This window comes from Labrus mixtus, chromosome 1, assembly GCF_963584025.1.
Source record: "Labrus mixtus chromosome 1, fLabMix1.1, whole genome shotgun sequence".
Classification (NCBI taxonomy): domain Eukaryota; kingdom Metazoa; phylum Chordata; class Actinopteri; order Labriformes; family Labridae; genus Labrus; species Labrus mixtus.
In genome coordinates, this window is record NC_083612.1 from 9,123,705 (window position 1) to 9,405,646 (window position 281,942).

The 281,942-nt window shown below is 42.0% G+C and overlaps 11 protein-coding genes and 1 pseudogene across 27 annotated transcripts in view; 6 read left to right on the forward strand and 6 right to left on the reverse strand.

The window, feature by feature from the left end:
* Positions 1 to 10,920, forward strand: part of samd4a (sterile alpha motif domain containing 4A) — a 51,792-nt gene extending 40,872 nt beyond the window's left edge. For all 4 annotated transcript variants that reach the window (XM_061056574.1, XM_061056613.1, XM_061056700.1 and 1 more), the window contains 2 exons: positions 2,506 to 2,589; positions 5,381 to 10,920. In XM_061056574.1, coding sequence (XP_060912557.1) covers positions 2,506 to 2,589; positions 5,381 to 5,409 — 113 coding nt within the window. In that variant the 3' untranslated portion in view covers positions 5,410 to 10,920. The remainder of the gene's footprint in view (positions 1 to 2,505; positions 2,590 to 5,380) is intronic.
* Positions 10,921 to 15,514: 4,594 nt separating this feature from the next.
* gch1 (GTP cyclohydrolase 1) lies at positions 15,515 to 35,590 on the reverse strand. Its single transcript, XM_061056916.1, has 6 exons — positions 35,094 to 35,590; positions 24,772 to 24,881; positions 18,472 to 18,527; positions 17,057 to 17,088; positions 16,852 to 16,936; positions 15,515 to 16,290 (listed from the first exon to the last, which is right to left on the reverse strand). The coding sequence occupies exons 1-6, from the start codon at positions 35,470 to 35,472 to the stop codon at positions 16,164 to 16,166; spliced, it is 789 nt and encodes a 262-aa protein (XP_060912899.1). The 5' UTR covers positions 35,473 to 35,590; the 3' UTR covers positions 15,515 to 16,163.
* LOC132978602 (cilia- and flagella-associated protein 251-like) lies at positions 18,642 to 23,210 on the forward strand (annotated as a pseudogene).
* Positions 35,591 to 38,506: 2,916 nt separating the features above from the next.
* Positions 38,507 to 56,982, reverse strand: wdhd1 (WD repeat and HMG-box DNA binding protein 1). Its single transcript, XM_061057047.1, has 26 exons — positions 56,888 to 56,982; positions 56,647 to 56,740; positions 54,864 to 54,975; positions 54,587 to 54,738; positions 52,358 to 52,469; positions 52,213 to 52,263; positions 52,020 to 52,115; positions 51,827 to 51,919; positions 51,051 to 51,157; positions 50,776 to 50,917; positions 50,404 to 50,614; positions 50,054 to 50,238; positions 49,751 to 49,935; positions 49,411 to 49,652; positions 49,077 to 49,214; positions 48,827 to 48,983; positions 48,427 to 48,541; positions 47,072 to 47,203; positions 46,637 to 46,854; positions 46,214 to 46,356; positions 46,039 to 46,095; positions 45,302 to 45,333; positions 44,453 to 44,617; positions 44,222 to 44,367; positions 43,820 to 43,955; positions 38,507 to 38,952 (listed from the first exon to the last, which is right to left on the reverse strand). Exons 2-26 carry the CDS (start codon positions 56,721 to 56,723, stop codon positions 38,752 to 38,754), a joined length of 3,405 nt encoding a protein of 1,134 aa, XP_060913030.1. The 5' UTR covers positions 56,724 to 56,740; positions 56,888 to 56,982; the 3' UTR covers positions 38,507 to 38,751.
* Positions 56,983 to 59,399: 2,417 nt separating this feature from the next.
* Positions 59,400 to 63,670, reverse strand: socs4 (suppressor of cytokine signaling 4). Its single transcript, XM_061057169.1, has 2 exons — positions 63,487 to 63,670; positions 59,400 to 62,142 (listed from the first exon to the last, which is right to left on the reverse strand). The coding sequence occupies exon 2, from the start codon at positions 62,120 to 62,122 to the stop codon at positions 60,938 to 60,940; it is 1,185 nt and encodes a 394-aa protein (XP_060913152.1). The 5' UTR covers positions 62,123 to 62,142; positions 63,487 to 63,670; the 3' UTR covers positions 59,400 to 60,937.
* A 17,804-nt stretch (positions 63,671 to 81,474) lies between these two features.
* On the forward strand, positions 81,475 to 158,512 carry LOC132989553 (C-myc promoter-binding protein-like). 9 transcript variants are annotated; one of them, XM_061057279.1, is made up of 35 exons: positions 81,475 to 81,728; positions 98,741 to 99,071; positions 103,023 to 103,269; positions 105,544 to 105,613; positions 107,403 to 107,572; positions 111,227 to 111,519; positions 111,855 to 111,921; positions 112,184 to 112,242; positions 113,363 to 113,507; positions 114,414 to 114,589; positions 115,061 to 115,161; positions 118,339 to 118,554; positions 124,504 to 124,649; positions 124,990 to 125,028; positions 131,642 to 131,775; positions 132,917 to 133,049; positions 133,480 to 133,686; positions 133,877 to 134,005; positions 140,488 to 140,629; positions 142,577 to 142,696; positions 143,009 to 143,101; positions 144,565 to 144,684; positions 144,945 to 145,094; positions 146,333 to 147,525; positions 149,126 to 149,342; positions 149,664 to 149,767; positions 150,522 to 150,697; positions 150,910 to 151,077; positions 151,331 to 151,505; positions 151,667 to 151,921; positions 152,344 to 152,461; positions 152,948 to 152,974; positions 154,514 to 154,676; positions 154,841 to 154,905; positions 155,514 to 158,512. In XM_061057279.1, exons 2-35 carry the CDS (start codon positions 98,761 to 98,763, stop codon positions 155,648 to 155,650), a joined length of 6,066 nt encoding a protein of 2,021 aa, XP_060913262.1. In that variant the 5' UTR covers positions 81,475 to 81,728; positions 98,741 to 98,760; the 3' UTR covers positions 155,651 to 158,512. The 9 variants fall into 9 exon arrangements, with proteins under 9 accessions (XP_060913262.1, XP_060913509.1, XP_060913426.1 ...); XM_061057526.1 differs by lacking the exon at positions 143,009 to 143,101; XM_061057443.1 differs by lacking the exon at positions 124,990 to 125,028.
* Positions 158,513 to 159,527: 1,015 nt separating this feature from the next.
* Positions 159,528 to 174,059, reverse strand: LOC132990140 (sodium/potassium/calcium exchanger 1-like). 5 transcript variants are annotated; one of them, XM_061058276.1, is made up of 12 exons: positions 173,552 to 174,056; positions 171,828 to 172,961; positions 167,920 to 168,063; positions 167,066 to 167,174; positions 165,674 to 165,727; positions 165,382 to 165,432; positions 164,261 to 164,338; positions 162,624 to 162,733; positions 162,259 to 162,492; positions 161,720 to 161,809; positions 161,035 to 161,201; positions 159,528 to 160,049 (listed from the first exon to the last, which is right to left on the reverse strand). In XM_061058276.1, exons 2-12 carry the CDS (start codon positions 172,785 to 172,787, stop codon positions 159,800 to 159,802), a joined length of 2,247 nt encoding a protein of 748 aa, XP_060914259.1. In that variant the 5' UTR covers positions 172,788 to 172,961; positions 173,552 to 174,056; the 3' UTR covers positions 159,528 to 159,799. The 5 variants fall into 5 exon arrangements, with proteins under 5 accessions (XP_060914259.1, XP_060914400.1, XP_060914324.1 ...); XM_061058417.1 differs by lacking the exon at positions 167,920 to 168,063 and having other exon boundaries at positions 173,552 to 174,059; XM_061058341.1 differs by lacking the exon at positions 165,382 to 165,432 and having other exon boundaries at positions 173,552 to 174,055.
* Positions 174,060 to 175,381: 1,322 nt separating this feature from the next.
* Positions 175,382 to 188,706, reverse strand: LOC132990583 (very-long-chain (3R)-3-hydroxyacyl-CoA dehydratase-like). Of its 2 annotated transcripts, none has more exons than XM_061058915.1 (12): positions 188,578 to 188,706; positions 187,035 to 187,140; positions 185,064 to 185,109; positions 184,212 to 184,285; positions 182,323 to 182,487; positions 180,695 to 180,746; positions 180,434 to 180,544; positions 178,734 to 178,861; positions 177,515 to 177,627; positions 177,303 to 177,409; positions 177,076 to 177,207; positions 175,382 to 176,517 (listed from the first exon to the last, which is right to left on the reverse strand). In XM_061058915.1, exons 2-12 carry the CDS (start codon positions 187,113 to 187,115, stop codon positions 176,441 to 176,443), a joined length of 1,086 nt encoding a protein of 361 aa, XP_060914898.1. In that variant the 5' UTR covers positions 187,116 to 187,140; positions 188,578 to 188,706; the 3' UTR covers positions 175,382 to 176,440. The 2 variants fall into 2 exon arrangements, with proteins under 2 accessions (XP_060914898.1, XP_060914979.1); XM_061058996.1 differs by lacking the exon at positions 188,578 to 188,706 and adding an exon at positions 187,270 to 187,288.
* A 26-nt stretch (positions 188,707 to 188,732) lies between these two features.
* Positions 188,733 to 199,268, forward strand: slc22a18 (solute carrier family 22 member 18). Its single transcript, XM_061058783.1, has 10 exons — positions 188,733 to 188,948; positions 190,886 to 190,983; positions 191,120 to 191,265; positions 192,217 to 192,349; positions 193,067 to 193,179; positions 196,227 to 196,337; positions 197,144 to 197,244; positions 197,346 to 197,447; positions 198,278 to 198,398; positions 198,670 to 199,268. Exons 1-10 carry the CDS (start codon positions 188,787 to 188,789, stop codon positions 198,855 to 198,857), a joined length of 1,275 nt encoding a protein of 424 aa, XP_060914766.1. The 5' UTR covers positions 188,733 to 188,786; the 3' UTR covers positions 198,858 to 199,268.
* Positions 199,269 to 219,679: 20,411 nt separating this feature from the next.
* On the forward strand, positions 219,680 to 225,997 carry LOC132990704 (photoreceptor-specific nuclear receptor-like). The gene is made up of 8 exons (XM_061059115.1): positions 219,680 to 220,082; positions 221,341 to 221,491; positions 221,937 to 222,040; positions 222,878 to 223,180; positions 223,353 to 223,531; positions 223,811 to 224,051; positions 224,259 to 224,364; positions 225,377 to 225,997. The coding sequence occupies exons 1-8, from the start codon at positions 219,989 to 219,991 to the stop codon at positions 225,507 to 225,509; spliced, it is 1,311 nt and encodes a 436-aa protein (XP_060915098.1). The 5' UTR covers positions 219,680 to 219,988; the 3' UTR covers positions 225,510 to 225,997.
* A 3,789-nt stretch (positions 225,998 to 229,786) lies between these two features.
* Positions 229,787 to 243,563, forward strand: LOC132990776 (receptor for retinol uptake stra6-like). The gene is made up of 17 exons (XM_061059237.1): positions 229,787 to 230,048; positions 231,754 to 231,820; positions 233,290 to 233,375; positions 233,452 to 233,591; positions 233,948 to 234,114; positions 234,641 to 234,748; positions 236,105 to 236,172; positions 236,658 to 236,737; positions 237,739 to 237,800; positions 237,915 to 238,077; positions 238,168 to 238,243; positions 238,639 to 238,772; positions 239,117 to 239,234; positions 239,319 to 239,420; positions 240,751 to 240,914; positions 241,103 to 241,240; positions 242,120 to 243,563. The coding sequence occupies exons 1-17, from the start codon at positions 229,948 to 229,950 to the stop codon at positions 242,377 to 242,379; spliced, it is 2,034 nt and encodes a 677-aa protein (XP_060915220.1). The 5' UTR covers positions 229,787 to 229,947; the 3' UTR covers positions 242,380 to 243,563.
* A 2,806-nt stretch (positions 243,564 to 246,369) lies between these two features.
* Positions 246,370 to 250,697, reverse strand: LOC132990840 (immunoglobulin superfamily containing leucine-rich repeat protein 2-like). Its single transcript, XM_061059347.1, has 2 exons — positions 250,503 to 250,697; positions 246,370 to 248,737 (listed from the first exon to the last, which is right to left on the reverse strand). The coding sequence occupies exon 2, from the start codon at positions 248,726 to 248,728 to the stop codon at positions 246,617 to 246,619; it is 2,112 nt and encodes a 703-aa protein (XP_060915330.1). The 5' UTR covers positions 248,729 to 248,737; positions 250,503 to 250,697; the 3' UTR covers positions 246,370 to 246,616.
* Positions 250,698 to 281,942: the final 31,245 nt, after the last annotated feature.

Genomic DNA, 281,942 nt, shown 5'->3' on the forward strand with positions numbered 1-281,942 from the left:
TGCTCTCTTGTTTTTGCTGTGTCCTCTCCGCAGTAGTCGAGAGGGACGTTTTGTTATGTTGCATGGAGCCGTAAGGTCCTTGTGCGCGCCTGCACTCTCTCGCACGCTCTCTCTCTACCCGTTCTCCCTCTCGCTCTCTCATGCATGCAGCAATTTTATGAATAAATGAAATATTAAATAAAAACAGGTCGGAAATATACGGTACTTAGGCGGCCCGCCCAGGTATCGTCTATGTGTGGGAAACACTGACATTTATTCAGCATTTCCTCATTTTTAAGTACAATTTCTAAACTTAGGGGCTGTGTAATCACCTTTTGACCCCTAAAAGCCCCCCACTCAAAGTGTCCACACAAGCTCAGGTCATGTAATCCAGCAGTGCCAGACAGAATGACCTGAAGTAACCTCTGCTGACTGGACTTTGTCCCGTAGGAACAGTGGACAGTAATCAGACAAGCTGGGACTTCCTCTGCTCCGTCACACACAAACACACCAGAAGAAATGTCCTCTTTTTAGAATGAAGAGGAAAAACAGATTTGAAAAAAGCAGGAGGGAAGTTGGAGGGAGAGTGCAGACTGTATGTGAGAGGAAGAGACGACGAGAAGCAGGGAGGGAGGAAAGAGTCAGTGTCTCACAATGAGGCTCTTTGTGCAGCTGGTACATGGCTCTCTGGCCCACTTTCCTCCCCTTCCTTCTCTCACAGAGTTTCTCTCTTTCTTTACTTTTTTCTCAAGCCTCCATCTCTGTGACTTTGACAACTGTGCAGAGTCATGCACTCGGGGCAGTCACTCTCGAGGGCGGTTCTTGCTGGGTTTGGGCCTGAGTGACTGATTTGAAAGGCTAGTTTACCCCTACCCTACTCCGTCTCTCTGCCAACAGATGGATAAAGAAACTTATTAGGTGACACATAGCAGAGACAAACTGGATGAAGGAACAAGTGTGTACAATTTCCTTCAGTGTGTGTGTTGTGTTGCTGTAGTCTGTGTGTGCAGGAGGTGGAGGGGTGTGTGGAGGGGTGTGTGTTGGGCGGATTTGGAGCCTATAAATAGCCCAGTGTGGACTACTGGGCCTAACTCAGCTTTCCTTTCTCTCATACCGCAAGAGATTTTCACGGCCCAGCCCGTGTGAAGACCAGACTCAGGACTAAACTGCTACAAGGGGTTACTAGGCTTCAACCCCCCCCCCCCCCCCCCACATACACACACTCCCCCTTCCAACATCAACACAACCCTTTTCAAAACAGACTCCACACTGCTCACAAAAACAGCAACATTTAAAGTTGAATACATGTGATTAGCATCATTTAATAATCAACTGTTTCATGAGAATAATAGTGTTTTCAGCCACTTAAACTAAAGCCACCTAGGCCCCGTTTTGGCCAGCATCTTTTTTCAATGAGCAGAGAGCTTTTGCAATAGAAAGTGGTCGCCTTGAGAAGAAGTGCAGCACCAACTGTCTTTTTTCTGATCGCTCAGCCTAGTTTGTGCAGCCGCTCCGAGCGATCTTTCAACTTTTCAGAAAGGCAATGTTGTTGTCACCGGCGCCCTTTTTGCTAATGTATCATATTCCCCGAATTTTTGCCGCCTATGGATCTTGTCTTGTACCCGCTTCCTCTTTGCTCCGTGTCTGGTCGGGAAAACTTACAGTAAAAAAAGTAACTGAGCCGTGTCGGTCATACAGCGGACCTGGTCAACAGACTGTTGTCATAGAGACAGGACGGACGTGCAGAGCTTTTCTTTTTCAGCACACAAACGCTTCATGCAAGCGCTCCCGAGCGCACAGCCAGCGCTTTTCTGTTGTCTGGCTCACCTGTAGATAATAAGATCATCCCTTCACATTATTGTTCTGTATTGTTGTGTTAATTAATGAGAAAATACATTATTAGGTGATGGTGGTAAGATCATTATAATTAGCTACTTTATTTGTCCGTATATTAAACATTTCTTCCAAATCCAGCCTGTACCACTTCACACAGACATGCACCCACAGATCCTCAGAGACAAACGATCATGCCCCTGTGTCAGCCGTGCAGTCTTTGTTTTGATGTTGCGCGTGCCTCAGTTAACAGTCAGCTATAATCTGACCACTGAGGCCACACTCTGGTTGAGTGGACCACATTGTTCCAGTAAACTGATCTGAATTCATTTCTTTTGTCCTTCGCCAACTTCTCTGAAGCTGAGTTCTTGAAAATGGGATGTGTGTGGGGGGGGGGCGCGGGGGCGTGTCAGGATTATCATGCTTGTGTTTAATTAGGATCAAAGGCTGATCAGGAGGGAGTGCGTAGAGTCATTGTCTAACTCAGCTTTTCAACACTTAATAAGAAACTGGTGTGGTGCATACTTTCTGCCATGAAGAGCATTGGCTTTAAGAATAATGTGATTCAAGTTTTATTCATTGGCTGAACCTGCCGTGACCATCATCATGATTTTATAATTCATCTGTTTGATATAAATATCATTTGATCACTGATACTGATGTAGCTTCAAACCTGTTTTTCTATCTTTACAGATCTTCAGTTACCGGTGACGGAGCCAGACATCAACAACCGCCTTGAGTCTCTGTGTCTGAGTATGACAGAGCACGCCTTGGGAGGTAACACCCACTGCTTTATTATATTATTATTACACTGAAACTTACAGTTCATCCAGAGATGGAGCCTCATCCTGTCTTTGATCATACAGGGGATGTGATGTTTCAATGTGGTTCTTCACATGCCTCTGAACACGATTATCACGTTGTCCAGGTTTCTGATGATAGTGAGTCTCAGACACACCGCCACAGGGAGCAGTCTCTCTTCCTGTTGTACCAACTGAGTTATCTCAGCCTCAGCCTGGCTGCCAAGGCACGATTTAATTCTGTTTGTATGTTTTATCTCAAGGTGTCTCGAGAAATCGTTTGTCAGAACTGTTGCATTTTTTTTTTTTTTCAATCCATGAAGAGCCGTGAGCCACAAAGCGTTCCGAGGCACTCTGATGTTGTTTTGTTCAGTTGTCTCAGCCTGTGTTCAGACTGATAAATATCAGTGTTTCTTTAAGCTCTGTTTACAATAACAGACGCTGTCCCGGACACAAGAGACACAGCGACTGTCTGAGACAGAAACGTATTAGTATTACTGTGCACCAGAAAGAGCCCAATGATGACTGACAGCTTAGCCTCTCCTTAGTCAGCTGTGGCATAAGTGCATATTTTTACTACAATGATTGAAGTGCTTTACTCTACAATTGTGACAAGTTAGGAATAAACAGGGAAAATACAGCCAATGTAAAAAATGCCTGGTCTTGAAAAGGAGGAAATATGTATCTGTTGAGGGAGCTCAGTCTTCTGGGTGTCACTAAACTTTTTTATAGAGTTAACTCACTCCAATAAGACAGATCAGTCCCTTTGCAAGACCATAACATTTATCTGTTTCTGCATTGACTGTGTAAGACAAAGTAATTTATGAAGACTTGAAAATGCTAATGTACAAAGAAAACATTGGGCACACAAGAAGGAGAAGAAGACTTTTGAGTCTGTCAGCATAATACTGAAGAGGACGTGGCCTTTCTCGTCAGTCAGTCACTGACCTAAGCAAAAAAAATTCTCATGTACAGTGAATTTTAGTCTGGGTTAAAGTCAGTGCCAACTCCCCCCATCCCAAAACTCGACTGAGGTGGAGACAGTGGGCCTCAGTGCTCAGAACAGAACGGTGGACAAGTGCTGCTTTGTGTGTGTGTGTGTGTGTGTGTGTGTGTGTGTGTGTGTGTGTGTGTGTGTGTGTGTGTGTGTGTGTGTGTGTGTGTGTGTGTGTGTGTGTGTGTGTGTGTGTGTGTGTGTGTGTGTGTGTGTGTGTGTGTGTGTGTGTGTGTGTGTGTGTGTGTGTGTGTGTGTGTGTGTGTGTGTGTGTGTGTGTGTGTGTGTGTGTATGTTTGCATGTGTGAGGAGTTGGTTGTGTGTTAGGTGGAGAGCAGAAGGAAGGAGTGAGTAAATGTGGAGAAACTCCCTCCTCATCGGAGTTTTGCCTTCCACTTGAATTTTGCCCTCAAACATTCAGCTGTCTGTGTTGAGGTTTAGGAACAAAACTTGGTTACTGAATCAAACCAGCTACATGAAATGACCCAAAACACAATGTTTGATGTGCGTGAGCTAGAGAAAGGATTGTTGATGCTCAGTATTAAGAATGTATCCAAATGAACTTGGAGGATTGCCTTGTATTGATGGTATATTTTGTCCTAATGTAAGTATTTACGCTCTTGAGATTTAGTGTTTTACTGACTAATGAAAATGTGCAGACTGCAGACCACTGAAATATAAACTGGAATCAGAAAAGATTTGGTTTGAGCACACATCCTTCTGCAACCACAGCTGCATCCTGGGAAATGCACATCCCAGGTTGAGTGTAATCAGTTCACAGAAATACAGCGCTTAATAGTAACATTTTTAGACAACATTTGTCAAGCGCTAAAACACAGTCTAATGTCTAGTAAGGTCTAACAATGTTACGCTAGATCAGTCTAAAATATACTTAGCCTCACTTAACATATACCTGCATATTAGCAAAGTCTGTAGGGACTTGGGTTGGGAACCGGAGGGTCCCCAGTTCATGTCCCGGTGCAGACCAAATCTGGAAATTGATCTAGTAGTTGGAGAGGGGTTAGTTCACATCCTGAGCACTGCAGAGGTGCCCCTTGAGAAAGGCACCAACCCCCCCACCAGCCCACTCTGACATCTCCATTAATGCATGTCCATAGGATCCTGTTTGTGCATTTGTGTATATTTTAGCCTATGTGGAGACTGTGTGTCTCAACAACAGAGTGTCAAGTTGAAATTCCCCTCGCGGGATTAATAAAGTATCTCTTCTTCTTCTAACTTACAGTTTAAGTCAGTCGGTTAATACTTGATTCTTGTTTGATAGTCAGCTAACACTGACATTAATCTGCCCTTTCAGTTTCACGATGAAGGCTTTATGTTTGTGGAATAAAAATGTCCACCAGTGCGTAGCCTGATAACATTTCCCTCTGCAGCCACACCAGAGGCAACAGCTGTCAGACTGTTGTTTCCCTCTGAACGCCTCCATCACTATTTTGACAGATGTGTTGTTCTCTCGTCATGACAGTGTGGGCTCCGGCCCCTGACTGTTCATCAAATCAGACGAGCTTCAGGCCCTCTTTACAAACAGTTCATGGCACACTTCGATCACTACTACTCTTCAAATCAGATAAAAGTGTATTTGTTACGTTCTTAAACACTTTGTCGTCAAACATGTTTAGGGAAGAATTTCATTTAATTAACTAAGAAGAATCAAAACAGTTTAAGAATATATTAAAATAGCTCATTTAAGAGCTCTTAATGAAGCTTTATTTCACCTAACTCTTCCACTTTTCTTTTCTCTGCTGTTCCTGTGTAGACGGTGCAGACCGCACATCGACAATATGAAACGAGGACCTGAGTGAGAGCAGTAGGACAGCGCCAGTTCACGAGGCTCTCTCATGACAAGTCACCTCGAGGTCACCAGCTCCTTCTGCCCCCTCTCCCTGTAGCCAATGGCAGAGCTCAACCAAAGGATCGGGGCCGGAATCAACACAAAGGAGCCAACCATCTCACGGCTAACAAAAGCTACAACATCGGGACCGTCCATCGTGGTGTACAAACACACTTCCTGCTCTGTCAGCATGCTCACCGTCACCTGCGTCTGTGTGGGGGGAGAGACAAGCTTCAAACACGGCCTGGACAGTGTGTGAACAGCGCCACCCTCCCGGGGAGGCCAAAAGCAGCACTGCAGTCCGATCAGAAAGGAGAGGCTGGTTCGCTAATCAAGGCCCAGTGGGGCTGAGGCCCTTTCCCTCTCTAACACCTTCTGGTCCCCGCACATCGATTACAGTACCTCAGACCCTGAACAAGACAGCAAAGCAGAGTTATACTGACACAGTGTGAGGTTTGAGGTTTCCTTTCAGTGAGGACTGAGTGACAGAGCACAAAGGAAGGCCTCTGGCTCAGTATCGGGTGGGGAAAAAAAATCATTTATTTGTATTGTTTGTATTTATTGTTTACATAATGATGCTACTTTCAAAGGGTACAGAAACATGGATGAATTTCAGGTATGAAGTGTTAAATATTCTGTAAGGCCTCGGCTTTTAAACCAGCTTTACGCCCCCATGAGTAGTCATCAAGCTAGTTTACAACCAACGTGCTTATTCTTTATTTCAGCAGCAGATGACGACAAAGACGCGTCTGCTCCAACATTGACCACCAGAAAGAGAGGGAGCAGAGTGAGCGAGAAGGAGGGAGAGCAGAAGTTTGAGGAGGGATAATAAGAGGAAGGAGCTGATGTAGGAGAAAGACACAGGAAGTAGCTGAAGAAAGAAAAGAGTTGAAGTGATAAAGGAGAGGGAAGCGGATGTTTAAAGGAGAAAGACTTCAGAGGCAGGACCTCTGATGGGCTGAAGAGGACAGAGGAAGATGATGTCATGACCCAATCATATTGTAAGTCTGTTCATGTGAGTAAGTGTAGGAGGAAGGGAATTTGGCACCGGTCAGTTACATATTGTTTCTCCATAGCATGTACTGTATGAACTCTTTGTATTCAGAGCCTTTGTAGGCACAGTGTAGGTTTTTATATGAGATACACATAGCTGTATCATCAGTGGGATTTGTCTGCATGTTCAGATGTTGGGTTGAGTTATTTTTCTACAGCAGGGTGATGTGCTGAAACTGCATGTTACAACTAAAAAAAGTTTTTTCTTGTGGAAAAGGAAGATTGTGAAATGACGAGTGGCAGTCTGAATAGGAAGGCGATCTAGTTTCCACTCAGACTGTGCTGCTGAGAGGATTACAGCATTAGAGAAATCACACACTGTCAATCCATGAAGGGGAGATTTCCCAGAGATTGTGTCGTTAGTGCTTACCTCCACCTGCTGGTCAAACGCAGTCATGACAGGAGAATACCATGCAAACACAGGCTGCCAGTGTTACATGGACTTGTATCTGTCCTGTATGTGCAGGCCTACATGGGATTTATTTTCATTTTCAATTTGGAATCTCATGGTTATTCTGTGTCTTAATATTTATCCTCGGTTTATTATGTCTGTTGGGAAAAAAAGCAGGTCAGGAAATGGTTCGCTTCGAGTCCTGACCGTGACTGCTCATCAGTGAGGGTTACTGATTATTATTGTTTAGTTTCTTTATTATAGTTTGTTGCAATTCAGTAGTACTTTCTTTGTATTCTGCACTTGATATTATTATGAAACACTAAAGTCATCCAAATGTTCACGGCTCGAAGCTACAGTCGAGTGCTTTGGAGGGAGATGAAACGTATACAGGTCGACTGTAGAGCTGCAGATGTAGAGAGCACCAACAGGTGGGAACGTTGACTCCTGCAGCAGAGAAAAAAAAAGCTGCTGAAGCCTTTCACATTGATCTCTTCTGTTTGTCTGACGGTGGATACCAGAGTTAGAAAAACTCTCTTTAATCATCACATGGAGTTAAAGGAGCAACATATGTGTTTCTACATGTTTTACCCCCTTTACTACAAACAGAAAACACACATCATAATAACTGACTTTTTCTTTTTACTATGTTTTAAGTTTTTAATTTCCGATTCAGGATAACTCACATAGTCATATAGACTCCCTGCAGTGGAAAGAAAGCTTTTCTCTCATGCTAATGAAAGTCCAGACTTCTCAGTGTTCACATCTCCTAATGAAGATGAATGAAACGAACAGGCCTGTGAAACCTCTGATTCATACTAAAATCAAGGTTTTACTACCAGTTATATCACACAAACTGTAAGGCTCTAAAACGCTCACATACACCTAAAGGTCAGGCAGCAGTGATGCTGTCAGTGTGTAACTTTAGTGAATGGGTGAAAACATGCAGAAATACTGTTATGGTTCCTTTGTCTCAAACAGCCGTCTGTCTTCATCGGTGAAATGCAGCTTAAGATGCAGTGACTGAGGCTTCAAACTGCGCTCAGGATGTGTGCACACTCATACACACACACACACACTCACACACACAAACACAGAGGTGGTGTGTCGAGCTGTGTTGGGGGTTTTTTTGCTCTCAAACTCTGAGAGCCAATCAGGCGTCATCTGTACGTTTTGTAAACAAGTTGAAGACTCCTCCTCCAAAGCGAGAGTGTAACATCAGAGCGTATAGATCCTGAACCAGGATGAAGATGTTCACGTTGAAGCTGTTTGCTGAAGCAGCTTCAGCATCTCCTTGTCACAAGGAGACTGTTTCAGTGTCACTGCCATGAATCAGTACTTAAATTTGATACAATTATTTATTTGTTGTTTTTTTTTTTCAGAGGCGATACTTTAACTCATTTAGGTGTATTATTATTTAAAGTACCATATGTATTAACATGTTATGGCTGGTGACCATACGTACATCTCAATTATTAACATAGTTATTGTCGACTTTATTTTTTTGCTGTTGTTGATCTATAACCTTTGTTTCTATCAGTGTCATGTTGAGATTTTTCATATGAAGCTTTGCGGTCGGAGCGGAGCTGAGAGCGGCAGCCGATCCTTCACGGCTTCATCAGTCGAGTCAGTTCCCGTTCTTTTCAGAGGAGCGGTCTGCAAACAGGTCAGCAGAGCGATGTTGTTTCAGTCTTTGGCAGGCCAGGAAGTAGACTGGTCCATTGTGATCTCGAGTCTAAACTTGGTGCTTTTGTTGTGTTACCAGCTTTGTCTGCAGCCCTGAGTGGGAGAGGCTGATATCATAGGTTTGTTATTTTTAAAGGGTGACGTCGGTAGTGTTGAATGTTTTTATGACTGTCAACAAATCCCATGAAAATACCGAATTCATCATTGTTTGTTGTTTTCATGGGATTTGTTTATATGAGTAAAATGAAATCATATCTGCAGACACATCCCTGAAACATGTTTGATATCAGCGGTGAAACTGATGAAACCTGCAGTCAGATATGAAATCAAAGGGATTATTGGAACTGTAGTTTTTATTTTTGCAGTATTTTTTTTAATTATTTTTTTAAAACTTTCATATCATGGTGCCATGTTTGAGCTCTAAACGTCTTCTGGAGTCGTGTCCGTGCCGCATTTTGTACAAATACTCACTGACAGTGTTCAATAACCCGAGTCCATGTGATTTTTCTAGACAACATAACAAGAGTCGAGCTTCATGTTTTTGTGTCGAGAGTTTGAATGGACAGTGCAGGCCTCCAGTTTGTTCTCCTGCAGCGTCACCGGGTGAACACAGAAAACTCGCCTGTGACGGGACATTCACCCCCGACGTCTGTATCATTACTCTCCTCTTCAAACCAAATGCTTTGTTTTGATTTTCTCTGAATGCGTATGAGCTGTGCGGGCGTTCAGGAGCGCTCCTAACTCCGTGCACACCGCAGTATTAACAGTTAGATAACGCCTCGATATTCCAAAAACATGTAATGTACTTTAAGTTGACACATTTATGCTGTTTTATATCTTTTCTTTTTGTCATAGACTCTGCAGTTTAGTCTGTTTATGTCATTATGGGATGCCAAGACTTTTGTTTGTTTGTTTGTTTTTGTAAATTCAGCAGCATTTTGTAACAAAGTGTTACCGCTTGACTGTGCTCCGTTATTTCACTTAGTTTTATTTTATCAAAGAGCCGATGTCCTGTATTGACTGCAGGCTTACGTATATATTTGACAAAAGAATATTGTATGTTTAATAATAAAAAAACACACAAAAAAGACAAAAAGAAAAAAGAGAGCGTTGAAAAAAAGTGTAATTTATATTTTAAACCTGCATGCACAAGGCTGGGAGAGTCGTGTTTAGAATAACAAATGGCAGTGCCTTTTTTTTGTACTCGAGACGTTTCAGCCCAGATGTCAAAATGGTTTTATATGGATTGAAAAAAAAAAAAAAAGCTGTCGTGTTACAGGATGAAACTAGTGACTGCTGCGTCAGGTCGCGTTCATGCTGCAGCTTGAAGTGTTCTCTCGTCTCTCGGAGAGTTCTTTAGCTCTTAGTTCACAAACATTTGACGTGTGTTTGGTCATATTTTTGATTTTGGTTTCATGTCACCGAGCTGAGCACTGTGAGGAGGATTTAAAGATCATTTCTATTTTTTTATTTAGGGAGACTTCTTAAATTCCCCATAGTGATATTTACTCATTGTCTCGGCCGATCAGTGTCACATATACGACTTCAAGAAAACATGACTTTAAGATTTTAGACTATTGTCCCAATGGGGTAATTCCTCTTCACAGCACCGTCTCTGTCCAAACAGACGATTTGAATCAAACAGAGTACAGTCCGTGCTGTGGCAGCGTCAGTTATTTCCCTGATTTATTCACAACTAGTTGGGCAGAAAAAAGGTCCAAACATGAATCCATCACAGTCCCTTCGAGCACAGCTGATGCCAAAAAATATTCAGGTTACATTATTTCCACAGAGGACAAGTGATCCTCGATGTGCGAGAATGTTTGACCTTTAAACACCTTTTAATCCCCCCCCCCCCCGTGACCTGATCAGGTAGAAAGTGCAGATCTGATGTTACAAAGAGGACTCAGATAACAAGAAGTCACAACTGATCCAAAGTTTTGCAACCTTTCTACAGAGTCAAAACGATTGTTGTCATGACTGTATTTAAAAGTGTTCTCGTTGAGGAAACGTTTCAAGTCAAACTGAAATCTGGATTTGATAAGCGTGGCGACGGCGGTGTGAACATGACCGGCGGCTGTGAACTCAGTCTGATGTGTGTGCACTCTGTAGGTACTTCTTATTGCTGATATGAAGTTATGAGTTATTGTGGTCTGTATCAAACGGTGTGAATGAGCGTGTGACAGTGAAGAGTGTGTGTTTGAATACATTCAAGTGTTTTTTTTTTTTTTTTGGTTTTTTTTCAAAGTGTCTTGCTGTAATTTTGTCGCGACGTACCAGAATGCTGTGACTTGGCATGCCCCTGTTATACATAAAAAAAAGTTGTAACTCCTCCCTTTGAGTGTGGATTTTCTTTCTTTCTTTTCACAATTATTTTTATCTTATTACATATTTTTTATTTTAACTCGGCACTGAAGATCAGCTTTTAGAGATCGGCGTGTTTTTTGTTTTTTTTTAAGATTTAGTAGGAAATCGGGAAAAGAGCCTGCAGATCGGACTTGAACCTGGGACACCCGCTTGGAGGACAACAGCCTCTGCTGTACATGGGGCGCGACCTAACCGCTAGGTCATCTGCGCCCCAAAGATCTGCAAGTTTAACATGGATTTCAGTTTAAAGCAACATTATGCAAGAATGAGTATTTTAGTGACTTTGATCCCGAAGGTTTAAGTTTATTATCTCTCTGCTTGCTCGGTCTGTTTGTCTTTTTTCTCCCTTTTTAGTTGAGGTGCTCGTCAGTCTTTTCACCAGCTGCCATGATCACCACACTGAGAACGCTCAGCCATGACCAACGAAGGGAGGTGTTGGGATCTTTACCAGAAAGTTGACCATTACTCAGCCAGGAGACTGAACCCTGAAAGAGCAAGAACGGGCGTTTGGGGTGCAGCAGGAAGGGATGGAAAGATGTGATCAGAATGATTTAAGGTCTAATAGGTAGACAGTGTTGTTTTTAGGTCACTATTTTGCATCATGGGAAACAACTTCAGCATCTGATGTACCTCGAGCATCAAATGAGGCCCTGAATTTTGACCAAACAGGAAGTAAAATTCATCCAAAAAAATATGTAGATATGGACAAAATATTTAATCAAATTAAACGTGCACACAGATGTCTATTAGCTGTAAAAGCCAAACCAACATTTTTATTTCTTATCTTTGGAGGAGCCACTCTGTTGATGAGCCCTGAGGCGGGACGAAACATGCCCTGGCTCAGAGAAAAATCTCTGAACATCATTTCACAGGTTTTAAAGCTTTTGGACATTAATGAGAGCAGAAACTGTGTCAGCTGTTTAAATCTCTGAAATGTGCTTTGTGGTCATTTTCTGAGTTATAATCAAAGAGTAAAATCAGCAAGTGTATATTAAGGGTTATGCCATAGACTAAATAATAACTCTTCATACAGTTTATGGGTTATGCACTATTTTCAGCCACAGTGTCTTTCTTGTTATGACCACTAGAGGGCCTCAAAGTAACAGACAGAATTAACTGATTTAAAAAAAACAGGTTTTGTCAAAATCCAATAAAGAAAACAACCTGTGGATCACTGGGAGGAACAATATGTACTGATGTAGTCTTTTGACACGTTGTCTACATTTCTGTGACATGTTTGCCTTCTTAAACGGATCATTTGTAATATTTTCCTGGCTCAAACTGCAGTGAAGGTAACACTGCATGGAGGGATGCGTTTAAGTTCATCACATCATCTAATGGTTCAAATGGATTTTCTAGTCTTTTGACTACTCATAGGGCTTTTTACACCGATGGTCACATCTACACATTCGCACACTGATGGGGGTTTCTGTAAAGTGTCCAGCAGTATTAACTAATCCATTCATACGCATTCACATGCTGCCGACAAAGCAGTGGGAGCAACCTGGGGTTCAGTGTCTTCCTCAAGGACACATCGGGCATGTAGCTGCAGGAGCCGGGGATCGAATCCCAGAGAGACCACCGCCCCGCTAATGTCGTCAGCTGCTCAGGTAACATTAGTACAAATGTTTATCAGAAACGTTGAGGTTTCCTGGCAAATGGCAGGGACACACTGCAGACACAAACACATTTTCAAGGTTTTGTTTGAGTTTGCTGAGTTGAATGTACAGTCTGTTCCCCTGGACGCTGTGGGGTTGATGTTTAAATGACATGCATGGATGTGAAGTTACAAAACTCTTATCAGAACTGCTGAGTCATGCCTCTATCAGAACTCCAGCCCATGATCGGCTCCATGTCCTGGGCTCAGGGCCAGAGTTTTGGAACCAGGTTTTAGTGCGCCTTCACTTTTTGTTCATGAGTTTTCTACATTTCAGAGAGCTGTAGAGGGAGGAGAGTGATGGGCCTCTGACACACAGCTGTGGACGTCAGGGATCGACCTTCAGCTGGAGGGTAAAAAGGTAACGTCATCACCTTCTGTTTGAGGAAACATCATCACCGTGTAGCAACGTATACTCATTTTTAAAGATCCCGCATTCATACAAAGACACTAAATACATCTTAGCTTTCTCCATGTTCCTGTAATTCCACCTGGTTGAATAAGTTACTTACAGCAGGTGAATAAACTCAGGTGTTTACTCAAGTTTGTCTTTTTTCTGATACTTTAATAAAACTGCATTTTAGAGGAAAGTTTTACTTTCTTCTCTTCTACCTTCACCTGACAGCTGAAGTTACTTTGCAAATTCACAGTATTTATACAACATGAAAATAAAGTAATAAATCTTGATGTTTTACTTCAGTTTGATATAACATACTACAATTCTACAATTCACTTAGCAGACGCTTTTATCCAAAGCGATGTACATCAGAGAGTAAGAACAACACAAGCAAGGATCTAGAAAAAAGGGAACAATGTCAGTAAGAGCAAACGGTCAGCTTTGAGTCTGATTGGACACACAGGTGCTGACAGGAAGTGACCAGAGGCAAAGCACAACATTGAGGGCAGTTCTTGAGAGCTCTACTCGGTATAGAAACCATCTTATAAGTCGTCGTTATCAAACAAAAACCATCGTCACAACCATCATCATCATCAATAATATGGAGACCATCATCATTAAGTTAGTAGGTATTCATGAAAGAGCTGGGTCTTTAGCTTTGAATGTCTGACATTTTTGCAAGTGCTTGGATGAATTCAGTTTTATTCACAGCAGATTGACAGTTCCAGAGGCCAAAAGTAAATGAAGGGTGGGTAGAAGAGGCTTTCTTAAGCAGAGACAAGTTGTTAAGATTTCGTTGTCTATGACAGATGTGTGTTTTCCTGTTCCCATGAATCACAGAGATTTCTTTGTAGCACATGTTGCGTTTAGCAGATGACCAGAGGAAATAGGCAAAGCAGTCGTCGTGGATGCCCGGGCTCTGTGGCCACGCTGAAGCGTCAGCTTCCTAGTTTTCAGATCAGAGCTTGTTCTACTGGCAGTTTCAGATTCAGACTCTTTTAAACTTGGATTTTCGTGAAAATCCCGCCCCAGATTTTCAGCTTGCAATCAACAGAGGGTGTGAGACGAGTCAACTGCCTCTCCTGTTGATGCTCAGAGAATGAAACGTAAGTGCTCAGTCCAAACAAAGCCTGACAACGACCCACTATCAATATCTACTCAAAGCAAGTTTCGATTCACCCACCTAGCTCGTTCTCAAACCCTTGCGTTTGCCCACACTCAAAACTCATCACCGATGTCGGAGTCTATACTGTGAGTTTACTTACCGCTGAATGAGACATGAGACGACGTAGTTTCTACTCAATGTAACAGATGAAATGAGGTCGCTTCTGGAGCAATGGCGCGCTCTCATGTAAGTGAGGGGGCGTGGCTTTTGAGGGAGCACAGAGGGGAGGGGGTGGGTTTAGACGGAGCACTGACTGAGGAAATGCTACTTTCAAAAACCATGCTAGTTTTAGAACATTGCCAACCCTGCCTTTAAATGTGGCCGGGATCCGACTCCTGTGAGAATCCACATAAAGTGATTTGTGCTGTTCACACTGTCTTAAAAAAATCAGATGTGAGTCACAAAGGAGCAAAAGAATCAGATCAGGGCTGCAGTGAGAACAAAGTCTGATTCATACACAAACACAAAAAACCTGGTACTTCTATTAAAGAACTATTTCCACTATTGAAAGAGACAGTATTTACTTATATAAATGGAAGTCAAATCTTAACTCCAGTTCAAGAAAATAAAAAATTGTATTATTGCTTGTGTAAGGTGTGTTTTTATAGGGTGTAACTAAGGATTATAACAGCAGGTCGGTTGGTTTAATATGTGGACTTTACAGAGTTAAATTAGTTTGAGTTTGAAGTGAAGAAACACACACACACACACACACACACACACACACACACACACACACACACAGAGAGATCACTGTCACATAGAGATTTATTCAACTTGATTAAAAAGTATTTAAAATGAACACAGTACATAAAGTCACTATGATTGAAGGGCCAAAGAAACAGGCCGTCCTTCTTAACAAGGCCACAAAAAACATCATCAGAGCAGGTTGTTAGTGCTCCTCTTCCCTCCAACAAACACACACACACTCACACACACACACACACACACAAACACACACGCATACACACATATACAACACACACACACACACACACACACACCCATGACTCCAGTAACCAATTTAGACGATTAAAAAGTTCTTCAAATCAGTCTGGGGACATTATGACGTAGTTGAATGCTAAAACTAAAGAAACACAAAGTCACTAAACAACGCACACATACAGACACACACACACACACACACACGCACACACACACACACACAGTTTTTTGTGTCTCAGGTCGATCAAGTCTTTTAGAGGATTTTAAATTGAGAGGTTGGCACACAGGTCGATTCTTACACATAAAGTGAATACTTGTAACTTAAAGAATAATTATAAACTTTGAATATTAAAATAAAAAAATTAGAATACTGGTTGTTGATGATTATTGGTAAAATGTAGTTCAATGGAATCACAATATGAAGAATGTCATGAATTTGGCGCTGTACACATAAAGCTTGAATGATTGAAAACTCTGACAGGATGATTTCCTTTTTGTTTACTTACTTTATGTTTCTATGCGTGACCTTTGACCTCATCTTAACCTTTTCTGAAACCTTTTTTTATAAACGACTATTTCCTCTGTGCTCATATTTAAAAGCAAACACGAGTGAATATGACTACACCTGATAAAGACAGCTCACTTTCTGACATGCTTTCAGTGTGTTTGTTTTTACTCTCCCTCCTGTACGTTAAGGGCTTATTACCAGAAGTGGTTTTCAAGTGTCAATAAATCGATGTTTGTATATTTTGGTGGAGTCTTTCTTTCTTTTAAACTCGTATTACGTTGACTTAGAGGCCAAAGATCGATGTTTGATTAATGATCACACAGAACAGACGTAAACAAAAAAGAGGGGTAAAGTCCTGTCAGTCATCGTCCTCTAACTCAGACATCACTGAGATAACGACAAGGATTAAAATGTTCGGACACTCTTTCTCTCCACTCTCTCACACACACATACACACACACACACACACACACACTGGGTCGCGCAGGTGGAGGTAACGTCAGGCATCGGGCGGAGGAAGAGAAGGAGCTCAGTCCTCCTCAGCTCCTGATCAGTGTCAGAAACTCGTCGCGGGTTTTTGGGTCTTCCCTGAAAACTCCCAACATGGTGCTGGTGACGGTTTTACTGTTCATCTTCTGAACGCCTCGCATCACCATACACATGTGACTGTGGAGGGAGAGAGAGAGAGAGAGAGGAGAGAGAGACAGAGAGAGAGAGAGATTTAAAGAACATTTAAAATATATCAAATTAAGAAACATGTTGGAGAGGGAGGGCAAAAGAACAAGAGAACAGAGGGAGGAGAGGTTCAGGAAAAGAACAGCTGAAACAAAAGAGGGAACAAATGAGGGGATGAGAAAAGGCGAGATGGAAGTAGAACAAAAAGAGAGAAATAAAAATAAATATAAAGCATCTTAAAGGTCATATATATTCATCAAGTTTCAATAAGTAAAAGAGCTCTCTAAAACATGTCTGTGAAGTTTCTTGTTCTAAATCCACTCTGATCATGTAAATATACAAAAGACAAAATGGACAAGGGGACAAAGGTGTCAGTAAGAAGTAGGAAGGTTAAAGGAAGCGAAGGAGAGAGACGGATTTGTGCAGATAAAGGAAAAAGGGAAAGAAGGAAATGAGGTGAAGGAAACAAGAACAGATAAAGGAAATCAACGACAGTAAACATGGAATCAGTGAAGTGTGTGTGGAGACAGATATCGAAGTGGACGTTCATACGTTGCCTCGATGACGACGCCGACCCCGGTGGGCTGCAGGGCCTCAGTGATCGCCACGGCAATCTGTTTGGTCAACCTCTCCTGAACTGTGGACAGACGGACGGACGCACAAACATCAAGCAGTGAGCAAACAACACCTCTGAACTCTGGACGCAAAAATGTGGATTAAAACAGGAATCGGAGTGTGACTTTTTTTTCCTTTGTACCTTGTAGTCGACGGCTGTAGATCTCAACGATCCTGACGGGGAGAAAAGAGAAAAATGTCAGAGTATGAAAATGGATTTGAAACAAAGATTTTAAAGCTTTCTCCTGGTCTGAAGAAGGGAAGGATGGGAATGAAGGGATCTGCAGAAACAACCTTATCCGAACCTTTGACCTGTTGCCCTTCTCGTTGAGTTTAACCACTTTGGACAAATTTAACCCCTTAACCTCCGAGAAAATGTCAAAGGACCAAACAGAGCAGCATGAGGAGTGGAGGAGATACTGTACATGTACATAAAGGAGAAGCAGAGGAAGCTAGAAAAAAGATCAGCCGTTGCCTCTGATGTGACGATCTAGGAAAAGGAAGTGAAAGCTGGATTTTTTTTTTTTTCAGAAAAGTCTTTTACATATAGATTTTTTTTTTGTTTATCCTCCTTTGTTCCTGCTGTGATGTCAATAATGATTCTGTTAAAAGTCGCCTTAAAATGACCATACACTGTAAATATTAATGGACGAACCCTGAGTGAGGTCACTGCAGGGGGCTCCGGAGGCTCATCTGCAGCAGCCGCCATGCTGGAAATCCTGTCTCAGTCTAACTTTCAGTCAGCCTGACGACAGGCTGAGAGCTGGAGCTGAGGCGGGTTTTAAGCCTCCTGACGAACCGTTACATCGAGCCCACCTGTCAATCATGTCAGCTACACGCCTAACTATGTATAACATGTATCGTTCATGCATTATTAAAAAAATCACCCCGTACAGAGTGTGCCCGTGATGACAATAACTAATCTTTTTTTTTTTTGTACCAGGCTGTAAACTGCTTTTCGGTGTGTGTGTGACTTCCTGTGCTTCTCTTTATTTAAAGCCTCAGATCTACAAGCACTCCAGTTTAACAACTCAAAATGTAAACAAAAAACATGGCTGTCCGAATACGTTACATTTCCTTCAGTTTTGCCATTTTACGATCATATTTTTTAGCGTTATTGAAGCACAGTTTCTTTTTTTAAAGACTTTGCTGTCGCTCAAATCGACCTGTAGCGAAACCAACTATTCAGAGTTTTTTTTTATTCTAGCCGGTTTGTGGCAAATCCTAACATTTTCCACCGGGCACAGAGTTCAGTTATTGTCCTAAAAACATGAATGGATCCGCTGTTTTTCATCTCAGTGTTAGCGTGTGTGTGTCCAGAGAAAGTCCGAGGTGTTAGAGTGATAAGCCTGAAAGTATTGGGGTCAGCGGGATCAGACACCTTTTAATAATCAGCTTAAATGCACACCTGCTCACACACAGACACACAAACGTCCACTTTAAGTTGTCCAATTAAACACAGCGGAGAGAGAGGAAGCACACACACACACACACACACACACACACACACACACACACACACACACACACACACAAAGTCAGAGGAAATGAACCCACCTGGCCAGCTTGCTGAGGCCCAGAACTCTCTTGTTTGGGAGGTAGCCGATGTGAACCTGCAAAATGAGAATAAAAAAAGATGTGAATATTTAGTAAAGGTGTGCAAAGGAGAAGTCCTTTTTTTAAGTGCATTGACACGTGTTTGACAAGGTGTCCATCATCAGGAGTCGATGAGCGGCCTAAAGGACCAAAATCACCTGAAGTTCGCCATGGTCACGGTGAATACTCTGATCCTATTGGCTGCAGTGTGTCCTTCAATTCCTGACAATGCACACCAATTAATGAAGAAGTTTTAGATCCTGGATTAAATAGATATTTGGCTGTCGGTTCCTTTTATGTCTGAAAACGAGCTCTTTGAGAAATTTGAATCCGGCACTGAGACAGCCCTCCTCAAGGTAACTAACGACCTACTTTTAGCTGCAGAAAGAGGGGAGGGCGCAGTTTGAATTCTTTGAGATTTTAGCGCAGCTTTTGCCGTCTTAAAAATAGGATGGGTATCAAGGACTCTTACCTTACCTTTTGGAACGAACCTTTGCGGTCACCAGAGGTAACTACTCCTCCTCTACCTTGGGTGATGTCTGAGGTGTCCCGCAAGGTTCAGTTTTAGACACTCGGCTGTTTTTAACAATTTCTTTTCAGGAAGAAGAAGATGTACTTTAATAATCCGTGAGGAGATATATTCATTTTTTTCACTCTGTTGCTGAAGATGCTCCACACTCATGCACTAATGGAGAGTGAGAGGCTGCACACACAAGAGCGCCCCGAGCAGTCAGGGGTCTGATGCCCCAGCTACAAGACCAAATTCCTAACATTGGTCCATAACCTAAGTTAATTTTTCAACATGGGATGTTGCCACTTGGTTAAAGAACACAACATTTCAGAAATGTGGTGACACGATCAATTGGAAAAGATTATCCTCAGTCATTATCCCAGTAAGGTATTGTTCAGAATGTGTTTCAGTCAATATATTTCCCTTTATGTTAATGCCAACCTTTCTCTCAACCTAACCAGTTGTAGTTTAGTTAATTCAATCGTTGCATATGCTAATTTCATTAATTCTATAATTTCAGGGCAATTTTACCAAAACACAACAACTGATTTCTTAGAAAATGCAGGTGTGTTTCTTTTTCTTCCTGAAACGTGTTTTAAGACATGCGAGCTACCGACTGAGCTGCAGATAATGACACACATTAATTTTGATTTTGACCGTCAAGCCGACACAAAACGTAGAAACAACAGAAGCCGAAGATGAGAAAACAGAGCAGGTGGATGAGCAACAGACGAGAGGAGGAAGAGACGGAGTCATCAGCTGGAGAATCACTGCTGGATGTCTGGAGGCTTAAACTCTCTCTCTCTCTCACACACACACACACACACACACACACACACACACACACACACACACCACTCAAATGTCAGACGCAATTTGTCGACAAGACGAGAGAAAGGGCAGCGCCAACAAGCGTACAAAGATCTCGTTTCCTCTTTTTTTCTTCCGATGCCTCCCACTGAGCTGCGGCATCCTGACATATGGACAACAAACAGACCGACTTTCAAAAAAAGAAAAAAACGCATCAATCAGCGTTAAAACAACATACATATTAAACTCTAGAGAGCTCTGGTTTTTAGATGCATTTACTGTTTGTGTCATTTTCACTGCTTTGACCAACCTGCTCATTTCAAACAAGTCTTCTAAACCAGTGCTTCTCAAACTTTTTAGACTGCGTACCACCTCCGGAAATATTTGGCTCTCCAAGTACCACCATTATGGTAGATGTTAAAATACACTGTAGACCTATTTCAACACACATTTCATGCAAGAGGCAAATTAATTAATAAAACTAATATTATTTATTATTGACTTCTGGCAGCCACGCTGTAGGCCTACTAAGGGATAGTGCTAGAACTTGCACACATAAAAATTACAACTTTATACCAGCAACCTGTTTGGAAATATTTAGTCTCCAGTGTTTCCCACTAATAGACGATACCTGGGCCCAAGTACATTTCCGACCTGTTCTCATTTAATTTTTCATTTATTCATAAAATTGCTGCGTGCCTGAGAGAGAGAGAGGGAGCGGCGGAGTATTAAGACAGCAAAAGAGCGCAGAATCACATCAGCTTCAGAGCTACAGAGAGAGAGGCGATAAGTTCCACTGTCCGTACATGCATCAAAACTGAAGCTTCTCCGGGCTCCGTTTTAAAAATGTAACTGTACAGCTGCTTGCTGCGGATTGTGTGCTGAACTCCAATAAATAACAGAATATCTGTTAATGTAGAATATCTGTTACTGTAGGCCCACATTAACAGAATATCTGTTAATGTGGGCCTACAGTAACAGATGTACAGCTGCTTGCTGTTGTTTCAGTACTGAACTATAACGGAATATCGAGTGGAACTTTTCAAAACACGAGGCGTACTCCTGTTGCTGTTTAAGTCTGTGTACGTTTGAGCATAAATTGAGCAGATTAAAGTTGTTTGTTGCAAAAACTAGATTAATTTAGAGGGGAAAACACATTTGATATAAATACAACCCAATAGAAAAAAAAAAAAGTAGTTTTATGTTGAACGGGTTTTATTTTTTTATATTGTGGAGATTTCTTTGCGTACCACCACAGGGAGCCCACGTACCACCGGTGGTACGCGTACCATAGTTTGAGAACCACTGCTCTAAACCACCTGTACGCTGAAGTCAGAGCAGCGAAGAGGACAGGGAGACAAAGTTGTAGACTTAAAAACAATTCATCAGCAGCCTAAAAGATGGATATTTTTTCTCAGGAACCAGTGGAGAGTTTGAATGTTAGACTCTTAATCATAAAGCACAAGAATCATGAATAATGTGTCTTTTTGAATCAGGCAACTTTCTTTTCATATGCAGACCAAATAAATGTATAAAGGTGACACAAGGTAAAGGCTGTGTGCATGTTTGTGTAGTAAGAAGACAGTGTGCAGAATCAAAAAAAACGATTAAAGATGATTGTTGTGCTGTGGGCAGGACCGTCCACACGAGGGAAAAAGGTGAAATGTTTCTTCTGTCCTGGTTTGTGTGATGAACAGCTTCACTGAAACGTTTCTGGGGGGGTTCTGTTTCATCTCAAATGTTTGTTTCTCCAGCACCTCGAATCACATGACATTGAGCAGGAGCTGTGATTGGTCCTCTACAATGTTATCACCAGATCCGCTCTGCGTGATTGGAACATTGGGGTTGAATGGTTCTTTAATGTCTGTAATTCAACAAGCAAGCACTAACGTCCAAACAGTAAAGGTCACGCTTTGTTTTACTTTGACTTGGTCAGGGGATAGTGGAGGGGGAAGTCAGTTTTGAGCTCTTTGCTGCTTTTTTAACTGACAGATATTGAACAAAAAAAGTAAGACGCTAAGGCATAGTATTTGTTTTAATGTAGCAAAATTAAGAATTTAAACTTTTTTAAATGAGAGGGTGGAAATTTAACTCCCAGGGGGCAGCATCATGACATGCTAACGTGCTAGCTGGCTCTGCTAGCCGGTCCTGACCTGCACTCAGGATGGTAATTGTGAAGTGGCTTGCATGTTTTCCACTGGACTAAATATTGTCGACACTCCTGAGTGTAGGATGAGTCATCGATGGTTTTATATGTTTTCAAGCAAAAGCTTAATAACATTAAGAGTTTAACTTTAATGGCTGAACCTGAGACGTTACATTTCTTCAACAGATGATGTTACAGCCGGCAACAATACGCTCTACAGTCAGATATCAAAACTGTTTTTTTGTTCCTGAACAGCAACTGAGGAGGAGGGGGAGGAGTAGGAAGAGGAGGAGAAGGAGGGGGAGGAGGAAGAGGAGAAGGAGGAGGAAGAGGGGGAGGAGGAGGAGGAGGAGGAGGAGAAGGAGAAGGAGGAGGAAGAGGAGGAGGAGGAGGAGGAGGGGGAGGAAGAGGAGGAGAAGGAGGAGGAGGAGGAGGAGGAGGAGGGGGAGGAAGAGGAGGAGAAGGAGGAGGAAGAGGAGGAGGAGGAGGGGGAGGAAGAAGCGGAGGAGGGGGAGGAGGAGAAGAAGGAGGAGCAAAAGTAGGGGGAGGAGGAAGAGGAAGAGGGGGAGGAGAAGAAGAAGGAGGAGCAAAAGTAGGGGGAGGAGGAAGAGGAGGAGGAGGAGGAGGAGAAGAAGGAGAAGGAGAAGGAAAAGGAGGGGGAGGAGGAAGAGGAAGAGAAGGAGAAGGAGAAGGAGGAGGACGAGGAAGAGCAAGAGGAGGGGGAGGAGGAGAAGGAGGAGGAGAAGGAGGAAGAGGAAAAGGAGGAGGAGGAGGACGAGGACGAGGAAGAGCAAGAGGAAGAGGAGGAGGACGACGAGGAGCAAGAGGAAGAGGAGTAGGAGGAATATAGGAAAAGGAGGAGGATGAAAAGGAGGAGAAGGAGGAGGAGAAGAAGGAGGAGGAGTTTTCTGTGTGGTGAGTCACTGACACACGGCAGACAGATGACAGATGCTGGATAAGAGGCGACCCTGCTGACGGTGACGAGAGGAGGAAGGTAGTTTAGACATATAAACAGCCACCTGATGGACACGGCACACACACACACACACACACACACACACACACACACACACACACACACACACACAGACACACACAAACAACAGAGGTGTGGTAAGCGTTGGTGTGATTCACTGCTGTCATCAGAGCCCGTTTACAGCGGTGGAAAAGCATCAGCTGCCAGACTCTATTGTCTTAAACGACATGCACCTGCAGGCGAAGATGGAGGGATAAGAGGAAGAACACTCAGAGCGAGGCAGGAGGCCAATCAGGATTCAGAGGAGAGAGTAATGATGAGAAAGGAGATGGAGGGAGGCTTGAACAAAAGCAAAGAAAGGCAGGATAAACAGATCTCAGCTAATCTGATTGTTTCCTCTGTGCTCTGTCTCTGCTGCTCAGACCAGCGGCCTGCAGACACACATCAGAGAGGAGATTGGTTCCTAAGATACAAATCTGTTCCCGTGTTTGGGGAGACAATCTGAATATTTGCAGCTTCTTACACAGATGAGAATCATCCCTTTTTAATTATATCCGAAACAAAGGCAACTCAACTGCAACAAAGTGGTTCATGTTCTGCATGGATGTGTCTTCATTTACAGGAAGCTAATCGATTAGCAAAGTGATGAAACATCTGAACGACAGATTAAAACACTCCAGTGGTGAAAGTATTTCTCTAGGGTGGAGGTGTGTAACTGGCGACACAGGGACCACATGACGCCCCCCCCTCTCCTCACTTATTGTGGCCCCACAAGTCCATTTCAAATATCAATAAATTGTGAACATGAAGGATTACGGCCAACACAACTCCACCCATGACATGGACATGGAAACATTTCTTTAATAATCATTGATTATAGGTATATGTTTAGTTCTTTGCAAGGAATGCAAAATGCATTTCACCCCCCGATTATGAGAAAAGTCCATCCTCTCCGTCTTTTGCCTGCTTCACGTCTCAATAAAAACCTGGTAAAGAAGAAGTACAGGACCAAGCCAGGGATAAGGAAAAGCTGGCGGGGAGCTTCTATTGGATAGTAAGGCTGAAGAGAGACAGGAAATGTTGGGAGGAATGAGCGGAGGATGACATGCAGCAAAGGGCCGAGGTCAGATTGGAACCGACCACCACTGCAGCGAGGACTGTAGTGTCAGTACAAGGGGTGCATGAAACGACCACTAGGCCATCGGTGACCTGATCAGTAGGGGGTTTTAAGAAAAGATTGAAAAGATGACACTGAGTTTGTCTGAGATCTGCATACAGGGAGATCCACAGCTGTGGGGCCCGACATGCAAAGGCTCGGTCACTTTTTGTGACCAGTCGAATTTTGGGAACCGCTAGAAAGACGCTTATTCTTCCTACTGGCCCAAAACGCGTCTGCTGATTTTATCTTTATTTTCAAAACCTCAACTTTCTGTTATGAAATATAAATTATTCTCTTGTTTTCATTTCCTGCTGCTGCTTTTATACAACTTAAACTGGAAGATCATGAACCGGCTTTCTCCTGCCTCCAGATAACTTTCACTGTGTAACTCTGCTCTGTGTGTGTGTGTGTGTTTGTGTGTGTGTGTGTGTGTGTGTGTGTGTGTGTGTGTGTGTGTGTGTGTGTGTGTGTGTTTGTGTGTGTAAGTCTCTCTCTCTCTCTCTTACCCTGCCGAAGATGGGCACCAGGTGATGCTCAGTATTTAAGAATGTATCCAAATTAACTTGGAGGATTGCCTTGTATTGATGGTATATTTTGTGTGTGTGTGTGTGTGTGTGTGTGTGTGTGTGTGTGTGTAAGTCTCTCTGTCTCTCTCTTACCCTGCCGAAGATGGGCACCAGGTGATGCTCACACATGGAGAACATGTCGATGTCTTTGACGATCACCATCTCGTCGTGGTCTTCGTCGAAGATGGCGTCGTTCAGCACGTCTGCAACCAAAAAGCATTTAATGATCCGTTTTAATCATCAGATTTTTTAAATGTTTAGATTCATGAACTTGGCCAGCGTCCTTCAATGCACCAAAAGTCCATCAGCTGTGTTGATGTATTCATTTCATTTGCCATTTAAAAAAACTAAATCAGTTGACATTTCACAAGTTTATCCACCAATTATGTTGTGAATTTTCACAATTGATCCCTTCTTATTTTCACATGTTTTGATAATAAATAGATTTTTGGATTTATACTTAAATTCAGGTTTCAAACTCTGTTATTAAGAGACATGCTTCTCACACACAAAGGTAGAGATTAGACACATGCACAAACAGGACGTGCGGACATGGATTAATGGAGAGATGTCAGAGTGGTGCTGCGACACAGGGAGCAAACAGCGCTGTTGGGGGTTTGGTGCCTTGTTCAAGGGCACCCTGGCAGTACTCAGGAAGTGACCTGGCACCTCTCCAGCAACCAATTATCCAGATTATCCGGGGTTCTAAATCCGGTTTGAATTTAAATAAACAATAAAGGCATTTATTAATTGTTTGTTTGCTGCTTTTTCTAATCCGGTTTCACTAATCTGGATTTTTTTTTTAAGTGCGTAAGAGCCGTCTTGCATCACTTCCTGTCCCCTCGATGACAGACAGGTGGAAACCACCTGGGACCTCCTGCTCCCCTCCGTCGTTCAGCTGCTCCTCTCTCTCTTTATCGTTGACTTTTGGTGTTTCTTTCAGGCAAACATCCCGTCTAATTATAGCTCTGCTTCCATACTCCGCTTCCTGTTGTTGCTTTATTGCATTTTTCAGTCGCCGGTGGTTCAATAAACCGCTTTATCTGTTTGTGGCGATACAGACGCCTCTCGCTCACCGCGGCACTTTTTAATTTCCTGACTGGCGATCAGTTAAAGGGAGAGGGGCCCGAGGTCACTGATCGACAGAAAACACACTGACTTGTTGCTTCACTTTTATTATTTGACTCTCCGTGTGAAACAGGTGACAGGTAGATTGTCTTTGGAGCATGTTAGGAACTTTAAAACATATTCAGGTCTATTTTTTTGGTATTATTCTTCATTTAAAATCACAAAGTTTGAGTGATGTCATCGCGTCCTTATCACTGAGTTTGTTGCCTGATCACAAACACATATGATATCTTAAAATGATCCTATTTGGGACTTTTGATGATGAGGCATTCTGCACACAAAAACCTGAAATCTGATGTTGTTTTTAATCATCTTTGACAGCTCAATGAATTACAAAGCTGTGTTCCTTTTAGATGCATTTAATGTCATAAAGCTCTTCACTGATTGTTCTGATAGTTCCATACTGAACGCTGAACACGCTCAGCTAATAGCTGGTGAGAAAACCTGACAAGCAGTGAATATTTTACATATCCTTGTGTTACTCCTTGTAGCACATTTTAAAATTTCACATGTTTTAAGACCCCTGTGATTGACAGGTCAACAGTCCCGGCTCTCGCCCAATGACAGCTGGGATCAGCTCCAGCTCCCCACGACCACGAACAGTATAAGCGGTACAGATAACGGATGGATGGATGGATGTTTTAAGAGCATTGTGATTTTGGAGGGTGAAGAAATCCATGAAGTAAACAGCTAATATTATAGAATAAGGATGCTATGATGATAATGTTGGCCTTTATATCAATGCTATGTGTAGTTTAACAGAATTACAACATCAACAAAAGAGCGGAGAACATCATACTGACGAGCGAAAAATGTAATTCAGCCGTTTAATTATGTGCACGGAGATCATAGCTGCGCTATATCAGTGAATGCGCTGACTCCAGCAGTCACAGTATATAAACCTCACCCCCCCTCCCATTGGCTTGAGGTGAATTCTCCTGATCACATCCTGCTGTGTTCTCACATCAGTTCACTCGGACTTGCTGCAGAAAAAGAAACTAGTAGGGGTCTGGTAGGAGAAACTCCAGGTGAAGTGGAGTGTGGCAAGAAATATCAGGAATTTTCAAGTGTGCAAGTGTGAAAGCCTTAGAAATGGACACCACACATGCACAAACCCAAAAAACATCAGTATCAGCTATGATTTTTATAATCTGCCAAAGAAAAGTCTGCGAAGTCTGCAGATGGTTCAGAATGCTGCAGCTCGTGTTCTAACCGGAGCCTGCAGATATGAACACGTTACCCCGGTGTTGGCCTCTCTTCATTGGCCCCCTGTTCATGCCAGAGCAGACTTTAAGGTGCTGCTGCTAACTTTTAAAATATTAAATGGTAGCGCACCATTGTATCTTACCGACCTGGTGAACCCCTATGTGCCTGCCCGAGCCCTGCGTTCTCAGGGGACGGGTCTTCTGAGTGTCCCAAAGGTCAGAAAGAAGGCAGTTAGTGAGCGGGCTTTTTCTTTCCGTGCACCGACACTTTGGAACAGTTTACCTCTGGACACCAGGCAGGCTTGTTCTGTTGAGGTTTTTAAAGCAAAGTTAAAGACCCATCTGTTCACTGTTGAGTATGAGTCATGATTTCTCTGTATGTTTTTTCCTGTATTTTAACTGTATTGCTTTGTACAGCACTTTGATTTAAAGCGCTTTATAAATAAAGTTATTATTATTATTATTATAATCGGGGCATCTCTGGTGAAACTACAAAAATAAGGACAAGATGTTGTGTGAAGACAGCAGTTATGGTAAAAGATGGAACATCTATCCTGAAGGACAAAAACATCAAGTCAACCTTAAATAAATAAAGGGCAGCTGGTGAGGACCCTAAGGGTGTGTGTGTGTGTGTGCGTGTGTGTGTGTGTGTGTGTGTGTGTGTGTGTGTGTGTGTGTGTGTGTGTGCACAGGCCACCACGTGTTAACATGTTTGGAAAGAAGCCGGATATACATTAAATGAGCAATTGTCTAAATAAACAAGGTTATTAAATTGACAGTTATAGTTGTTTGTATTCGTATGTGTGGTGTCGTGAAAGTACACACTCACTGCTGCACCACAAAAACATACACACACGCACATTTCCTATTCGTAGTCATAACCCTGGGCGTGTATTTATGACTCAACGCTGTACATCTTGTCTCTGAACGCACATATTATGGACACTAACTTGAATTATGTTCGAGCAGCCTGCAAAGCAATACGTTTATTTTCAAGTTGTACATCCTGTAATATTCAAAGTGTTAAAATGATAACAGGTTGTGTAAGTCTGAGCAAATGATGCTTGTTCACCTAAAAACGTTCTGAATAAGAGTCGAGACTCCTTCATGTCGATGGTGCCAGCTGATTGTCAGCTAGATCCTTGCTTGTGTACGTATGCCCGTTTGTACATTGCTTTAGATAACAGCTTCTACTAAATGAATTGTAGAACTCTAAAAACAAACAAACATTGAGGTGAGAGAATCTAATTCACAGAGAGAATGGAGGTTATCTGTACGATAACTTCCTGTTATAAACGTCCCTCAGGGTTTACTGAGTTGTTGTTTTAAAGCTCCCGTGAGGAGTTTACAGCTGGTTATAAAAACAACTGAAATTAATATTGATGTCTCCTCATCAATAGAAAGAAAAGCTAATAGGACCACACGTCTAAATACTGATTTCTAAATTGTTCATTTTTAATTTTCAATTCATTAGATATATTATTCTAAATCTGGCAACCATCTTCGGGTAATTCTTCTTTAGGTCTGTGTAGCTGTCCTATATATGTGTAAGACACATCAGAGCAGCAGATCTATATTTGGACAGGAGCCAAGTGTAATGTGTCTGACATTTACAATAAGGGTAATGTCATCTTTCTATCCTAGTATAAGTGTACTCAAATGGAAAGGAACGTGTAGGCTGTTCCTTCTGACAGAATATAAGCGAGACTGTTCACATGAAAAGTTTGTCATTTATGCTGTTTTGACTGACCTCAGCCGAATAAATCCTAAAATAATCCGCAGTCTGTCTCTGTCGATTTCATCATTGAACATTAACAGGAGAAACGCCCCCAACTAACATGCTTTCTTCTGTTATGGCAAAGCTTCTTGGCGAGTGAGACATTTGACTGTTAAAAGAAAAGGATAAACAACAGAGAGAGAAAGAAAGCTAAAGGAAATTGACAAACTGACCAAGCCAACTGTTCTTCACTGTTAGTTACTGTACAGTTACGCACAATGAGAACAACCCGAGCACTGATGGAAAAAGTTACACCAAGTACACAAGTCTGCCGACATGCCTGCAGCGCTGCTGGATGTGCTAATGTCAGCATGCTTACGTTTTTGGATTTGGGCAATAAACGTAAAGTAGATCTGAGAAAGATGGGCGTGTCATTCTTTACATATTCAAACTTTGACCTGATAGTGGTGCTACGAGGGACATTGAGTGAGTTTTGTGACCTCTGGCTAATAAAATATTATCAAAGCTATGATGAATGGTAATAATCCCTCAAAGCTGGGGTCCATTGACTCGACTGGAGACGGATCAGTCATATTTAAGCACATGAGCACAGAGGTCCCGCCTCAACGTTACCATGGAGACGGTTGTAACGTACGTCTGTCCCGTTCGAGTGTGTGTGAATGTTTAGTTTTGAATGTAAGGCCTACAGTATGAAGTGTGGCGCTGTTACCTTTAGTGTGATCAGTTTCATTTGATCCTTTAACCCAAAACTGGGAAACGTAAACAAAGATCTTTGGTAAGAACAAGTTGCATTTTCTGAAAGGATTATGAAGACTATTAAAATGTCTGTTCATGTATCACTTTTTTCATGTAGGACCTGGGGGGGCTCAGCTTTTCTTAGATACAAGTACTTGGGGAGGTGGGGGGGTTCAGAGGAGAAAGGTTGGGAACCACTGGTATATTGGATTTCAATACATCACATATATAGATGTCATATTAGTATCAATATATTAACCTGCATAATTGTAGTTTAGGAAAAAAGTCAAATGTGTGTGAATCACATGAGTGACTATTTGTCACTAACACAAGTAGACTAACTATCTGCCATATGTATGGAATAAAAAAGATTCAATTTCAAGTAAGGTTAAAGTAAAACTGGCATTCAGATATTCTGCATTTCTCCCTATGTTTCTGATATTTATGGACAAAATGATGAGAACATACTGTAAATAAATCAGAAGTCTAAATCTGAAAAAAATTAACACCAGCAACATGTGCACTCAGTGGACAATAGTCTCACATTTCTGTAATCTGGCTGCTATAACATCACAAGCTCAAAATTCCTGCTTAATCTCTACATAACTCTTCCTCATTACAGTTTGTTGGTCATGTGCTCGACAACAAGAGGATTTCTAGCTCATGTTGAATGATGAAAGCTGAACCCATGACCTGCACACACACACACATGCACACACACGCGCACACACACACACACACACACACACACACACACACACACACACACACACACACACACACACACAATCACAGTAATCAAACAGTGTGAAACTCACAAAAAAAATGCTTGAACTCTCCACAAACATTCAGCAGTCTGAAAACTAAAACACGTGTTTTTTGTGTTCAAAGGGGAGTTCTCCAGCCTCAGCCAATCAGCACACACACACACACACACACACAGACAAACCACCACCGCCTGGAGAACAACACACATGTGTGTCATCATTATCTCATAGCACTGTCCCTCCTCTTGTTGAGAGGCGAGAGGAAGCTGGGGGTCATCTGATCGTACCTGTGTTTGACTCAGGACCAAAACATGGTCAAACACCTTCACCTCTTTTCACATGGAGCCCCTCACGTTCCTCCTCTCACTTCACTGCATTCCTTCCTTGAGCATTACAGCTTCACATAATGCCTAAAACAACCGCGCCCCCCCCCCCCCCCCCCAACCAACACACAAACTGACTCCAGATGGAGTCCTGGAGGACGGCGAGATGTTGAAGAGGGGGCAGATCCCCGACAGCAGCCATTCCAGCGTACAGCAGCGTGGAGAAGCCGGCCAATGTGGACCCAACACTGCGTATCAACCCCCCTCTCCAGGTTCTTTCACCCCACAACCCCAACATATGAATGACTCAGCAAACCATCTCTGGAGCAGCAGGCGGGGCTGGTTTCACTCGATTTAACATAAAAAGGGAGGATGCAGATAAATCTGACCGACAGATCAATGACAGGTTGTTCTTTGCCATTTTAATATCAATGACTGAAACTACACACTCTGTACTTGATTGGACTCAGGACACAGATCTGAAAAGAGAGGCTGAGTTCTATAAAAATGCATTCTTCTTTATGGCCAGTAGGGGACTCAACTGCTTGTAAAACCGAGTCCGTTTGTAAAGAAGTTTACAGGAAAACAATGTAACTTCTAACTAGATTTATTACCTCGGATAACACGTCTCAAATGGATCTTTGGTCTCAATCTCTGGTTTAAAGTCTTCTGTAATACAGCATGATGCTCACTTTGTAAAGTATGGTTCCATTCAGAATCAAACAGACAATAAAGTCGGGTTGTTTTATGGCATGGTTACTTTCTGAATGACACTATATGTAAGAAATGTATAGATGATAGAAAACTTCGACAACATACCTGTGACGAGGTAGTTTGTAGAATAAAAATAACTTTTTGAACTTCACAAATGAAGCATTAATGCTGCAAATGTACTTTTAGGACTTCAAGTGAATGATGTTACATGTAGTCAGAGTCCAACGCTGGTGATTTGATTTGAGATTAAAAACTGAATAGATCCCTAAAATTAAATGTTTTTTTCTTAATGAAAATATGATGTTAAACTCCTGTTTGATTTGGGAGGGTACAATATGTTTTCAATGAATGGATATATATTCACATATGTTCATAATCTATCTGAAATTAAAAGAATAAAATTGCAAATCTCGTCAGTCACATTATCAAGACAAAAATTATTCAAGTAAAATACAGTTTCTTTAGCTTCAGCTTTAGCTTCAATAGCCCCAAACTACAAAGTAAGCAGAAAATACAGCTGCAACAACAACAGCTTGTCTAAGAAGCATTTTTTAAATATTTTTCTTTCCCAGCTTCTTTGAGTAAAAACACAACAAAAACGGGATCTCGCTGTTCGAGGGATAAATGTTCAGCTGTTACACCAGCATGCCCAACATCATCAACATAAGTAAATACAGCATGAGCTGTGGAAACATGGACTGACTCAAACTGTAACTTTCAGAAACAGTCAAAGGAGCTGAGGCAGGTCAGATCAGCTACGCTCCAAATGAATGCAGAACTCTTAGCCTTCATATAATCAAACTGATTAGTGATTAAAACAATAACCCCCTGCACACTCTGTACCAATGAAGAAATGACCTATTCAGACCAAAATTGTATTGTGAAGCATTTTGCTTCATGCTCTAAACACGTTTATTTCTTTATATTTGTCAAAGTGGGCATTTCAATATGGCTGTTTTTTGCAGCCAGCCTCAAGAGGACACTCAAGGAACTGCAGTGTTTTGCACTTTGGCTTCATTGATCCAGCTCTGCTTGGGGGTTCCTGCTTGGGTAAAAAATTCACTACAAAGTTCATATTCTTAAAGCGGTGGTGACTGGTTAGTTGTCGTCGTAGTGTCTTTGACTCCAGATTGTTCACACTGAATGTTGTGTTTACTGATTACAGGGATGAGACAGCGGTGCTCTGACAGCAACGTTTCCGATGATTCATGTGTTGGCAACATTTCAGTATGAAAACGTCGCCAATTTATTAATGCAAACAGTGTGCAGAAGTTTGCCTGCAATTTTTGATGGATTCAATTGTCTCTAACACACCTTTCCTTTGGAACAGATTTTTTTTTTTTTAAGCTTCGGTACTTTTTTATACGATCTTTGAAAGACAGGGTTGGTCATTTTTGAAAAACTAACATGATTTTGAAAGTAGCATTCCCTCAGTGCTCCGTCGTCACCCACCCCCTCCCCTCTGTGCTCCCTCAAAAGCCACGTAAACGACAAACTCACAGTATAAACTCCGTAATCACTGATGCGCTTTGAGTGTGGGCTTGTGAATGCAAGGGGTAGAGAACGAGCAGGGACACAGGGAGGCGTGATTGGTTCATCAGATTGGTACCTCATGGCAGACATTGGTTGAAGGTGAACTGCTACAGATGACGATGATTTTCTTCATTCCTTTTTTCAGAGCACATGAGTTATTCATTTCTGTCAGGACCTAAAGACAATTTCAACCAGAATCTTAAAACGTGGATCTGGAGAAAATTACCAACCCTGCCTTTTAAAACATGCAGAATCAAAAAGTATCAAACATTTTGACACCCTCATGTCGCTGTGACGCATAGATAGAGAGTGCATCCTTTCAGATTTAAATGCTTTAGAGACCCAGGACGCGTTCTCAGCGTCATCACAGCTTCTCACACAGAAACATCAGCTAAAGTAAAAGAAGCATCTCACAGCAACATCCACCCTGAAGGGAGATTAAGGGCAGCTGGAGAGGACTGCCAGCTCTGACGAAAGGACGGGGCGGGTCTGTGTGTTTCTGTCTACATGAGTGTGTCTATGTTTGTATGACAAGACCACATGTTGACATGTCCTGAATGGAAAAGGATAGAGGTAACGAGCAAATTACTAAATAAACAGATTGTTTACATTTGTGTGTGTGTGACAGTAAATGCTCTCATCGTACTCAAAAACATAAAGGGGCAAAATGTCAGGAAATAACTTAAAAACCTCCCCCCTCCCCCTCCACATCATTCTTTCTGTAAAATAAATCATTACTGAAGTCTGGTCGTCTGACTGCTCAGGTTTCTCCACCTGTTTACTTTAGCTCTGTTATAATCCTAATTATGTCATCATTACTTTGAGCAGACTCGTCCTTAAAGACTTTACAAACCAGTTTCCACACAGCATCAACGAGGCTTCATTTATTTTTTTTAAATCCACTATTTCTATCTGGCAGATTTGTATGTGGGAATTTTGGTTTGGAGCGCTTTGGCGCCCACCAAAGGTCTCTGAGTGCAACTGCACTGTCGTCACCCACAGTGCTGCTGTTACTCCTCCTCCTCTTAAACAACGTGCATTTGTTTACAAGCAGAGGAAGACGAAGCCGTGAGAAGCCAAACAAACCATGTCGACTAATATTACCGGATTTTGCTCGAATATGACTCTGACAGCGTCTACAGCCTGCTGTTTGCAAACTGTTTGTATGTTGAGTTTGAGTGTGTGTATTCTGAGACATAACTTAGATGACTGTCTGCACCGGGTAGATCTGCTAAACATGAGACAACATTGGCTCTGATGAGGATTACAACCTACAGTGCGTCTCAATCTGTTGTGAATTATAGAATTCTGCAGGGATGTACACTCTGCCTCTTGCTCAGTCACTCTTTCTTTTTCTCCTCTTAGCTTCATCCATCATTGTCCTCTTCCTCTTTGCCTCAGCCACTGATTCAAACACAGGGACGGACTAACAGGCTTCTTTTAGCTTGTGTGTGAACCAGTGCCGTAAAGTCGTACACACTTCACATAAGATGACCTCAGTAAGACCACAGTAAGATAAAGCCACACAGCTGACATGAGAGAGACGATATTCTCCCTGTTGGAGGTTATTGTGCTATTAAATTGACCTTTGACACTGCTGTTTTAAGGTGGAAAGGTTACACGTTGTTGCTTTAATGAACTCAACATGAAGTAATATCTACCTGTTGAACAAAATATAAAACAGCACCAACACAGGCCACTACTTTCACTTTTGATGATTAATGCACATTTGTCCGTCCGTACTTATTTTACTCAAATAATAAAATAATAAAGAACATGAATTCTTCACCCACCACCTGAGAAGCCATCAGCAAGAAGGAGGACAAGGTGGATTATTGTGCAACATCTGGATGAAAAATTAACAGCATCTAATTTTATTGTTATATCATGACTGATGGTGATAAACATGGGGACTTAATAAAAGAAGTTTATATTTAAAAGTGAAGCAGTATCATGACTAAATGTACTCAAGCAGAAGTTTTAAGTAGCCTAATTGTTCATACTTGAATATTTTCCATGTATGCCACTTTCCATTTCAAAGGGACTTTCCTACTTGTCACCCTCTAAGTACCTTCCTTTCTTTCTGAAAAAAGTCTTAATTTCCTGTATTCAATGAAGGGGGATATAGAAGGTGCTTAAAATCTTTTCTGCTCATGAATAAGTCTGTAAAGTGATTTTTTTCTTAATTTGTTTATAGGCGAATAAACACCTGTTGAAATGGAGAACAAATCCCCAGCGCCTCTGAGCGGCTTTGTGGATTAAAAACACTCACCGATGATTTTCTCCTGGTAGCCCTTGGTGAAGAACTGCATGGCGGTGGCGGCTCTCCAGGGGGTCTTGAGGAGCCCCTGCCGCTGGGGGTCCTCCCCGAGCCCCCGCAGGATGGTGGTGTAAGCGGCGGCCAGGGAAGGCAGGCTCATCTCGTTGTCCTCCACGCTCCTTGTGCGCTCCTCCCTCCAGCTCTCCATCCCCGCGTTGGCCGGCCGGTGAGAGCTGCACTCCGCGCCCGGGGGCTGGGGAGTTTGGGTGCGCACGGTTCCGCCGGCCGGCCGCTTCACCAGCCCGTCAAAGTGTCCGTTAGGCACGGAGCTGCTGTCCCCGGTGTCTTTGACCTCATTTGAAGTGTACTGAATCTGTTTGGAGGGCTCCATCACTTCTTTAGTTTGTGTTCTCCTGTTTGTTGGGCACTTGTTGAATCAGTTTCTCCTCCTCTCTGTTCCTTTTAATGGGTGGTTTTACTTTCAGTGCGCGCTCCTCCTGCAGCTGCTGCATCCTCTAGCTTTATAACAACAGGATAATCCAACGAGGGCTTCAATTGGCTGACCGACTCCAGGGGGCGGGGTCACATTTTTCTTTGATTCACTCGTGAACCACGGTCATTACAGCTAGGCAGTGGCGATTCTGGAGTCTGTTGGGGCACGAGGCAAAAACTGAAAGGGGGCCCCCACAAACAGCATTAGTCCCCATTATGTAGGCTAATAAATAATGTGACACAGACACATTTTTTTTTAGCAGAATTGATGTTATAAAAGTGTCTCTCCCCCATATTTAGGGCTAGACAAGCATCATTCAGTCATGAGTGAGTGCTGTCACACTTAGGGGGGTTTCCTACTGTCATTGCAAACTTTGCACATGCAATGTGAGGCAATGCTGTGGTTTTAAAGTTTATCAGCCCTTGGGGGCCCCCTACTGGCCTGGGGCCCCAAGCAGTTGCCTGCCTTGCCTGTTGACAAGCAAGTGCAGGAAGAGGCAGAAACTTTGAAGAGCTTATTGAAGCATCCGCCTAGTTTATGCTAAAATATCACCAAAATATATTTTTAAAAGCTCTCTAGGTACAATTTAATAGTACTTTACTTGAGCTATTTTAACTTTCTGCTTCTTCATCTCCTAAGTCTACAGCCACAACAAGTTAGAAGCAGGGCGATTCTAGGGTGTGTTGGGGGCCCTAGGCAAATGTTCATTGGAGACCCCTTCCAATGAATTTTCCTCTTTTTTTTTTCCACCCACAGACGGATTACTCCTCTTCTTTATCATTTAATTGAATGATTTTGGTTTTCACAGGACTAATGCTGTGACGCTTAGCAGGGCATTGAGAGTGAGTGCTGTCAGATGGGGCTCCCTTAGGCAGATTTCCTACTGTCGTTGCAAAATTTGAGGCAATGCTATGGTTTAAAGTTTGCCAGCCGTTGGGGGCCCCATACTGGCCTTGGGCCCCTAAGCAGTTGCCTGCCACTCTCATGAATGAATGAAACCTCTATTGCCCTATAGGGGAATTTGCCTTGCACAGAGAGCTAAAAAAAACACAATACAAACACACATTTACAGGACAGCACGTAAGAACACATAACAAGACACTAAAGCATCACATGATTCAATGAGGGATTTCAGCAAGTTCAATAAAGTGCAGAGTGCCAAGTTCGTCCTGTATAATCAGCTCTTATTAAGCAGCTGAATACTACGCGGTACAAATGATGTAATGCCTCTTTTGGTCCTCATCCTCTGCAGTCTGTACCTGCACCCTGAATTCAAGAGTTCATACTCTGACCAAAGGGGGTGCAGAGGGTCAGCTGTAATCTTGATGGCTAAATTCACTGTGTACCGGTCTGTCAGGAAAGAAATGCTGTACATTTGCTTCCCAGTTATCTTGCTGCCTAGTTTAACAACTTTGTCCAGTTTGTTCTTATTTTGTAAGGACAATGCTCCTCCCCGACACTGAATACAAAAGGTCAGCACACTTTCAATAAAAGTCTTGTAAAATAATTTCAGCATAGTGCTGTCAACATTAGAGGTAATGTAGGCCTACTTTGATCTATTGCTCCTTAATTATTTAACTTTGTTGTTGTTTAGGCTGCAGTTTAAGATTAAATACCTAAAGGGTAGGAAAAATGTAATATTCTAACAGGTTAACAAAATACTAAATTGTGGTGACATAGTTCAACCAGACATGTTATCTTTGGTTGTAAAATGCAGCTCCTTTATGAACATGGATTGTGATAAAATTGTTAATCGTTTTCTGTGAAGGGTTGAGTATTGTCATGTGCGGAAAAAAATAAAAATGAAAATAAAAATTATATAAATAAACTGTAAGAAAAACACAACATGATGAGTCCACGCCTCTCAGAAACAAAGACAGTAACAACAGAAAACTAATTCTCAATAAAGAGATACTTTAAACACTCTTACCCAGAATTGAAGGATATTTTAAATATTTTTTCCAATAAATATTAATTACAGCTGTTAGTTTAAGTTAGCATTAACAGTGGAAACGGGCGAAACCAGCGGTTGCCTGGTAACACAGACTGGTTGCCAGGCGACTGCTTGGCGAACACTACCACCAGCGTTATTATCGTTTCCGCTTTTCACAAAATAAATTCAGAATAAAAAAACATGTTCTTCAGTTAGCTTATAAGTGTCGTCAATCGTGTAATGTTTCACTGAGACCACCGGGCTGACCTTATCTGCTTGTTTTCAGTGTTGACGATAAGATAACTTAACTGGCTGCGAGCTCCAGCTTCCTGTTTACCTCATTAGAGGTCAAATCTCGCGGGATTTCCAGCATAAAAGTTATTAAAGGAAGCCCATTTCCTTTATCAAGTAATGCTATTTATTTAATCTAAGGTAGCCTATTTAATATTGTTTATAAAGCACATAAAAAAAAAAGATTAATTTAAACATTAATATGTAATATAAAATGTAAAACTCAACAAGTAGCCTAAGGAAGCGCAATATCTTATAACTGATTAATTTTATGAATATAATCTAAAGCAGGCCTATCCCAATGCATTATTTAGGTCTATGTCTGATGTGTTCTTGGGCAATACACTTCACCTCAAATTGCTCCCGCTGCTGCGTCGGCGGCGTATGAACGTAATTAGTTACTGCTGATGGGCTCACTACAAAGAAACCTCTACCATCAGTGTGTCAATGTGTAGGTTTGACATGCGGAAAAGCTACTGCCCCATTCCTTGTGTTGGAGAAATGTTTAAAAAAGTTCAGGAACAAGTTGTCTCAGGAAGTTATTGATCCTTAACAAATTACAAATCTCTTTATTTTTGGCCCTTTTTAACATCTCCATTAGCAGCCAATGTGCTCAGAGCTGAAAGCCAGATAGGAAGTGAGACAAACAGATTGTTCTGTTTTGATTTGAATGCCAGGGGAATGAAATTAGAAGACAAATCCAGGAACTAACAAACATGAACATTTATTGAATGGTTAAAATACATTTAAAGGTTTTTTAGAAATGTTCTAAAAGTAGAGAAGAAAACCGAGGAAACTCCATTACCGTCACTCAATACTTTGGAGGCGTAAGAGTTTAATGTTCTGATTAAGTGCCTCAAAGTGTAACAACATATTCACATAACAAACAGATTTAACAGGATCAACAGTTTTCACATTTCAGCACCAAAAGGAAAAAGAAAATATTAAAACCTTTAGTTTTTGTTAAAAGCAAATGCTGAAAGCTTGGAGGAGGGATCCAAAGATTTCTTCTTCTTGGCACTGTTTTCATCTGCTGCTGCTGGTCCATTCTCATCTTCCCCTCCTGCTCCTCCTGCTCCTCCTCCTTCGGCTCTTTTCCTCTTCTTCAGATCTGCTGCGTCTCCACTTTGGCCTTTTGCTCTTTCCGTCCACGTCTGAACGAGGGAAAAGAAAAAGGACATGAGAAGCACATGTTAATCACTGAACAATACATGTTTCTGTTGCTTCCACCCAGACTGCAGACACCTACACGATGATGACTAAACGCACAAACACGGACACTCAGGCATGCACTTTGAAATTGCATCCTGTCATGTATAATCACTATTGACAGGCTGCATCTCTTTGGCCTCTCTTTCCTCCTCATGCTTTTGTTTTTCTCTCTCTGTCTCTCTCTCTCTTTCTCTCTCTCCCGAGTCGAGACAAAAGGAAGCGCCTTCCTGGACGTAATGGAGCCGGGATGAATCATCACGGCCTGTTGATGGAGTGGACTGGCAGCATCACAGGACACACACACACACAAACACAATCCACCTCACACTCACGTATAACCCTGTCATTAACCCCGTTTCTATTCAAACACACTCACAACCACCAGTTCAGGGCGGGTTGACACAACAAGCTGTGACGTCCAACATCCTTCAATTTTCACTTGATTGTATTTGGACAGGATAATGTAATTAAGTGCAACACACACACACACACAAACAACACACACACACACACAGCCCCAGGGTGAGACATTAACAGGGTTTAGGGTTAATAATCCAGGTTTATGAAAATCCTTTAACAGATACATGTGCTGCAAAATACTGAAACAAATACAAATCATACAAAAAACTGGGGAAAGAACATGTAGGACAAAATCCAACAGGTTAATAAACTCTTCACATTGGTGTTACCTGTTGAACACACCACATGTAAGAGAAAATGATATTAGCTACTGATTTTTAAGACTGCGATATCTGAAGAGCGCTTTCATGTTAGATCACAGGAAGCGACATCGTCTTATTGGTCGACTCTTCCGACTCGAGCCACACGACACCAATTGTGAATCCTGCTGAGACGTAACGATAACACAACAAGTACTTCTCAAACATGAGGTTTATATTTTTTTTAAAAGCATTACAACTGTCACATCAAACATGTCATTGATGTGAAATTGGTGGATTCACAACCATCGCGTGATAACGATAAAGATAAGTGAGTCAACACGCCTGCTGTGGGACTGTTGCTTCAAATAGTGATTCAAATGTTGAAATAAAAATCAGTAAAATCCTTCAGTTTGAACGATCAGATGCCAATCAAAGACACTGAACAATAACAGACACCAGAATCACCAAATTGTCTAAAAAGTCTTGAAAAGAAGCTAAGTTACTGTCCACCCATGTTCCTACTCAAAGAAATTATATTTTCAATCAATTTCCCCAAAACTCAATTGTCCTATAATAACACAGCCTCTGTTCCTCTGAGGACAATGGGCATCTTTTCACAGCTTCTAGTGCAACAAGTAGTTTGCCATAAATGACTTTATTTTACCACGACTTCCTGTCCATGTGTTGCTACTGAAAACAGTTTGACAGGAAACTTATGAAGCGATTAGTAAACTGCACTTGCATGCAGATATTTTTTAATTTAACATAATTAATCCCTGAGGGGAAACTCCAGTACACACTCTGTTATTAAGAGATGCGCTTGAATCACACACACGCACACTTAGGACGTTAGAGGAGAGATGTCAGAGAGGGGCTGCTTCACAGGAAGGTTGGGGGTTCGGTGCCTTGCTAAATGGCACGTCAGCAGTGCTCAGGAAGTGACCTGGCACCTCTCCAGCTACCAGACCAACTTCCATATTTTTGGTCCGCACCGGGACTTGAACCGATGACCCTCCAGTTCCCAACCTAAGTCCCTGCAGACTGAGCTATCTGTTTAAAGACATTCAGTAAAGCTAAATCGTTATTAGATTTTTGCTCTCCTGTGTAAATTCAAAGCCAACTGAAGCGCTAGTGGACGATGTCACCTGCACGACATATTGAGACTCGAACACTTCCAACACCCAACTCCAGTCCCAAGACCATGGACTCTGAATTTAAATGCAGAAAACATATGTTTAGTTTACTGAGGACTTTTGAAACAAAAACTGTAAACACTCAAACTGTCCTAAAATATCTCAAAGGAACCTGAACCTCAGTTTTATTCTCCTGCAGATTGACCAGCTCCCTGTCGCTCACAGCATTATCATAAGATCAATGCTTTGTGCCCTCGCTGCTAAAACACTCTCGACAGGGTTCCCAGGCAACAGGCGTCTCCCCTCCCTCCCCCCTCATCCACTTCCTCTTTTGTTTCAGTCGAGTGTCATCGTGCTCTCTGCTGAGGGTCTTGATGAATGCAGGGTCAGGATCTGGTTACTACACAGGCGCTGGGATTGATGTGTATCAGCCGTCAGGTGGATGAAAGGATGAGGTCTGTTATTACTGACACAGCAGCCTCATTTATGAACCCGTTGACTGACCGCAGCAGAGGATGCAGTGTTTGAGTGAAAACTGGTTTCAAATCAGATTCTTTTTTTTTTTTTTTTTTTTTTTACCCCTGAAGCTCATGAGAAAGTGCAGGACACGATGCAGCTCCTCCTTCTGCTATCAATGGTGCGAGAAAAGGTTATTTCACGGCTGGATTTAAGAAGGGAGCATCATTTTTGTGGCAGAAAAGCGTGCAGCTGTGAACGTGGTTATCCATCACGACAGCAGCAATGCAGCTGATGGTCGTGTGTTTAAAAAGTAACAGCTGCAAAAAAGCGTGATACATTTATTAGCAGGATTTTTTTCATTACACAAAAATCCTGTTCTTGGAGCACTGTCATTATATCGGTGTGTTTATTTACTATTTTGTTTTCCTTTTATTTCTTTTGAGGATGGTTCTTAAATTAGCCATTAACATGTTTTTACTTTTTACCGCACCAACAGATGAGATTCGATATCATTTAATGTGCTGAAAGATTTAAGAAATACTTTGACTTTATTTGAGCAGCTGTACTCTCGTCCAGGTTTAGATATTGTGAAAAAATTAACAGTAGGTTGGCGACACCTGGTCAATTTAAAATCACATGGACGAAACCTCAGTGACATCACCCAGTGGTTAATGAAGGTGAAGCTTGATGGCGGTCCCCATATTGAACCTACTTTTTGGTTGACCTAACATGCGGCAAACAGGTTTTAAGTCTCCTGACAATCAGCTACACCGAGCCTGTCAGTCAGCTCAGCTACGTGCCTTATCATCAAGACCTCGTATCCTTCATGAAATCAAACGGATGAGTTATAAAAAAATTCACCCCCTGTACAGTGTGAGGATAAAAACACAAGCTAATCAGACCTGTTTCATTTTGAACCAGGCGTTAAACATGTTAATTTCTGCAATCTTTTTTTGAATGGGTGTGTATGTGACTTCTGGATCTTCTGCAGCCAGCCTCTAGTGGACACTTGAGGAACTGCACTCTGTACTTTGACTTTGTACTCCCACACCTGAGGTTATCACTTCAAAGGGTTCATTTCATGTTTTTAATACATCAGTTAATGATGCTCACACCAGACAATTCAGTCAAGATGCGAAACCACACACTCGTTCACACTCTGTTCGCAGATCAGTGATGATTCCATCAAATTGGGATCTCACAGAACTTGATCAAATGTGACTTCAGAAAAAAGAATCAGGGAGGAGGACTATCGTCGTCAGCTGTTTGTACTTGTGTGCTATTTTTGTGACGAAAAGCAAAGTCATAGACAAAGCAGGTTAGGTGATAATAAATATATAAAGATGGAATCAGCTAGACTTAGAGAAGTTCCTGTTGCCCGTTCATCTTTGTTCCTTCCACACTGCACTGAACTAAACCATTAATATCCACAAAGTTTGATGTTATAAACAGCCAGTGGCTTACATAAAGATGGATCTAATGCAGTTTCTACCAGTTAAATAAAGGTTAAAATCACAGGAGGGGTTCGGATCTTTTTGGTTCATAATCCGTTCAGAACCGCCTCAAATCGATAACAACCCCTGTGATTGTTGCATGGGGTCAGTTGCTCCCCAAAAAATGTGGCCACTTACTTAAAGTAGGATTTCAGCTTTAATGGACAGCCAATAGCAGAATCTGAAGCAGGTTAATTAGAGATCTTTTCCATTTTTGGCTCATTGTGTGAGTGTTTCTAAGGCTTTGTGCACTAACGAGCACAGTCACAGCCGGTTTCTGGGACACGGTTTAGAGCCACTAAACTGCAACACCACTCTGCCTTTAATCAACTCAGATTTTTAGGCTTCAGGTGAGTATATTTGTTGATTCATTTCTATACTTTACTCAGGTTTAACTGACAATTATAGGTCTGAATTCTGTATGTCCACTTCTTTTAATTAAGCATTTATGTGCTGTGGTCGTGTTTGCCTTTATTGGATAGGACAGCTGTAGAGAGACAGGAAGTGTTGGGAGGAGAGAGAGGGGGAAGACATGCAGAAAAGAGCCGAGGTCAGACTCCAACCCACAGACGCTGCGATGAGGACTAAAGTATCTGTACATCGGCTGCACAACAAAACCGCTAGGCTATCTGGCGCCCCCTGATTTGAAATTGTATCAGCTTCTTAAGCAGTTGTTTCTCATATTTTTATGTGCAATTACTTAGGCAGAATATACGATCAGGAAAAAGCAGATTCGAGGAGTGTAGAGATAAGTGCGGAGTGTCTCCAGGCTGCGCAGGGAGGAGGGAGAGTCTAATGGATCTGCAGCTGATAATCACTGCTGTCCTACAGGCTCTAATTGATGGTTTCACTGGACAATCTGCTCTTCAGGGCGAACTGAAAACAGCTCCCTGAACACCTGTAGTGTCCTTTTCAACGTTTCACTCTATAGTGTTTGTAGAGTTTGTGATGTATGTTTCAAGACCTCTGGAGCTTAAATCATCATTTCACGATTTCAAGAACAATTTTCTTAACATCATCATCTCCCCCCCCCTCCCTCGTGACCCCCTCAGTGTGTCCTACCAGTCTCTCATCTGCTGACAGCGTCCTGAAGCGACCCATCGCCTCTTTGATGACGTCCGTCTCCTCCAGGTCCGGCTGGTCGGCGATGATGTTCTTCCTGTTTTCTTCCAACCACAGCTGGAAGCCGGTCTTCGGCCTAAAGAGACACAAGTTAACGACAGATCCATGTGAATGTACATTCATTCAAGATTCAAGATTTGTATTTGTCACATGCTCATACAGATGTGCAGTGAAATGTAAAGACTGTTCCGCAAGGCCATGCAATACACTCAAATTACTAATACACATATATACAGTAAAATAGAAATATAATGTAAAATTAAAAAAAATAATTATTTGAATATACAAAAAAAAAAAAAAAGCCCATTCATGTTTCCAGGAGTCAGACGGTTCAGTCTTCACCTTTTGTTTTCAGTGTTTTCTGCAGGCGAGGCTGGAGGCGGGACTTCTACTTGTTTGTGCTGAACTGCAGGCGGCTCCGTGTTCTGCTGAGTCTTCTTCTTATTGGCTGATTTTGTGTTTGTCATCTGCAGCAGAGTGGACTGAGTCTGTAGAGAAAAACGCATTTTACCTTAATCGATTTGAAATCAACGTTGAGTTTCACAGTTATGTGACAGAAGGAGATGTCGGTACCTTTGTCTTTGGTCTGGGGGCCAGCGGTTTGAGGACGGGGCCTTTGCTTTGTTTCCCTGCAGACCCGCTGAGCGGAGCAGACTTCTTGCTGGACGTCATGTTGTCCAGGATGTTTGTGACTCGTGGCTGACCGGAGGGGGCCGAGGGTTTCCCTGAGCCGAGCATCTGCATGAGACCCACCCAAACGTTTATTAATTATAATATAAACTGAAGTTGTCAAAACGTTCAGTTTAACACTTCTATCGATATCACGTGTTTTCAAATGATACAATCTCTGTTATTTTAAATAGTGACAGTATCGACAAGTGTGGAAGCTTTACTTTTTTTTTTACCTATTTATAAGACCGGTGCTTTGGAGAGGAATGAATGCATCAAAGATTGTGACCATCTCCTGCACACTGTCTGAATTGCATGAATACGTTTGCAACACATCGGTTCTGAATTGTTGCCAGCATATTTGTGCAATTAAGACGAAGCAGAAGTTTTCTTGCAATCTTTGTAAATCAGAACAAAGAAAAAACTCAACACTGGGTGCTGAGGATTTCTGTTTTTGTTGCTCAAGAACTGAAACAGACATCAATGTCTTTTGATTTAGGCTAGAATCAAATCCAAGTTTAATTTTAATGTCCTGTGTCTTTGTCCAATTGTACTGCACATGTTTTTCACATGTGGTGTTTATGCAACAAATGGCAATAAACTGAACTGAACGGAAGTTTACAGCGCTGGTATCGTGACAACACAACTAAAAACATGTCGGTCTCTCTTGACCACACAGCCTGACGATCTGTCTGCATGATCTCATCTAAATGATCAGAGAAATCAAGCTGTTGAAAGAACGAGGGGTCTTACCTTGAAAGGATTAGATCGTCCTGCTTTACCAACTGTGGAAACAAACAAAGTGAAGTTTGACAAAAGGTGATTTATGAAGTCTTCTGGATCAAGTCTCATAAGTTATGTTTTTGTTTTTGAGTACATATATATATATAAAATGTATCTCTAAGTGTATGGGTCTGTCGCTATGGAACCCAGCACAGCGTGCAATCAGCTTACAATACACAATGAACAGGGACAAATTTTCAATGGCGCCACCTCACATGTAGTTAGTGTGTAATGGTGGCGGCTGCACCAGCGTAATGACAGCGTTTCTGTCAGTATTTTATACTTGCATTTTGGTCACACCGGTGTATAAGACGCATCCAACTTTTACGATGTTTTCTCTATTTACAGATTTCTTTTCATCAGTGAAAAAAAATCTGTAAAAAGAGAAATTCTAATTTCTACTTTAAAAATGAGATGTAATGTCGAATTTCAAGAAACTTTTCCAGTAAAACTTGCTAGACCCCTGCGTACATTTCCCCCGCAATAAAGCATTTCACACCTTATTATCTGCTCGTATCTAAATATCTAAAAATCAGACGTTTCTCTGAACAGTCAAATTAGATTTTTTTTTTATTGTAAAATTAATAAATACACTTTTTAAGATTAGAATTTGTGCAGTGCGTCTGAAAAATGATTTATTCCGACAGTTTACAGAAGAGATCCCCTTATATGATATATAACATTTCATGATGTGGATGTTTACTCACTTGGCGTCAGAGAAGGCATCACAGGTGAGCCCGCTTCTTTAGCGAATGGATTTACACCTGCAGGATGAGACACACCAGACATGTGAGCTGGTGTCATTAAATATCCGAGGTGTCGAGGAGATAAAAAAGCAAAGACAGTTGAAAAAAAAAAAAAAAGAAAAAGGTGAGAACTGACGTTTTTTGGATTCGGTTGACTCCTCAGTCTCCATCTCCTGTCCATCCTCCTCCTCCTCTCTGATCTCCTCTTCTTGCTCCTCTTCCTCCTGCTGATCATGTCTGCTGCTGTACCGTCCTCCTGTGGACTCACTCTGACCAAACCTGTCCAAATAAAACACTCCTTAACCACACTGGAGACATCCTCGATCTGATCTGATTTTTATATTTAATCAAACGCAGATAAAGCTTGTATTGCAGCTGTGGTTGATGAATCACATTTTGAAAGAGCTGAAGGTACTGGTTCAGGTCTGAATGCTCGATTATGACCAAAATCCTGATCACAACTATTTGAATTGTTATTGAGATCATGATTAATAAACATTGATTTTAAAACGTCTGCATTAACCGTTCACTTCAAAGTCAAAGATTAATATTGCCGTACCTGGATGCTGGTCTGGAGTACTGCGGCTCCTCTTCCTGCTCCTCGGGCTCTTCCTCTTGGATCTGGTTCGTTTTCTCCAGCGCGATCTCGCTGAGCCGCTGGGCGAGGGCCATGCGTCTGGAGCGGGAGGCGTACCGAATGGCCAGGGTCACGACGTTCTGAGTCATCATCTCGGCCAGCTCCACACAGCGAAACTCTCTCTCCAGCTTACAGGACAACTGAGAGGAAACACGGAGTCTGCGTTAATTTAAACACCTAAGAAGCAGCTGGCACACTTCTCAATCCTGTAACCATGGCGCCCTGTTCACACATGAACCTGTGAACTCCTGACATTTTACAGATGCTTCAGGACATTCGAGCCCTGATCAGATCTGTGAACTACATGTGATCTGACAGCTGATGTGTGTGTGTGTGTGTGGAGTTTCTCCTACTCACTGCAAACATCTTCATGAGCAGCTCCTGTTGCTCCTTCTGGGACTGACCCTGCCCGTCCTCGTCGATCTCGTACCCGCTGGACGACAGGAAGCTGTAGTGGTTGTGGAAGAGGGTTGAACGCAGGTACTGTTCCTGCAGGAGACAGGAAGAGGAACTTTATCTTTACGTGACATGAAATATGGTCACTTTTCAAAAATAACAACATAAGAAAAAAATCTCTTATGGTGCAGTTCAGCATGAAGCCAACAGGAGGCAGTAGAAGCCAAACGACATGAAGCGGCGCACGTTTTATTTTAAAACAAACGAGCATTCATGAAAAACTCTACCCACTGAAAGTAAAGATAGCACGATGTCGGGAGTTGGAGATGAGTCACGCAACATGCAAGCAATGTGAAAGAAAGGGAAAATACTGCAGCGACACGACCGACCTCAATCTGGCTCTGCTACACAGCATCAATGTGTGTTGCCTCAGCCAGCACTGAGAGACGCTTTCAAGTCAGATTTTCCTCAAACGGTTCAGAAGATGACAAAAGCACTTTTATACTTTATTTGTATAAAGACTTTCGCCCGTACACCAACGCTGATAACGAAGGCTTCAGGCAGCTGCTTAATGAATGTAAGCCACGCTGTGTAATGCAAAGGCGGTTCATTTCAGAAACTGCTGCAGCGTCTTAGATGTAAAGCAAAAAAGACATTCTTTTAAAACAAGTGGACTCAGTCAAGTGAAACCAAAATGTTACACATTATAACGAGAGAGAAAACTGAGAGGGACATTTTAAGTTTTTAAAATAAAGAGCATTGTATTTGCATGTATTAAAAGCTCAGAGATTCTAAACAGAATATTTTTATTTACTTCTAGGATCTCTGAGGACCTGAATTTTAAGTGTATCATGATGTGTATTGTATCGTGAGGTTCTGTGAACTACCCTGCCCTGTGGTTCAGTAAGCCAAAAGTTAAACCTGGCAGCAACAATTCATTTCTATGCTCAGTTGGTAGAGTCGCCGCCTCTCAACCGGAAGGTCGAGGGTTCGATCCCCAGCTGGGCAACATGTCCGACGTGTCCTTGGGCAAGACACTTAACCCCGAATTGCTCCCGCTGCTTAGCTGGCGGTGTATGAATGGGATTAGTTACTTCTGATGGATGATACTACATAGCGACCTCTACCATCAGTGTGTGAAAGGGTATGAATGGTTATGTGTGACATGTGGTGTAAAAAGCGCTTTGAGTAGTCGGAAGACTAGAAAAGCGCTTTATATAAGCTCAAGTCCATTTATGGTAGAGCTCGTTAGTAAATCAATAAAACTGAACAGTTCAAAAGAAAAAGTCGGTGCTCAGTGTGTTCAGCTTGTTTACCTCCATCTGTCCTTTCTCTGTGCTCGTCTGACACAGCGGCAGCTTGAAGGGTAGGATGCCCACAGCAGGTCTGGGCAGGGTGGGGGGGTACCTTGAGCCTTTACATGGAATACACCTGGCAGGAAAAAACAGACCAGATTTAAAAAAAGGGGGGGATCAACATTTAAAACATTTAAGATCAGCCAGGAAGAAGAACCCAGGAGGCATCAGGAAATCTAACACAATACATTCTCATTGATAAAGAGAAACTGTTGACCAATCATTTCTTTCATACAGATTCTAACCATGTCTGTGTCTCCTTCATGCCTCACACACATGACCGGAATACTTAAACGAGATATTTATGAAGTTTCATGTGTTGAAATTCTCAGCTGACAGGAAGCAGAAAGAGAAAGTTTACCTGAGCTGCTGAGGGTTCTCGTGGATTCCCACCACCCAGAAGTGATCGGATTTGCTTTTGCACGTCTCTCTGGTGTTACACACCGGCGTCCAGGTGTTACCGAGGGAACGGTTTAACATCCGGACCACCCCGTCAGAGTCCACATAGCAAGGGGTTCCTAAAAAAAAAAAAAAAAAAACGGTTTATCATCTTATAAATACAGAAACTGAGAACTCTGAGAAAACCACAAACCACCGTTTGACAGACGGACCTTCAGCAGTGAATCCGAGCCAGGACAGGTAGGACCTTTGAGACAGAGGGAGCGGTTCTCCGTTGATGAGCTTCTTCTTCCTTCTGCCAAACTGCAGCAGCTGAATGCCGAGAGCCTGTTCACCGTCGAACCCCGTAGCTGACGATGTGAAAAGCGACACACACACACACTCAATCAAGAACCGAGAAATAGATTTTTTAAAATCAAACTGTAGCCCAGTGCTTCATTACAATATGTTGAAAACAGGTCTTTGTACGGTATCGTGACGTTCTGCTGATTAATAAAAACCCTCAGCTCAGCAGGTCTCATTATCAGAGGTTTGAGCATCTCTTACCTCGGTGGTAGACGATGAGCAGCTGCTCTCCGTGTGCGCTCATACAGACGACGGGCCCCGGCAGGCTGAAGATTTCTCTCTGCACTCCTCCGATGGAGAAGAGGCGGAGCGTCAGCGTGTTGGTGGCGACCGCGGCCCAGCCCTGACCCAGACAGAGCGCCCGTGCGTCCTCGCCCTGCGGCAGGTCCACCATCCACTCTTTTTTGGTGTCCCAGGACGAGAAGTGGAGGCACTGCAGCTTACTGAGAAGAAGAGCAGCGGGTTCAAAGATTCGCTTTAAGAATAAAAACTTTTATTTTTTATTTTTATTTTTTTTATAAACGGATTCAAAGCGGTTTACCTGGCGAGCTCATCTGTACCCGGGCAGGCCAGCAGCACGGCCTCTTGGGAAAGATCGGCCATGGTGTGACCCAGAGAGTTTGTGAGGTGCATGGCGTGGTGAACGGCCGTGTCGTGGAACTCCACATCGATGGCGTTGTCCTGATCGTCGTTGTAGCCGCGAACGATTCCCACAGAGTTCCACGTCTGAGACACAATCTGACTTTTACTACATATTAAACTTTGTGTGGACTTAAGGGTCAAAAAGAAGATAACCAGCATCCTCATTTATTTTATTCTCCAATTACAAATCGCCGTGTCCTACCATGAAGCGGTGAGTGAGGTGTGCGGGGGTGGAGCCTGGCTGAAAGGCCTTCTGAGGAAGCGTCGGCATGGGTCCCTCGTAGACGGGACGCAGGGGAGCCGACTTGGCCGCCGCAGGAACCACAACGCTGCCCGTGTCATCATCGTCCCCAAATTTATCCTGGCCGAGCCGCAGTGAGCCGGTGTCTGAACAGAGACGTGCAAAAGATGTGTCATCGTTCACTTGAAGGATTCATACAGAATGTGAAACACTAAAACCCCGCCACAGGAAGTTTGTTTGAGCAGAAGACGAAGAATATGGAGTCAAAGAATCTAATAATACGCATCCTCTGAAAGCCGTCTGTCACTCACCTTGAGAGTTCTCATCATCGAGTATCGCCCCTCTGTTCCTCACCCGCCCGGTCGAAGGCATGAGGAAGTCATCATCGTCGTCGTCGTCCCCTGTCACGGGTTTCTTTGCAGGTGAGTTGGTTTCACTCAAACCTTCATCCATGAGCCTGTCATCGTCGTCGTCGTCATCGAACAGGGCGTCGTAGTCTTTGGCCGGCTTTTTCACTGCAGCCTGCAGAAAGTCCAGAAAAGAAGTTATTTAGTATTCAAAAGAAAACTCAAGGTTGAAACACTGGACAAAAGGGAGCTGAATAAAGGGGTGGAGCTTCTTAATTTATTTTCTTCCAGCACACAGCGGTTCATTATTTAAACTGTGTGTTATCTGAGTGTTACCTTGGTGTGTTCGGTGTTGGACACAGACGTGTTGAGTCCGTCCAGCAGACTCAGGCAGCCCTCTGTGTCTGTGAAGACGATCTGACTGCCCGACGGATGCCAGGCCAGGCCGCACACGGTGAAGCCTTTCTCGTGCTTCTGCCTGCGGCAAAGACGAGAGAACGTTAACTTAAAACTTTAGGAAACAAAAACACCTGAAGTTCAAATTGTAACCTGTAATTCCTCAGCCTCAGCACTCATATAAAGACACTTCCTGCACCGCCTGGTTGTCTCACCTTTCCACACAAAGCTTGCTGTTCACGTCCCACACGGTCAGTGAACCCCCCACGCTGCCCGCTGCCAGGAACGTCCCACATGGAGACCAGGCCACCACGTTGATGGGCTGCGGAGAAAGAAGAAAAAACTGAATTAGATAAGCAGAAGACGGAAAACCTTCTGTCCTGCAGATGGTTTTATATTCTGTTTGTCAAAGTCAGATATTACGATTAAAAAAATAAAACTTAATCTGATGAGGCTGCAGAGTAAATTCATGCATCTCAAGTTTGAACACCAGATAAAATAAGGGGACAGAAATCAAAGGGAAACAGGAGGTTACAAAGAACGGCACGATTTTGGTGGGAAGTGTTGCTCAACTCTTAATACGCTTAAATCTTTTAATTCAGCAGCTACAGCAGGTTTGGATCTGAAAATAAACACTTCAGGGCTCAAAGTAAAGACACTCGATAAGGCTGTTAAAATGAATAAATAAATAAAAATCCTCAGTTGGCAATCCTCTCAGACTTCAGTTGGATTATTTTTTTTATACATTAGTCATGTAAAAGGAATTCATAAGAGTGAAACCGAGATTACTTCTCAAACTATAATCGTACACTCAAAATCTGTAAACGTTGCATCCCTAGTAAGAAGTTCTTTATCTGGTTATAAAACAGACTACAATAAACACTGACGTCGCCATACGAGCTACAAAAGCTTTAGTCTTTAATTACCCAAGTACTAAAACCTCTGCCTGTAGACGCACCAACCTGTCTGTGGTCGTTCATTTGGACCTCACCTGAGTCAGCAGATCGTCTGACAGAGTGCTCACATGGTCCCAGGACCCTCGCTCGTACAGCTGCACCTTCGTCTCCACAGGAACTGCTAAAACCTGACAGAAACAAAGACAATGTCTGTGTGTCACACAAAAGAAGTCGTGCAGAGATGGAGGTGAAACAGAAGAAACAGAGGCTCCCTGGAACTGAACTGACCTTCCCGGTCCCGGGCTGCCAGGCCAGACGACACAGAGACTTTGCGTTACTGACGTCATTCGTCTTCTGCAGCAGAGGCCAGCTGATCAGCTGAGTCTGAAAGGACACAGAGCAGGTCAGCATCGGGCAGACTGTGCAGATGTTCAAAATAAAAACGATAACGATTAATGAGATTTTTTTTTATGTTGCATACCTGCTGCTCTATATTCCAAACCACAACAGAGCCGTCACAGCTGGCAGACGCCTGACAGGGGAGGCAGAGAACGTTTTCAGTGTTGTCTTAAAAGTCAAAACAGTTTCATTCTTCGATCTATCGGTAAAAGAATCATTTTGCCCACCAGGAATTCATCTTTAGGATCCAGAGTAACGCTGAGAACCGGCGCTTCATGGCCTCTGAGTGTTTTCTGTTGGCTGCTGTCCGAGACCTCCACCACCTTCACCATGAAGTCACTGAGGAGACAACGGAGAAATCAAGAACATATCAGGCAAACCGGTGTGTTTTGGATCTCTGTGTCAACATGTGAGAGGATGGAGAAAAGTTCACATCAGCTTTGACACATCAAGAGCTCAAATCATCAAATCAATGAACCAGAAGGACAAAACAATGCTGATTTCCGTCAGGATGCAGATGCTGAATCCGCCCTAACAGCCTCAGATGCGGGACATTTTTTTGCAATCAATATCACAACTGTTATTACCAGAGTGAAAAATAGCAGCATCAATACGGCGCCATGCTCCGTGCTTTTATTGCCGTGATAAACCTGCTTCGAGCAAATCAATCCTGGCAGGAAACAGACGTTTATCTCCGAACTCGACTAATCACAAACCGATCCAGAGTCTGTGAGGTGAAAACATCAATCAGAGGCCGCTCGTTCTGCACACGCACAGCATCGCTCAAACTAAACGGATCACGGGGAGGTTTTAGTCAGAGCGTGCACACAATGTTACGCACAGCGACTTCTTCAACAGCAGCTGAAGGAGAAGAGGACGTGGGGTGAATGCGTTTGATTCGACAGAATAAAATCCCTCGTCTTTCAGCGCTGGTGTCACCGGTGAGAAATACCTCGGGACAATTCTTCCAAGTCAGCTGGACAACCTCTCTGAGGAATCCATTCTTAAATTTACGGTTTTTGTTGAGTCAAATGTCATTCATTCAGCCATTCATTAAAATCTCAGAAGAATCATTGAGGGCGTGCCCGATTTTCATTTTTTCTGCCGCCTGTCCAAGGTCAGGTCGCAGAAGGCAACAGGCAAAGCGAGTCAACCCAGACTCCCATCTCCCCAGCAATGTGTCTTCCAGCTCCTTCTGGGAGATTCAAAGGTGTTTCAAGGCCAGATGCTCCAGCGAGCTCAGGGTCTCCTCTCAGTTGGGCGTGCTGGGCAAATCTCCAAAGGTAGGGGTCTAGGAGGCATCCTAATGAGATGGGCGAACCGACTCTGGCTCCTAAAATAGAATCTGCTCTGTTGTTGATGTTGACGCCGATGTACTTGTACTCCTCCATCATGCTGACATCCCCTCCCAGAATGCACAGCTGTCCTCTTCCTCCTGAAGTCAATCACCATCACTCTGGTCTCGGCCACATTCAAAAGCAGGTGATTTCTTCCGGTCTACTCCACAAAGTTGTCCGTCAGCGGTCTGTAGCAGGAAGTCGATGGCATCGTCCACTCACGGGCGTGGCTGGTAGTCAAACTGCAGAGGATCCAGTGATGGATTCACCTGTGGCCTCTAACACCTTCATCACATGAGATGTGAGAGTCACTAGACGATAGTCTTTGAGGTCAGATGGGGTTGTCTTCTTCTGAACCAGGACCAGGCAGGATGTCTTCCACAGACCATAGCATGGGATCCTCTCCCGGCTCAGGTTGAAGAGGTGTTGCAGACGAGAGGACAGCTGGCAGAACATTTGGGCTAATGCCGTCAGGGCCTGAAGGATGTCGACAGCTAAATTCTTTGCATGCACTCTGCACTCACCCTTTAACTGTCACTGGTAATTCATCTGGGGGTGAAGGTTTGTCTTGGAAAATGTTGAAGCAGCTTCTGCTAATTTCATTCATTTATTAAGTCTTCTATGAATGCCATCAAAAAACAGATTGACACATACAGATAAAGAAAAAAAATCCATATATCCGAGAAAGCAGGATATAATCAGGAGAATTCACCTCGAGCGAGAGGGGGTGGTAACGTTTATTTCCAGTGATCAGTTCATTAGTTCTTGGTCTCAAGGTTGATATTTATTTCCATCGTAATATCCAAGGTAATATCCAAAATGTTGCAAGAGGGGGTCCCCACCTGAGGTTAATGCTATATAAGGGTCCTTGGCTTGGCAAAGTTTGGGAACTCCTGGTATAGTGTACTCAGTTAATACGCTACGTCTTGCGTCAGGAGATCATCTGCCCTCCAGCCCTCCCTCCTGTGGGACAGGGATAGACTCCCGCTGTGAGGTGCGTGTGTGAACGATCAGATCAGGAGGATTTCTAGACACTTTCAGGAGTGCACATGTGAAAACAGCTTTCGTAACACTGTCTACTGTTTTCACAGTCAGTGTAATTCACTTCTTGTCTCGTACCTGGAGCCTGCTGCCACTCTGGAGCCGCTGCTGTTGAAGGCGACGTGCGTGGCGTTGGTAGTGAAGCGGGTCAGGATGCCGTCTGGATCTCCGTCAGGAAACGTGTGGATCTGCACCGTGTTGTTGGAGCTCGCAGTCACGAGCTTCCCTTTCTGTGAAGGAAAGATCAAACCTCAGCCCAATTCTGACGCCAGCTTCTCTAAAAGGGCTCAGTGACACATCACAGGTCTTAAGTTTCATAAGTTTAATAAATAACAGAGGGCAGCAGGTGACGTACCTTGAGTGCCAGGGAGTACGCTTTTTCTCCAACGGTGATAAACTTCGGATCATCATCGTCCATACCCTCCCATATCCGAACATCTCCATCACTTCCACAGGTGACGATGTACCTGAGGAAGTTTCGTGACGGTCAGATTTAACAAACATTGAGCAGCAGAAGGAAAAGTTTAAAGCTGATCTCTTCATTTCAGAAAGAACTTTTTTAAACTTTGCTCACTTGAGATTCATCCATAGCATCCATATAAAGACAAATATTATCATTAAATGTTGTAAACATCATCATCACATCTAAGGGACCCCCGCACCCCCCCTCCTGTCCGACAGGTAGCCCGCTGTGAGGTGCATATGTGCACAGACGGATCAGGAGGATTTCAGGGGCTGTCCTCTTAAAATTATCTAGATTTTTCAGGCATGCATACAAAAAAGGCTTTGGATACGATTCTAGTAAAAAAAAAATCCTCAAAAGATATTGATACCTGTTTTCATATCACAGCAACAAATATAGAAGTCCAATATGCATCAGATATACAGCATGTTGAATCTCTCATTTTTGATTACCATGAATTGCAGACTAACTCCTGCACACAGTCTCACCTGCACAAAAACACATTTTTGCTAACGTTGCAAATGTTTATTGTTAAATTCAGAGAGTGTGCAGGACTTTTACCCATGCACCGTGCATTTGCACTTTGTATGTTTTATGTATCGTCTGTGTGACTCTCCCTGCAACCAAATTTACCTACAGGTACAAATAAAGGAACCTGAACCCTTGCCTGTCATTTTTGATGGATGAATTCCTCTCCTGCGCACCAGTCTTATGAAATAAATGCAGGTTTAAAAAAAAGCTTTGGTGATTTTTGGGTACTATCGATCACTAAAACAACAGATTGTTTCTTTTCGAATCATGTAGTATCCAAAATGATCAAAGTGTCAAACATTTTGACAACCCATTTTATTAGGTAAAAACGTGTTTCTTAAGAAAATGTAAGGGAATGAGATTCCAGAGTATTTTAGTGCCATTTAAAGGGTTTTAGTTTGCATGTAATTGTGAGTCAAACCTTTTTTTAGCGAGTGTTATTAAGACAGCTAATTGTTATAGACAGTGTAGTGGCGATATCTATAATCTATAAATAACAAAAATTCCAAACAAATGATAAACTTAACACAAACTCACAATAAAGCCACTGAGGCACCTAGAGGGCGAATCTTACGCAGGATATATTAATAAGTGTCCAGGTGATTATTGAAGGTTTTAGGGTGGTTTATTTTATCCACAGACATCAAGCAGGCAACAAACAACAACAGCCCTGTCATCCTGCCATTGTGTCCTGGCTTCCTGGTAAAAAACCATTAACCCATTAGGTGCCTACGTGAGTCTCACCTGGCTACCTGGCTATAAAGACACACCCATGTACAGACTCCACCCTTATGCCCCAAGTAGCAAAATAAACGAATGTAAACAATAATAATCAAAACATAATCTAATATTCAAATGTATTCCCAAAATAAAAATATAGACTCTCACTTAATTTAGGAACAGTGAATAGCTGTAACAGACACGGTCAAATGAATCACATGGACATTGTTTTTATCCATCCGGCTGTACACTGAGTTAGGACTACAACACTAATGGTGTCAAATTAATTCCATGAATGAACATGAGTAGAGAAATGTGACGTCCAGTGATATCAGACGACATCCTCCTCAGCATTACCAGCCACACATAGTACGTGATATATAAGAAAATAAACAGGAATACATCTTTGTCATGTTTGACTTACTTCCCGGTGTCGTCGAAGCAGACCTCGGTGTGTCCCTCCGAGTGTCCGTAACGAAGCTGCTTCCTCTCACACGGCATTTTAACAAACCAGCAGACTGACGAGACAAAGACACGTAAAGGTGAGACTAAGAAGAGGACATGTAACTTACTTTTTTTTTTTTTAAATTGCGTTAACGGTACGACACCCTAAACTCAAAACAAACTTTTATTCAACAAGTTTTAATCACGAAGCGACAACTTACAACTTCCTCCGGTTTTCTCCACTGACTCGATTCTCTCTTCTCCTCCTGAATCTCCCGCGCTGCGTTGAAAACAAGGAAACGCAGCGTCACGACTCCCGCCAGCTACGTCATGACGTAGGCGTTGAAACCCCGCCTTTGTTAACGTGCCACGCAAGAGGAGGCCGGATTATGATTATTACTGCATGGATCTTGGCTTTTCTTCACAATTATGGGGCAGCGGCGAGAAAAGGTTATGAAATACAGGTAGTCAAGCCTTTAATTGTAACTTTAAGTCTACTTACGTCAAGAATTAGATATTGTCCTTTTTTTTCTCAGCTTCATTTGTCTGACAGCTTCTGTTAGCCTGCTGTCTGATAGGATGAAGACAAGGTTTCCTAAATTGTTAACCACTTTTTCCAACTTCTTGAATTTAAGAAATTATCAAAGCCCACAAAATCATCCATCCATTCAAGAGCGATGGAGAAGTCCCAGTTACAAAACATATACAGTCCTTAAATCAGCATACAATGATTAACACAATATATAGCACACTTTTGTTCCTTTCAACCTCATACTGCAGAAACACATTCACTTCAGAAATAATCCTTACACAAAACTTCGGAGTCCTTTAATTTTACAGAGTTAGAGAGCTTACTGTGTACTGGGTTTAGGATACAATATTATCACGATTTTCCACAATTCTCTTTTATTTAAAATAAAAAGAGATTGAAGTCAATTCATGAATCATTATGATACCTTTATTAAAATAATCTGACAAAAATATAAATTTGATCTTAATTTGACAACTCCCTATATCAGTTACTGATGTCAGATAAGAGAAGCCTTAAAGGTAAACTCCCGCACACTGTCGAACTTGCAAACAAACATTTATCGGCAACATTTCTGTTTGTTTGCAAGTTAGACGGAGAGCTGGAGTTTACCTTTACATTTTTGTACCTTTCTTATGAAGTCGATGTGCAAAGGTTTTTTCTATTTTAAATAAGAGAAGCCAAAAACATACAACGCCCTCTGCTGGTTAAAAAAGAATACTGCAATATGTTTTTTTATCTCATCAATTGAAATTGTCCTGTGTTTCTTTTTATTTTTCATTGTATAGTTGGTACGTTACATCCCTAGAGCTTAAAGTTAGAGACAAATATTCTTGCTAATTCTTTAAATTATTTGTATCCACCGTTAATTAAGATATATTTATACTCTACAGAATTTAGAAAGACAAACCACCACTGTTTGAGTCTTCACTCGCCTGTTTGAGCATCGTCTCAGGGGAGAATTTGATTAGTGCAACAGGAAATGATGCAGTGTTTGACAGCTGGGTCTCTAAATATTACATGACTGAAATGTAAGAGATCATGTTTAAGCAAACCATGAGCCTGACACATGTGTTTCAAACTACACATGGATTAACATTCAACCTTAAAATGTAATGTCCAGTTTCTTACATTAGGATATCAGATGTACCATGACTGTAAAGTAACATGATGTGTATCGGCTCTGAGCCGCTGAAGAATGATGCTCGATTACTAGATCATACAAGACGTCGTTAATATTTCATGTGTGTGGTTCAGGACAATCGATGGACGTGGCTGTGGCCTCCGTTCATTGACTGAACGGTGACAAATCAAACATCATAGAGATCAAACACAAACACAGAGCTGGCCTAAAAATTAATGAAAAATGCGTCGAATAGAGATCTAAGTTAATAATTATATAGTTTTGTCTTTTTGATACATGTGGAGGACTTTAATAGTTTCATATCAACCAACTGGACTCTTGAAATGGCTTAATCCTATATTTCCAGTACTGTAGGAAGAAATCACCTGCTGTAGTACCAAATGCATCTTTCTTAATCCTGCGTTCAAATCAAACTGAAAACAAATGATTGCATGAGGCCATTTTATAAAAAGCATAACATGTGAGGAATGCATGTTCAGTCGTGTTAAATGTTTCAACTTATGTGAATAATTTACATGGTGATGGTGTGTATTGAGATGTTTGGCTGAATGTTAAATGATAAGATGAATCTATTTTTCTTAGATTAGTGTTGTCTTTGTGCATCCTTTCGAAAATACCTACTCTGTACTTATTCTCTAAACTGAACAAAAACATAACTTGCATTAATAGAAATAAAGACAATAGACGTAAAATGCTGATGGATGTATGAAGTATTCTTGCATGACATATCCAGTGTTTAGTATTCATGCAAGCCACCTCAGGGAAGATGATTTTTTTTGTACACAGAGAACCGAAGAGCAAAATGAATGAATCAGAAAGTCTGAATTTCAGCCGAGCTATGGATGGGGAAACAGTGTTTTTCATGTCCTTATCGTTTCATTCACTCTGCTGGAGTGCTGGCATTTAGAGGTGTCCTTTGCAGGGAGCGGGGTGAATTGTTTTCAAAGCGACATTTTCCATACCATTAGCCTGTCTAACTATGAGCTGCGGGCAAGAACACACATGAATACAGATGCGCCATTAAAAATCAGAGCAGAGAACGAGGCAAACTACAGAGGCGGTGTAAATGGCATTTATTGGTTTGTGTGTCAGGGTGGTGAATACAATGTGTGCCTTGAGGGTGAAACATAGTGATCACAGTACTTTGAAAATAGTGACCTGTTATCATCAAAGCTGCAGAGGCACAATTGATGTTAAAATACCAAATTAACAGAGGAGCTTTCAGCAAAGATCTGGTCGTAAACAGGCATCTGAATGGTGTAACGATGGACAAGTGAAGAAGTCTGATCAGTGCGGTAGTGTTGCCATCTTGTGGCTGCAAAGAAGAATGCAGTCAAGAATAAAGTGCTCAACATTTGCATAGGGGAGCTGCAAATAAAAAGGAGGCGATGATGGTGACGCCAATGATTTTATGCGATATGTAGAAAAGGACTTCTCCGTACCACTTCACCCTAATGAGCAAAAAGGTGTAATAAGGTGTAAGATGAGTCTCTGTGCCGCCAACCTTTTGACCAAGAACAGCTGAGAATTGTTCATTTATGATAAAAGGGTTCATGAGAGGACATTTGGTTTCTGCCATGTAACCTGAAAGGTGCAATTCCTCTTGCAGCAATACTCTATTTCACATAATAAACCCTGATTGGTCGGAAGTCAGAGGTAAAATGCTCCAGCTTCAAATCACTCGAGTTGCAAAAAAAAGGTCACGGTTGCTATCTTTGTAAGGTCTGTGTGTTTTTGAGAATCTGTTCACCATTCAGGACACTAAGGTAAATGTTTCTGAGCATGTTGACGTAATTACATGTATCAGCTGTAGCGGTTGCGTCCTTGTCTCATGGCCGCACACATACTGCTTTCCCATATTCACAAGGCTTTTTCCTGCCACCCCTCTAGTTCATTTCAGGGTCAAGTTGGGCTGAGCTGATGTGTGAACGCAGCTGGAAATGTTCAGGGAAATTCCCCTCGAGCGAGCGGGAGGAGGTGACGATGACACATCCTGCAACTGGTACACAACTGCTGCGATCTCCAGGCGTGTAATGAAACTGCTTCATTATGTTTTCTCTTGGACCAGCATGTTCTTTCCCACTCATTTGTTGATTCGGTAGTCAGCGGAATCAACACTGATGTAAAAAAAAAAAAGATCTAAATCGTCATCAAAGCGTCAGACTCTTTTGATCCGTCCATCATTTCCACTTTTTCCTGCGTCCTGAGACCTCCCCTCCCGTCTGACAGCAAAAGTCTACCACTATCTCAAGAAGATTTCAGGGGCTACCCGCCTCAAATCTTGACATTTTCAGGAGTGCATTATGTGAGATCGGCTACAGAAAGTCCAGACCCAGCTTTCAAACCATCCTTTAGAACTGAAGCACAGTTTCAGAGACATTTCATCAACATCTGCTTCTCCACTTTTTGGATTGAGATCCACAGAGAAGGTTAATGAGTCTCTTTAAGTTCTGTTTTTCATCTCTTGATGCATCAAGATCAGTTCTGATTTTTCATCTTGCAACAGTGAACCAACTTTGAATTCATTGGCAATGTTTCGCCTCTTTGCCAACCTTGTAGCATCTTTGCCCTCCGTGGTGTGAGGCCTGCTTTGAACTGTCAAACAGCACAGGCGCCGTCACACTTAATGTGGTACTGTCTGAGGTAGTCCCTGAGCTGAGGGGGCAGCGGCAGACAGTCTATGCCCTGGTAGGTGGTGCAGCTGCAGATCACAGCCCTGGACAGGTGCTGGAGGGTGAAAGGGAAACTCCTTGGTAGTGGTCGTGATAGGAGCGGCTCAAAGAAGAGGCAGGTGGCTGGGTCGCTGTAGTGTCTCAGAAGTCCTGTCACACTGGGATCCCGGTACATGCACGGGTCGCGCACGTCGAAGCTGAAGCGCTTGGCGTTCTGCTCGATTCGTGCGTGTAGGGAGCGGCTGTAGCGCCGAAAGCTGACCGAGAAGAGGACCTCATCCTGGGCAGAGTCTCGGAGCAGAAACGTCCCCTCGGGTTTGCCCTCAAGGAGCTCCTCGGCCTCGAAGCGGTTCAACACACCCCAGTAGCACGAGCTGTTGTTGATCTGCAGCAGATCCGGGACCAGGATGTAGTCAGTGTGGCCACAGCTGCCCTCTGCTCCACCATGAGGACAAGAAGGGTTCCAGTCCTCCAAGCTGGTGTTTCCAGCCCCAGGAGAGCAGATGTCCTCCCAGGAGAGGGGGGTGTGTGGTGGGGAAGGAGAGGAGGTGGAGACGCTGGGTCTGAGGGGGGTCTCCATGTCTTTGAGGGCATTTGAGTGGGTGGTGTTGTTTTTAATGAGGTGCCAACATCGGGCCAGTTCAGATTTGGGAGAGAAAGGACACTTATCCTGCATGAGCTCTGAGACGTGGATCTTGCGTTTGGACCAGAAAAGAACTGAGAAGGGTCTGGAGGAGCCTGACGGATGGTGGTGATGGTGGTGGTGGTGATGATGGGAGCGAAGAGGCAAACACTGGCCCACAGCGTCCTGAAACTTCTGCCGAAGAGAACGCCGGGACAAAGCCTTCCGACAAACTACATCCATGTCCGCAGACGTCAGCGCATCCCCGAGAGCGCTGCAGCTGCACTTTCTCTCCCTGCGCCGCCTCGGACAAGATCCTGACCGCACGCCCAGATCCTCCGTCCCCTCCGCCTCCAACCCGCCGGGACTCGACCCGTTGCGAGAACTCCGCGAGCGTTTCTTTCCTCGCCAAACGTAACTGTCTGCACTCCAACTGCGGAGGCCTGACTTGGGACGTGTGTCCGAACCTCGTGGTTTCTTCTCTGACATGACCGCTTCCTCTGATGAATCTGCAACACATTCAAAAACAGACGCCTGAGTCACGGTGGGATCGCAAACATGTATCGTGAAAACAAGAACTTTCATCTAAGAGTGGGAGAAATGTGTTCAAATGAGTGAAGAAATAGGCAACGCTTATGGACGAACATAAACAGTAAGACACTGGATACTCTCAGGATACTTTGATAACAAACTCCTGTAACCACGGTTGTTTTAGTCCTGATTTATGTTTCATGTTTCTACTCTCTGACTGTTTTCTTATACTCATCTTACTAACCCTAACCCCTGGCATTATACTTTCTGTTATGCATAAAAATTCAAGCAGTTTAAAATTGATTATTTAATCAAAAATGTTCTTTTTATTGAGTTGTGTATAAGGGAAAAGGAAGATGAGAGAAGTGTATTGATAAAAGCAACGTCTTTTACTTTTTACTCCACAACAAAGAGGTTTGTCGGAGCAGACTATAAGTCCCTTTGTTGTTTTATTTTTAACCTTAATGGAGCCATTAACAACCATTTTAGAGTGCTCCTACTCTTCACATAAAAAGTCAATGAAATGAATGAACATTTAAAAGCACTATCAAATAACGGTTTGAGTTGTAAAACTCTGCTTTGTGTGGCCCTTGAAGATGTTGAGCCATTTTTTTGATGGTTAAAAGTGAATTAAAGACACGTCTAACTCCACTTTTCTTTGAAAATCTGTGCATAATCTTGTCACAAGTAAGGTGCAAAGAGAAACTGCAGTGGAGTGCAAGAGCCACATTACAGAAAACAGGAATCTGAGATTTGAGGATAATGTTGTAAAATGTTTGGTTTCAAATGGATCCGTTTGATTGGCGCCAATTTGAGAGTTCATTAACTCTTCAAATTCATTTCATTTAAACAATTTTAGTCTCCAAACTGGATTATTAAATCTGACATGTATTTATATGATCCATTTGGGTGACACCTTGTTGTCTACTATTCAGGATTTTGCTTTGATCCAATCCCATCCAATCAAAGAGTAACATCGTTAGTCTGACTGATACTTCTGGATTCTTGAACTCCAGAGGGAAGAAATCAAATAAATACTTTAGAGTACAGTTACATCCTCAATGCAGTTTCCAGAAAACCACAGATATTGGTTTTGCACAGAAGAAGAAAGAAAGCAGACTTTTCATGCTACATTCATAAAAGGCAAAGTTTTGTTAAACTGCTCCCACAGCCGTTGTTTGAACGCCCACTTCATGCTCTGTCATATTTGTGCTGTTTGTAGTCTAATCCTGCCAAACAGACTGTGAGAAACAATAGATTTTAAACACAATCTCTGCTGTTCTTGTTAACTCTTTGAAGATTTAAATAAGAGGTTTTCATACCTTCCAGACAGTGTCAGAAAGACCGCTCCTCTTCCATGTTACGACCGGTTGTTCTCTGCATATTAGTGGACGCGTGTGACCAGCTCGCAGCCTGTGCAGCTCTAACAGACAGCAGACTGTTCTGCTTCCTTTATAATTATGATGCAGAATCCCCGAGGGAGGCAGCAGCTTCCTCTCCACCAGGGCCGAGCCTGAATGAACGAGGAGGTGGAGTGGGGTCGAGCCGGTAGAGGAGGGGGGTGGGGGGGGCGAAGGGGAGGGTAGTCTCAGGTTAATGACAGTGAGACTTCCTCTTCTCTCTCCTCCATCTCCTTTACACGTTCATTGACGGATCCCGTCTCAGAAAAAAAGAAAAAGATAACAGATACCCAGAGCAGCCAGAGAGTGCTTTTTCATTCACAAAGTGAATTATTTCTGCTGGTAATTCTATTTCTGAAAGCTGATTTGTTGTAATTTCATCAGAGGCCCATCGCTTAACTTCAAGTATCAAAGCACATTTTAATGGAAAAGTTAAGCTGGTTGAAGTCCATCTGTGGAGGGGGACAAAATACAAACAGATCAAGGATGTCAAAATGTGAAGCACTTAGGTACTTTTTGATAGCATGTGTTTCTAAACGGTACAACCTCTGTTATTTCAAAGATAGATTGTATTGAAAGGGAAGAAACATAAACATTTTAAAAGTCTATTTCACAAGAAAGGTTCTGAGGAGAGGAATGAATCCATCAGAAATTGCATCAATCAATCAAACTTTATTCATATACCGTAGAACCTTTCATACGAATTCAATTACAGTTCAAAGTAGAGCTCGACCGATGCAGGATTTTTTGGGGCCGATACCAATATTGATATTAGGAACAGAAAAAATCTGATACCGATATATCGGCCGATATCCTTCTTATCTTTCTTTGAAACATCTTTCAATGTTCGATCTTTAGAGATAGAGATATATAGATATAACCATTTATTGTGTTTATCCCTCAGAGGCAGTTATCAAACACTTGTGGAAAAGATAAATAACGAAGACAGGATGGTCACTCAACTGGAAAGTAACTGCACATGAACCTGCATCACCGCTTGACACTCTGGAGAGTGATGATGCTCGTTGTAATCCAAACACCTCTTTGAATAGAACAGAATATCTTTATTTTTCATTGCACATGTACAACAGAATTTGGTCAGTGCAAAGAATCCTTCATAAAGTGCTCGAAATAAAATACTATAATGCTGTGTGCAGCTGGAGAACCACACACACATTCAGTACGTCAAAATGCTCTCTTATGGAGCAGCGGTAGAAAGATATAAGCAGTCTTTGGGTGAGGTGGTTCTTCCTGAGAAGTTTCTGCTGTTCCTTCTTCACCAGTGCCACATGTGTTAGCTCTCCAGGTCAGGTCTTCCTCTATATGAACACCCAGAAACCGGACCGCCGAGACCCTCTCCACATACTCCCTGCTGATGTACAGGGGCTGAATGTCCGGTGTTTTTTTTTTGCTGGTGAAAGAGAACTGCTAGTGTTATAAAATGAAATGCTCTTTGACTGGTGAATAAATCTAGTGATGTCGGCTTATATCCGCGATAAAATTAGCCGATACCATCACTGGATATGCTAATATAGGTCGATATTATCGGCCGGCTGATGAATCAGTCGGGCTCTGTTTCAAAGTGCTTTACATGGGAGAGGAAAAGTGATTGACAAAAGGTAGATTATTCAAAAGGATTTATATTTAGAGACGAATGCACACCCCAATAATGAACTCAGTAACATGTGAATAAAATTAAAGATGGATGATAGCAATGATGAGACAACACACAAAACAAGCACACTCCTGCACACTGTCTCAGTTGCTCAAATTCCTCGTATTCTATTTGTGCAAATTAGATCATGTGCAGGAGTTTGCTTGCATTTTTTGTTGATTGAAGACAAGAGATTACCCATTACTGTGTTAATGTTGTCATGGTATCGAAACAGGTTTTTTTTTACGCGTATCACGTCGAGGTTTCATCACGACGACCCTAAAACAGATCATTCCAGAGGTTTACAAGCATCCTGTGTGGACTACTGTAACAGTTTCATTCTCTGTGTCTAATTAATGATTCAGCCCAGTAGAGGAAACAACAGAGCATTTTAAAAGCTTTACCTATTGATTAAATAACCCTCTGAGTTTCCCAGTTTAAACTTCCAGAAAGTGCTGCTGGAAGGACTCGTTCAAGGTGATGTCATGCGCACAGTGTGGAGTCGGAGCGGGCCTCTCGCTCTGGATGACATTTTGGGAGGTGATCTATAATTCATGAAACAAATAGACTACATCTATCAGACAAATAATATTACTCCCAGTGGTGTGTGTGTGTGTGTGTGTCTGTGTGTGTGTGTGTGTGTGTGTGTGTGTGTGTGTGTGTGTGTGTGTGTGTGTGTGCGTGCGTGTGTGTGTCTTGTGTTTGTGTGTCCTTTCAGCTCTTACAGATAAAGGAAAGTCATCAATAAATGCCTGACGTCTCAGATAATGTAGTGACACTCAACTTCCTCTTAACTGAATATTTAATGCTCTTCACATTATCACGCAGCGCAGCAGGATGATAACGCCACATGTTCTGGGGAACAAACGGATCAATTGATTTGACTTCAAACTCTATGAAGAAGTTGTAGAGAAACAGAAACTAAACAGAGTCTTAACTTTGGCTGAAGAATAGAAAGAATGAAGCTCAGATAAGTAGCAGCAAAGCTAACTGCATCAATGGACACTGTACCAACATACAGATAACTTAAGCCAGTCATACATTTTAAGCTGATCTTCCACCACAATTTTTTTTATAAAATCCCACATTGTATGCCTGGCTTTACTCTGTTCTTATAAAGTGTCAGTGGGGTGTGGTGCAGAGGTTTGTGCAGGAAGTGCCTCCAGCAGTGGCTGAAATCCAGTCGGCCCATTAACCTGCTGCAGCCAGGACCCGACCGGGGGCTCGTATCAGTCCACATTACAGAGGCATCGATCCCTGGAGCAGCATGGCCGACAGGAGCGTTCCTGAATAATTGATGCTGCTCTGATTGAATGGAGACTCTGCTCTGCTTTTATTTTTATATGAACGACTGATTATTACAGCTTTTATTGACATTTATGCAGCCGGGGGCAGTGAAGCTACAAAGTGCACGTGTTAAAGTTACAGAGACCGGGTCGAGTGTGCAGGAGGAGAAGGAGTCTTGTTTCCAGGATAATATCACTACAACTTGTAAGAGGATTTTTCTGCAACACCAACACAATAGTAGACTATAGTACAGACAACAGAGGTGAGCAGATAGATGTTTGCACTGGCAGCGCCAACAACCTCAATTTCAGAGCTCTTCTGAACAGTGATTGTTGGTTGTAAAGTTCTTCTAACTCGGTTTAGTGGCTGTAAAGTCTGTTTTAAGTTGCTCTGTATGCTTAATATTTGCTTTTATTCAAGGGAATTTTACACCAAAAACTAGAAGCATGTCCTGTTATCAGCATCAGCTCTAGATCTGGGAATAGTACCCCCATGAAAACCGACATTCTCACAGACAGTACTCAGTGTCTGACACTGTTGTTGTAATTATCCACCGACTCACGCATGGCTATTGCCTGGAACTGTAACGTGCATGTGCACAAGTCTTAGTTTTCAGAGGAACTGAATATTGCCAGTTTACATGATAACGGAGATGGTGGAGTTTTCGATAGCTTGCACGCTGGAACCCCTTCCAGCGTTTTTGGACACACAAAACGCTGCTGTTTTGAAAATGAACTGTCAAAGTGAAACAAAAGTTTTCTGTTTTTCTTGGCTGAGAAAGGTTCTTAAAGAGATTGCAGCACTGCAGTCAAAAGACATGAAGAGGGAGGGATAAGAACAGAGGAGAGAATAATAGAGAAATGGGACACGCCCCTTTTCTAAAATTCACCTGTCTGCAGGACCTGTAGGTGTTTGAGTCGTGCTTGGACCAAAACTGTTGTTGAACCTTGAACCTTACACTGTGGACGCAAAGTTCATGAAGTCAAACGTTCATGAAGTCAAACGTATTCCTTCATGATAATCTTCTGGTTTATTTCTACAAAGATAATTTAATCTGCAACGTCAATGACAGAAATTCTGTCCATTTTGTGTTTTTGTCCTTAAAGATCCAACAATTTCCTTCTCTGTGTGTGTGTGTGTGTGTGTGTGTGTGCGTGTGTGCGTGTGTGTGTGTGTGCGTGTGTGCGTGTGTGCATGTGCATGATCATGTGAATTACAGAGATGGTAAATTGAATCAGCAGGGAGTCTCTGGCTCCGCTGGTCTCGGTTGTTTCCATTGATCTGTATCTGAAGACTCTGACCAGCAGCAGTGCTGATCCTCTCACTTTAGACACCACAGGGTCTCGTTACAGCCCTCTTAAAGAGACAGTACACTTTTTGTTTTGCCCACTCAGCAACCTAAGTTATCAGAAATGTGTTCCTGGAGCAAAGTGAATGCTAAGGTTTTGCTGTAGAGTTTATTTGCTTAGGTTTTCTTTTCATTTTCTGAGCAGGCCTTTGTGTATTAAAGTAATTACAACATGTACAGGTATTTACCATTGTATCAAACAGCTGAAGGCTGAAACTAAAGGCTGCTGTGTGACCAAAGTCGAACGCACTTCTCTCGAGAGAACTGCGGCCCGCTGCCAAACTTACAAAGTGCTGAAAGCAGTCGAGCAGGGTGCTCTGTGGACATGAAAGATCCTCCTTGTTGAAAGTTATTCTACAACTTTTAAAAGCTGGAAAAGTCACATACTGTTTCTTTAAAGTTTTGTGAGTATGATAGGTGGAAGTACTCTTCTCCTGTGGTGCTGCTACTTTATCTCAAGTTGAGGTTTTTGAGTACTTCTTCCACATATTAACACGGCTCATGTTTGTGTGTATCATCTGCACACTGTTTTGTATCCATTAAGATTCAGTCGGGCTCAGGGATTCATCTTCCTCAGACATGTGAGCCGCTGTATCGACTTTCCTCAGGGGAGATTTATTTCTGCTCTGCTTCCCGCAAGCAAGGTACACCAGGAGAGGTTTCTCCTGTCCGTCATGTTAGAGAGAGTGAAACCAGAGCCAGGCCGGTCACTGGAGTCACATACACACTCACATACTCTTATACAATGGTAAATTAATGCACTTATACTACACAAGTTCATCCTGTTTATATGATGTTTTTACTTTGGTAAAGTAGTAAAATAAATGGTCCAAACTAATAATGCTGATATGCACAGTTCAAAGCCAAACTAAAAAATAAAAATCAAATATGACAAATTGTGAGGCAGCATTTTGCAGAAAGCCTTTACAAATGTGAGAAAAACTATCTATGGTTTCTGCAATATCAATTGCTTAAACGTAAAGTCAGTATAGAATTTTTGGTTGCAGCTTGTAAATACAACATTGAAACTGGGCCCCTCCTCCTGATCTCATGCCCCCCCCCCCCCCCCCCCCCAAATCACTGCATGACGTATACTGTATGTTTACTGCTCGTACCTACACTGCAAGCTACAGCGCGTTACAACAAGCTAAACCACCGGGTTATACCTGCCTGTTCAACAGAAAGCAGGCTGAGTTCTCATGGTAAAGCTTACCCAAGGTTCGTCCCTGGTTTTGGAACAAGTTTTAACCGCTTAGCATTTCCACTTCACTATGATTATATTTTCCCTTCTTTGCAGCTACCGCCACATCTGCCATATTCACCAGTTTGAATCTACAGCAGGATTGTGTCATCCAAAACGTCAAAATACACGCAGGTGCTGTTTCCAAAACCGTCGACTACATTCTACTATCAAACATAGTATGCAGTATATATCAGTTACTGCATACAGCATACTCTGCATACTGTGTAGATTTTTCCTGAATCAGTTCATCATCTGGGTGTTTTTGGCATTCTGTTGATTTTTTCGCACACCACATATTTGCATATAGCATTTAAGCCAAATCAGTATGTAGTACTAGTATAGGCGGTCTCAATTTAGTTACTTAACAAAACTGAACTTCATATACGGTACGATAACTTGGACTACTGCTCAATGAAAATGTCTTCCTGCTGTGTAAAATAAAACTTTAATAGAGGAGATATTAAAATCAGTCCCTTGTTGTTTATCTGTTAACACCAGTCTTCTGCTTCCTCTCTTCTGCGTGTACATTTCTACGATCACTGCCGGGTATCAGCAAGTGGGATTTCTAACCTAGCGCAACATGAAACACCTAAACACAGAGAAGTGAATCAGTATCCTCGTGGTACTGGAATTGTACAAGCACAAATCCTTGGAACAAAATCCTTCAATGAATGTATGTGTCGGACATCAAGAAAAACTGTTGCTCATATGAATCAGCCTTTGGACTTTATCTTTGTTGTTTCCTCTGTGTAACCTCATAATGCAAACCCTATTAATGTCCACAGTGATGCAAGGAAATACCTTTCCTAAGTCTTCTTTCTCTTGTCCTGCAAATTATAATTCTCTGGAAACTGATTTTGCACCAACAGATGGACAGACATGCACGATAATGTATTTACACTCAGACTGTCCGTGTTGATCTGATCCATCATCAGCATCCTCTACTTTCATTCATTTGTTCAAAGACAGCAGGATGTGAGTCGACTCATTCAGCTCGTCATGTAAAGACGCCCTGACAGGAAGTCACAACAGAGCATCTGAATCAATATGAAGAGGAAAAGGAGGATGAATCTCCCCACTGATAACATCATTATTATTATTATTACTTCTTATTACTGCAGCTCGGCACTGACTCAGAAAGTACACAAGAAGAAATCAAGTTACAACTCATTAGCATCGCACTCCCTACATATTAAACAACCAGCTCTGCCTCATGACTGGAACTGCTTCTTTTATAAACCTTTGGTGACTGATAAGATGATTCGCTTTTAGTCATGTGAAACTGAAGCTCCTGAAAAACACTCTGGACCACACCAATAAATATTTTAAATGTTCATGGACTTTGAAAATATGAGACATCATACATGATGACAAATAATCCTAGATTAGACAGTTTTGTTCCTATAGCGTGTGGTGTGCTGTTTTTTTTCCCACATCGTTGCTCTCCACATGCCAACAGATTCATTCATGAACAACCAGAGTCCTGACTCTCAAAATGAACATAAACAAACTTGAATTTGGAGTAAACAAACATGCTGAAAAAAAACAGGAAGGAAGTTTTTGAAGTCTGTGTAGGTTCTCACTCATCCCGGTTCTCGTATTTTGGAAACTTGATCCAAATGAAACTGTTGGTTGAAGACGTTTCAGCTTTCCTCCGTTTCACTTCTTTGACTAAAAATGGACAAAGACAAAGTTAAACTATTGATAAAGATGTGGAGATGGCTGTCATTAGCCACCTCACAGGTGGATTGTCTTAAAGCTAATTGTCCACAACGTCACCTGACCCCGTGGTCAGCCCCCCCCCATACATATGGAATATGTAGTGAAGAGATAGTCTCGATACGATAGAGAACACATGGGCCTTACATGTTGCAGTGCAGGTCGGAGGCGAGTAACAGTCAACTTGCTGTGGTCATTGTTCTTCCTTCATTCATCAGTCAGCCTGCGTCCTTGGGATTCCTCCCACACAACAGGAGATCGGATCCTAAATATTGAACCTGTGTCATATTTGCGATTTGCGATCTGGACGACCCCGACGTCCTCCCAAGCACATCAGATCAATTTTAACACATCTTACATCACCATCGTATGTGACCACATGGCTTTGATTTGGTAGAGTCGGTCAACCAGAAGGTCGGAGGTTCGATCCCCAGCTCCTGAAGCAACATGTCTGTTGTGTCCTTGGGCAAGACACTTAACCCGTAGTTGTTCCTGTTGCTGTGCGTATGAAAGTTAATTCTGATGGACGCCTTTGCACAGCAGCCTCTACCATCAGTGTGTGAATGTGTAGGTGTGACCTGTGGTGCAAAAGCGATTTAAGAATACTAGAAAATCGCTACAAAAGCTCAAGTCCATTTACTTTGTAATTTTGTCCAAAAGTGATTCTTTTCTTATGTGTACCCTGCTTTACCTCACTAAGCCACAGCAACAGTCAATTAAGTCAAATCTTTCAGCTGAGTCATAAACAACAAGTAGGCCCAATGATGAATGCTTTTCATTTTCTTTATCTGAGTCATTTCATCTCATAGTTTCCGTGTTGAATGGCAGACTTCTAACTCATCATGTGTAGTGGAGACGTGCAGCTCCATCGTCTCCTCCAGTTTAAACGCTGTACAGTAATTACGTGTGACAGTGTTTAAATGTGAGAGCGTATTGATTCTAGAGAGGAAGTTCTATTTCCTCTGACCCCATCAGGGACCTTAAGGTCAAAAGTCAAGGTCAGATAAGATTTAGTATCCGGGATTTAATATTGATTCTTGTGAGCTCTTAAAAAGGAAAACACAGGTTTACCTCTGACTGAAAGAGAATGTATGTTCTTGGTTTTTATGACCTCCAACTTGAAATCCTCTGGATTTGACATTTTTAAGGAGAAATTTGAGAAAGAAGATATTTTGAGATGAAGAATCTTGGAAGTGCTGTGAAGTCAACTACTCATAAACACGGGCTAATTCTCTCCAAGCTTAAGTACCCATCAAATATCAGTCAAGTACGGCAGCATCCAGGGGTTGGTCTTTCTTCGTAGAGCTGCACAGACAAATTACCTGCACCGTCTCCTTTTTTCTTCCACTTTGAGGTTTTACAGCAGGAAGGATCCAACATGTTAAAGCAGTTAACAAAACTTCTGTTTTTGGTAACTCAATGATCAGAGTGATGAGTCACTTTCTCAAAGTGGCCAACCAGAAGCAGGACTGTATCCTACAGTATGAGTTTTTAATTGTGTACAAATGACCCCAAAGAAGGGACGAATAACCAGATGTCTTTCTCCCAGTCATCAGTGTCAGCAGCCAACACACTGAGCAGCTCATTTGTTCGACTTCATCCCACTTCAACATTAAAAGTACCCAACAGTAATGGCCTTCACTGAGCGGGAACAGTCTGACCCTGCAGGTCTTTCTTAATTATACTTCAGCCGACCGCCTTTACAAGATCAACCCAAAGAGCAGCCGCTGGTTCGCTGTGTTGTGATTTAGACCGCAGGCTGAGTATTGATTAACTGTGGATTTAATTGTGTACTTTTGGGAGCTCTGGCTTGAAACATGACATCATATCCTACCAAGATATAAAACAGAAGGGATCTCAGTTGCACCAGTTTAAAAAAAAATCACCTGAAGCTGTGTCAGAAGAAAAAGAAGCTGCTTTGGTTCTTTCTCATGCATGCAGGTTATTAGTCAGTGACAGACGGACGGTCAGAGAGTCTCCGGCAGCCTCTCTGTCTCTCTGCAGCTTATCGGCCGGCTCACATCCTGCCTGTCTGCTGCTCTCTAATGCACAGAGGAGAGAGAGAGAGCGGGGTGGGGACAGGGATCATTTGAAAAAGCTTGCATGTCTCTTGCTGGTCATGTAAACATTTTCAAACCCCGCTGGAAATCAATAACAGAGAGGAGAAATTCCAGTAACTGTGTGTCTGATGTGCAGGGCTTGTCTTACTGCAGAAGTGTGTGTCCCAGTGACACACACACACACTCACAAACACACACACATACACACACACACACACACACACACACACACTCACAAACACACACACATACACACACACACACACACACACACACACACACACACACACACACACACACACGTGTTAGCGTGCAGAGCCAGGAAACCTAGCCTGGATGAGAACAGGTTTTTGACCATTTATGTGTAATCATTACTATGTGGTATTGAAATAAAATGTTTAATTAGGTGAAAAAATCATCATCATCATCATCATCATCATCATCATCAATTATATCATTAAGTTTGTATAGGTGTTCATCAACGAGCTGGGTCTTTAGCTTTTTCTTAAAGGTGAAAAGGGACTCTGCAGATCAAATGGAGGGGGGGGGGGGCGACATAGGAAAAGAGTCTAGTTAGCATCTTAGGACCCTGTTGTGAAGGTTGGATCAGATCAGACGCCTTTCATTGGCAGAGCGTAGTAGGCGGGCGGGAGGGGGTGTAGACCTGGATGAGAGAGTTTAGGTAAGGAGGAGCCGTTTTTGACGAGCAGTTGGTTGAGTGGTTGAGGGACGACACAGTCCGGTGGGGGTGGCTGGGCGCCAGGGACGTCGGGTGGTGGTAGAAGTGTCAGATCACCTCGCTAAAGGTTGGGGGAACTCCATCTCCTTGAGAGCCTTCTGCTGCGGGTTCAAGGCCTCCTTATAAATATCACCATGCACTGCAAAAACAACAAGTCATGGTAACTTAGAGTTCATTGTGTCAACCTTATTTACTTCAACAAAACCTGCATCTCAAGGAAATAGTTACTCTGTATGTGTGTGTTTTTGATTTTATGTGCAGCTTTGTTTTCTATGTTTTTAGTTGATTGTCTTGTTGAATTAAATTCACAAAATGTGTTGTTACCATTGTGACTACTACAGATAGGGACTAATGCTTTAATAAAGAATATATGTTGTCATTTGGATGTAATGAGAACATGTAGTCACAATCTGTAAGCGGGTACAGAGGCAGGTACCTGCAGCCCTTATTGTTGTTATTGTTTATGTGCAGAAGCCTCGAGTCGTTAATCTCCAGTAAAACCATTAACTGTGCTGTAACGTGGCAGCAGCTGTTTCTTATCTCCCATCTGTTATCTGCAGGTTTGCTGTTATCAGCAGGATCTGATTGAAGGTGAGGGGACAATTGAACACAAGCTTAAGTTTTGTTAAATATTGTTAGAGGGGTTTTAAGTTATTAAATTTTGTTTCTAATTTAATTTAATCTTTATTGCAGGAATATTCCCATGGAGATGTAAAATCTCCTCAACAGGTGACTACAGTTTTACAACTCAGCTCCCAAACAGAAGTGATTAAATGTGTCCTGATGATGTGAACAGTATCAGCCCCTTCCTCATAATCAACTCTTATAACTAACTATATATCAAAAGTTACCCCAGTAACAGATTGCATGCAGTAAGATTTGCAGAAACTGTGTTTAGATGAAGTAAACAGTAGATGGCAGCAGTGAGACACGACTCCGGTATTTAAACTGGCTGAGAAAAATAATCATGACAAATGTCAGACCTGCAGACAGACAGAGATAGAAGTAAGATGATTGTCTGTGTTTTCATGTACTGGCTCTTGTTAAAAAAAAAAAACAACCTTAAAGGCCGATCAAATCATTGTATTGAATTTTTGGAGTTTTTATGCCTTCATAGCAGAGATAGGACAGTGGATAGAGTCTGAAATCAGGGAATGAAATGCGGGGAGGGAGCACAGTTTAGACTCAAGCCCGGGCTGCCCGCTTGGAGGATTATAGCCTCTGTACATGAGACACGCGCACCAACCACTACTCCACCGACGCCCCGTTCTCTCCTTTCTTGATGTGTTATATAGGTAGATAGATAGATATTCATTCAAAGCATCCATTAGCAGAATTAAACAGCATCAAATCATGTGATTTTAAACACATGCATAGTGAATATTTCATAAAGATTTGAATGATAAGTCATTTAAAACTGTCATAAAAAAAGGAAGTAGTAGTTTCAGGACTTTGCACTTCCGCTTTGGCTTCATTTTTCATCTCTGAAGGTTGCCGCTTTCTCCTGCTGTCATTGTGCAGTCAGATGTGTTTGTCAATGTCAGTATTTGCTGTGGAAAATGTTAAAAATAAATGTAAAAAAGGTTTGTTTCTGCATTGTGCTGTTCGTCACCTTATCTGACACCTACTCTGCCACGGATTATTCAGGTGTTAATAATAACTATATAGAAATAATCAGGCTGTCTGCTGATGATCTTTAGGTCATAAAGAGCCATTAATATTATTTTCAGTGCGTTTCATAACCAGCTAGAAACTCCTCACAGGAGCTTTAAAGCACCAAGTGTTGTTGTGGACTGTACATGTGAACTTCATAGTGTAAAGACCCGTTCCCTTAGCTAGTCTGGAAACATTAAAATAATCATTATGCATCTCCAGGATGAAGCTGAGGTTCTTTTTCTGTCAGTGCAAAACAAAAACAACAGAATTAAATATGTAGTTCAGCAAGTGAGAGTCTGGAAGGAGCAGACATCAGATGTTGTGGAGGCAAACAGCTTTCAGAAACCGCCTCCAACTACTTACACGTATACACGTCTAGGCTACTAACTCTGACTTTTAACTGGGGGAAAAAAAACAAGGAATATATGCACATTTTAGAGACTTCACAGGAGCTGTTCTCTTGTTTTGGTGCATCTATTTCAGAGAACAAAAGAGAAAACTTACATTTATGAGTCTCTGCACGCCCGTGTGGGAATACTCTGCAGGCTCTCCGCCCTCACACCTCACACCTACACACTGCCGAGCCGTTTCAACCAGTTTCATCATGTTCTCTGCACTTTAACTCAAAGGGAGGCAGATTTATTCATCCAGAAAAAAAATGAGCAAACAAGCCATAAGTGATGTGTCATTTCCAATCAGCAATATAATTCACATCAGATAAAGATGGATGGTGTCGGGAAGAATGTGTCAGTTTGCTTTCATCGTTCATTAGTTTTCCGTTCACAAGCAAGGAGGAAAAAGTCAATCCCATCATGCACCAGGAGTTAGAAGGCTGGTAAACACTCGCTGACCAGTTCAACACGGGGCAAACACATTTCACACTCCGAGCAGTGTCGAGTCCTCCGGCACTGAGTGTGTGAAGTGTAAAACAAAACAATCAGACTAAAGCCAACAGAGTCAAGACTTCCTAGTTTTAAATTCTGTGACCAGCAGACCGTGTAAATACAAATGTTTGACATCATCTTTTCAGCCTGATGCAACAAAGAATATTAAAAGTGTTTCCTCTGCAGCAGAGTGTCTGCTTGCAAACTTCTTTTCATGTATTGTTGTCTCTCTTTTTTTGATTCCTTTTAAAACCTTTTATCATGCGGGCCCGTCCAGGAGCTTTTTGATATTGCTTCAGTTATTTCCTTTCAGGTCACGTTCACAAGCAGCAACTAGAGGGCACTGGGCACTTAATTCAAATAAGCCTGACAGACTGCTTTCCTATTTATGCCTACAATAGTTTATCAGGTACTCAGGTTCATTATTGTAAATCAAAGGGGGGTGAGGGGGGATAACAAATAAACTGTTTCTGTATTTTAACAGCATTACAGCTTTGCCTGGATGTTTCAGCAACCAAATGTAATACATTATACACCCATGGATAGATGGATGGATGATTATTTGGGCGGCAGTAGCTCAGTCTGTAGGGACTTGGGTTGAGGGTCGCTGGTTTAGGCTCCGGTTTGGACCAAGTCTGGAATTGGTCTGGTGGCTGGAGAGGTGCCAGTTCACTTCCTGAGCACTGCCGAGGTGCCCTTGAGATACTCTGCTATGTTTAGTTTCTGTTTTTATAGATGTTTTAGAACAATGTGATGTTTGAATTGTGACCTGCTGAGAGACAGACGTAAACTCTAAGCTAACTCTGGTAAAATAAATCAAATGGAAACCTTTATGTGGAACATTGCACATGGTCCCTCAACATCATCCTCTTGACTTATACATTTATTCTTTAGGGTCGTATTTCTCTTTGTTATTTCGATGTTTTTCCTTCTATCCTGTGTGAGAAAAGAAGTTAAATCATCAAAATGATAGCGTGAGGATTTTATGAAGCCACATGGGGTTCTCAACAGGAGATGGGATTTCACAGCCTTACATTCTTGTTTCAAATGCTTTTGTTTTTGTTTTATCTTATTGGGACATACGGAGAAAATAATCCCTCTGAGTACCAGCTCCTCCCCTCAGGCAGACGATACAGGGTACCCTTACGTACGTTTTTAAAAATTCTACCTAAGCTATAAGGTGTGTGTGTGTGTGTGTGTAGATGTGTAGCTGTACCTGCGGTAGTTTGTCACTGTTCTTAATTATTACATATTTATGGTTTTAGTCATTCACTATGTACGGAATTGAATGATTATTTAGGTGGACATGTTTTACTGATGAATGTATTTTGATATTTTCTTAGCTCTGGGAAGTCCAAGGCAGATCTCGCTCTGCCAATAAAGTTCATCTTATCATCATATCTCTTATTTTAAGTTCAAAAAAGGGTTTTGTTGATGTTTTGTGATCTGACCGCATAAAACATGTGCATCCTTGTTTTTTTGTTTTTTTAAAGCTTTCAAATGATTAAAAAGTCACAATTAAATTAAACTGCATATATAACCTCTCATAACTTCACATTTTAAAGCTTCTCACAGTATAATGAATTTAAAAACCATTTGTTTGTACTTTCTTTTGGCTGGAAAACGATTAAACCTTGATTTGAAACATAAACTGAGCCTTTACAGTCTCTGTGCATGATGTTTTAAACATGCAAACGAGATCATGCAGCTTGTTATGAAGGTATTCTAACACTGATCTCTTTCTTTGGTGTTCCTGAAAAACTGGAGAGAACAAGAAAGAGAGGTGCAGAAAAACATTTTATGGCAGCACTACAAAAGTCACACGGCTCTTAACTTTTGCTGTGGGAGTATTTGGGTGCAATCCAAAAACCATTATTTTGCTTCCCGGAGATAAGGAACGCACATCACTCCTTCACAAACGATCTGTTTGACATTCATTAATAACCTACACTGTCACACATTACTACTTTTTCAGGCTCCAATGATTTCATATTCTCAAAGGGAGCAATCTATTACTGGTGCAATGTGTCAGGGCATTTGGCAGCGTGCTTCAAACTACTTTTTTTTTTGCTTTAAAAAGAAAGTTTTGATCACTTCATCATACATCTAGTTTGAATGCATGTTTGCAAAATATATTCCCATGGACTTAATCATTCAGATTTATCTGTGAGGAGTTTCTAACTGTCTATGAAAAAGCCTCGTTATGACCTTCAGAAGAACAATACACCATCAGAATGGCACTTACTTAATTGCAGGGGCGTGTCCAGACTTGTTGGACTGGGGGGGGCAAACTGGGGCGCTGACTTGTGCAGGGGTGTCCTGATGTTTGTGTGCATACTGCTGAATGAAGAGCATTTAATTACCCCTTCTGTCCACACTAATCACATCGACTTTTGAGTAACACAAGATAATGGCAACATCTACATCTTCTAAGATTCATTCTTCAAGGAGTCAAAACAACATGTACGTCCAAAGTCACAATTAAGAATTTTAAAAAAGTGCAGAAAAAAGTCTGCACACTGAAAACTAAGAGCTGCCTTTTGCAACACAGGCTGAATGGTGGATTTCAATTGAAGTCTCACTTCTTGCAAGGCAAAACATCAAATATAGTTAAGGATTTTGGGGTGGCAAATAGGATTTTAAGGGGGTCCCATGCCACCCCACTGGACACGCCCCTGCTTCATTTGAATTCTTAATGCAATGGGGTGTCAGTCCCGCTGCAGAAACAGCCCCATAGCGACTGAATTTGATAGAAGTAGCCTGATGATGCTAAAGGTGCGTTCAGGTTGAAAGGGGCTGAGCAGGAAGAGAATTTTACATCAGGTGCAAATGTCAATCATATTAATGCAAAGTCTTGAATGGATGCACATTTGCCCCGGGCTGCTTCTGTTCACAACATAAAGAAGCTTAATTTTTTTTTAAGTCAGAAGGAAAATGTTTATGATAAATTTTTTGGTCACTTGGGGGCAGGATAACTCTTCAACAACAACAACAACAACAACAGAAAAGACATCATAATGAATGTCTGACTCCTGAGACTTTAAAAGAAAAGGGAAACATGAGAAGTTGTTTTTATCTTCTGATTGGCTGAGGACTTGAACAAACACCACAGCACAGATGATTCTCTGCACAAACATGCACACAGGCCATTAGGTGTGAAGATGTCACACAGCTGTTTGGTTGTCAAATTTGCACAAATAACACAAGGCAAGAAATGATTTCACATGCAATCTGAATGCACACTTGGAGGCAGTGGACACTGACCGCTTGCTACTTACTCTCAAGGTTGGGAAAATATGCTTCAGTGCAGCACAGGTGTCATAAGACAGCAGGAATAGTGTCGTATTTCAGCTGATAATGAAAAAGCAGCAGGTAGAGAGACTGGGGTAAACCTTAATTTGATCGGTTCCCAGCCTACACGGCGGCAGAGAAAACACAGCATCTTTTCTCATTTGAATTCAGTCACTATATGAGCCTCATGAAATGTGTTTGTTTGTTCTGTGTTATTCTGCAAAGCTGTTGGTACACATGGCATTTTATTTACTGCGAGCTGTCAAAGCTGGCACAAACTGCATGTTCTGTTTCATGTGCTGAAAATAAATGGATTCCTGCACTGGTCAGGACTTATAGTGTGCCCATTGGTATGACAAGATTGGAAAGTTTGAATTATTATCTGTGATGAAATTGACTTATCAGCTGACTTCTGAAATAAAGAAAAATAGGCTTGCTATCATGATAGAAGACCAAAATTTAAATTTAGGATTTTTTAAATAATATGTACGTGTTATGACAGGAAACAGAGTAGAATACAAAATAATGTATGGATGTATGTCTGCTTAGGGGCGGAGAGAGTCGGGCATTTGATCCCAAGCCCCTGTGGTCACATGTCCTCTGTGTCCATCGATAAGACACTTAAGCCCAAGTTGCTCCCACTGCTCCGTCAGCAGCATATGAATGTGTGGATTAGTGAATTGTGTGAAGGACACTTCACATGGCAGCCTCTGCCATCATTGTGTAAATGGGTAGGTGTGACCTGCCGGTGCATTTATTATTTAGGGCTTCCTTAGGTTCTGCCCTAAAATTGTCATATTATTTATGATGTATGTCTTTTTGAATTAACACAGTTTTGACCCTGTTGGACCTCCGTACAAGAAAACTGACGATACAGTTTATCTGTGAGGGATACATTCAAAAATAAAAATATAGCCTCTTTTTGTGGACTTTGTGTAAGATCATAGGCTAGCGTATAGCATTCAGACATGTATCCATCTTGTTTTAATTTACAGTAGGCAATGACATTAAAATAGGATAGGATAATACTTTATTGATCCCCAGAGGGGAAATTCGGGCATTGCAGCAGCACAGACAAGTAAGCTCAAAATACACATTTAACAGAATAGACAAGATAAATAAAAATAAAAACAGGGGGTATATACAAGTACAAAATGAATGATGAAGTTAACTATGCAGGGAATTGAGACAGTATTTGCAGAGAATGACAAGATAAAGTAACAAGTGATGATTAAAGTGACTTGGTATGATAAATAGCAGCAAGTAATGTAAACAGCAGAGAAGAGAGGCAGTGTTGTACCACAGTAATGCAGAGTGCAGTTATATAATATAATATAATATAATATAGTGCAATATGAACAATATAGTGTAATATAATTAAATGTTATATAATATAGACTAATATAATAATATAATAAAATATATAGAATGTACAGTATATATGTATATATATATATATATAGATGCTAAATAATAATAATAATAATAAAATAATAATACAATGTTAGTAATGATAATAATAATAATAATAATAATACAATAATACAATGTTAGTAATGATAATAATAATAATAATAATAATAATAATACAATAATACAATGTTAGTAATGATAATAATAATAATAATGATAATAATAATAAAATAATACAATGTTAGTAATGATAATAATAATAATACAGTGTTAGTAATGATAATAATAATGATGATAATAATAATAATAATAATAATAATAATAATAAAATGTTAGTAATAATAATAATAAACCAGGATCAGAATCAGTTTCATAAATAAATAATCTTATATCATCTCTACGATATAATTACCACCAGTCAACATCAGGTAGATTATGTGAGATATTCCCTGCAGGGAGAGGCTGGCTGTGATGTAAAGCTGCCACCCAGGAGACACGAGGGGGTGTGTGTGTGTGTGTGTGTGTGTGTGTGTGTGTGTGTGTGTGTGTGTGTGTGTGTGTGTGTGTGTGTGTGTGTGTGTGTGTGTGTGTGTGTATGTGTGTGTGTGTGTGTGTGTGTGTTTCCCATCACAACCAAGATGGCGGCGGAGCGGGCAGCCGGCTCCGCACAGTGACTGACACACAGAAGACGCTTTGCCCGGCCGGGTTGGACAGATAACGGTGTCACCCTCTTAACAGGGTGGGGGGGAGGAAACAAAAAAACAAAACAACCGACCACTTCTCGTCACCTTTCCGCTACCGACTCTGCAGGACATGAGGCAAACCCGTTAGACGACACCGACCGAAGTTAATCTGACGTCCACAAACGAGGTGAGTGAATGATGAACCTTTATCGTGACGGAGGGATTTAACCAAACAGCTGCTAGTTACGAGATAAAAAAAAAAAAAAAAAAAAAAAACAAGCTGCAAATCCCGTTTTCTAGCCCTTCTCTCCTCACTCCTGTCTCCGTTTGTGTCGTGTTTCAACCGGTGCTCATTCTCGCTCGTGACAGTTCTGCCGTCATTGTACATTTGACCCGATATCTCCCATCGTGCTTTCCCCTCCGAGCAGCTTTACTGTGCTACAGGTTGCTGCAATCAACCCCAAATCGTGACTGTTTTAATCACCTGTGCCCGTGTGTGCGTGATGTAAACGACCCACCTAGTCACACCACATTAAACCCCTTCTTCATCAGGTGATATGTGACTGCTCTCAGGCACAAGCGTGAGGTCGTTAAGACCTAAAAATAACCCCCCCAAAACACTAACCTTCTCCCTGTGTGCACCCCCCCTTTTTTTTTTTTTTTTTTTTTGCCGGAGGATATTTTAAGTCGTTCAGATTTTAGTTTGCCTCTCACTAACACTTTGCCAAATGCAGTGGTACAAAATGTGCAAGGTGAGTGTCTTCGTGAAGTCCAGATTAAAGGCTGTCACTGGCTGGCGTGTGGAGGCAAAAGGGCTCAGAGTTCATTACTGGGGACAGGGTGTATGCTCTTAAAATCTCAGCAATGTCTGCAGCACGTATCAGAGAAACACAGCTGAGCCGATGTGTGCTGCACAAAAAAGGTTGCATGCATATACGAGGATGTCTGATAATAAGTCTATTTGAGCTTTATACCTGTTTTGGCTTGCTTGCTATATACACACTTGAATTATAACTACTTACATGCCAATTTTAAAGGTAGAGTCAGTAGTGTTTTCCACATTTTTTTCTTTTTTAATGTTGCTCAATCGTCACTTACGGGCCTCCATACGTGTGTGGTAGTGACCGTGTCTGCAGAGACCATTGTCCCCTGCCTGGGATCTTTTATGTTTTGGTTTGTTTTGGGTGGGAAGCTGGTGCGTTTCCTCCAGCCAATAAAAGCGAGCAGGTGATTTTAGGCGTGGTACAACTCAGCGATTGGACGCCATTCAAACTGGATTCTAATACTTCCAATCTAATAGATTCTGCGTAAGTCTGAGGAATGTGTCCACTCGTACTTGCGGTGCATGCAGCGTCACAGAAAAGATATTTCTGTCCCGAGAAGTTTTGGTAATCAGAGCTCGAGCACGAGTATGTTTACTGCTTCTTTTCTTTTCTGACATCAGACCTCAGACACGCACAGCGGTGACGGCTGCCGTCGGGTCTTGACACACTGACGGTTTACTTACCGCAAGAATTCCCCTCTGCATCGTTTAGTGGTGTCGCACGGGAGACAGGCAAGTCTGGTCAAATCACACGTGTGACAGAAATACTTTCAAAGACTGTGATTTTGGAAAAACCTCAGCTCCGCATTCCAGCAAGGTAAACCAGACTGGAAACCCGTAAATCCCCTGCCTGCGTGGCCTTTTTTTTTTTTTGGTTTTTTGGTTTTCATTCAAGTCTTAGTCCCTTCACATATCATTCTCTCCTGGCCATGTTCTGTTGTTATGCTTGTGATGGACAGGGTGTTTGTCTTCAGTCTTTTTGCCGTGTCTGCTCACGTTGAGAGGGCAGAAAGGGCGCCGTGATGGAATGCTAGAGAGGGAAAAAAAGATAAATACTTGAAGCCACTGTCATCTACCAAACGAGCGCCAAATGGCATTTCTGGTTGCATGCATAGGTCGCTCGACTGAAGCTGTGATGTCTCGCGCAGCAGATCCAAGTGGAGGATTTACGGCAGTGAGTAAAAAGATCAGACAGCTAGACGTGTCGTCTTGGCTGATTGAAGACCTCGTGCACGCTCAGTAACCCTGGTTCCTCTCACCCCGACACCAGCCTCAGGGTTAATGCTCCCTGTCCACCTGTAATCGACACCGCATGTCGCCTCGTGTGGCAGCGGCAGCTTTAATGCCTGAGGCAAAGAGAGGCTGCGTATTATTCCCAAACTTGCGTAATTCAGCGAACGTAAACAAAGAGAGCAGCAAATTGCACGTCGTGGAGCGGTCGGCCACAGTGCGCGGATGCTCACCCGACTCGAGCTCCAGGAATACTGTTTGAGAATATGTAACCGAATGAGGACTTGTTGAGTGTGTTGTGTTAGAAGAAATGAATTTGGGCTAAGATGTAACCTCCAGAGAATCAAGGGAAGGAATTGTTTTCGATAAACCCTTATTCAGTGTTTCCCTGCCTTCCCGGGTTCCTGCAAGAATACTGAATATAACAAGGGCCGACTCGCACTAGGCCCAGTTGCCCCGTACCCCGCTGTCCTGCGCTCACACTGCTACAGGCCCAACCAGACGGGGATTGATTATACGACATGTCCAAGTTGTGTTCCTGTTGTGCATGAGTAACCGTACTGTGCCCAATCCACCTCTTCCAAAGAAAGTGTTAAAATGCTGAACTGGACTTCAGGGGTCAAACAAGCCTGGACAATGGGCACAGTACAGATTGCTTTGTGTGAGCGAGCCCCAAGAATAACCGCTGCACTTCGATACCTCCTGTGGAGATTCACTGTGGGCACTCTCTCTGTAAAACTAGTCAGGCATTCACACAAAGTAAAGGAACATATGACAAAGTCAGTACTTAGTTTTTTGGTTTGCTGTGTGAAGCTGTAGCAGAGGTATGAAGACGTGATGAGTCGTTTGCAGCGGTGACGCTGGGATACACATGATGTGTTCTGATTAGGAAGCTGAAGGCTGCAGGAGCCTCTTTTATCTGTCACAATGATGAATATTAAAACTGTAGTACAGCAAATTAATGAATTCCCCTCATCCCATTAAGTGCAAACTTGTTCTATTCACCTTTGTGTGTATAGTTAGAGGGGGTAATGGAGAGAGAAAAAAATACAGAGCAAGAGCTGTAAACGCAAAACAAAATTAGTGACAGTTGTGCTTTTGGCATTCTGCTGTATTTGTTGCTTCATTGAGTACAAAACACACATTGACTGTGTCTCTTGTTATAAATGTGGACTGAGGCATCATCGATGTTAGAAGAATATCTTGATCTGTAGTTCTTATGGATGCAAACATTTTCTATTTTTTAACTTTACTGGAAGTTTTTTTGGAAGTGATGCAAAAGTCTTAATTTGGTCAAGATACAGCAAATATGTCACAGACGTGTTCTTGATAAGTAGCATGTTGAATTCAATCTTATTTTGAGATTTGTTCACGTTATTCTCATCTATACAGTAATAGATCTTGTGATTTACAAATTGTTTTCCCATGTCTGTGTTTTGAAAGAGCATATTCATCATGGGGTGTTGCTATGTCTACAATTTGCTCAGTTTTAATGATGTTGGATATGATTTCATAACACATGCTCTCTATTGTAACAGTTACTGTGTGGAGCCTGTTCTAAGGTAGAAAATGTTACTGACTGCATTCTGCCATGCATAATCATTCTGAGATTTCACTCCTCTGATGGTTTTGACCTTGCTCTTTGTGTATCTGTTGCCGTGCTCATTTGCAAGATGAGCCATCTGAATTTACACACGTAAAAATGTAAAATTTCTTCTTTAGTTGCCGGGCGGCTTCTTCACCAGCAAAGAGGCAGCAACAATGCACGAAGAAACAAAAATAGCCCTTCTCCACATATCGTCCTTATTTTGTCTACAAAAACCGATGAGGCTGGACAGTTTCTATGTGACTCCTGATGATGCCACAACCCTAATATTTAAGTATATAGTACAGTAGCTCAATCTGTAGGGACTGGAGGGTCACCGGTACAAGTCTGGAAATTGGTCTGGTAGCTGGAGAGGTTCCGGTTCACTTCCTGAGCACTGCCGAGGTGCCCTTGAGCGAGGCACAGAAACCCCCACCAGCTCAGGAGTGCTCGCTGTGGGCAGCCCCCTCACTCTGACATGCCTCCAGTAGTGTCCATAGGATCCTGTTGGTGGATGTGTGTGTATTTCATGTGTGTTCATGTTCATTAAACAGAGTGTAAAATGTAATTCCTCACGGGATTAATGAAGAATATCTTCTTGAAAAGCAACACTAATGTTTTAGTGATGTGACCTATTCTTTGATAAAAGCTTGATATTGTGTCAGCCTGAAGGTCGCAGCACAGCGTGGTTACCATTTTTCATGCGGTGTAGAAAAAAGACGACGTTGATGTTCTGGCAAAGAAAGCTTCGATGGATTTGTTAGAAGAACGAGTGAGGACAGGATTTCATGTTCCCAGGGAAAAGCATCCACAAACACTAATTAGCTGTAAGCTCAGAGAGTATTGTCTGCAGGGAGAAAGGCAGGATGTGTCCTCGGTTGGTGGGTGGCATCTGGTTCTGGGCGAGATGATTTTAGGCGTTCTGCACTGATTTTATCATCTGAAGTGAGACGCACACAGATACCAGCAGAGTCACTGAAAGAAATACATCTTTGTTTTTTTTCTCATTGGGAAATTATGCAGCAGTGTGTGTAGCATCTGGTTAATGTAACTTTCAGTCAGTGGTTGTTGGGTTGCATTAAGAACGGGCCGTTTTAAAGACAGACATTTGGTCAGACTACCAGGGTGAGTTAACATGTGCCAGGGAGAGACAGAGCAACATGTAAACTCTACTTTGTCTGTACGGTTTTTTTAAAGATACTTTTGGGGCAAATTTAGCCTTTATTGGATAAGACAGCTGAGGAGAGACGGGAAATGTTGGGAGGAAAGAATGGTGGATGACATGCAGCAAAGGGCCTAGGCCGGATTCGAACCCACGGCCGCTGCAACTAGGACTATGTCCTCTGTACATGGGGCGTGCAACATAACCGCTAAACCATCCGGCGCCCTAGGTGATGTTCTCTGTACGTTTGAGAAAAAAATATCAGTATGGCTCTCAAATTTAAATATAAAAACAAAAGCCACATTAATTTTAAATTGGCAGCTTTTTATAACAGATGTCTAACTGCATGCAGTACAGTTGGGGGAGGTTGCGTTTCAATAATGAGGATTTTCAGTAGAGTGATTAGCCTGAGTTGTGAAAATGTACACTGACTTTTAAAAAGAAACATTCCAGGCTAAATTGCATTACATTCTGTCTGTTCACCCTTTGCATAACCTTTTAGTTTGAAAGATTTGAGTGAAACTTTCTGGGATGTGGGCGTGACTCAGTCAAGGCTCCAGTGGTGAGGGCTGTAATCATCTGATTCTTGTATTATTCTGTCACCGCGTGTGGTCTATACCTGCCTCACAAGGATAAACGATTACTCCCCAGCTGTCTTTTCCCACTCTTTCTCATCATTCAGAGAGAAGTGGGCGGTCACCGGGAGACGTTAAAGACGTCACTAAATCAGACCTGCCAGCCTCCGATGTTTACAAGCTGCAAATCAAAAGACGTCACGTGGAGAATCAAATGTGTAGGATTGTTTTAACCTGAAGAACCTTTTATGGAATTAAAAGATCAGGCTGGAAGAGGCGGGTTGATTAGATCGGGTTTCTCGGAGATATGGTGTTGATTTCAACAGGGCTCTGCAGAGCACATCCCTGTACCAATACTGAAACCAGAGCCAGGATGGTAACCTCTTATGCCTGGCTATTTTATCCCAGTATTCACCACCTCTGTAACCTGAAATATTCTGTTTTATATCAGCCTATAGCCTTTTTTTCTTGATAAATCCGACATTTTTCTATATGGTTATATCATTGTAAGGCTATGATATTTAAATGCATCTATCTCGTGTTATGTTGATTGATACATTTGTAGAAAGAGATGAGACAGACAAGATGCAATTCCTGTAGGCGATGGATGCACATTATGCCAAGTTAAGTGGCAGTTTTCTTAAATGTGGAATGAAGTCCCAGATAAGATTTAAATCAGCACCTTTATCTGCGAGCAACAATAGCTGTGTGGCTTTTCAAAGACGGCACAAAGAGATGCTCCAATGCGTTTAAGATGCCTGAAATTTCTGTCTGAGAGTCTAAAATGTGGTATTGTCAATTTGTCTCTACCTGCGATATTGGCAGCTGTGACTTAAATCCAAGTTACAAGGCAGGCTGGGTACTAATTTTGGACAAATGACCCCGTGTCATGCACGTGGTCTTATCCCTTTTCACTTCGGTCATGAACATCCTCAGGTCGTCACACTGGTGAAATATCTTGTAATGTGTAAAACCCTTTTCCTGTCACTTAATACAGCTTTAACGATTGCAATTCTGCTCAAGAAAATGGATTTCAGTTTGTCTGTTTGGCACGTCTGGTGAGTAAAATATAGTGGTTTAAAAAACGCACTGAGGAGGCAGAAATCAGTGCCAACAGATCGTGGGGTTTTTATTTACCAAACAATGCCAGAGAAAGAACTAAAACAAGAGTCCTGGACAATTTAACACACAGCCAATAAAGTTACAATTAGCTGAAGAAACAGCCTCACAGCAAGCTGCTACCGACACAAATTCCCCCAATAAATGTCTGAGTCTTTTTTTTTTTATACATCTCTAGGCTATTGCTGGAGGAGGGAAACCAGACAGTGCAGTCCACACTGAAACGAGAGTCAAACACTAAACAATATTAGAACGACAATATTTCAAGGTGGGAGTTTAAAGCACATTATTGACAATACAAATCATGACTACGGTGAACCTGTTTCACCTCTTCTGATAAAGCAAGAAGCAATTCCCTAATCGTCTTAAAGACACAGGTGGCCTCGCAGCAGGGAATGTAGGGAATCTGAGGCAGGTAGAAATTTATGGAGGGAACCTTTTCACACTCCCGTCATGTAGGGCTGGGGATGATTTTCGATTCAAAAAGATTCTGGATTCATGATTCAAAGTCTATTTTTTAATTAGTACATACTTCAGGATCTACTTCAGTCATCTGTGAGACTGGCTGAATTTATTGTTGCTCTTTTTGGCATTCTACTACTTAGCACTCAGCAGGGAGTGACTGATTAGCCAAAAAAAAAAGAAAGAAAGATTTTTGGAAATTATGAATCAATTTGAAATCTTAGAAGAAGAATCTTGATTTTTACATTTAAATCAGTGTTTTTTTGCCCACCTCTACTGTCATGTTCAAATCACAATCACAAAACAACATATCTAGATAAAGCCTGGAAGAGCCAAATTAGTGTGTGTGTATTTATGTAGTGTATTTCAATGGTTTTGGTTTGTTTATTCACTTTATTTGGACACTAGGTGGTGATAATCGATAGTGTGGGTTAATCGATCAGGTGGTATGGTTGAGTGTTTATAGGTCTCGGGTGAACAGGAAATGGTGTCATACAGTAGGTGATGGGAACAAACAGTTATGTAAACGAACGACACCAGACAACTCTAATGTCTGCAACAATCATTCATCGTATCATCATCACGGTTTTTCTGATTCATATGTTACAGTAAACGGGAGTTTCATACACAGTTATTTCATTTTATGTGTCAAGACCTTTCCATTCACCTATGCAAGTGACTAAAAGTATGATTAGTAATCCAACAACTTCATGTTCCATGTGTGTAGGTGGGTGCTGTACGTCTGTGCTTTGGTTGTTTATAGTTAATCATCTTTGCATTGCCTTTTTTTTTATTGCCATCAGATATTGATGTTAATGGGATCAGTAGCTGCACGCTGAAGTCTCTCACTGCTGTTTCCCCTGCTGCTGCATCCCCATCTATCACAGTTTGTGCTTAATTATCCATAACAAACTCATCAGTCATCCACTCCCACCAAGAGAGACAGATTGTCTTAAAGCCTGCGCTGAATTTTAAAAACAGCTTTTGAAATGTGGGTCAAAGTACTTGTAGTTGTCACTTTGCATGCCCACCTTTCTTTTTGAAAGAAGCACCTTAATGTACTTTTAACATATTCATGTTTGGTAAAGTCCTAGCTGAGCACAAATTGCTAACTCTGCCCCTGTTATTTCTTTTTTTTTTTTTTTTTACCTATTAGGCCCCCTCTACATAATTAGCAGCATAATGATCGTTTGTATTCATCACATAAAGGAACGGTTAGTGAGTGTTCATGGATAGAGCATCAGTGACCTGACCCCGAGCATCCTCCTCCTGCTCTGAGAAGTGCTTAACGCTGAAGCTTTAAGAAGAAGTCAAGGAGAGTTTATCTGCAGGAAAAAAAAAAAACAAGAACTGCAGCTAAACCTTTCGCTGTCCTCGTTGAATAAAGCGCTGCATTTTCATGCAGAGTAACCTTCTTGATGTTCGGATGTATTTTTGTTGTTGTTGTACATTTCTCAAAGCTGAGACACTTCAGGGGACTTTAAATACAGGAAGAAAGTCCCATAATCTAGTTTATCCAGGATGCGTCTCCTGTAAGTCTCTCGAGTGGGAATAATAAGAAGGGAAAAATAAAAATGTACTCTTCCCTGGGTTAAGATATTTGTCTCCCCCAAGGCATTTTCTCGATGGAAACATAGTCAGTAATAACAAACATTGATGTGATGCTGCCGATCTTTAATACCATCAACTTTTAATGGTCACATGTTGTTAAAAAAATACACTTCACCATGTTTCTCTAACACTAATATGTGTCCCTAGTCTCTCTTCAAACCCCCCACTTTTCAGAAAATGTGTGCTCAAACAGGCTGTTTGGGGATTTTCCCTTCATGACATCACAAAGGGCAGTAGCCCCTCCCCCAGGTGGGTGACACTCCCACAGCTAGGTGTTTGTTCTGTCCTCTGAGTCTGCCTTCTCACCGTAAACAATAGGACATGGAGCGAGAAAGCCCGAGCCAACCCAAGTCCTTCTAGAGAGGGGGCGTGGTCAGATACATTAACATTTAAAGGTACAGACACAGAAACAGTCTGTTCTGAGCAGGGCTGAAATAGAGGAGTTTATAGACATGATCAAATACAGGATCAGAGTGGATTTAGAACAAGAAACTTCACACACATGTTTTGGGGAGCTCTGAGACTTATTTAAACTGGTTGAAAAGGAGGATAATATGTGGCCTTTAAAAGCGAAACCATTGTGTCACAGCATCAGTGAATTATTTTCATCAAAACTTTTCACTGAAACATGCGGTTATTTATGTGAATTTAGGATTAAAACCTGGAAAAATGCTCTCAAAATAATGTGAATGCTCTGGATGCCGGCTGCTTAAAAAAATCTTTTACTTCATGTTTGCTATGTTACATCTTTTCGGTCTTCAGTTATGCCAAATATCCAACAAATTTTATAATCTATAAATTAATTTACCCCTTGCCTGGTGTCACTTTTTCCACTAGTTAAGTGATTATTGATGGTTGGTTTTGAAGCGGATTTGGAGGCATGCATCAGGACTATCCATTGTACATTTTGGATATGTTGTCAGAGAAAACTGACAAATCGCACCTTTGCATGAGACGGCTACCTGTACACTCTCTACTCAAAAACTCTGCAAATTAATTTCAAAATTTTCATTTAATGTCATGTCCTTAATTGTAAAAAAAAATAGCTTACCTTATTTGCATTACCTATTTTCTTGTCTTCGTAATAAACACTGGGATGAAGTCTGTATGTAGACTGTTCAATCAATGATCAATGGGGCCATTGCACTCAACTTAGCAAACCCATGATGTGTTGTGACCTAATGCACTGATTTATAAAGGCTAATAACTAAGTTCTGCCTGTTTGTGTTGTAGTCTTGATTTAGATTTGCCCCTTTCAGTACTGTCACAATTTTCCATTTGCATCTTTGTATTTCTGACACTGTTGCACAGCTACAGGTCAAAACAGGGTGCATATTTGAGACTAGCTCAGAGGGCAATGCATCAGTTGTGGGCAACACCATGTTTATTCCTACCTTGCAACTTGAACAAGTCTTTCTACATGACGGGTGGTTGTAAAGGTAAATTTGATTTTAGTAGTCCCTGTGGGGAAATATGTTTCTAACTATAAAGAAAGCACAGCTACTTAAGGATTCAAACACATAAACAAACTGACAGCAACAAATAGTCTCATACCTCATTAAAAACACAAAGTCTGTTGGCAAAGGTTAATGCATCCTAATTACCTCTTATGAATACTGTCTCATGCCTACATTTACTCCATCTCAGAGCAATTAAAGTCGATGTTACTGCTAATTTATGGAATTAAACTGAAGGTGATTCCAGGAAAAGTGTAGTCGTCTGCCAGCAGAGCATGTAGTCGATGCATTTCCTGAAACATTAATGATTGAAATGTTTCTGTTACATAGAGAAGGCAAAGTCTAAAGCTTGTTTCTCAGTCCTTTTTGGGAATTTGGCTTCCTTTTATGTTTGTTTGTTTTTTTGAGCTATGAATTTAAAAAGCCTTCTATTTCTGGTGAAGCAGTAGCTCCATTACATTTCAATTAAATGTGCAGAAGATGTGGCTGCAACGTGTAGAGATAATAGTTTTACATGAGTCTGGATCCTCATTTCTCACAGAGGTCATCTTTCTTCCGCAGTGTGAAATGACCTGATGTTTGAGCCAAACGCCCTCCCGCTCTGGGCTAACTGGAAGCAGATGCTTGGCTAGTGGGGCTTCCTACTGGCTTGTGTTTATGTTCTCGAGCACATTCCTTTTCACCTCCTCCACGTGTCTGCCCTGCTGTGGCCGTGTCTGCGCTCGATGTCTTTACAGCTGCAGCCCAGAGCAGTGACCGGGGCTTAAAGAGCCTCAAGCGAGAGTCCCCCTTTGGTGAGTTTCATTGGCTCCGGTTCTCGTGAACTCAGGACAGCTGGAAATCATTCCCTTGTCACGTTTGCTTAAATAAAACCCTTGCGGAGGAGACTGAAGGCCTGTTGGGTCTGGACATCTTATCGAACTCCTCCCCGACGTCCCATTGTGGTTATAAGTCAGCCGGTTTAGCTCTGGGAAGCTTTGTCTTTGGCTCTGGCACCAGGCCCCTTCATGTGTCAGAGTTTTAAGTTTCTCTTCTTCTCTTGTTTCTCTCCGGCTCCCACACGGCTCTCTGCACTGTATGATTACTGCAGAGCATTAGATAAATCCCAGATAATCAGGGCATCCAGCTGTGTCAGGTAATAGAGCACCTTTTAAAGCAAGTTAACCACATCTTTGAAGGTGCTCCGCAGTCGGATGCTGGTTTCAGCTTTACAAAGACAAATAGTCTGCAACATCTCTGGGAAAACTCAATCCTAAGGCATTTCTGCTGAATCCACCCACGCCATAAATCATTTAGAAACATATAAATATGATCCGTAGTGCTTTAGGACCAATGTGAAGGACCTCAGTGACCTCCTAAAGATGCTTGCAGTCTGAGCACATCCTGTCTTAAATGCTCAGTTTTTTTTTCTTCAGAGGAATCAGTTGTGATTTCTTTCTGGGCGTTTACCCCCTTACCAAGTCCAGTTTTCCCTTCCAGGTCAGTCTGCCAGGGGAGAAGTAGGGCAGCCAGCAAATTAAGATGTTTGGATTAGACCACTTAAGCCTTGAAGCAGATTTTTCTGCGTATGTGTCAGGCAGGGCGTGAGTCACGGCTCTGCATCTTTTGGATGCAGGGACTCCAGTGATGATCTGAGCAAGATTAACTGAATAAGAAAGAGATTCTGTGTTCCAAGAAGTTATGCCTTCTCAGCACTTTGATTCACCGAAACACATTTATAAATCTAAGGGTTGGTTAATTCATGCCACTCCATTGTCTTGCATTCCACTCTGTGTAGTCTGATAATGTCTCTTAATGGATCAGTTTTTCCCATAAATCCTTGCAGCCACTTTTAGAAAAACATAAAGCTTCATGAGTTTTCACACAGCCCTGGTTTGCCCTTCGCTCAGACATTTCTTCCTGTGAATGATGAACTCTTTGTATCCAAGACGTACACCAATTTGTTGCAGCTGACTAAAGAGATATCAACATGACTTGTCCAAATCCTGCAGTGGGAAATTTGCTTTGACCCACCATGATATTGCTTATGGACATATTTTTTAGAGGAAATCGTTTGTGTTTGCTTGTGGTTTGGTTTTGCATCTGTTACTGTATCGACTCCCAGATATGTGTAGGTAGCTTAGAGACCAGATAGACTTTTTTCCTGGTGAATTGTCTGGTTACTAGACCTGCAGGATATGCAAAGCCAATGTGCAGGGCGTGATGTGCAATAATTCAACTTTTATTGAGGCATGCATATCAGCCAAAAATACTTACAGTGCTTGTATCTAAATCAAGATATTTCCAATGATATTGTTTACCTTTGCCAATCAGAATTCCCTTATGTCTTCTGAGCTAGCAAACCTTACTATTCCACAACATTGACAGCAACTTACTATAGGCTAACAGGCGGCTGACTTAGGCCTCTTATGATTGGGCAGATCTTGCTAATGCATGGGCCATGTATCCAGGACTCCTGCAGACATGTCATATTTTCACATGCTGAGTTTGTTTTCAAATGCACTGAAAAAGTTTAGCCTTTTAAGAAGAAGCAGAAGAAGAAGAAGAAGAAGAAGAAGTGCTTCCCATGCAATCTTTTAGGGTGTGTTAATTGTGCATGTTCAGTGCAGCAATCTTTCAGTGTTGTATTGTGTGTATCTGACCTTAGTGAAAGTGGAGACGTTGAATGCTAGAATTCATTCTGTCACCTCCGTGTCTCCTTCATGAACTCTGCAACGTTGATTCCTTCTATTCTTGAAATGTAGGCCAGGCAGAGAAAGAGGGTTTAAGACAATAAAGTCAGACCCACACATGCAGTTTATATATGCAGTCCTTATGTAATGTGTGCCACAGTGCTGCTGCTGCTGCTGTGGTTTGCTTTGTATTTTTAGCCGCCTGACAGCATGGCGAGGATGAGTATCATTCTTTGGCCGTCATGTGGCTCTGTGGTCAGTGTAACCCGGGCAAACACTCCACCTCCAGAACTCTCCACTAGACTTTCCCTCCAGAGGCCTGTGATAAATGAGGTCGACTTTTTGTTGTTGTTACAGTTCTGTAATAAATGAGGAGTTAACTGTTCTTTCTGGGTGTTACATGAACAATACCCACGGCTGTTTTCTTTTTTTTTTTCAGTTCTGGGTCCACAGAGAAGCAGGCATTAGCAAGAAATGAGAAAGCTGCTTGAAGGGCCAACACCCCTTGTTTTTCCACCCCTCCTTTTATTATGCATGTTATTTTTTCATGAACTTCATGTCCTTTTGATTAAATAGGAGAACAACTGAACTCAGATTGGATTAATAGTTTGGTGTGCTTCTCCTGCATTTAACAAAAGTTGACCACATCGTTCTTTTCTGCTTTTTCTAAAGCCCATGTCAATGCAAGAATGTGACCCCGTGACCTTGTACTTGCACACAAACACATAAAAAGCTTCATCAACATCTCCCTTCTTCTTCAGGCTGTCTGTCAGCGTGTCAGCCTTTCCATACGTGTTCACATGAAGGCTTTTTATGGTGGAGAATGTTGGGAGCAAACCTGAAGGTGCAAAAGGAATATTTGTTTGTCCCACCACTCTTTTTCTCTCCTGTGCCTCAGCTATTATCCTTCTCCACCAAAAGCAGAGAAGATGTAGTTCAAATATTTGTATAACGTAGATAAACGTGCTGTTAAATTCACTTGCTCAGCCGGCACTGAACTTGTTTTTCATTTTGAAACGAGAGCGGAGTCTATTTAGCATTTTCTGTGTTTTGTTTTCTGCTCAATTCCCAAGTAAGTATTTCTAAAAGAGAAGACAGCACGTGTCCCACATCCTGTCCTCTGGGTGTTACTCCAGCATCTTCTCATGCAGGAACATTTATGAGTTTGCTCTGTGTTGGACTGGAAAGTGAACATAGACTGCGGTCCTGGGCTCAGGATGCTCATGCAGATGTGAAGCGCCTGGAGCGCCATTCTTCGACCAATTGTTCTCAACTTATAACCTAACCCAATCGCTCATTTCCAACGAGTCTGATACAAAAAGTTGTTCAGAAGAAAAAAAGGTATCCTTTAATTGATCCCCATGAGGAATTTCAGCACACTGTTTTTCGAACATGCTATGCACACAGGCCAGGAACACATGCACATTAGATCCTGTCATGCACTAATGGAACGATTTGAGAGTGAGCACATGTAAGAGCAACACAACCAGTTGGGGGTTCGATGCCTTGCTATAGGGCACCTCAGCACTGCTCAGGGAGTGAGCAACCAGCAACCCGACAGACCCAATTCCATACTTGTGCCCATACAGGGACTTAAACCAATATGCTTTCTTTGGCTTGCTTGACAGTCCAATCAGATACAGCATATTTATCATGTTAACTTGACAAGTTAATTTTATTATTTGAAGTTAACTGCAGAGGTCTGCATGAGCAAAAAAAGACAACCGAGGGTAACCTACAGGGTCATTCTGAAGTATAAACCACTGACAAAGCGTCTGTTTCTTACCAGTTGGGAGTTTGAAGGGTTAAATTTGAATATGTAATTTGACCTGAGTGTCCATGGGGCAATAAGAGGTTTTAAAGAACCACAGGTCTACGTCCACCTCATTCACCTCCCTCCTTTTCTTGCATTGTCAGGGCTGACCACACGTCACTTTGTACAGAAAATTAGCTCACTGACTGTCTCCTCATCAGCCTCTCACTGTGAGGAAATGATGAGATGCATTTGTAATCTGAGTGCAGGAGCCAGGACACAGTGGACCAGCGTTTTCTCACCATCTGCCAATAGCTGGAAGTGCTAATCAAAGAAGGATACACAAATGGCTCTTTGTTTGGTTACAAGCTTGGCTCAGTCGCTCTGCAAATATAATCTCATTATATCAATAAACACCCAGCTTTTGTAAGATTTGTGTCAATCACCCTTTGCCCAATGTTGTGGGAATTACAGGATAACTTTGCTGTTTTTATATTTATGCTTCTTGACAGTCACAACAGCAACATGTGTGATGAGGACACTCTTACAATGAATGCTGCTTTCAACGCTGCAGATGATGAAACTAAATCAGAAACAAAAATCAGACCACGTGTGCAAATGGAGGAGACTGGTAGAGGTCAAAGTTAGACCTGTTCTAGTTCTTGACATAAAACTGTCTGATGGACTGTGAAGGAGGGTAAAAAGAGGCATGCCAGTCGTTTAGTGGTGGCAGCCGAGACGTCTCTAGCATGACATCACTGTGGCTGGAGTTAGCAGCCTTTTCAGCTCTTCTCCTGATTCCATACATTAAGACTCGCTAACGCCCCTTGCTAATTAGAGGTCTCTTCACACGCCCTCACGCTGCATATGGTTGGAATCACTGCGCTTGTTCACTTAAATCATCCATTATTACATTGAGCAGAAACTCTAAAAGTACAAAATCTGCTGGCTTTGAAATGACTCTCAGGGTGAGACTTTGTCAGTGGGGAATGTTTTTACAGGGGGGGACTCCCTTGAAAACGCTGCATTTCATCCAGATGTTCATGGTTTTGGAGGACGTAATGGTGCAAGCTTCAGCGAGCTCTGCAACAGTCACAGCCAAGCTTGTTCCCCTTTAAGCCTGGAAGCTGTATGACTACCTCCACAATACAATACAACATATTAGTTCAGTATTTTCTCTAACTAAGCACAAAGTTTTAAACCTAACCAAACTTTTACAGTAATAAGAAACAATAGTCTCACATTTTGGTTTGATGCAGGAACCAAAATCTCTTGGGATTTTTGGGGGATTTAAAGTGAAGATTAGCTTAAAAAAACAACACTTTTGTATTGTTTTCGTATCCAGAAAGTGGCAAGACAGCCCAATGAGGGCCTTCAAGAATGTACATCAAGAACTCAACGCAGTGGGACTCAGGACGTCAGGCTTCACCCTTAAGTGAAGTGCTTTATTTTTAGGTAAACCTCTTAGTAAATAAATAAAACAGCCATTATGTCCTGTATCAGGAAAATTCTGGTTTATATGAAAACCTTCTGACTCGTTGTTGTAATGTTTTGTTGTTTTAATTCAAGAAATCTGTGTTCTTGCTATGCAGCTAGTATTGCCCATATATAGTCTCATTATGCCATTTATTTCTTACCCACTTATGTACAAGCACACCCCACCACCACCATAACCAAAAAAGGGCGCTTTTGTCTCAGACCCATGACCTCAGTGGTCCTGATTGCTTTTCTTTTCTTTTCTTTTCTTTTCTAAGATAAGAGTTCAACCAACGATCAGTTGTTAATTGCACGGAGCTGGATCACGGTTACACTGCTCTCCTCAGTGGGTGATAAACACGTTTATTGAGTGTCCCTCTGTTGTTTAGGGGGGAATGCACTCCTGTTGTTGTTTTTGAGATTCAACCAATGAACCATTGTTTGACTGAAAAGTTATTACTCATGTCAATGTGTGAGTTTTGTCAAGGAAAAAAACAAACACTTTAAGTCACTAAGATTATCTGCAAGTTTGATTGAAGGCTCTCTTCATCATGACAGATGTTCTGTTGTCATTATTTTTTAGTCCAAGGTGACATCTCGGCCTGTTTACTGATCTATGTCACTTTACCGCTCGGCCTGTGCAGGAAAGTGAGGATGATGTTGTGCAGTCAGGACATGCCCCTCTTAGGACAGATTACGGAAACTACTGTTTGGCTTTTATCACCCAGCTTAACTGTCTCCGTGATATCACAGCGCTTCTCATCAGCAGGTTTTAATGTGGAGCTAGTCTGTAATTGAGGCAGAACGTCACGTGTGAAGAAACACCTCGCTGCTCCCTTTTTAACATGCATACTCGAGTCTGTGCAGCCAGCCAGGCTTCAACTCTGCCGGTTCAGTTTAGAGAAATAGAGGAAGGTTCAAACTCTTTTCAAACTAACCGTGCACTCTCCTCATGTTTTGTGTCCTTGAGCCAGGACGTTGAACTTTCAGCTGATCATGTGAGCTAAAATCGATTCAGTCAAACACCGTCGGCTTACTGTTTAAACTGTTAATGGCTGCCTGGTACCTAATTGAAGTCCCTCTCATTCTCACATCATGCCCTCTCTTTTCATTTGCCCTTCCACTGTCCTCCACTGAGTTAGATTTATGACTGTCAGATTTGTATTTTACTGCCATAGCAAGGACGCCAGAACCGCCTGTACCTGCTACAACAATGAAAATCAATCTCCTCCCTCCCTCTCCCTCCCTCTCTCTCTCTCTCTGTATCCGTGCAGGCAGCCGGTGGGGATGGGAAATGATGGAGGACAAAGGCCCTCGTGTAGCCGACTACTTTGTGGTGGCCGGTCTGACGGACCCGTCCAAGCCACTGGACCAGGAGATCCACTTTGATGACGTCTGCCACAAGACCGCCAAGCCTAAGGCGCCCATCACCGACGTGGCTGTGGTGATCCGTTCGATGGGCGAAGAGGCGCCGCCAGGGTACACATGTGTAGAGGAAACCCCAAGCGGCCATTCTGCCGACCTTAACAATGGAGGCCTCATGGCGCCTCAAATCTTCCTGTGTTACAGGCGAGGCCGCGACAAGCCACCTCTCACTGACCTGGGGTAAGAACCAACGGAGCCTTGAGTCTATGTTTGGAGCGATATCTAAACACAGACTTTATGGGTTTAAAGAAGGCTCAGAGTCTTCAGTCCTGTTAGCAGCTCTTTGAGGCATAATGGTGCAGAAGCCTGATGCTGAAGTTCACAATGCTTCCATACTACAGGAGTTACAGTGTTCACCATCCTAGTTTAGCATGTTAACTAGGGGTTGAACAAAATATATCGATATGGCAAATATTTTGTTTTCTTGATTCTACTCTAAATAAATGTCCCCATCAACTTAACTCATTGATGATTGCTCATGACTCCCCACAGGCAGGGAGAGAATCACTCCCATGATTCCCTTCCAGCCTCGACGTCATCTTTCTGTATTGTTTTGATGTTTTGGAATTTACATGTTGTTACTGGAAACGTATTGTCCAATGATGATAACTCTAGATGAAAGGTTACGTTCTAACCCGTTCTCCTGAAAGAGACATTACAAAGTGTGACGGTCCATCTTAAAGTTGTTGAGCTATAAAACCCACAAATCTCATGTTGGCTGTTAAAGTAAGATCTTCAAATTCAGTGAGAAGTAGAACAAGGAGAAGAAAGGTTTAATGAAAAGAAGAGGGAAAGAAAAGAGAAGAGAAGAAGTAACAGGATCAATATCCCTTCATTCAGTTGCAGCTCTCCGTGGCTCAGCCTTTGCAGGAAATAAAACACAGAAACTTTTAACAGCTGAGCGATCAGAAGAACATAGTGATTTAGAGTAAATACAAAAAAAACAAAAACATTTTGATATTCCTCTGCACTGAATCCTTTTTCGTCTCACAGAGTGTCTTCTGTATTAAGCTGGAAGAGTTATTACACGTTGTTTAAGGTAGTAAAGTCAGTATACTGCAGCTAAAGAGAAAAGATGAAGAATGACTGAAGCACATTTTAAGATCCACCGTGATGCTGCAGTCCTTCATCTTCCTCTTCTGTGCAGAATATGTAACCACAAAGCTGCTTGTAAGAATCATACTAGTTCACATGTTGCTGAATTTTTTAAACCATCTATTTGAGCTGATGATGTCCTTTTTCTGGACAACTCTGAGCCTCTTTATCCACTTGATCTAGTAATGAATGTGTTGCAACATGAACATGCTGTATCTATTATTTGTCTCATTACTAGTAACGATTAGCAAACAGTGTTGTTATTCCTGAGAGTGTCAGCTTTCTTCTTCTCTGAACTAGAGTTCCTTGCTGTTGTGATTGGGGAAAAAAAAGTCATCCACATCACCTCTGCTCTTAAACGCTGAAGTGCTCTCAGCGTTAAAAAAAAAAAAAAGAGCTCTGCGCTGCCTGACATTTCTTCCTGTGCAGCACTTTTTTCCTCCACAGCAGACGGTTTTCTGTCTGTCTTGCAGCCGTTCCGCCATTGTGATTTTTGCAACAAAAAAAGTGAAATGGTGTGAAGCAGCAGTTACAGGTGTCCTCCTCAGCAACATCTTTGTGAAGTACGGGAATCCAATACTGTTTGTTCAGTGCTCGCACACCTCGGGCGGGCAGAGACAGGTGGTGACAATGCTAAGGAGGCTCGTGTTGGCCTCTGACTCTACAGAGTGCAGTGCTTATCAGGCACTGACGCTGAGGCTGCTCACGCGCTATCAGCAGCTTTGTGTGCTGAAAGCTCAGAGGGGCTGCACTTCCCAGACACCGGTAGGACTAATGGGAAGCTGACGTGTGTCTGTGTGTGCAAGTCTAGACGTCATGTAAATCCGTCTTTACTCATTTCTACTACGTGAGAGTGTGTGAGAGAGGGATAATCTCTTACCAAGTTAAATTCATATCAATTTGTCCTAATTTAACACTGGGGACTAGAGAGGAATATGAGAAGCATAAGCACCTCTAAGGTTTCAACAAGGAACTTGGTAGCAGAGGTGGTAATCCACCCAAACACTGACACATGCCATCTCATGATCGCTTCTCTCTCTCTCTCTCTCTCTGAAGATTAAGGGCGCACTCACACTAGCCAAGTGTTTGCTAGTGCGAAAGTAGCACATGTAAAGTCTGTTGTCAACTTCATGAATTTCTTCATCACATCTGGATCAATTAGAAAGATGAAAAAGTCCTTATTATGTCGGTTTTTGCTTGTAGTTGACATTTTTTTCAGCTTAAGGTATTAAGAGTGTCATGCAAAAACGAGGAGCTTCAAACATCTAGGAGGAGCACAAGTCGCTTAGTCAGTTGGAAAAAAATTTAGTGCTTCCTGAAAAACAGCCTCCCTCCGCAAAAACCGCACTCTGGATTTACCTTTTTCATATGTCTTTTATTGTTTTATAATGTTATTTTCCAACAGAGATGAGAAATCTCTCTAGTGAAGTGAAGGGAAGAAACAAAATGAGGAAAACAAACCTGCATAAACATCTGAACTTCTCATGCAACTTTTTTTCGAGAGACGATTTCGAAGGTCTTATTTAGCAAACACAAAAGCCATTTTAAAGTTCCTAAGAGTTGCGCGCTCTGTTGATAATAGAGGAATGTGACCTGCGCTCGCCTGATGGCAGATTTCTGCGTCAACAAAAGCAGATTTTGTATAACAGCATAAAATGTTGTGCACTAAGTGTTTGGCCTTCTCTGAGCAGAGCAGATTCTGTGATAAGCACCGAAAATGAGAAATGGACTGAATAAAAAAATTCTTGGAGCTAGCCGCTATGAATTCTTTTCTCTTTTTCAGCGTTCATTTAGTACCACACGCCGCCTGTTGAGCTCCACTTCAAACAGTAATGGAGCATAAGTGCATAATGGAAGTGCAGAGAGGGATGTTTAAAAAGACTGCTACTGCTGTGTACCTCTCAGTACTCATCCTCTGAGTGGTTTCTGCGAGCGTCCTCTTGTGCCTCATTGTAAAGCTGTGCTGGGTTAATATGTTTTTGTCAGACTTTGCATTAATCTTTCTGCATATGGTGTGAGAGGAGGGTCAAAATATATCGCAAAGTGTATTTGATTTAGGGTCAAACTTAAATTTAACCACCATTACAAAGTTTTCTCTTTCTCTAAAAACCCATCCAAAACTTAGTAAAGGCTTTCAGAAATTTGACCATAATTTTTGTTATAAAATAGATTTACACTTTACAGCTTTACCAAACGCACATTTAAGTAAAAAAACAAACAACAACAGGGCAGTGAGGGAGTAATGAGTGGGTTGGATGGAACATGAGTAAATTGTGTTGTCACTTTTAGGGCTTTCACACTTGCAGAAAACTCCTGAAAAACTCCTGAAAAACTCCTGATCTTCCCAGGAGGAGCTGTATGTGTGAACACAAACAGCCAAATTTTCACTTGAGCCGTTTTCACACATGCACTCCTGAAAGTATCCAGATAATTTCAGGAGATCATAGTGGTCGCATGCATACACTCTATGCACCGTGCAGCAGTCACAGTAAAGAAACGTCACTCCCCCTCTTATTGGCTCGAGGTGAATTCTCAGGAGAATATCCTGCTGCGTTCTCACATCAGCTCACTCGGACTTGCTGCGCAAAAAATAATAGGGGGTCTGGCAGGAGAAACTCTGGGTGAAATCCGATCGAAAATCCGACTGTTTGCATTCAAACCTATAGCTCCTCCTGGAAATATCAGATGGTTTTTTGGGCGATTTTCTGAAAATGTGAAAGTCCTATTGGAGTTTCTCCTTGCCGTCTTGTTATATAAGCTCATATATCTTTCTATTAATCACATTAGTTCTGCTTTGCTGGATATGAGGTGCAGAGCCAACATTAAGCTTAATCAACTCAATTATGTCAGCAAATGCGTTCTGGGATAAAAGCCCAGTTTACGACTTAAACAGGCTGCGCCACCTAATTGGCTCAATGAGATCACTACAGCATATTGTGTTGATTAATCTTCATAATTACTCTATTAAGTACACATTGATGTAGAGTTCTGTTTAGCTAACTGCAGTGTCCCGCCTCCCCCCCCCCCCCTCCACAGCGTGCTGTATGAGTGGAAAGAGCGACTGAAGCAGGGCTGCCACCTCATCCAGACCACGCCGTCCGGTCGCCCGGCCAACATCAGCGGGAATTCCTCCCAGCGAATCTACGTCACCTACCGCCGGGCGCCTGAGAGCCAGCCTCACACTGCCCTGGCCGTCACTGACATCTGCATAATCATCCCGAGCAAGGGAGAGACGCCCCCACACACCTTCTGCAAGGTGGAGAAGAACCTCAACAGCAGCATGGTGAGGGGAACAAAAACACAGATTTTTTTGGGGTGTGTCAAGTCCAGGTAACTCAATCAGTGCTGCAATGGAGGTTTTGTTTAATTATAGTAAGCATCAATATTTCATGTTGGTGTCGGAGACTTTTTGCTAAAGCTGCCATTTTGCAAACCCCCCCCCCCCCCCCCCAAAAAAAAAACCAATCACATCAGGAGAAACTTATCTCCCAGATATAAGAAGACCAATATGTTTGTTGATAAGTGTCAAAAACTTAAACTTAAATCTAGAATGATCCGGGTTTGAAAATCATCTTAGTCATCTAACGTCTGTACCAGCCAAGCAACCCATCTTTCCCTTCATAGATGAAGACAGAGTCTCTGCAGCCTGATGGCCATCACTTCAGTGCTTGGTTTCTTTCTTAACCACACAGAATCCCATCAGTGTACTCTCAGAGTCATTGCTGCGTCAGCTCGGTCTACAGTGATAGAAAATGACTGTAAGTGTGTAAATGGCTGCATGGGCCTTTAGATTTCTTTAAAGAGATTAAGTGATGGAAGTCGTGTTATAAAGTTAATATGTAAATGTAATGAGACTTACGGTGCGAGACGGAGAGCCTCCTGTGATGAAATAAGAGATTTAGCTACCATAATTTGTCAATCGGATAAATGTAGGACCCTGTTTTTAATATTTCAGTTCAGCTCCAGGTGCACACTGTATGTGCAGTTTTTGGGGAATTTAACACAAAAAAGTGATTTAGCATCACGTCTCTCTGCAGGCTAATGCTTCAGCTACTAGATGAACAGGCCTGAGTAATGCTACACGTTTGTACTGTATTACATTTTATTTGTAAATACACCAGTTTGCTCGATGGCAGCATTTTAACTGAGGCCACAAGATGAATGACTGCAGACTGAACTTAGATATTGATTTTACACAGAGGAGCTTTTACCAGTTTTTACTTTATAAACACACACACACACACACACACACACACACACACACACACACACACACACACACACAGTTGGTGGCAGAGCAGTGCAGCAAAATCACTGGCTTGGAAATAAGGAGTGATTTTGGGCTTCAGGCAAGATTGTACACTTTCTCAGTAATTTGAACTCAAAGTGATTGAAAACCCCCTCAAGAGTCATACTTTGTGTTAACTTAACTTGCTATTGTTGTGCCTGTCACTTTAATTTGTTCATCACTTTGGGCAGCTCTGGTTATTTAAACATAAAATAGAGCAACCATCATAGGGAACATTGCTCATCAAAAGTGTATCATCAAATTCCTGGTTGTCTTTTTTTGTTTTTAGTTACAACTTTATTTTATTTTATTTTATTTTACCAGGCATGTCATTAAGAACAAATTCTTATTCACAAAGACGGCATGGCAACCTCTCTTGTTCTTGTACTTGATCTGTTTTTGACCTAAATCTCCTCTAGCCCTCTCTTCTGTCTAATGTAAGAAAAAGCAATGTTAACATTTTCCAAAGTGCATGTTATTTTCACCCAATCATGTAGAGACATCTTTGACATTTTTCCTTTGAGTTGCAGAAGATTCTCTAATAATGAAGATTTGAGACTCTACTTTTTAAGTATTGCATTGACAATATGTATTGTTTGAGATACGATGCGATGAAATACACTTTATTGTCCTTTTGGGGTAAGTTTCTCTTGGACTCAAAGTGCTGCCAAACTTTCAGCTGCTTCCACTCGAATCAATAAATAAAAAACAATAGATAAACAAATCCACATGTGAACAGAAAGACACAAACTAATGCAAAACAACACAACAGTTTTGAGATCAAAGCCAAGACAAATCATGGAAATCATATTGCTGTAACACAAAAAAGAAATGAACTCAGATTTCCAGACTTTAAACATTTAAAGTCCATGCAAAATAGAAAACTTTGAAGAATTGCCAATACTTTACAAATGTCTTAATTAGGAGTATAAATCAGTAATTAAACACCAAGCTTAAGATGACTATTTAAGTGAGATTCTCGGTTTAACGTTTCAGATTCTGTTGTTTGTTCTGCAGCAAGTTGAGCAAAAACTTAATGTTCAGATTATGTTTTGTCATAAGTTGTCAGAGTGTAACATTTTTTTAGTTAAAAAATTATGAAGCTGACTTTTTTTATGATGTCAGAGTTTCAGTTTGGAGTACAGTTTTATCCAGCCGTGTTGTATTTTCACTTTTGAAAAAGTAGTATTTAACTCTGTGATCTTTGAATAATGCATGCTGTTTCTTTTCCCATCATGCTAACTTTCCTCACTCTGGTCCTGTTTTCAGTGGGGCTCCTCGGTCTACCTGTGTTACAAGAAGTCTGTGGCCAAAACCAACATGATCGCCTACAAAGCAGGTAAGGCGTCCTCATCCTGAAAACTACAGCTGCACAAAGATCCCAATACTGATGAGAACTTCCTGCTGCTGGCTGATAAGATTGAGATATCAAATGACCATGGTGGATGTAAATACTACACACAGTTTTCCCTCTAAATGTTTTTTTTTTCTCATTTGAGAAACCGTCCATTTTCAGACAGAGAGGATAACTGAAGATGTGTTTGAAAAGTCACATATAAGACATATTATAACAATGCAGCTATAGCCTGTTTTTCTGTTGCTTCAGCTGCGTGTAGTGTCTGGAGAGGGGAGGGTCTGCTGCAGACTGAACTGGCTGCATGAGGACATTCTGTCACAGTTGTTCTTGCAGACTCAGACTTGTTGAAGCACGTTGATGCCTCAGAATAAGAGCGTCTAGATAAGCCTCTGCACGCCAATATTCCTCTCCTTTAAAAGATTTAAATGGTCGTCGATATATTTAATGGTAATGTGAGTAATAATAATATACTTACATCCCATGAAATCCATCAGACTTTTCAGCACACTGACAGCAGACTGTCATTCTGTGATAACACTGTTGGCTCCGTCTGCTGCTTTTGGCCCGGCCTCAGACTGGCTGGCTCGAGCGTTTTCGTTGAGCATGTCTTGAATATGCAGCAGACTGTGAATGCAGAGATCCTATCTGTTTCTCACTAATGTTTTGCATGAGTCAGCCCACAGACTTGAAGTTTATTTTCAACGTTTCACGCCAGGAAGGTTCCAGCACGCTTCGAGCTCTAAGTTTTGGAAACAAGACATGTTTTGCAACATCTGACTTTATTTACACAGTCATGCAACAGCGTGATCCAGAATGAGCAAGCTAAGTCTGCTTTGTTGGTGGATATATGGTACTGGAAAAAAATACTAATACATGTGCACATGTGGCTGCAGAGCAACACTATTCCCACTGTGCACAAGACTGCTAGGAAGAAGAAGAGACGGGAGCCGCTTAAAATGATGCTTTCTTATTTCTTTAATTGGCATCATCAGTTCATAATTATATTATTAATATGAGATGACTCAACTTCATGTTTAGTGTTTGTACGTTACATCCCAAGAGAATTGTCAACAACTCTGCATCCTTGTTGAACTCGTTGACCCTGTAACAATCACTTTTACAGTTATTGTCTCGGTGCTCTTTCACACTCTATATCTGATTTCAGCTGATTCAGCAGTATTTGTCAGACAGATCAAATCAGCAGCTACATCTGATCAACAAATGGGAACATCTGGTAGATGAAGAAACAGATGTCTTCACATTTTTTGGCAAATTAATAAAAAAGAAAAGAAAAGCGTGAGATGTAATTCTTTTGTTTTTTTGATCAACAGTTTACCTTTGCAAACTCTTTTCTACAAGATGTTTTTTGTGCAGTTTGTGTGTGTAATCAATGCGTGCAGAACGGCGTCGTTAAAGCCAAAGTTAGATGCTGCAGAATGGAGCAAGAGATTGCACTGGATAAAATCACTACCTCATTGTTTCTTTTTTGTTTTCCCTGACAGTGATGAATGGCCCAAAGGCCTGATTACCTAGAACTGATTGCTTATTACAGAGCCCGGCTTTTTTTTAAGTGAATCCCTGGCTCGACGAAGTGGTACATCATCACTGTGATTATAATAATTTGAACTTGTTTTGTTTCATTTCTGACTTATTGGAAAGGTAGTTTTCGCATCTAAATCGGCTGTGAATTGATAATCACCGGGGAGAGATGGCAACATGCGGTTCTTTGAATCGAGTTCTCCGTTTGATTTTCTTTTTTATCCACTTGTAGGTTTATTCAGCAGATATCCGGAGGAGGACTACGAGTCTTTCCCCCTGCCGGAGTCCGTCCCTCTCTTCTGCCTTCCCATGGGGGCCACAATCGAGTGCTGGCCAGCTAACACCAAATACTCCCTCCCTGTTTTTTCCACCTTCGTCCTGACTGGAGCATCTGGAGAGAAGGTAAATGTGGAAATAGGTAGATTCTTATTTTCTACTTTCTCTCTTTCTCCCGCTCATCCACACGAGCAGGAAACACCTCAGTAGCAGCTTGAGGTGCGAAGGTGCCAGTGACTGTTAGACCTCAACAACGTACTGTAACTTTCACCCATACAGGTGACGCAGAAAACCACAGTACCCCACATGCCAGCAGAGGAAGTGGGTCACAATGCGTCTTCCTTTTGTTGGTTAAAAACGTTGTTACTTGACATCTAGTGTTTGCATTGTAAGGTTGGGCCTCCTCACATACAGCTACAGGATGTAGAAAATGCATATGGGGTCCTTGATGTGTCATTTTGCACAAACGACACATAGATTACATTCAGATTACAGTGTAAACATCTGTAAACGATATATACTCTGAGGCCTAGATGAGCTTTTAGCCCAGTTTTTTTTGCCAGCTGGATAACTGGGATTGAATTAGCGCTGGAACTAATAGCGCAATTGTCTGATTTGGACACAAACGGCTGTTACACCCCGAAAACAACCAATAAATCATGTGTCCAGAAAAAGGAGAGAAACGTCTCATTAATCCTGTAAAAACTCTGAACTATTCCCGTCATGAGGTCCGGGTGGAAAGTACCAATCAAATTCCTCTCTCTTGTGAACATTACCCTTACCGTGTACCAGCACAGGGGTTCCCAAACTTTTCATCCCGCGTCCCCCTCTGTCCCTGGAAGTGGTTAAAGCATGACGCTGCGCACAGCAGCACGCACTAATGGGCCTGTCCAAACACTGACATTAGAACAACACTAAAAAATACAGCAGCACTTAGACTAAAAAATAACATTTTTGTTTGTAATTTCAAGTAATTTCCAGTTTGTATTTGTTTTTGGAAGGCATCTTGCGACCCCTCTCTGGGAACCACTGCACTAGCACACACTCAAAGTGCTTCACTGTCACCAGAGCTTTTCCACGTCTACTGGAGGATGACAGAGGAGGCTCAGCCAAGATGACCGCTGCAAAGGTTACTTATAACCCGCTCACTCTGCTAAACCAGAATTACCAACCCTGCCTTTAACGACAAAAGAAACATGCAAAATGTGACAACACCACTCCCTATATGTTTGATTTCCTGCAGACTTAACGTCAGCTAAAGACAACACATTCATGGTTTTCAGAATCTAAACATGAGGCCCTGCTTCCTGCTGCGTTGGTCTGTGGGTTTTGGAAAGTGGTCCAGTTGGGATGACTCTCATGTTGACACGTATTAGTGAATTATGTGGTGAAACACAATCCTGATTGAATACAAATAACATCCAAAGCCTGTTGATGTTTAGATGGCAGCGGTTCTGCAGAACAAGGCCAGCGAGGGGTCAGCAGGGATCACTGGAGCCAAACCCTCCGTGCTCTGCTGCTGCTGAGTCAAGCCTGTGTGTACTGTGTGTGTGTGTGTGTGTGTGTGTGTGTGTGTTTGGATGGCCTGCAGGAGACTCTGCTTTAGGATATTTGTTGAGAACAGTGTGTGTGTGTGTGTGCTGAAAGAGTTCACTGTTTCCTCTCTTATTTTTATGTCTGCGTGGTTTTCGTTGTTGAACATGTGCGTTATCTGCAGCATATGATGGCCAAAACAGGAGTTCCCAAACTTTGCCATGCCAAGGAACCCCATATAGCATTAACCTCAGACCAGGACCCCCTCTTGCAACATTTCTTAAATTCCTTGGACATTACGATGGAAAAAAAACATCAACCTTGAGACCAAGAACTAAAGCCATACTACTAATCTAAAAATACAGATTACAATTTATTTGTCACAAATAATGTTTTTTTCTTTCCTCCAAGTTTCTGAGACCCCCCCTAGCACTCTTTGGCGACCTCTCTGGGTCTGAACCCCCACTTTGAAAAACACTGGGCTAAAACACTAACCCAGAATGAGCCACAATTATTCAGTCTGTATATCAAACAGACGTTAATGATAGGCAGATATGAAACTACGATGCCATGCCAGATACGAGGCCCGTCTGTGAACGCAGCATACAGACACACACACACACACACACACACACACACACACACACACACACACACACACACACACACACACACACACACACTCATCAGCAAACAAGGTCTTGGGTAACATCTGTCCCTTTTTGGGGAAAATGTTACAAACTGAGGCACACAGGCGGACACCGTCAGCCAGCAGATAGGCCAGTTAGCTTTGATGTGTGTGAATTGTGAAACTCACATTTCCAGTAAGCAGAGGGGATTTTATTTGTCTTAATGCCGACGCTGTTCCAGCCGGCTGTTTGTTTGTTCGGCCCCCGGTTGGCACTCGTGATTCTGATGTTCAACAACAGTTAAACAAAGTACTCCGTGCTTACTTTATTTCTGTGCCTATTGATTTTTTCATTCATTTAAGAGGGCGGGGGATGATTTAGAGCACTGCAGAAAGGTTTCTAAACAGTCTGCTCCTTTTCATTATTAGTTGGCTCGCTCATCTGTTTGGCTTTTTCTCCTGGAAGTTATTGTTAATTATGACAAGAGGTTTAATTTACACTTGGAGTGGGAGAGATAGTCCAAATGTCGACTGTAAATATGGGACATTTTTAGATATTTAGATATTTTGGATTGTCTCTGTGTCTTTAGTTATATTGGTTTGTTTTACTCGTACCTGTTAGAGTGATTTAAATCAATGATGTTCCTCATTACTGCCAATTTCCACATACTCCGGTCCGTCTGCGCTGCTCCAGTCCATGCTCCTGTTTCCACAGTTTGCGGCGCGGACCGTCTCAAGAGCGTGCCAGCAGCGACGCTCTGCTCTGCTCTGTTTTCAAATACGCTGCAAGTCTGTTTTGGACTGAGCTCGCTGCAATACGCCTCGAGCTGGACAAAATTAGATCGAGCCGGACAGGAAGTCAGACAAGGAAACTCACAGAGCGTGTGGTGAATTTCAAAATAAAACACAATAAACGGACACAGGATAATTTTTTCATCACTTTATCAACATTACGTCCAAAACAGGCACCAAATGAACAACTAAGCAACCTCAGGATGACAAAGCAACGTCTTATTGCTAGTTTTTCCTCTTTATTCCTGCGTGATCTTGTAGTTCCCCTGTGACGGAGCAAAACCCTGTCGCTGACGGACTTTGTGGAATTTGGCAGGTAGAAGAACAGTTTGGTCTGTTAGGATATCTATGTGTACAAATAATGCTTTGGATAATAAAAAAGGCCAAATAAAGCTGAATTAGTTTTGATTAGCAGATACAATTCTTAGTCAATCAACAGAACAGAACAAAAAAACAACCCAATCATTTTGATAATTAATCAATTATTTCTGTTTTTCATTAGTGCTAAAAAGTTGCCAAATTCTGCTGTTGAAATGTGAATATTTTCTATAATTGTGGGTTGAATGTCACTTGGCAGATTAGATAATAAAGAGTATAAATGTTCTTAGCAGCTCTGAGAAGTCTAGCACAATACAGTTTTTATTACTGCTCATTAAGACGGTTAAGACAAAAGGACTTTCTGCATTTCTCAGACCTTGAGGTTACCACTCGATGGACAGAAGGAGGGGATGAATGTTGTGTAGCAGGAGACTCCGCTGACGTAAAGAAGCACGACACGATGCATCTGCAGATCTTGACCCGTGTTTCCAACATGTTCTTTGCTTCAGGTGTACGGTGCTGCGATTCAGTTCTATGAGCCTTACCCACTGGAGTGTCTGACTGATCAGCAGTCCTCCCAGCTGGGTCTCTTGAGCCCGGAACCAAACAGGCCGCCCGCCTCCAAGACTACGCCACCCGCCTCTAACAGCGCCGCCAACAGCCCTGCTACTCCACGCTCTGTCTACACCAACAAGTGCATCTGTCTGCTCTCCCACTGGCCCTTCTTTGACGCTTTCCGCAAGTTCCTCACATTCCTCTATCGCTACTCCATCTCAGGCCCTCACGCCCTGCCCATCGAGAAGTGAGTTCTCTTCTTTTAATATCTTTATCTTGACCGATGTTATTCTCTAAGTCTTTGAAATCTTCATTCACTGAAGTGGTATCAACCGTTGGGATGATTGTTGTTTTTGTGTTTTGGTCGTCAGTATCACGGTTCTCCCCCTGGAGAGTCAAGTTGTTTTTGATTGGATGTTCACCTGACCTGACCAGAGGATTCATACTCTCATGTTTTTCTGCTGCTACTGCTAACTCTCACTCCTGCACAAGGGGGTTTCTGTGACAGATTATTCAGCTGCCAAATGCTGTATTATTTCTGGCCTCACATCCCCTAATTCTTCTTCCTCTTCTTCTTCCCAGGCACATCTCTCATTTTATGCACAAAGTTCCCTTCCCTTCCTCCCAGAGGCCTCGCATCCTGGTTCAGGTACGTTTAGTTTTGAAGCGTAAAAACCCTCCTGCGGTGTCTGCTGCACATAGTTCATGTTGGAAAAACTGGGTACTTATCATTTTTTTGCAGACTGCGGTGTTGTTTTCAGAAGTTGTTTAGGATTGCCTGGGGCTGCAGTAGTTTGAGTCCTCCATTATGGATGAATATTTAAATGTTTCAGTGAAGGCATTTTGAGTTCGGCTGTTTTTTTTTGTTTGTTTTTTTCTAATCTCACTTCAACTTTCCACCTTTACTACAGCTCTCCCCTCACGACAGCTTGATGCTCAGCCAGCCGGTGTCTTCTCCTCTACCGCTCAGGTGAGAACAGCTGCACACAAGTGTTTCTATAGATACACATCCTACTAATTGAACCCTGAGTGCACTTTATGGATTTGCAGATCACCATGTGTCTGTTCAGATTTGAGGTCTTCACAGGTCATTACTGTGGGTCCTGCATCTGTTTGAGCATCATGTGTTCACACCTAAGTGGATTTGACACTATCTGTTGATCACCTGTGGTGTAACTGCTTTGAAGATAAAAATAAAGATCAGATTACTGGAGCAAAAGAAGGTGAAAGAAGACATGAATAGATTTGCAGAGGCAGCGACAAACTTAGAGGTGGCAGAGCGAGAAAGATGGAAACCGAAGCTAAAAGGAAATTAATATAAAGGAGTTCCAACCAAGGGGCGTTCGTCCTTCATGCAAATTGTAAAACCAAGACTTTAAAAAAGTAAGCTCTGATTAGTTAGTTTATGGTGGACTTTAAGAGTTAACAGTGGCTCACATTGCAGCAACAAAACAAGCGACAATAGAAATTAGCAAAATAAGAGTACAACTTGTAGGCAGGGTAGGAAAAGTATTTTGTATTTGACTTGATGAACAGCTGCACATCGGCATGTTTTCATTTCAATTTTAACGATTTGAGTTTGCCCATTTAGTTTACACTGAGAGGAAGTCACAGTTCAGGATACAAACACACACAGACAACAGAGCACATGCAAACTCCACGCACCGACATCAGTTGCAGAGGATGACAAATCAGACTTTCATCTTGTTGGTGATCAAATATATATTGGTTATTTTTCAATATGGAGAGGCAGCAATACAATTACACAAGTTCTAAAAGCTAAACAAGGCAAACGACCCCCACAGCCCCAGTCCAGACAAAAGAGATAGATAAAGATAAAGAGATGTCAGGCACCTACAAGTAACTACAGAGACAGAAAAATCCCATAACAAATCTGGACATAAACAAAATCCATTTAAGCAAACACGAGTTGATGGGATTATTCTGATTTCCTCCTTCATCCATGATGATAACATTTTATGTCTGAAGCAGAAATGTGCTCAGGGGCTGGAGGAAGTTGTAAATATTTATGAAAGATTTATAATAATCTTTGTCTGAATCTAACTTTGCACATTTGTGTTTTTCTCCAGTGGTGGAAGATTTTCCACGCTGCTCCAGAACCTCGGAGCAGAAAATGCTGTCACGTTGTTGGTGTTTGCTGTCACAGAACACAAGATCCTGATCCACTCGTTGCGGCCTGCGGTGCTGACCAGCGTCACTGAAGCTCTGGTGTCTGTAAGTCGCTGTCTTTAAGGTCATTTTCAGTCTAAATAGAAAATGGAGTAAATTCAGAATGAGTCAAAAGTATCAACCTTATTTTAATGTCGAGCCGTTTATAAGAATATATTTAAGATAATATTGGATTAAATGACTTCATGTAGCCATGGTTACAACTGTCGCCTAACAGCTAGAAGGTTCCTGTTTTGAATCCCAGTTTGGCCATGAATTCAGTTAATTTCAGTAGGAAATTTAGATTTTTTTTTTTTCATCCTGAATGGATCAAATCATCTCAAATTCAGCCAACTTTTAATTTGAAGGCAGCTCGGACAGTAACTGTTTTAGTGGCAGACGCAGGGGGCGTTGAAACGTGAGTCCTTTTCACTAAAATGAATTTGCCTGAAGTGATTTCTGTGCTCCAGGACTTTCTTTTGATCCTGCTTGAAAGAAGGAGTCCGCTGAATTATAATTTGAATGTCTAAGGTTCTTCTCTGAGAGCACCCACCTCCGTTTGCGGTGCGGCTGAAGCACAAGAGTTTCCTCATTCTTTACTGATTTAGGTTCAAGCAGCTAGTCTTTTTTTACGGTATGATCAGGGTTGTGACACGTCTCCTTTCAAACATTATTATGTCGATGTCCTGGTCTTCATGCTGAGATCCTCTACTTTGAGTTTGGAATTATATGTTTCTTTCTTTCTACATTTCATTTAATGTTTTTTTTAATAATGTCTAACATGCCTCGAATCGTCACTGCATCAACTTTAGTGGGAAGGCAATACAAGTTGTTGACCGAATTTCTTCTTCAATGAATTACCTTTTTATCATCAGGAAAAATGACGACTGTCGGCGTAAATGTGCTACTGGAGAATATGATTACCTTTCTTTACACTCATCTGACTCTATCTGACTTCCTGTCATTCCTCAGATGATTTTCCCGTTCCACTGGCCATGCCCGTACATCCCTCTGTGCCCGCTGGCGTTAGCCGACGTCTTGAGCGCCCCCTGTCCGTTCATCGTCGGAGTGGACTCCCGCTACTTTGATCTTTACGACCCCCCACCTGATGTGAGCTGTGTGGACCTGGACACAAACACCATCTTCCAGTGAGCACAAAACCCCCCAAAAAGCACAGAACCCTTCCAATCTAACTTTTGCAGAATTTGATCTTTCTTCACTCTGTCGGATAAATATTGTATGGCGTGTGTGTGTGTGGTCAGTGAACCACACATATCCTGTGCAGCACTTCAACCTAAGAGCTCCACATTGTTTCCTTTGTTAGTCTTTTTTCTTAAACCACATTACTGCCAGGCCATGCGTTCTTACTTTAGAGACCTGGCGCCCGGGTGGAAATGGTTATTTTTGTAGTGTCAGACTCATTTTAAAAAAAGAACAGAATGCATTTTTGTGGTGTTTCAGGTATGGTTAGAATATTTCCTCAAATCATTTCTGGGCTCAATTAAGCGACCAGGCCGTGTCAGGGTGGTCCTAACCCCCCCCTGGCCCGGCTGCTGTCCATGTTGGTTTTGGCCTCTCTGAGCCTCTCCAGAGCTCACGGTGTGTTTCTGCTTTTCTAGCAATGAAGATAAGCGAGCCCTCACATGGAAGATCCTGCCAAAGAAAGCCTGTAAAAACCTCATGAATGTGCTGAGCAGTCTCTACCAGCAGCTGGTTGACGGTGAGTACTGAGCTGCTGAATAAAGTACAACAAAGTATTTTTAAAAAATGTGTTAAGTTTGTTTTTGTTTCATGTTCAGACCTGCATGTACGATGCATTACATTCTTGACCATTAAGTGCTTTTATTAACTTGTTAAATAGTTGGAGCTGTCGCTTTCTGACAAACTGAAGTTCATTCACATCTGCACAATGAAATGAAAAATTATTGAAGTTATAATGTTGGAAATGTTTGGTTGCGGCTGAATGTTTTTTTTTTTTTTAAGATTGTTTGGTAATGAACTCAAAAAAAAGTCACATCATCATGATCTTAAGTTGATTTTTTTTCAGTGAAGATGACGAATTATTCAAAAACTAACATTTCCTCTGACTATGATTTATATTACAGTCATTATAAGTGTTAAGAAACAAACTATGTTTCAATGTTTGATAATGGTCAGCTATAGTTTGAGCAAATTCAAAATTCACTGTTATTTGTTTGAAACCAAACATTGGTGCTGTGTCACCTAAACTGTTGGTGTTGCTTCTTTTCCCACAAAATTTCAGCTTTTTCTGCCTTTTATTGTTTTAAATGTACATTTTTGGGGGCTTTTTTTCCCCTTCATTTAGAGATAGGACGGTGGATAGAGTCAGAAACCTGGGAGAGAGAGAGTGTGGGAAATGCCATGTCAGAGGTGAGCTGAAGGTCGTACTCGAACTCAGGCCGCCAGCCTGGTGGACAATAGGGTCCTAGTACATGGAGGCGTGACCTAACTGCTAGGCCGTCAGCACCCTGTATCCATCACCTCTGTCGGTTTCAGGTAGTCAGGCGATCTAAACACCAACCACAAGGCTACCGGCGCTCCCTCTGCCCTTTATTCTAATCAAAAATGCAAGCTTATTTGTTGCTGATTAAGGTCCTCAAAGAGTTCGTTATACTTCATTCATCATATTTTATTTTGGACTCTATTGTCTTCTGATTATTCCCCATTCACTCTGTAATGTTCTCCTGTCTATTTAGCTAATTGAAAGCCCGCAGTAATCCAGTTTATATCATAACAGTTTCCTAATTACCCCTCTAGCCGTCTCTTTTGCTCATTGTTTTGTTGTCAACTCTCCCCGCTACTCGTGGAGGCTCTCCTTGGAACCTGCCGTTTATTGAGCTGTAGAAATGGAATAAATGGATTTTCTGATTCAGTGAAGTTGAAAATCTTCCCATTTTCTGCCAGAAGTGCTGAATATTGATGTGACCACCCCGAGGTTTGAGTCGAGACGTCGAAGCCCGATGGCTGTTTGGAAACTTGGATATCAACTTGTGTTTATTTTTCCTGATTATGTAACGTCTAATCCTCGTTTGCAATACCAATACTTTAAAGTGATACTGAAGGCAGTGCAGTGGTGTGAGACTTCTACTGCATATCTTATAATCACCTTAAATGTCTTCATCAAAATGCAAAATGTGAAACTTTAAAGGCGGCGGCCTCAGTTTGAAGTTGTGATTCAAACTTCATGTTCTAATGAACACAGATTTAAATTCAAGTTGCAGCGACAGATGCTGATATCATTTGCAGGACTGCAGCTTTGATCAGCCCTTCAAAAATTTAAGTCTGTCACTGACTTTGTGAGTGCATGATTAAGTTTTGCACAAAGTTGTTTGAAATAGTGCTTTCACACTTGCACAAAACTCCTGAAGTTTTCTGGGTGAGCTGCATGTTTGAATCTGAATTTTCACTCAGACTTTATCCGGGATGTTTCTCCTGCAGGCCTCCTAGTATGTTTTCTGCAGAAAGTCAGAGTGAGCTGATGTGAGAACGCAGCAGGATATAAAAAGGAGAATTCGAGTGGTGACATTTGTTCCCTGCGATCGGTGCACAACCATAGATTGTATGACAGTCTCAATCTCCATGCGCGTCATTAAACGGCTGCTTAAAGTTTTCGGTTCTCCAGTTTGTTCTCCTCCGCTCTTTTGTCGATGTTGTGATTCTGTGAAACGACACAGAGTTGTTATGCGGACTCTTTTGCCACCTCCGCGTCGTTCTATTTACGTCGTGTTTTGCCTCAAGAGACCCTCGGCCTCCCATCAGACAGGGAAAGTCTCCCCGCTATGAGGTGCATGTGTGAACGGCGAGATCAGGAGGATTTCAGGGTGGAGTCCTTCTGAATTTCTCAAGACATTTTCAGGACTGTATGTGTGAGAAAAGCTAAAGCTGGAGATTCCTCATGTGTCACTTTGTCAATATGAAAGTGTTTGTACTTTAACTCCAGATGGATGAGAACCCAAAGAGCCTTTTTTGCCTGCATCGTGGGTTTGCTCCTCCTTTGGACTATTGGACAATCAGCTCACTTAACGGGGTTGGAAATGAACTTTTTCGCCTACCTTCCACTGTGACTGGTTGATTCAAAAATCACTCGTTTTTTTTTTAACGTCCACTTTATTTTAAGCGACTGCAAAATGTTAAATATTATAATCAAGGTTTACAGTATTCAAGCACAAGGCTGTTAAAGAAAATACTGACATTAGGAGGAAGCGGGGCTCTGGGAGCATGCAAGACCACCTGTCTCTGCTCGAAGTCGGAGCGGAGGATGCAGCTCAATTTACGTTGTTTCCTGTCCCAGATCACTCTGATACATTACTTTTATTTACCGGCCGCGGTGGTGACGGGTGCTTTAACCAACCCTGTTGCTAAAACTGCTTTTTCTTCAGCTAGTTAAAGAAACCAGCGGGACCCGAAGCTTAGAATGCATACTTTGTACTTAATGTGCTGCAGTATAATGTTGCATCACAGTAAATCATGTGTGCTCATGACGACATCTCTTAGATTCGTCTGAATATTATAAAATCAAAACAACATAAAACCTTTTCTGGAAGAAGTGTAGAGAATGGTTACACGTTTGAGCACAGCATCGAGCAGAGCAGCTCTCGATGTGCAGAGAGTCCCGAGGTAGAGTGTGCAGCTAAAGCAAACTGATATCATATCTGACAGGACAATCAATACAGGGTTGTTAGCCAGAGATTTTAAATAAAACACGACAAGCTGAAATAATCATTTATCAGAAACATCACAGACGGGTTCAAAAATAAGCCGATACCTCTAACTGTGACTAACTGTGTAACCGTTTGGTCACAATATTTCACTTTTACTGCACAGCGTACAGCCATATGCTCGCTTATAACTGGTGCTGTGTCTCCTCTGTGTTCAGGTCAGTGCCGGCCTGATGGGCTGCTGGAGCTGAACATGAGTGACAGCTCGGAGCTGAGCTGTGGAAAAAGCCTCCACACGCTGGAGCTGGAGATCCAGGAAGCCTTCCTGCGCTTCATGGCAGCCATTTTGAAAGGATACCGTTCATTCCTGCGACCGATCACCCAGGCACCCTCCGAGAAAGCCACGGACGCCAGCTCGCTCTTCGACTTGCAAGGTACGAGAATGGATGTCACTCTGACCTCTTGGAGAGAAAATACTAAAAGTTTTTGTCAGATTGTCAGAGCCGAACGGTCAGGTCAGAGTCACACAGGAAACATGAATCCAGCTGTTTTAGTCCCCAGCAGCCTCCTCAAACTCCTCACACATGAACCAAAACAAGACAACTTTTCACAACAGTGTCTCGAGCCAAATTCTTCTCTGAAAGAAATGTATCCGGACAACGATTCCCACCGACATGTTTACTCAGTCACAGATGGTTGAAGCTTAAAATCGTTAATCTGAACGTTGACTGTTGTGTGTGAGACGAGGAAGTCCAACAGCAACTCGTGACAGAGATAAACATGTAATGAGCCTTTGGTAGAATTATTGCTTTACTGGGCTTTCTGGTAAATAAACAGAAAGAAACACATAATCACTGCAGAGATCGTTTTCAGAGAATGGACAAGTCAACAAGCATGATTTAAAAACCTTTTTAAGTATTCATTTAAATAGAATGTAATCAGAGGAAGCTTTGCAAACCAATAATGGATAATCAGCACCTGTATCCGATGGGACTTAAAGCTATTTGTTGGCACTTACTGGTGTTGTTTCCTTCGTTCTAGTGTTACTGTACTTACTCTCAGATGTTCATCACTTTGGACAAAAACATCTGCTAAATGAAATGTAAAATTGTAAGATAGAAAAAAAAAAGCTCCTAAAAGGATCTTGAGTTAAGTTTTTTTGTTACATTATTATTGCCAACATCAAGACGATAGACTCTACCACTGAGCCACAGCCGCGCCCACGCCATGCTTTTTAGTCTTTTTTTTTTTTTTACAAACATCTGTCCTGTGTCATGTGCAGTCAGTTCCATTGATCATATATCAGTCCAAGTTTTATGAACCAGGAACCAGAATGTTTTTCAAACAGCTGACGAGGGGTTGATTTTAAAAAGTGAAATGATGAAGAGGGGGAAATCGAGACAACTGAGATTAGCTGTTTCAAATGAGCACGAAAAACTCCTGAAAACGGAAACATTTCCCTCCCCGACGTGTGTGAACACAGCAGCAAATATTCTGGGAAATTCAAAACGAGCTGTGATGACGTTTATTTCCCAGCATGTGACTGGTGCAATCTCCTTGCACGCGATGAAGCTTCCTCGTGTTTTCTGTTTGCCAGTGTGCTCTCTTCCACTCTGCTGTTGATACGATGAATATGTCAAACTGACTCGGAGATATTGAATCTCCAGAAAAACAGCGAAGGAGAGGGGCAGGATCATAAATATAGCAAACATCGGATTCTAGCCTGCAAGCTAGTTTGTATGTCCTGCACTCAAAAGGTATTTTTCTTAAGGCAAAATAAAGTTGATAAAATGTTCTTGAATGCAAATTAAGAAAATATCCATATAATTTAGAAAAAAAACTTTTTCCTGGCAGTGATAAGTTTGATAACAAAGCATCCTTTTTTATTATAATGGAGGGAGATACTCTCATATGTGGGACAATGAATGAAACACAAACTAAATAATACAAACAAAAAAAACATCAATGTTTATTTAGGTTTAATGGAAACTTCAAAAAGATGATCGCAGCAGACACTATGGAGTCATGAAACAGATTTGAAACAGAAGGCTGGTACAGCAGACTGTCATCCAAAAAAGTTTAGTTTCACTTCTTCATGATTATTCAGCTTGAAGCCAGTTTGACTCGTGCTTGTAACAGTGCATGATTACCACTAATGCATCTATGAATATATAAACTAATAATGTTAGTGCGCCTTCCCCTCTACAGCTGGCCGTCCTCAAAAACAGATGGTGTTGTTTAAAACATGAGTCTTCATAAGTGTCCATCGCTGCCTCAGAATAAACACACACACACACATAAACGCACGCTGTTTGGGTTAGGAAGGCCGTGGTTTTTGAAGGAGCTGAGGTCTGAGGTTCACGGCTGTTTGCAGACTGAAGGGTACGCGGAGGCTCGAGCGTGGCCTCTGGACCGGAGCCCATGAAAGCTGGTTGGCAATCACATCTGAAATGAGTTAAGCTGAAATCATGGCCGCTCTTCTGGGGGAGGCGCTGCAGCCAAGGTCGTGTCCAGAGTGTCATATGATATAGCTGCAGTACATCATGATGTGATGTAACAGCTCGTGCATCATGTGTGTGAACCCCTGAGTGTCTACACAGCCATTATCCAAAACCAAGAAAAATTAGACTCTTAATGTGACCACAGGGAATATCATTTTTATGTTTCCCTGCTGCTCTCTAAAAAAAAAAAAATCACCCTTTCCTCTCCATTAAAAGATTATAATTCTTTTAGTCTAATATCTGTGACTTCACCAGAATGTCAGGCAGATTACGTCTGAATTCCTTTTTTCCTCTGAGACTTTGAAAGCAGATGATAAACAAACACACACAGATATTAAAGGCAGGGTTGGTAATTTTCTCCAGAAACACTTTTTTAAGATTCTGGTTGAACTTGTCTTTAGGTCCTGACAGAAATGAATAATTCATGTGCTCTGAAAAAGGAATGAAGAAAACCTGTCATCTGTAGCCGTTGTAATCCTGTAAAAACTTTGACCAATGTCTGCCACGAGGTACCAATCTGATGAACCAATCACGCCTCCCTGCTTGTTCTCAAACCGTTGCGTGCACTGGCCCAAACTCAACAATGTGAGTTTACTTACCGCCGAATGAGACATGAGACGACGTAGTTTCTACACAATGCAAGCGATGAGCTGAGGTCCGCTTCTGGACCAACGAAGCTCATGCATGTAAGTGAGGGGGCGTGGCTTTTGAGGGAGCACAGAGGGGAGGGGGCGGGTGCAGACGGAGCACTGAGGGAATGCTACTTTAGAAATCCTGCTAGTTTTCAAAAATTACCAACCCTGCCTTTAAAGGCTTTTGCTTTAAACACTCTGCATTGGTTTGGTTTTCAACGATCAATCTTTGTGTTATTAGCTGCTGTTTGGTAACGCTTGATATTTTTAAACCTTGGATGTTTACATTTCAACACTCACTTTGGCATACATACTGGCTTAAAGGTTCAGTTTCAAAGTCCAATCTGTTTCTGCTCACAAAATCATTTTACCCTCAAGAGTGCTGCAGCAGCATCTGAACAGAGAGGGCTGATTTACCAAACTCAGAAGAGCTGTGCTGTATTACACAGCAGGCCTGTGCTCGGAAAATCCATATGGCAATACATGTATTTGCAAGGAACACATGACGGTATATCGATGTTACAGAATCAATATGGCTTCAAAGCTGTGATGACAGTTGACCCGTGGTGCAGTTCACAATAACACCATAGCCATCACTATGGGATTAAAATATTTTAATGTATTTCTATTAGGGCTGGGAATCTTTGGTTGTCTCAGGATTCGATTAGATTTTGGTTTCGATTTCGATACTTGGCATCACTATTCGATTCAGAATCTATTTTTGATTCTGTATTCATGATTCAAAGTCTGTTTTTGAATTAGTACATACTTCAGGATCTACTCCAGTCGTCTGTGAGACTGACTGAATGTCTTGCTGCTCTATTTGTCATTCTACTGAGTTAAAGAGCTAGCATTAGCACTTAGCAGGGAGTGACTAATCAGCCAAAAAAAAAAAGATTTTCGGAAGTTATGAATCGATTTAAGATCTCACAAGATAAGAATCTCGATTTTTACACCAAACTATTTTTTTCCTCACCTCTAGTTTTAAGTTGTAGGATCCTTAATATGCCTCTGCTGTTATTCTCAACAATAAAGAACGGCTGTTGTAGTGAATTCTGTGTAGGACGTGGTCATTATCCAAAATCAATGTACATCACAATATGTATCGTATCGTGGGGTTGTGGGAAATACCCAGCCCTATGACACAGTCACTTCCTGTTGGCCGTCTGCTGTATGAGTCCCAACCACAGCTACAGTGTGCTTCTGTGGGGGAAACATTGATTGATGTAAACCGCTTCTTGATTCATCAGCAGAAGCATGAAACAACCTGCGGCGGTAATTCTACTTTGACTGGACCCGTAAATCTGAGTTGAACTAAATAATGGATTTACCGAGCAGAGTCTTGATCAGGGTTGATTGACGCTCAGCTCGCTCAGCTCGCTCAGGACAGTGTTGGGTATTTCTCGGCTTCAGGACGTGTTTGTCTCATTTCAAGTCAGTGTTTGGCTTCAGCTTCTACACCGTGAGCCAGTGGTCATCCATCTGGCTGTCAGTCTCCCGACAGCCGTGACTTATAAGTCAGTTAACCTGCTTTCAGCATCTATTAAGGAAGATATTCACCACCTTGGTGGACAAATAGGCCATTAGGGTTAATAACAATGTGTTTGCTTACATTATCCAAACAAAGACAGATGGATGTTATATACATTAAACCCTCTGAGGGGGTAATAGATTTCCTTAACACAAAATCACACACACTTGGAAAATGTCGGTGAATTGCCCTTGAGGATGATCGCTTCTTTTCACAGAGATAAAGTTATTAATACACTTGCCGCTCTGTGTGAAATAATCTGATTCACTCCTTTCATTAGACGAGAAAATACATCCCAACAAGTGTAGGAATAAAAAACACATTCTATGGGCGGCTGTAGCTCAGTGGGAGAGTCACTTCTCTCTAAACTGGAGAGTACATTTAACCCCACTTTACACAGCAGCCTCTGCCACCAGTGTGTGAATGTGTACATGTGACCTGCAGTGTAAGAGCGCTTTGAGTAGTCAGAAGACGAGAAAAGCGCTTTACAAGCTCAAGTCCATTTACCATTTGCTGTTCCATTTTCAATTAATACTGTTTTACATTATTTCAGTTGACAAAACAGAGCTGAATACTTGTAGACTTCAGTAAATATAATGTGAAGACATCTTGAAAATCAGATAAGCTGCTCCACGTTTGAATCTTATTCCTCTTAAGCTGGCCCTCACCTTCGACTGTGGCCTGATTGATCATTACAGAGAAATGCTGCCCCAGATACTTTCAAAAACATTTCTCTTTTGTCATGTTACGGCCTCCTCAACAGGAACAATTTGATCAATGCTCACAAACAAAGGAGACCAGAACATACAGGACGCCACACAGACATAACGTTTTTGACCCTGAGCTTTAATTGCCTGTAAATAACCGCACCAGAAATAATCAAAGGTAAATAATGAAAGGAATGAAACAAAAGGGACTGGAGACCAAAAAGAAAGGAAGATGGGAAGACGCTGAGCCAACCTCACAATTAGGACTGGTAATCTTTAGGTCTCTCACGAATCGATTGAGAATCTATTTTCGATTCAAAAGGATTCTGTATTCATGATTCAAAGTCTATTTTTGAATTAATACATACTTCAGGATCTACTCCAGTCGTCTGTGAGACTGACTGAATTTCTTGCTGCTCCATTTGTCATTCTACAGAGTTAAAGAGCTAGCATTAGCACTTAGCAAGGAGGGACTGATTAGCCCCAAAAAAAATTTTTTTTTGGAAGTTATGAATCTATTTGAAATCTCAGAGAAGATAATAATTTTTTCCCCCACCTCTACTCGCAATGGGCCGTCGCTCTCTGCACCTCCCTTTAAAACTACATGAAAAGAAAAAGACTTACCTACAGAGAACAAAAAAGAGCAAAAATAGGACTACTGCGTATCTCCAGCACAAACTGAAACACCCAACAATCTAAACATGCATGAGCACTGAAAGTCAATACCTGATTGGCTAAAAGGAGAAGAAAACACAGGAGAGCAAAGAGCTCCTCACCTTCTGCCCAGAGAGTGTGGAAGGTTGTTTAAAGGTGTATTTCTACATCTGTTCATTTCAGTTGCACTGCTGCAGGGCTGAAAGAACAGCATTTTCTCTTTTTCATGCACACACTGTAAACGAGTAAAATAAACTGAATCTTCAATCTGGTAAAAAATACAAATTGTGCCCATAAATACCCAGACATAACGATCGTTTGAACTAGCTAACCAAACCACTTTTTTATTTGTCCTCAGGTTTCTTGAAGAGCCGCGACCGCTCACACCAGAAGTTTTACTCCCTGATGACCAAAACTCAGATGTTCATCCGCTTTATTGAGGAGTGCTCCTTCGTCAGCGACAAGGACGCCAGTCTGGCCTTCTTCGACGACTGTGTGGACAAGGTAACTTTGCTTCTTCATCAAATGGAACAAATACCATGTAGATATTTTTTAATTCATGTTGGTGCAGTGGATATAAACTTCCCAAACAACAAATGTAAAAACATGAAAAGTTTTACCCTTTCCTCTTGGGCCATTTCTGTTCGTTCGACATTTCTCCGTCTTTTGAAGTTGTTCTATTTTTGTCGCCCGGCCTCTTTGTGCTCCACTTAACTCAGAATTATACGTTTTTACCGTCCTGCGTTGCTTCACTTTTCTTCAGCAGACTCGCTCCTCCTCTCTCTGATTCCCATTTCCTGAGTGTTTCTTTCTCTTTCCCTTTTCTTCACCTGTTCGTGAGCAGCTCTACAATTCAGAACGGAGTTCAGACAAAGCAGGCAAGGTGAGTTGGACTCCTCTCTGAGCATGGTGCATCGTTTCTGATAAAAACTAAACCAAACTGTAATGGCATGTGAGAATTTTTAGCATCATCAAAACTCTAACATGAAACCAAAAATATGTAAAATGTTGGTTATAGTAAACTTTATCCAGGGGAAACTGTAGTGCCCAGTTTGTGCATGTTTTACGTCTTGAACCTTGGTGTTGTTTTCGACCAACATTTGAACTTTGACAAGTTCACATATTATGTAAACTACACTTCACCATGTTTCTCTAACACTAATATGTGTCTCTAGTCCGTCTACAAACCCCCCAATTATGAGAAAAGTCCATCCTCTCCGTCTTTTGCCTGCTCCACTTTTCAGAAAATGTATGCTCAAACAGGCCGTTTGGAGATTTTCCCTTCATGACATCACAAAGGGCAGTAACCCCTCCCCCAGGTGGGTGACACTCCCACAGCTAGGTGTTTGTTCTGCCCTCTGAGTCTGCCTTCTCAACATAAACAATAGGACATGGAGCGAGAAAGCCTGAGACACCCAAGCCCTTCCAGAGAGGGGGCGTGGTCAGAAACAGCTCATTTACATATTTAAAGGTAGAGACACAGAAACAGCCTGTTCTGAGCAGGGCTGAAATAGAGGGGTTTATAGACATGATCAAATACAGGATCAGAGTGGATTTAGAACAAGACACTTCACACACATGTTTTGGGGAGCTCTGAGACTTATTTAAACTTGTTGAAGAGGAGGAGAAGATGTGACTTTACGAAACATTTTGAATAACTCCTTTAATCCTTCCTTTCATGTTATTTCTCCTCCCACAGATCAGAATATAATTAAAATAAGTTCCCCTGATCCAACACTTGTATCTCCTTCCTTGAATCTTTCCATTTTTAATGAATATCAGAATATTCACTCTCCACATCTAATCTGCAGCATCAGCAGTTTGTCCTCCGATAGTGAAAGTACACGTTCATAGAAAGTCCAGGCACACAGTTTTCCGCACTCAATTTTTCATGACTTGGGCGAGTAAGGGCTTTTAGCGCTTCAGTGATTCCTGAAGCGCTAACTGAGCTTAGAGTTGTTGTTTTTCAAATCCCCTGAGCTCATTCCCTCCAGTGTGACAGTATGAAGAGCTTTGGCGAGGCTGTCAGTGTGTCTTCTGTGCTCAGCTGGGAGAGTTTAGAGTAGTTTGACCTCGCAGGCTCACAGCGTAGAGTTTCTCAATCACACTGTTTATGAGTTGAAGGTTACATTTTGTGTTTGCTCTCTTGAAGTCCATCGGACACTCGGCTCCCCGCTCGCGTCTGCGGGTCATTTGTAACAGACTCTGTAATAGACTTGGCTGTCCTTGGATTACCGGTGTGTGTGTGTGTGTGTGTGTGTGTGTGTGTGTGTGTGTGTGTGTGTGTGTGTGTGTGTGTGTGTGTGTGTGTGTGTGTGTGTGTGTGTGTGTGTGTGTGTGTGTGTGTGTGTGTGTGTGTGTGTGTGTGTGTGTGTGTGTGTGTGTGTGTGTGTGTGTGTGTGTGTTTGTGTTCTGGGTATAATTGAGACATAGTGGAAGTGAATCCAGAGGTCAGCATCTCCCCCCCTCGCTCCTAATGTTCTCGGACCTGAAGCAGGGGCGGCTCTCCTCGACCTCCCTTTGTGACAACTCCACGGGCGATTAAATCCTCCGGCTGCCTTTCTGCACTGTTTCTGTTTTACATGATCTACTCCCTGTGCGAGAAAGCACACTGCACCAATGAGGCCACACACACACACACACACACACACACACACACACCATGTACGGAAAGATAAGGTTCAAACGTATCGATCCCTGAGGGAAAGTAGTTCATGGCTGCAACAAAAGCAATTAAATCCAGCAGGGAAGAAAGACAAACGACTATCTTATCATGCAAATGAAATGTAATTACATCCATTTAAAACTATAACAATACAAACAGGAAGTGAACAATTTGAATAGAACAATGGTGTGATTTTTAAAGTGAGTCAAGACCATGAATACAAGGGCAAATCAGTCATTTTATAAGAGATATCCTTACCTTTATTTTTGATACTCGTGTCACTATATAAGGCCATTTCTTTATCAGTGTTCATGAGTTCACTGGCAAATGTCTCTGTACAGAAAGTCACACCTAAATTAAACTTACAGGGGGAGTTATGAAGATCATTGTCATGACATTAAAGTCATGAATGGAGATTTGGCTGTGCTGTATCTTGCATTTTAACATGAAAGCTAATCATTTTAAATAGGTCTTTGGTAGGGATGTAAAGATTAAACGTAAAATCGTGATAAATGGATTCAAAGGTGTCAAGATTCAAATTTTCACATCGCATTTTGGCTTTTTCTAGACATAAAATGAAAGAGGTGAGAAGATAACAGACGAGACAAAAACTTTGGTAAAATATTACAAGAAGACTACACAAATAGCACAACCAACATGATGCAGCATTTAATCCACACCACAACGAGAAGCTCCAATCACCTCCCCTTGTTGAGAGAAAACAAACATTAAAAGGCCAAATCACACTGACAAGCAAGTTTACAGCCCCTAAAGGAATGTTTTTCACTCATAGTTTGTCTTCAGTCTCACTTTGTAAAATAAATCTTGAGTGAATCGTTACATCCCTAGTCTTTTGAGGATTGACTCCCTTTTGGATCCAGGTTATGGTTTTCTGGCACAACTTCCCCAAAGGCTTGAGGAGGTCAAAAAAAGCTCCAGCAACACATATGAAGATCAACTTTAACGCTTTTAGGCTTGAGGGCTTCATTAGTGACCCTGATGAAGGCCACGAGTTGAAGTAATATCTTTACGACAAGTGTTTTTGACCTCTTCCCCTTTGGATGATCCAGCCTGAAGTAGCTGCACTTTGCAGTTTTTTTTGTACTATGCCTTTGGAGTTAGGTGTCATGAGCTTTGTAATTCCTTAGCTGGGATAGGTGAGGGCTTTAAAGGTTTGGGGAGTTTGTCAAAGTATTCCTTTAGTAGATGGTGTTTGTTTGAAGCAATCAAAAGGGACTCTGGTTATTTAAAAGTAAACATGAAATTCCAGCTGTTTACGGTATCAAATGGTTTGTGTTAATCTGTCAGACTGAATCTTGTCTTGTCTTCCACTCGGCCTCTTGGAAAGCTCAGCATGTGATCCGGAGAGAGGGGGTGTGTCTCTAGAGAGACAAACGAGATGTTCTTGCCTCAGCTGTCTGAGTATTGTTTTCTGTTGTCTGAGCCGACAGCAGACCTGCTCATCAGACAGATTTCTACAACAACATCATCACAGCTGTCTCGGGTCTCTGAGGAGCGACTGTGTGTGTTGGCTCACATTAAAAAGTCCTTGTTTCAAACAAATATGGATAAATAAGATAATATCTGTGATTTGTAGGATTGGAAAACTCTCACTTATTAAAATGCTAACGTCTGCAGTATATTGGAATTATTTTGAGAAGGTGGTTTTTAAATAATAGAAGAAAACAACTTAGAATAATAACTTTGTATCATTTGTGGTCCTTAAAACGATAATATAATTCAGGTGAACAGGTGACATCCTACTTCCCCTAATGACTGTAAATATCTACCACATATCATCATGAATGAGGTCACCTTAACTCAGAGTAGGTTGTCGCAAACAATAACCCACAAATGTAAGTATTTTTATTTAACCAGGAAAGAGCAGCAGCACAATTAACATAGTTTCAAACAAACAACGAGCAGCCACACATACGAATCCCTTTACATTATTAGACATTATAAGACAGTAATTGCAAATTTAGGCCGCATGTCAAGATCGTCCACAAACACATCAGGGAGAACATCTACAGACAGTTGCGTCCGCCTCCCAGTCCTTTGAGCGATGGGCAGTGGTAGAGGGACGACACAGTCCGATGGTTGTGTCTGGGTGTCAGGGGCGATGGGTGGTACTGGTAGTGCCCGATCACCTCGCTGTAGGCTGAGGGAGCTGTGTCTACTCGAGAGTCCGGCTTCTGCTACAGGGACAAGGCCGCCTTGGCTTTGTATGTATCTCCTTTGTTATCAGTTCCCCAAATCACCTCAGCTATCTTTTTTAACAAAATAAAAGTGCAGTGGTTCTTGTCTGATGTCTCTCCAGATACTTGAGCTTCTTCTGTTTTGGTTTAATCAGTGCTCAGAGAAACATCACACAGCATTATGTTCCCCTTTGATGTTCTGCTTTACACGGAGGTGAATAATGAAAGTTTGCTCGGACCAAGAGGCTTTGGACTCCACCAAAGTAGAGACACTTCACTCCCTCCCGCTGAACGGCTTCACCTTTAATTACTATCACAGTGACGAGCCCAAACTATGAACTGTCATTAAGTGCTTCACTTCCCCTCCCTCCAGCAGGAATAAAAACCATCCTTTTTCAGCACTAAAACCTGTCATTAAGCACCTCTCAATTTATGACCTCTCTGTGACCCTAAATTCTTTATATCCACTAAAAATCTCAAAGCTCCTGCTTTAAGAGGCACTATCAGTCAGCTCTGCCAACAAGGCTGCAGTAAAATATGTGAAGTAAGTCCAAATGTCAGCGATGAAATGTATAGCTATCATCCATTGTGCTCGCTGCATTTTAGCTGCCACTTAGATGTTTTTCTGGCACCCTTTTAATAACATAGTCTGGATAAGTGGGTTAAGAACGGAAACATTTAGGCTGCGTTCACACTGCAAGCCTTAATGATGAATTCAGATTCTTTTGCTCAGATCAGATTTTTTTGTTTGGCTGTTTACATTGTGTGGCTACACAGTGATGGTGTAGTAGTTAGCTCTGTTGCCTCGCAGCGAGAAGGTTCCTAGTTTGAATCCCTGTCGTACAGGAGGATCCCTCTGTGTGTGGAGTTTGCATGTTCTCCGTGTGCATGCGTAGTTTCCCTCAGAGCACTCCAGCTTCCTCTCACAGTCCAGAGACATGCTCGTTAGGTTAATTGATGACTCCCGTAGGTTTGAATGTGAGTGTGGCTGGTTGTCTATCTCTATATGTCAGCTCTGTGATTTTCTGGCGATCAGTAAAGGGTCGGTTGTACCCCGCCTCTCACCCAATGACAGCTGGGATCGACTCCCGCCCCCACGACTCTGAACGGTTAAGGCGGTATAGATAATGGATGGATGGATATTCACATTGCTTTTTAAATGTGGATTGTATCAGACTCCTGTAGGAATCCACATATGAAAGTGGCTCAAATCTGACTTTGACTTGTGCTGTTCACAAAATCCGATCTGAGTCACAAAGGAGATAAAAATCCGGCTCAGGTCTTTTGTAGCAGCAGTGTGAACGTCGCCTTAGAAACTCAGATTTACAATCATTTAATGCTCATGCTGAGTTGATTACTATCTTGCATACTAGATATCTGCAGGAGGAGGAAAGCAAACAGATTCAAGATCTTCATTGTCATGTGCAGAACGATCACACATAAGAAGACATGGACCTGCAGTACAGTATGGATCCACCTTTTGACTCGATAAATCCTCTCTGTGCTGCTCATCTTCTCGCAGTTTTCGGGACAGTTCTGCTTCTCCTTCACTTTACGTTACTGATGTCGGTCAGAGGATTTTTTTTTTCTTACACTTGGACACAAACAAACAGTCGCATCGAGGCAGGATTTTTGAATGTCGTTCCAGTCGATTGTCAAAGGGGTTGCTTTTGCTCGTCATAAACAGTGCTCCTGCTCATCCTGTGGAAAGAGTTGAGTTGATTTCTGTGACTTTGAAAAGTCCAACAATATTACTGAAGTGACACCTTGCTGGTTTGGAGAACTTTTAGGTTGCAGAGTTTGAAAATGTTAAACACCTGTGGATGATAAAATAAACACAGTCGTATGAAGAACTGCAGGATTGATTTCTTTCCTGCAGCCTGCCTCATACTTTGGAATAGAGAATAATATCTCTGCCTCTGCTGCATCCATTTTGAAAAGTTTTTTAACTTAAAGACTTATTTTGTAGCTACCTGCAAAGTTAACTAAATTCGCTTTATTGGCTGAGATTGAAGTGCACGTTTAAACAGTTGAAACAGCAAGTTTTAAATGTAATTCAATTCAATCAAAACAACTTTATTTTTCCCCAGGGGGAATTCCCATGAGGCACATAGAGCAGTAGCATGATGGAAAGAAATATAGGCAGTGAAGACAGTGCAAGGTAGACTAAAAAATATAAACTTGAAATTAAATAGAAAAATTAAAATGAAAGATGGTTCGTGTAAAAATATGGATTCATAGTATAGTTCCAGCTCCGAGTGTGCGCTGGCTGCAGAGTGTAGAGTGAAAAAAGATTAAAAAGAAAGAAGAAGGGAGGCTGGTTCACTCGGGAAATCTAGGTCACCTCCTGTCAGCCTCCCTCAGATCTCTCTTCCTTTCATTCTGTAGAAAACATGCTATCAGGTCGACTGCCACAAAGCCGTTTAGTGGAATAAACCTTATTTAAAGGTGAATCAGCAGACCAGAAACCCTCCCATGCCAACATTGACATATTTATTACAGGGCACGATGTCAAGATCTGTGTTCAAATTCTCTCCTGTCTGATTGGAGACTCCCCATTTCCACCGTGTGTGATGGATGAAAAGGTCACCGTACCACCACCCAAACATCTCTGTTTGTGTTTTGTTCCGTAGGTGGACGGTGACAGGCCGGAGGAGGCCAGGCTGATAGAGATTGATGAATCCCAGCGCAGCGAGCACACAGTCTTCATCACACCTCCAGAGCTGCCTCCTCTGCCCGACGGGGAGGAGTATCCTCTCTGCTACAGGTAAAACCGGTGACACTGGCTTTTCCTCTCACACAGGGGAATTCATTGGAAACCATCAACACTAATTTGACAACCAAACTAAAAACGTTCTGCTGGAAAAAAAACCTTAAAGAGGACATATTGTCCCCCTTTTCCACCTTTTCAAACAGTCCCCCTGTGGTCTAAATGAAACATCTGTGCTGTGCTTTGGTCAAAATATAACATGAATCAAGCAGCAGAGGAGGTTTGTGACCCTGTATAAACCAGCTCTCTCAGAACGCTCCGTTTTGGTTTTGGTGTGTGTGTCTCTTTAAATGTAATGACCCCCCCCCCCCGAGTTTTCCAGGTAGACATCACTCGTCTGTAGTGAGAATAAAAATGGCAGACCTGTGAAAAAGTTTTGTTCTAGTCTGGGGGTGGAGTCCATGGGTGGAGATATCAGGGGAGGGGAGGGGAGGTTTTTTTTTTTTTTTACCAGAATCCCACTGTGACATCACAAGGAGAGCACATTTGAAACTGAGCGTTTTTCTCTGTGTTGTAAAACTTATGCAGACCACAAACAAAGGACTGGATTGGTTTATTTCACATTTTGTGGGTCAGTAGACACTCAGGTAATCCAAATAAACGTTCAAAAACACTGTACAAGTGGATTTTTCATAATATGTCCCCGTTTACCGCCCAGATACAAGAGACTCGCAGCACATCAGAGTTGCAGATAAGAGCAGGAACAAAATTAGAAAGTCTGAATTATACATTGGGTTTAAAGTTGGTTAATTCATACTGGGTTTCACTGATTGAGGACCAGCAGGAGTCCAGCTCCCTCACTGAGACCAAAGACTGCACAGCGCTGCAGGACTGGTGCCGCTCTGAACGCGCGCTTGTTCTTATTCTGCGGTCATGTTTAGCTCTAAAAGCTTCCTGCCAGGAGCTATTAAAGAACCACTTAAATTAAGCCCCTCCAATAATCCATAATGACCAGCAGCCTCCGAGAGTTTTATCCCCAGCTCTCTATTCAGATAATTACAGATCAACAGTGATGATACTTTTAACCTTGAAGGGAATCATTTCATTTTCGATATTGCTTTTCTGTTCAGCCATTGAGAGCTGAGATTAAAACCGAGTGCCTGCTGTTACTAACTTGTGAATGTGTGTTCTTTATCAGATACGACGGTTTCCCAGTGTTGAGCCTTGACCTGTTTGACCCCATGGAGGGCCTGCGGACCCCCTCCTCCCGCCTCGCTGCCAGGCAAAGCTGTCCCACCAGCCCCGCCCCCATGTTTAGACGCACCAAGCAGGTCAGCAGAGCAGTAACTCACTGCTGCCACACAATGATTTATTGATTTATCTGTTAAGGGACTGAGCTGGAGCTGACAAAAAAAACCAAACTGAGAGCGACAGTAGTGAGGTGGATTTTCTTTCTCCAAAACATTACAATCTCCAAGAGGTCGATACCAGTTTAGATTTTCTGCTGATCCTTTCAAAAATAATCCCTTGAAATGGAAAAAGAGCTGGACATTTTTTTCAGTTCACAATTCAGCTTTCACAAAGAACTGCCTGAAGCAATCCACACACTTAAAAGAAACCAAGAGAAAAAGTTTAATCTACTTTGTGGTTAGAAAACTGATGTGTTTTTATGTATCTAGAGACGTTTAATATAAAAATGTCGATATCTGATTTGTGCTTCGGAGAACTTCTCTTCCTGATCCTCCTCTTCTTCGTCCACAGGAGATCAAATCAGCCCAGAAGATAGCCAAGAAATATTCATCCATCCCCCAGATGTGGTCCAAGTGTCTGCTGCGTCACTGCTACGGCCTGTGGTTCATCTGCCTGCCGGCATACGTGAAGGTGTGCCACTCCAAGGTGCGGGCGCTCCGCACCGCTTACGACGTCCTCAGGAAGATGCAGGCCAAGAAACTTCAGCCCCCTGATGAGGTACATGTGCTATACCCCCCAAAAAATACATGTTTGACATTTATGCAACGAGACGCACAGTGAGGTTGGCTCGGTTAAACAGATTCAGCTGGTGAATTGAAATGAGCTTTTCCTTTTCTGACCTGGTTGTATTTTTTGGATGTGTAGACCTTTGCCTGAACAAAAACATGTTTGTTTTTTTTTTTAACAGGTTTGTTACCGGGTGCTGATGCAGCTGTGTGGACAGTACGGACAACCTGTGCTGGCAGTCAGGGTCCTGTTTGAGATGAAGAAGGCTGGAGTCCACCCCAATGCCATCACTTACGGCTACTACAACAAGGTAAGGACAGAACATTATTCTGAAATGGCGTGATGCAAGACATAGGGCTGGTTAAAAAAAATCGATTCATCAATGCATTTCAATTATTATTTTCCTAATTCAATATCGATTCAGGGAAATCCTGAGATCAATTTTTTTTTTTTATGTTGTAATGACACCCCTCTCCACTGGGGGCACTGTGGTTGCTGTGAATTCTAGTCAGGCACAATTTTGAACTTTAGATCATCCTTTACTTTCATGTTTTATTCTTTGGTATTAAAGAATAATGCAACGATAAAATACATTTTTGAGTCAGTTTGATTTAAACTACCGTAATACAAACACATAATTATTTAACAAATATAAGAAGGTACTGTGAGTAGTTATCTCTGTATTTCTCTCCCCTATGTGTAATATTGAATCGATATCGAAGCATATTGCTCAATATCGAATCGAATGGATATTGAATTGTGAGGTTGTGGACAATACCCAGCTCTAGTAAGACAGCACCCAAAATCAGAATCAGAAATACTTTATTAATCCCAGAGGGAAATTTGTAAGCAGATGTTTTTCTTGTTAAATTACAACACAAGGCGTTTAAGATGCATGGTGGAATACTCCACCTCCTAACATTTACATCCTTGAATTTAAAGATGGATTTAATGATTTATCTAACGAGTTCCAACCCAGTGCAGTGTGTCTTACAAAACAATAATAAAAATATATTCTCACCGGGACTCCCAAGAGCTCCTCTGTCTCCTTGGTTGTGATTTTCCTGATGTGGGAGTGATACTCTGCTGACTTAGCTGCCAAAGTTTGAACAAACTCATGATAGCAAAATGTCAAACGAGTCTACGGGGACGACTGGATAATCCCCTTTTTTCATCGGCTGTAATGAACGAAGAGACGGACCAAGTCAGCAATAAAAACAATAAAAGTCTGAAGAGTTGTCAGGGGGAGAAAAAGAAACTGTCCTTGTTGCTCATATTGTAATGACAAGTCTCTTCAGGGAGGAGAGTATAAACTCATTATTTATTACTGCAGAACGTACACGTGTGACTCAGCACATTTAAAAGAAATAAAAACCGGTTTAATGAACAATCCAGCAAACATCAGGATTGTTCCGATTGACTTTAAAATTCAAAGGAAGAATGTGCGACTTTTTGATCCTTGAGCTCCAGCATGAAACCAAAACAAACTGCAGTTTGGCGACACCTCCGCTAATCTGAAGCCTCCGCTCTCCTCCAATGACACACCTCCAACCCCTCTCCACTCGCATTCAAAAGAAGGAGTTATGAATTAGAATGCACCTTAATTAAGCTCCATTAAGCACAAGCTTAATGGAGCTTAATTGTCTTTGTCTTTTACTTGAGCTGCAATCACCTGTGGCCTGCATTGCTGTGTTAGCAGGCTAATGTTAGCACTCTTTAGTTAACTTGTAGCTTCATATTGCACAAGAATTGACACTGAATGAGATGTAAACACACTTATGTGACATCCAAATAATCAGTGAGTATGTTCTTCTTCTTTTCTCTAGTCCTTGACTAAAACAGCTTTTATACTCAAGGCTGCGACGTCCATGTCAACACGATGTAAACACAGCCCTGACAACAACACAGCCAGCAGGACTCGAGCTTCTCAGTCATTGTAGACAGTCATGACTCAGCTGTATTTATGTGTAAAATATTGCACATTCTGCATTTAATGGATACAAAACATTGGAGATAACAACACGTTTCCTGTAGTGGCTTCCTTACGTTTGCAGCGTTTTATATGGATTCAACTTCTACTACTAAAGTCAATCTTAACAGTCCTGGTGTGTGCTGGATGACCCTGATCTTTAAAACAGTCTGTTCCTGCTTTATTTTGCACATACTTTTCATCTTAGATGAATCAGCTAGCTTTTTCACAGTCCATTAATGTTGAGTTTATACTGTTTCTAACTGAAGCTCAGAAGCTCATTAAACTTTTCCAGAGCCTAAAGTGATTATTTAAAAAGCTCCTTAGTTTAACTATTACAGTATTAAACAAAACATTTTTTAATTCACTGTCAGAAATGATAAAGAAAAGCAGCAAAAAAAAAAACTTTTTAGAATCTGGAAGCAGAAAATGTTTGACATTGTTGCTCCTGCATGACAGAAAGGATTAAAGTGTAATCAAAATAATGTGCAATCAGTTTGTAGAGTTTGAGTGATGATGGATAGAGTCAGGGAGAGAGAGAGAGAGAGTGAGAGAGTGACGTCAGAGGTCGGATTCGAACCGGGGCCCGTCCGCTTAGAGGACAACAGCCTCTGTACACGGGGCTTGTGCATTTACCACAACGCTACAGGCTTTTTTGTTGACTTACCTAACAAATCCACTGACTGTTGCACCTTGAGTGTAAAAAGAAAAGAACAGCCAAAGGTTAAACTCTGATCTTTGTAAAAATATGTCAGAAAAGTTTTTATATTCATTCTGCAGCAGACTCAGACTCTTGTGTAGTCATGACTTACAAAGCAGCATAATTAATCTCATCCAATTTATTCCTCCACTGTGTCGTTCAGTTTTTCCATCATTAAAATCTCTAGCTTGTCTCTTAGGAGGCAGAGACTCTTCATCAGTGTGACGCCTCTGCAGACGCTTTGCTTTCAGATAAAACAGAAACACCATTTGTAGTTTCCCACCAAGGTTACAATCCGGTCGTATGTGATCACCGTACCCAGAGTCAGGATGAATCAAAGCTCTGTTATCATCACTACCTGTTCCTGATCTGCAGCCCAGGGAGGAGAAAAGTGAACTCTCTGATGTGATGAGGGAGCAGGCCGTCAGGAGGCGAGGCCGCAGTAAAGGTTACTCAGGCGTGTTGTGAAGGCTCAGGATTATTTCATCTAAGATAGAGGAGGCCTTGAGGCACAAGGTGACTGATTGAGCTGTAGCCGCTGCTCCGGACAGCTGCAGGTGTTTTTATTCTACTTCTTCAGCCTGGTTCAAGAAACTAAATAGATCTGATTAGTTATTGTCATCACTGGCACACACTGCACAGGGGGTGATTCTTTTTTTTGATTTCATGAACGATACGTGTTATCCATAGTTAGACGTGTAGGTGACATGATTGACAGGTGGGCTCGATGTAACGGGTCGTCAAGAGGCTTAAAACCCGCCTCAGCTCCAGCTCTCAGTCTGTCGTTAGGTTGACTGAAAGTTAGACTGAGACAGGATTTCCATCATGGCGGCTGCTGCAGATGAGCCTCCGGAGTCTCCTGCAGGAACAGATGGGATGAGACGTCCCTCAGGCTTCAAACATTAATATTTACAGTCGATTTTTTATGTTTTAATTTCTATAATTTGTATATTTTCCTGAGCTCTGTCTGTAAAACAGATTTGTGATCTTGATGGGACATTCTGGTCAAATAAGATAAATAAGATATCATCTCTAATTCCAGGAAAGAAGCCGAGGTATAACTAAGTTTTTAAATCTTATTCAAGACAATGAAGCTTGAATAACTTTAGATCCCTTGTAGATGGATCTGATCCCCTGACTCATCTTCACCTTTTTCTGTTTTACAAACCTGAACCTGCAGAACCCGCTCTGTGATACAGACATTACAGTAAAGTCTCTCGTTTCTGTACCCCTGAGAGAGGACTGGAAGCAAGACTCCTCGTTACTTTATAAGAAATCTATTGAAGAGAATACAGAAGTTAGTGTAAGACGAACTTTTACCCAAAGCCGCTGAAAACTGTAACCCCGCATCAGGTTTTTATAAGCAGCTCAAGGTGAAGAAAAACAAAAACGCAGCTTAAGTTTCCACAAGTCAGGGAATTCCTGGGATAATTATGAGTTTTTCAGAAGGTGTTTTCCTGTCTGGCAGCATTAAGGAATGTTTCACATCATTTATTTTATGCCCAATTCTCGCTGTAGAAGTTGTTTTTAAGACTCAAAACATCAGTGGAAAAACTCACTCTGACATCTCTCCATTAGTTCATGTCCACAGGATCCTGTTTGTGCATGTGTGTATTTCAGCGTGTATGTGTGTAGCATGTGATTTGAATTTCCCTTCATGGGATTCCTAAAAAAAAAGCGGCTACATGTTCAGGGAAAGTAACAATATTCTCACATCACTGAAGGAACCTACCTCTATCTCTTTTACTGCTAAAAGTTTGATCGGGTTCTCCGTCATCAGTTTTTATAAATATAAACTCTGTCTGCACTAATGAGACTGATGTGAGCGTCCTAAAGAAACCAGTTTATTGATGGAGCAAGAAGTCAGGTTGATGACTAATCTTTTCATTAATATTAGATGTGAAACATTTTTGTCTACAGTCCCAATCAGACTGCCGTTTCAAGCCGTGGTATTTACTCCTCTGTGACGTTTCCCCTTCAATCTGAGTATTGCGGAGGCTTAATAGGGGGGACGAAGAGATCCCCCCCCCCCCTCTGTACCGTCTTAGGAGGTAGTAACCGAGGCGTTACAGGAGGTGAGACGGGTTCAGCTGAGCCAGTTGGGGAGCACAGCGCTGTGTGTGTGTGTGTGTCTGCATGTCTGACTGTGTGTGTATGTGGAGCTCCTTCAACCCCGGAACACAATGTGAATTCACAAACCGGGACACCAATATTACACCATTGTGGAAAGACATGCGGCGCGGGTGTGACTCAGTTGGTAGAGTCGTTGTCTCTCGATTGGAAGGTAGAGGGTCCAATCCCCAGCTCCTGCAGCAACATGTCTGATGTGTCCTTGGGCAAGACACTTAACCCTGAATTGCTCACGCTGCTTATGAATGTGTGATAGTACTTTACTGCACAAACAATAACTTCAGTTGTTCCATGTTTGAACATCATCATGTATGTTTTCTTTTTGCACGTTGGTTAAACTGGTAATAGACATATTTAAAAATATATATATAAATAGCATATTAAAAGTATCAGACCTGAAAACAAACTCTAAAAGGAGCTCTAAAGCTTACGGTGTAAACGTAGCACAAGACACATTAAAACATAAAAACACCTGCATCCCCGTCTCCAGCATTGACGTGGTGTTTTGGGGACAGGTCGTTGTGCTTTAGTTGTCCGAACACTTGCAGGAGGGTATCCTCATTCCACCTGTCCCAAATCCTGAGAGCCTTCACCCCGGAGCAGCCGGTGTGATTAACAGTCCTGCTCAGTAGCATACTGATCGTGTTTTCCTCACGAGGGCTCTGAAGAGTATTTTAGGAGCAGACTGAGACTGGCTGAACGTGACTGGGCCGCCAACAGCTGCAGCTCCTTTTCCCTTTTTTACCCCCTAATGTTCAATTTTCACTGCGTCTGTCATCGCTGCAGTGTTAATGCTTTTGATGAAACATTCATCCAAAATGATTTTAGACGGAGCAGAGATTGGGTCAGTATTAGTGCACTCGGTTTAAAATGTGGAGTTGAAACAGAATGATTGAAGTCAGAGTCTAAAGATAACTGAGAGAATATTTCATTTGATATGTTAAATAAAGTAGAAACTCCATAGGCTTTACAATCGGAATAAAAAATGAAGTCTATAAAATATTGGATCAGGCTTTCCACATTCTTGCCTTCAGTCTTATCTCGGTCTCTTTTCTCCTCCTCCCTCCCTCTCCTCCTCATCTTTCTCCTCCTCCTGCTCTTCCTCCTCCTCCTTCTCCTCCTCGTCCTCCTCCTCCTCCTCCTCCTTCTCCTCGTCCTCCTCCTCCTCTTCCTCCTCCTCCTCTTCCTCCTCCTCGTCCTCCTCGTCCTCCTCCTCGTCCTCCTCCTCGTCCTCCTCCTCCTCCTCGTCCTCCTCCTCCTCGTCCTCCTCCTCTTCTTTCTCCTCCTCCTGCTCTTCCTCCTCCTCATCTCCCTCCTCCTCATCTTCCTCCTCCTCCTCCTCCTCCTCTTCCTCCTCCTCCTCGTCCTCCTCCTCGTCCTCCTCCTCCTCCTCCCCCTCCTCGTCCTCCTCCTCTTCTTCCTCCTCCTCTTCCTCTTCCTTCCCCTCCTCGTCCTCTTCCTCCTCCTCCTCCCCCTCCTCCCCCTCCTCCTCCTCTTCCTCCTCCTCCTCGTCCTCCTCCTCCTCCTCCTCCTCCTCCTCCCCCTCCTCGTCCTCCTCCTCTTCTTCCTCCTCCTCTTCCTCTTCCTTCCCCTCCTCGTCCTCTTCCTCCTTCTCCTCCTCCTCCCCCTCCTCGTCCTCCTCCTCTTCTTCCTCCTCCTCTTCCTCTTCCTCCCCCTCCTCGTCCTCCTCCTCCTCTTCCTCCTCCCCCTCCTCCCCCTACTCCTCCTCTTCCTCTTCCTCTTCCTCCTCCTCCTCCTCCTTCTCCTCCTCCTCCCCCTCCTCGTCCTCCTCCTCTTCTTCCTCCTCCTCTTCCTCTTCCTCCCCCTCCTCGTCCTCCTCCTCCTCTTCCTCCTCCCCCTCCTCCCCCTACTCCTCCTCTTCCTCTTCCTCCTCCTCCTCCTTCTCCTCCTCTTCCTCCTCCTCCTCCTCCTCCTCCTTCTCCTCCTCTTCCTCCTCCTCCTCCCCCTCCTCCTCTTCCTCCTCCTCCTCCAGGCGGTGTTGGAGAGTACGTGGCCCTCGAGCACCAGAGGAGGATACTTTCTGTGGATGAAGCTGAGAAATGTCGTCCTGGGCGTGGCACAGTTCAAACGGGCGCTCCGACGACACGCCCCCCTCACTCAGAGCCCGCTCTCAGGTAACTGCGATCAAAAAAAACAGTCTGCACGTCTGGAAAAAAAAACGGAATGATGTTGTCTTTGTGCGATTGTTAAGTGAATCCTGTGCATGATCCTGGGATGATGAAACCATGACATACATTTGTTACCTTACTTTAGGTCGAACATACCCCGACTTAAAAAAAGCAGCTACAGACCTGACACACTGGAATCAGAGTTAGAGCAAACTGGACTCGAGTTTCTCTTGATGCTCCAAAGAAATAAGTCAGTGATCTGTCTTTGTGAAGCTGGGATGATTTATATTGAACCCAAAATACTTGGGAGCTAATGGCTAATTAAATAGCCGCCTCCTTTTTCCGGCTCTGAACTATCCTTGTTTAATAGGCCTTTTAAAAATCCACTCAGTCGACCTGACGGAGAGTCTTTATCCAAGAAGCCATTATCGTAAATGCAACATAAATAAATGATGATCAAAGCGAGCTTGATATAAACAACACGGGATCCTGTTATAGTCTTCAAAAGTCACATCTGTTTAGCTCAAATCAAACTACCTTTCAGTTCTTACTTTCGCTGAGTAGTTTTTAACAAACGTCAAAGCAGGTTAAACTACTCAACACAACAAGGTTAACATGTTTGGTTTGACTCCCCCTGCATGCCACTGAAGACCTGCACACCCTGCATATCAATCCCCGTCTTGCAAATCCCACCTTTTTTTAAAATTACTCCCCAATAACTGCTTTGTACTTTGAAAAGCTCTGACCTGCGCTTGGTTTTTGATTCAGCTATAAAGAGAGGAGGTTTCCAGGTTTTTAGGGAGCCTATTCTAAAATCCTTTTTGGCTTTTTCTGGCACATCTACAGTATTGTTGATTAATATGAGCTGCCCCTGTAAAATATAAACACTCCACTTAGAGACACAAGCAACAGCTACATGTCGAGCCACTTTCTACGATGGGATAGATGACCGAATTTAAAAAGAAGGTGTTTTCAGTGACATAAAATACCTGCCTACATGGGGACTCGGAGCAGTGATACTCAACCCGAGGCTCTCGAGCAACATGTGGCTCACTTAGGACTAGTGGTGGCTCTTTTTAAGTCCGACTTGGAGAAAAAAATCCAAAAGCAATTATTTAAAAAAGAGGAGCATTGTCAGCAGAAATTGTTCTTTGCAAGTCATGTCACTGTGTTCCCCCCAAGAATTTTTTTTTTTTGATTGTGGCTCTTGCAGAAATATCTTTTGGTCAATGTGGCTCTTAAGTCTAACAAGGCTGAGTACCACTGCCTTAGAGGAAACACACAGCAGCCCTAACTCCATAAAGCCTCTCTCCTCCTGAAGCCAGCTCTGAGGCCGGGTGCACCTCGCTAGACGATCAGTAGCTTCACTCTCTGGGCAGACTAAATTACATTGAGATAGATTCTCTTCAAAGAACATGAGAAGGAATAAAGACTCATTTAGGTACTAATTAATGAATTCTTTGTTCTTGATTATTTATGTAAATGCAAAGTTTACCTGACCTGATCTGCACCGAAATAAAGACTCCCTAAGGTGTCATATCGGTAAAGTGGAACTAAATTGTAACTGAGCGGGACCTTGTTAATCGTTTAATTAGTGCCAATTTACATCTAAATGATCCCAGGTATTTACAGCTGCACATCAGTTCCTTTTCTTGTAAAAACACAGCGCCTATAAAAGTGTTACAACCTTTGTTTTAATTGTAGTGACCGGGAGTTATTCAAAATGTTTCACACTGCAGCGTTAGACAATTATTTAAAGGTTTTTAAAAGCTCCTTTATTGACACTGCAGAGGTCATCAGAACACAATAAACCGTGCAGAACGCATTCCTTGTCACCCGTTTATATAACTAATGCACATATTCAGAATCAACAAAAAAGAAGGAAAAGTTGAGCAACTTATGGAGCAGAAATGGCAGCCGGCCTCCTTTTAACGCCTTGTTGTCTTTGGGCAGATGGCAGCGACCTGGACGCTGTGAGTCACGGCAGCCTGGATAGCTCTGCCGACACTAACCTGGCCGAGCAGGGCCCTGACTCCGCCAAAGTTTACCCCACTGACGATAGATCTAGCACAGGTACACTCCACAAGGCTGCTGCCTGACTTCATCTTTCACAGGCAGCCATCTTGTCCTACATCTTTTTGTCTCTCAATGACACTTTTTTTTTTTTTTTTAATACTCGTTTCTCATTTTGTCCGACCTTTTCGACCTCTCGTTTTTCCTCGTTTGTGTCTCCTGAATCCTCCGTCCCTCCGCCGCCTGTTTTTTTCCACTTTCCTTTCCTCCTCCATGTTGTCTCCTCCTGGTTTTGCGGCTGTGGTTTCTGCTCTGCTCTGTCCCTAACCCTGCCCTTCACTCTGGCCCTGCCTGTGTTGCCCTTGCATGCAGCCAGCCGTGGGGGCGGCGGCGCGGGTGCCAGGGCCCCGGTGGCCCTCTCACACTGGGGGGGCTCTGAGCTCAGAGAAGCCACCCTCCATCCAGGTAAACCTCTGTGTCTGTCCGTCTGTCTCTGGTTGCACTTCTATGTCTCATGTTTCCTGCTCTGTGATGACGTCCTTTCATCTTCTCTGTTTCTCTCTTCCTGTAATTTTCACCTCCTCACTGTGACATCTCTCCATCCGGCACATCACATATTTCTGCTCCTCTATCCCCCCCCTCCCTCTCTTTTCTTACTCGCTTCACTACAGAGTGATTTGTCATTGTCAATTATGTCGAGTAATTACACAGAGGCACCTCATTTTTTGATTACAGAAATCATTTTAATCCCAGAGACGTCACCTCAGCAGGAGACTTTGCCTCGTGTTCAGAGAGAAGCTCAGCGGGAGGGAGGGAAGGACCTCGATGTGCTCTTCATTGATTGTTAGAGTCCTCGCATGACTTTTGTCAGTCGCTCCGTCCTGTCACACAGCCGAGCTGCGCGGACTAATGTTTTATTTAGAGGTGACGGGCCACAGAGAGGGTTCAGGACAAAGATGAAAGAGGAGAACAAATCACCAGACAGCTGGTGGCCTGAAGACCCCGGGAAGTTCTAGAGACAGATGGTGGAGTCAGCCTGGAGTGACAGCCCCTTCCCCCCCAAAAAACTCAAGTCTTAAACAGTTAAATTCATTAGCAGCTGTGAAACTGTGGTTAGCTTCCTCTCAGTGCTGTGTCTCCCAGAACAGAGGAGATGAGAGAGAAGAAAAGCCTCACTATTCTCTTCTATTATATGTTTGATTTATGTCTCCTACTATAGTGGTAAAGTTATAGAGTCAAACTATTTTCAGTCAGAATGAGGGAAGAGGTCTAACTCATCTGAAGAGCGTTAAGTGCAACTACTTTTGGAGAAGATTTTTCTTCGATTTTTGGGGCGGGAAAAATGTAGATACAGCAATATATTACCTCCTGACTCATGTGATACAGTCATTTAATCATTAGTGACAATTATAGGTATTTCACTAAAACAAAAATACAGCACACTAAACAGATTTTCCCACCAATTTGACTCACCGTGTCACTTCTTCATGACTCCTCATGGTGGTGCTTATGACTTGATTAAGAGTAACATGGTCAGAAGTTAAGACAGCGGGATAATGTTGGACAGCGGTGTAATGAAGTTTAAGAATGAAGTATTATAAGAGGTGAAACTGGCACCAAATTGCAGAGAATAAATAAATGCATCCTGAACGTAACCTTTCAAGGAGCTTTTTCAGATAATGAGATATTCCATTATGTGTTTGTCTTGCAATATATCAGTTACCTCAGATTCTCTGTATTGTGATATTATCAGTATTGTATCGCATCACGTTGTGAACGTACCCTTTGATTCTCAAATCCTTTTTTTCTGCGGAGGTTTTCCATTCTTAGTGTTTCACGTTTCTGTGATCTTGTGGTTTCTCTTAAACTTCAGTGCTCGTTATATCCCTCTAATCTGAGTTCACCCGTGTCTTTTCTTCCTCTTTTAGGTGATCAGTCAGACCTGGGTTATAACTCGCTGTCGAAGGAGGAGGTTCGGAGGGGAGACCCCGGCGCTCCAGACTCGGCCCCCGACAAAGAAGACAAGAAGGAGAGCGACTGCAGCTCCCGTCAGTAGTCCCTCTGATCTGATATCACCTGATATTTCTTTCTACTTGTTCTTCTAAAAAATGATAACTTGGCAGCCTCGCAGGATTTCCCCTTCCTCTGCCTTGATCTCTCCGTCTCCTCCAGAGATTATTCATTCATTTTGGTTTCTCGACATCAAAGAGTTTCAGCCCTGTGTGTTGTCCTTTTTTTTTTTTAAAGAAGAGCTCCTTTCTCAAGCTGTGCTCGTAGTAAATTTTAAATTGTAATTTTGTGTTTGTAGTATCTGAGACGGAGAGCAGCAAGGGAAGCAAAGACTGCCTCCCCCAGCTGGAGGTGGAAGTCCAATCCTCCTTCAAGACCAGAGGGATCGTCCGCAGCAGTTGTGCTTTTGACGATTCATCGTGTAAACCCAAGAGCTCGGCCAGCGCAGGTAAGGAGGAGGTGGAGTCAGTAGTTATGTAAAGGTGAGGAGGATGCTGGTAAAGTTTTATTTTAATGATATCCCAAATGTGCCTGGATATAAAAAAAGTCAGGAGCTGAATTTTAATGATTCTTAACTCATAATTCTCAGCTACTTTTGTGAAAGAAGAGGAACCCAGAGGAAAGAATCAGAGCTGAAACATATTTTAAAACATGTTTTAGGATTTAAGAACGTGGGTTATTATTAATTGATAGTATCATCTTATCCCTACAAAGCCTAATCTCTACCCTCCCTTTTCATAAGCAGCCCATGCAGCAGAGTTTGAGCTCATAGTTACTCACTGAAATGTTCCTAGGCGATATTTAATGTATGCACACGGGCTTGCACCAAGAATATCTCATTAAGAGCCTGATGTTTTCACAGCAGTTCCCCCGATTATGTTTCAACAATTCAGTCGGGAGAATTAAACGGCCATTGTGGGCGGCAATAGCCCAGTGTGTAGGAACTTGGGTTGGAAATCGATGGGTCGCCTGTTCATGTCCTGTTGCGGATCAAAAAAGTGGAAGTTGGTCTGGTAGCTGTAGAGGTGCTGGGTCACATCCCGAGTACTGCTGAGGCACTGAACCCCCGACAGCTCTGGTGCACTCCCTGCGCGATACTTTATATTTTCATCAAACTACAAATCAGCAGTATTCAAGAAGAGTATCACCGGTACCCAAGTTAAGACAACTTGTGAAACATTAAGGTAATATATAAAACCTTAATAGAAAGCCTTTAACATATTAAACAAATGCACACAAAAAGAATTCAAATGACAACTTGCAGTCACAGTTAAAGCCGTTTTCACATCGGCACCCCTGGAAATTTCAAGAACATTTCATTATGTGCTCGAAGATTGCTCCATTTGAAGGATACAAAACGTCACGTCACCCTCTCCAACTCGCTCTAAGTGAGTTTTCTGGAATATTTTGTGCTACGATTACACATCGGCTCAGCCCAACTTCAAGTGGAAAATGTAGAAGGTGGCTGCAGGAAAACAAAATCCAGGTGAAGTCTGGGTGAAAAATAAAGCCATTTTGCATTTACACATGCAGCTCAATTTGGCAATTTGGAGTTTTGTGCACTAAAGTATTCTCTTCATCGACTAGCATTAAGTCCACTATTAGAGGGAGGCACTTCAGATGCTCGGGGACTTCACTTTATCTGCAGAAAGTCAATAACATCACATCATGCTTTTTTGCTCTCAGGCCATGTTGCAGGTCTCCTCTTCACTTCCTCCCTGGATGAGATCTGTGAGATCAAGTCCAACAGTCTGCTCAGGAGGCATAAGAGCGCTCTGGAGGAGGTGGTTGGCAGAGCCGGCGGTGGCTCCGCTCTCGACTGGCAGGGCGTGAGGGGCCGCCGGCTTAGCGGTGACACGGTTGGCAGCAATGGCAGCGGCACAACTGTCCTCGGCCTGGGCATGTGCCAGGGTGAAACCGACCCTGAAAAGATCGCGGGACATCTGGGGGCGGATGTCAAAATTCTCTCTGGTGCAAACTTCAGTAAGAATACGAAGCCTCGATCGCTGGTTTCGGGGAGGCAGGAGGGGGCTGCTGGTGTTGCCAGGTGTCATGACGACATGGAGGAGGAAGAGGAGACGGAGGGATTGGACTCCAGTGATGAAGACAGAAGTAATACAGAAGCCATTTTTGATTTTGAAGATCTGGATTTGGACAACCCCTCAACAAGAGGAGACATCAGATCTAAAAAATCTCATAAAAAGCCCGTTGGACGAAGCGCCAGCTACGGAGGTGTGAACGCCGAGGCATCCAGAGTGGCCGTCAAACGCACAGACATCGAGAAGGGCTATGACCCTTTGTCCCTGCTGGCAGCAGAGTCCCATTCCGAGCAGCAAAACGAGGATCAGGACCCAGAGGGGGACGAGGCCAGCACGCCGAGCGCCCGACGACACCTCGCCAGGGAGATCGAGCTGTACATGAACCACATGGGCAGCCCGCTGAGCAGCCGCACGCCCAGTCTAGACCTACAGGACCCTTCCAGCCCCCTCCTCCTTCACCCTGCATCCCTCTCTGCCCCCCGCAGAGCCAGCCTGCCGCACAGCTCCCCGCTCAGGGCCGCTGGAGTCCCGCGCTCCCGCACCTTCCACCCGCCCTCGCCCTCGGAAACCATCACTCATCAACGTCTGTGGTCGTCACCTCCACGTCGCAGCTCCAGCACCACCCCGAGCCCCAGTCCTCGACCCAGCCCGTACAGGGAGAGGACGGACAGGATGAGCCTGGCCTCACCTTCACCCTCCTCCTCCTCCTTCGCTCTGGACACTCTGCTCACACCGACGCTCGATGTGTTCAAGACCAGTGTGGTCTCTGCGGGGAAGGGCGTGGCAGAGAAGGCAAGCCGCTGGTATTCCCGCCTTGCAACGTACACCACACCCACCAAGGTACAATGTCTGCTTGTCAAAGTAATTGCGCTGTGACAATTAAAACTCCAACTATTTTAAAAGGACTTTGATCAGATTAATTGTTGTGTTGGTTTCCTACGCTTGTTCTACAAATACCTCAAAATATGTATTTATGTACCTATATGTTACATTTTAATAGAAAACACGGATCATGCACGTCTAAATCTGTGAGTTTCTTCTAAAGGAATTTAAATTTGCACTCAATGGGACCTGAAGCTGCCTAAACATGTCTGGTTGTGTCGCAGAGCTGTAACTTCTCTCCTTCTGGTTCATTTAGTATTGAGCCATCACATAAGCAGTGGTCCAAGATGAAGCCAGAGTTTGAGTTGTACTGCCATCTTGTGGCCGGTTTGGTGTGTCACAGTCCTCGACAATGTGAAAGAAAGCCTTTTGGCCATCTTTCTGTATATTTGTCTCCTCTGCTCACTCCTCGTTACTGTTCTCAAAATCTATCAATAACAAAGTACCCAACCACTGACATGTAGACAGAAATCCCTGATTCATAACGAGTCAGTCAACCGATCTAATTTCTCGACAGCTAAGAATCACCATGAAGCAGCTCCCAACACACTTTACATTTAAATGAAACAAAAACAGGCCGATCCAAATATATCAAACAAAAAAGCTTGAAGTAGAAAAAACAAATTTAGATGCATCAATAATGAAGTAATGTTTGAAAATCTTTATTTAGATCAGTGATTCTCAACTGGTCTAGCCTCAAGACCCACTTCAAACTCCTTAATGATTAATCACAACCCTAATTTCTGATATCTTTCAACCAATTAGATGTATTTAATAAAACAAGCATGTTTTAAAAAGCTCTCCATACACTTTTGGACACCATTTGTTTTTTCCTGGCACACATTTGCGACCCACCAAAAACCGCTCTGTGACCCCCTTTTGGGTCCAGAGTCCGACCCACCAGTTGAGTACCAATGATTTAGATAAGTTAGAAGCGACCTCTGACGAGTAGATGTTATTATCTGATATATTATTATGATACAAACCGTCTGCCCGACCTTTAGTTAGTGGCGGCAGTAGCTCAGTCTGTAGGGACTTGGGTTGGGAATCGGAAGGTCACCGGTTCAAGTCCCGGCACGGACCAAGTCCGGAAATTGGTCTGGTAGCTGGAGAGGTGCCAGGCCACTTCCTGAGCACTGCCGAGGTGCCCTTGAGCAAGGCACCTAACCCCCCCCCCCCCCCCCCACAAGCTCAGGAGCGCCCGCCGTAGGGCAGCCCCCTCACTCTGAGACCTCTCCATTAGTGCATGTCCACAGGATCCTGTTTGTGCATGTGTGTGTATTTCAGTTCATGTTTGTGTAGCATGTTTACTAGACAGAGTGTAAAAACGAATTTCCCCTCGCGGGATCAATAAAGTATAAATTCTTCTTCTAGTTCAGTACTCAGACGATAATAAATGGCTTTGGATATCTGGCAACATGACTGTGTTTGAATTGCGTGTGTGTGTGTGTGTGCGTGTGTGTGTGTTCGCAGCGCAGCTTGTAGGTAGCTTGTATAGCATCTGTAACATTTACTCCATGATGGCGTTTACCTGACCCGCTCTCCTCTGTTCATGCAGGAGGGTTTCAGTGACAGAATGAGCGTGTCCTCTCTTGGTGTTGGAGATCCAGACTGCTCGTCCATGATGGATGAGGAAGACTGTGGGGAGTCGGGCAGCTCTGTAGTCTCTCCTCAGAGGAACGGCCCGATGGGACCTCGCAAGAGCCCCCGACGCAGCCCCCTCCGCAGCAGACTGGACGGCCCCAGCCTGGGTAGACCCACATCTCTGCTCCCTGGTAAAAATATTCTCAAAAGAGACAGCTGGAGAAAATTATGAAGATAGATTTCTGAAGTTATCAATATCAGCAAATTCCAAAACAAAAACAGCTTTCTTTGTGGCAATTTATTTATGAACTCTTTCACAGCTTTAAAAAACCATCAAAACCAATCACATCAATCAGTGTCCAAAGGAAGTCCTTATAAGGGTCTGCCAATTTGTCACAGTTGTTGGATGTCCTAAAAATATGCCAGGAATAATTTGCTGTTGGTGAGATGTTTTACTCTCTATAACGTCCTTTAAGGTAACATGATTTGATAATTTTTTTATACTCCTGTAGGATCTGTCCTCTCGCCTCCTGGCTTCCCTATGCCGGATAAGTCGGACCTCGGCTCTTCACGCTACACAAGCAACACCAGCATCTTCAACAACTACGCCATGGAGGTAAAACTAGGAGAGTGAGAAGTAGAATTATTACACTGATCAGGTGAAATGTTATACTTATGACAGGTAAAGTGAGTCTCTTTACTGCGGGTGGGATATGTTAGGCAGCAAGTGAACAGTTTGTCCTCGATGTTGGAAGGAGGTAAAATGGAGGAGGATGGAGTGAGGATGTGAGCGACTTTGACAAGGGGGGGAATTGTGATGCCTAGACAACTGGGTCACAGAACTTTTTAAAACTGCAGCTCTTGTGGTTGTTCTCAGTCTGCAGTGGTCGAATGTTATGTCTTTACCCTGTCACTAGCCTGGACTGCAGCTCTGCTAAATGGCTTCTGCCACACTGCTCTACTACCTGGATGTAAACAAGCACAGGGAATGGAAAACAACTCCTAAAGAGCAGCGTGGTTTGGCAGTTTTTCTGATATAAAAAATGGGGACAGAGTTGTATGTGTCAGGTTAAACTGGCCACTCGATCAACGCAGTGCATAACTACATTTAACCTGCAAGGAGGAATTAAGTCCGGTTGCTTGCAGTGGGTGATGGCGGCGACTGAATATGTCATGACAGTGCATGTTTCAGAATATTATACTTGTTTATTGGTTGCACCAGTAGGGCCCAGTTCACTTTCCGATGAAGTATTTGGTCTTAAAAGTGCGTCTTTATCACCACATTTGATGCATAGCTTTAAAATCTTGATCACATTTGTCCTGTAAGTTCACCTGTCTATAAGTGTGTGTGTGTGTGTGTGTGTTTCCAGCTGCTGATCTCCAGCTGTTCTCGCTGTAAGACGTGTGACTGTCTGGTGTACGACGAGGAGATCATGGCGGGCTGGACGGCCGACGACTCCAACCTGAACACCACCTGCCCCTTCTGTGGAAACCCCTTCCTGCCGTTCCTCAACGTGGAGATCAGGGACATGCGAGGACCCGGCAGGTAGACGAGGACACCCAAGAAATTCTAAATCATACAACAATCTGTAGCATTTCGTTTTTAGACCGAATGAGGCCTCAATTATCATCGTTATCCCCCATCATTATACATAATTACTTAAATGCATTACTTTTGCCAAAGCCCCAAAAACTCAGACATCTATATAACTTTAGAAGAACCCGATCTTTCTCACACATCATTCCTCCTCTCTGCAGGCTTTTCCTGAAGGGCAGCCCGTCGGTGGATGAGGCGATGACCTCATCGTACTCGGCCTCCACAGGTCTGGACACGGGGACGTCCAACTTGTCCACCCCCTGTCCCACAACCGCCGTCTCCCCTCCCTCACCTACGATCGCTGTCCAGGCGTGCTCAGGCGCTGGAAGGTAATCGACAAACTTCATTTATTTTTGCCTCTGCCTTAAATGTATATTTATAGGTCCTAAATGTGGTATTTTCTCAAACATCTTTATTGAATGTTTATTTGTGTCTATAGTCATTGCTGACTCAAAAAAAATCTTTGCTACTGAATGTTTTCAACTAACAGGCAGTTAAAGGTACAGAGATAAGTTGTAGCTTCTTTGTTCTTGAGTTAGAAATCTGTGTAACCGTCTGAGCGTCCTCGCCCTGTCTTCACAGAATTCAATCAACCAGAGGTATCAACATCCCCACAGACCGCCGTCCCGGGGCGCTGTCCCCTGGAGGACCCATGGCTCGCAGTGTCAGCGCCTTTGAGCCTATGGAGGAAACGTCTCTTCCCAGACGCTGTGTGCCGACATCAGGCAGCCTGCCGAGCCGTCTCAATGAAACCCCGGTATGTCTCGCCTGAAATCAGTGATATAACAGCATTTCAGTGATGCTCCGGTGTTCATAAGCAACTGTTAGCTTACAAGTACTTACTTAATTTCCTGTTTGATGGAAACTTGAATGTCAAGTGCATCATCAAAATAAAATAATTTCCCTCGTTATGCCAAGGACCCTCTGAGTATGGAGTGGCGGCTCCACAACCCCGAGCCGGTGACGGTTCCCTACCTGAGCCCTCTGGTTCTGTGGAAGGAGCTGGAGAGTCTGCTGGAGAACGAGGGCGACCCCGTGATCACGGAGGCCGACATGGTGGATCATCACCCCATCATCTACTGGAACCTGGTCTGGTACTTCAGGCGGCTGGACCTGCCCAGCAACCTGCCCGGTCTCATCCTCACCTCTGATCACTGCAACATAGACTCCCAGGTCAGATACGCATCAAACATACAGAAACGGGGGTAATCATAACTTCTCAGAACAGGCTGTTTCTGTGTCTGTACCTTTAAATGTAAATGAGCTGTGTCTGGCCACGCCCCCTCTCTGGAAGGGCTTGGCTGTCTCGGGCTTTCTCTCTCCATGTCCTATTGTTTACTGTGAGAAGGCAGACTCAGAGGGCAGAACAAACACCTAGCTGTGGGAGTGTCACCCACCTGGGGATGGGTTACTGCCCTTTGTGATGTCATGAAGGGAAAATCTCGACCTGTTTAAATGGAGTCTTGACAGAACAAATGCTGTTATTATTTTTGTTGCCCATGTATATTCTAACGAAAGAAAGCAATAGAAATGAATTGTATATATTTTTGTCCACTGTCTCACCGTGCTTCTCTTTGTCTCTGGTCGTCTGTCAGGTCCCTCGTCACTGGATGTCCGAGGACAGTAAACACGTCCTGATCCAGATTCTGTGGGACAACCTGAAGCTGCACCAGGAAGCGATCCAGCCTCTCTACATCCTGTGGAACACATTCAGTGAGTCACACGGCTCGGTTTGCGTCGGTTTATGAGTCAGCAGACAGTCTGATAATTTACTCTCAGAGGAGCACTGACTGCTGCTGATGAAGATTTTTAGAAACTGCAGCATTAAACTTTAATGATCCTCAGAGTGTAGCACAACAAAACTGAAAAACACAAGAATGGGATGAAAACACTTGTGAGGAAATTAAAGGAGAGGGGGGGGGGGAGTGAATCAAGCAGGGATAGACAGATTTAATGCACAAAAAGAAAATTACAAAAAGTGCATAAAAAAACAACTTTGAAAATAAACCAAGAAAAAAATAAAACATTAAATCTTTAACTGCAGAGAGTTTAAATGGCATCAGATGTAAACATCAGATCTGTGTGGAGCCATCAGGTTTGTGCTCAGTCTGTGTTAATGAGTTGTGTAATGTCGACGGAGGCGTGGACGCAGCTGGCTAATGATGTGCTAACAGGCTCTGTCTGCTCTCTGTCTTGCAGGGCTTAATTGTTCTCTGTTGTTAGACAGTGAGTGTTTATCTCTCCTCTTTAGACGAGTCTTCTTGTTTGTGTGCTGCTGTTCTGTCTCCAGACCTGCTTCCTCCCTCTGCTCGCTGTCTCTGCTCGATGCATTTCAGTGTGTCATCTGTGGAAAAAAATCAGCCTCAGTGCCTTTGTGAAGTGTCAAATCTTCTGATTCTGACTGAGGGATTGTGTGTTTGTTTTTTTTGTGAAATTCTGGTGACACATCAAATATCTGCGTTTGAATGAAGGTGTGCATCTCTGATGAATGTTTACATCCATTAGCTGAGATGGAGTTCATTGTTTATTCTTCTGCAACTTAAAAAAAAGGACGTACTTGTAGTACTAAAGGGGCTGGGTACTGAAGACAATAATAACAATCATTATACATGTATTTCTTTAACACTTTTAAAAACAATGGTTTACAAAGTGCTTTCACACACGAGAAGCAAACATAAAAACAAAAACAAGACCACAGAGCAACTCACTGAAGAGACACCCAACCAACAACAACAGAAACCCCGACAGTAAAAAAGAACCCGAACAGAAACACGACCAACGTCAGAACCAAAACATCACCAGAATTCAAGCAACATAATAAATCATAATAACTCGGGTAATACAGGAAACCAGGCAGATTAGGTTGAGACCAAGAGGGCCGAGGCGGTTAGGAGATTCAATTCAATTCAAAAAACTTTATTTGTCCTCGAGGGGCAATTCAAAAGCAAATCAAATAAGTGAGCAATTAAAGGAGACACAGTAAGAAGTAAGAGTATCAAAACAATAAAAAGTGGCTAGACGCTATAAAACAAGAAGACAAATTACATTCCAGACTTCATCTATTCAGTATTTTATTTGTCCATTTTACTGCAGACTCACCCTCCCTGATTTCTGACTCGATCCGCTGTCCTGTCTTTAAAATAAAAGTGCAGTGCAGTGGACCTTTTAGATGGAACAAAATGTGACCGATCAAAAGAGACACAACAAAACAATATGTATTAAAAGCTCACTGTAGACTTTTTACAACATTTTATTTTTCCTTGCACTCATTGGAGACCCTCTGAAAATGGCTCAGCGACCCACTTTTGGGTCCCGACTCACCCGTTGAAAACCACTGCTCTAGGGAAAAGCTCATCTGGATCCTAACAAACAAACAAAGCACAAAATATTAGGATGATTTTCAAATGAAATTTGTTGTTTATTTTATTTTATTTTGAACACAAGTTGAGTCGAAATATAATACTTTAGGCTATCGTTAACTCATCTAATTTATGTTGGATATCAACAGAACTAATTTTGTTGAAGTATTTGACTCGATATTTGATCGAGTTGACTTTAACTTGATCTTATTGAACAAACACTTTATGTCAAGTGAAGTATATTTACAAAGATACCCAGCCTCTAGTACTTCTCATCTGATTGTAAACATTTCAGTGATTCAAACATTTTCATTTTTCCATTTATGTTCTTCGTTTGACACACTCACGAGTCCACAGCTGAACTGTGTGTGTGTGTGTGTGTGTCTCTGTGTGTGTGTTTCTGCAGATGTGGGTTACCCTCTGTCCCGGCCGGTCGTGGAGGAGGAGAAGCCGTTCAGCGAGGAGTTGCTGCACAGCGTGGTGAGGAGCATCCAGAGGAACGACATCAGCCGGCCGATGGCTCAGCTGCTGCAGCTGCTGGGACAGACGCTCGGAGTCAAGAGGCAGAGGTCATGACCTGAACAACATGTCATCAATATTTAGTTTTTCTAAATGTTTATATCTGCCCTAAAAAACACTAAATTAATTTATAATCAATGACATTTAGTCATTTTGAATCCTGAAGCGTCTGAAATCAACTGTTTGACCTCTCTCTCTCTCTCTCTCTCTTCAGGAGTTTGTATCGGGACGTCCTCTTCCTCTCTCTCGTGGCTCTTGGAAAAGACAACATTGATATCGGTGAGTCAAATATTTCTACTATAAAGATCATATGTCAGATCCCCATAATCTTACATACAATAAATGATACTGCTTTCATCTCCATGTGTTTAAAATATTTTCTTAATTTTTAGTTGAGCTCAAGCTTATAAACGAGACGTCTATTCCAGGCTGCTCTGATTATAGGAAACCTAATTTAACAAAAGAGCTGCATTTACAAACTTCTGTCCCTTCTTTAGAGAAACGTGATCAAACAGTAAATACTTTTATTTTACTATTAAAGGCACGATATGTAAATTCCACCACCAGGGGGCTCTCTATCAAAACAAAAACAAAAGATGACGTCGTGGCTGTCAGGGAATCATGGGAGTGATTCTCTCTGCTACTCTATGTAAACCAGCTGGCCGTTAACTTTGTGTTTTAAGAGGACTGTGAACCCGAAACTACAAACTGAAAGACACTAAAATCCTCCTTAGAGCTGAGGAAACAGTTTGTTCCTCTGGATTCACAAACATGTTTTTGATCTTTGATTGAAGGAAAACAATACTTAAATCGCCTCATGTGGTTAAAAAACGATCACTAGAGAATATATTGTTCTAATCTTCACTTCCTGCTCCTCCCCCCCTCAGACGCCTTCGACCGCGAGTACAAGTTGGCCTACGACCGCCTTGTACCCAGTCTGGTGAAGCTGACCCACAACTGTGACCGTCCTCCCAGCACGGGGGTGATGGAGTGCCGCAGGACGTTTGGAGAGCCTTACCTGTAAAATTCACACACACACACACACACACACACACACACACACACACACACACGTCATTGCTTGAAGACGCGCTCAGGAAACCTTTGGGAGGACTGTGAATGTTGCACTACGGTAACGATGTTTCAAACGGTACAGACGACAGCGCTCAGCATTCATGTAGCCTGAAACAAAAACAAAACGGAGGATTCCAGAGACTTTTTCTGATCCTACGGACGACGGAAACAAACACTCACACACGTTCATAAACTGGACTTCATCCTGCGCTGTTACATGACGCTTCTACCCTGTGAAGATGATTTAAATATCCTGTAAATACACAACAGTAGAGGATTTTTATAATGCAACATTTATATTGTCATACAGCATATGAAGACTAATTCTAGAAATATTTTAACCTGAAATATTTATACAAAGTAAGCTTTATTTATTGTCTTGTCTTCTGTTTGGTTGTGTCCTGTGGTTGTTTGAGGCGTGTTCCTCTAAATGAGGATTTCATTTCATTATCTGGTTTAAAAAGCTTTCATGTGTTTTTAACCGCCCCGTCTTTAAGTCCAGTAAACTCAATGATGTTGTTAGCAGGAGCTAGCTGCGTCTAACACTGTGCTGTGTGCGTCTGTGGACGTTAGCTAAAGGCTCTGCTCCCTGAAACATGAGCAGCAAACACGTTTCCAGCAGTGGAAAGAAAACCACCGTGCTCTCTGCAGCTGGATTTCAGGTGTTAAAATCACATCCAGCAGTTTACTTTGTCGGTGGTCTCAAAGGGGGGCGAGTCTCCTGGCTCACCGGTCAGACTTTTACATGATGTAGTCTGAGCCTGGGGTACTCGTGTTAGAACTTTAAATGTAGGTGAGATCTGCAGCCTGAGCGCTCATGAACTATGACAGCGTGTCCTAACAGCATGTGGAGTGAGCGGACATTGGCGACAAAATCAGCCTGATTCAATTGTTTCCTACTGGAGAGTCAAGACGGTCTGCGAGCCAACGCCTGGTTTTTATTTTCATTCCTCTCCCTCGTGTAGACAATTATGAGGAAGGAGGGGGCTATCCAAGGCACTGGCAGTGTCTCTTCTTTGATTTTCTTTCACTCAACAGAGGTTTTTAGCTTGTTATTCAAAGGTGAGATAGTAGTGCATTTATAATATCCATATCCCTGTTGAGATGTTGTGCTTTGACTTGTGTCAACACCAGAGGAAAAACCTAAATCAGCTCACTGCGAGACGTTTATTAACGAGCGCTTTATTGTTGTGAATTGAGTCAACAGCTTGTTAAGACAAAGCGTCACACTTACCTTCATTACAAAATCACTAGATGTTAAACTGAAATTCACAGAGCAGAGAAGTAAACATGTAACAGATGCAGCGTGGACAGCGAGCGTATCTAAAAGTCTACTGCAGGAGGAACGCCTGTGATTTCTTAAAGATTGAGATTTTTTTATCATATCTTTGTTTCTAACTTGAAATTTTATGAAATGTTCTGTAAAAAAAAAAAAAAGCCAAAGTGTGCTGCAGAACTTGTTTCAAATATCACCTGAGTAAACATCTCATCAAGAGATGAAAGTCTGCCCGAGCTTTTATCTCAAACATGTCGAATTTAAACCAAAAACAGATTCTTATATATATATCAGTGTTTACTGGATGTACGTATGATCCAGTATGGCCGCTTCATTACATACAGTATCAGTGTTTGGATTTCTACCTTAGATCCTCCTGGGAAGAAAAAACCCTGAACCCTCAGCTTCAATCTTTATTTGTATAGCGCCAATTCATAACATGTGTTTTCTGGAGACGCTTTACTAAAGAGCAGGTAAAAGACCTTTACTCATTGTTAAGAAAAATGGGACAGTGGGAGATGGGATAAGAAGCAGGAAGGATTTCTCCTTTGTATTCCTCGTGTTCCTGAGGTGGCGGTCAGAGCAGGCCGTGCATGGACGAGGACGGCGGTGGTTGTGGGGACGACACAGTCCGATGGCCTGGCTGATACTTTATGTCCACATACTCATCTCCTCTCATAAATGCAGAAATGAAAAAAAAGTGACACCACTATTCCAGGTCTGTTGTTTCTGGTGAACAATGGAAACAAAGAAGAGTCACTGAAAAATGGACGAGTTCATATTCGGTGTTAACAGGTCCTCTGATTGATGAATGAACATGCTCCAGTGTTTGTGAAGATAAGGGATTATCAGGACTCAAACTTGAATCATGTAAAATAAATGCTCATGTAAAGGTTCATATCTGGGAGAGTTATCAAACTGATCTGGTTATCAACATGTTGGAAGGATTTTTTCTTCACCTACAAAAATACTTTGTACACATGAGCTCATATCAAATTCTGCGTTTTCTTTCCATCAACAGACCGATGTGATGTTTTTCTTAATGGGTTATTGAAGCTTTTAAAAACTGTATTAGAGACTGTCCAAGGGAGAAAAAGACATTTTTTGGCAGGAAAACAACTCGTAGATGTCTCACATACCATCCTTAAACGTATTTTATCTACACTGACACTGTGGTTGACGGAGGACCCTCGAGTCTAAACTGATAGAGGGTCTCATGAAGGTCGACATTGTGTGTGATTCATGGCAGAGAAAACTAACTCTGGAACAAGTTGCACTTTGACCCTAAGAAGTGGACTGACCACGACTGAGCAGCTGGAAAACGCTGTGATCCATCTGTGGACATTTGTTGTGTAATAGTTGTACAAATGAATGATTTTGCAGAATCTGGGGTTCATGTACATTTTAACTCGCCCTTTGTAGAAACCACATTTTATAACAGTTTATGTGAAAAGGTCCTTTTTAGATGTGCTGAAGGTTCTGTACAGCGAGCAGATCTGCAGGACTGTTAAAGTGTAAATAAAATCACTCACACTCTCTGTGTTGGTACTGTTCTTCTTTCTCCTGTGAGGGAGATCACTCTGGTCACTGGGTGCTTCTGAATTGCAAAGTGCCTACACAATCTGACAGTAGACAGTCCCTTCTCTCCGTGCTGGATCCTGTTAGGACCTACTGTTCAGTAGGTCGATATTTGTTCCTACTTCGTCTGATTCATTCAGTGTGGAAGTAGCGTCGTTAGCCCGCCTCATGTTATTGACACTCCAACTCGTGTGATATGCACGATGGCTCTGTAAATAATACAAAACTTCACATTGCATGTAAACAATTTAACAACTCCACATTTGAAAGGAACGTTAACCAAACCGACCGCATCCATCCTCGTTTGTTCTGATTTGGAGGCACATGTGAAGTGACGTTTTACATTTATTTTGGACTGCATTGTGGGAGTTAAAATACAATTAATTTCCTCAAAGGATGCATCCAAACCATACTGCACAAAACCAGGAAGTTAGTATCCATCCTATAATGTTCAGTCTACTGAGGTGGACCCAAAAAATGCTCACTGAATGACCCCGAGGGTTCAGTCTACTGAAACCACCTACTACTGGGCCACTCATTAGTGTGGGGAAGTAATCATCTCAGTGCAGGTGTGTGTGTGACTGATTGGTCCTGATTTGAACCAGGTGTGTTAAGGTTTTATATTCCTTCGAGTTGCAGCACTCTGTGCTGAGTTTGTCTCCAGTTTTCATCCATCCAAATAACTTTCCGGTGTAAATTGGCCTAACAAACACATAACTCCTTTGCACACTTTTTTCCAGTGACCATGCACACACAGCTCCAGCCCACTGTTAAAAAAATAATTTATTGCAGCATGGAATTGTAATTTGAGATATCAATAGTTTTCCTATCGATAAAATACACGTTTGCATCGACATCTGTCCAAAAAGAGTATTTAACAAGACGGTAACATCTGACAAAATGACACCAGTTGTTGTTTATCACACAGCTAAGACAGTCCGACACACACACACACACACACACACACACACACACACACACACACACACACACACACAATCACTGTTTCTCTTGACAAATTGAAACTTTTTTTTTTCCACAAAAAACATCCTTTTACACGCTGAACATTAAACACTAGTTTAAGAGATTTTAGTTACGGAAATACTGGAGTTGCATCCAGCAGTTTTGAATTTCTCTAAGCTTGTATTTGACTATCTTACATTTCCTAATGACAGCATTGATCCTGTCTCGGCATATTTAGTCTGTTAAAATGGCGGCGATCGATAACAGTCCAAACCCATCGGCTCAGATGGAGATGGGACAGATGAGGATGCGATCCTCCAGCATGACGCTGAGAACCAGGAACACAAAGTACAGTATGAACATGGTGAGTCCCAGCATCCGGCTCATCTTCCAGCGACAGGCGGCTATGGAGATGATGACGAAGAGCAGCATGAGGAAGAGCAACACGATGGCGCAGAACAGGCCGTTTGAGCTGACGGTAACCGGGTCGCCGTTGTGTAACAGAGTGTATATGAGCCACGGGACCGGCAGACTGAAACCAGAGAGGACAAACAGGATTCTGTCAATACTTCTGACCAGTACATTTTGGTTTATAATCGATCATTGAATAGCCTATATGCCGTATCCAAAAACACAAATAGGTAAAGAAAAGCAAACAAAGAAGATCTGCGCACCAAGAAGCTCCCATTTGAAGGATTTATTGATAAGTAACATTTTAAATGGGAGCTTCTTGTTAAAGAAAAGCAAACATGCTAGCATGTTGGCTTGAAACATCCATAAATCCTTCAAACGGAAGCTTCTTGGTGTGCGGGTCTTGTTTGCTTTTCTTTACAATCAATCATTGCCATTCAGTAGAAACTTGACAAGAACATTTACTCGTACTGTACTTAAGTACAGCATATTGAAATAGGTAAAATAACTAGCTCGACCATGTCTAGCTACCACATTCAAAAATGGTGGCAGCATTAATACATAACACTATAATAGTGCGATAAATATTAGTCAGATGTGACGTTTTTTCAGTACTTGTTATACTATACAAGTTCATTTAAGTAATACCTGCAATCGTACAATTCATTTCATATCAAAAATTGTATTTATGAATTACATAATCAGCTGCTAAAGTCAAGTTGGCGTTCCTCAGGGTTTAATTGTAGGTCCTCTAGCTTTTAATTATTTTTTTTCTCTATTCGATTAGATAAATCTTAATTAATCCTACAATTGGGACATTTTCTGTGCACTATTAATCAGATATTTAAAACACATCCATCTTGGTATGCAGATGATAATAAAGGCAGAACTTTGTTGCAAAAACAAGCAAGTAAGAAATCGTTATGAAACCCTTTCTTTTAGATATTTGTCCCAAGATTTTACACTCACTACCTTGATGCCTTAAATGACTGCATATGATTTTAATGTTCAGGATCACAACGGTGATTTAGTAATGCTTTTCTTCATTAGAAATAAGTCAAGCTTACAGATGGTTTACACACAGGAGGGATGTTGCTGTCACTCACCCTACAGTAATGTCAAAGATGTTACTGCCCACTGAGCTGGACACGGCCATGTCCCCCAGACCTTTACGGGCAACGATCACACTGGTGATCAGGTCGGGTATCGACGTCCCCGCTGCCAGGATGGTCAGGCCCATGATTTCCTCTGAGATGCCGACAGTCTCGCCCACCTGTAGAGAGAAGACAACTGGTTAAAAAACATATGATAATAAGAGCTGCATGTGTTCAATAATCATCCAACCATACATATATTTATCATGGCTTTGAACTGCAACGTCTTGGTGATATTTCACTTTGCCAACTCAAACTAAAATCGTATTTGTGCCCCCTTTAGAAGAGCCCCTTCAGTAAATGAATGTTTTGGTGTCTTTATTGAATATCCTAAAATAAATGAAAATCAGAATCGCCATAGCTTGGCTTGTCGTTACTTAAAGTTTGTACACATTACAAACCTACAAGTCGAAACCCATTTTCACATATTCACTGCTGAAAACATCTAGATGATTTCAGGAGGACTGCTCCGGATATTCTCCTGGAATTTTTCAGGAGTGTGAAAGCGCTAATAGGATAGTAATTCATTATTTCAGAGGACTATGACTAAAATCCTTTTTACTCTCTGTAAAAACAGAAGCCTTTCCGACTGGGTGATTTCCTTTTAGAACAACTTGTATATTAAATATCAACCAACCTGATGAGCCCACCAAACCATCAGGTAGGAGAAAACCCCGATCCACAAGATGGAGCCGATGAACGTCATGACGAAGTACCTCCTGGATGCCTGAAAATTACAAAAAGAGATCACACATTGTGTTCAGAGAAACTACCCAATGGAAATGGTAAAAAAGGGGGACCACAATTTCCCAGTTTGGGATCAATAAAGTAATTATATTCTATTTTATTATTAAAGTTTAAACTTTGGATCCGATGAAAGAACATTTCTCTTTTATCACACTTCCTTATTGGGTTTTTGAAGGTGTGATAAAATCTATTTACACTTTTTATTTCACCTCACAGAATACATATCTATCAGGAGAAATGTTACAGAAACAAAATAAAAAGTCTGTCCAGATTGCCTTTGTGCCACATTTCAAAATGTACTCAACCATGACTGTGGTCGTAATGTGAATCTGTTGGTTTATGTTTTGACCCAGATAAGCTGTGTCGGATGTGTTTAGCTAGATCTTCAAATCTAGCTTAAAATGTGTGCGGGTGTCTCGTCATACTCACCGGGTTTCTGACGTCGGGCAGCGTGAGCCACAGCGGGAACACGATGGGCAGCAGGAACAGATACGTCGCCTGTTTTCGTCTGTTATCAGGCCACTCTAAAGACAACGGCTCACTCTCCTCCTCTTCCTCCTCCTTCTCCTCTTCCTCCTCGTCTCCATCATCTTCTTCACTCTCGCTGGACTCACTGCTCTCCTCACCAGCGCTTTCGTCCTCAGCGCCGCCCTCTGACCCCCCCTGCAGGGTAGTCAAACAAGTCAGCGTGTTTTTGAAGCAAATTTCAAAACCCCTGTGATGCTTGATATTTGTTTTATAATCAACACAGGGGAAACAGTTACAGTCACTAGTCACACCTTTGACGGGTTTACCTGCTCGTTCTTTCTCGTCTCTTCAGTCTTTTGAAGTTGGGATGTGGACGGCTCGACTGCAGCGCCCCCTGCTGCCCCGGACTGCTCAGTATTTGTCTTTGGATCGTCATCTGGAGAAACAAAGGAAGAATCACATATGCACTAGGGCTGGGCATTTCCCAGAACCCTACGATACAATATGTATCATGAGACAGAGGCAACGATACGATACACATCATGACATACATTGATTTTGGATTATGACCACGTCCTACACAGAATTCACTACTACAGCTGTTCTTTATTGTTGAGAATTACACAGAGGCATAAAGATCTTACATCTTAAAACACTTCAAATCAGGTCCTCAGAGATCCTACAGATACATTAAAATATTTTAATCCCAGAGCTGTAGCTAAGGTTTTATTGTGAACTGCACCATAGGTCAATTGTCCTTTAAAACTGTCATCACAGCTTTGCAGCCATATTGATTCTGTTACATCCCCATCCATACATGTATTTGCAAGGAGCACATGTCGATATATTGCCATATCGATTTTTTGAGCACAGCCCTAATATGCGCTTCTGATAATTTCTAGAAACATTTCAGGAGGACTGCCCATGAAATCCTCCTGATCTGGCTGTTCACACATGCACCTCACAGCTGGAGACAGGAGAAGGGGAAGAGGGGTCTCCTGAGGCAAGACATGACGTTAAAAGAATGATACTGGAGAATAGAAAACATAATGCATGGAGAAGGAATGTCGCATGCAGACAGTTTGTGTTTGTACAACGATCGCAGGGAATAAAAGTCGTCACCTCAAACTGCTTGCTTGAGGTAAATTTTAGGGGGCCGGCAGGAGACGCCCTGGGTGAAGTCCGAGTGAAAAAAGTGGCTTTTTGCATTCACACATGTAGCTCAACCCGAAAGACTTCAGGAGATTTTCAAGTGTGAACAAAGCTACATATTTTCTATGGGAACGTCTCATGCTTAAGTTTAATGACACCTGCGTTCTGCTCAAAAACATTTTACAGTCATCTGGAGGTGTTTAAACTCCAACACAGGAACAGGAATTCTAGCTAATCCACATAGTGGGTAAAAACTAACAATTTCAATGTTAAATTACATTGACACATTATTCAGCTGTGTGGACCGATATGAAGGGACAGCAGGAATGATTTGAGTGTTTGGAGATTGAGATGCTCCACTATAAAGGCTGGGAGGGGTTCACACACACACACACACCCATCTGCATGTTAATCCTGGGGCTGATTGATTCAGGCTCTTTAAGGACTCTTCAGGCTGCCTGCAGACCCCCTTCACTGTGAACCTCAGAGTCTGAAGGAGCTCATCACTGCACACTGTGACGCACAAACACACTCTCGGAGAAGCTGCACTGATTGTGGAGGAAAATGTCTTTAACCCCCAAACACCATCTCTGATAGAAACAGTCCATTTATGAGCTCTGCATCTCCTGCACAGAAATATCCAAAAACAGAAATCGTTTAATTTTATCCTCAACAAATCCACCTAATAGTCATGACAATTCTCAGGGCAGGTGCCTCTTCATCTCAAACTTCTGACTTTAATTGAAAAGGAAAGAACCCTTTTCATATTGTTGAAAAAAGTCGGATTGAACCTTTAACAAGCTTCACTCACCTTCAGAGCGGCGGTGTGGTGTCTTGCTCTGTAATTTGCCCGAGCGTGAGGCGTTCACGGGTTTAACTTTGTTCTTTGCTGCAATTAAGAGAATCGTCGCCAAAAACAACAAGAAGCTATTAAAATTGTTCCAGTATGACTTTGTCAGCAAACGAGTCAGCATGCCTTCGACCTCAGACTCAAACACACACTGGCCAGTTTGAAAGACTGGAATCAAAAATACTGAAACCACCACAAGTTCTGTGAGGACTCAGGGTATTCTTCCAAACCTCTGCTTGAATGTTTAGACATATTACAGCAGATAGCAATGTATATATTTATTTTTTCCTGAGGAGAGTCAATCAATACATGTGCAATTTTTTTAAAGATATATTTTTGGGCATTTTGTGCCTTTATTGTAGAGATAGGACAGTGGATAGAGTCGGATGTCAGAGAGAGAGAGAGAGAGAGAGAGAGAGAGAGAGAGAGAGTAGGGAATGACATGCGGGAAAGGAGCCACAGGTCGGATTCAAACCTGTGCCGCCCGCTTTGAGGACTACAGCCTCCGTACATCTGCAATGTTTTGAGTCAATCTTGATTATGCATCTGATTGGCAGTGCAGGATCTCTCTTTGTATCACTTTATGCAACTTTTTATCGTCTCTTTGATTCACTTTTATGTTTTTTTTTGTATTAAATAAATCATAATCAGTCAAACCAGCAACCGAATAAAAGTGTAATGGACTCTTACATGTGTATCAAATCAAAAGGAAATGTAGGACATGATTCATATGGATCCTTTATTTCATGCAGTGTTGCATTTGCAGACTCATCTTGGAGATTTAGGAACCACATGGAAGCTTTTATTTGAAGATTAGAAGATGTACCAACTGAATTTTTGTAAGAATTATGTGATTTATATTCAAAGTTTATCAGACAGCCAGTGTGCGAGGTCAGAGATCCATCACAACGACACGGAAACAAAGAGGATGCAAACAAGAAAACATGCAAACACCGAAGTGAGAAAAAGTTCGCTCTTGATACAAAACAGGAAAACCATGAAGAACAAGTTAAGACGCAGTTATTGGACAGGACCAGACCAGAATAAACACAACACCAACGTCAACAATGTCAACAACGTACCTTTCCTGTGCACTGACCCCTCCCCTCTGACATCACCATTGAAGGACGTCTCTGATTGGCAGAGATTCAAGAGTATTAATACTGAACATTTTTCGCCTCATATGATTAAAACTTTTTAAAATATTCTTTAATCTTAAACCATCTCTTTAAAGGTTTGTTCAATGTTGTCTTTTCGTTTGAGTCATGACAGATGAATAAAATGCAGATGAAGTTTGTAAACACGATGAAAAACCACAACTTCACATACACGACACTAAACACCGGCACGGCCACACCTTTTCTTTGCTCTCACCTCGCCTGGATTTTTTCGGCCCGGGGGTTTTCTGGGCCCCTCTGAGGTCTGACTCTAGGACAGAAACCCACAGCAGATATTTAAACTCCTCCCTAGATTTGTTTAATAGCCTACTACACCCTGTGTCCAATCGAAACTGATAAAATCGTCTGTTTCTCCTGTTTGCAGTCCGTTCTCTATACACAGAATGGCCGTGATTTAAAAACGCTTACATGAAATTCAAATAAGCAGTGAGTATGTTCTTCTTCTTTTCTCTAGTCCCTCACTAAAACAGCTTTGTAGCCGGCCGTCCCGTCCATGTAAACACGGCTCTCAACACAACAACACAGCCAACGGGACTCGAGCTTCTCACTCATTGTAGACAGTCATGACTCAGAGAGACATTCACACCGGATATATTTGATTTCTGCTTTATTTATGAGTTAAATGTTGCACATTCTTCCTTTAACAACATCTGGAGTGAGCTGAGCACTTTTCTCAACATCTGAATGAATGTTACTGAATAATAAACTGATTTACCTTTCATCAGAATCCAGCTTCACAAAAGCAGGGGCGTGTCAAAGGGGAGGCCAGGGGCGGCGTAGGCCCCCCTTAGAACAATAATGGCCACCCTTAATTTTCGCCCCAAAATCCTTAATGCCTTGTCAGCAAAGGGGATTAAATTAAAATCTGATATTTGGGCTCTGTTGCTAAATGCTAGCAGCTTTCTTTCCATTCAATGTAGCACATTTCCTTTTGTGAGTACTTTAACTTGTGACTTTGGACGTACGTCTTCTTTTTCAGTCCCTTAAGAATTTATTTAAAGTAGATATGATAAGACAGAAAATGTAAATAAATGCTATTCATAAATATGGGTGCACATGCACATGCACAATTTTCCACCCCTGCATGCGTCAGTGCTCCAGCTGGCCGCCCAGACAAAGAAGTCCAGACAGACCCGTGTTACAGAGCCGGCCTCAGCTCTGCTGCATCACTTTCACAGAGATAAAGAGCTTGTTCCGTTAGCATGTCGGCTGTTATATAGCTTCTATTAGTCCGTATTTAAAGCTGATTAAGGCTCAGCGGTGGCCGAGTGCTGTGAGAGCGAGGAGCGACGGCACGGTGAGTTCAAGGACGGAATGAAGGTCTCTGAGGTTCATCATGTACTGTAACTCTGACTTACAGGAAGAGACAAAGCTGCCACTTCACTGCATCCAGGAACATTTAGTGGATAGGGTGATCATCAGAAAGTGAACTGAGCTTTTGTTCTTTATCATTTTTAAGTGAGGGGCGTGGCTTTTGAGGGAGCAAAGAGGGGAGGGGGTGGTTGTAGACGGAGCACTAGGAGCTAGTTTTTAAAAAAAATTAACAACCCTGCCTTCAATGTTCAAGAAAGCTAAATCCGGTTGTTACCTTCTCCCAGGGGGTCCAGTGTGTGGATCATCAGCTGGAAGATGGTGCTCCTTAAAGACGTGTTGTGAAGCGACGCCGTGCTGCCGCCTCGCTGCAGGACGGGGCGAGCCTGCAGACAGCGGGTACAGGGTCAGAGATCAAAACGCAGCAGTAAACTCCCAGGTCACTTTCAGAGCACGTTCAGTTGAACAAGTGCAGCACTCCCTCCCTCCCCACTACGCTCTGCCAATGAAAGGAGTCTGATCCGACCTTCACAACAGAGTCCTATGTCTCTAACTAGACTCTCGTACGCACTTCAAAACCCCATTCGAGTCCCTTTGCACCTTTAAGAAAAAGCTAAAGACCCATCTCTTTATGAACACCTACAACCTTGATGACGATGGTTTTGTTTGATAAAGGCGATTTTAGGATGGTTTTGATGCCGATTAGAGCAGCTGTCGATGTTGTGCTCTGCCTCTGGTCACTTCCTGTCAGCACACGTGTGTCCGATCAGACTTAAAGCTGTTTGTTTGAACTAACTGAAGTTGTTTCCTCCTCTCCAGATCCTTGCTTGTGTTGTTCTTACTCACTGATGTAGGTTGCTTTGGGTAAAAAAGCGTCTGATAAATGAATTGTAGAATTAAGTCTAAACACAAATATGTAAGAGCTCATACTAAAAACCTTACAAAGTCACATTTTAATGCTAAAAGCTAAATTGTAAAGTGATTTGGAAAAGACAACCAAGTATTTACAATTGTGTGATTTAAATACTAATGCCCGCTTGTGTGAAAAATGAACTATTTCATGACGTAAAAGTTCTAAATAAATGTCACAAATGTATCAAACATCAGGAACAAAACATGAGTTCTTGTTACCCTGAGTCTTGTTTTGTCCTCTGGGGCTTCTGACAGTGGTTTGTGGCGTTGTGGGGTGATGGGAGGGGGTTCAGGCTCCTGTTTTGGTGCAGCAGCAGCAGCAACAGGAGGAGGAGCAGGAGGTGCTGACGGAGCTTCACTCTCCTGTAGAGTCAGTGATTCAACTCCATCAGTTAGTAATTCAAGGTAAAAGTTAAAGGCTGGGTTTGCAGTCACAGACTTCTTCGTGGATTTCAGACTTATAGTTTCAGAAATCAAACTTGTCTGGAGCTCATTCTTAATGAAGATCAAACCTGCTGACGGTCGCAGACTCGCCTGCTGTGCAGAGCTGAACAGTGTACCCGGGTAGTCCTATATACAGTAATCCTATCTCACTAACTCTACAGCATGTTCAGCGTGCATCATCAGCAAAAAAGCACATCATGAAGCTTAAGCCCTAAAGTGGATCTTTCTCTTTCACTACATACTGACATCTTTGTTGTTCCTGACTATTGCTCCAACATGTTGCAAATTTGATTAAAAAAGAAAAGCATATACAGTAGAAAACCTGCGCCTTTGGGATATACTGATATAGGAATACTACACATCATGCATAAAGAGAGGTAGGGGATACACAGGGGGCTTTATTCAGGACCCCTCACAGCTTAATCCCACAGTAAGAAGATCTGCTTTAGATTTGGTCTGTTGTGTGGAGGTCAACACTGCCACTTTTATTTGATTCACTGAAACAGTTCTTCTTTCACTAGCTCACAGAATCCACTTCATGATGCTCCTACTTGTCCATAAATCACTAAAAGGGTTACGTCCTGGTTACCTGTCAGACCTCCTGACCCAGTAAGAACCTCCCAGACCGCTTAGGTCTGCTGGTTCTGGATTACTTGCTGTTCCCCGAGTAAAAACGAAACATGGTGAAGCCACATTTAGCGTCTAGGCCTCTCAGTTGTGTCACACATTGCCTGAGGAGCTAAGACTCGAGGACGTGCTAACTACTTTTAAATCCAAGCTTAAGATTTATCTGTTCAGTGTAGCTTTTTAATTTAAACTCCGCCCCTACTTGTGATGCCTCAAAAACAATGCAAACCCCCTTTTGCTCATCCCTATGGCACCACAGAAGAAAACACAACTTATATCCAAACCAGGGTTTGAAATGTTTCACCATTGCTCATCCTCCAGGTTTTGATGTGAATCACCTGTGCTGCTGATTGGTGCGCAGCTGCAGTGAAACTATCAACCAATCAGAGGAGAGCACCTGGGGACTCGCCGACGTGCCTTTAAGAGGCTTGACCAGTCACGAGTCAGGGTGCGGTGTCGTTGTGTTCATGCCTCCTGTTGTCCCGGTCTGTGTGGCCTGGTGGTCAGTGAACGCCCCACGCATGGAGACCACAGTCCTCTGGGTCTGGGGACGATCTGTGGCTCCTTTCCCGCATGTCAATCCCCGCTCTCTCTCTCTCCTCGATTTCTTACTCTATCCACTGTTCTGTCTCTACAATAGAAGCCCCAAAAGCTAAAAAAAAAGTAAAATAACTTAATAACAAATCAACACCATCTGGTCCTTCCACCATGAAGTGTTTGTGCGTTTGCCCTCTGAACATATTATAAAAATAAAGACAAAACACGCTTAAAGAATGTGCAATATGACACAAATACATTGATATGAATGTAAGTGCATGGTGGATTCCTGGAAGAGGATATTTTAAATGTTCTGTCTTTCTGACCCATTAATGTGGCAGCATGCCTCATTAAGCTCAGAGCTGTGATTGAAGGGGAGAAAAGTGACCACAGACGTGCTTCGGGGTAATTGCAGAATGTTCGGTGGATACTTGAAAACGCTGAAACACGCAGCGCTGCATGTTAACGACGGACCTACACATTCCCTGCTCTCTGCCTGCTGCAGAGGGATGTTCAAGCTGCAGAAAAAAACCAAAACCTTTCAATGTAAATCTATTGTTCTCTTCTTTTATCATATCAGGGTTGTGACGTTTCAGTCTCATCACTGTGACACCTGGACTCCTCTCTGTTCAGCATCATCAAAGGATTTTTACACAAACACAGGCTGTCATCTGTTCAGACCCACAAATCACTGTCTGCCCCCCCACTCCCCCCCCACCCCCCCCTCTGAATCTGAGCAGGCAGCAGAGCAAACTGTGAGCAGATGAAAGGAAACAAAAGCAATCCTGTGTGCAGAGATGGACGTCTGTGTGATATCGAGCGCTGCAGAAACATCTGCTTTCGTGTTTTTCTTTCTCTTCTTCTTCTGCTGGTAACTGCACATCAAACGATACGACTGGTTTCATTCGGCCAACAAATCCCACGAGAATGCTAAAACAACCTGTTTGAACATTAGAGGTGGGGATCACAGCGTAGCTCATCATACGATGCGATGATTAATAAGCGATACGATATGTGGACACCCCCCCCCCCCCCCCCCCCCCCCCCCCCTTCAGTTAGTCACTGGCGTCAGTGTGTTAGAAGTGCAGGAGGCGTTGTCCTGGCAGCAGACGGAGCTCCCCCAAAACCTACAGCGAGGTGACAAACCACTGCCGTCCTCAATCATGCACGGCCTGCTCCGACCTCAGCGGCAAGGAAGTGTGGACCACAGGAACGCGAGGACTACAAAGGAGAATTCCCTCCTGCATCTTTTCCCATCTCCTTCTATCCAATTTTTCCTTTTGTAGCATAACAATGAGTCAGGTATTTTTACCTGCTCTTTTGTAAAGCGTCTCGAGATGACACTTGTTATGAAATGGGGCAATGATTGATTGACTGATACAGTGATTCTGCGATAATTGATATAGTGCAAGACAGTCATATAAAGATTTACTGGCGATATCTGAAGAATATAAAATGTCCATAATAAGGTTCGAGTGAAGGATCACGCTTCATCGGGCCTTTTCGATTGCAGGACCAAAACTATGGAACTCTTTGCCCCCAGACATCCGTCTCTCTCCCACTATTGGTGTTTTTAAAACTCGCCTTAAAACATATTTTTACTCAATTGCTTTTTAATTGTTGTCATTCTTGTCTGTTACTTTTTAATGCTTTGTTTCTGCAATGTTCAGCACTTTGGTTCAATCAGTGTTGTGTTTAAAGTGCTGTATAAATAAAAGTTGATTTGGTTTGATTTGATCCTTTCCCTCCTTATCACGTCTGTGCGACACTGTTACATGCCTCCCTGTTTCTCTCCCTCCTCCCTCGTCCCTGCTGCACACCTGAGTGAGTCAAACTGGCAGGGATGTCTGTGAAGAGGGCCGTATTCTTTTTAATCAAAATATCAGTTTTTGGCTCCATTATCACACAAGTCAGAATGACAATATATATATGACAGTGTCTATATTTTTACCCACCTCTATTGTGCATCAGATAAAACTTGTTGATTTCATTTTTGCTCTTCCAACAACCCTCAACCTAAACGTAAAGTTTACTGTCATGAACGACTCAGAAACTGACAAATTTATCACTTTGGGCTCAGCGGAACAAATGTTTTCTTTCTGTTAGGTTTAATTGTTGTTGATACATTTCTGTCCATTGACTGAAACATTTGTCACTTAAAGGAGACTTTCAGATCTCGACAGCAGCTGCTGCATAACTCTCTGATCAGAGAACTAACTTTTCAATTCAACTCATACCATGAAATTCAAACTGAAGACATTTTAGTGTAGCATCAGCGAAGGAGCCGAGTGGTGGCTGTGATCAGATTTTGCTTTCAGATGTTGGATGGAGATCTGGCTGCAGAATAACAGAGCTGCTAAAGTTTGGATCTGTTGTTACTAATGAATCCACTTTAAGGGACTCAGACTGATGGAAACACTCAGACAGGGTTGTTTTCTAAATCCTCCAAGTGATCAATAATGATGTTTTGTTTTGCATCTTTTTAACATTTCTGTGTCCAATCCGTCTCCCTCACTCACCTTCTCGGGCTCCTCGGCGCTCCACACTTTGACGATGCTCATGTGCTTGTTGATCTGCGTCTTCACCGCCCTCTCGATCTGACTGTTGAACTTCATGAAGCTGACGTAGCTGATGTAGCCGAGCACCAGCAGCATGCTCTCCCACCACAGGATCTTGCTGTCCAGGAAGAAGACGATGAGCATGATCAGGTCCAGGATGTAGAAGGTGACGTCTCTGAAGAGCGGCCACCACGTCAGGTGCAGCATCTCCCTCGAGAAGATGGCGCACATCCCGATCACGAACAGGATGTTGAAGACGGCCGAGCCCACGATGGTCCCGATGCCCACGTTGCTGCGCGAGATGAAGACTCCGATCAGGGAGGTGAAGAGCTCGGGAGCAGAGCCTCCAGCTGCCATGAAGGTCGCCCCGGCTACATCATCAGAAATCTCCAGCGTGTTGGTGATGACCTCCAGAGCGGGGACGAAGAACTCATCGCAGACGATGGCCAGAGCTGCAAACATGTAGATCATACCTACGACATGAAGCACCACCCAGCCTCGCCGGCGCTGCTCCACTGAGAAGAGGTCCTCTGGAAAGTCTCCCTTCCTGTGGGGGGGCGCTAGTGGGGGAGGAGGGGGAGCTGTGGTTGGAGGTGGTGGAGGTTTGGGGGGCTGAGGATCCACATAGATACACTGTTCAATATCCGTCCTGTTGACGACAAACACCAGGGGAGGTTTGGAGCTGTCAGGTGACATCACCACCTCCTCCTCCTCCGCCGTCTCATTGGACGCCCTCACCTCACGGACGTTCACCTCCACTACATCATCACCATCATCATCGTGTGCCTGGGCGGAGGCGAGCGGCTCCTGCAGCCAGGCCTTCAGAGTCAGAGTGTAGACGAGACAGAAGAGCACACCTGAGACGAAGAAGAGGAGGCGACCGCGCCTGAATCTCCTCCTCAGAGGCGCGTGCGCGTTCATCGTCCTCGCGGTCTCCACACCCTGACGGGAAGCTATGTCAGACGCATCGCTATTCGTTGACGGCTTCAGCAGAGACGAGTGGCGAGGGGACGCCGCTGACGAGGAAGGGGACACACACACATCCACACAGTGTGTTTCATCTTCTGCAGAGGGCGGCTTCAACCAGTGGAAAGACTGAAAACAGAAAACACATCAGGAAGATGTTTGCAGTGTGATCTTAGCTCGCAGAGTTGCAGAGGCAGACCTACTGAAGAGAAGTGTGTGTGTGTGTGTGTGCACAAGTGTGTGTGTGTGTTGGGGATGCAGACAGCCACCTGTTACTATGGCTACATAATCACTCTGGCTTTGGCTTCTCACAAACCAGGAGTCCACTGAAAACACGTTAAACATGATCAAAAAGGGAGAGGAATCCGAACTTTCTTCCACAAATGAAGCCGTTTAATTCAAAGATGTTTTCTACATACCGGTATACTATAGCATGCACGCGCGCACAGACACGAGACGCTAAAACTCGCGTGTGTATTAATCGACCATTAAGAGAACATTCATGAACACAACCCACGGTGCATTAAGATCCCCGTGTTTCTAAAAGCAGGACAAATACATCTCTTGAAAACGGCGCGTTCAGGTGTAGCGACATTTGTTTTTGATGGTTACGGTTTAAAATCTTAAATCTGTATTCATTCAAAATGATGAAATGATGACCATGAAGACAATAAAATCCATAAAACCCCCGTGAACAGTGACATGTCGCGGGGTCTTACCTGTACCGCCGGCTGCTCGCCTCCTCGCCGCCGTCCCTCCAGCTGTGCGTAACGGACGCAGAGATGCTGACTCCGGGTTTTGGGGAGCTACAAGGGCGCACCGCATGTCAGGGCTTGAACGCAGCTCAGCATAATGCTGCTAAGACGATTAGGAGCCGAACACCTCTCACCTTCCCTTTCACACGTATCGCTGCTGTATTAATTCGCCAACATTCAAACAGGTGTGTGTGTGTGTGTGTGTGTGTGTGTGTGTGTGTGTGTTCGTCGCAGCTGCGTGTTTGAGGTGAGACCTCTGCGCGCGGTGCCTGATGGATGCAGAATAATTACATGTTCAGTGGAGCACAGGGGGAGTTTGATCCTTCTTTTGGGTGTGGTCGCGTTTAGATTGATTTTAGGAGTGTGGAGAACAGATTTAAGCCCCCTCACGGAGAGAAAAGTCCGAAAATAAATGTGGAAACAAGATTAGCGAGAACTGCCCCACGTTGAGATGTGATCATTCACAGAAATGTAATAAAACGTGAAAGGGAATTTGAGCGGAGATTGAATATGTCCAAAACGCACGTGTTTCCTCGTGACCTTCTTCCCCACAACATCAGGTGTCAAAACCGTCTGTTTCAGGTTGAACAGAGTTCAGAAAGTTCATGTAGAAAAAGAGTAATGATGGATTAATGGATAGTTTTGAAGAGTGATTTACAAACTCACTTTAAGGAGACGATAATAAATACTCCATGAAGGGTTCCCTAAACTTTAAACATAATTAAATAAATAAGATTAGACATTTAACTCCCAGTCAAACACACAGGTGATGGTGTCAGGATGCTCCACAGTCTCATCATGATGACGCTACAACAATAATACATAATTAAAACTGCACAGTGTGCATGAGGATTTTAATTAAAGCGATGATGTAACACAGGAAACTGATCCAGAGAAGAAGATAAACCACAGCTGGGAAATGAATCATAAACAACATGAATATTTCTACATTTGTTACAGATTTTTCTGAACTTTTGGTTTAGAATTGTTTTAAAATAACACCAGACTAATGTCTTGATTTTATCTTTCTTGATGCAGGTGAATGATAACCTTCAATCATGAACCTGTAAAACAGACATAATTTAAACGTTTAATGAAATCAAGGACTTTAAAAAAGTGTCTGGAGTCACTTCAGCAGCAGGGATCCTCGGGGGAAAGAAAACGTCAGACCTTCAGATTAAAAACTTTAATGTTTATTTAGTCAGTAAAACAGAATCGCAACATAAATTCAAACGTTTGTCAAAAGACTTTAAAATGCAACAAATGGTCTAAACAAGCTTTGAGTTCACGTCAGAGAAGCTGTTCAGAAACCGTACGACAGGCGACATCTTCAGTAATAAATAAAAATCAAAACAGAGAAAAGGCTGAAGGGTGAACGGTTTGGAAAAAGAAGTCATAAATAAGAGCAAAGTTATCGACTCATCGGGAAACCTGACGATCCTTTTCACTTCAGCAAAAGTTTGGACGGAGAGTTTAAAACATTATTTTTCATCGTATCAGGAGGATCTGGGATCAAAATGCAACAAAACCATGGAATAAAGATCTAAAAGTAAAAACACAATATCTGTCACAGCTGTTAAACTGCAGTGAGAAACACATTTGATTCAACAGCTGCAGCCTGAATGTTATTAACAGCGACATAGGAGAGGAATCAAATGTGACATATCATTTTAAAACATCAAATTCTATCATACGAAAACTTCTTCAAAGGTATTAGCACATTTTCTAATTAAACAAATTCAGGGACAAGTGGTGGATAAAGCTCTGCGATGGTATACTTCAGTAAACGTATCTCAATACAGCAGAGTTAAATACTTTGCTTCAGATATAAGTCATGCATCTACTTTTTAAAAATTCTAAAATGTTTGCAATAAAACGGATTCAAATATTCAGAGGGAAAGTTTCTCATTCTTCAAATTTTCTCCTGACTGAACAATCCATTATTAATGACTGATTATAATCAAAGATGCATTCATGTGTTCATCATGTTAGGCCTCGGCCTCATGTAGGCCGGTTTATGTTAAAACTGGAGTTTTCTTCCTCCCTTTTAAAAAACGCACTGTTACTGCAGTCATGAGCACGCCAAGTCTAACACGATGTAAAAAAAAAAAAACCCTCTAACAACATTTATTATCAGTGAGGTTGGGAATCTTTGGGTGTCTCATAATTCAATTGGAGGGTATCAGGAGTGAAACACAGTGTGTACGTACAAACTTATTTACTGTTTCCAGAGGATCCAAAAGTTCAACATCAGCTGAGAGAAAAATAAATCAATATTGAGTCGATCTGTGATTTGTAAATAAAGGGTAAAACAAACACAGAGCACCTTTAAGACATGCTTTAAAGAGCTGTTTTTAAAGGTAGAGATAGTGTTAACCAGTGAGGACCTTCATTTTTAAAGCAAGGTAAATAAAAAGTGAATACAGTTACAGATCGTTTGTGTTGAGTGTGTGCATGAAACATTTCTTTTTTCCCAACTCCGACACTAATTGTTCCCTCATCGCTCCGAAAAATTGAAATTTCTCTTTTACACCAGATAAAACCGACGGAGCTCATGATTAAAAAAGTCAATCTGTAGGAGAATAAACGAGATGGAAACTCAGACTGAACGTTGTGACGCTCTGGATCCACCAGAGTGCTGATTTCAGCTGATGAGATGTTACCAGTTCACCCAGCAGAGTGTTAACAGGGGACCAGAACTCCTACATGATGTGTGTGTGTGTGTGTGTGTGTGTGTGTGTGTATGTGTGTTTGGGAAGATGAGGAAAGGCAATAAGAGGAAAAGAAAGCTGCTGTTTGATCTGTTCCTGGTCGTCAGTTCAGACGGAGTGAAACAGGAAAGGTGGAGAGGAGTTATTGGACTTTCCTTTTCCTCGAGCGGTATCGTCTCCTGCGCTGCTTGTACAGGTGTCTGAAGTTGATGAAGAGTCCTGCAGAGCAGAGGGAACCTCAGTCAGTGTGTTATAATACAGCCTAACACTACAGACAAACACTAACAAAGAGTCTGCACAGCACTAAAAAAGATGCCAAAGATGTGACAGGCAAAGGAAAAAAAGTAGGAATAGAGAACAGGGTGATGTATCACCAACAGTTTAGTAACAAATATTCATTGATTTATCCACAAGCGCTTCCTTGTAAGAGACATGTTTGCAAGAAATGATGAAAACTCTCTGAAATCAGTGCTTTTAAAAATGGAGTCTCAGGCAGCCTCGCGGTTAGGTTGCACCCCATGTACGAGTGTAATCTTTAAAATGAGTGACCGGGTTCCAGTCCATTCCCTACTTTCTCTCCCACTTTCCTACTCTAACAATTGTCATCACATCAATGGCAACAGCCCAAAAATAAATATTTAAAAGGCAAAAAGAAACAATGAGTCCCCGTGTCCCATTCAGGTCACCCCATTGTTTTGAAAACAGTGAAAATCACCTTTACATCTATGTTTGCAAATTTGAGTGGGTTTCTAGGGAGTGTGTCTGTGGATGTCTCACCCAGGAACATGAGGATCAGGTAGAGCTGCAGGGTGTATGAGAAGCTTAAGGAGCTACCCAGCATGGCGGGGAGAGGGAAGCTGAACAGACGAGTCTCATCGAAGATTGGCAGAGACTGGATCACCGCCACCGCTGGAAAAGACAGTGTTACACATTGTACGCAACGACCTTCATAAACTTCAGTTACTCCAACCTTTTCTCTCTGTTTTAACGAACCGCTCACTAACCTTCAGCCAGAACCCCGAGCGGGTACAGCGGGATCCAGAGGCTGTATCTGAGCCACGTCAACAGCTTCCAGTCCGTGCCCATACAGGCCAGCATGTAGAACGGGTATCTGATGTAGAGAGAGAGAGAGAGAGAGAGAGCGGGCGTTACAGCAGACGACGACACGCTGTGTGTTCACCAGAGAGAGGGGGGGAGGAAGGAGACGTGCGCTCACCTGAAGATCTCGATGGTGCTCCACAGGTAGAACACAAAGAAGACCACAGGTTTGTTCTGCATGTCCTCCAGACTGCCGAAGATTACGAAAAGAATGACGTTCCTCCCTGCTACCTGCAGAAACACAGGACAAACAACAAAACACCACTCGGTGTGAAATTGCACAAAACTGCTCAAAACGTGAGTTCAGCTCAGAGCGTATTATTGGGACATTGTTTTCTATTCCTGCAGTTTCTTGAACAAAATGTGTTTGCCCATAAAGACTCATTTGTTGAATAAGTCTTTTGATCTGTTGCATATGTGTTGCGAGTAGCATCTGAGACATTCTCAGCAGGTAATCAGAGAGAGAGAGAGAGACGTGTGCTGGTACAATCATCGTTAAATATATTGATTGTGGTGCAACGTTTCATGTGCACTTTTTTAAGATTCAGTTTTTGGGACTTTTTATGCCTCCATCAGAGAGACAGGACAGAGCTGGTAACCAGGGGGGAAAGAAGGCGGGGAACAACATGCGCCAAAGGAGCCACAGGTTGGATCCAAAACCACGGTTTTCTGCCTGGAGGAACACAGCCTCTGTACGCCGGGCATGCAAATCAACCACTAGGTCACCGGCACCCAGTCAGAAGGCTACTTGAGAGATTGTGTAACATCAGTCTTGATCCTTACTAATGTTCTCAAGACAATAAAATGGAGAAAAACGTTGCGGTCATGTTCCTAAAACACATGAAATATGAACTAGTGGCAGCAGCAGATGAATGGCCGCGGTTTCAGAATGATATGTTTAAAGGAGCAATATGTAACTCTGACCCCTAGTGTTTAAAATGGGTACTGCAGTCCAAATTCTAAACATTGTAGAGAGCTGTCTCCCCCCGCCCCCCTCCTCTCTAGAGTCGATGTTCACACAGGTTGCCATGTGGTGGACACTGAAGCTTCAGTGTTTATCCAGCTCTGCATCGGTCTGTAAAACTTTCTGTGTTCTATCTTCTCTCCATTTTTCAAAAAGCATCTCCAATATTGATCCTAGTTTGAGCACGTTTCTGCTCGTGGAGCTTATTAGAAACATGCAGAGGCTTTTTAGGTCGAGTACAATCACTTCTATCTGAACCAGTTCTCTTGTCCGCTTTCATCGCACCTTTAGGGTCTCTTCAGTGCTGAGATGTTACACTGGAGTTTTAGTCTGTTTGAAATCAAATCAGAGGTGACGGTCTCCCCCGTGTTACCTGTATCATAGCAGGCAAAAATCCCGTCTTGACCAGACCCAGTAAGGGATTGATGACCTCGAGCACGGCCATCATCTGACAGAAATACATCATATCAGCCGTGGTGTGGAAGGTATCATAGAAGGAGTCTGTGGAGGGCGAGAGAGAAACAAAGCGACCTCATTAAACAGCACGTTACATGAGCCACCATCTATAATCCTCATCATTTGCAAAACAAATCCCTGCTGTGTAGTCGTGTTCCTGTTTCTATTCAAATGAGCTCATCGGTGAAAAGCTCCTCGCAAACAAAAACACAGACCTCTCTCACCTCCTGTTTGTTTTTTATACTGCACAGTGGCACTAATTGTGTTTGTCTCCTTTCTGTTTTTGTGTTCATTATCAAGCAGTAATTCATTATTTAGTCCATAAAATTCAAAAGCTATTAGTGAGTACAAATGGTTTATTTCTCTTTTCATTCGGTTCTTTTGCAGCCTGCCAATTCGGCGTTTTGTTTGCACTTTTAAAAACAGTCGTGTGATGTCATGAAAAAAAAAAGGCACGAGAACTATTTCTCTGACAAAAGATGGATGAAAAATGAACCGCAATGATTTCCCTTCAAAGCTGCTTTAATGTCTCTGCAAGTCCATTTTTAAGACACTCTGAAATGAGAGGAAATATAACCTTAAATCTGTATTACAACTCTAACACACACAAAGTCAAACTTAGAATTTATAGCTTTGGCCTTCTGTTATCTTGGGATCCATTTGGGAACATCATCAGCCCTTTTCAGACTGACATTTCAAGCCGTGATATTTACGCCCCTGTGACGTTTCGCCTTCAGTCTGAATGTCTCAGAGGCGTAATTGTGGGACAAAGTGATTCCCACTCTGTGCCGTCTTCAGAGTAACGGCTGAGCTTACTTACGGCACACTTTAAATACAAACTTCCTCCTCTGACTTTGACCCGTCAAACACACAGTCGATGTGTGCTACGTTTATTGCGCACTGAGGGACGTTTACTCACAATCGTTTTGGACTCACTTCATGTTTTATCTTTTTTTTTTTAAAGTGATCTGTGCAACCTGAGCTGAGTTTGTTAATTTCCTCTTTGGACTTTCTTCTAAGAATGATCCCAGAACTCAGCAGGCAATTTAGTGAAACAACTGAAGTTAAGCTGCACTTTCTGACCTCCATCAGTCAGAAGAGGATCACAGGACCTTTTCTTACTGACTGTTCCAATAGTCCGAACTGAAGTGGGGGAAAAAGGCGTTTCAGTTTTTCTGCTCCCTTTAGTTGGAATGAGTTACAAAAAGACTTAAGAAACTTAACGAGCTGCTCTCATTGGATGCTTTGAAGAGGACGTTAAACGACTTGTCTGAAGACGATCTCCCTGATGTGTCTTTTAATGTCTAATTATGTAAGTTTTAAGTTTTCACAGCAGACTCTCATGATCAGCTCTAACCAAATGTCTGCACTGTTGTTGGTTGAATCTTTGCCTCACACGTTCTCCTCACTGATGATGTAGACTTGGTCTTAAAATAAAATAAAAACATGTCAGAATTGTTGCGAGTCGGGGCTGATATAACTGGAGTTTATTAGAGACCCTGGTTCCTTCAGAGGTTCATCATTATCTTTAATTATAGTTCCTAACTCTCCTTCCCTCTGTGAATGACGCTGTCTCTAAACAGTCAGCTGACAGCGTTGTGTTTTCCTTCGACAAACCTTGTCCAAGAATGAAAAGTCGAACAGTCATGTTGACAAAGATCCAGGAAAATCCCAAGAACTGCACCAGGTTGTACATGAACAGGTATCCTTTCTTTAACCCGAGGTAGGCTGAGGAGACAGAAGGAATCACTGGATTAGTGGACATCGATGGAATGAATCCTGCGGGTTAGTGAACGTCTACAGGGACATGTGTTTATAACATTCATGACATATCTCTAGTTAGAAACGTTTCTGAGAGAGAGGCTGAGTGTGACTCACGGTCTTTACGGACTCTGGACTCCACGCTGATCCTGTTGATCTTCTCCTCCTCCTGAGAGAAAACACAACATCACTTTGCTATATAACCTGCTACGTTCACCTCTTTTAATCATGTAAACACATTAATCCACACCCTTTCATAGACTCTTTTTGTCGCTGCAACACGTTGACTCTGTTTATGCACCCACGTCAGGTTCAGAGCCAACATCTTTTTTAACGTCCTTTTTTTCCTCAGTTTCTCATTTTCTTTAAAGGGGACATATTATGAAAAATCCACTTGTAAAGTGTTTTTGAACATTTATTTGGGTAACCTGAGTGTCTACAGACTCACAAAATGTGAAATAAACCCATCCAGTCCTTTGTTTGAAGTCTGTATAAGTCTTACAACACAGAGAAAAATGCTCTGTTTCAAATTTGCTCTCCTTGTGATGTCACAGTGGGATTCTGGTAAAAAACAAATCCCCTCCCCTCCCCTGATATCTCCACCCATTGACTCTACCTCCAGACTAGAGCAAACATTTTGTGCAGGTCTGCCATTTTTATTCTTGCTACAGAGGAGTGATGTCTATCAGGAAAACTCAGGGGGGGCTCATTGCATTTAAAGAGACACACACACCAAAACGGAGCGTTCTGAGAGAGCTGGTTTATACAGGGTCACAAACCTCCTCTGGTGCTTGATTCATGTTATATTTTGACCAAAGCACAGCACAGATGTTTCATTTAGACCACAGGGGGACTGTTTGAAAAGGTGGAAGAGGGGGATAATATGTCCTCTTTAAAATGTATCTAACCAGGACAAACCTCATTGGGATTAAGACCTGATTTTGACCATCTGGAGTTGTTGACACTGAAATAATTTATAACTTTATAGTTTTTTTTTGTTTGTTTGGAGGTGGGGCGCCAGTATCCTAGTGGTTGGTGCTCTTGCCCCCCTTGCACTCTGTCCCTGATTTCCAACTCTATCCACTGTCCTATCTCTACAATAAAGGCATAAAAAAGCCCAACATGAGCTCACCTACTGCTCTGGAGCCATACATATAGATAAACAAAATTAAAGACTGATTTCAGTAATCCTTGCAACATTTTTTATTGATGATTCAAACATTTGAGTCTTGAAAACTTGTCTTCAGAACGATCTCCATTGAGGACCGAGCTGGCTACAATCAGAGCAAGTCAGAAACATGAGCAGTGGATCTGGACGTCTTGACTCTAAACCAGAAAGAAGTTCCCCCTCTCACCTCAAAGTCAGTATTTCCTGGCTCCTGACATGACGTGACTTTGTTGTGTTATGAGTGGGACATTAACATCTCAGAGCAGGATACAGCTGTCAGCCAGCTGATTTGTGATTAAAGGAAACCTGTGAGCTCTGCCAGAACACAACCACAAATGCAAAGTTTTGTGGGCTGGCTGTGCAACATGAAACATGAGGAAAGCATGTTGTTAAAAATGGCTTCACCACGGCTTCCTCTTTCAGATTATAAATAAAAACATAAAACCTGTCTCCTTCTTACCGTCGTTTATACTCCTGATATTTGTGTGTTAACCGTAAAAAAAAAAGCCTGTCCCGTTTACTGCCTCTTCAATGTGGATGCGTTTAGTTTATTCGTTTATTTTCATGTTCCTCCTACCTTAGCCTGAAGCTCCATCTCTGCGTCAGACTCGTCCAGCCAGCGGTCGAAGTCTGGAGCCAGAAACAGAGGCTTCTTCTCCTGCAGCGTGAGCCGGTCCCACCAGCGCTCCTCCTGCTTCCTGATCTTTATGTCCACCAGACGCTGCGTGGACTTATGGCTGATCTGAAAACACACAGAGTCAGAAAATGATACAAGGTTTCTTTACTGACGCACACACAGAGCAGAGACGTCATGTGACGAGCTGTTGTGAGAATAAAGTTTCTTCTTCTGTGTCTTTCATCCAAGAAGACTGTGACTCGTCCTTTTATCCACTACTTTAACAACCTTAGATGGTTAAAGGATACAATACTGTCATATGTAAAATTAATGATTTATCTTTTAACTTTAGACTTTAAAGGTCACATATTATGAAAAATACACATCAACATGTTTCTCTAACACTAATATGTGTCCCTAGTCCGTCTACAAACCCCCCAATGATTAGAAAGGTCCATCCTCTCAGTCTTTCTCCTGCTCCACTTTTCAGAAAATGTGTGCTCAAACAGGCCGTTTGGAGATTTTCCCTTCATGACATCACAAAGAGTTGACACTACAATCCTTTTTTTTATACTTTTAATGTTTATTTTTGTCTTTTTGTGTCATCTTTTTAGAAGGACAGTGGATAGAGTCAGAAATCTGGGAGAGAGAGAGAGAGAGAGTTTGGAATAACTGCAGGAAAGGAGCCCCAGGTCGGATTTGAACCCGGGCCGTCCGCTTGGAGAACTAGAGCCTCCGTACATGGGGTACGCTCACTAACCACTACAATACTTTTTTTTATTTTCAACCTAATATTTTGCATTTCTTTGTACATTAATGTATTATTTAACTCTTAATTTTTGTATAAAGTGGGTCATCTAAATATTGCAAAAACTAAAAAAAATAGCACTCATCCTTGTTTTCATGTTCCCTCGTTTGAATTTAATTTGAAGAACTGAATGAAATCTTTTTTCTTTTTGTATAAGGGCTGGTATGAACATAAAGTGTATTTCAGCACTAATGCCATAATAACCCCAACCAGACATCAAAGCTCTTTTCTTGAGTCACACTTTGAAAACTGCCTCGTCATGCGTCGTAGGTCAGGTGTGGAATAGAAACCTGCAGCGTTGAGCCTCTGATATAAACTCCCTGATAATAATGTGACCACATATCCAGGGTCGTGCTGTACTACATAATTAAGACACAGCGCCTTCTTTAATTAGACTCTTTTCTTGCTGGTACACTCACTGAAGTGACGCATTATCCGCAACACTGAGGATTTGTCATCTAACCAGCCGGGGAGAGATGTATGAAATGATCCATTGAGCAAAACCTTCATTGTTTTACTGGTGGAAGATGATTAAAACTAAACACAGAATCTGGAAGGAATTTATTGCAATGGTTTTTTAAATGCTATGATTTGTTTTTGAATATTCATTTATATCTCTGATGACACCTGAACAACATGTCACTGCAAGGATAATAAAATAAGAGCGGCAGTAGCTCCGTCTGTATGGATTTGGGTTGGGAACCGGAGGGTCACCAGTTCAGTCCCGGTATGGACCAAAATATGGAAGTTGGTGCCCTTGAGCAAAGCACTGAACTGTGTGTGTAATTCGGGACTATGTATGTAAGAAGCATGTCTCTCAATAATAGAGTGTAAAACCAGAAAGTATGAAGTAAGTAAAATAAAAAACAGGGCTTATAAAACGTATTTCTACAAAAGCAACAGACAGATAAGACTCTGTGTGGAAATAAATATCACTAACTGTTGATATTGATCATTATTAAAATGAAGCAAACACAACACAAGGATATTATTACTGGTTTAAATATTTACATAATATTCATGTATAAAATTGGATCAGTACCTCGGGTCTAACAGGTTGAAGAAACTCCAAACTGAACTCGTACTCATTGTCTCCTTTAGCTCCGTGACCCTGAGCTGTGGGACAAAAAGGAGACAAAACGTTTTAGAACAAAACGATATCAGGCTTCAAATGATGAGTTTTAAGAAGAATCAAACTTCATCCATAAGCATATTGATCAATAAGATCAGGGATGGGCAACTTTGGTCACAGCAAGGGCCACAGTCATTTAATTCTCACTGCCAGGGGGCCAAATTGTAGAACACAAAAACGATTACAGTCAATTATGTCTCAAATTTAACTCAACATATAGCAGTGATCACATTTTATTATGGATTATATATTTCTGGTTTTCATGATTTCTTGGCAGATTGTCACGTTTTCTTCATGTTTCCAATTAATTGATATGCAAAAATTGACCTGAGGGCCCCGTTGAGGGTTGATGGGGGCCGCAAGTTGCCCACCCCTGAATTATATGATTGAAAGGATGTTAATAATCGTCTATTTTAAAGATCTATTAAAGGTAAGTAATTTAAAAGCACATTTGTAAAAACATTTCCTGGTCCCAGCTTCTTTACTGTAATGATGTTTTTCTGACAGTGAATGGAGAGACTTTACATTTTGGATTGTCGGTTGTTAAAAAAAGAAGCAAATAAAACGAAACACTTGAGACTCTGGGAAACCTAACGCACAGATGAATCCACTATGAAAACAGTCATCACATCACAACTGAACTAGAAAGTGAAAGTCTGTCAAACAAATCACACGGTGTAAAAATAACAGGTCAATGCGACTGATCACTCGACTTTTAACAGATCATGACAACATGACAACATGACAACATGACAACATCACCTCTGAACTGAAGGGTGTTGTTCTCCTGCAGGCTGATTTCCAGATTCTGAAAAACACACAAGCAACCGTCAAACCCAGCCCGACACTGACACACCCAAAGACAAATCTAAATATTAAATCAGATGATAATCCATGTTAGAGCCCGAATATCGGCCGATATTATCTTATCCAGTGACTATCAGTATCGGCTAACTTTATCACAGATATGTGTCAATATTACTAGATCTATTCACCAGTCAAATAGCATTTCATTTGAGTTTCATTGTGTTACACCAGCAGTTCTCTGTCACCAGCAGAGGGCGCTATATGGATTTAACCAGCATCATCACTCTGCAGAGTATGAAGCTGTGATGCACTCATGCTCAGTTACTTTACAGTTCAGTGACCTTCTTGTCTTCATTATCTTTTCCACACGTGTGTTTGATAACTGCATTTGATTTGGATCAATTCAATAAATATGTGTATCTTAGTGTACATGTGGCACTAACTATTTCATTTGCATTGCACTCTCTGCTCCTCGTTGGTTAACGGGCCTAACATCACGACAGGTGTTCTTCTTTCTGCCCGTTCAGTAGTCATGAAACCATTCTCCTACCAGGCTGAACAAGATCCAGGGCGACCATTAAAGGTCATGCATCTTTAATAAGACGTTTGTCTAACAGATGCGGCACGAGGATGGGCTTAAACTGAACGTGTCCAGGAGGAGAAGAACCGGTATTTCATGTTGCTTAATGCAAACAAGCAGCCAGCAAAAAAAAAAAGAAAAAGGATAAAAGCAAGTCAGTTAAAGAAACCCCAAACTGAAATCATTCTTAGTACAGGTTGTGATTGCCTGACTTTAATAATCAACATATTAGTGTATTGTGGATAGATCTGCTAATGTCAACTAATGTAAGATGCTTTCATCAGCAAGAAACATCAAAGTATTTGGAGGTTGTATAACTGATGTAAACACACTACTGCTGCTGTCATCATCAGCTGTTACTCTGCACTTATTGCAGACAGCTAGTATCACACAGGTTAATAAAAACAACTAACCTATTAAAACGAGTTTTTCTCTCAATTGTCTAGTTCCTGAAAATATTTTGATCGTTATCCTTCATGTTTATTTTGTTCCAGTTCATCTTGAATAATTAATAATATATATATATATTTTTTTTTTATGGCTTGTGGTACGCTTGTCAAAATTTGTGACACAGTCTTATCGATACCATAAGCAAAACAATCTCCATTATTTAAGCTTTGAAAAAGAGAGAGAGAGAGCTGTAGAAATTGCACAAATAGGACAGGTGAATTGAGCAGGAGTTTCTGTGCATTTTCTGGTGATTGAAATTAATAAATTACCCAACATTGGATTCCTAGGAGGACTTGTATTTTTTGTTTAAGCTCAGTGAGTCAATCAAGCTTTATCTACATATCACCTTTCATGCAAATCAAGTGCAATTTAAAGTGTTTTACAGGAATTTAAAACAAGAACAGACGTAAAAATAAGGACTAAACATGGTACGAACTAAAATGGATTTAAAAGTAAGAGACTCATGCACATCAAATAGCAATAACAATGTAAACAAAACAATAAAAAAGGAAGAAAGAGGCTGGTTACATTTTATTTTTAAATTTAGAATAAAGAGTTGTTGCCATGGTATCTTTGTTTGTTTATAATAATCATGTGTCATAACGACTGAGAAGTTCGCCAGTTGCTGCTTTAAAGGTCAAAATAAACATTTTAAATAAAATATTCAGTCCGTGAAATTGTGTTATAAATGAACAAATTCACCGACAGACGTCAATCCAGATTAACCATTAATGAAACAGCAAATATTAACTAAGCTGCTAATTTAACAACTACGACTCTGAGAAGATGAAGTTTATCAGCATTTAAAGGCTTTAGTTGTCATTAAACGAGCAGTGTGTGTAAGTTGAGGCTGAAAGAAGAAGCCGGTTGTTTTGGATGCTGCAGACGGTTCTTACCTTCGCGTCGCTCAGCTCCACCCGGAGATAAAGCTCTGCGTGCCGCTGAGCCCAGTACACATGAGGGGTGAGGGTCTGCATCGTTACACCGTCTCTCTTATCATATCTTCACGCCAGAAAGAAATAAAGAAATCTACTGAAAATGATGAGAGGGGATCCTTCATCTGACACTCTGTCAACCCCCCACACACAGACACACAACACAGAGGATAACAGACCACATGATGCAGCTCACTTCCGGGGGGAGGGGCTCCCACGGACAAGACCACACTGTAAAAAATACTCTGTTATATAAAAAAGCAAATACACTGACAATGTGGAGTAAACTTATTATGTGAGTATAATAAGGGTAATGTTTTTATTCTATTAAAAGTCAAAGAATAAAATGTTTATGGATGCATTTCTTACTTAACACAATCCTCTTCTTTTGATTTGATCAACAAGAAAGGAAATCAGCCAATCCTACATTAATGAAACTGCTCTGCTCTTGTTTGACGTTTTTGCTTAAAAGACTTCATAAATAAGGAGGGCCTGTTGCCTAGTGGACCATGCGTTGACCCCCTGTACAGAGGCCATAGTCTCCCAAACGACCGACCCAGGCTCGATTCCGCATGTAATTTCCCACTCCCTCTCTCCCCGATATCTGACTCTATCCACTGTCCTGTGACTCCTGTCAAAAATACACAAAAATACAATAAATGATGGTAATACCTGCAGTAGTTTTCTTTATTATAGTAATAATAGTTATTTTGATTATTATAGCCTACACTGGACCTACAAAGGCTGAATACTCAAGGAAGCTTAGCAAAGAACAAACTTTACTTTTCTTTAATAACTTATTGTTGCATCGATAATTGCCATACAGGTAATAACACAATTATGGTCAATAATCCACAGTGGACCTGAAGTGCAAAGCAAAAAAAAAAAGGACAAATCAGAAAACTCAACAACAAATCAGAAAACACAAAGACAAATAGGCAAATATTTTTATTTATTTTCTTATTTGCACAGCACGTAAAAAAAACATATTAAACAAATAAGAAAATAGACAACTCAGTGCAGGAAGAGGCAGAAAACTCTAAGAGCTTATTTGAAGCCTCCACCTAAATAAGTCTAAAATATCAACAAATTAAAAAACAACTAAACAAAACATAATTAAAATGAAGAACAGAATATGTACACAGATATGTAGAAAATAATTATTTTGGTATTGCAACTGTATTGTTTGTAAGAAAATTATGAAGCATATTTTCACCCAAACTGATTAAAAGAGCGAGTACTGATTACATATAACATGACTCCATAAAAGTCTAAAAAAAAACATTTTTTTAGCAGAGGTCATTGAATGCATCACGAACATAACGTCCTAGCGGGGCGCCCTGCTCGTAACTACGGCCAATGTTTTGGACCCGAAAGGACTTTTAATGAAATGAAATACACGTCAAGAAGCTCCTTTAACAATGCCTCAACCAAGCTCTTCATCTTTACCTTAATGGTTTTTATTTGTTGTCGCTAAAGCGAGCTAGCAGTAGCATTAACTCACCATGGTAACGCCTCCTCGGTGTTGCCTCTGGGCTCGGTGTCAAAGTTCAACAGGGTGATAATTAGGTTAGTTTGTGAAAGTCCGCCCGGTGAAAGGTTATTATCCGGCTACGAATAACCCGGCACCTTGATCCATTCGTTGCAGCTCGCCGGGACAACAACATTACCGCTACCGACTGTTTGGTGTGATTTTGTTTAAAGGAAGCAAAAATGAGTCCGAGCGGAGAATCAACCGAGGAAACCTCCAAGTCTTCAGTTTCCACACAGGATAACGTCTTAGACCAACGAAAGAGGATGAAAGTTATCAACGTCGTTTACATCATCGCTGCTCTGGATATCACATGGATGTTTTTGCAGTTTTCTGTAACCCCTGTGAGTATTTCTGTTATGTCAGAGCAGGAAGCTGAGATTTCCGTGCCTGCCTTGAATGTGCATGCATATCCGCAAGCCGCACATCATGAAGCAATAAGTAAAGTCAATACACCTTCAGCCTACAATCACTTTACAGTATAAATGTTTCCCGTGATGACAGATTGTGTTTATTGTGCATTCATCGTGGATTTAAGAGTGATCATTTGCACTGTATGACACTTGAAAACAAATATCTCTGCCTTTTCCTTAGCTGCGATAACATCTTATATTTACTGCAAAACTCCCACAACCTTTCATGTAAAAAGTTAGACATAATATCTCCTAAGTCCGAAGCCAACCCTAACCCTAAGTATAGACGATGTATCAGAACAAATCAGAACATTGCAAGTAAATGTACTTTATCAATCCGTAAACTGTTCATAAATAGCCTACTGTTAGATTGGCTTATGTCATTGTTATGTAACATATTCAATGGTGGAGGACATATTTAATAATCTTTCACTGAGTTTATAAGTTAAAGTAGCCTGCTTATAACACTCTGGGAAAATACTCCAGGCATTTATTAAAAAAAAAAAAAAAAAAAAAAACAATCAGTAAAAGTGTATCACTATGCAGAGACAAATATTTCTAAAGAATCAAAAAACAGAGAAAATCCCTTAAAATAGTTTATTTAAATATATTAAATCATCTATATGTAGCATAGTACAACGACTGATCATGCAACAATGCAGGATGTGATCGTGGTAGTCTGGTTGAGGTGGAGCTCTAAGCTTATTAAAAGTGATGATTACCTTTTTATTGGGGATTAATCTGCTACTTAATGTCTTCATTACTTGACTGACTTTAAAGTTAATTAAAAAAATGACAGCGCAAACCTCTAAAATGTTACAAAAAAATGTAAAATGATGTAAACATTTGTTTCTCTCCTGAGAAGCCAGAACCAATTAATTTATGTATATGGGCTGGTAAACAACAAGGAAGTACCGTAAGTGTGACATTTAGGTGATACTTATATATGCTCCTAAATGTTGACCTCCATCAGGCCACATCTGTCCCCTGAGCTGCTGTTCTAAATGAGGTGATGGTGACGTGATTTCAGAGTTCATATACAAATGTGCAGATTCACGTGGATAGTTTTTTTTGATGTTCTAAACTTGTGTGACTTGTATCACCTTTGGACCAGAAGCTGCCGGGACTGCGGCAGAAATGTATTTAAGAGACGTGATAATGCATTATAATAAAAGAGACACACACCTGTAACCTGTAAACCATAGTACAATAAACACAGAACAACCATATATATAGTTAATTCATATGTAATATTAACACAGCATCTGCAAACTTTAACCTGAAGTTGAAATGTTTAAAATATGTTTCTGCCCCTAAATGCCTTCACCACTACAAACATCACCCCCCTCCCCTTCTCAAATACAGCTTAAAGTGATGTTTATCAAGGACAAACTGAAAACACTTTAAAATAACGCTGTGTCTGAACAACATGAAGGCAGCTGATGTAATGCTGTTCCTTTAGAACAAGGAGAGATAAATGTAATGTAAAGGATGTTTTTCCTCACACAGGATAATATTCCTGAAAGCTCACAGGATGTCAACATTTGAAATCTTTTTCAGAATTATCCTGCATCCTAGTTGTACAAAGATTAAGCCTATAAAGTCCACAAACAACATTTCGGTGACTTTTCAATTTCTAAAAAAAATTGCTATTAAAGTCCTCCATACGAGTTTAACTGTAAGTTTAAGTTAGGAAAGTGAAAGTCAGTAGATGTACTTCAAAGACCTTTTCAGACTTTTTTCTCCAGATTTTTTATGCTGTAAAATCGTGTCAACCAAGGAATGACTCCTAGCCGGGTATTTTGACATGAATAAAACTGTCTCTGGAGTAAATTTTAAAGATGTATTTTCATGATGTTTCTCTGTAGTATTTGGCAAAGAAACTCGGCTTCGACACCTTGTGGTTTGGTTATTTACAAACCATGGTAGGTGTAATTCAGCTGTTCGGGGGACCCATGTTTGGAAGGTGAGCACAAAAAATTGTTTGCAACATAATGAAGTGTCTTTGTCGGTAACTTGATGAATCAAATCCAACCTGCACCGTCGTCTGGATGAAAACTTGTGCTTTCTGATTAATTTTTTTAATCTTCTTTTTGGGACAGGTTTGCAGATCTATTCGGAGCACGAGTCGCCCTGTCTTTGGCGTGTTCTTCAACAGTTGTTTTCTTTCTGCTGCTGGCCGTAGCAAACCACCCCGCCATGCTGTTCATCCACAAAATCCCCACAGTCTTCATGCACGTCCTGCCTTGTAAGCAGCACACATATGATCCTCCTTTTCAAGACGTTTAGATAAGTCTTAGAGCTCCCCAAAACATGTGTGTGAAGTGTCTTGTTCTAAATCCACTCTGATCCTATATTTGATCATGTCTATAAACCCCTCTATTTCAGCCCTGCTCAGAACAGGCTGTTTCTGTGTCTGTACCTTTAAATATGTAAATGAGCTGTGTATGACCACGCCCCCTCTCTGGAAGGGCTTGGGTTGGCTCGGGCTTTCTCGCTCCATGTCCTATTGTTTACAGTGAGAAGACAGACTCAGAGGTCAGAACAAACACCTAGCTGTGGGAGTGTCACCCACCTGGGGGAAGGGTTACTGCCCTTTGTGATGTCATAAAGGGAAAATCTCCAAAACGGCCTGTTTGAGCACACATTTTCTGAAAAGTGGAGCAGGCTAAAGACGGAGAGGATGGACTTTTCTCATAATTGGGGGGTTTGTAGACAGACTAGAGACACATATTAGTGTTAGAGGAACATAGTGAAGTGTAGTTTACATAATATTTTACCTTTAATGTAAAATCCTCTTCCCTATTTTAAACTCCCAAACCCCAAATCACTGTTTTTAGAGATACATCATGTGTTGTCATGAATGTAATCTTTTCTATTTCTTCTTTTGCTGCATTTGTCTCTAAACTAAAGCTGCAAGACAGAAGAGTATCAGGAGAGCATATCATTAGATATTTTAGGGTTAAAGTCATGAAAGTTAGTTTTATACTCAAACTATGACGACTTATTTCTAAAACATATTTTTAGAAGCATTCTTTGTCTTGAATCATATCTTTATTTGTATTTTTAATCTGTTTACCACTTCTCTATATTACCTAAAGGCTGGGCTAACACTCAGCTCAAATACCTTTTTATCAGTTCTTTCTAAAAATGTTTGCTGTGTCCCTTCATGTATTCATAATCCCTCTCCTGTCTGCAGCTTCTCAGATGGTGGTCGCTGATCTCTCAGAACCTGAAAAACGTGCCGGTGCTTTATCCAAACTCGGTCTGTGTTTTGGGATCGGGATGGTGGCGGGCTCCACGTTGGGCGGCCATCTTAACACTCGCTACGGGTGAGTTTCATTCACAACAATGATGCCATTACATAAATCCGAAAACAAGAAATCTACAAGTGAAAGAAATGACATACCATAAATAACGGAGTAAATAGGAAAGTGGAGGTGAAAAAAAAAGATGAAAGAAAAGAAACTCTGAACTTAATCAAAGTCATATTTGAAATGAATGATTTGTTTCTTCATTTGTTATAATTTAAATACTTTGTTTAAGATAAAAACTTGAGCTTTGATTGAAATGTAACTCTTAATTTCAATCCAATTTTTCAATGTAACAAATGCTTCGGCCTGGAGCGATCGCCGTAAAGATTCAATATGCTGCCCAGATGTGAGAGCCGTTTCTATGGTAACGTGCATCATGAGTTTCGTGTGGGCGATGTTGTTTCTGTTGAAAAACATATATAAATCATACTTTCTTTAGAATCAGACACTCCTCCTGTAATGCTTATGTTTGTGTTAAGTGGAAAAACAGTAAATTACAGTGACTGTAGATGCAATGAGAATAAATCTGAGTTGTAATAATATATTATTAAGTTATCTTAGTAACCCTATAATGTCTTGTTTTTATGAGCCTAAATGTTATTTGTCCAGTTGTTATGTTGTGTCTTGACTGATTTCAGCTGCAGTGGATGAATAAAGTATCTATCTCTCTATCTGTGTACAACAGTTGTTCCTCCCCCCCCCCCCGCTGACTCTGCTCACCTTTCTGATCTCCAGGGAGACGTTTACTGCATGTTTTGGTGCCGCAGGAAGTACCTTCAGTTTACTGTTGGTTTTAAAGTTCATCCCAAAATCTACCAAAGTTCAAGCTCCAGGAACCAACACAGAGGGTAAGACACACTCCCCTCTGCCACACCTGATGTTCTCACAGCGTTAAGGGAACCTGGATACAAGATGTGTTCAATGACAGCTTTAAGTTTGTCATGACTGCTAAGCCAGGCATGCAGCGTGCGGTGACGGGCTGATCTAAAACCTGATCTTATTTGAGTCGCACAACTGATTTTACGAGCGTTATTAGTCGTGCAGTCAGTGTACAGTTTGGCATCGATCTCGGCCCGATCTGCTGATCTCGACCAGTCGGATAACTTTTTGGCATGTTTGATATTTGGGTCGTATGACACACTCGCACAGTGAGAGCAGAGCCTTGAGCCCATTCCCAAACTTCAGGGCTTTCTTTTCCTGATTGTGTCTGTGCAGGATTTGAAAACACTGTGGCAACATTAGTCATGTCATGTCTCCCCCCCCCCCCTCCGAGCACCCAAAGATGTGAACGAGAGAAACGTTGGCAGGAAATTACTGCAGATCTTCAGCTGACAGGGAATATATCGAGTTGAGTGTATGTGTGTGTGAGGGAGTGAGACGGTTAGTGATGATGTCAACATTGAGCCCTGAATATGACAAAAAATAAATTGTATTTAAACCGGACGTTGCATGGAGACACCTCACGGTTAATGGCGGCTTGTCAACTTCAGGTAAATCGTCTAATTAGTAAATTGGTTGCCAGTTTCTTAAAATAGTTTCCATGACAACGTGATTCCTAGGTCTGTGTGAGATAATAGAATACTCAGGTGCGGAATGTTTTTGCTCGTGCATCACGTTCTGGAATGAGATGACGTCACAGCAGCGTTCACAAGAACATAAAACAAACAGCCTACCCTTCATATCGTGTTTTGATTCCTGGTGTTGGACACACAACCGAAAACATGACCAGCTTTCAGAGAAAGACAGTCGACGTCGATAAAAAGCAGCAGCTCACGGCAAGCTCCGGGTCACCGTGTCACGGCGATGACTGGTTCTCAAACCTCTCTGACGCTCAGTGGGAACTTTTCTCCACGCTCGGGAAAAACGAGGCCACTGTGGAGGAAAACCAAATCAAGAAGAAAGTTGAGTCCATAATGAAAGACGGGAACAAGAGCAAAGATCACGAGAGAAAGGAAGTAATTCACCTCAAACAGGAAATGTCTGTGATGAACAAGAAGTCCAGACTCCAAGAATTAGATCTGAGGTGGGGGCAAGAGCAGAAAGAGGCCCTTGAGGAAGAGCTGGAGTGCGTAAAGAGGGAGCTACAGTCGATGAAACAGGCGGCAGGCGACCAGAGGACCCAGCAGCACTGTCTGAAGGATCAACTGGACAAGGTCATGAAAGAGAGAGACGGCCTGACTGTCAAGATACTGGAGTGCAAAGGTGACTGCTCTGAGCTGCGTGACAAAATGACCGACCGGCAATCAGTCCTGAAGAGTAAAGAAAGTCAGTGTCAAGAGCAGGCGAAGCAAATCCATCTCCTGAAGCTGGAGAACGAGAAGCTGAAGAAGGAGAGGGACATGAAACACACAGAGGCTGAATACAAGAGGCAGGAGCTCCGGAGGTGTGAGGAGGCGCTCCAAATACAGACGGGGATGCCAAAAAAGATTGTCATACTCAAAGGAAAAACTCATGCATGGTTCACCAGAAACCACAGCAAAGACGTGACTGTCCGGGACAACGAGTCCTTACAGAAAGCGCTGTGCAGGAGGAATAAGGAGCTTACCGCCGCCACCCAAGAGCTGAGGAAGACGCAGCAGCGGTGTCAGGACATGAAGCAGAGTCTGACTCACGTTTCAGTGGAGCTGCAGCAGTGCAAGGCTCGGTTCAGAGAGCAGAGTAAAAAGCTCATGGCCATGACCGCGGAGAGGAACATGTACAGAAGTGAGCTGGAAGAGCGGAGGGCGGAGTCAGCCGACGTCATGAAGCAGCTCCGACGAGAGAAGCTGCAGACTAAAGTGTCAAAGAAGACAAAAAAAGCTGAGCTGTCGCCCGGAGAAAAATCCAGCCAGTCTCAGCCCACACCAGTATCCGTCGGTGCCCAGCTGCAGAGCGCTCTTTGGGTGATCCCAGCAAAAATAAATGAATAAATAAAGCTTCAAGAAAGTAGAGAAACTGTGTTCATTGAAGCTATTTTGAGGAAATATCTTGAAAAATAACGGAAGAGCTGTGAAATGTGAGAAATACTGAAGAGGCTCGAGTGGGCTCTTCTATAATCCAGGTGTTCGCCTCAGGACCAGTTTTAAAACATCATCATCAATAATACTATACACTGTTTTCTATACATGTTGTTGAGTTTTATGTATTTTTTAAAATGGTAAATGGACTTGAGCTTGTAGAGCGCTTTTCTAGTCTTGGTTATGGTCACACCTACACATTCTCATACTGATAGTAACTAATCCATTCATACGGCGCCGACGAAGCAGCGGGAGCTGGGGATCAAACCCTCGACCTTCTGTTTAGGAGACGAATGGGGCGTGCACACTAACCACTCAGCTACCAGCGCCCCAGAATGCTCTTTTAAGTCAACTCGTCAGGTCTTATGTGCCGTGTAGGGCCTCAAACCACAAAGGTTCATTCGGAATAACCTCTTATTGAGTCTTAAAAAAGACAATTTAAATTAAGATCACTGTATTTAATCACTTACAAACCTGTGACATGTTTTCATTTTCTTGCACAGGATGCTCAAAAATGACTTAAGTCCTGCCGTTCACATTTCAGACAGTAGTAGAATATCAGTTTTCTGCGAACATATTCTTATTATATTTAACTTTTCAAGGGTTAAATTCAAGAAGAGCTTTTAAAGCAGCTCTCTTTAAAAAATGACGCTGACCTTGACCTTGACCTTTGTCAGGCGTTACAAAGCTCCATGTTCCAACCCTGAAAGGCAGAAATGAGTTTCCTCTGACGGCTTAGAGACAGGCTGAAGAGCTTGAAGATTCTCCCCAACAGAGGAGCCCGTCCATTCTAGCTGTGGTTTCTATATTTTTAATAATATGTTTTATTTCTTACCTTCTGTCTTCGTTAAACATGATGTAACTCTAAGGTCTTTTCTTTGTCTCCAACTTTGCTGCAGGCGGGAATAAAAACAAGTCTGTGTTCAGTGTGGGCGAGATCACCAGACTGATGAAGTTTCCTCGTGTGACGCCCACTTTTCTGGTGAAGATAATCGTAGGCCTGCCATCAGGTGAGAACTAAGAGTTACAACTTCTTCCAAGAGTCTTCATTTCACACAGTGCATCCATCTGCCTCCCGACCTGATGTATTCCACATCCTTTCAATTCATCTTATAATCACTTGTATCTGTTTTAATTATTGATTGAAGATGCATTAGATTAATTAAAGGAAGAATGTGCAACATTTTTCACATAAATAAAGAAGAAATCTGTAAACGCTCTCTGAGTCGTGACTGTCTACAATGAGGGAGAAGCTCGAGTCCCATTGGCTGTGTTGTTGTTGTCAGAGCCGTGTTTACATGGACGAGACGGCCGACTCCTCCCCTTGTGTATAAAAGCTGTTTTAGTCAAGGACTAGAGAGAAGAAGAAGAAGAACATACTCACTGATTATTTCAATGTCACATAAGCTTTTTTAGATCACGGTCATTCCTTGTAAATGTATCAATGTGAAGCTACGAGCTAACATGGCAATGCAGGCCACAGGCAATTGTCACACAAGCCAATGACAATTTTGTCCGTCGTCACTTGCTTGACTCCTTCATGCAAACGCGAGCGGAGAGGGGTCGGAGGTGTGCTGCTGGAGGAGGAGAGCGGAGGCTTCAGACTAGAGGAGGTATGACCAAACAGCAGTTTGTTTGGTTTCATGCTAATGCTAAAGGGACGATATCTACTGGATCAAAAAGTCACACATTCTTCCTTTAAAACAATATTATTAAAGTCATTCTGTATAGATGTGATTGGAACATAAGCCAAACTGCTCAGATTCTTAACATGAAATCTTTAATGTGAACCTTCATCTCTAAACTTCTTCCTAAGGTATTTTCCAGGTGATGTTCTCCATCATTGCTCTGGAGTTCTTTAAGCTGGAGCCTCAGCAGAACGGTTATCTGATGGCTTATTTTGGCATAGTCCAAATGGTAAGTGTATGAAGATCAACTGGTTTTAGTGCTTCATGTTTTAGCCTCTGAGTTGATGACAGACTGTAGGCGTGTTTCATCAAATCTGGATACCCGTTTAGGTCATTCAGGGAGGAGTGATCGGCCGGCTCACAGCGAGGTACTCCGATAAGTCGCTGCTGCTTCTGTCCATCGGAGTTTCTTCGTTTGTCGGACTGGCTCAGGTACCGTTAAACACACACACAAACACACACATCAGAGCGAGTGTGTGAGTCACTTTTCATGATCTCTGAAGAACACTTTTGGTTTCAGTTCGACGAAACAATTCAATCAATCTGCACAGAACTTTTTTTTTATGTGTGTCCATCTCTCCTCATCACTCACTTCTATCTGCCTTTGCAGGTTTTTATCCTTCAATATGTGTATTTTTCTAACTATACGTACGTCTGCACATACATACTTGTTTGATGATGACTGAGCGGTGCCAGGATTGCATTATGAATGATCCACTCTGCCTCTTTTGCTTCATGCATAGAAATTAAAAACACTGCTTGGATTACAAACAAATGAAAACTAGAAACCTTCAGACACCATAAACTCCTGTCTTTACTTACAGATCCTGATCTCATATTTAGATATCTGTTTACAGGGAGTGATGAGGGAAAGAAGATGGATTCGGACAGGTTCAGGGATTTATTTATTATGTGAGGATGCATAATGTTGAGTCCACAGTTTACTGCAAATGGGATTGAAAAACACCAATGCAGGTAGCGTTACATGTTCCTGGTTACATGTGAAAGTAAGAAGAAAAGGAGAACTTAGCTCTGAAAAAGTGGCAGTTTACTGGAGGAAGGGTCTGTTAAAAAAACAGACAGTTTACTGGGCGGTAAGGAAAAGATGTGTATTTATAAGAGTGGGTCGGGAAAGTCTGAAGAAAACTTGGGAATGGATGGAAAATGTAAATACAGAGGCCTGCAAAGTAGCAATATGGCAGATTTTAAAGTAGTGCTGCAGCTCATGAATTGATTTATTTCTTCTTCTTCTCTCTCTGCAGGCCTACATGCAGAACGTGTTCCAGTTCTGTATCATCGTCCTCCCCATGATGTTTTCTCTCAGCGTGTTTAACGTCATCACAGACAGCATCCTCACAAAGAGCGTACCGTCCTCTGATACAGGTGAGGTCACGCTGCTCTGCTGCACAGACAAAGACAATACATGAGAAACACTAAACTAAACTAAACTGCAGTTTCATCCCTGGATTTGATTGGATTCATCTGCTTAAGGTTGCTTTAAACAACAGGGGGTCAATAATAAAACCCAGAGCCAAACAAAAAAACCCAGTATGTTAAAAAAACTAATTACATGACATGTGAAAGCTTGAGTTTAGATACAGAATGAAGAGTCAAAGTAAGTTTGTAATGAACCCCTCTTTGCTTTTGTACACAGGCACGATGATGGGACTGTGTGCGTCCGTCCAGTCTCTGCTCCGCACAGTCGGGCCGACTGTTGGCGGCTTCCTGTATGTGAACTACGGCATTTCATCGATAGGCTTAATCCAGTTTTTTGTGAATATCGTCGTGTTTGTGTTCATGCTACAGCGTCACCTCAGGAAGACAACAGAACATCGGGAATGAGAGTTCCTCTCATCGTCTCCGATAGAGATGTAAATCAGGGTTTGATTTTAGGAACAATTATATCTACAGCTGTTTGTATTTAAAGTATTCTGTCTCAGTAGTTTTTAAAAACATAAGGTGGAGTCATTTCAGTCTTTTATTTTTTTTACCATTGTTGAATTGGTGCTGGTGCAGGACCAATCCACTAGATGGCAGCAGATCCTACAGTTGACCTCAGTTTATTTTCAGGTGTTTCACTTCCAGAGTGTGACTGACACTGAGATTAAATTAAACAAAATCAAAAGGTGGACCAATCAATGCCACTCTTTATCTTGTGTTATATCAGAGATATATCAGAGCTTTTTTAAATTTGTAATCAAAGTTTATTTTTTGTATTTTTGCATCGTCTTCATTAAACCTTTTTAATGATGAGCTGCTGCTTCGATGGAAAATGTTTGTGTGTCCGATTTCATTTCACTTCATTTGAGAGAATAAAACCTGATACTAGAACAAACAACATAACAACATGATAACTTCATAAATGACATAATGATAAGTCTCCCTAGTGCTGCGTTTGGCAGATTTCCTTTAAAGAGACGGTTCCCCTCGAAACATCAAGGATTTAGTTATGGGCCCATAGGAGTAAAATTGTGCAGGATTTCAATGACAGAAGTGTTCATACACAAACTGAAATATAGGAATATTACTTTTGTGAGTCTCAGCTTCATTTGTTGCCCTGACTCACAGAGCACCCACCATAGCCCAGGACCTCTCTCACCCACTCTATCCACTCTTTTATTTTCTGCCATCGGGTCAGAGATACAGAACCCTGACCTGGAAGAGGGCACGCTTCAAAAAGAGCTTTGTCCCCTCAGCGACTGAAGCCCTGAACAAGCTTCCACGCTGACTGGCCCCTTCTTTGCTATGTGTTTTCTACCTGCTGTTTTTTGTTCTTCATGTTTACCAACCGTGCAAAGCTGTGAGAACAAATTTCCCCCTGGGGCACAATAAAGCATTGTGTTGAAACCAGCACCATCAGAAAACTATCATTGATTGCACAACATGTATGTTATATGATTTATAATAATTTATCTGAGCAGTACTTTAACAAATGAAGGATTTTAAATGCAGAACTGTGACCTGCGAAGACGTACTCCTACTGTAGATTATAATTATGTTCATTTGATTTAAGGAGCCCAATTACGTCATTGAGCACCCTATTTGGCCCCGCCCATTAAAACTTCAAACTGAAACTTGAGAAAACCGTTGTAAAGGTCAAAAACCGCAACTCAGTCAAACATAGTCTCAGTCTTTTCACATTTAAAACATATTTGGAACACATTTAGCTTGCTTAGAAACACGTTGCTGATTTTACTTTACAGGGACTTTAAGTTCTATAGACACACACAGACTACATCCCTCATACGTATCGACTAATGTGAAATGACTCAGAGTGTTAAGTATGAATCAATCCTCCAGTTTTAATCATCATATTTATTTACAGCTTTCTTCTTCCTCTGCTGCCAAACTGCAGCATGTTGAGATGAGGACACTAAATCTGCAGCAGGTGTTTCCATTGTATTTATTCTTTGCTTTAAAAATGGAACATCCTGCAAACCCCGGATGAAGATGATCTTATTTTAACAGTAGGGGGTCCGTGTTGTTCCAGGGTCATTATGCGGCTGCAGCTTGAACAGATGTCAGTCACTCAAACAGAGGAGACCCACACATACAGATTAAATCCATGCTGCAATCTCCAGGGCTAAACAATGAAGCAAATATATGAATTGAAAATAAAACTGCAGTTCCTCAAATGGCCACTTGAGGCTGACCTTATAAGGGTGCCAGTCCTCATAGAGCGCCATGTTAAAATGCCAAACAAATCACTTAAGTTAACTCATGAAAATCCTCTAGAGGTGGAACTTAAAGTAACTAAACTGAGCTCTTTAAATTGTTCTGGGCTTAAAATTATGAATAATTCTGATGTTGAGTGACAAGTGCGAGCATGCAGGGACACAGGAAGGCGTGTGATTGGTTCATCAGATTAGTACCTCAAGGCAGACATTGGTCAAAGTTTTTACACGCTTACAACTGCTACAGATGATGGATTTTCTTCGTTCCTTTTTCAGAGCACCTGAGTTATTACTTTCTGTCAGGACCTAAAGACAATTTCAACCAAAATCTTAAAAAGTGTATCTGGAGAAAATGACCAACCCTGCCTTTAAAGCTGCAATGAGAAAAAATATTGTGCAATATAAATCTTTTAATGACCCTTTAAATTAAATGTACTTTATTGATAAACATAAGAAATCTGTTGCCTTGGCTAATGATGCATTTCACTTGCAGATAGCACACAGGTTCAACATCCCAAACAATATTCTCTTCAGTGACTTCAGTTTAAAGGGTCTCACACTTCTCTTCAGTAAGTTGTTTAAGAACCTTCAAACTGCACGTTTTGTTTGATTCAATTACAAAACCTCAAATCAAGCATATTGTGAGGTTATATTTAGTAACTCTTAGCTGGCAGGGTGTCACAGCTTGTTTAGTTTGACTGCACCTTTAATGTGCTCAGCTGTCTCAGTTACAATCCCATCATCTGAGCCTGATCCCACGCCTACACGCCATCATTCCTCGCTGTATCCTGAGCCGACAAACGCAGCCCAGAAACATTTAGCGAGCTGCCGTCTGAGTCAGACTTAAAAACACTCAGCAATTAAATCATACATTTTATATGTAGCCACAAATCACTTCTTCTTCTTTTAAAAAAAAAAAAACATGTTTCTTTTAGCTTTTTTTTAATCTGTATCGTCATGACAGCAGGAGGAGAGACAGGTAATGTGTGGAGGAGAGAGTGAGGTAGAAATTCCTCAAATAGTCGAGGCTGCAGTCGAACCTGCGACCGATGCATCAAGGACTCCAGCTTCTGCATACGCCTGCTCCATCTACTGAGTTAAACTATTGCCCCACCTGAAATGTACCCATCACTCATAGAGTAAGTCAACACTGCACTCTTTGTAAAATGAATAACAGAGAACCCAATTTTTTTATTTTTTTTATTTAACCTTTATTTAAACAGCAAAAAGTCTCATTGAGATTAAGAATCTCTTTTAAAAGAGCATCCTGGCCGAGACAGACAGCAGCACAATGTACATGGTTTCAAAAACGTAACAACAATTAACATAAATAAAGGAATCACAAAATATATGAACCATTCATCAAAATGAATCATAAATCATCAATAACAAGGCGATCAAAAAGGGCAACACGAGTTAATTAAAACATCTACTGTACAAGACCTTTAAAAACATGCCCGAAGAATTAGAGTATCTTGCAAGCGATTCCAAGAAGAGGGAGCAGCATACTTGAATGCCCTTTTTCCCTTTAGGGATGGTTAAAAGTTAAAATCCTGGGAGCGAAGATTGTAACTTCCAAGTACTTTTTTTTATGTAAGTATGTAGCTCTGAAGGTAAGATGGAAGCAGACCGAGAATGAATACAGAGTAAAAAAATATGCCAGTGGTTTAGTCAACGGGCAGACAAGGCAGACCAACCAAACCCGATCATACAAGGAGCAGTGGTGCGCAAATTGATCCATAAAGTAGCACTTACAACAGAGGTGAGAAAAGACCTCATCAAGAGGCAGAAAACTCCGACCTGCTGGTGAACAGACGTCTGCTGTGACCGGCTGGGCTGAGAACATTTGGATAGAGAGAGAGGCAGAAAGACTGACATACTTGGAGCAAAGAATGGAAACAGATAATAGAGACTTAGACGGCAGTAATTCTTACTTTTAATCACACTTAAATTATCATTATTTTAATCAATATGACTAATAACTCTTGGCATTGATACTCTGAGTTCTTCGCTGAACGTGGTCATTGTTAAAAAAAAAACAATTGCTCTTGAATCTTCTGTCTCTCTGTCAGACTGGCAGAGACTCAAAAGGAGCTGCAGATGGATTTGAAGTCTGTCACTGTATCTGTGGACCCAGGGGGGGGCGACCCCGACCACTGGACGGGGTGCCTTGTTACACTTGGCCCTTTGAGTCAGGGGGAGCCGGGACAATGCTGCTGTTAACACTCCTGACGGGGACCTTTGGGTTCTCTGAAAGTTTAATGTGACTCTGCATGCGACCTGCGCTCACTGAGGTCAGAGATGAGCGCGTTTCGGCGGCGGTCCAAGATTGCCCTGTGTAGGTGCATTGGAAACCAAACGCCAGCGTGGGGGGGCGATCGGGTCCGGGGCTTGTTTTGTCCCCTGTGGCACGGATAATGAGGCATCTGTCTCCACCTGCCGCATGGAGAGATGAGGCTCACTGTCTCACTTAAAAAGAGCACAGGTTACCTATCTGATTTGTCCAAGGCAGGCCAGGGACATGATCTGAAGCAGAGGAGTCCTCGGCCTAAATGTTTTATACCGCTGCTCTCTCTCCCTGTTTGTTTTGTGAGCTGCACCACACAAAGCTCAGCATCACAAACACGCTGCTCAGAGGCTTGAAAATAACTTTCCAAAACAGTTAATCACGTGTCAGAACTACCGAAATGTAACTCCTCTTTCACGAGAAAGAATACATTCTCATTTTGATAGAATTACCTTTCATAAAAGAGAACGCAAAGTTTCCAAAGGCTGTGCCAAAATGTGCCGCAATTTACCAAAACTTCAGTTCCTCAAGTAGCCACTAGAGGCTGGCTCCAGAGTGAGTCAATCCCCTTTAGGGCCCATGTCAAAATACCTTTATTAAGATCAGGATTAAACATGTTAACAGTTGGTAACAAAAAATAGATTTTTGTATCTACAGTATAAGCTTATAGGCGGGAGAATGTGGAAATTGCACGAGAAGCAACAGAGTCTGCTCTATGACGCTATAATGACATTTTTTGCCTTTATATCAATGCTACGTGTAGTCCAATGGAATGACAACATAAACAAAAGAGCGGAGAACAACATACTGACGTACAGAAAACATAATACAGCCGTTTATTTACCTGCACGGAGATCGTAGCGGTCTCATGCATGTACCGTGCAGCAGTCACTGTATATAAACGTCATCATCCCCTCCCATTGGCTCGAGGTGAATTCTCCTGAGAATATCCTGCTGCTTTCTCACATCAGCTCACTCGGACTTACTGCGGAAGAAATACTGGAGGTCTGGAAGGAGAAACTCTGGGTGAAGATTGGGTGAAAAAATTGTCTGTTTGCTTTCAGATACAAATATCAGGAGTGTTTCAGGAGTTTTCTGCCCTGTTAGTCTTCTAAATCAATTATTCTCGACTGGTCTAGCCTCAGGACCGACCACCGACTCCTTCATGAAAAATCATGAAAACCTCAGATGGTACAAAATATTTTGCACATGGATCCACAAAACGACTAAAAACACTGTAGAATATATGCCAGTAATTGGCGGTGTGAAAACATGCACATGCGCACATACTTTTCCTTCTACAGAGCGGTGAAGTATAATAATACAACTAACTGCTAATGGCTAATTGTCTTTTGTTAGCTAATGTTAGCTAGCTAGCACTCACGTATGCTTTGTTGATACATTTCTTGTGTCTTGGGCACATGCAGGCCGTGTAGCTTTGATGGGTTGCCGTTTGCAAAGCTTATGCAGCTCATAGACTAACTGAACCGAGGCTTTGAACAGAGTCAACAAACCAATAGGTTATGTCATGCTCGCTGCATAATAACTGTCTTCCAGGTTTCTTGCATAGTGACGATTCCTGCTGAGAAATAATGCAAACCCGACGTGTACCTGACAGCAGCTCAACATGCCCCCCTATCATCCCCTCCAGCGGGCGGACCTCGTGGAGCTTGTGGAGTTGGCCACAGGAAGGAAAGGTGATCTTAGGGGGGTTTTGTCTTGGTGTAATCAGACAGCGACATCATCAATCATGAGAGGGTGAATTACAGCGGGTTACAATGGGAGATAAGATAATGAGTGGGGCCACAGCGACCTGATGAGGGAAAGCTCGAGTTCCCGTCCTGATTACATGGCAGCGGCCTTTTTCGGTTTTCTCTGTGTTTGGTCCCTCGCAGTCGTCCCTTTTGACAACCTAAAAGGCCGTGAGCTGCAATACCAGGCATGAACTTGCTTGTGTTGTACTGATGTACATCGCTTTGGATAAAAGCGTCTGCTAAGTGAATTGTAATATTCAATCAATACCTAACCCTAAATTGTTCCAAATGCTATGACAATGTGCAAGTGGTTGTTAATTTTTCATCATAATGAGACTATATTTTTGCCATTTGGTCTTTGAGGTTTCAGCCCAACTAAGTGCTAAACTAACTAAACAGACAAAATCTTTTAATCATCATTGATCCAGAATGCAGACTGATATATATCTTAGTGTGTTATACACTTTGTTTGCAGGTGATAACACCCTCTGGAAAGACTTCAGGCTTTGTTCAGGGTGACATCACTTAAAGCTTCCCTCACCTCTGTGTCTGTGCTGATGAATGAAGCGTGGACGGTCGTGTGCCGGCAGCTCTGAGCCCCATGACGCTCTGTCTGCCCGGCACGCTCTGGTCCCACACTCTCACTCCTTGACATGTGCCGCTGCTCGCTAATCCCCCACTGACGCGTCTCTGCAGCTTCACCCTCCACAAGGGCACAATAAATGACCACTGTGCTGACCTCAGAGGGCGACTGGCGCTCGCTGCAACAAACAGAATCTCCCTTTCTGCCTCTGTGGCAGGCCATATTGGTTTTCAATGCAAGTTAATAAAGCTGTTTGTTAGCTGATTATCTCAGCGTATCAGGGCATGAAGGGGGGTCTCTTTGTTAAAAACCTGCTGCTCCATGCAGAATAATTGTTTTCTTCAGGATTACACAGTTGGAGATTTTAATGTGTGAGGAGAAAAAGAGAGGGTGTGGATGTCATATGAATTTGGCTGAGCCGATAAGATAACAATTTCCTTTAGCAAAAGGCGGGGAAAAGTGTGCCAGGCGAGGCATCTGTCTGAATTATAGCGGCCGTAAGCTCTGCGTGTTTATTTCGATTACTCACATGGAGCAGCATCTGTGTCCTTCATAGATAACTCTGACCATTATCGGTCACTTTGGTCAGCTTAGAGGGCGACCATGAATGAAGGAACCAGGATTTCAAATTTAAAGTTCAAATTATTTCTAAAGCGTCCGGAGAGTTCAGTTTGATATTAAAAGCCTTTTGTTTTTCAAAATGATAGAATTTTAGACGACATAAAGATGTTAATTTTTTTACTCTCTGGAAAATATGATATCTTTTACAACACAAACTTGAAATTGAAATTAAAGATAGTTCTTTCACTACATTTCATATTCCAAAGTACATCAATTATACCAAAAAGAGAGAAGAATGAAGAAGATATAGTACTTAAATAAGAGCAAGGACAAGAGACAATTAACTATGTCAGGAAGCCCATTTAGATTTAAAAACCTTAATGTTTTAGTTTATAAGGATATAAGGATGTATATAGTTTAACTTTAAGGATTTAAGGATAGAAATAAGATAAAGTGGAGAAATACAATCAACGGGTCCTTTGAGGAAGATGAATTGTGTTAAAATCAGGTAGAATATTATTATCTTTGTGCCGTCTTTTAAAGCCCCTGTAAAGAGTTTTTTTTAATTTTATTTTACTGGTAATGAAACAAACTAAAATGAGTAGTGATGAGGCTTTACGGCCTAAAAATCAAGCAAGACATTCAGTGACAGGACTGATTATGGATTTCAGATGAGCTAATTAGCAACATTTTATAAAACAAATTACATTATTTTTAGGGCTTTTAAGCCTTTATTGTAGAAGATAGGGGTGTGGTCAGACACAGCTCATTTACATTTAAAGGTACAGACACAGAAACAGCCTGTTCTGAGCAGGGCTGAAACAGAGGGGTTTATAGACATGATCAAATACAGGATCAGAGTGGATTTAGAACAAGATACTTCAAACACGTGTTTTTGGGAGCTCTGAGACTTATTTAAACTGTTTGAAGAGGAGGAGAATATGTCACCTTTAACTAGAAATGTTTCAATTATTAGTTTAAAATTCTGGTATCATTATAATCCGACAGTGAAACAGTGTCTGAAGTTTAATTGACTGTGTTTAATGAGCTCACATACCTGATATTTACTCAGCCAATTGATTTCCTCTCTCTGATTATTATTCGGATGGCAGATGGTGGGGCGGTCGTAATCCCAGCTGCCCATTGGCTTGACCCTTTGCACTCCACCCGCCTCCTCCCAAACCAACCCCCCCGACACCCCCTTCCCCCCGAAATCTTAACGAACCCGCTGAGCCGCACGGCCAAAGAGCTGCTTTACACGGTGAGTAATGGCTGCGTCAGCAGTCAGAAGATGAGCCAGAGGACAGGGGAGAGGGGGTGCATGGGAGGAGGGGGCGGTGAGGGTATTACAGCCCCGTTAAGTGGGCTTGTTAGCAGAAGGTTGTACTGTAAACACTGGAGCACCTGTTGCTGCAGACCTACATTGAAAAAGTTACATTTTTAAAGTCATCTTTGACATGACATAAATAAAAGTAAAGACAGTAATGTTTCACTAGTATTGCAGTTTTGTTTGGCTGTAAATAAGGAGATTTTGGGACATTGTGAGCAAAGGAACAACCACCCTCATGTTTATAAAATAATAACAATTAAAACTGAAGAAATATTCATGAAGGTTAACAAAGGTGTCTTTGTCATTTGATTTGAGAATTTTTATTTTTTTAAATCAGCTGACTTATTCTGACTCTAAAATATAAAATTGTGACGTATGCAAAAACAATGCTAAGAGGACATGAACTATTAAAGCCCTAAAAAGTCACTTTGTCCAAAACAACATCCAGAAGTGTTTAAATGTCCTCTGTGTAGTTATTTTTAAATTATTCAGTTCTCTGTGTGTCTTTAGTGTATCCTGTTTTATTTTGTAGTTCTTGTCCCCACTGTTTCTTGTCACGTCTCTGTTCCTGCCTCTGTCTGTTTCCCTCCATTTTTGATTTGCCCTCATTGTCGTCACCTGGGTTGTTTGTCTCACCTGTGTGTGATTACCACTTGTATTTATAGTTTATAGTGCATAGTGATGTGTCCGACACGACGTGAATGCACTTGTAAAAAAAAAAAAAAAATAGGTACCCGAGTTGACGTCATAATTGTCATCAAATCGGGGCGAAACATGTTTAATTAATGTTAAGATACTTTTCATTAATTCACGGATTGCACATCAACTTTTTGTTGAAATGTATCCTGTAATAGAGACATTCACAAATATTCTTCATAGCATCAACGATGTTTGTTGTTGTTGTTATATTCAGACTTTCTGAACTGAAATCACGTGAACACTGAAATCGGAAGAATGACTTCACAACTCAGAAACTTGGCCCACCAAACGAGCACCTGAATGCAGCATTAGCCTCTGTGTTTCTTCTCTTCTGTGTCAGTTCGTGGTCGGTTGTCAGATGTCTTCTCTATTTTGAATCAAAGTAAGTTTTTGTCTTTTTGTTAAATACATATTTTTTTGTTACTTCTGCACTCTGATCCAATTCCTTTTTATTTGAACTTTAATCTAATAATTGCAGTGATACAATATGAGCTAGTTCCTTCTGACTTTAACAAACAACTGCAAAAATGTATCCCAGGATGTCCTCAAAATAAAGCTGTCCATGTAAACTTAAAATGTAGACAAAAATTAGCTTCTAACATGTTTTAGGAAGTTTGTAGGATAGTTTACGTTCAACCAGAGTAATCAAATCATGTAACATCTCAGAAGTCCACCCCTCTCTGTAAAAACAAATAAGTGACACTATGAATTGTCTCGTAGAAATGCAACATTAGCCGTTTCAGTTAGCTCATTCTCTATAATCTTCTTGCTTCCTGTGTGTTTCCAAAGAGGCCCTAATCCCATCTAGAGTCATCTCAGCTAATCCCAGGCAGCAGCAGCAGCAGCAGAAGTGGTCGCGGCGCTGAGATTGATATTCATCTGACAGACGTTTGTCTAAGTAGTTTGTTTTACTCGACTAATGCCTGAAAGAAATGTAGACAGCTGAGAAGTGGAGGTAGCTGCTGGATATAACGATGTTGTACTTCAGACACAAATCAAGGATATCTGTTCCTTTACATGCTTAAAAAAAACATGCATTGCAACATCATAATGGAGGTTAAAATACTTTCTGTCAGATTTTGGAATTAGCATCTGTCACCCTCCAAATATGGCTGTTTTTTTTCCTGCAGTGACGGCTGAATTTGCTCAACTTACCAGTTCCACTGGCTGGTAAATAAAAGAAGTGTTACAGAATGATTTTAAAAGACACCATGTTAAAACAACAGATTGATTATCTTGTCTTTCGAGGTTCATTTGCAGCCAAATCAACTAAAAGCCTTTGAGGACATGGCTGCAATGGAAACTGTTACCAGCCTCAGTCTTATAAATTTAAATAAACGTTGTTTTCTGTTCATGAGCGAGACAACGAGCATGTCTCTTTTGTATTTCTTTCATAGTTGAAACATCTCCCGTCATAAAATAGCCTGTAACTTCAATACTGTAGAACTTAGTTTGTTATTATAAGTCATTACATTATGCTTGTAAAGAAGATTCCATAAACTGGCGTACAGATCTCCATATCTTGTTTTCTGTTGTAGTGTTAATTTTTAGGCAGGAAAATATAGATAGCATGACATATCAAGTCTTTTAAAAACAAATACTTTGCTCGTTCATCTTGTGCAGGCTACGTCTTATTTTCCTGCCTAAAAATTAACACTACAACAGAAAACAAGATATGGAGATCTGTACGCCAGTTTATGGAATCTTCTTTACAATGCTGCTTTTTAAAATAAAGTGGGAGGTAAAAAAAAAAAGAGTGATTTTTCAATCCACCAACCACAGTGGCAGGTAGGCCAAAAAAGATAATTTCCAACTCTGCTTTCTGTTGTGAAAATCTTAAATCTGTTGTACAGTAGAGAAACCCAAGTTATCACAGACAAATATCAGAAAAATAAATATATTATGATAAAGTTGAAGTGATCAGGGATGAAACATGTTAAATTTCTCTCTATATATTTATATACATTACCTGTTTCTCCTTCATGGTGTTAAAGACATCTAACTCTGCTGAATTACCTTGTGCAATGATACCTGTCACTAACAGAATACCTGTAATATTAAATCCTACCCTTTAGACGATAGTTGACATTCAAAAGGATTAATCAAATCCACTTAGGATGAGTCAACGTTGAACTGTAGCGCAGGTAGATAATGCTCGAGTTATCAAAGACATGACCATCAACCGTTATGTCGTAGTCGACCCTCCCATGCCGGGAGCAGGAATAAAAATGGCAGACCTGTGCAAAAGTTTTGTTCTAGGCTGGGGTTGGAGTCCATGGGTGGAGATACCAGGGGAGGGGAGGGGATTTTTTTTTTTTACCCAGAAGCCCACTGTGACATCACAAGGAGAGCACATTTGAAACAGAGCATTTTCCTCTGTGTTCTAAGACTTATGCAGACCACAAACAAAGGACTGGATCGGTTTATTTCACATTTTGGGGGTCGGTAAACACTCAGATTATCCACTGTACAAGTGGATTTTTCCTAATATGTCCCCCTTTAATTATCAAAAAAAAAAAATGTAAATGCTGCAGACGTTTCGGGCAAAGCTGTCCTTCAGTGGCTTCAGTCAAACTCAGGCTGAGCGATCACTCGCAGGTGAAGAAGAGCTTTACTTGAAACGTCTGCAGCCTTTAAAAGAAATGTGGATATTTCAGATTTTGGTGTGCTGTCCTGAAATACTTTGAAATTTGAAATGCAAACATTTAGACAAAACAGTTTCGTTGCTTTGAGAAATCATCACTTATTATGTTGTTGCATTCATTGGGATTTAGTATCCAACATAATACACGGATATGAATTATGTGTCAACTTGAATTCATGAATATTCATCCATCAGATACATTTGATGCCACTTGACACCAGACCTCTGCCCAGACATCCTGTTGGTTCTATTTGTCTGGTATATGCCTTGAATGCAAACAGAGTTAATTAAAACAAACACAAAACACAAACAACGCCAGCAGCAGCAGCAGCAGCAGCAGCAGTTGGCTGCTATAAGTGTGTGAGATACTCCTAAACAAGCGAGGGGGCCCTGAGCTGCATCAAGAGGCTCAGCAGAGCTCCAATCTGACATTTATCTCTCGGGGCCGTTCTGCTGATGGCAGCACGACGTCGCTTTAGGAAGCAGCTGTTTACTGTCAGAGATCTAGGTCAGGACAGAGAGAGAGCTGGACACACACGGCCGGCCACACTCCTGCTGACGGTTTACACACACACACACACACACACACACACACACACACACACACACACACACACACACACACACACACACACACTGCACGGCCTGAAGTACATCTGTAAGGGCCCCTGAATGACAGCTAAGGGCCCTGGATGACATGTGGCATCAAAGACATTTCAGATGCAAAATTCAGCACTTGAAACTACACAGGATGTAAAACCTCTGGTAAAATGTAACCACACTTAAAGAGACACAAAGCAAACAACAAAATGACCAAACGATAAAGCTTGATAAATAAATAGAAGTCAGATTTGGTTTATCAAGATCACCGGCTCCACTGTTGTAACGACTGGCCGAGGAACATTACGTCTAATTAAGAATTAACTCTTGAAGTGAAGAAAATGAACTGCTCTGATTTCTGTACGCATCAGGAGAGGAACAACACCTGAGCAAAACTATCATATCTTTTCTATACTGGACTGTCTTGTCTGTGGCCGTGTGTTTCTTGGACATACGTCGGCACAGACAGCAGTGAAGACGTCGGAAGCAGCTGCATTTTAACTCTGAAACATGTGCAAGGGCCCTCATGAAAAGTTGATGCAGTAAGAGACATGAATGAGATAATCTCGCAAGACTCACTGACAAAACAGCAGCATCACAGTAAAATAACAGCTTGGATTTATATAGCGCCTTTCAAGAAACCCAACAATGTCCTTGCCCAAGGACACATTGGACATGTGACTTCAGGAGCTGGAGATTGAACCCCCGACCCGTAATATATGGTCTTCTTTTGAAGGTCAACTAAGAACTAAAAAATAAATAATAATAAAAAAAATCACTGTTATTAGAAGTCGAGTTGGAACATCCAAGAAGTCGTACAATCCATGGCAATCCAGCTTTTACAATTTCATATGTCTTGTTAAAAAAAAAGATAACATTTGGTTTTAAGGTTGTCAGAGGGTCATTGAAACATTATGCTTAGTTTTTTTTTTTTTTATGAAAGAAAACTGTTATTATGAAACTCTGTGGTGACAGACTCTGAGTTCACATCCACAGCGGCAGAGGTGATGATGCACAGGATGGAGATCTGCAGCTAGAGCCTTCCACCTGACACACCTGACACACAGGTAAGAGGCTCAGCAGCCACAGTCAGATCCCAAAGGCAGCTTTATCACGCTGTTATATAACACACACACACACACACACACACACACACACACACACACACACACACACACACACACACACACACACACACACACACACACACACACACACACACACACACACCCACGCTGATACAGGGCTGATGTGAGGACGCAGCCACACTGCCATCGTCAGCACTGGACAGATCAGATTTACCCCCCTCCCCCTTTTCAACCCTCCTCCTTGAGTTTCCTTCATGATCCATCAGCTCCCCCCCTCCCCCGTGTGTGTGTGTGTGAGTGTGTGTGTGTGTGTGTGTGTGTGTGTGTGTGTGTGTGTATTCTTTTATCCTCTTCCATATGTGTGTGCACATGAAGTCGGGGAGGTTACTGAGTGTAAGGATTGTGACGTAACCAGGTGTGTTTAACAGTTAAGCGGGAACAACATGTGTTAAGAGTCGTCGAGAAAATCGAGTTGACTGAATTGTAACCACGGTAACAGAGTGTGACTCTTAACCGTATTTATCAATTTGTCTTTATGTGTCATTCAAACCAGTGATATGAACTGATGATGTGCCACTGAAAATAAAACTAGTGGATGGGGTACCGGTGGCCTAGTGGTAGGTTCACAAGCCCCCATGTACAGAGGCTACAGTCCTCAAAGTGGGCAGCCTGGGTTGGAATCCGACCCTCCTCCTAGAGGCATAAAAAGCCACAAAAAACAACTTGCAGATGTAACACAGAATATTGTTCATGTTTAAAACTGATTTTCCTCCTCAGTTTAAAAAGAGAATCCCATCCACACACGCTGAGTTCTCAAACACATCGTCATCCACGTGAAAACGCAAAACGCACTGTTACGGCTGTCATGATCAGGCCAAGTCAAAAAACGATGTCCTTGACCTGCTAAAGTGTTCTCGCCATCCCTCTGCAATGATCATTTCTGATACAAAGTTGTCCATTCAGGCGCCTCTCTGCCCGTCACCTTAGTGGGAGCACTAGTTTGGTAAAGTCTGCCATCGCACTAATCTCATGTCTACAAAAGTGACAACGTCGCACATTGATGTAAAGCGGAGGAGAAACCGACGCACAGCGTGACGTTACAAGCCCAACACTCAGTTTACCCCGTCTTCACAGAAACACCTTAAACAGAATTTCTGAAAATCTTCACCCTCGAAGGAGTTTTCCTCATGACGTGTATGTAAGACCAAAACGATCAGAAAAATCTCAGTTTTTGGAAATACCTGCTTTTGTGTAAATGGTAAATGGACTTTTCTAGTCTTCTGACTACTCAAAGCGTTTTTACACCGCAGGTCACACCTACACATTCACACACTGATGGTAGAGGCTGCTTTGTCAGAAGTAACTAATCCCATTCATTCACATTCATAAGCAGCCGATTAAGCAGCAGGAGCAACTTGGGGTTAGGTGTCTCGCCCAAGGGCAAAGCGGGCATGTTGCCACAGGAGCCGGGGATCAAACCCCCGATCTACCAATTGAGCCAGAGCCGCCCCGTGTGGATGAGGCCTTAGATTAGGAAGCTATTTGTTTTTCCCCCTCTCCAATCTATCTCTTGCGGTTTTTTTTTTGGTTATCCTTCTGAGTTACTTTTTAAGTAACCCCTGGGTCCTCACCTGAGTCCCACTTCCCCCCTTTCCCGGACGGGCTTCATTACATAACACCATAGCTGCTCCTCTAATCATCCTTTGAATCCTAATATAAGGCTGCTCCCGTGCTAATCTATTAGTCTGAGCATAATCTATGAACTGCTCGTGTCAGCAAGTCTCCTCCTAAAACTTGACGGTGTCACTTCAGCTTACCATCATCATCATTATGTAAACGGTGATAATGCTGCAGCCGCTCCTGTGAACAACATCTGATCATCTTCTAAACATAGAGAGCAGATCAAGGCGGTCACACTCCTGCAGCAGGTGGACCTTTAATACCACGCTGAGCTTATTTATGAAGGGAGACAAAACAGTGTGTGTGTGATTAGTATGAATACTGTCAGTCCTATTTGTTTGTATTCTTGTTACAGTTAGATATGTTGTAAATATAAGTTAAAATTAGTATTTTTTAAAACATTTTTAAGTTCCTCATGTCAAAAATAGTTAATTTATTTTCCACAATTTCCGCATTTAAAGTAATTAGTTACAATGAGCTGCTCCACACCAAGTGCCCCAAGAGGGATTAATAAAGTTGTTTGAATTGACTTGAATTGAATTGAAAAAAACTTTTAGTTTACTCTTTTTTTAATATAAAATGTATGTTTTTATTGTATTTGCATGATGTTGTCTTCAAGGATTCAAGGATTCAAGGTGGTTTAGTGTCATTTCACAGCATGTTAGCTCATGACTAAATTAGTAATCCAGGTAGCAGGCTGCTTTCCTCCACCACTAACTAGCACACATTGTTTCATTGAAATATCATTGATATAAAATAACTGAGAAGAAATGTTTGTTCTGCAGGAAGAACTTCATTTTGTGAATTAATATCTTAATATTTAGACCCACTCCCCCACCCACCCCAAATTTTAACGACCATATTTTTCTATAAGAAAAACATGGAGTGTTTGCAAACCTTGACCTCAACCCCTTTTTTTTGCATATTTACTTTCATTTGACTCAATATATTACACGATTTCAATAAATTATAAAGCAATAACGCTCTCACTCAGGAGGTCATTTATCTCATAAGATATTAAAAAGCAGCAGCAGCAGCAGCACATTATAAGTAAATTAAAGCTGCATAATACATGAAGAAGAGATGAGTCTGTACGCTGAGGACTCATCATGGAGGCTGTTTCTTATGTTTTCACAAGAAGTAAAATCCAAAGGAATCAGTTAAAGACGTGTATGAACTGTGAGTTTGACCACTGAAATGTACTTTCATTAGAGTCTTAGATTTTAAGTTTTACAAGTAATGGATGCACTCAAATCTTAATATTGCTTCCACAACTAATTACTACACTACTCCACATGAAAGCAGTTGGGCGAGGACACCTCAGCGTTGCTTTGGAAGTGAACTGGCACCTCTTCAGCTACCAAACCCAATTCCATTCTTTGGTCTGTAGACCAGGGCTTGAACAGGCAACACTCTGGTTCCCAACCTTATTCATTTAAAGGGGACATATTATGGAAAATCCACTTTCACAGTGTTTTTGAACATATATTTTGAGTTCCTACAGGCCCACAAAATGTGAAATAAACCCATCCAGTCCTTTGTTTGTGGTCTGCATAAGTCTTACAACACAGAGAAAAATGCTCTGTTTCAAATAGGCTCCCCTTGTGACATCACAGTGGTATTCTGGTAAAATATATAACCTCCCCTTTGCTGGTATCTCCACCCATAGACTCCAACCCCAGCCTAGAACAAACCTTTTGTGCAGGTCTGCCATTTTTATTCTTGCTACAGAGGAGTGATGTCTCCCGGGAAAACTCAGGGGGGGGCTCATTACATTTAAAGAGACACACACACCAAAACGGAGCGTTCTGAGAGAGCTGGTTTATACAGGGTCACAAACCTCCTCTGGTGCTTGATTCATGTTATATTTTGACCAAAGCACAGCACAGATGTTTCATTTAGACCACAGGGGGACTGTTTGAAAAGGTGGAAAAGGGGGATAATATGTCCTCTTTAAGACTGAGCTATACTGACATCCAAAACAGTGACATCAAATATGAAGCAGAAAATCAGTTTCAGCAAACACATCGTCAAATCAGAAGAAAAGATGCAAAATCCAGAATAAAAAAAAAAAATCTGCAGCAGAAGACAAAAAAACTCACATTTTCCCCTCATAGGTTAGTTGATGTGTTTGCTCCTTTTGCTTATTCACGGTGCGGGACAACTTTGCTTAGTGTGAGTGTGACCTTAAAGATTGTCCGCCCTCACGGACCCACTACTGGCCTGGGGCCCCCGAGCAGAGCACGCAGTTGCCTGTTGACAAGCTGCACCTCTGCACTATGTAGGTTTGGTGGAGAAATGTGAAAGTTGGAGAAGTGTACAGATTCTATATGTTTATAACTCTATACACAAACTGTCCTCTGAGGGAAATTTGGTCCCTGGAACACTGTTTGAAGATAAACTCTCCTGGTCGCCTTTTAAGTTACAAACAGTGTCCAGGGACCCATTTTGTCCTTTGAATACATTTTGTGTATTTAGTTCCAAAAATATAGTATGGAATTGTTTTACTTTCCTACTAAAAAAATCACTATCAAATCTACATAGTGCACCTTTAACAATGAGAGGTATCATGAAATACACTGATGATTTCTTCTCTCTTTTCTTGTGAAAGTTGTATTTTGTGTTGCACTTGAACTACATGTATTCATTTATTTAAAGGTGCACTATGGAGTTTTGGTGGTGAAATTTGAAAGTTGGAGAAGTGAAACAATTGTCTGCTATATTTTCTGAACTGAATATACAAACTTTACTCAAAGAAAAAATGGGTCCCTGGAACACTGTTTCGAGCTGAAAAGCCACCAGGAGTGTTACGGTTTCACTGCTGCGGACCCCCCACCATAACTTCTCCCCTAGCATTTTATCTTCAAACAGGGTTACAGGGACCAAATTTTCCTCCTAGGACACTTTGTGTAATTGGTATGAACATATACCACATAATCTGTACACTTCTCCAACTTTAAAAAGTTTCTACCAAAACCACACAGTGCACCTTTAATAGGGACGATGCAATTTAACACAAGTTCAATACAAAGCATGAAACTGATGTGCTGCGCAGAGAGGTTTGATCATTTCCTACTCGTGTCCCTAGTTGGGTCACATTGTATGCCTTTTTGCAAACAAAAAAATAAAAAATCTAGGGCAGATGAAAATGGAGGGACATCATTACAAGAGGGAGATGTACGTCCACCTGACTTGTTTCCTGACTCTGTAAAGGAACATTGAGGACTTCATATCCAGATCAGTCATCAGAGTTTAATTGGGTGGATGGACACAGAAATCCTGCAGGGCACTGATCTCAGAGGCCTAATTACCAGTTAAATCTTTGAAAGGTCAACAGTTTGTGCTGTCCGGGGATGAAGACAGCAGCCACCATATGGCTAAAGATGCCCACAAGTAGTGTGTCTTCTCTGCTCTTTTAATCTTTTGAGCTAATTGTGTGTCTTCTCCCCCTCCTCGTCTTCTGGTGCCCAGGCAGACAAAATGTGGTCAAACTCTAATCTACTTATCTGCTCTCCACTTTGTTTTTCAATCACAGAGGGGGCCTTGTTATCGTGGCGCGGCTGACATCAACATTAAATTTGCTCTCATGGCAGAAATTCGACTTAAAGAGTTCAGCAGCTATGAAGCGGTTCTGGCAGGAGTACAGTTTTTTAAGGTTGTTTAGGTGGTTTTTTTTCACTACGATTTACAGATTATTGAACAGATGTTAGGTCAACATGTTGCTCATAGTCAGGATTTAGTCTGGATTTAAGAAAAAACTGAGGTCATGAGTTGCAGTTCCCGTCTGCAAGTCCACCCCCAACTCTGAGAAATCCGTTAACATTGTTAAATCTCAAAGTATCTTATACAATTTTCCTTCTCCAATGCATACTTTTAAAGTAGGGCTGTGACGCCTTAATCATGATGAGGTTAAGGTCTGATATTAATATTTTACATTTTTCTATTTTGTCCCTTCAGGCACACTGTAACTAAGCCACAGTACTGACAGCAGAGTCTCACTCTTAGCTTAAAAAAAAAAGTAAATCAAGATTAACAATTGCCTGTCATTGTAAAATCTAGACTAAACCAATGTGTGTGTAAAACCAGCAGCTGGTGCGTTGTTCTCCAGGGTGGGCACAATGCTTTTTGGGAGTGAGTTCCAGGGGGTGGGAGCAGCAATGGAGAAGGCCAGGTCCCCCCAGGAACGATGGTTGGTACTGCATGTCCAGGTGCCACTATTTAAAAACCCCCTAACTCTGCAAAATTAGGCTCAGCTGGAATCCACAGAGATTTATTCATCTTTTTGGCCTCTTTCAGCTCTTTGTTTTCTGATTTCTTGCTCTGCTGTACGCATCCTGAAACTAAACAGAGATACAAAGGTAGAGACTTACAGGTGAAGAACATTGAACAGTTAGCGGCTAAAGAGCGTTTTATTCAAGAGTGGTGGAGACCAAAAGCAGACCTAAAAGGAGACTTGATTTTTACATTATTTTATTGTGGTCTGATGTTGTGTTGTGTTGTGCACATTGTGTTGTGTTGTGCCCAAGGACACATCGACATGGGATCAAACCCCCAACCTTCTGGTTGAGAGATAACCGACTGTACTAACTGAGCCACAGAGTGCAGTAATTAACAGGCATTATAAACAAAAACAGAAAAACAAACAACAAAGAGTTGATAGAAGGGAGGTCACAGATGTCACAAACGGGACAGCTCGCGTCCTTTTCAGATTAAAACCCATTCACTCAGTCCGCTCAGCTGTGTCGAGAAACAAACGATGCAAAAACACAGAAAGTTGGATGAATGTTCGACGAGGGAATTCAACCCGTCGGATTAGCCGTGTTTGACACCTGCTTTGAATTATTATCCTTCAAGATTTTTCTCCAGTCTGATTTACACTATTGTGCTTGAACTTGTATTTTAAGATTTTTGTTTCTCTTTAATTTGAGTCATAATTACATCAATAAACTAAAGTGCTTTTCATTTTTCCCCAAATAGTTTGATATAATTCGTTTAAATATGATCACAAAGCTGCTTGTTCTTTATGTTCTCGCTGAGTTTTTTACTCTGGCTTCAGTCTTAAAGTTGAAAAACCTCCTCCGTATGTAAATGCCAAATGTAGGATGATTTTTAGCTCCTAAATAATAAATGGGAGAGCCAAATTATAGTCGGCTAAAACGTCATCCATTCAAAACTCTATTATTCCCTCTGTGACCTTTTTGTTCCTGCAGCCGGAGGGAAGCAGATGATCTCTAGTTTGTCCAAAAAAAAAGAAAGGAGCTAAATGGGAGTTAATGTGCAGCTCCTCGGCAAACACTGGGGGTCTTTATGAACGGGAGGCAATCACACAGATCAAATATACAGCAGGGGGGGGGAAATGGAGCTGGAATTTAGAGGGGAAATACAAATTGAAGAGGCTGGTAAACATAATAATGTGAGGGTTGTGTATGCAGATACAGAAGAGGAGTGTTGAGTGATGGATGACAGAGGAGACAGGAGGAGAGGAGCTGGAGGAGAAGTGCTCTAAAGTTACAGACCGAGCAGGAGTTTCAGGAGTCGTCGTTTGTGTTTATGTTTTTAGACTCGATGAAGATCTGAGACTGAGCACCTATGTTCCAGCAATGTGACTGATTGATCCAGTAGATGAACAGTAAAGATTAAGAGGATGACAAATAAGCATGCTGCTTACACAGCGCGTGGGGCTAATCCCTCGCACCCCCACCCTTTACTCCCCCCCACCGGGCTGCCTTTTGAGGAGCTGCCACCGAGGACGAGCACCCACAGACACTGACGGACCCCAGAGAGAGGAAGGACGCACAACCTGTTGACGAGGAAACAAGTGTGAGCTCGACTTGGTGGCAGGACCACCGACCTATCTGCAGCTCCACACAGAGGAGGCCCTGCAGGGGGACCCAACCCGACCCGCCATCTGCCCAACGGAGGCCTCACAGCGACACATTTCTCCCCCAAAGGAGGAACTTTTTCTGTGTATTCCAGGACATTTCATCCTAAAAGCTCCGGAGAAGAGGAATTAAAGTTCTTACATTTCCTTGTCATCATTCTAAGAGACATTTTTGATACAACAATTAGAAAAATGATGGAGGATCACCTGTCCAAGATCCCCATGATGTCGTCCCAGTCCCCCGCTGAGTCCACGATGAGCGGAAACACAGACGACAGCAGAGGAGGTAAGAGTTTTTTCTCACTAAGGAGCAACAGGTGATCATGGAGCCTGAGCTATGTGACGCACACTTGGCCTCAGAAATATCAAGAAAAATCTGACTTTTTATGATTTGCATGATCTTAAATTCAGTTTTGTCATTCTCAGATTTGAGACTTTTATTTGGTTCATTACTTGATTCAGAAATCTTCTGTTTGATTTAATGAAAGATATGTTATTATCAGAGAGGCATGAAGCAACATCTGAAAAAACTACTCCTAGTTTTTCCCTTTTTTTTTCTTGTTTTACCAATTATAATTTATTAACACTTTTATCTTAATTTAAATACTGTTTCTAGATTTCTTTACTTGTTTTTTCCTCCTGCTGTTTTTTCTATTTATCTATTAGGCTATATCTATGTGTTGTTGTGTGCATGTCAACATGTGTTGAATGTTATATTTGTTTTAGGAGATGCATGGCTAAGTTTTCGCATAACATAAATCTGTTATAATTCAAATAGAAATACAGTTTACAGCTACAATCTCACACACATGCATTCATGTGCAAGTCAAGTCAAACACAAAATAATCAGAATACAAGTTTAAAATAAAACGCCTTTAAAGCGGAAAAAGATAATTATGATGCAACTTTAAGATAAGATAATCTTTTATTGATCCCCAGTGGAGAAATTCAAATGTTGCAGCAGTGAAAGACAAGAAGAAGAGCATGCATAAGAATACAAACAGACTGGAATAAAATGAAGATGTATTTACAACTATTAACTAGCAAGTATTAAACATGAAAACTATATAAAAACTCTGTGGCACACTGAAAATAACTTCACTGTATTTTATTGTTCAGTGTGCCACACAGGCTTGATTTATTTTTCATGGTATGTTCCTGCATGGACGTGTTTAGGCTGTGCACGGGGGACCCTGTTGGCTATTAGATTAAGCTATACACCAATTAAGATCCAAACTATACACTAAAAACTATACAGGACTTTGAGACGTAGTAAGTGGAAAGTTTAAGTTAAAGTGACAGAGGTGAGGTAAGGTGACGTTAGGCATCGTTTGTGTTACTTTTAAAATATTTTTCCAGCCATTTATTGTTATATTTTAGGATCATTCTTAGTTTTTTACATGGCTGTAGTTTCATTTCCTGGTGTGTTGTGTCAGACGGCCGAGCTGACGGTGCAGATGGCAGGCACGTATCTGAAACAATAAGACCAACATGAATGGCTCTATAACCGACCTGCCTTGTTGTCACCGTGTTTTGACTCACAGCCAAGAGTCCGGCCCCGGGGAAAGCTCTGAGCCCGGCGCTGGTCTGCAAAGTGTGCGGAGACACCAGCAGCGGGAAACACTACGGCATCTACGCCTGCAACGGCTGCAGCGGCTTCTTCAAACGCAGCGTGAGGAGGAGGCTCATCTACAGGTGAGAGAGAAAACATGATGCACAGCTGCGTTTCACTGGATAACTTCAGATGCATACGTCACCAATTATCACATCCCATCAAAGGCAGGGCGTGTGTGAGGTGCATTGTGGGAAATAACAGACGATACCAAATGTAACAATTACGTAATTTTTTCATCTTTTTTATACAAAACAATCTCGTAACCAAGACATTAAGAAGAAAGAACCTGTCCTTATAATATTTTTAAAGAGGCATAGAGGTCACTCAAGGTTGTGTTCGCTCTCCAAACTGTTTTAATTTTCTTTGACACTTGATATTTTTGGGTGTTAAAAAGACATTCAGGTTCATGCCACTCAAAATGTCTGTTTCTTGTAATTTGTACTCAGTATAATTTTTTTGAGATTGAGAGATTTTTCTTAGTTTTGTGAGGACTGTTACTTTAACGTCTTGTTTGTGTGTCAACAGGTGTCAGGCAGGTACAGGAATGTGTCCAGTGGACAAAGCTCACCGTAACCAGTGCCAGGCGTGTCGGCTGAAGAAGTGTCTGCAGGCCGGCATGAACAAAGACGGTGAGAGATTGGAAGTGAGGGTTGTGAAAATCCGAGCGTTATATTGTGTGATGACTGTCTAAAAAAACATCACAGTCTCACACAGTGATTGACATAAATGAGAGTTACAACGACACAATTTCAAGGCTTATTTTGGATAAACAAGACAATATTTCCTGCCAGATATGAAAGTTAAAACAAAGTGTGAAGGATGTTTTTAATGGATGTACTTGTAAAAATGCTTGTTTGCACATTTTGGAGCATATCAAGCTTGATCCAGAGGCTCATTTAAAAAGTCTTTTGACTTGAGAAATTGAGTACATTTTTCTTACTTCTTGACAACTTAATTAGGAGAGAAAAACAAAGTCAGGATTTTTTTTTTTAAATTCACTTCCACTGTCGACTTTGATACTGCAGATAAGTCAATAAACATGGCAAGAATACTGTCAGTTCTCAATTCCCCATGATATACTGAGACACCCGTTCACCACTGCACCAGTAGTGGAAACATATTGAACATGCAATGGGGGCAGCAGCTCAGTCTGTAGGGACTCTGTAGGGAGCCGGAGGGTCGCCAGAGAGGTGCCAGGTCACTTCTCGAGTACTGCCCCGAGGTGCCCTTTAGCAAGGGACCGAACCCCCATCAGCTCTGGTGTGCTCCCTGTGTAGCAGCCCCCCACATGAATGGACATGTCTTTAAATAACAGAGTGTAAACCAGAATTTCCCCTCTGGATTAAAGAAGTATGGAAAATAAAATAAAAATTGTCGGGGATTGAAATTCCAAACTTTGTCTGAAGTCTGAAGATGATAACTTCCTGTTGTCTGACCGTGTGTCTTCTTCCTCTTCGTCTCTGCAGCCGTGCAGAACGAGCGTCAGCCCCGCAGCACAGCTCAGGTCCGTCTGGACTCCATCGACATGGACCCAGAGAAGGAGCACCTGGCCACCACACGGGAACCCACCTCCTCCTCTTCCTCGTCTTCCTCCACCTCCTCCTCTTCCTCCTCCAGCAGCTCTGTCATCACGTGGCCCCACATCAGCTCCTCCATGTCCATCACCTCCTCTGTGGCCCCCCAGCGCTGCGTCAGCCCCCAGAACAACCACCGCTTCATGGCCAGCCTCATGACGGCCGAGACCTGCGCCAAGCTGGAGCCTGAAGACGGTGAGGAGGGTTTTCAAATCTCACAGCAACACGAATCAGATTATAAAAAGGTTACTTTATTTCAGAAAGCTACAAGGAAACAACATTTTGAGTGTGAAAAGTTTAAGAGTTACTCTGAAAGTGGGTCTCTCTCCCTGGACCCTCATTCCTTACGTGGCCTTTTCTGTTTCAGTCGACGAGAACGTTGACGTGACGAGCAACGAGCCGGAGCGAGCCTCCTCGGAGTACCACATGGCTCTGTACCCGTCCAGCTCCGAAAATGTGTACGAGACCTCGGCCAGGCTGCTCTTCATGTCGGTGAAGTGGGCGAAGAACCTGCCCGTGTTTTCCAACCTGCCGTTCAGGGACCAGGTGAGACTCGACTGTGAAACTGTGAACGTATTTCAAATTTCAACATGCAGGTTTCAGGTTGTATCATTCACTTATGAATTCAACAGTTTGGTACAAGTTGAAAAAAAGAGACAATCGCTGAAAATATTAAAGTAATTTATTTCCTAATTTTCATTTTTTGTCAGTAATGGTCTTTCACAGAACCTTCATTCACCAAACACTGAAGCTAAAATCAAATCAAATAAGACATTTACAAGGTGAAGTTATAATCTCCCATCTCTTTTCTTCATGTGTGATCAGGTGATCCTGCTGGAGGAGGCGTGGAGCGAGCTCTTCCTGCTCTGTGCCGTTCAGTGGTCTCTTCCTCTGGACAGCTGCCCCCTCCTCTCTCTGCCCGACCTCTGCCCCGGCATGCAGGGCAAAACCAGCTACACCAGCCTGGACCTGCGCCTCTTGCAGGAGGTCTTCAGCCGCTTCAAGGCTCTCGCCGTCGACCCCACTGAGTTCGCCTGCCTCAAGGCCATCGTGCTCTTCAAGCCAGGTGAGACCTCTTTCTTTTCCTGCGATCTTTATAGTGTAAGGGCCTGAATGACTGCTTCATATCGAGTTACAACCTCTGGTGTTTTAAAGTGAAGCCGATGCAGAAGTGCCAATAAAATGCAGTTCCTCAAATGGCCACATGGGGGGGGCGGCTCCTTTTTTTTGTTTAAAATGTGTGTAATCTCATCATTGTGTTTGTCGTCCACAGAGACTCGTGGTCTAAAGGACCCAGAACAGGTGGAGAACCTGCAGGATCAGTCTCAGGTGATGCTGGGACAACACATCCGTTCACACTACCCGAGTCAACCAGCCAGGTAACATCCCCTCCTCAGTTTTATTTTCTGGCTTTGAATTATTTCTGTTTAATGTTGAATCTAAAATAAACTTAATAAAAGTTCAATTCTGCCAAAAATGGTTTGAGACAGCTCTCCTCTAGATCTCTAATTTCTGCTATCAGGCATCAGAGCAGCGTCCTGTGGCTATTAGACTCAATATCAGGGTATAATAACGTTCAACAAGCTACATAACTTATTTAAGGGTCTACAAACCCCCCAATGATGAGAAAAGTCCATCCTCTCCATCTTTAGCCTGCTCCACTTTTCAGAAAATGTGTGCTCAAACAGGCCGTGTGGAGATTTTCCCGTCATGACATCACAAAGGGCAGTAACCCCTCCCCCAGGTTGGTGACACTCCCACAGCTAGGTGTTTGTTCTGCCTTCTTACTGTAAACAATCGAGCAGGGTGCAAGAATGCCAGAGCCAACCCAAGTCCTTCCAGAGAGGGGGCGTGGTCAGACACATTTACATTTAAAGGTACAGACACAGAAACAGTCTGTTCTGAGCAGGGCTGAAATAGAGGAGTTTATAGACGTGACCAAATACAGGATCAGAGTGGATTTAGAACAAGAAACTTCACACACATGTTTTGGAAAGCTCTGAGATTTATTTAAACTGTTTGAAAAGAAGAATAATATGTCACCTTTAAAAGAATAATAAGCAGAAAGCTCAATGTTGCACTAACACTTGAATTGCAAGCATTGGAGTTGTCACTTTTGCTTTGTACTTTCTAATAACAATGCAGACATAGTGTCCATTGGTTGCATACAAGAATATTTCTCAGGAGAAAATGATACATTCTACACACTATTGTTTAAAAGTGACTTTAAAATCTCTAATTTTATTTATTTGTTTCACATATTTCTTGAGCCTGTCACATCCTTGTTGTATGAAGGTTTTTATTGCACCACATTGACATTTTCCACGGTGCTATTTCCCCGTTGCATACACGACTTTGCTTCATCTTTTGTTTCTTGTCGTTTACTTCCAGGTTTGGAAAGCTGCTTCTTCTTCTTCCCTCTCTGCGTTTCGTGAATTCGGAGCGGATAGAGCTGCTGTTCTTTCACAGGACCATCGGAAACACGCCCATGGAGAAGCTGCTGTGCGACATGTTCAAGAACTAAAAAAAAAAACCCAAACACACATCACCCACAAACCCAAACAGTCATCGGGTTTCCAGGGAGGATGTCCGCTTCTTATTTCTGTTTACATTTCAGAGATTCTGCGTGCTGTTATTTCTTTAATGGTCACTTTACAATTGTTCATGAATGAAAATTCAGGTCAGTTCTCGTCATCATGATCGCTGATTTATTTGTACCATATGTAGACATTGACTTGTATCTGAAGGGAATCACAGACACATTTCAAACCTTGAGTCCTTTTTTTATTTGTATTTAACCAGGGAAAAAAGATCGTTGAGATTAAAAATCTCTTTTTCTAAGAGTGTCCCAACCCGGACAGGCAGCATCACCACTTCATCCTCTTGTGTGTTTTTTTTTTTGTGAATGCAGTCATTGTTTAGAGATAGGTGAACTGTAAATATCTGCTTTTATTATTGTCACTGTTACTTTCATGTTTTCATGTCCTGATACAGTAAAACATGCTGAAATAAGGTTGTTGATTAAGATTCTTCTGAGAATGTCACACTTCATCATCATCGACTGAAGATGATTTGAGAGTAACAAATACTATTTCTGTAGCAGGGAACAAAGAGGGACAACCCACAGGGAGGGGTCGTCACCGGAGCAAAAAGCAGATTTACTGTACCTCGTTTAGAAGAGCTACTACAGCCTGAAGGATGCCCCTTGTTAAGTGAAATGGTTATTTTGCTAAATGAAAAGATACAGACGTAGAAAAATAATGACAAACAAAGAAACAGACAGCAGCAGGTTTCATTATTAGTTAATTAGATCTTGAAGCCTCAGTAGCACGGCGAATCAGAGAAACAGTGCCCTCTTCTGTTTGGGAAAATAACAAAACTTGAACACACACACACAAACACACATTGACACACAAACACAACCCTGTAATAATAAATGTTAAAGAAGAACTAGAAAGTGCAGAGCCTTTATTTGAGTTCAGTTTGAAGTTCAGAGAGAGCCGCTTTCTTTGTGACTCTTTATTCTAATGACGGTATGGATGGAAAAACCCCAGAGTTAAGGGCCTGTTAGGAGAGGCAGGAGTCAGGAGACTTTGAGTAATAAACCTGCACACAGAGGCTCAGTGATCTTCTTGTTTAGAAGTGGAGTGATGTAATGAAAGATGTAGATCTACATAAGAAACAATGCTGATGCTTTTGTTACCTGGTCTGACAGGAAAAAAGTTATTTTACAAGTCAAAACAGGGTTACTCTTTTGTCGATGATCACTAAATCCTCATGGTCATGTTTTCATAGAACATGGACGGAGGAGGGAGGGACCATTTCTCACAGATGGACCAGGATGTACATCTTGGTTTGTTAGCTTGATGCTAACAGATGCTGGAAAATACTGTTAACTGGCTAACAAAATTAGCATCGTGATCATTTTAATTTAGGAAACTATCTTTTTTTACTAAACGTACTTAACAAACGACACCATAAGCACTCGTACTTACAGGCATATGGTTCCTAAAAAGCTATGGTGGCAAACTTTAAAAAACTGCTGACTCATGCCAGTCTGGTCTACCGCTCTGATCCACTCTTATAAACAGCTCTGATCCAGTGACCAGTTCATGGGACGTATCCCTCTGCTTCCTCCTGTCTCTTGTATTGACGAGGAGCAACTGTATACATGTATAACACCCCTAGCGCTATACATGTAGAACATTTTAAATCTACATTTTTATTGCAGATTATACAATTTACTCCGTGTTGTACAATATCTGATTTGTACATGAATGTATAGCCTATTTTGATAACTTTAAACCTCTATTTCACCTTGTGGGGAGCGGATGGACAACACCAAAGGGTCCTCTATATTGACCAGCTGCTACTGGTTTGAAGTATGAAACATTTCAATGGTTTTGCCGGGACACTGATGGCGTAGTGGTTAGTATGTGCGCCCCATGTACGGAGGCTGTGGTCCTCGAACCGGGTGGCCCAGGTTTGCCCTGTGGCTCCTTTCCTGCATGACATTCCCCTCTCTCTCTCTCTCTCCCCGACTCTATCCCCTGTCCTCAAAAATAAAAACTTTAAATGGTTTTACTTGGTACCACATAGTTTTAGAAGGGTGTTGTGACCCAAATAAAGCGTTTCTCTCCTCTTTGAAATGCGATGTGAAACGTGACGGTTGCAGTATAAACGTGGTGTGGTTAAACCCAACCAAATGTCAGTTTGATAAGAAACGCCACTCAGTCTTACTTCACCTTCAAACACAAGAAAAATCCTCAGAGAAACTGAACCAGACACAGGCGGTGGACACATCAAACACTGAAGAGTAGATTCACTGCTCTGCTTTTAGTGCAGGTATTTATTACTGAGGGTTCATTCTGCTGTTTCAGGTGGTAAGAATAGCCTCCACCACCGCATGCTGAAATAGCAGCAGTTATGGGTCCTTGAACGCCAGGAAAATCCAGGGATCAGATCAGCTGGTCCTCTGTGGCCTCTGTCATATGAGTGAGCTCACACATCCAGATTAAGAAACTCTGAACTCTCACTGCAAAGCGTGCTGCAGAAAGTGAGTCCAATGGCTTAAAAAGTGCAAACAAATATTCCTTATGAACAAAATGGGTCCATCTTTATGCTTAACATTACAATCTGTTTGTGACCTTTTATCTGTAATTTTTTTTTTGCTCCAGCGATGAATGCTCTTTCTTTAATATTATTTAAAAAAAAACTAAAACACACGATGGGAGTGATATTGAAATAAAGCTGTACCTCACGTGTCCAAAGATCAACATTCTCACTTTGGCCTTTCACAATCTTTTTTTCACACAAAGGTTTCCCCTGTAAGAATCTGAGGTTTTCATCTTATTATGAGATTAGTCTCTTAAGTAACGGGCAGAGGGAGGGAGGCCGGTTAACGGCACGTTGTGGAGAAAAACTGATGTTACTTAATCTCACACAGAGAGCTTTTTTTTCTCAAAACACCAAACCAGAGACAGTGGAATAAATATCATGAAATTCCCAAAAGTAAAAAAATATATATGTTTAGGAAGGTTGTTGTCTCACTTCAGGAGCAATGGGATTCACTAAGAATGGATGGATTGCAGCTGCTAATAGCTCTGTGAATTGCGCACTGCACCTGATATCTGCACCGTCTCTAGGTGCAGTTCACAAAGCACATTCTGCTTGATTGTCAGGCGCAAACACTCAAATAATGCTTTCCTACTCTACGCAGTTTGTTCTTGTTTTGCATTGAATTGAAGAGTTCAGCCGTCCAGATTACCTCTGAAGAGCTGGGCTGTGTGCTCTCTTCCTGATGCGTAGCTCCGTCCACATGATGATGATGAAGTATGGGAGGGGAATTTTTAAAAAAAGTTTATTGTGCAGTCCAATCTTAACAAATATTATACATGTTTAACTGTTTATAACAATGCTTCCTCACTGCAACATGCCAGCAGCTCGTCCAAATAAAAACAAATCACTCTGATATTTGTTATGTGAACCCGCACATATCGTCTCCTGGCAGCCCAGATTGATTTAACCCCTTCGTCTAATTATATGTCAAAATAATATTCACAGACTTCATTACAGAAATTCAGAGGCCGAGTTGTTGTCCTGATACCTGGAAAGTTTGAGTGTGGGACATCCTTTTAGAAATGCTGTGGTGCATTTACCATCTGCTCTCAGCAGACATTCAAAGTATCAGTCTAACTGCACGTGGCTGTTAGTGCTGTTGTTTGTGATTAAGATGGGTTTTTTTGACGAGTTTCATGAACATCAAAAGGGGATAGTTTGGCCCAAAATTAACGCATAATGGCTAAATCAAATATGGGCAAACAGCACCAGCACACAGAAACTCTTTTGGCTCAGGAGACAAAATTAGGGGAGCATTAAACCATTTGTGTGTGTTTATGTTTGTTGAAAGGTGTCTTTTTGTCTCATTTCTCGTAGTTGGAGGACAATGCAAACGCAGCGCAATCCTTTTGTCAATCAGGCCCTGAGTTTTAACATGAAACTTATTCAATTAGTGTTTTACTGGTTTTAATTATTCTAATTTTACATTGGCAGCTATTAAATAGCAATTCTGAATAATAAGGATACTGCACCGTATGCAATACTTAAGTGTTTATCTTATACTGGTATTGAACAAATTTGGTTCAAAAGATAAAATAATGGATCAAGGAGCAACATTATACCATCGAGGAGCACCAGAGGTCCCTTGGGTCTGATTCTTCCTCATTTCCCTCTCTTATTGACTGTATCACTGAACCTCTCCCTCTTCTAGCCCCCTCTGTGTGCAGTTGTTAATCTTGAGCTCTTAGTTTGTCAGGAATGTGCCCGAGTGTTTGGGCCAAACTTTTCCCAACACTTTACAGCAAAACAAGCAGACCACCAAACTGAGCTACCCGACAGTAGGACAATCGTGACTCTCGTGGATTTTTCTATCTCACCTGTCTCACCTCAACCGGACAGCTGTGATGAATAACAGCAAAGGGGAATTACAGCCTTTTGAATATTCCTACTACGACTATTCTGACTGGTACTCCAACAATGCAGAGCCAACCAAACCGCCCAAAGAGTGAGTACAATAGCCCTTAAAGGATAACTTAAGATTCAACAGTCAGCACTGATGAGAAAAAGTTAAATTTGTCTTACTCCATGTGTCCAATAAAATGTGTTCAAACCTAGTTCAACAGTGAAAGTTGTTCTCACTAACTATTTGAAGACACTGATTTTTGTATGGAGCATGACTCAACTGGATTTGGAATTATTATAATGATTCATTTTCTACAGTGTGCGGATTAATGCCTGAAAATAAATGAGTCAACCCTTGGCCCTGGTTGAATGCTAGCGCTGCATATCCCAGAGAAACTTTTGAAGCCCTTTCAACACTTAAATGTCTGAAAGGAGATCTCAGATATTCCGACCACAGTCACCCTGTTTTCCACTAACTACATGTTGAAATCTTGTTTGGTGGCCACTGGGCCAATAGGGTTAGATATTGATTAGATACAATGCAGACAGGTGGAGACACTTGGTGGTTGTACTTGTTGTATCCTCTTGGTGTTGCACAGGGATGCTGCCTCGGTCCTCAGCTTCTTTCATGTAATTGGAGACGTAACCCAAAATCCGCCGATATGCTGAAGACACACAGTTGTATATTATCTTGGACCAAAGAGATGACCAAACCCTCTGCCAAAAAAAGGCTGATATGCAATAATTGAACATCTTAAACTGCAAAAAAACTGAAATTCAGCACAAACTCAAAGAACAACGTATCTCCAAACTTAGTCAAATCAGAAAACACACGGCTTGGACTCGGTTTACATGTGAAATCCCAAATGACCAAAGCTGTTTTCTATATGTTGCAAAATTTTAGTTTTTACAATTACAACAAGTGACACACTTGTCCATGCATCTATTTTAGGTAGATAAGGCCACTATTAGGCCCCTTTCAATGAGCTTCCCTTAGAATCCATTGATAAAATATTATTAAAGATGAACTTTAGTGTTATGGCTTTCAATGAACTAGAACGAAATGATGGAGAAAAACACTGCAAACAATGTTTTTTTTTAACAAACCCTGCACTGCTGCAAGTCTTTTAGGATGAATTCAAAGTTATTTTACTTGTTAAGTCTGTTCATTGTTTGGGACTTGTGTTCTTTAACAAATATTAAAAGCCTCTTAGATGCTCTGCAGTCAGTTTTTAAAAACTGTTACACAATGAGAAAATCTGTACTTCAGCCTTTTTTTTAAACCATGCACCAAAACTATGGAACTCCTTACTTGAGGCTAACTTTACTAAATTTCAAAAGTATAATTTCAACATTGCATTAAACCGGCTGTTGTCCTTCGTTTGTTTTATTCTTATATAATTGAAAGCTTTCACTTCTTTAACATATTTGTTCCATTTGTTGGACATATTCTCATTCCTACTCAAAGTGTCCGCTTTCATTGTCAAGTTGGATGATTATCATCATCAGTTTTAACAAGCAGTTTGGTAAACAGTTCACTCTTCCTGAATTTTCCCGAGCAACATTGATCCTTAAACTGATGATTAAAACGATGAAGATATAAATCATATGGAGCACTTATGAAATAGTTCTCAGTTTTGTAAATTAAATAATTGAGGTTGAACTTTTATGTTAGCTTTTCTTGGACATCCAAATGTTATATCACACGTATACATGTTGTTATTTTTTGTTATTGAGTAAAAAGTTGAATGAACTGTGCAAAGAATCCACCTTTATTGAATTTCATTGATGTTTTATTTTTGCCACAGAGTTATCTTACCATGTGACCCCACCGTGGATGACAAGCTCTTCAACATATGCATGCTGTCGGTATCTGTAAGTATTCTTGAAGCAGTTTTCACATTATGCAAACCTGAAAAATGTGTAAATCATTTCAGGAAGACTGCCCCTGAAATCCTCCTGATCGGGTTGTTCACACATGTACCTGGGGTGGGGTCTCCTGAAGTAAGACATGACGTAGAAAGAACAACGCAGATGATGCAACAGAGTTTGCTATACTGTGCTGTAAAGAGAATATTACCTTGCCTTTACATTAACGCTATGTGTAGTTTTACATAATCATAATGTCAACAAATGAGAGGAGAAGTCAAAATCTGGCTAACAGAAAACATAATGGAGCAGTTGAATTGCATGCACAGAGATCTCAGGGAATAAGCATCTCCTTGATATATCCTACTGTGGTCTCACATCAGCTCACTCAACTTCCTGAGGCAGGAGGAAATCCTTAGGTCATAGAAAAAGTCACACCATAAGTCAAAGCTCAAAGAATGGAAATTGAAAAGGAGATATTTAGGAGGACAGAGAGGAAGAAGCTCTTTTGAATACTTATTTAAAGTAGTTGACAAAAATAGATATTGTGAAGTTTTTCCTTCTGCTTCAGGGAGACTTTCAGTGTAATGATGTCTGCCATCATTTTGCCCTCACCCAGTTCTTGGTAAATGCTTCTTCATAATGCATATTCGACTACGACAACTGGGTCACTGCAGCTGATCAGGAATAACAAGACTTCTCAGTCATGAGAGGGTTTATTGTAAAATGAGGTAGGCTGACATCACTCAGTCTCTCCTGACTTCCAGCTGCATCATTGTTGCAAACCAAAGGGACTGTCCTCTCTCTACTTTGTTACCTTTTTTCTACTTTCTAATACCTTTTTGCATTTTTGATTTTCTCACTTTAACTTGGGTTGGATCGGAAAGTTTTCAAGATTTTCAAAAGGTATTATTGTGCATTCATGAGATAGGACAGCTGGTAGAGTCCGAAATCGTCATGGAGACAATTGGGAAATGACAAATAAAATGACAGTGACATCTTTGTGGTAAAGGAGACTACAGTATGCAGAGGCAGTGCTTGTCAACAGGCAAGGCAGGCGACTACTTGGGGCCCCAGAGCAGTAGGGGGCCCCTGAGGGCTGACAAACTTTAAACCACAGCAGGGGCCCAAAATGTGCAAATTTTGCAATGACAGTAGAAAAACCCCATGAGTGGCCCCATATGCACAGCACTCACTCTCATTGCCCTGCTAAGCATTGCAGACGCACAGATTTAATGCTGTGAAAACCAAAGTTTGTAAATAAGAGTCAGAAGAGAAAAATTAATCCGTCTATAGGAGAGAAAAAAGAGGAAGAGGAGTAAGCGTCGGGACACTGGTAGACATGATGGTTGGAAGGCCCCTCAATTGATTTTTGCCTGGGGCCCCAACAGACTCTCGCCACTGTGTGTATGTGAATAAATATATATAAATGTAAATGTCACAGAAGCCCTTATGACTCTCGTCTCTCCCTGTAGCTGGTGGTCATGTTGATCCTGGCGGTGCTTTCCAGGAGAAACAAACTCTGTCAAGGCTTCACCAGAGGATCGTCCAGCATCTTCAGGTGAATTTGAAATGTTCAGCAATAACCGTGACTTCAGGTCGAGGGTTTGTCTCACTCATGTTCCTGTTTCTCACAGTCCAGCCAACTTCCTGGACCAGACTCAGCAGAAAGGCGTGGCCATGGCTGTGTTTGGACTCGTGTTCAGTAAGCTGTCCATGCTGGTCATCGCTCCGGACCCTCTGCCGTTCTCCAAAGACACTTCAGCAGACAGTAAAGGTGGATATTTTCATCGTTTACGTGTCACCATTAGCAGCTTCATCGGTACATTTGTGTTGACACTGAGCCAATCTGTCTGCCGATCTCACAGTCTTTATACGGTTTATACATACAAGCATTAAACCACTATAAGGAAGCATGCGTGACATGAAAGAATATAATTAATATAGATAAGAATTTTATTTAAGAAACGCTTTTTGAAGAAATAAATGCAGCACAGGAGAAACTAGCTCGGAAACTGGGCAGGACGTCGGCTCCCTTTGAATAATGAGGTTAATCCTGACTGTCCAATGGGAGGCCAGTCATTAAAAAATGGTTCATTTCTCTCTCTTTCTCTCGTCCCTTCTTTCTTTCAGAGTACATGAAGATAATGGCCATCTTCTACTACCCTCTCCTGTATTATCCTCTGCTGGTCTGTGGGACTCTGCAGCACAAAGTGGGCTACGTGCTCGGGGCCCTGCTCTCCTTCAGTCACTTCGGGGTCCTGGTGTGGCAGAAGTTCGACTGTCCCAAGACTCCAGAGGTTAGAAAAAATAAGATGTTTCATGCTCCATGGAAGTAACGGAGCATTGTGATTACTTTTTGACTGTCAGAAATATGTTTGTTGACGTATCAGTGCCACATTCGCACTTTCAGCTTGAGTTTAATTGCTAAGAAAAAACTGTCCGACTTGCAGCAGACCTACCTGGTTAGATTTAGATTGAGGAGTGTCTGAAGGTGATGGCAAACTTTTCTGTGGTACTGGGGGTTTAAGATAAAATCCCATCACTCCTCAGGTCTGCATATAAAATAAAACTGTGAGGAGTGATGAAATCAGAGCCTAGACGCAAACCTCAAACTATGTTCTTCTGCTGCACTAAATATTTAAACAAATGCAACACTGAGTTGTCTGACTGAATTTTGGTTTTGTCTATTTTTTTTAGCTTTAGATCTTTTAGGTTTATTCAGCCAAAAACAAGTATAACAACATACCTCAAAACATATCGGCAAATATGTGCACCATAACGTTTGAGTCATTAAAGGTGAATTGTTCCTTCCTCTTCTCACAGATCTATAAGTTCTACGCTCTGCTGGCCAGTTTACCTCAGATGGGCTGCCTCTTATATCTCTGTGTCCAGTTTGTGATTCTGTTTGTCAAAGGACCGAAAACTGACGAGGTGAGAAAAGTCCAAAAATATGACATCAATATTCAGACAATACAGATGTTCCATTTTACTACTGATGACGTATTGTATATAACACAAATGTGTGTAAGTATAAACACATGAACTGATCTCAGGAACATGAATTTCAACAATGTGAAACTTAACCAAGATTACAGTAAGCAGCTTGTGCAGAATGAAGTGGGTTTAACTCAGCGTTGTCGAGCAGATTATGACGATGGAGGAGATATTGTTTTTTCAAACCATAATACAACAGAGTTTTTGTTTTAACTGCATGCTTAGAAAGAAAACACCTCGGAAAATAGACAAATAATTCAGGAACTCTTTCCTTAAGTGTCTTTTTTATTAACATCGCAAAAAAAGTAAGGACGTTTGTGTTCGGTAGATTATTTCTTTGTTGTAACAATAAATCTTATGCCTGTTTTTTTTCCCTTTTAAATGGTGCCACATTTGTAAGGAACATACATATGTGGGATAAGCAGCAGAGCTGAGTGTGTGGGATGAGCAGCAGAGCTGAGTATGTGGGATGCACCCATGAAAAACTTACCAAATCTTCTCTGCTGATGCCTTACAAATATGGCACAATTTTAAAAGGGAAATAAACAGGCTTTCCAACGGTATAAGATTTATTGCCAAGAAGCATTTTTACAGCAAAGAAAGAAAGAGACAAAAAGTCAGCACGCAAAAATGTCCTTTAGGTTTCTTTTAATCCAGGTAAGGCAGCAACAACAGCAATGGACACGTTTCGGCGCCAGGCCTTTATCAGCAACGTAGCGAGTTGCCAGCGTTCAAATCCGACTTGCTCATCCTTCCCTGCATGTCATTACCCTTCCATGCTCTCTCTCCCACGGACACATTTTAAGACTTGTGGTGATCTTGCTCTTGAGGCCATAGCACCAATCCTGTTGGATTACCTGCCCATCATGTTACGTCTTTCTGACTCTGTTGAGTCCTTTAAAAAGCAGCTAAACACGTTTATATTTAGACATCGTATGGGTAATAATGTCCACCCTGTCTACCTACTGATCTATGTCTTACTGTGCCAGTTATTGTTCCTGATCATAGCTGGATTTCATAATGTCGGTCCATGAAGTACTCATTTGTTCCTGTTTTTATTACATGTATTTTGGTTTGTGTTGATGTGAAGCACCTTGTGACCTTTGTTTGTGAAAAGTGCTACATGAAGAAACTTTACTTACTAACTCTATCCACTGTCCTTCTATTTAAGGCATAAAATCCCCAACAATACTTCTTGAAGAAATATGAAGACATCACCTTTACTTTAGTGTAATAACTTTTTTCAAAGACTTCCAAATGATGCAGATGATACGTCTGTGTGTTTCCTCACAGGATCTTGACAGCAGCTACTACACCGCATATGTGAAATTAACTCTCAAGAAAAAGTCCTCAAGTGTCAGGTGAGAGGGAAGGATCACAAGTTTATGTCATTTATTTTCATAGAAGAATTTGTAATGCTGTAAAAGACACAAAACAGTAGTAAGAAAATAAGAACCAAATGTAATCTATGCTTTAGTAAAAAGAGGGAAATGGACAGTAGTTTGTTGCATGTAAAATGTAATTGCTATAAATCCATATTCATGGCTGAAAGCAACGATTTTCACCAGGTTTCTGTTCTGGATCCACTACATCAGCACAAAAGTTGGATACATTTATTGAATTAAATATATAAGTGTGACACAGAAAACAAAATGGAGGAACGAGGAATAGACTATAACATACAAATGCTCATGGACTCAAACATTACAGCTAACATTTATTTAACTTCAAAGCAATATCTTCGACATAAAAAAAGTACATTTCAAACCACAGTGTCCATTGGTGCTGTCATTAACGCTGCACACCGCTCCATCTGAAACCTTCTCTGTTTATTTATATTTTATAGTTCTTCAGCTGCAGACAAGAAAACGCTGTTTCAGAGAATACTGGATGTGCCCAAGAGTTATATTTATGTACCAGAAAAAGGTTTGTGTACTCAAAGAGGAGTTTTTTCGAGATGTATTCTTTATTTTTTAATAATTAACATGTTTTCACAACAGCTATTTGATTTCATGTCCATACCGTCAGAGGATACTAAACCATTGTTGGAGCCATGGATTGATATAATTGTCTTTGTGGTATTTATTTAAGGTTAAGGTAGTCTATATATATATATTGGTGTTTTGGGTTATTGATTATTATATAATTTATTAGGATTGTGTTGAGTGGGAGGATGTCGGGTCACATGGGTATGGGCTGAGATGTGTTGATTTAACTCACGTGTTCACCTTTTTGTTCTCAGTGGAAGAGAGGGGGTGAGCTGGGTTGCCGTATTTTTTGTTCACTGTGATTATGAGTTAATGCACGTTATTATAAGTTAAGTTGATTATCTTTTTTACGTTAATAAAAAAGTCAAACTTATTTTTACGTATCACAGTATTCTTTTGAAAGCGCGTCGGACAAATACATTAGGCCCAACCTTAGCCTCTCAGCGGCTTCATATTCAGGAAACGCCGCTACAACCATGATTGGCTAAGTTTCTTATCAGAGGCGGGACTTATGTTTACAATTTGGGCTGTTTTGCAACCAATTAGCAACCTCTGAAGCCAATGTGGATGTGCAAACAGGCTGCTAATAGACTTCTTGGCATTTCTAATTGGCACGTTTCCTTTTGATTGTGACTCTGAACAAACATCCTCTGAGTCTCAAAATGGTTCATAGGAGTATAACATCAGTCTGATACTTTAATGTTTGTATATAAGAGGAGACAGATGTTCTATAAGAGGATTAATGGAGACAGAGAGGGTAAGTAAGTGTGAATTACTGTGTGTCAGTCAGTACCACAGTTGGGCCACCCCGGTCAAGAAGTCTAGATCTGCCTCTGCATTTTAGTTTCTGCATTAAAATCTTAGTGGATGAAGTAGATGAAGAAAAGGCTGAATGGCTGAAATCAGGTCCACTGACATCATTATTAATTTGTCTTTCAGTGTTTCGTTTTCCACTGAAGCTGGCTGTGTCAGCGTTCATTTCCTTTGTGGCAATTTATCAAGTAAGTCTTCAAGTGGACCATCATCACGACCTTTAACCTCTAAAATCAGACAACATATAAGTAGCTCTGTTTGTGTTAATGGAGCATAAAAAACACAAGTTGGTCATCTTTCAGACGGCGTTACTGTTGGTCGTCCTGGTGGTCCCCGTTCTCCACATCGTGCGCGCGGGTATCGATGAAAACATCGCCTTCCTTCTGCTCGGGTTTGGGATCATCCTTTCAGACGACAGGATGGAGGTCGTCAAAATTGTGACCTTTTATACTTGGCTTCTGGAAGGTATGTAGAGCAGCTTTTTTTGGGGTTTTAAATTTGGCGGTGTATAATCACGAGTTATCACCTTTCATGTTTTTTCCCACTGTTTGTCAGTGTGCTACCTGTGTGCTGTGACGCTGTCTCTCCTGGTCAGTCTCGTCATGCTCATGAAGTCCATGATAATGCACAGGTGAGTTCAGAACCATCGACTCTATGAAAATAAGGACGTCTTCTCAGTGATGTCATTCATTGGTTTTTGAAGACAGGTTTTGAAACCTAACGATGCTGGTCACTATACTGGAAATGCCGATCTACAGAACTTTCAATGAATCTATCCATAGCATCTCCTCATGTGGACTTTGTAACTGTAATGCTATGGTTGGATGTGATTGTGGTAAAGTAGGGCGCGACAACTTCATGTACATCTTCCCTAGAACAACTTTCAACGAGTCAGCTGAATAAAGTTGAAATGGGGAACATGTTAGCGAACAGTTTTCTCCTCTTTGTTGCTCTGTTTGGCTTGACAGTAGATTCCCAGGGTTTCCTGTCAGACACATAACGTACCTCTGCGTTTGTTTGTTCCAGGACAAACCTGAGAGGACTGTATAAGGGAGAGATTTACAGCATTTATAACAGTAAGAAGACCATCCGTCCATCTAGACCCGGTATTGTCTGCTGGATGGGTTTGACAGGATACCAGGCTGCCATCGTCTGTGTCGGTAAGATTAAAAAAAAAAAAAAACAGTGAAATAACAAATTTAAAACAATAACCCTTCTATGTGAGTTTTGTAAGAAAGATGACCAATAAAGGAAATGTTGCAAATGTTTGATTAGGAGCCCCAAAGCAGCACTAACGGCATACTACATTATCATTGTCAACTATTTATATGAGACCTGCTTCGAAGGTGTACAGGGATTTGATCTCTTTGTGAGAAATGGGATTTATAAAGTTTAATGCCAGCCTTGTCTTTTAATTTAAGATACAAGTCCCTCACATTTTCACATCACAAAACCGTTATCGTTTGAATATATAAATGTATTTTTTCTTTGTTGTTGTTTGCAGGAATGGCGATCCAGACTGTTGTGTTTTTCATCTGCTTCCTGTTCCTGGTGTTCATGATGATTGTTCCTGTTTTCTACGGACGCAATTTGTTTGTTTTTGATATCCTGGGAAGAGCATGGTGAGTGGGCAACATGTCTCTTTACATTCATGTTTACTTTGTGACTGCTGGTGGTTTTCGCTTGACACCTGTGTGACGTCTCAGGCCGGCCTGGGTCACTCTGCTGCTCGTCTCCGCTCTTCAACATGTGGCGGCTAAGTTTGCGTTCATCAAAAGAGATGCTGGAACCAGAGACTTAAACAACAGGTACGTGACGCTTGTTCGACCGCAATCATCAAGGGGCCGCCACAGCTTTGTCTGTAGGGACTGTAGGGTTGTGCACCAGAACCAGTGTGGCCAGTTTAAGTCCCAGTATGGATCAAAGTACAGAATTTCCGACTGGTTTCTGAAGAAAAGCGAGTTCACTTCCTGTCTTGATGCCCCTGAACATAGAGCGCACTCTGTGTGCAGCCCCTCACTCTGACCTCTCTCCATTAATGCATGTTTGTGCACGTGCGTATTTCAGGACGATTTGTTGTTACTGCAGTTCATGATTAGTTAGAGACCATCTCATTATTTCCCCAGAAACTAATGCCACATGACATCATGCTGTCATGGTAACAGAGAAGTCGCAAAGTGCTGTCCCATTGCTATTAAACCATTTCCAGACCTTGAAGCACTCGATCACTTTCCAGGTGACGTGAGATAAGTCCGTAAGGGCTCAGGGTTTAGGGAGGAAATCGAGATTCAGCCACTCAATGGGGAGGTAATCATCTCAGTGCAGAGTCAGGTGTGTGTGTGTGTGTGTGTGACTGATTGGCCCTGATTTGGTCCAGGTGTGTTAAGCTTATATATTCCTTTGAGTTACTGCACTATCTCATTGTCTCACCATCAGCGATAGTGAGAGCTTCTCTCTGTGTGTCTTGTGTCCTTCAGAAGTGTGTGATTTTGCATACCATTTCCACTGCAAGTGTAGTTCGTTGGCGCTGGGATTTTATGACCCAGCCTTTCAGTTACTTTGTAAACACGAGCCTGATGGCCTTTGTGTCTCAGCTGTTTCTTGGGTCGCCCCTTTAATCTACAATTTCTCAGATACTCAGCAGCGGTGGTTTTGTTTGGTTTGTAACTTTTTGTTTTTTTGCCCCTCCTATTTAATCGCTTGTGATTTGAACGGTTACCCCTCTGGGATAACTTTAAGATACCCGGGGTCGGCAATGGCATCTCACTTCCCTGCATCATTACAAGACTCAAATATGTTTTAACACAATATACTCAAAGAAATGATCTTGTTGAGGGGTCTTATCAATAAATACATATTGTTAAGGAAGTACATCACGTTGAAATTACATTTTCTTAAAATTGACACAACAGAAAAATGTCTTACAAACTTTTAAAGGGGGCTTGAATCAAATATTTCAGATGTATGAACATTTATAAGGAGAGACAGGAATATGCTCCTTCGTCTCAGCAAACATACCAACATTTAACTAATGTCATTTACATTCCAGGTAAAATATCTACATGTGTAAATACTGGGCTCTGCGAGACCTGCTAATGACGTTGAATGTGACGGAAATATTTCATGACTTCTGTCCAGGGAGAGTCTGTTCCTCCTGACGTACCTGCTCTTCCTCATCAACGTTGTGATGGGTCTGATCGTCGCCATATGGAGAGTGGTGATCACGTCTTTGTACAACATCATTCATCTGGGACGGCTTGACCTCAGTCTGCTGCACCGCACCTCAGAGGCCTACGACCCAGGTACACATTTTTACTGGACAACAATTTCGGCCAATAACAGTAACCTTATGTTGCATATTAGCTGTTCGTTTACACAACAACAACAACAACACAAACTGTACTTATAAATAAATCAAAGTTACATTGCAAGAGAAAACGTGTCAGCAGTGACTCAAAGATGTCCTCCTCTTTCCTCACTTTCCATCCAGCCTACAGTTACTACACCAACGCCCTGAGGGTGGAGATCAGCCAGTCCCATCCGGTGATGAAGGCTTTCTGTGGGCTGCTGCTGGACGTGATGGTGGAGGGCGGAGGAGTCGGACAAAAAATAAAAGACGCAGAGGAAGGTAGAGACACACACACTAAATGTTACACAACAGCATGGATCAGGATGGACTTTGGATCCGGTCTGTGATTTAAAGATTACAAGAACAAAAAGAGAGAGAAACTTAAATATATGTTGAGAGGATTATCAGGGTTTGTGTGACACCAAATCCTTATTTTGATCTTAATTCTTTTGTGTTATTTCAAGCTTTAAAATCCACATTTTTTAATCCAATATTTATCGCTTAGGCTAAAAGGTCAATAAATAACCCATTATGATACATCCTGAATCAGATTTTCTAGGCAAATCATTGATAAACAAATGAAAATTTGGAAGTATAAACATGAGAAAAATATGAATTCACACTCCAGAAGTGATGAAGTGTTTTGATGTGCTACAAATATCTAGTGTCTATTTTGTTGTCTTTTCTTTGAGTAAACTCAAATGCTTCACCTCCCTGATGTCTGTAAACACTGATGATTGAGTTAGGTCAGTCGTGATCTTGCAATTACGATGTTAATTTATTTTAATCAAATCATACACACTCTGGAGGCTGGATGGTGCTTTGTGTCTGCAAGTTTTCACCCTGTTTTTCATCGGGTGTGGATAAAGTTAATGACTTCATCTAGAAACTTGAAAAGATTACGATGCAAAATGCTGAAGTTTTACTTAAAAAAAATGAGCGCTCAGCAAATATATGTTTCTTACTGTAGATCAATTTAAACAGGATCATGTAAATGCAGATCTACAAAATCTCTAGCTGTCTGTTTTCAAAGGCTAAACTTAAAAAAAAAAAAAAAAGTAAATATGAGTTTAGATTTTCAAGTCTAAACATACCTTCTTTCTTATAAAGCCTCCACCCCTCCCTCTGCCCTGATGGTCTGCTCCTCCATGTTTTCAGGTATCCAGGAGAACGGGCCGAGCAAGGCGACCCACACTCGTAGGATTCGCTCTCGTTGGCAGCTAATGTACACGCTGGTCCACAACCCGTCCCTGCTGGGCTTCAGGAAGCACTTCCAGACAACTCAGACAGCAGAGAGCATCCTGAACGGCACCCCCAACCACACCGCCAAGACTAGCAGCAGGAAAGAGGCCGACAAGCCAGCTGCAGAGCCCGAACAATCCACTGAGACCCCAACCAACCAGGAGAAAACTGACTGAGATGTCTAACATGCATAGAGTGTTGGCAGTATGCAGCAAACATCTAACACCAATGTTTTTAAAGATGATTGCTTCTGTTTGCTTAAGATTTAGTTGCAATGGCACATAAACTTAATATCAGCTATTATACTGTATGTTACTATGATACAGGGCAGCGGCATAGGCACGGGTATGCCTGGCTCTGCCCAGGCCTGTACCCAAAATAACCCAGACCTACCCATCCAAGAAATCGTCTATCTTGCCAAAAATGTAGGCTATACAAATAATAACAAAATAAAATCCAGTGTATAAGACAGTTGGCTGTGTGGGATTCATGCAAAATACCAGATGAGTTTTTACCTGACTTTAGTTTGCGAGTGTTTTTGAACCCGTCAAACGGGATCTTGTTTGGTGTATACTGCCACTCAGTCAAATAGAGCTACATTTTTTAACCCCTCTAACCCTCAAAGGTTTCTGTTGTGAATAAAAGTAAAAATAAAAACTTGTCAGGATCACTCACCCAGAGAAGAACTAACAGGGAATACCCAGAAGCTCAAACTGCAGTACTTCCTTTTTTTTTTTAAACTAAGCTCTCATTGTGTTTGTGTAGCTCATTGTACACTGTGTTGGTGATTACATAATAACACACAGGATGCACAATGCAGGTGCTGATCAATGACAGCATCACAACCAGGAGGATAAGGTGTCACTAAGAGGTCACAATCCATTTAGCCTCAGGTTAATGAGGCTGCACCCATGGATACCAGCTTATCTAGTTTCACTGGTCATCTGTTTTACTTATTGTGCTTTTAAACAGCGTGTTGTCGATTCAGACACCTGGACAAGGTCTTTCCCCAGTCTTGACAAATTTAGATTTAGTACCTGGAGTATCTAGAACGTGTGTCATGTAAATGCCTTAACCCTCACCCTCTAAGCACCGTCAATGTAATAATTTCTTATTTAAAGCAAAAGCATTAGAGCTCTCCAAACCTGGAGTTCACATGAGATCACCAGTATGCTTCATGATAACCTACGGGTCATATTGTACTACTCACAATGTCATAAAGTTATATTATTAGAAGATTGTGTGGAACAGTAGTTTCTACTTCTACTACAAATTCATCTGTGTTGTTGTTCTTGGATGAATCATAGGATGAGATATTGGTGTTCATCCTGTTTTTTCACTGTTTTTCCTCCATACTATTTGGATGTCCCTGTATATTCCTAACTGTTGACAAGTGAGCTGAAAGTACATGTTTGCCTTTGAACTTCATGTACTGTATATCTCATTTTGAAATTAAACTAAAATGCATGAACACATTAGACAATTTTCTAAGGTTTTTACTTTTGGGCTCTTTAAGCCTTTATTTTAGAGACAGGACAGTGGATCGAGTCAGAAATCAGGGCGAGAGGTAGGGGGGGATGACATGTCACAGGAGGAGCCACAGGTCGGATTCAAACCCGGGGCCGCCCGCCCGCCCACCCGGAGGACGACGGCCTCCGTATATGGAGCGTGTGCATCCCTTCATGCCTCCTTACCTTCATCCGCTTCATCTATTCACCCTCAATCTTCGGATCAATATCTTTCTTGGTGTTTTCTTTGTTAGTGAATCTGTCCATAAACACAATATGCAATACTGAAACCAATGGTGCAATACTCTTTCAAAAGAGCTTTGTTAACATTGCTTATTGTCTTTAACTCTCTGTGCTTTTATTCAGTACATGCTGTAGCTTACTTCTTTAATAATCTGCACTTTATACATATCTTCATTAACAAGCTGTATTTCTTTAAAACTATTTCTTGTATCCTTTTTGCTTTATCTCTTATTTACATTCTTATTTTATTCATATTTCTATGTTTATTACCATAATTTCTACTGCTATATTTTGTGTCAGAGCAACTGTAATGACCTAACTCTCACTGGGGATTAATGAAATATTTCTGATTCTGATTCTGAAGTTAGCTCAACTAATTATTTTCACTCTTATCGCTTGTTGAGAGAAAGAAGAGACACACAGATGAGCACTCACTCAGTATTCCTTTAGTAATACTTTATTGAGGAGCACAGTATAGGGAGAGTTAGTGAGGATATTTAAACGCTTCAGGGGTATAAAACAGAGAAAACACAGACCTAAAGTTGTTCTCATAAAGTCAACATACTGCAGCTCTCTACAACAGGGCAGCATGCAGGTCTCCTAACGCAGCGCTCTGGGAAATACAACAGGATGGACACATGACCCAGATACAACAGAGCTCAAACATACACACTGTGTTACACCTGCTGGATAATACTGCACCAATATGTTGAGTGTTTTACCAGCGAGATAGAGAGCTTATTTAAGAACTGTTTTGAGTGTTCACAGTATAACAGGACAAAGAGCTTGTAGCACTAGAACAAGACAGTTTCTCCTCGAAACAACACAGTTGATTTAAATTCCCTTAAGAGAGGGTTTAGTTTCTATTTTCTTAAAACTATGTTACTGCTAAAGCGACAGCACAGATTCTCTGTTAGTAGTTTAAAGCTTAATATTGGTTTATTTTAGTTACACTTAACCCATTCACTATTGCCGACGTCTACAGCTGCAGACATCTTCCTAATCACCACACAGGACATGGGACACAAGCTTTGATATATTTGAATTAATACAACCTTTTTTTGTATTCTCAACTTAACCACTCTCCCCATCATGACGCCAGTGTGCTAAAACAGAAAGTGTGGCAGTAATAATTTAATACAAAAGTTGTCATGTTTATCGTTTCTTGGTTAACACTTTCAAAATATTCAGACATTGACAATTCCACATTTCCCCCATAATAACAGGCTGAGAGCTGGAGCTGAGGCGGGTTTTGATGAACTTCCGAATTTTGCACTTCCGCATTGGCTTCATTTTTTAACACCGCCGGTCGCCGCTTGCTTTCCTCCCACGTTTATGATGTTGTAGCCCACTGCTGTGTTACTGGTTACAACCATAGCATCAATAAAATTGAGGATATGAAGACGGAACGGTTTTTGAAAATTCATCAGACATTCGGCCATTTGCAAAAAATGTGGTGCCGTTAGCAGGAATAGGTCGAATGCCAATGTTAGGATGAATAAAAACGACATTGGAATTCGACCAATTCCTGCTAACGCAATCATATTTTTTGTAGCATGATATGTAGTATTCCTAGCTAGCTGTTATGACAGTAAGCTAATGCTAGCTAGCTAACAATGGCAGCTCTTGGCAGCTTATTTAAACACTTGTATCTTGAAATATGGCCTGTTTGTTCTCTATTCAGTGTCATTTTGGTTGATCAGTTGGGAAGCTAATACGTTTGAACAGTTTGTATAACAGGCCTACTGCATTTCAACTTTTTAGCTTTCCTTTCTCTGCATGAATAAGGATCACTGAATCATACTTACAGAATTTTCTGTTTTAGAAAAAGGAGCCATTTTAGAACATATTTGATATAAACGATAAAAATCTAAAAATGAAAACTTATGTACAACATGATTGTCTATCACTATGTAATTTCACAGATCTGTAACCAAATGATAATTTCTTAGCATATTCTTTTACTTCTGTCTCGTCTTTTTAGCATGCTAACAAGCTTAGTTGTTAGCATGCTAGCTTTTTACTATTCTCTCAAGTCATTAAGATAAGTTAGGCTGACTGACTATAACGCTGTAGGTTACCTTTAGCTGGCATGAGAGTGCTTTTGATTTGCTCATGTGCTTCTCTGCATTTCCCTTAATTTCAAACTTTTTCTTTCTTTCCAACACTACTCAAACTCTGACGACGGCGACATTATCAGTGATATATTAATAGACAGTGAAGCTGCACATACATTGATATAACTTTAACTTTGATGGAGAGCTTATTTCCCTGGATGTTTTCTGGCTTTTTCAAATATAGGCTGCAGGAAATGACAGAAAACTGCCTAGTTTGAAGGGAGGAGAACTTTAAAGTTACCGGCTACAAAAAGAAGATCTATCAAGGTAGCTGTTAAACCGTGCCTGATTCAGCTTTACTTAAATGTTTGTCCACAGAGTCAACAACGCCAAGCAGCTTTATAGTGACTGAATGTTGTAGTTTTTGGAATTTTTTTTTAAGCGAGTATAAATTTAGAGTTTTGTAAGACAGCAAAGGAACAACATAGTGTTTCTTGGCTGCCTTTGCCAGCTCGAGGGAGCTTAAATAATTGGCACACATTGGAAAAAAACTCTCTAAATGAATGCAAAACATCGCTAAAGAAACATGTACAATTTGGATATTTCTAGTTGCTTGTAATATTCACTGCTTCTGCTCCCAACGGCAACCTATCGCTATACTCTGATCCTACCTCACAGCTGTCGAGATTCCCTCGGCACTGGGACAAAGTAAAAGATTCTGTCATGATACTTTCTTCTGTGTCAGCCTCTCTCTCTCCGTCACCGCTCTCCGTCTCGGTCTCCCCCTCCTCCTCGTCCAGGTGGCTGCCGTTGAGCTTCCTCTTGTAGTCGTTGTGAGGTGCGTGGGTGTTGAAGTTGACGGTGAGGTTCCTCTCCATGTGGTACTGGTCTTTGGCCTTCAGGATCAGCTTGTACGTCTTGCTGCGGTATTTGTACACCAGGTGGAAGCAGGTGGCACCGAGGAGAGGCACCGTGGAAACGGTGAGGAGGCAGATGCTGACCGAGATGATGATGAGCAGGTTGGATACCCTCCTCCTGGTGGTGAAGAGAACCTGGACCTCGCAGTCCTCACCTCGGTAGGTCAAACACAGGGAGTAGTTTGTGCCAGGGCGCAAATCACTGAAGACGTATGTGTTGACGCCGTCTTTGATCCTTGACCACTGCACGGCTGAGTGTTTGCGGTCGCCAGTAATGCACAGATACAAGCCATTCGATGGGACATTTTCGGAAAAGTCTAAAAGACCTTGTTGCTCTTCGCTGCCATCGTCAAAGCTCTCAGGCGAGGCGTCCCAGGCTTCCTGATTGGCGTTTCTACCTCTCGGTATGAGCAGAGGATTGAGCCGCACTGTCGCTTCTGTTTCCGACACCCCTAATGCAATCACGCCAAAGTCGAATGTGTACTGTTTGACTTCTTCCAGGCTCCCATTAAGAACATGGCTGGAAATGTATGTTGTGTTAGCCGTCAAGCCACATTTGCTAGCGTGTGATGGATGCCTGGTTGCCTCTTCAGAAGATTTTAACTCTGCGGTTGGCGCCAAAGTAGGCACGATGTCTATGAGGTCTTTAGTGTTTAAATCAGGAAGATGCGCAGAAACAGATCTTCTGTCTGTTGTCTTGTGTGAAAGTGGTGGTGCGTCTGTGGAAGTTTGTTTTGTGTAAGTTGCTTCTGGTAAAGCCACCGTCTCCACTGACACCAAATCTTCCGCTCTCCCAAATTCATTTGTGGCAGAGCAGCTGTAGTTGCCGCTGTCTTTCCTCCTCAGATGTGAAATGATTAGAGTCCCGTTATTGAAGACTTTGACTGGATTATTGGACAGTAAGGAGTCATCGCTCGTTCCTGCCAAGTCATCCTCAGCGAACGACAGAGCCACCTGCTGCTTCTGACGTTGGCTACGGATGCTCCACATGACCAGCGGCTTTGGGTTTCCAGTGAATTCACAAGTCAAGAACAATGAACTGCCTTCATGGAAAGCTGTGCGGTGACTAGGCTGGGATCGTATCATGACTTGTGGGCTGGTGCACTTTGACTCAGGCAATTTTTCAATCAGTACCCCTTTGAGTTTCTCTGGAGATGCACACGTGATTAAATTCTGCTGTGGTACTGAGATGATGGTGGTTGCAATCCAGTCTCTGAGCCAGTCGAGGGAGCAGGTGCATGAAAAGGGATTTTTAAAAATTTGCAAATGGGACAAATACATCAAACTATCAAACGTCCCCTCAGCTATCGTTGTGAATCTGTTATCGTTGATTCGGAGGGATCTCAGCTCTTTGAGGTTGGAGAAAGCATCCCTGGGCAGGTGGAACATCTCGTTGTTGTTCATCTTCAGCAGATGCAGGCTGGTGAGGTTTTGAAGATCCTCCCAAGGAAAGTCCACAATTTTGTTGTGGCTCACGTCCAAGTTTCGAAGATGAACCAGAGGAGTGAGGGTTCCTTGTTCGATGGTGACGATCTCATTGTGGGCCATCCACAGTGACGTCACATGGGTGACATTGTCAAAGCTCCCTAATGGTATTAAACTGATCTTGTTGGCGGACAGACTCACAGTTGTTATAATAGGAGGAAAATCATCAGGGACTTCAGTTAAGTCTCTGTAGGAACAATCACCAAGATAGACGCCGGATTTATTGGAGCAGGTACAGAGCTCGGGGCATCCAAGTCCAGTGGCGACGGACGTGAAAATCCACAACGAGAAGAAGAGGATGTCTGCAGTCGCCATTTTCTGCCCCTGTAAAAGACATTTACAGGCCATCCATCAGTCAGAGGATGCAACTTTATTTGGAACATTTCATGCAAAACAGGCTATGGCATAGGCTTACAAAAGTAGCAGCATAAAAGTAAAGAACAGCACGGGTTTCATCTTTAAGAAAATTAACCAAAAAAATCTAAACAAAAGATACATGATTCATATTCAGCCTTTTCCTCGGGTTTGACCGGAATATTTACCCTAGTGCTGCTACTAATGTTTTTCTTTGATTTGGTAACATTAATAGATGAATCATTTGGTCGATAAACTTTGAGAAAATATTGAAAAATGTCCGACCCAGTTTGTCCAACTTCAAAGGAATGCCTTAAATGTTTTATGATGTCAGTCCAAATCCAAAGATGTTGTGCTGTTGAAGAAACTGAAAACAGAATTTCTGTCATTGTAGCATAAAAACTATTTTGAGAGCATGTTAAATGTTGCAGCTTGTAGTCACCCATCATTTAGGGGCGTTCTTACTGTAGCCTTTAAACCGACTCATGGCTGGTGAAGTCCAGACTAGTTTTTATTTATTTTTCAGTGTGCAGCCTTGTTTACATTAACAAAAAAACGGTTTTACAGTGTAAGACATGCATGAGCTTTGGTTTTATTGTTAGATTTTAAAACTCTCAGATTTCACAATACGTCGGTCAAGGCATATCAATATGTTTGTTTTCTTGTAAATTATCATTTATCACTGCATATCATTTAAAGTGTCATCATTGTGTTTCTTCCTTCTGTTTTTACTTATTCGCTCCAGTATTGTCTTTCTTGTTTTTTCCTTCCCAGAAAGGACAACAAAAATGAAAAGAAAATGAGATAATTATTTGAATTTCCCTTTGGATCAATAAAGTATCTATCTTTCTATGAATAGATCTATGAAGAGATTAAAAACAGATTAATGTTTTTTGAATGTATACAATATAAATATGTAGTCTACATATTTTAAAATACAGACTTACATTCAGAGAAATTTACAAATGATACACATCATTTTCTCTGATAGGCATTAAACAATGTATGTTACTTTAAAAAAATATGTTTAATTATTGTATTAATTGCTTTAATACGTTTTTCTTTCTTTAACAGATATTTGCAGGCATGTCTATAAATCCATTAACTTGATGCCTAGTCATTCTGCTCTCTGCTGAAATGACGTTTTGTCGTCTCGTTTCATTTTCTCTGACAGACAGCAGTGACAGGACAGCTCTGATTTTACAGTGGTGGGGCCCCGTGGTGTCTGAGAAATCAGACAAAACAAACCAGCTGGTGCACAAACAACCTCACAGCTCATCCATACACTGTCTGAATGTTATTCCTTTAAAGCTTTGTGGACGCAGTGCTGCTGATGAGAGAAATGAGTCCAGCTGTAATTGAAGACTGTCAGAGTTAAGGCTGTATTTGTTATTGTCTCAGACTGAAGCGTCCTGTTTTTTAAACTACGCAGCAGCCTGAGGAGCATCTGTCCTTGCAGCTGAAAGCAGCCGCATGTCTGCTGTTTGTTTACAGGCTCCGCTGCATGGAGGGAAACCGCCGGTATTCACAGGTAATATCCAGAATATAAAAATAACACCGCTGCTGTCAGTGAAATGTAACTCTACAGGATCAAAGTTCATCCCTGTGAAGACAGCCAGACGCAGGGTCGCACATGAATAATTAATGCGGAAGGGAAATACGATCCATCACCTCTTTTTAAAAGGCTCAAACTGTGTGACGATCTTACCTCCTGGGTGTATCATACAAGGCTCACCTGTGTTTGTATCTTTATTACGTGCAGATAATCCGGATGCGTCAGTCCGTGTTCGCAGTCAACGCTGCCGCGCAGGAAACATGTTGGTTCAAAGTTTGAGGATGAAGCCGAGTCCGTCTGTTTCTACATGATGAAAACACGCGTGTCCTCTGCGCGGTTCCTCCTGCCTGTGAATATGTGTGTGTGATACTGACAGAGTTATCTCACCTCCTCCTCATCCTCCCCTCCTCCCTCCCTCCCTCCCTCCTCACTGTGAGGAACAGCAGCATCCACGTTTTCTCAGATCATTTAAAGGGGAAACCATTCTCATCACTGTGAGGATGTGTGGGCTTTATATGAGGTATTAGACTATAGATAATAGGCAATTTTGTACTATTGATACTATAATTATCAAAATTACTAATATTTATAAATAAGAATAAATAATGCCTTTTATGTCTCCAGAGGGACCTGATAGAAGTCTGGTAGATCGCCTCGAATGATGTCACATGAGTCAGCTTCAGTCGAAGTTCTTAAATATAAATAAAATCTTTGGGCACTCATCTTATGAGTATGAAGTTAACTTTCCACAATTCTGTAGCTCAGGGCATAGTGGCTAGATGCTACATTAGCTAGCCTACTTTCATAACGCATCCGAACCTGCTAGCAGACCTGCAGCGAACATTTGCATTGTGGGTAATAAGTCGTGTTACATGATGAGTCAGCTTCAAGCATCAACCTCCGTTGTTGAAAAATGAAGCCCAGTGCAGAAGTGCAAAAAAAAAAAACTGCAATTCCGCGAGTGTCCACTTGAGGCTGGCTCCAAAAGACCCAGAAGTCGCATACACACCTCATTAAAAAGTGTCAGCTTTAGATTTTAAAGAAAGATAGTTATTCATTATAAGAGGCGTGACAGATCTGACTGCAAGTGGCCGCGTTGTAGCGCTTTGTCAAGAAGCTTAAGGCCTCAGCTTCAGCTCTTTGCCTGGGGTTAGGTTAACTCAAAGTTTGATATAGTCAGTATGGAAAATGCCATAGATAGCCTTCCAAAACAGCCATTCATAAACCAAATGGGTGACGTCACTCAGGTTTCGTCCATCGTTACTTATGGTCAGCTTCAGTCAAGGTTAAGATTACAAGTTCTTAAATATAAATTAAATCTCGGGGTATGAAGTCTGTCAGTAGTTTACTTTACACACTCGGGCAGCTCACCGCTTATTTCTGAATGAATGGCTATAGCAGCTAGACGCTATATTAGCTACTAGCAAAACACATCCAAATCTGCTGTGAATAAGTTGCATTGTGGGTAATGTAGGCGCCATGTTTTGACAAGGAATAAGTAAGTCAAGTGTAGCATCTTTCAAGAGCAGACGTCACAAAGTGCTTCACAATAAAAAAAACAGACAGTCACATAAAATCAAATACAGACAGATCAAACAAAGGCAAGTCTGAACAGAAGGGTCTTTAACTGCTTCAACTTCATATTGTTCAAAGGATGTTTCCAGACATAAATTTAGTTTTTATTTCCCCTACACTCCATCAGCAAAACATACATCTTCCTACATCTTCAAATATACAGTAGAAGTGAAGTCTGCTGTGAAGAACTTTTAACTTCTTGTGGATTTTGGCGCCCCCCTGTGGACAAAGTGGTTAATCTGATCTTTTTGCAGAACTTGTCGTGTCCAAAGTATCACCTCTGTCTCTCTCTGAACTCAACTGTCTGTGAATCTTTTTTGGAGATGAAAACAAAGGTTCCTTTGGGTCTACATGCTGTTCATCCCTTTGTTGACTTCAGGCCCAGTGGCATCAAAGGTCCCATATTATGCTTTTTCTGGTTTTATATGCTCTTTAGTGTGTTTTCCAAGTGTCCTGTGTATGTTTAGGCACATCTATTTGCAAAAATTCAAAGTCAGCGGAAACGCGGCTTCTCCTACGTCCTCCTGTTAGCTGTAGCATTAGCTGCACGTAACGCTCGGTTCTAGCCCCCCTCGATAGAAATGTGTCACTCTGACGTCATTGTCAGTGTGAGATCACTGATCTATGCCCATTGGCTCATTGTGGCAAGCCCTGCAGCTCATGATGCACGCCCGTTAACTTCTGTAGCACGCCCACGATATGCCGTAGCCTGCGGTAGCACAGTAGTGCTAAGGTGCTAATGTTTATGCTCCCCTCGGACGGAGCCAGTGGCTGCATTCCCAATATGGTAAAAGAGGCGGGACATTTCCGAGAACCGTGCTGAGCAACTGACCAATAACGACAGATCTGCGGATTGGCAGACCAATCAGAGCAGACTTGGCCCACGTGGGGCTCTGCAGCGGGGGCTCAGCAGAGCGTAGCTGACGGACTCAGAGCGTAGAGGGAGCAAGGAGGAGCAGTACATGAAAACAGACACTTTTTTCAAACTTTAGCTATTGTGAAATATATTTAAATAAACGAACCCCAAAAAGGGGATAATATGGGCTCTTTAAAAATAACTTTAAAGAAAGAGTCAATCTTCTAGTTTCTGTTTGGTTTGCTTTGGTGGGTCATAAAGAGACATCAACATTAAAATGAGTCTGTTCAAACTACAGAAAAAACTTCTCAATCAATGAATCGGTGCGGAGAGGCAGGTAGTGAATAATGTCCCAACACGACCACATCCTGTCCACTGAGTTCAAGGTGATGCCCTCAGGCCGCCGCTTCATACGACCCCTAAGGAAGACAAACTGCTATTCCAAGTCTTTCAATCCCTCCGCCATCAGGCTGCTAAATCTTGATAGTAACCACTCTGAAGGAAAACGTCCTTGTAGTCATCTCTTTCTTTATCGTGTCCCGTGCTCTTGGGTTCAACGATAAAGTGGATTATTCCTGAGACTTCTGCAGCAGTGGTCTGTATGTACACGGCGGTGCCTCCTTGAATATCATGTTATGTATTTATTGATTTATTACATTTGTCCTTAAACTTTTCATCTGGCCCTTGTAGGCGTCATTGCCCAAAGAGACCACACGAGGGTGTCAGCGTACAGCGCTCATCTTTTTCAAGTACTGATTTGTTTGTTTGTTGTCTCTGATAAACTCCTTCTGTTGTTTGTTTATAAATGTATGCATGGTCTGAACTGTGGATCCCATGCCCTCTGGGATAAATAAAGTTTTCTAAGTCTAAGTCATTGTGTCGGTAAAATGTGAGAGTAAATGTTCAAAGTTCAAACCTACTTTTGTTCATGTCTGGCTGAGCAGCAGCTGTTGAGTTGGGTTGATAGACGCTTGTAGAAAACGACACAGGGACTGGGGTAAGGGGATAGTGGTCCTCTTCAGATTTAACCGAGGGATGAGAAAAAGATGAGGAGCGATAAGACGAGCAGGATGAGAGGGTGGGGATGGAGAAGGGGAAGGGTTTGGGAGGTGAGGAGGAGAAGAGGGTAGGGAGTTAGAAGAGATAGTATGAGGAGGATGAAGAGGGTAGGGAGAGCTGGAAGGGTGAGGAACACAGGGGGGGGTATGAGGGGGAGGAGGTAGACAAAGATGGAGGGTAGAGGCAGGCTGCTTCTTCAGCTTGTATCCTGAGAGTTTCTGAAATGATGGATGTCAGAATATCACTCACAATGACAGCTAACTGCAAAGCTTCAAGTGAAGAAAGAAAAGCCTAGAAAGAAGGCCCTGCTCATTGTCTCCTTCAGGGCACATGTAAGTGATCGTCTCAGCGCTCACTGTATTCTTCTTCTTCTTTCCGATGAACAGATAAGGGTTGTAGCCTAAGGCAGCATGCTTCACAATAAATATACACAAAACTGTGGCAAAAACATAAACGGAAAAACAAGATATTTGGGATATTTCTTGGGCCATTTTTGCATGTACACCAAAATATTTCACTCTGTATGAAATTAGGATATTGATAAAACTGTCTTTCTTGGACAGATGTTGTAGTTCATCTTGATGTATTGTGTCTTGCTGCTTTTTCTCTTTATGTTTGATCAGTAAACTATTTCAACACTAAATGCATCGAGGCCTTACGGAGCCCCTGAAGTCCCAAAAAGTGAAGAAATCTTGTGTGCACAAGATAATTATATTGTGAGCAAAAAATGATAACGTGTGGGCGCTGCAAATAAAACTTAGACACCACACAAGCTACAAAAACAACTGTTATAAATATATCTAATATGACCTGTACAAAAAAAAAATCAATATCATCCTATACTTCTGTAATGAGCCTGGTTTGCCTGAAGGGGGCACTACAGTCCTTAAAGACACATGCATGTCTCACTTCAAAAGAACCAGGATGACTCTATATCATCTCAAACTATTTATGATACTGTATGTTTTGTGTTTTATGATAATAATGAACCCATATGTCTTTTAATGGGCCAATCCATCCTTATTACTGTCAATCCCACACTCTCAGGTCTGCTGATGCAAACCTCCTGTCCCCCCCCCCCCCATGCAGGACCAACCAAGGGTTTTCAATTGTTGCTCTCACCCTCTAGAACTCACTCCCAAAAATTGTCAGAGACCCCCCCCCCCCTCACTCTCCACCTTCAAAAAATCCCTAAAAAGTCACCTCTTCAACATCGCCTTCAACCACTAACAAATACTGTCCTCATCTTTCTTCTCTTACATTATTTCTGCGTTGCATTGTTTTCACTGTTTGTTTTGTTGTTGTTGTTTTTTCTTGTTAAGCGTCTTTGAGTACTTAGAAAAACGCTATAAAAGTCTAATGCATTATTGTTATTACAATTAATAACCTCTTTGCAAAGAACCTGCTCATCAAAGTTGTGCTGTTAATTTTTTTTTTTTTTTACGCTGCAATGTAAACATTAAAAGAACATTTGTGAGAAAAATACATGTAAGAGATGAGAGCTTTTTCAATACAGTCAACAGTTTTTCTCTCATTGCAGTTTTTGCAGCTTGCTTCCAGGCGTCATCATTAGTGTTCCTGCAGATTATAAAACATTGTATTGACTCAGGTTTTATTAATGACAGTCGTGACCACATGAGGTTAAAGCTTGAAAGTATGAAGGGTGGCAGTAGCTGTAGCTCAGTCTGTAGGGACTTAAGTTGGAGGTCCGGGAATTGACCAATTTTGGAAATTGGTCTGGTATCTGGAAAGGTGCCAGTCCACTTCCTGAGCACTGCCGAGGTGCCCTTGAGCAAGTCACCGAACCCCAAAACTGCTCTGTAGTGCTTGCTGTGGGCAGCCCCCTCACTCTGACACCTCTCCATTAATGCATGTCCATAAGATCCTGTTTGTGCATGTGTGTGTATTTTGGGCTTCTGTGTGTGTAGCATGTTCATTAAATAACGAGTGTAAAACCAAATTTCCCCTGGCGGGATTAATTCAGTATAAATTAATAATGTTGATAAAGGCAGTCTGAGGCCTTTCTGTGACACATTGTTTGATCAAATCTACACTTTCTGTTGTTTTATATACAGGCACTTCTGCTCCTTTTACATAGCCTTATTTTGCCACCAGGGGTCAGTATCTGCTAGTGTTGTGACTAAACCAAAGCCAAACTTTCAGAACCTTGTTTCAAATTCCTGCTCAAATATTAAAGCCACCAAGAGCATATTGGAAGGACTTAGGTCATTGTTTATTAAAGGTATCTGATAAGACTCTCTTTCTCTGTTTCTCCCTCTACCTGCTGCACACGTGTTCTCTCTCTCTCTCTCCTTGATTCTCCTGCCTCCTTCACCTGCTGCACCTGAGTGCAAAAGGGTTTTTTAGAGGAGCCAGGTAGGAGAGACAGAGGGTCACACACCCTCTGGGTAGCCATGCAGTGACAAGCTTTTGCTCCCCACTTTACAGTTTTTTTCCCCACACATGTCTACATTGCTGGGTTTTGTTATTTTAGTTTGGGCTGGAGACACCTGGGATCCTCTCTTGGTTTATATTTTTAAAGCTCTCCATTTTTTGAGCCTTGGTTGATTTAATTTTGGTTAAGGAGGCCGTAAAAATGGGACTGAACCAGAAGTGTTTTATTATGTAGGTCATAACCAGAGAAAGTCAAAAATCAGGAGAGGTTAGACTTGTGTTCTGCTTCATGGTGAATAAGTCATAACCAAAAAAAATCACACTGCTTTGTCCAAATTAAAGAGCTTTGAACTAAGTCATGAGTTGACAAGAGTACAGCAGTGACGTGGTTCAACCTCATGGTGCCGCAAGAAGGTCAGAGAATCAGAGAAGTCAGAAGTGTCTGTCCTCTCTATAGACACCATGGATGTTTGTGCTGCATGGAAACAAATCATTTTCTATTGACCACATAACAACAACAAAAGTTGTCTTATAACATAATCCTCTTGCGGTGTAGATTGCTTGCTTTTACATTTCAGAGAGAAGAATTAAAAGGCAGACACACCCAGAGCAGAACCAGACTCATTGGTGGACGGAGACGGAGAGGTTGGAAAAGTGAGACAGAGAGAAAGAGTTGTTAGGACAATAACAATAACAACTTCTTTAAAAAAGAGATCACTAGTGCGCGCACATCCAAGCACAAGGCATACAGGTGCAGGACATGTGAATGCAGAAAAACAGAGAAAGGTCGACACACTATTCAGCTCCAAATGAGCAACAATGAGCCCTGAAGATCTCTCAGATCCAAACGTTGCCCTGTTTAAAACGCCTAATAATAGAGACCTTTCTCTCTTTTTTTTCTGCAGGTTATGTATTTCATCCATTACCTTTAGTGTTAAATAATAATTTCCTGTTTATCAATGTCCCGCCCCACACCCCACCCCTCTTCTGAAGTTCCTCTTCGTGCCCTTGAGGCTTCCCACCTGTGTAATATTTTATGATTACTGGGTTAAAATCCGTCATGCGTCTCAAAAATGGGGTCCTAATCCACCTGAAATCGTATGGTGTTTGCACGGCATAAGCTGACATTCAGGCTGTGTAAATGTGTGAGTCTGTAAATAAAGGTACACCTGGATGGGGAGTCCAATTAGGCACAGCTAGGGCGCCAATCGCCTGTCTTGTGCCGTGCATCGAACTGGTGCTGATTACGGCCTGATCTGCTGCTCCCAAGTGGCCGGATGAATTTCTGGCACTTTTGAAATTTTGATATGACTGCATCTTGCACAGTGAAATCAGAGCCACCAGCCGATTCACCGACTTCAGTTTTTTTTTTTTCCATGATTGCACCTGCGCAAACTGGCAAACAGCGTTGAAGAGCACAACAGCAACAGCAGGCATGTTTGATACGTCCCCTCCTATCATGAAATATATTAACAAGCGGATTGTTGGCAGGAAGTAGCTGCAGACCTCCAGCTGCCAGGGAATGTTTTAGTAATAATGATATTTAGCTTGCTAGTAGCTTTGTGTTTGATGCTGACGTGTGTATGTGTGACACTGCGAGAGCCGTAGATGAAACTTGGAGTTTTCAAAGGGGGACTTGTTAGTTCGCACACGTCATATTTGGAGGTTGTGGTCCTTGAAGTGGACGTCCAGGGTTTTAATCTGACCTGATGCACCTTTCCCGCATGTCATTCCCCACTCTCTCTCTCTCGCCCCGATTTCTGACTCTATCCAATAAGGCACAAAAACAACCTAAATAAATCTTAATAAATAAAACCTATGCACCTATGAAGGGCGACTAAAAGGCGATTAGCCGTTTGCTTATGTTCACACCTCACTGCTCTGTAAAAGGTGAAAGTTTATGTGCATTTCTACTACAGCATTTTTAGCTGTTTTGAGGGTCTGTGCGTTAGGCTATCGTCTGAACGCAGCCTTAGCTACAGCTAAATTTACAGCTATAGTTAGCATTAACCATACTCTTGCTAAGTGCTTATTAAATGTGCAGTTTCATTTGAAAAAAAAAGCTGAAAGTTTTCTAAATATTGACATAATTTCCTGAGCAGATGCTGTGTGATTGACCTGGAAAAAAAGCAGTAAAACATGATAACAGGATTGTAGCTTGGTTCCGCCGTTTGAGAATATTTAACGCAAATTGTCAAGAGACTGAACCTACCCCCCCCCACCCCCGCACCTACCTTTTCCCCCGTGTGCTGCATCCATTTCCTGGGTAACTTAAACCCCTCAATGTGATTTCAGCAGTAATGTGTTTCTATTGCTCCTCCTGTAATGCCCCGCAGTGTCTGTGCTCGGCTGTATGAGGAGCTCTGAGGGCTTTGGAGAGCCTCATTTACCTCCATAATCTTCCTCGGTCGTCGACATGCTAGCAGGGCGTAATGCACTCAAACACACACAATGTTAGAGATAGAATAAGTCCAAAAGAGAGTCCTTGTATACGGCTGGGTTGAAGGGAGAATTAACATAGTGAAGACGCTGCATTATGCAAATGTGTTATGGTTCCTCTCTCTGACAGTGCTGCTAAATTGGATGATGTTTTATGATGATGTAAGAGTGAGTTAAGGCACGATGGATCAGTGCGTTTAATACCTCTTTGATATACCTCCTCCTCCTCCTCGACTCGTCCCCGCTAAGAGATGCCGAATTTTTCTTTTTTGCCAGCTTGCCTCCGCGACGCCTCCCACAACCGGTTATGATTCTTGGCGTTCAGGCTCAGAGAGTCAATAAGACAATAACACAGTGTTGGATTAGTCTGCGGATGAGCCGGGGTCGCTGCTGACTGCAGGAGCTGAGAGTGTTAAACCTTTACCGCGGGGATAAAAGGATTGGAAATGTGTTTAGGCTGCTGAGTGCCTCACCCGGCCGGCAGTCATTTTATTTAGTTAAAAAAATAAAAAGAGATGGCGACTTTTTCTCGGTGAGGTTTGCAGTCATGAGGAGAAGTAAGGATAAAGGGATCATCAGCAAGGACAGAGGCTTAGAAATGAACAAGAATTAATCCTGTTACAGAGGCTAAGGTTGAGTGAAATAAGGGAGTATAGCAGTAACACACACACACACACACACACACACACACACACACACACACACACACACACACACACACACACACACACACACACACACACACACACACACACACACACACACACACACACACACACACACACACACACACACACACACAGGCTGGCCTTGGCTTTGTTCTGAAGCTCTTAGCCGTTTGTCTGGTGTTACACAGGCTCCATTTACTCCTGATTGCCTGTGACTGGTGATCTTTGAACCCAATCCACACAGGTGCTGCAGGACGAACCATCAATACTGGCAGCAGGTTGTTTTTGCCTCTGGGCTGCTGGATAAATGATGCCCTTGGTGGACACACACACACTCACACACACATTTAAAAGAGAAACACACACTTGGTAAAACATGTAAAACCTCTGGTTTAGGGTCAGTCACATCTAACTAACATCACTTTTAGTAATTCATGGATTAAAAGTCATTTTGAAGGTTTAATATGCGACATTTTAAACTTTAATAAACCTGATCAAAAACTTTTTTTGTCTCACTGACTGAACAAAACAATCCCACTACGTAGCTGTGACGTTAAACTCTAAAATAAAAACGTTAGGGGCCTAGCGGTGTGATGTGTGCCCCATGTACACAGGCAATAGTCCTCGTCCTAGCGACCCTTGGTTCGATTCCGACCTGGGCCCTTTGCTGCATGTCATCCCCCACTCTCTCCTTCCAACATTTCCTGACTCTCTTCACCTGTCCAATCTAATTAAAGCAAAATGAACCCCAAAAATATAACTTTAAAAAAATAATAATCAAAGCGTTTGATCTATGGTCACCTGATATTACTAATTTTGTTCCAGCATCACCAATGGCCGTTTTACGAGCATGAATCACATAAATCAATGTACTCCCGTGGTCAAAACAAAGGAGCTGTTTGGTCCAGAAGGAGTTCTGTGAATCTGCACTCGATAGCTCTTCCTCACTAACTGGAAGTGTTCACAAACTTGCATGAACCCAATTTAAGTTTCCGTTTTAAGAACACAAATTTAAATTTTGTGATTTCGATTCAAACGATGTCATTCAAGTTGAGCAAATGATCGAACACCCTGAAAAATGAAGGTCACGATTTACAGAATTTTAAAGTAAATGTTATGTCCTATTAAAATGTGTCCCTCGTGTTCATCTTCTTTGGTTCGATTGCTCAACAGAAATTATGGAAGAACTGATTTTTCTGTTGGTAGCATTAAATGCTTTGACGTTGGATAGACCTTCAGAGAAGTTTCTAAAGGGTCCGTATACTCGCTTCAGCTACGGACGTTAATCAGCTGCTCTTCAAGTCTCAAAGAAATGCTTCACATTTCTTCTGATCATTTTCAACTTTTAACCGACGGGTCAGATGATGTAAAATGTATCAAAAAGGAGAAAACCAGTGTGAGTTTGTTTTTGTTGCTTTTTATCACATTATGACAACATTTTGCTGTCATCACGGGGACATTTAAACGGTCAAGAAAGAGCAGATGCACAAGTCATCACCATGTGTACAGTACGCCGATGTGAACTGAACCATTGAGATTCTCTCTCTCACACACAAACACACATACACACACACACACAGATACTTCTATGTAGGGTGATGAATCATGGCCGTGTGGCAGGAGGCCTTGATTTTGGGACATCATCCAATATCAGGCCTTGGGGAAAAAGAAGAGACGATACTCACTCATATATATAAATATATAAACACACACCGACCCCTCCTCCATCCTCAGATTCCCACCCTCCCCCTCTCCATCCCTGCTGTCTGTAGTCCTTGTTACAGATACAGCAGATTTAGTTGCGGGGGGGCTAGGCACCCAGGGACGCCCCCTCCCCCTCCTAACCCTCCCATCACACGGGGAGTAAATGTATTCATCTCATCCTCTGCGGCCAGAGAGGTCACAGCCTTATCTCGCCCTCTGCTGTAGCGCTGTCAGCTCACCAGCCACAAACCATAACTTCTAGCAGCAGCGCCGTGTGGTCGGAGGAGGCGGCGGGCGAGAAAGACCAGGAGGAAGGAGGCGAGGAGAGGGAAAGGAAACAAAGAAGGGAAGAAGAAAAAGACAAAACAATTAATCAAGATGGAGAAGAAGATCCGTGTGATGAAGGTCAAATTATAAAAAACAATATTTTCTTGATATTGAAGGAGTTAAAATCACCCGCTGTAATTTCTGGTACAGTTCCTCGTTTCCATACTCACTACCTAAACGGCTAAATGTTTTTGCACTCATTAATAAAATCCCTTAAACCTACACAATGGCTTTGGGTATTTGCTGGGAAGACTCAATCTACAGGATCGGTATATTTGTTGGAACGGTCCACATTTCCAGCCCCGGGGAAAAAAACAACGAGTTATAATTTGTGGGAAAAGTTCAACCTTTAAATGAACTACCCAAAGGCCTGGTTTATGTGCTGGGTCAGGTTTAGATTTCAAGACACACGACTATAACCTCATTATCGTTTCCTCGCCACTGGCCCTGGTTATTTACTGGCAAGACTCAACACATTTAAGTCTTATTGTGTCTTCACAGCGTCTGTGTATGTTGCACATTTCAGGTCCTGTTAATTGTGCACTTCTTGAGAAAACCTCCCATTTCCAAACTACCCAGTGGTTCTGATTCCCATCCATCAACGCCCTGTAAACCACCTACAGGCTTTGGCTACTTGCTGGGAAATCTCCTCATTTTGCAGCCTTGCACTCAGACTTCCCACCATGTGTTTCTGTGCTTGTTTATTATTCCCCAAAACTCGAACAATACATTTCATTTATTTATTTAAAGGACAGTGCACATTAATCAACATTTCTGTAAATGTGCCAGTGTTAGCCAGCAGGCTAATTTTCAACTGTAGTCCTTTGGCAAGATGTTAAGCTAGGCACAGGGTGGCTAAAAAAAAAAAAAACATGTTAAAGAATACACACAGCAACAGATAACAACAGTATAACATGATGCCAATATATTGGCTCCATTAAAACATATAACCATACAACCATTCATACAAACCACCATGGGTTTGACAGCACAGCTACAACAATACACAACAACAGACAGTGTTCACATTTTTGATTGCTTAAAAGCCAGTCCTTAAGACGGTGGGTGAATGTATGGTAGGAGGTGCAATTTCTAATCTCCACTGGCAATTGGTTCCATAATTTAGAGGCTCTCACAGAGAAACATAATTGACCAAAGTGTCATGTCCAGCTCTGTGTCTTAGGTTATGTTTTAATTTCCACTTGTATTATTTCCTGTTTTGGGTCACTAACCTCTCCTCTCATTTCAGATCCTTCACTTCCTGCCCTCATGTGTTTCCCACCTGTGTGATTGTCTGCCCCGCCCTGATTGTCCCCAGCTGCATCTCGTTGTCTTCCCCCTCACCTTAGTATTTAGTCTGTGGCCGTTTTCGAAACCACGTACTATACTACTAGTACGTACTGATTTGGACAAAATGCAGTATGCGAACAAATGCGAGATCCACAGTATGCGAAATATACCCGGATGTCATACTGATTTGGGAAAAATTTACAGTATGCATCGGACCAGTCTACCTCGCGTACTGTCTCCCAGAATGCATAGCGCCAGGTCAATATTTACAGTCGTAATGGCGGAGGGCAGCTTGTCTCCTTCTTCTTCTTGCCACATTGTGGGCATGAACCAATGACAAATATGACATTTTCAGATATTTATGTGTCTTAACACCTGAGATGTTCCTGCTTTTTCAACTGTACGATGCATGTGCCACATGTGGACAAGCTGCTGCAATTACTGGCTTGCTCATATGATTACATATTATTCACAGCTGTGTAAAAATTAAACCTGAATGCTTGAAAAATATACTATAATGTTAATAGTATTTTTCATACTGTAATTAAATAAATTACTACTAATAATAGCATGCTAATCATATTTCAACCACGGGTGTTATGTATTAATGACAGAAGATATGAGAGATTGTTGACACTTTTATTTTTATTATTTTAATGAAGCACTTGTCAGCTTATTTCACTACACCGTAGCGGCGTTTACCTCCAGATGGGCCGTTGTTTACTTCCGCATTCCAGGACCGGAAACCAGTTTAACCGGACCAAGCATACTGCAAAATAACCGACGACTGGCAGTCATACTACATACTACTGTTGAACGCAGTATGCAGTAGAAGAAGAATTTATACTTTATTGATCCCGCGAGGGGAAATTCGTTTTTACACTCTGTCTAGTGAACATGCTACACAAACATAGGCTGAAATACACACACATGCACAAACAGGATCCTGTGGACATGCACTAATGGAGAGGTCTCAGAGTGAGGGGGCTGCCCACAGTGGGCGCTCCTGAGCTTGTGGGGGGGTTAGGTGCCTTGCTCAAGGGCACCTCGGCAGTGCTCAGGAAGTGGCCTGGCACCTCTCCAGCTACCAGTCCAATTTCCGGACTTGGTCCGTGCCGGGACTTGAGCCGGCGACCCTCCGATTCCCAACCCAAGTCCCTACAGACTGAGCTACTGCCGCCCACATCAGTATATACTGCATACTGATTTAGATAGTAGTATGTAGTACGCAGTTTCGAAAACGGCCTGTGGCTTCCCTTCCTTCTGTGCCAGTTCGTCTTTGTCCCCTATGAGAAGCGTACAAGCCCTTTGTTTCCTCTTGGATCACTTTTTTGGATTCTGTCTGCTTAAGAAGGAAAGAGTGTTTTTTGTTCCCCCCCCAACCAAAGACTGTTTTTTGTGAGTTGTGCTTTTGAGTTCAGCTACCTGTGGTCTTGTTACACAAAGGCGCTGGACCTAAGAGGGACTACACAGTCCCCTCTTAGGGCAGACCTTGTGGTTCTGCTGTTGGAGTTTTTCTGCTGTATAAGAGTGCAGAGTGGTGGGGGAGCCTTGCCATTGATAATCTTAAAAATTCAGGCATGCGTCAGTGTGTTTTAAAATATTTTCCCAGCTGAGCAAGTTATATTTGTCAAGGATGTAACAGTGGTTGGTAAAGCTTGTTTGTGAAGTGATAAGATAGGCCTTAATGTTGTGCTATTCACCTGGGTCCAGCTTGTCATACGATATGTTAAGTGGGGAATGATCATAGCATTCATGTACAGCTTTGCTACAAGTGTTGTCAAACAGTTCCTTATATACCTAAAGTTACATCAACAATGACGCACAAAAGGGAGTACAGTTGATTGGCAGCTGAACAGTTTGTGTCGATTTTAAAGCTCCTGTCAGGAACTTTGGGCTCTGTTGATTTTTGGCGCCCCCCCTGTGGTCAAAGCTGTGCGTCTTACAAGCTGATCTTGACCTGTACACACAAGTGCATGGAGCCATCTGTACTCAACATGCTCAACATGTTAAACAAGCTAGAAGACAGTCTAAGTGGAAACGGGCCCACAGACATGGAAAAAAATAGTAGAACAACTGCCACTAGATGTTACTAAAGAGACACATTTTTCTCAGCAACATTCAAAGAATATAAAAAGAGAGATACTGCAGAGAAGAAAGTCACCAGGTTTGGAGATTTCTTTCTTTAATCAAGAGTCTTGAAACCTGATAATGAGTCTCAGTGACTTGTTGCAGAGGATTTAAAAAAAAAAAAGAGGTTTGTGTGAAAAGGGGGAATAGAGAAGCTGGGATGAAAGACAGCGGGTGCTGGTGGTTTTACATGCCGCACCCCTCCCCTCGACAGGAAGTGTTTTACAATGCGGCCGTCAGATGTAGAGGAAGCCGCTTCCACCCGAGTCCAGTTAATTAACCACATCAGTTTCTTAATGTGATCAGTTTTAATTAAAATGGAATTTAATCGCGGTAGTAACAGGAGGGTAGCGGCGGTGACAGGCGGGGGGAGGGGAGGGGAGGGCGAGGGGTGTGAGGAGGTTACGCCACAGTAGGCAGGTTGCTTAAATGTGTGTATATGTGTGTGTGTGTGTAGTTGTGTAGTGGGAGCTGCTGCAGCCCCGGTTTTCCCTCACTTCAGATTTGTGGGTGTCTAATTAATATGGATGGAGCATTAAGCCTTTTGGACTCTGGTGCCTCTCATTTCATGACTATTAATGATTTTAATGAACTGGGCTAATAAGGCCGTTTTTCTCCGCTGAGTTCTGGAAGGGCTCACTCCGACACACGCCAGGGTCAGGAGGACGGGCTCCCGCGGCCTCCACATGGGAAATTAAAACAGCACTCACAAACCCATTAACGCTACATTGTCCGTGCGCTCATCAGACGCTCAAACACTGAGAGCAGCTTGTGAAAAAAAAAACTCTGTTCATCGTGAAGGAAGGCAGAGAATGTCTGACCGTTAGAGGAGGCTTGGTGCGGCGTGGAATAGAAATGAGCAGTGAACAAAACCAAAGCATGAAATACATTACTGGCTTGATTTTTTTACATTCTGGCATACAAGAGGTTTCCACTCTTTTTCTATCTTGGCTAATTCAGACATCAATGAGTTTTTACTTTCAGCGCTACAATCAGCCCTACCAAAGAGCACACTCTTTTCGCTCTGTGCTCCAATAACAGTAGAGCTCCCCGGCACCTCGGTCTAATTTACAGTCAAGTTAGACATGCTTAGGACTTTGCTGGTCCGTCAGAAACAAAACAAATATGTTAGCCATTTTTCCCCCACAGAGATTGCATAACTATTGTCGTAGCGTGTGATCGTACACCGCGTTTCAGGGACACAGCTTTTATTCCTGCAGGAAGGAGAAACTGTGCAGAGTGTTTCATGGTGACCACACTGCAGAGTAGCTCAAATGACATACAGCATGAAGACTCCTTTTATACACGTCAAGGAGAAAGGAACAATATGGACAAGCTCCTGTTGTAGGAGATAAGCAGTTTAACACAATCAACCTAAACATAGGAAGAGCAAATGTCCATGCAGAGTCATCCTTATAGAAATCAAAAGATCATCCAATAATCCTCTAGAATCACATTGTGCTTACAGGCCAGTTAACCTAAAACTTTATTCTTTTGAAATCGCACAGACAGCTCATAACAGAATTATTTTAACACGTCTGCTAGATACCTTTTTTTCCCCATTACAACGTGTAAACAAGCAGTGGAAGCATCACATGCAAACATATAGTGCTGACCTGTCCTGCAGGATTTTCTGTTTATGCAGACGTCCTGAATCAAACCCAGACAGGTGAGTGTGGTGCTGTAGTAATACACACACACACACGTATACATCAGAACATGCAAGGGCAAGAATATGATTGGGCAAGAGGAAGGAGACCTGGTTGAAGAGGTAGCGGGTTTGGAACCAGATAAACAAGCTGGCAACACCAGGAGAGTGTCTGACCCACAGGGATCCACAGTTAAGTAAACAGGTACGCTCAAAAGATAGAACTGATGCGGGTAAAAGCCAAACAGACAGAAGCCAGGGGCGCTGAGACAGAATTGTGGTCAGGGAAGAATTGCTGAGGAAATTTGGATAAGAGCCTAAATAAACTGGAAGAATTTCCAGGATTACAAGAGGACATGATATTCAGAGGCTTGCAGGATCGGTAAGGGTAATCAATCCAAAATGGAAAAGGTGCTAGAAATCACGCGTGAATCACCAAGAACAATCTGGTAATGAGTGTGTGAAAGGGAGAGGCTAAGATACTGGTAAGATTTGTAATGATGGGAAACAGCTGCATGCACAGGTGAGTTGGTTGAGCTTGATGAGGTGGGCGGGGCCAGCAGACAGACAAACATTTGTTTGGACAAAAAACTTTATCCGTTTATTGCCGTGGTAATTAATTGCACCGTGGAGATTCAGGGGAAATCCGACAGGATCAAAAATGGCGCTGGATTCAGTCAGAAGGTTTCTGGACGCGGTGGAGGAATATGGGTTGTGTGTGGATTTGGTGTTTACCCCTCAGTGCAGACGCAGTGTCGACTTGTTAAGGGTGGAACTAGAAAAGCACTTAATCCCCCTCTGAGCATTTTAAACCTCGTCCTGCTGCAGCTTTTACATGAAGATAACGGCATTCAAATCAGACATGTGTTATTTTTATGAATTAGAAGAATGCAATCTTGGATGTGCAATGAATAGCATATGCTTTTTTTTTTTTTTACAAAAGCGTTCAGATATGAGGCAAAATTAAGTTTTGTTTTAAATGAAGTCAAACTGCACTTCATATTAAATCTGCGGCTAGAACTCCAGATGGAAACACAACCCGATTTGTTTTATGAATAAGAAGCCTTTTAATATGAGCAGGGAAAAAGCAACCTCGATGCATTTTCTGCTCGAGCCCCCCGACCAGTGATTCCCCTCAGGAGAGCTCCTGTCCCCTTCCTTCCAGTCCGGGGACTGAAAGTGTCTCATCTCATTTTAGTTCATCGAATCAACTCGTAAACAGTGAAACACAATAAGGCCCCCCGATATTGCTGCGGATGCGGCTTTGGATGAAATAAGAAACTGCGAGTTGTGTGACTTAAAAATGTATTAGCTTCACTCGGAATACTAAAGTGAATCCTTTTTTCTTTTTTTTCCTTTCATCACATCCGTGCTCACTTTAATTACGAACTTCAAGGTCCGGGTTAACGGTGTAGCGTGTTTCTGATGCACAAAAGCTCCTGACCTTAGCTGCTTGATTGCTGTCGGCTTTACTTTCTCCTTCCTACAGGACAACAGCAATCAGAAATCCTCCCTCGCGCTGATAGACGGACGGGCATTGATGATCGCTTCACTGCAGCGACCAAACAAAGCTGTTGAACCGGAGCCCACTTGATTTCGGTCCTCCTTCATCTTCTCTCTCCCCTTCTTTTCTCCTCGTCGGCTGGGTCACATCACGGCGGAGTCGCTGGCCTTGTGCGAGGAAAATTTACAGCCCGACGTAACCATCTGTTATGTAGCAAAGGCATGATGTTCAGGCTCCTTCACCTTCTGGATGACGCTGCTTTGTATTGTAAATGTGCCATTAGCATTCATGAAGGTATTTACATGCATTCACAAGCCGCCCTGCTGCTGGTATTTATATCGAACATCGCACACGGCAAAAGTTATGGCGTTCTCCCAAGTTCTCATGGCTCCTCTTAAAGGGACAGTTCACCAAAAAAATGGAGCCCTAAAATATGAGTCAGAAGAAGTATTAGGGGATAATAATTAAAGTATTCCACTACATATCAGAGTCCTGCCTTCAGAATCCTGATGAAGACTATGTAGAGACTATCATTAATATTAAATTAAAGTATCAAATTTAAACCAATCACTGAGCAGTTAAATATCAGCTGTTTTATATTTGATGGTTTTATATTGATGTTAGTGCTGCAGTAATGTGTACGTTGCATTTACTGCCACATTGTTGTTTAAGGTTTTCAGCTTTACCTACAACGGGAGAGAGTGGGGAATAACATGCGGGAAAGAAGCCACAGGCCGGACTTGAACCAGGGCCGCCTGCTTGGAAGACTACAGCCTCCCACATGGGGTGGTGCGACCTCACCACTAGGCCATCTGCATCCAGTGTTGGATTAAAGAGTTAACATTAATTAATTAAAGAGATAACATCGAAAGAGAGAAATGAATTAAAATGTTTTGGTCACAAAAAATACCATCCATTATCTTTACCGCTTTTTCCGTTTGGGGTCGCGGGGAGCTGGAGACAATCCCGCAGCTGTCATTGGGCGAGAGGCGGGTGTACACCCTGGACAAACAATCGCAGCTTTAACATATAGAGGCAGACAACCAGCCGCACTCACATTCAAGAGTCACCAATTAACCTAACAAGCATGTCTTTGGACTGTGGGAGGAAGGCGGAGAACCCGGAGAGAACCCAAGCATGCACAGGGAGAACATGCAAACCCCACACAGAGGGGCTCCTGTCCGACAGGGATTCAAACCAGGAACCTTCTCGATGTGAGGCAGCAGCGCTTACCACAGCACCACCAAGCAGCCCACATAGTTTCAATTTTTGTTCCATTACCCTCCAAGTTTCTGAGGCCTCCTTAGCTCCTCCTGGTCTCCCCAAGAGATTCAGACCACTAATTTGAGAAATTCTAGATTTAGATATCGTACATCCTCATATACACTGAAATCTGTGACTGTAGCTAATCTGTGTAAGATCAGGAAGTTCCAGGCTGTTAAGCACTAAGGGGGATAATGACTAAAACTGGATCTTTAACCGGATCTTTAACTTCTGACTCTTTCCGAGGATGTGAAACATCTTCCAGCTTGTTTCCTGTCTTTTGGGGGAACGGGGTTAACTGTGTGACGATTAGCCTCAAAAACTCAGCACTTGACAATATTACAGCCATCTGACACGGCTGAACTCTCGTATCTCCGCCCAGCACGGAGAACAAATGAGCATAATAATAGTCATGAAACATTATGGGGGAGATGAATGAGTGTTGCCCGTTGGCATTTAGCTGTTTGCTGCTCTGTATGCTGCGGACGTTCCTCCTCTCCTTAAGGCCTTCCGCGGCTGATATTCTGCTTTAGGTTTTTTACAGCCACATCTATTAAAGCCTCTAACTATCTCATTTGTCCTCCCGAACAAACAACAATGGCGGCTGGATGAGTTTTCCAGCAGATCGTGGTAGATGTAAAGTCCAGTGTATGTAAGTATAAGCACACAGGAAGTATTTCATTTGGTTGTTATTGGGTCCGTCTCTGACACAGTCATTATTTTTGCTCTCCATTAAAGCCTTAATGCCTCTTTTTTAATTAAGCAAGTTTCTTAATTAGATGTGCTGCATTCAAGGCCTGTCGAGGTAATGAAGTAAAGGCCCAGGTTTATGGAGGGAGAGCGGATAAAGAGAGGGAAAGTGTGTGTGTGTGTGTGTGTGTGTGTGTGTGTGTGTGTGTGTGTGTGTGTGTGTGTGTGTGTGTGTGTGTGTGTGTGTAGGGAGCTGGCGGGGTTCTGCTGCAGAGAGTGATGGTGTTTGTTCGCTTATTGTGTTTCTCAGTGATGAATGCGTTTGCAAGGCGGATGGAGATGGCGGTGGTGGGGGAAGAAAAAAAAAAAAAGGCGTTGCCACGAGGCAAATAGTTTCTTCATATTAGTCACCATTGACATCCTATTTTAGAGCGGCTTGATCTAGTTAGAGCTGCGGCAGTCAGACGCTCGCCTGCCAAACATTAGCCCTCATCTGTGCGACACATCACACGCCGCCTCACAATGAGGACGTGCCCTGAACGGCAACAACCCGCCGTCACAAATGGGGGGACAGAAACCTATCCGTTTGTGCAAGATGCTTTGTGCGCTTGCATCTTTTAGCAGGGTAATTCACGGTGCACGCGTCAATACATCATAGGCCTCTCTAAATTGAGCTTTGAAACACAAAGGGAAGGGCAAACAAGATGGACACAGAAATCAATCTCCCGCCTGATAAAGCAGAGTGAACGCACACCCCCGCCGCTCGCAGAATTGACAAGGAGTCGGCACGCGGCAGTATCTGTCTATCTCCCTGTGATGTCCTCCGAAAACAATCGTCTTTGACGCGCCGTACACAAAGCACGAGGCGGCTTCAGATAAGGCTATTTAGTCCTGACCATGCCTGAAGAATGCCATACATGAATCGCCTCGCAGAAATAGAAAAACAGGAAGAAAAGACAAACAATGTGGACATTGGAGGGAAAATATGTCACCCTGAAAACCAACACAATAAATTAAAAAAAAAACACCTATTCTCTTTTAGTTCTCTTATTTTGTGCAGCAGCTTTTATTTTGAAACTGTTTAAAACTCACAGTAAATTGTGGGGTTGTGTGAAGTAAACCTGCATTTGTGTGTGTTGGTGAGAGAAAGAGGGGATGGCATGGTGTGAGAGCTCAGCGGCTGTGTTTCCATGGCTGTTGTGCAGACTTTACCTCAGCCCTGCCTCTGAGCTACTATTGATCTGAAGCACATTAGTTCTGCACTGGGGGACTAAACGAGGCCTACAGAGCTCTGCCACAATCACGCAGCAGGCTAAAGATAGGCTTTTGACTGGAGACCTCTGCAGAAAGCGTTGAAGCTCAGGCACAGACACACACACCGGATGGGTCGGAGGGAAACTCCAGGTTTTATTTTCATTCAGTTTTGATCTTCATATCTCCTGATTATCAACCACATGGTACAGAAAACACATTTTTAAGATTTTACAGACTCTTACACCTTTTAAAACACAAACTTTATTCAAACTTTTAGATACAACTGAAATAATCTGCACAAGATTTAGGATAATATATCTTTGTCTGTTACCTCCATTTCCCATGTATTTGTTTAACGATCTTTCCAAAATGTCCCGTCAGGAATTCATATTTCTTCTAAACTCGGACTAATTCATCACAAAGATGTTGTGACTGACTTGTGACTGACTTATGAAGCCACTGAAAAACCATCGGATTGAATGAACTCTCTTATGTGTCGCTGCAGAAGATTGTAACTAAATCTATTTTAATATTAGATTTGAAGGACTTGTTCAGTTCAGTGAGTGAAGCTGAGAAGTCAGATTGAAAGTATAATGCTATTAACACATTTAAATACATGTATTATGTATGTTTCTATGTTCGGAGTATATTATTTAAAGCATTTTAAATATGATCACGAGTCAATGCAAAATACGCCGGAGTTGTTGAGGGTTCAAGACTTTGATAAATGGTACGTGGCAACTTTTTTTTTCTTCCCTGCATGTTGTCTTTTTTTCTTAAACTGTAACCAGATGCCTTTTCACGCATGCACAAAAGTCTTGAAAAATGTCCCCAAATTTTCAGGATGAGCTGCATGTGTGGATGCAAACATTCACATTTTTCACACCAACTTTATCTAGATTTTTTTCCTGCCAGCCCCCTTGTAACATTTTTACAAGACGTCAGGGTGAGCTGATGTGTGAAGCAGGTAATGTTACAGGAAAAAAATCACTGAGAGTGAGAGAGTGGAGGTGGTGATGGCGTTTATATGCTGCAATATGGGCGACAGCTGAGATTGTCCTGCATATAATGACTTATGCGATATCCTTTTTACGTCATGTCTTGCCTTCTGATGTCTCCCTCAAACACTGTGGGGGCCATGTGTGAGAGGGAAACTAAATGTCAGGAGCAGACTGTCCTGAAATCTTCTAAAAACTTCCAGGTTTACACGTGTGAAAAGGGCTTAGCTGGGGTTGAAGGTGCGCACTCTCTTCATTCTTGCCACTAAAACGTGCATTATTACCTGAGCCAAATACAGCCCTGCATGTTTCCGGCCCTTATCCACATGTCGCTGTCTCTGTAGCAGTGCAGGTCTGAATGTCACAGGTTATGCTGTGAGCTCTTTACTACATGCAGACACTTTCCAGGCTGGATGCTTGAACTCAGTCTCGGATTTTGAGGAGTGTGTGGAAGCCTTCCAGAGCCAGATTCCCCGAGTGTCCCTGGAGAGAGACCTGACAGAGAAAAGCCATAAGACAAGCTTCAAAGGACACACAGAGATTGCCTGCCTGCCTCTCCTCCACCACATCAACCTTTCTCCCCCCCCCCCCCCCTTTTCACCCCCACTCTCCTGCTCGTCTTCATTCATACATCAGATGGAAGAGATGGAGGCCCCGCTCGTAGGATGCATGGAACGGGTACATTTGCAAGCCGTTCCCTTGAGGGAGGGGAAGATTGCCTCCATTTGGATTGACTGTCAGTGGCCAGGGGGCTCTTCTCCCCAGACGGCCTAAGCATGGTGCCCGCTTCTCTCTGATTTTTCCTCAGCAGCTCCAGCCCCGGGCCTCCAGCCTCGCTGAGTGCCATCTGTGCCCGCCGGAAACCCAGGCAGGAGCGCTCTCTTTCTCTCTCTGTGTAATCTTCCAGCCGGAGCCCCTTTGATCAGAGCCAGTGCACCCAGCATGGCCACGGGGAGGCCTGCTGAAAACCAGCGAGGCGGTTCATGGTAGCCGACTCAAGACCACACTGAACTATTATTTAACTCATCATCATAAAAACACTATTGACCATATTTCACCATAAATAATATTTAAAGTGTGCCACGTTCTTTTACCTCCCTGCAGGAAAATCTTGTCTTATAATATCTGAACATTACTGTTAGTTAAGTGTAGTCTTGGTCTACTAATAAAAATACTAATATAAAAGCACATGTGGGGGTGGTAGAAACCTGTAAAATGTCTGTATGAAAACAGAAAAACACAACAAAGAGACATAAAAAGGTAATACAACCATAAAAAACCACAACTACAGCCTTATATCAATAATGAAAAAATACCAAAATTGTCTTCACCTCCCCTGCAGCCTGTCTGACGTGTTTACTCTCACTTGAGAACAATCAATCACGACTTGAGGGTTTATCTTTTAACCTTCCAGCCAACACACATTTCCTGCCTTTTTATGAGACACCGTTTTGTTGCTACAAGGCTCCACAGTTAGGAGGATATGAGAAGAGAGATTACTTCCCTAAATTACAACACCGAAGAAGATTGTTGTGCAATTGACCATTTGCTCTTATTATTGGTAACTGCGCCTGTCAAGCTTCCTTTTCCTGCACTGTGCCAAAACTGAGGGCAGATATACCTCCTAATTTTAACAGAAACTTTACAAATGATGGGTTTACATTTTTCAGATAAAAGGACTGAAGCATGCTTCTAATTTATAGACAATCGCAGAGATTTTGTCGACTGAAATAATGATCGTTTCTAGCAGCAAGATTTATCACCTCTTTCTACTTTCAAGCGAGACAGCATGAATATAGTAGGAGCAATATGTAAGTCTGACATGTATCGTTTCAAATTGGTACCGCTGTCAAATTTCAAAACATTGGAGAAAGCGACATGCAGGTTGTCATGTCTTGGACACGGAAGCTTCAGTGTTTAGCCAGCTCTGCATCAGTCTTGAAACTTTTCTGCGCCTCTCTCCAATTTTTAAAGCATCTCCAATATTTATCCTAGTTTTACCACGTTTCTGGTGCCTGAAGCCAGCTTTTCCCAATGGGAATAAAACCCTCACCATATTCAGTAACCTGATGTGACTGTCTGTTTGAACAGGAGGGGTGGGGGGGGATGCAAATGTACCTGCACATAGATCGACCAACTTACATTTGTTTTTAAATGTGAAGTCAGTCAAGGAACCAAAAGAAACCTGCAAGCTCCTGTTGTCAGGTATCATTGTGATGTTAAAAATACTTGAAAAAGACGCTAAGTGGTTTGATTTATACTTTAATATTCGTATTCTTACATCTAACCTTTCACTGTTTTGACAATGGGGTGAACAAAATGACTCAATTACAGCTGAATTGCTGGATTGAACTCTGTCCTGGTTCTAAACTAAGAGAATAGTAGAGCAGCTAAAATTAACATTTACTCTGATAGATAGTGAAAAACCTAACTTGGAATATTTCAAAATGTTAGGTTGTCACACGTGATCTTGTTGTTAATAAGACGCTCCATTTAGAGAAAACTTGCACAAGCAAAAAGTTTGCTGCCAGTTTTTACAATTGAGTTACGACTCAAAGCTTGAGATTGTGTTTGGTCTCTAAATATTCAGGTTGCTGAAGGTGAATGTTTCCCCCAAGCAACGTTAACGTTGTTCACTGCACATTTTTATCATCAAATACCGTTTCTAGCTTTTTCTGCTTCTCATTCTTATTCTGCGACCAAGTGTTCTGCAGACTTATCAGCAGCTCAGTTTGAGAGGCTCAATGTGCAGCAGTGACTCTCTCTCTCTCTCTCTCTCTCTCTTTCTCATCAGCCTCATGCTCTCTCTCTCTCTCTCTCTCTCTCTTTCTCATCAGCCTCATGCTCTCTCTCTCTGCCATCAGTGTGTGCATGTTTCTGGAGATGATCAGAGGGCTGGAGAGGATTTGGTGAGAGGAGAGAGGATGCAGAGCTGATGCCAAAATATTGCATGTGATCTGGTGTCTCACAGCCTTTTCATGCATCACACATTTTCCCCCTCCGAGGAACTACAAAAAAAAAAAACTGAAAAGGGAACGGAGATCCAGCAGGATTCATGTTTGTGTTACACGCTCCCACTCAAAGGGAAATATTCATTAGGTCTTCCTCGGAAATAGAGAGCCTGAGAGGGTGACGCGGAGAGAGGCTCTGTCTGACTGAGAGACAGGAAGGAGGATTCAGAGTTTGTGTTTATTTGCCTCCACATTCTTCAGTTACCAAACATGATGAGAGACCATGAGTATGCTGGCAAATAATGGACTTATTATAGAGCAGCAGGCTACAGCCGGGCCTGGTGATGCTGTATCTGGGTACATTAGTTTGTAAGTAATACATTCTCTAAGCACTGTCAAGCTTTTCCAGTGATGTAATATGAGACCAAATGAGAGTTATAATCACTGTGTGGACCAGGAGAGGGGGAATGCATCGCCATCACCGATGGGTGCCTCCGATTCACCATCGCTCACTCTGAAAAACGGAGAATAATTCATAAGTCACACGCTGTTCTTTATCCAAAGGAGGCCATGTGAATTAGTTTGCCCCAGAGTGGAGGGAGAAGTAAATTATTTGGCACAAAAACTTGTTTCACTGGAGCTGATTAGATGGTGGAGGAACTTTGTGGTTCGGCTGATATAAAACTTATGTGTTGGTTCTATTCCTGGTCTTAAAACTCGATTAAACGACATTCCCGATAATGATTATAAACTTTATTTATATAGCGCCTTTCCAAATACAAGGTTTACAAAGTGCTCTAAAGGAGAAAACAGCAAACAGAATCATGAAAGTGTTCATCATAAAACAATATGGCCAAATGCACCATTGATAAAACATTACATGGAATAAACAGTAGAACATAAAACACAGTAATAAAAAATTAAAATAAATAAATAAAGCAGACGGAGTGGGAGGATTAAGTAGAGGATCACAGGAAGGCTGGACTATAAAAGTATGTTTTAAGGGGCGGGGAGGGGGGGACTGCTGAAGTCTTGTAGCTTCAGCAAGCACCAGTAAGTGATGGTGGATTGTACCCCACTATGTGATCGATAAAATATAAATAAGGAATTGCTTCAACAAAACACAAAAGATGATTTCGTTATAATGTCGCTTTGACGTGGTCTTGTGTGCTTCTCCGTCACCACCAAACTGTGAGAGAATGGCAGAGTCGAAACCAGGTATTCAATGTAAGGGAAAGTCTTCTTAAAGTCCTCATGAGGGCTAAGAACCATTTGAATATGTGTTGTTCTTCTTTTTCTTGTTTTAAGGTGGCTATCACGGTGATCGACTGCCACCTTCTGCTACAAAGCTTCAGCTCTGACTCTGGACTTCAATTACTAATCCCCTTTATAGAGGACATATTATCCCCCTCCCCCACCTTTTCAAACAGTCCCCCTGTGGTCTAAATCAGTGATTCTTAACCATGGGGCCACGGCCCACACTTGGGCCGCGAGCGCCACCTAGAGGGCCGCAAAAAACTTTCCGTTTTGCACCTGTGGGCCGCGGGGGCCGCGGCACCGCACCGCAAACCGCAGGTTATCCATCAGATGCTCAGTTACAATACCGCTTCCCACCACTTGGTGGCGGTAATGCGCCAGTCAGTTGTTTAACAAGCTCCAATAAGCAGAAGAAGACACTCGGTGAGCCGTTAGCCTGTAGTGAAGTCAGAAAGTGATGGAGAAGTTTTTGAAAAGAAAAAATGAAGAGGAAAGTGGTGCCAAACCCCCCACAGAGGCAAAAATATTGCGCAGGTACAATCCGGACTTTATAAAGTACGGATTTGTGAACGGAGGTACCGAGGCAACTCCAAGAGCTCAGTGTGTTGAGTGTGGACTTGCGCTATCAAACGAAGCACTAAAGCCTTCAAAATTAAAGCGGCATCTTGAAACCAAACATCCAACGCTCGTGGGAAAGCCGGTGGAATTTTTCAACATTACCACATGATTTTATTTATCAAATTTCCTATTTTTATTTTTATCAGTAGTAAAATCTAAAATCTAATTCTAAATTATTTTTGTGTTTTTGTGTTAATAAGCCTGACGTTAGCCTTGTTAATTGTGTTGTGAATTGTTGGCCTGTTCGGCATCTTGTTGTATGCAGAGATTGACACTACACATTACAAATAAATGTCTTTGTGATGATCACATTGTATAATGTAATTTATTTCACAAGCTTTTAGTTTGTTAAACTGTAAATTGATTTGATTTAGTTATTGAATACGAATCAAACCAAGAGTGAGGTCAATTATTATACCAATACAGTTTTAATATTTGAATGGGCCCTGGGCCACTTTGTACTGGAAAAGTTGGGCCCCGAGGTCAAAAAGGTTAAGAACCCCTGGTCTAAATGAAACATCTGTGCTGTGCTTTGGTGAAAATATAACATGAATCAAGCACCAGAGGAGGTTTGTGACCCTGTATAAACCAGCTCTCTCAGAACGCTCCGTTTTGGTGTGTGTGTCTCTTTAAATGCAATGAGCCCCCCCCCCCCCCCCCCGAGTTTTCCTGGTACACATCACTCCTTCCCTAGCGAGAATAAAAATGGCAGACCTGCGCAAAAGTTTTGTTCTAGTCTGGGGGTGGAGTCCATGGGTGGAGATACCAAGGGAGGGGAGGGGATTTTGTTTTAACAGAATCCCACTGTGACATCACAAGGAGAGCAAATTTGAAACGGAGCATTTTTCTCTGTGTTGTAAGACTTATGCAGACCACAAACAAAGGACTGGATGGGTTTATTTCACATTTTGTGGGTCAGTAGACACTCAGGTCACCCAAATATATGTTCAAAAACACAGTAAAAGTGGAGTTTTCATAATATGTCCCCTTTAATATAATCATTTTTTAAACCCTACCGTTGCTTATATCAACCTCACCTTCTACTTTCACTACCACTCCATATACTATTCATACTATCTCCTATACAACCTAACCTTGCAATGTGTTGGTGAGCAGGAGAAGCTTTTGTCATGGCTTGATTACTGAATAGAAGCAGCTGTGTGCGCAGGAAAAGTTGAGCTTGATGAGATGGGTGTAGCTGGCAGGAAGGGCTCTAAAAGGTTGAGGAGAAATGAATATCTGCACAAAATGTTCAGGGAATCCATCTCACAGTTGTTTGGTTATTGCAGAGTAGGGCCAAGAGGTGCACCAATCAACACTGTCCTCTACATCTCTTTCTGTCCAAGCTTCACCAATGAGTCTGGTTCCACTTTCTACCTGTGGAAAGGAAGTCTGCGTAGGTTCTCAGTCATCCAGGTCATGGGTCAATTTGGAAGCTTGATGCAAAGACAACTGGACTTGGTTGAAGACCTTGAAGACATTTAACCTCCCCTCCGAACTGAAGAAGCCTTTTGGACGAGAGGTGAAACATCTTCAAGAACCTCATGTCCAGTTGTTTTTGGATTAAGCTCTGAATCTGTTGAAAGTAAGTTTCCCCTTTCTGCTGCTGCTGATATCTCATAGCTAATCAATAGTGGGTCTTTTTTTATATAGCACCTTGATTTCATGCTTGTATTAAATGTCCTATATAAATAAAATAGGATTTGATTGGAGAGCTACAGTTTGACAGCGGAAACTACTTCAATCCCAAATCTGAAAAAAATCCAAAATCTAGGACAGTGAAGTCATACTTTCTTTTGAAAATTGGAAATGTAAGATAAAGGAAGAAAAACTTCCACCAAAGCTGCTGCTTCAACCCGGTTCAAGTGCAACGTCAGTAAAGAATCCAACTGTACTGGTAAGTGTTTGCATTTTGTCCCCGAATGAAACAAAGTTTCTTTGCATGATGGGATCTCGCCAATGGGGATCAAACAGGTAAATAAAAAAATCAATCGTGCTTTTTTGAACAAATGGCTTTTTCTCTGGTCTGTTGAATAAGCGACTTCAACACAATAGCCAAGGACACTCAACTGTGAGTGACGACTGACGGATTTTTCTTTGTAGCGGACCATCACCTTGAAAATATAAATCATCGACAAAGCGATTGTCCTCCTGTTTCTCGCGCACAATGAGGCAGACACAGTGTCACAAGTTCTCGGCTTCGGGACATGTTTTTTTTTTTGATCAGAAGAGGGAGGTATTGGTCGTGTCTCAATAACTGAAGACGACCAGGTAAAGTCGGAGAGTCTTGACCCTCAAATGTCTCAGGAGACGAGGCGCTGTCCCGTCTGAACGTCTCACATTGCCTCCGTCGATACGTTTTCAGCGATGGCCATCACCTTCAGAGCCCCTAAGCTACTCCGCAATCTCCCAAACGCCACCTCCTCCCCCCGCCCCCAAATCCCATCCACATCACCCTTCAATCTTCATCCTCCTGCTCCCCCAGCTTATCGATTTTCTATTTTCCCCCTCCTCCCCCTCCAGCTCTCTCCATCTTCTCAAACACACTTCCTGCAGCTCAGACTCTCTCTCTGAGTTTTTTTTTTCCCATCCTGTCTCTTCTCTCTCTTTCACTCTCTTACTGAATCTGGTCAGAGTTTCTCCTCTTTGACAAGGTCGAAGCCCCAGCCGTGCTCAGAGCTGCTTAAGGTTGGTAAATGGAGATGTAATGTAATAGAGTGGTTGGGTAATAGAATCTATGAGGGCTGGGTCTGATCTTGTTAGAGAGGTACGACTTGGAGAGGCTCCAGCGGGATCCTGAAGCATCAGCAGCCTGGATGAAGTCTTTGGGTAAAAAACTTTTAACGTCAAGGTTTAAAAGAGGAACATCTTCAGGTATTAAAATTGTCCTTTAAAGCAACAATATGTAACTTCCTCACCCTCTGCTTGTCAACAAATGCACGTTGTTTCAGATGGGAAGCGTCAGTCAGAGACCTGCTGTTGGCGCCAAAGCGCACCAAAACTGAAAAGTTACATATTGGGGCTTTAATCACACACACATGATTGAATTAAAAATATGTAAACAATGCTATGGCATGAGTTTTGTTGTATGGGCTGCACAAAGGTTGAGGTCTGGCCATCTGGCGCCCCGATACAGTCTCTTTCTCCAGGTAGAAAACAGGTTCAAGCTAATGAAGCAATCAGCTTTCCTAGCTGGATCAAACAGTTTTTCATTTTCAACTTTGTCGGTCGTCACAGCTGTGTTTAAGAAACGAGGTGTGGTTTGGAGGGTACTCATCTGATGGTTTTGTGTGAGGAGTTTGGAGACAGGACCTTAAGGCCGGGCAAACACCGCGATCAGAGGGTCGATTTAGACCGGATTTATGAGCGACAAGACTGATTTTGAAGTCGGGCAGCTCGATTGCGCCATCTTTTTAACCCTACAGTCTAGAGGAAGTGACGATTGCCAATCACAGGATCAGCTACTACCAGTCAGGTGAATTTCTGGCATTTTTCAAATTTTGCTCAGCCAACTGCACACTCTCGCACAGTGAGAGCAGAGCCACGAGCCGTTTCTCCTCAGTGCCTTTCACTGTTTTTGCATCTTTGATTGTGTGCATTTTAAACTGATCTCATTATACATTTCTAAGTAAACATTTTTCTTAAACTCAATAATGTTTCTCGAGTCACCGATTTGTGTCTACCATCTATGGCTTGACTGATACTTCTGACACCTGCAAATAGTATCACAGTTTCTGTGTTTACACACTGCGGACAGAGATTATTTCTGTGGTGTGCAGTATGTTCAAAATAAGTTCAGATTGAAATCACTCTAGTGTGCAGGGGTTTTCAATTTACTCCTCAGTACCTGTCTGCACACCTGTCCCTTACTCCCCTTTAATCAGGCACTCACTAAATAGACTTTGTTCACAGCTTGAGTTCTGCAGACATCAGACCGCCTGCACACTGTTGTTTTTTTCTTCTTCTAATATTTAATTTATTTCACATAAAAAAAAAAACACATGTACAACAATATAAAAAAAGAAAGTTGCATGAAAATGATACCCCTTTTAGACACTCTAACACAAACATTAAGAGTAAACATTACATCAGCCCAACATTAAATAGCTGGTAATGACTTTATGCCTCTATAGTAGCCTCATAAAGGACCTCAGGGCTCAGAAAAGAAAATGGTAGACCATGAGCCTTCAAACTATCGTCCTCAGCTGTTGCCAACAACAGTCTTTGTTTTAATCTTAGTGGCTCTCTCTCACATCCTCCTATGCCTCTTCATTATTAATCCTACTAGATCTGACCCTCAACTCTCGACTTTATCATAATAAAAAAAAGGTAAACATGGATGTCAATGCTCCTTTAGTAGGAAACTAAGTTGCTTAAAAAATGCTAGTGTAAAGCTTTATTATTTTCTAAAAGTACATTCCTCTGCCAATTGAAAGTTAACTGTAGCAAACAGAAACCCATAAAAGTTACTCAAAAATAAAAAGGTCAACACACAAAGCGAATAATCATTTTAAAGTGTTTCTTTGAAATAACGATTGTGTCTGAAAAAACATATTGACATGTTTGATAAAAGTTCTCAAGCTGTTTTAGATTAAACCAGAAGTGATCGGAGGAGGAAGAGGCCAGCAGACAGCTCAACAACCGTCCGTCTCATAAAGAAAGCTTTTTGTTACTTATTTCTCCTCCTCCTCCTCAGCCTCAGCCTTGTAGCCTTGTTAAGCTCGTGTCCCGTCTGAGGATGGATCGCTGCTGGTTCCTCTGTCCCATCAGCGGTGACCTTCAGCGGGACTCTGATGCAGTGGGACATCACCCAGCCTGGCAGCACCAGACGGGCCAACGCTGAGGCAAGGACGCGCCTCTGCTGAGGATCTATCACCCAAACAAACGGCCGCTTCGTGGAGGAGCGACGCAGAAATACATCAAACTCCAACACAACAGCAGGTCATGGCTGCAGGTGTTCCACACACTGTCTGTGTTATTGCACGGGAACAAAGG

Excerpts from the sequence above, each read along its gene's own strand:
- gch1 (XM_061056916.1), bottom strand. The coding sequence starts at position 35,472 with ATGGAGCCCTCCAAACAGATTCAGTACACTTCAAATGAGGTCAAAGAC. Across the intron at positions 16,937-17,056 it reads CTACAGCCGTCGACTACAAG|TTCAGGAGAGGTTGACCAAA; the intron begins GTACAAAGGAAA and ends GTCTGTCCACAG. Across the intron at positions 16,291-16,851 it reads GGCGTCGTCATCGAGGCAAC|TCACATGTGTATGGTGATGC; the intron begins GTATGAACGTCC and ends CTCCCTCCACAG.
- wdhd1 (XM_061057047.1), bottom strand. The coding sequence starts at position 56,723 with ATGCCGTGTGAGAGGAAGCAGCTTCGTTACGGACACTCGGAGGGACAC. Across the intron at positions 51,158-51,826 it reads CAGACGATCTGCTGACTCAG|CCCATCAACGTGGTGGCCTG; the intron begins GTGAGGTCCAAA and ends CTTTCTCCGCAG. Across the intron at positions 50,918-51,050 it reads AGCAAGCTTTGTGTGGAAAG|GCAGAAGCACGAGAAAGGCT; the intron begins GTGAGACAACCA and ends TCTTTGCCGCAG.
- socs4 (XM_061057169.1), bottom strand. The coding sequence starts at position 62,122 with ATGTCAGAGAAGAAACCACGAGGTTCGGACACACGTCCCAAGTCAGGC.
- LOC132989553 (XM_061057279.1), top strand. The coding sequence starts at position 98,761 with ATGATGGAGGACAAAGGCCCTCGTGTAGCCGACTACTTTGTGGTGGCC. Across the intron at positions 140,630-142,576 it reads CACTCAGAGCCCGCTCTCAG|ATGGCAGCGACCTGGACGCT; the intron begins GTAACTGCGATC and ends GTCTTTGGGCAG. Across the intron at positions 154,677-154,840 it reads CTCGGAGTCAAGAGGCAGAG|GAGTTTGTATCGGGACGTCC; the intron begins GTCATGACCTGA and ends CTCTCTCTTCAG.
- LOC132990140 (XM_061058276.1), bottom strand. The coding sequence starts at position 172,787 with ATGAACGCGCACGCGCCTCTGAGGAGGAGATTCAGGCGCGGTCGCCTC. Across the intron at positions 167,175-167,919 it reads AGGACAAAACAAGACTCAGG|GCTCGCCCCGTCCTGCAGCG; the intron begins GTAACAAGAACT and ends CGCTGTCTGCAG. Across the intron at positions 164,339-165,381 it reads GGGGTCAGTGCACAGGAAAG|CAAAGAACAAAGTTAAACCC; the intron begins GTACGTTGTTGA and ends TCTTAATTGCAG.
- LOC132990583 (XM_061058915.1), bottom strand. The coding sequence starts at position 187,115 with ATGCAGACCCTCACCCCTCATGTGTACTGGGCTCAGCGGCACGCAGAG. Across the intron at positions 182,488-184,211 it reads TTCAACCTGTTAGACCCGAG|ATCAGCCATAAGTCCACGCA; the intron begins GTACTGATCCAA and ends GTGTGTTTTCAG. Across the intron at positions 177,208-177,302 it reads GCTCGGGGTTCTGGCTGAAG|CGGTGGCGGTGATCCAGTCT; the intron begins GTTAGTGAGCGG and ends TGTCTTTTCCAG.
- slc22a18 (XM_061058783.1), top strand. The coding sequence starts at position 188,787 with ATGAGTCCGAGCGGAGAATCAACCGAGGAAACCTCCAAGTCTTCAGTT. Across the intron at positions 192,350-193,066 it reads CATCTTAACACTCGCTACGG|GGAGACGTTTACTGCATGTT; the intron begins GTGAGTTTCATT and ends TCTGATCTCCAG. Across the intron at positions 196,338-197,143 it reads AATCGTAGGCCTGCCATCAG|GTATTTTCCAGGTGATGTTC; the intron begins GTGAGAACTAAG and ends CTTCTTCCTAAG.
- LOC132990704 (XM_061059115.1), top strand. The coding sequence starts at position 219,989 with ATGATGGAGGATCACCTGTCCAAGATCCCCATGATGTCGTCCCAGTCC. Across the intron at positions 222,041-222,877 it reads GGCCGGCATGAACAAAGACG|CCGTGCAGAACGAGCGTCAG; the intron begins GTGAGAGATTGG and ends TCGTCTCTGCAG. Across the intron at positions 223,532-223,810 it reads ACCTGCCGTTCAGGGACCAG|GTGATCCTGCTGGAGGAGGC; the intron begins GTGAGACTCGAC and ends ATGTGTGATCAG.
- LOC132990776 (XM_061059237.1), top strand. The coding sequence starts at position 229,948 with ATGAATAACAGCAAAGGGGAATTACAGCCTTTTGAATATTCCTACTAC. Across the intron at positions 234,115-234,640 it reads ACTGTCCCAAGACTCCAGAG|ATCTATAAGTTCTACGCTCT; the intron begins GTTAGAAAAAAT and ends CTCTTCTCACAG. Across the intron at positions 238,078-238,167 it reads TTATACTTGGCTTCTGGAAG|TGTGCTACCTGTGTGCTGTG; the intron begins GTATGTAGAGCA and ends ACTGTTTGTCAG.
- LOC132990840 (XM_061059347.1), bottom strand. The coding sequence starts at position 248,728 with ATGGCGACTGCAGACATCCTCTTCTTCTCGTTGTGGATTTTCACGTCC.